Source organism: Callithrix jacchus, chromosome 11 (genome assembly GCF_049354715.1).
Source record: "Callithrix jacchus isolate 240 chromosome 11, calJac240_pri, whole genome shotgun sequence".
Classification (NCBI taxonomy): Eukaryota; Metazoa; Chordata; class Mammalia; order Primates; family Cebidae; genus Callithrix; species Callithrix jacchus.
This window is the reverse complement of record NC_133512.1, coordinates 20,715,201-21,003,558: the sequence shown is the minus strand read 5'-3', so window position 1 is coordinate 21,003,558 and position 288,358 is coordinate 20,715,201. Positions and strand designations below refer to the sequence as shown.

At 36.8% G+C, this 288,358-nt stretch overlaps 1 pseudogene; it reads left to right on the top strand.

Annotated features, from left to right (window-relative positions):
* The first annotated feature begins 922 nt into the window (after positions 1-922).
* Positions 923-1,073, top strand: LOC118144039 (U1 spliceosomal RNA; annotated as a pseudogene).
* Positions 1,074-288,358: the final 287,285 nt, after the last annotated feature.

The following is a 288,358-nucleotide window of genomic DNA, read 5'->3' as shown; positions in this document are numbered from 1 at the left end:
TGTACAGCTAGAGAGTAAGTTGGGGGAGTTTCAGGGAACCAAGAGGAAAAGTCTGTGTTGTTTCAGTCTTAGATTAACACCTTGGGCAACCAGACTTGTGGATGTCAGCAGCTGGTTCTTAAATGCACTCATTCCTTCTGCAAAGATTTTTCATCACCCTGAAGTCATCTTTTCTGCTTCACAAAGAAAGAGTACATCAGCAGGGAGCTTACCACCAGCAACTGGTGACCATGAGCAAGCAGTTAAAGCCTGAGGGCAAAAGCACATTGAGAGGCTCTTATTTCTGGCACATAGTCAAGAAGCAAAGGGAGGACCTGTGGTGGGTCACAGAACTTCACCTGTGTCTTATAATTATCTTTTTCCTTGAATTAGTAAACGTTGCTATTGAGTACAATCTCTGAGCCCTATTAGTCTGACTTGACATTGTCACTTTCTGTGTTATCTTCATTCTGTTAGTAAAATAAAACTTTTTCTAATAGTTAAATGTATAATTTAGTGTCACCTTTTGCTTCAAACAGAAAATAAGCTAATTTCAAAATTTAAGTAAGTTCTTTTTACTTTAGCTCTAAGTTGAAATAGCATCAAGTTCATGATTATAGCCAAAATGATATTCAAATCTATAAATAAAAATAGCAGGCATACTTGTTATTATATGTCCACCTTTAGCATAAAAAAATAACAAAATGTTTGTGGCTATTAAGTAATATTTGAAAAGCAAAAGTAGTCAAAAGGTTGTCACAAGGTTGTGTAGTCAAGTTCTTAGTTATCTGTGACTGACCATTGGTGTCATAATGCTGTCTTGATATTGAAAAGTACAATATAAGATCTTTTTGTGAAATTTATGTTAAATTTACTTTAAAAAGTTTAAGAATAAATATCATGGTAGAACAATATTTTTGCTAAATTAGGAAAATGGCAAAGCATACTTACCTGTCAGGGGAGATATAATGATCATGAAGTTGGTTTCCCAAGGGCCAGGCTTACCCATTGCTCCCTGGAGGTGCTGACCCTTGCAATTTCCCCAAATGTGGGAAACTAAACTGCATAATTTGCGGTAGTGGGGCACTGCATTCAGAAAAAAAAGATGAAGTAGGCATTGGTTATTGCACACATATAGTTTATAAGTCCACCATGCTCTGTTTTCTTAAGTCAGATAAAATAGAAGCCATAGTTGTTGTGAGAAGACCTTGCAACAGTTCACAGAGCAATACAGTTTAGGGCCAAGAAAATGAGATTCAGATGGGGAAGAGAAATGTAGGAGTCACCCTAGCTAAAACTCTCATTCCCTAAAGTGCCAGTAGCTCTTGTGTATGGGCTTATAAATCCATAGGTATAATTATCAGTGTTCCCAGAAGGGATCAGTCAGTTCCAAGAGTCACTGCCCTCAGGGAAGCCGAGGGATACAGCTGCCTTCATGGTTCTCTCTGTCCCTGTTCAATCTACTGCTCAATGGTGATATTGAGTAGGAGTCACGTGGCCTAGCCATGTACCTGACATACCACTCTATGGATTTACCAGGAAGTAGAGTTAGAAAGTTAACCTCAGGTCAAATCATCATATAGAAGAGGGGTTGGGAGGGTTTTTATGCCTAGAAACAAATAGAAGCATAGAACTGTAAAATACTTACCAGAAGCAGAATTCGAAAGTTAACTTCAGGTCAAATCATCACATAGAAGAAGGGCTGGAAGGGTTTTATGCATAGAAACAAATAGAAGCATAGAATCATAAAATAGAGGTAATGGATGACATATGAAGCTTTTTGCACATTGATTAATCATGTTTGCTATTATGTTGTATTTAATTACTTAGATTTAAAAAGTTTTAGCTCATCCATAAAATAAGCCTGTAGTTTTTCCTTCCAATATTCTCTTTGGCTGGTCATATTTAAGAGAATTTTTGAAATTTTAGAAATCTATTTACGTTTAGAAAAATTTAACCACATATTGTCCTGTTTGGTTTTGTGTAAATCCTGGTCCTGTTTCCATCCTTTGATTGTTTTGCAGCAAACTCTACACCTCTACATATGTAATTCTATTTTTCTGTAGGTATTACATTATGTGTATCTAAATGATAGATTCTTTTTGCTGAACATTACTGTTATATAATTATCATTCCTATAAGTATAACCAAATGCCTAGTCAGTGCACAAGTTTCCTAAGTGGGGGTGGATGTTTTTTCCTACAACTCATCTCAAACTTATGTTATTTCCCTTTCACTGGGCCTACACTTGGGTTCTGAAAGCTGAAAAAAATAGTACAACTGAATATCTATTTTTAAAATGTTTCTTTTTTCATTTTCTATTTTGGTTTTGGTTCAAACAATTTTCAAACATTAACCTTGAATTTTATATAACACCATAGTATCCAGGATGAAAAAATCTGCAACAGGTTTTATCATTTTGTCCTGAACACCCTGATGTTGGTGAGTTTGATGGGTCTTTGTAGCTCTGCTCTTAGAAAACACTGAGGAGGCACCAGGACAGCGTGAGGACTCTGCTGCCTGAACTCAGAAAGGGAGCAGAGGGCAAGTCCATGTCTTTCTTGCAGCTGGGTGGATGTGGGGAAGAGCAGGGCAAGTGAGATGGCTCTCTGTGTGGAGCTACACGGGTGGGCTGGGGACTTGGATAAAGGGGTGGAGATTTGTATGAAGGCAAAATTTTGAGTAGTATAAAAAAAAATGTTGCTCTTGTCCAGAAAACCATAATAAGCACTAATCAGTGGGGAGAAAAGAAGGTTCTTCCAAATGGCCCTGGGTGTCCAGGGCTAACACGGTAGGGGCTTGGAAGGAAGTTTTGTTCACTGCTTCACTTAAACAGAATGTGATGCTAGGGGGACTCGCAGAGGCCCTTTGAATTTGGTATTTCTGGGTGTTCTGTTAAGATTTACAAACTGATAGAGCTATCACCTGACCAGATTATATTTTTCTGCACAATGGCAAAAGGGCTTTTTGTTGAAGAATTTTAAAAAAGAGAGTTGTAATGTCTAATCATTTAAAGTAACATTATGAGATACAAACTGTTTCAGTAGCATTATGGAGCAGAAGGATTAATAGGTGGTCCTAAAAATGTGATATGAAAACCTCAGAAATGTACCATAAGATATAATTATGAGCATGCTTGATAGACATTTGAGTTTTGTCTATAAATTTCAGCATGTAACTGTGGCTCATGGGAAGAACCCAACTACCATGCTCAACAACTCCTCAGCCACTCTGGCCAGCCGTCAGGGGGTACTTTTTCTTTTTCCTTGACATAATGTGGTTTCTGCCACCAATGACTTTAATATCTGAGAATATAGAAACCACAGATATAAATTTTATGTTCACTAACTGAAAGATTAAAAGGGATGAGAAACAATTCTTTTAGAAATAATAAAATAGCATTATCATAATTACTCAAAACAGCATTCCAGTCCCTGGCTCAGATACAGCTAAGAGGGTTCCATTCAGGAATGTTGTTCTCATTGGGATGGCTTCATGTACTGGGTGAAAGGGGCCCATGCTTCTGCACTAGTCCTCCTTCCCAAGCCTGGACAAATATGACATCTGTGACAGAAAACGGTTCACCTCCATGGCTAATGTGGCACACATGATGGACCAGAGGAGAATTAGAACTGCACTGTCTCTCACCTGTGGTCTCTCCTACCTCTTTGTAATCTTGACATTAACCTTACTTGCTAAAGCTCAGCAGGTGACTGGAGCTGCGGGACAAAACACTGAAGTCAGAGAGCTGAGATTCTTGTAGAAGTTGTTATTCTGAGGCATCATGATTCATCATAATTCATTTCAGAATCAGATGAACATTTGTTAGAGTTCAGCTCAAGTTCAACACCAACGATTTATTTAGTGTATGTGGGTAAAAGAGCTCTTCTCTGCTATTGCTCGTCAATACCCCTTTCAAGATGAGCTCACCTTCAACAGAATCAAAACAGATAGCTCAAAATCAGTGACTTAAAAATTATTATGGATAGTAGATTCAGATGTAGAGTCAGGGTAATTATATAAAATTCAGAGGAGTCTGCCTAGGGAATAGCGGCCATTATTGTATATCAGCCAATTCATGCTTGAAGCCTTCTTTTTGGGTGGAAGACTCCCAAAGACAGGATAACCTGAAATGCCATTCTTTTTTTTTCTTCTAGCTTTAGCAAGTAAGGTTAATGTCAAGATTACAAAGAGGGAGGATAGACCACAGGTGAGAGACAGTGCAGTTCTAATTCTCCCCCTGTCCATCATGTGTGCCACATTTGCCATGGAGGTGAACCGTTTTCTGTCACAGATGTCATATTTGTTCAGGTAAGTTACAGTAACGATTTCAATGAATGTTTTATATATGATAATATATAACTAGATAATATGTACTTATGTAATTATATATAATAGGTATTTATCCTTACATACAACAATGTAATTCTGTATATACAGAATACATATATATATATTCAATGTGTGTATCTATATACTCGAACTTTTATATATATATATGAGCTCTCAAAGAATTGCTATATACCTATACACACACACTCTCTCTCTCTCTCTCTCTCTCTTTGAGAACGCCAAGAACTGCTATATATATACTCCAACTGCTATATAGCAGTTCTTTGAGTTCTCGAAGGACTCTAAAATAGTTTATGTTAAAAGTTAATGCATTGTATCTGGCATTGAGAACTAATGGTTTCCAGGGATGCTAGAGCAACCTTCACTAACCCATTTTTTACCCATTAGCAGATAAAAGAGCTCTTTTTCACTATGTTGCTTTAAATAATTATGTGCTCCACAGTACATCATCTATAGATTTTTAAGTAAGTTCTTTTTACTTTAACTCTAAGTTGAAATAGCATTAAGTTCACAATTATAGCCAAAATACTATTCACAGTTGACTCAGGGTAATAAAACGTTCATGCTTAGTATTTTCTGATGATCAGAAGACAGTCTTATGCTAGTCTGAGGAACCAACCATCTCTTTTTTATCTACAAGGAAAAGAATCTATAAATAAAAATAGCAGGCATACTTGTTATTAATATGTCCACCTTTAACATAAACAAAATAATAAAATGTTTGTGTGTATCAGGCAGTATTTGAAAAGCAAATGTAGTCAAATGTCACAGGGTTGTGTACTCAAGTTCTTAGGTATCTGTGATTGATCATTGGTGTCATAAAGCTATGTCTTGATATTGAAATTTCAAACACAAAATTATTCTGCAAAAGTGGTATAAAATAATTCTTGCACCACTGAAGCATTAAGACATTGATAAAGACAGAGAATGAGGGTGGGAACAAGTGGACAAGTTAAATACAAAATCAAAATACAGAGATTATGAAAAACAAGAAAATCATTCTCTTGCTTTCATCACGTAAAATGAGGAACAGCATAGAGCATTTTGCAAAATATGTGGAAATAAAGCCAACAAAAATCCATTGCTAAAAGCTACATTGAGAAAGTGCTTTCAAATGCTCATGCCTCTGATTAGTAGGAGGGACCTCTAGCAGGGAGCCACTGGTGCAAGCTGAGAGAGGTCAGGGCAGGAGTGCAGACCCAGCCGGCAGCAGGGCAGGGGCTCTTTTCTGATATCACTGTGTGGTTCATGATCTCATCCTTATTGAAGCAAAACTGGAAACTTTTATTAGACATTGTCTGAGCAGCCTCTCTAGCCTATTATGTGTATGCATATGTGCTTGCTATTTTACTAAAATGTGTATGCGACATATGCATGATAATTCTCAGCAAAACTCTTGCCATCTTTGAAATCAAAAGCACAAGATACCATCTCACACCAGTCAGAATGGCTATTACTAAAACGCCAAAAAATAACAGACACTGATGAGGCTGCAGAGAAAAGGGCACTTATACACTGTTGGTGGGAATGTACATCAGTTCAACCACTGTGGAAAGCAGTTTGGAGATTTCTCAAAGAACTTAAAATAGAACTACCATTCAACCCAGCAATCCTGTTACTGGGTATATACCCAAAGAGAAATAAATCATTCTACCAAAAATATACCTGTGTGCATATTTTCATCATAGCACTATTCACAGTAGTGACTACATGAAATAAACCTAGATGTCCATTAACAGTGGACTGAATATATAAAATGTAGTACATATACACCATGAAATATTATGTAGTCATAAAAAAGAACAAGAGCATGTCTTACACAATACGGATGCAGGTCCTAAGTGAATTTAAGCAGGAACAGAAAACCAAATATTGTATGTTCTCAATTGTAAGTGGGAGCTAAACATTGAGTACTCATGGGCATCAAGATGGAAATAATTAGACACTGGCAAACACTTGAGTTAAGGAGGGGATGGTTGAAAAACTGCCTGTCAGTTACTATGCTCACTACCTGGATGACAGGATCATCTGTACACCAAACCTTAGTGAGAAGCAATGTACCCCTGTAACAAATCTGCACATGTACTCCCAAAACTTAAAAGTTGAAAAAATTTGCCATTTTTATAAAGTGAGAACTAAATAATCTTTAGTTTTATATATAATTATATGAGTTTACTAGGGCTGCCCATAACAAAGTTATGCCCAAACAACAGATTGTGTGGCTTTAACAAAAGAAATTGGTTTTCTCACAATTCTGGAGGTTAGAATTCTGAGATGATAATGATTATTATTCGAGCAGAGGCCTCTGTCATGTGATTGAAGATGTGAATAATCTTTCTGTAGCTTCATATGATTTTCCTTCTATGTATGTCTATGTCCTAATCTTTCATTAAAAGTCATATTGGATTAGGGCCCCATTTTAACCTCATTTAATCAACCCATTTTAACTTACCCATGTCTTTAAACATCTTATTTCCAAATACAGTTTCATTGAGAGATACTAGGATTTAGGACTTCAACATACGAACTTTAGCAAGACAATTCAGATCATAACAATAATCTGTACATAACAGATATAAGAATTGTATATAACAGATATACCCATATAATCTAATTTCTATACATTTATATTTATAAATCTTATTGTCTTTAAGAGGCATGTATATTCATTTTAAAAATAATTTAAGACTCTTCAGTGTGTTTTATAAGGTTTATGAGAAAATAGTGACACAAAAATATATTTCTAAAACAATGTCAATGATCTTGAAAACTAACAGATTATATGACAGAAAGCTTTTGTCTAAAAAATGACAAAATTAGTTATATCTTTTGAAACATAGAAAGTAGATTGCACAGATTCTATAGGTCTATACAGTCAATTTGATATAATTATGCTCAATATCTAGTTTTGGTAATTAAAATATTTTCTCTCTCACACACACACACATTCACATACACACACACACACACACACACACACACAAGCATTTTCCATCACTAGGAACAAACATATATTCTCTAATGCAAAGTACATTTAACTTATACTTTATAATCTTATAATCAATTCTAGACCGACACACATTTGGTAGACATATTGAGTTTCACCAAAGGATTGAATAGTATTTCTCTTAAACTAATGAACAAAATGGAAGCATGTATACTACATACATTGTTAGACTGGTTCATTCTTAGTAAACTCTAACATAGTAGACTTTAACATGAAGGAGAGTTGCACGAGTTGTATTTTGTAATTCTGCTCTTCACCCACAGTTATTACCATCAATGATTCAGCCAAGGGCATTCTATCTTTAGGATTATGAAACAAATGGAATATAAGTATTCGAAGTAATTTTGAAAGGCAAGATGATTAGATGAATTGTAGAATGACAATAGCTTAAAATGTTTATTCATTCTAGAAATACTAATTCAAAAGCATGGGATCAAAAATACTTCTAGGCAATAGAGGTGAAGGTAATTTGAGTATACAACATCAATATTTTTCAAGAGGTTAATGAGCTTATAGTAATTTACGTTATGTTACCAGATGAAAATACGTAGATAAGAGATCTCTGTTTCCTTTTAAATCTTGGTCAATAGAAAAACAATGGATGTAATACATTTTGTTACAATTGTAAAATACTATAAGGAATACATAAAAACTTTTAAATGCAGTTTAAAGAGTGACAAAGGTTCTTGAAACAAGAAGAAATGCTTAGGATTACTTATCCTTGTGATGTACACATACAAGTGCTACAGCTATTTAATCAGATTTATTTTCTGTCAAAATAAGCTTAGAGTGACATAGTGGATAAAAATGAAATTGATATTTGTGTTAGCTCAATAAAAAGATTTTCTGAACTGAGTGTCTGATAATGAAACATGCCTGTGTCTGCAAGTGTTGAAAGAGATTTTTACAATATTGTACAAGGAATTTGAAAATTGATTGCATTTAAGTTCCCTTCTGAATGTAGAATGCTCCATTAAATTATGATATAGGTCAGAGAAGAGTTATGATTAATATTTATAGTTGCTTTCTTTAGAAGGTTAATGCATAAACTATACTCAAGTTAAAGCTCTGAACCTGCAGGGTGACAATCAACACAGGTCATTTCCATACCATATATTTAAAGGTTCTCAAATTATAAACATGCTATAATTGTTATATAAGAAGTACATTTTTCAGAAATTTTAAACTCTAAAAAATGTTTTTTAATAATGCTGGATTCACTGAAGAAATGCAAAGATAGTACAGAGAGTTCCCAGGAACCTTCCCTCAGCTTCCCCTAATGTTAACATTTTACACAATTGTATTGCAAAATTATTAAACTAGTGCAAAATTAAAAAATTATCATTAGCATAATACTATTACCTAAACTGCCTCTTTAGATTTTATGAGCTTCCTGATGAATATCCGTTTTTTTTTCCAGGTTCTGACTTAAGAGACCTCACTGAATTCAGTCATCATGTTTCCCTAGTTTCCAGTCTGTGAAAGTTTCTCAATCTGTCTTCGTAATTTTGAGAATTTTGAAGAGTATGGGGGTCAAACATTTTGTAGAATGTCCCTCAATTTGAGTCTCTGAAGTTTTATCCTGGCTAGATTGTAGCTATAGGTTGTCTTTAAGAGTATTGTAGGGAGGAAGTGTCCCTATCACATAAAATGTGAGAATATGTGACACCAATACAGCATGACTTATCACAAAGCACTCACCTTGGTCACTTGACAAAGCATTGTCTGGCATAAAGTTACTGTTCTAACTTTCCAGGCTCTGTCCTTGGGAAGAGAATCACTAAGTCAAACTCACATTCCAGGAAAGAGGAATTAAGTTACACCTCATGGTGTTTGGAAGGGAGTTATTTTCGTACGTTATTTGGAACTTTCCCTGTAAAGAACTGTGTCTTTGCCAATATATTTATTTAATCATTTATTTACAGTGATATGAACTTCTGGATATTTATTTCATTCTTTGGGATTTCTTTTTTTTTTTTTTTGGTTTTAAATTCTTCGTTTATTCTTTATTTCCTTGGAGAAATCACAAGGTCAATGCAGGGTAGAGAAACCATCCTCTACACTGTTTGAGCATCAGTAGGCATCTCTACCTTGATGAGAGAAGTACAGTGTCAGCAGGTATATACTCTTTGCCTTTTATTATAACTATATCTCCAACATTTACCTGAAAGAAAACTGGGAATTGGTTAATTATCTGCATTGAAAGATAGTTACAAATATACAACCCAATGTAAGAAGCACAGAATATAGTAAAAATGATGAGATTTCTACAACAGTATTATTATTATTAAAATTCAAATTCTAGATTTACACATTGAAGGATTTTTTTTTTAAGGTTGTCTTCTGTGTCCTTTAGATATGCCTCTGTCTCCTTTTTTTGAGACGGAGTTTCGCTCTTGTTGCCCAGGCTGGAGTGCAATGGTGCGATCTCGGCTCACCGCAAACTCCGCCTCCTGGGTTCAGGCAATTCTCCTGCCTCAGCCTCCTGAGTAGCTGGGATTACAGGCACGCGCCACCATGCCCAGCTAATTTTTTGTATTTTTAGTAGAGACCGGGCTTCACCATGGTGATCGACCTGCCTTGGCCTCCCAAAGTTGTGCTGGGATTACAGGCATGAGCCACCGTGCCGCCCAGCTCTGTCTTTTTTATTTCTTTCTTTGGTGGCAACAAAGCACATCTTACTTTCTGACATTACAAGATACTACAAGTTCATCTTTTATTTATCATTCCAACTCTAGATTCAGCTCTTCTTCCAAAATTCTTGTTTTTCATTGGAGGGTGGCATTTAGAAACCAAAATCTGGGCATTAGATGTGTTCATTGCTTCTGGGGACTCTCCGCTTCTAGGCACTCTTAGCAAACTGAGCTAAGACATACAGGTTTGTACAGTAACCCATGTATACATTCACATTTGTATTTATTTATGTATTATGTAAATATACACTAAAATAAATGAGCTTATACTGATACTTCCAAAGCGAATTCAGCACCATAAGATTTATTTTGTTTGTCCATGATATTTATTAGTAGCTTCTTTTTCTGAAAGTGAGAATCCTCCCCCCTGTTATTTATGATTTCTTTATTTCTTCAACTCTAGTATATGCATAAAATAGTTTCAGAATTGACAACATATATCCCTGTAAGAAGAAAGTTTGCCAAATAGGGTACAATGTTTTTGTACAGTTTCTTTTATTCTTAGCCTCACAGTGTTCACTCAAGATACTGTTTTCCAAATGAATTTAGGTCACTTCCCATCTCTACACTGTCTTCAGTGACATATTTAATGCATTTATGCTAATTTCTTGCAGAGTATATTTTACTCTTAGATCCACTGGCATCCTTTTGTTTTTAAAATCATACACCATAAAATTTAATCTTTGTAATGTACATTTATACGGGTTTTGACAAATACAGTTTTGATTTCACATCATAATATATCACACAGAACAGTGTTTTTACTATAAAAAATTTCTTTAGAGTTAATCCCTTTATTCTCACTAACCACTGAACTATATTTTGCCTCTATAATTTTCATGTTTTTTCTTATTGTCATACAAATGGAATCATGCCATATGTAGCCTTTTGGGTTTAGACTCTTTCACCTAACAAAATGCATTTAAAATTCATTCAAATTGTTGTGTAAATTGATAGTTTTTTCTTTTTCTTTTTGAATACCAAGTATCCCATTGCATGGGTATATGACAGGCTGTTAATTCATTCTGTCTTGAACTTCTCAGCATCTGGAACTGTAATAAATAAATTTATGTTCTTTATAAGCCAGCCAGTGTCTGAAATTGTTGTTAAAACAACCCAAGTGGACTAAGACTAGTGTAGACATATGATGTGAGTTTTATAGTATATGAGTTACACCTTAGTAAAGCTGTTAAACATAAAAAGAAAACCAGGCCAGGTGCGGTGGCTCATGCCTATAATCCCAGCACTTTGGGAGGTTGAGGCAGGCAGATCACGAGGTCAAGAGATTAAGACCATCCTGGCCAACAACTCCGTCTCCACTAAAAATGCAAAAAAATTAGCTGGGTGTGGTGGCGTGTGCATATAGTCCCAGCTACTTGGGAGGGGGAGGCAGGATAATTTGCTTGAACCTGGGAGGCAGTGGTTGCAGTGAGCTGAGGTCACGCCACTTCACTCCAGCCTGGCGCCTAGTGACGGAGTAAGACTCTTGTCTCGACAACAACAACAACAAAAACAAAAACAAAAAAACAGCAAAAACAACAAAAAAGAAAGCTAAAAGTTATATCCTTAAAAATTAATTAAACCAATAATTTTATCAAGACAGAACAAGAAAAAGAAAAGAAGAAAACACAAATTACCAATATCAGGGTTGAAAAAATATATATGTAACGATGTAATCTACAGACATTAAAAAGATAACAAAAATATCTTATTTTTTTAATAATTATGAACCAAGTTGCTACAAACATTTATGTAGGTTTATATATGTATATGTATATGTATACATATACATATAGATATACAATAGTACCTACTATTCATGTTCAATGAATAGATTATTTTTTCTTGTGACATTTTCAGAACTTATATCATTTTCATTCTGTGTAAATTTTACTATAAATCTTAATCTATAATGCTGATAAGAGCAAGTATAAAATTAGTGTTTTTTTCTGTCCAAATCACATTTTATATCAACAATATTTACATGTAAATTTTGCTAAAATAAATGTCTGCATGATTTTGTTGTTATATTTGTGTGGTTGCAGCTATACATATTTTGTGAGAATAAATAGAGATAAGAAAGGGCTAGGAAAATTTCTTGATTGAGATAACAAAGAGGTTATTTTATGGTTGGTGGAAGAAAATTCAATTGAATTAAAATTTGAAAATAGTCCTGAAATGCTCCATGAGAATAATGGACTAGGATGGAAAAGAAGTGCTGGTAACTCATGATGTATTTTTTGATAGATAAGATCAAGAAACATTGTTGAGGAATCTGAAACCAGATTTGATATTTCACGTATAGAGTAAAGAAACTATTTTAGATTACCTGTAAGTTCCTGCACGAATATATTTGGATTCTAGGATCACACTTCTTTCTTATAAATCAATTTCTCTCACAATTATTTATACCATTATGGAGGAAGTAATTTTGAATACAATTTGTTTCATATCTAAACAGACTTACATTCTATTTATATTAGAAATCAAACTATGATGATACAGTAATAATGTATTAGAAAATGCTAAGTATTTATCTATTGTAAAACCAAGTTTAAATTATCTTTAGCATTATAACAATGACAATAGGGTTGTTAAGATTCTCATTCTACAGTTCCCAAAACAATTTAAAATCCTTGAACATCAGGAACACAATAAATTTTATTTCTCCTACTCTGTCCTTGAAGATCTTAATTGTTACTCATCCATAATAAATGTAAGAAAATGGGGGCCGGGTGCGGTGGCTCTCACCTGTAATCCCAGCACTTTGGGAGGCCGAGGCGGGTGAATCATGAGGTCAAGAGATCGAGACAGTCCTGGTCAACATGGTGAAACCCCGTCTCTAGTAAAAATACAAAAAATAATAATTGCTGGGCATGGTGGCATGTGCCTGTAATCTCAACCACTCAGGAGGCTGAGGCAGGAGAATTGCCTGATCCCAGGAGGCAGAGGTTGCGGTGAACCGAGATCGCACCATTGCACTCCAGCCTGGGTAACAAGAGTGAAACTCCGTCTCCAAAAAAAAAAAAAAAAAAAAAGAAAGAAAGAAAGAAAAAGAAAATGGAAGAGCAAAACAAAATAAAACAACACCAAAAACTAAAAGAACTGGTGGACAGGGAAACTCTGAGGGGAGGTTGCTTGAATTTCATTAGCCTCTTTAAAACAGCTGAAGAGCTAACAGGCCAACAGAGCAGCCCAGTCAGGGTGCTACCACGTCAGCAGGCACAGCATCAGTTGGACAAAAGGAATCCCCACATTAAAATTATAACAAAGGCAAGGAATTTCTTTTTTCTAGAAACAAATTATTTTTTAGTTAATACTTAGACAACTCACATATTGTGGTTTAAATGTTATAGATTCTGCTCCTGGTCTGGGGGCTAGTAATCCCTCGGCTTAGTACCTCCAAATAATACTTCACTCTGGTGACTGACAACAGGTTACCCAGTCTGGGTCATAACCACAAAGCCATCCTAGGAACCACCAGGAAACAGTTATATTTTGGCTTCTTTTGCTTATTTTCTGGTTAGTGAAATATCTTTATTTTCTGGTTTGCGAAATATCTTGTATAACTTGCTACATAAGTGTGCGTGTGTGTGTGTGTGTGCACGCGCGTGCGCATCCGTATCTACAGTTAGCCATTTATCCTAAATTTAGGTGCATTAGAGATACTATCTAGGAGAAATGGTGATTATTTTTATTTAATTCAGCCTCAGAGCCCCAGCACACTGAGTGAACACGGTAGTCACAAACCTTACTTATCTAGAGTCAATCTACCTTGAGGATCACTTCTGAGTATCCCAACTAGAACACATTTCTAACTGGAAGATCCAAGGAGCATAGCAGCTACATTAAAAGAAAGAGGCCAGGCATGGTGGTTCATGCTTGTAATCCCAGAACTATGGGTATCAAGGGTGGGCGGATCACCTGAGGCCAGGTGTTCAAGACCAGCTTGGCTAACATGCAGAAACCCCGTCTCTACTAAAAATACAAATAAATTAGCTAGGCATGGTGGCAGACACCTGTAATCCCAGCTACTCAGGAGGCTGAAGCAGGAAAATCGCTTGAACCCAGGGGGCAGAGGTTGTAGTGAACCAAAATCCCACCACTGCACTCTAGCCTGGACAACAAGAGCAAAACTTTGTCTCAAAAAAAAAGACCCTTTCTGATGTGTTTTTAATAATTATAGAAAATGCCTGCTCCCACTATTTTACTTGTCACCCACTTGTTCACTCTGTAATTCTAAGATCTATTGCTCCCATGGTGGAGAGTGGTGCTCCAGTGCATTCATTAGGATATTGCTCACCATTTAACCAACACGGACCAAAACATAGTGGCTTAATATGATGAAAGTTTATTTCTTTCCTGTGAAAAGCATAAAACTGTCATTTCCAAGTAGTATAAAGCTCTCCGTTCAAGGATACCTGTAACATCTGGTGGCTCCACCACGTTCCACATGAGGCTTGTAAGGTTGTGCAGTGGTCCAGCATCAGGATGCAGAAGGAGAAAGAGCTGAGAGCAGAGAAGATGAGCCAGTTGATGGAGTGGCTTTAAAGATGGCATCTGTCATCTCACTTGAATTCCATTGGCCAGAACTCACCGCAGGTCTGAAAACTGTAGTCCCTATGTGTATTCAAATATGAAATAAAATGGGATGGGCATTTTTCCACAATAGTTAAGATAATTTTCATGGCAAATACTTTTGTAAATTTTTATAAAGTTGACTGGCACCTGTGTTGTTAGCCATAACAGTGGTCATCAGTTTTCCCTAGTTTGATAATCAACAAACCTAGACTCTGCAGAAAGATCTCTTTGCTGTTAGGAAATCACAAATGACTAAACTCACACTGAACTGCACCAGCAGGAGAGGGCTAACCCTGACCATGTCACAGTAGGCACTCCATATACCCCAGGTTTGATTATCTGCCTGAAGTTAGCATACGGGTTTCCCTAGGAAAGCCTTTTAACCATGAATAAATGAGATCCTACAGAGTTCAGCAAACACAGTAAAAATGCTACCCCGACTCCATAATCACTGCACTGAAAAAAATAATAATAAAATGCTTATCTGTTTCTCCTTTCTCTGCACTTAAATCCCTGGTAAGATAAAGGTTAAAAACAATCACCCCTGAAATGACCCCATTACCCAAGAGAAGATAAAAACAACATATGAAGTAAGATCCAGAGCTAGGATTGGACTAATAACTTTGAAGTTTTCAATAAAGAGGGCTCAGTAGGTTGCAGAATTGGAGTTGACATTTTCCAAGAGAATTGCAAATAAACCTAACTGAAGGGAGAGCCGCAAAGATAGTGCACAAGAAAAGAGGTAAAACTTGGAATAATATATACTGGTGCCTACAGAGGTCTCCACAGATTCATCTCCAGAGACATATATCCTGTGTTCCATAAATGAAGCTAAGTTTAGCCAAATTAGCTGCATAATAACCTAGGCTAAACTAGAATTCATTCTAATCAACCTTTTCCAAGTAATTACGCCTTGAATAATGCTGGAAATAGTGGAGAAGGACATAAACAGAACTGTCAGTACCATTAAGTGTCCTGAGTATCCTGAGCAAAGCAGGTTCACTGTTCCCACATCAGAGCCATGTTCCCACATCAGCTTTGGCACTGAGGTGGGAAACGTGTCCTCAGATCACAGTGTTGTCAGAGCTTCCTCAGCTCCCTCTAGCAGAGGTGTGAGTGGGAGGCAGAGCCCTAAGAGAACTGAGATTCATCCAGGGATGGGAAAATCTCACATCCTTCTTTCCAACTAGCCAGAAAAGCCCCTGAGCCCATGTGTTTCTACGTGTGAAAAAATGTTTTGGTACAATACACTTAAAAATTTGCACAGGTTCCTGAACACACTGTACCGATATTCTCGTTTCTCATTCTGTGCTTTGGGGACAAGTGAGAGGAAGCCTCTTCGCTTCCTGCTACCATACCTGGACACACAAGTCTCCCCAGTTTCCACACCAGCCCCCAAATAATCTAGATTTAAAGTCAAAATATTAAGTTGACTCTGTAGCCGCCTGACCTAGGTAAAATTTCCTCAGCTCCCTATCATTCACTGAGCCTCCACCCTTACAGCGCCTCTTTGACAATGGCACACCTCTGCCTCAAGGTTTCAGGCGAGTCATGTGTGGTCTTTATCTGAGCTGGAAGACCTAGTATCTGGGCCGACTCTGGGCTGGTTGTAGAGAAGCACACGGAACACAGGGCTCTTGAGTCTCAGACCCGTATCAGACTTTCTTCCCTTGTCCTGGCCCCAGCCCAGCAGGACTCATGTGCTCTGGACTGCCTGTGCTGTAGGGATCACTTTGAGCTTCATTTCTGCAAGCTGCCTTCCTCACATGAGGATGCAAGGCTTCCTTCCTTTTTCCTCCCTTCCTTTCCCCAGTCTAAGGCTGGAATCCCTACCCTGAATCTCAGCGCCACCCCCAGCTTCTTGAAGGAGAGATGTTATTGTTTGAGATTTCCTCCCTGGATCATGAAAAGCTGTCCTTTGGACCCCCCTTTAAAGGTGTGGGGACTCTAGCAACCTCTTATTCACCCTGTTCAATGTCCTGTGTTCTACCTGCTTGACTGAACAGTTCTGGCTCTCTGAACCTGATCTAGTCCCTGTTTCTGCAGACTATTGCTTGTTGAAAATAACAAGGACATACTAATTATAAGACAAATTCAAGGTATAATTATTAAGCAGTTAGATGGACATAAATTAACTGTGAAATTCAATCAGTTTTTTAAAAAATAACATAATCACAGAAAACTAAGACCGTGTTTCTAGAAGTAAAAAGCTCTCAGAGTAGAAAGGAGTCAAAAAATGGGAGAGAGTTTTCTAATCATTTTTTCCCTATCACCAGGAATAAGTACTCTTATAGGCCCCATCAAGAGCTACCTGGGTTCCCCCAAAACACATTCTGCTGTCCTCATTGAATTTCATAGCCATTTCCCTGGACCAGCAGTCTGAATTCTCTGTCTAGCAGTAATTCTGGCATTCTACTAGTGGAGGCAGGGGTGTTTAAACATTGTCATCATGATACATACTAAATGTACTACTCTAGCAGAAGATTTTCTAGAATTCTTTGTTTTTGTGACCTTTTAGTTGCAGCAAGAGGCAAATTATGGCCGGGTGTGGTGGTGTGCACCTGTAGTCCCAGCTACTCCAGAGGCTGAGGCAGGAGGATCCCTTGAGCCAGGGAGGTCGAGGTTGAAGTAAGCCATGATCACACCACTGCACTCAGCCTGGGTAGCAAGTCTGGAAACCTTGCCTAGAAAACAAAAGCAAAGGAGGCAAATTAGATGAAACGTCTAATGCATTTAACATACTCTAGCTTAGTTTTGTAGGTTCTTACTTTTGTAGGTCCTTTAACTGCCTCTGTGAATTATTCTAAAATGCACATGTATTTTCCAATAGAATAGATGGAATTAGCACCTGCAAAAAATGATGTAGAGATGACACTTTGATCTTTCTTAACAAATAATTGTCCAAGTGGAACTTAGACTTTGGACAAACCGAATAATAAAAGGGACAGTTGTAGGTATTCACCGTTATAGGTATTTTGGAATCGTGGAACTGATGTTGCCTGTCTATATGAAGCCTCCTGCTCACTAGTTGATGTACAGTTATAAAAGCAATATGTGGCCAGATGCAGTGGCTCACACCTGTAATCCCAGCACTTTGGGAGGCCAAGGCAGGCAGATCATGAGGTCAGGAGTTCGAGACCATCCTGGCCAACATGGTAAAACCCCATCTCTACCAAAAATACAAAAATTAGCCAGGTGTGGTGGTGCATGCCTGTAGTCTTAGCTACTTAGGAGGCTGAAGCAGGAAAATTACTTGAACCTAGGAGGCAGAGGCTTCAGTGAGCCAAGATCTCACCTCTACAGTGCAGCCTGGGTGACCAAGTGAGTCTCTGTCTTAAAAAAGGCAATACGCTCAGAAAATGGTCTCTGACAAAGACCGACACTCTTCATCACACTCCCTGCTCCTGGATTTTCATCAGCCTGCTGCCATCATCACTTCCTGTTCTCATAACCTGTATTCAGTGCGGGGAATGCCAACACCACTTTCAGGAAAATGTGTGTCCTTTTTCCCTTCAGTCTTTGCACTGACAAGTTGGTTCACATTAGATAAGGAACTGGAACTTCTCAGTGTTTTATATCTCTATGTGTCGGATGAAAGTATTCATCCTTGCCATTTGCTTTACAAGGTATGACATATATATGAAATTTTAATATTGGCACATTAATATTTTCCCCATGGGACTAAAGTCTCTGCTAGCAATTCTTTGTCACCTTTTCTTACATCTAAAACTGAATTTTAAGTACTTCAGAAATGGCTATAAAATTGTTAGAACTCCTTAAATAATGCAATATATATGTACTACTATACCTTTATAATCCATTTCATGAATAGAATTATTAAATATTCCCAGCACTCTAATAGTCAGATCACAGAAAATATTTAATTTGAGTTTGATGTGCTGTTGCTACTCCCCTGATATGTGTGTGATCTGGATTTTAAATTCATTTTCTTTCTGTTTCTTTTTTTCTTTTCTTTCTTTCTTTCTTTTTTTTTTTTTTTTTTTGAGATTCTCACTCTGTTGCCCAGGCTGGAGTGCAATGGTGTGATCTTGGCTCACTGCAACTTCCACCTCCCATGTTCAAGCGATTCTCCTGCCTCAACCTCCAGAGTAGCCAGGATTACAGGCGCCTGCCACCATGCCCAGCTAATTTTTTGTGTTTTTAGTAGAGAGGGGATTTCATCTGTTGGCCAGTCTGGGCTCGAACTCCTGAACTCAAGTGATTCACCCGCCTTGGTCTCCCAAAGTGCTGGAATTACAGGCGTGAGCCATCATGTCCAACCTTAAATTCATTTTCATTTTGTCAAAGGAATCAGTGTTTGGGGTCAGAGTATGTTAAAGCACATACAAGCACACATCGAGCATGCTTAGAGTCCAGGCATACAGGCTTAGCTTTACCCTTATTCTTGTTCACCACCCCTCTGTGTCATGTGGCTGCATTTCCAGAATTAGGCCAGTGCATTGCTCTTACAGTGAGTTGTTAGACTGTGAACAGTGTTTTATGAACTCTAAACAGCCTCCAAGGCTGGTTCATTTCACTGTATGACTGGTACAATGTTCACTTCCTTTCAGCCAAAATATGACTCTTGTCTTTCCCCTCTCAAGGAATGGAAGCTTCTCTCCACGACTTTTACAGGCTGAGTAAAAGCCTTTGTTCCCCACTTGAAACTCAAAATCAGCCAATTTCTCAACATGGTAATTGAATGAGTCAAGGATTAACTTCTAGAGAAACAAAACTAATATAATGATTATTATGCACATAATAGATTCATGTAATATACTAATATACATACATAGTCTATATTATATATAAAATACAATTATGTATTATACACATTATTTTAAGGAATTAGCTCAAGCATTGACTTGTGCAATTCTGTGGCCTTGCAAGTAAATAAATATATTTATAATTTAATTGTGCTAATTGCTATGGGGAAAAAAAGAAAAGACTCTTAGGAGAAAGAATAATGATGTTAGAGGAAAAAAGGTGAATGAGTTTTGTTTCTTGATAGTCTAAAACACCTCTTTAAAAATACTGCCTGAATTATAAATGAGAACAGCTCAACTGTGCCGAGAATGGAAAAGAAAATACTTCCAGGGATACTTTTGTATCTGAAAATCTTAAGGTGATAAAGAGCTTGGAATGTTCAAGGAATGAAAAGGTGATGTGTTCTGGTAAAAGAGGAGAGAGAATCTGTTGCCTGGTGATTACACAGGATGTGGTGACATGAGGGGTGAGAGGTTAGGAAGGAATGGCATGAGGCATTCAGGATTAGCAGCCTTGTCTGCTGAAATTAGGAAAAGAAGAATAGGTTTGTAGGGCTTTGGCAGGACAAGATTGGAATACCTGGACTCATCTCTCTTTAGCTGCTATTCAAGTGTAATAATCAGGGAGACAACTAGACACAGGGTTTTGGATCTCAGAAGAGAAGTCTACACTAGAGACCCTCTGGGGGCAGCACAGATAGCACGATAACAGGAGGAACTCAATCCCTCAACTGGAGACAGCATGAGCATGAGCTCCCTCCATGGGGCTGTGAGTAGTATGGGGAACTTGCAGCTACTATCAATCACTTCTCATTAAAGAGTTCGAAACGTAATGTCAATATCCTAAAGTCATTTCAGTTATAGATCTATTAATTTCATTTTTAGAATAAGACTATTAGAGGTCACCAAGGTCTGGGGTCAAATATGTAATTTGGGAAAATTAAATCAAGTCATGAAGGCTCTATATTTATATTTGAAAACCAATAATATCTAAAACTTTAGTTATTTATGGAGTGCTGTGTGACAAAAGAGCTGCTGGATCTCCGTTTCACTGAGACCTGTGGTTTTCTTAAAAATACATAAGAATTATTATTTACAAAATAACCTTTTAAGGAACACTTTCCAATATTTGTGGATTTTTAAAAACTTTTAAATGCAAGTTTTAAATAAATACAGAAAAATCATGTCATTACATATCTCAATGTACCAGTAGTATTCTCGATAAATTTTTCAAACTAAACTTACACGTAAGTTTAGCTTGAGATATATAAGAAGCTTCATTGTTTATATGTCCAGTCACCATAGCTCACCAAGAGCACACATTAACCTGCTATCTGAGAAGAGAGATCAGTTTTGCCTGAAAAATTTGTTTTTAGTGTGTATAAAAAGAGATTATTTAAAGTAAATATAAACATTCACAGTTAGACACTAAGAAAATTATTAATAGCTCTAGCAAGTAGGATGAATACTATTCTTCCAACCCTATTGAGTTATAATTTTCATCTACGGGAAACTTGCTAGACTAAGACTTAAAAAATCACAAAAATATTAATAATTGATTAAAAAACAAAAACAAAAATCTTGTTCCTGTGATAAACTTTGTCACATGGACTACAGCAGTGAATATTAACTATAGGTATTACTGATGTGAAATTTTTTGGAAATTATTACATTATTTATTTTTATCTTTCTAATAGTTGTTAAATGAAAAATACTACAGTAGTATTTTTCTCAATAATGGAATATACATTCTGAAATTCTGTCTGGGATATATATAATTCAAATGAAGCTAGCTTCCTGAAACAGCTGAAACCAGAACTACTATTTAATCCAGCTACCCCATTACTGGCATATATCCAGAGGAATATAAATCATTCTACTATAAAGACACATGCATGTGAATGTTCATTGCAGCACTATTCACAATAGCAAAGACCTGAAATCAACTAAATCCTCACCGATGACAGACTGGATAAAGAACATGTGGTACACGGAGTACTATGCAGCCATATAAAAAGGAGATCATGTTTTTTGCAGGAACATGGATGGAGCTGGAAGCTATTATACTTTGCAAGACAACACAGGAACAGAAGACCAAATACCATATATTCTCATTTATAAGTGGGAGCTAAATAATAACAACTTCTGAACACAAAGAAGGAAGCAAGAGACAATGGGGTCTGCTTGTGGAGGGTGGGAGGAGGGAGAGGAGCAGGAACTATAACTATTGGGTACTGAGCTTAATACCTGGATGATGAAATAATCTGTGCAACAAACCCCTGTGACACGTATTTACTTATGTAACAAACCTGTACATGTACCCCCAAACCTAAAATAAAAGTTAAAAACAATAAAACAAACAAAAAATAAAATTTGTTTTTACTTCGACTTTTTTGAGAGAGAGTCTCGCTCTGTCACCCAGGCTGGAGTACAGTGTTGCACTGACAGCTCACTGCAGCCTCAAACTCCTGGGCTCAAGCAATTCTCCCATCTCAGCCTCCCCAGTAGCTGGGACTATAGGCTCCCCATCTGTTGTAGAGACAAGATCTCAATACGTTGCCTAGGCTGGTCTCAAACTCCTAGGCTCAAGCAAACCTCAGACCTTGGCCTCCCAAAGTGGTGGGATTGCCGGGGGTGATCTGCAGCCTGGCCCCATTTTTATTTCTATAAAGATGTTATTAGAATTCCTTGCCTCTGCTTGGCCATATCTATGTTAAAACAAATCAATTCTAGTACAAATATTTGTCTCAGAATTTCTGGAAAAGGTATCACATTCCCTGCTTCTGTAACTGTATGAACTTGGACATGTCATTTCATCTCGCTAAGCCCCTGTTTCTTCCTCTGTAATAGGAGCGACAGCATCTGCCTTCAAAAGGCTTCGATAACACTGAAAAATATATTTCAGTGTTTAGTGCAATATAGAAGCTTAAAAATGATTTTACTACAAATATATATTTTATATTGCTATAAGGAAGTATATATTTTTTACTTACAGCCAGGGTCTAATCGGAGCCAAATGGGCATGATTATATAATGTACATTAGTGGCAATTTTCTAGTTCATAAATTACCAGAAGCACGGTGCCTGTTTTTTCTACCCTTATATTTTATACATGCATATGTATATATACATAAGAGTGTGTTTGTGTATGTGCGTGTACCAAAAACCAACCTCAAGAAAGAAACTAATTTCACGAAGTAGACCAAATGTTGGATTTAGTTATTCAAGTGGCTGTTGGAATTCAATTCATTATTATAATTATTGGTATGCTCACTTTGAGAAGTTTTTAATGTGGTGTAAAGACACAAGGGACACTTAACGATGGATGGAAAGGAAGGATTCTAAAGCACTCTTAGTGAAAGCTATGCCCATCTTCGAGAAGCCATAGGCAGCAGCCTATAGTCTTAATCAGGTCCCCTTGTTTTGCTGGCCATGGAACAGAAGATTCCTTAGAAAACATGGAATTCAGGTTTTTTCCAATTTCCCTTCCTGGTTCTTGGATTTCCTTTACCATATTATTTCCCAGACTTTGAAAGTTACAAGGTTTTTCTTTTTTAAACAAAGAGTCAGCTTCCTGAAGGACCTCATTTTTCATTGATTTGCTTCTGCCTCAGAGAGCCTTGAGGCTAATTCTAGTGATTCTCCATCACTCATATAACCTCTGATAAGTCTTCTAGGATTTCTTCACAGCTTTCAGCTTAATTGTCATCTTTTTGAAAGAGAAAATAAAATCCCCTAGGCTTTGTTTAGAATTAAAGTGAGTTAATATAAAAGGCGCCTTGCTGTGTTCCTGTGCACAGGAAATTCCTGGTTTAGCTTAATTCCCCACCATTCACGTTTCTTCTCCTCTCAAATGAAAACCAAGTATCATTTTAGAAACTTCTTCCACTGCACCTCTTGATTTGTGTTGTCTGTATATGTAATTTTAAAATGTGGTTTGGGTAAGAGTTTAATCGTTGATGTACAAGCAATTTCATAGTCAGGGATTGGAAGCTCAGCTGTGTTTTTTTATGCTTCAGGGGCAGATTCACCATGAAGTCAATAAAGCATGACCTTCCTCAGCCTTTCCCTGTGGGCAACGTCAGGGGCGTTTGAACCAAAGCAACTCCCATCTTGAATAGGGGCTGGGCAACATAAGCCTGAACTACTGGGCTGCATTCCCAGACGGTTAGGCATTCTAAGTCATAGGATGAAATAGGAGGTTGGCACAAGATATAGATTATAAAGATGCTGCTGATAAAACAGGTGGCAGTATAGAATCCAGCAAAAACCCAACAAAACCAAGATGACTATGAGAGTGACTCTGGTCACCCTGTCCTCACTGCTACATTCCCACCAACTGCCATCACAGTTAACAAATACCGTGGCAACTTTCGGAAGTTACCTTATACGATGTAAAAAGGTGAGGCACAAATAATCCACCTCTTGTTTAGCATATAATCAAGAAATAACCATAGACATGGGCAACCGGCAGCCCTCGGGGCTGCTCTGCCTGTGGAGCAGTCATTCTTTTATTCCTTTACTTTCTGAACAAACTTGCTTTCACTTTAATCTCTGGACTCTACCTGAAACCTTTCTTGTGTGAGATCCAAGAACCTTGTCTTGGGGTCTGGATCTGAACCCCTTTCTGGTTACAGGTAGGGGCCCCTTTCCCATCTCTGCACACAATTTCATGTTCATAGTTCATTTTCTTTTTAAGAGGACCACCAAAATAGCAGACGTTGCAGGTCCCGCTAGAACTAGGGTCCCCTGTGACTGGCTTCCTTGCCAAGATGCCCTTCACTGCTCTGATTAGGGTATCCACTTCTTCCCTGCTCCAGCCCTGAGGTCTGACTGGGCCATGAATAAGACCCAGAATGGGGCTGACTTTCTGCCCCACCCCAAAATACACACACATAAAACCACTTCTCAAAATGTGCCTAGAATATTGAAGTCGCTCCCTGTCTGACTGTGGTCCCAGTGAGGAAAGGAATAGGTCTCTGGTGGAGCAGTGAGGACACAATGGAGCCATTGGGTCTGATGAAAAAAGGATAAAAAAGAAAAAAAAACTTCAGTCGAATTAAATTTAAAGGAGTTTAATTGAGCAATGAATAATTCCCAAATAGGGATGCCCCCAGAATCACAGCAGATTCACAAAGACTCCAAGGGTGCCTCGTGATCAGAACACATTGATAGGCAAAAAGATAAAGTGACCTACAGGAATCAGAGGTGAGGTACAGAAACAGTAAGATTGGTTACATCTCTGCATTTGCCTTATTTGAAGACGGTTTGAAAATTCAAAGCAGTCTATTAGTGGTTGAAGTGTGGCAGCTGGGATTGGCCAGCACTCAGCCATTGTTACAGGTGCATATACTACTAAGTTAGGTTTTCAACTTTGATTGTTAAGCTAGGTTGCAGTTCATCCACAAGGACTCAAATATAGATGTATGGAGTCCTTCTAAGGCCATATTTAGTTTTCTTTAACAGGTCCATTCATCCTCTGACTCTTCTCATCTCCCTCCTTTCCATCTGTGCTGTTGTCCAAGTTCCAGTGCTCAGCAGCACCATTCGTCATCATAACGAGGACTGGAATCAAAATCTTATGACTCATAGAAAGCCATCAGCACAAACCCTGTGATACTCAACTCCTATTTCTTCTGAATTTAAGGCGGGTGGATCACGAGGTCAAAAGATCGAGACCATGTTGGTCAACCTGGTGAAACCCCGTCTCTACTAAAAATACAAAAAATTAGCTGGGCATGGTGGCGAGTGCCTGTAATCCCAGCTACTCAGGAGGCTGAGGCAGGAGAATTGCCTGAACCCAGGAGGCGGAGGTTGCGGTGAGTCGAGATCACGCCATTGCACTCCAGCCTGGGTAACAAGAGCAAAACTCCATCTCAAAAAAAATTAAAAATAAATAAATAAATAATATGTATAGCAGCATTGATTTTCCTGTGGTTGAGTGAGGCCAAATTGCCCACATTTCTATTTCTACATTTTCCCATAATAAACCTGCAGAACATGTAAAGTTCATTCAAATATTCTAAGTGACCATATGGATACAGAGAGTCACTCCTTTTCCATGTTTCACTGGTTTAATATTCGCAACTGGAGGGAATGAAATCATAGCACATTAATAGAAAACATAAAAACAGTTTCGTACAGTGTTACTCAGAAGATCTTAGTGAGTAGTCAAATCGACACTGAGAGCTCTCTGCAAAATCGCCTCCATCTGCGGAGCTTGGCTCCTGGCTGAAACCTCCGTGGACTGTCTGCGGCTGCCCTTGGTCAACCGAAGCCTCACCTGCCGGCCTCACCTGCCGGCCTCACCTGAGGCACCTGGGCACCTGGCTTGGTGCAGGCCGGTATCACTCTCTGAAGGAAGCAGTGGTCAAGGACTCCCGCCCAGCCTGGCCATGCTCTTAGCACATTTACATTCCCAGCCCTGCTTGTCGAAGTCTTTTTAGATGAGGTTTTGGGCAAGGGTCTTCTTCGAGTTCCTCTGCTGAGACCTCCTTTCACAGCAAGGAAGGAGAAAACTTGGAGACGCTTTTTCCACTTTGAGCCCTCACCCAGCACTTTCCATTTTTAACCCTCTTCCCTCACTCTTCTCCTGATTCCAGAGCCCAGAAAACTTCAAGAACCTTTTGTTTGCGGCTCCCCGGATGGTGAGAAGACCCCCACACCTGCGCAGAGCTGCCTGACCCTGGACCAGGGCTCCATTCCATGGGGAGTAGGGAGCAGGGGAGTCACTGCTTTCTTAGCTCGGGCTCTGGCTTCCTGGGCTGTCAATGCGCTGTTGCTGTAACTGACCACCCGCCCCTGCCGGCTCAGCCCTCTGCAGTTCAGCGACTCCTAACACCGCCAAGCTGTCCTTTCTCTTCTGATAACTTGGCTATTCCAAAGACATCATTTATCAATATTATGGAGTTGCTTAGGTGTAAATTAGTAGGAAAGTAAGGGTCTAGGTTTCTTTCTAATCTATTTGTTTTATGCAACTCATCATCTTTTTTTTAACTTCAAAGTACCCTAAATTCTTTTTTCCTAGTCAATACAATGTTTTGAACATCTAAATTTCCTGTCAGAGGGAAACTTAAGTGAAGTTATTGAATGGAAATAGGAAAACAAAAAAGAGAGTTTCGGGAGACATAAATAATTAATTAAAAGATGATGATTCTGGCCAGATATAGGTGATGGGGAGGAAGGCAGCAAACCACATTGCCATGTATGTACCTACACAACCATCTTGCATGTTCTTCACATGTACCCCAAAACCTAAAACACAATAAAATATATATTTAAAAAAATGATTCCTCCCACCCAGGTTCATTTAAATAAATACTACTGTTATCAGTAAGGTCTTTTTATTCATGAAATAAATATGCTGAAAATAAAATCGTAACATTTTATATAGTCAGATTTAAACAATACAAATAAAATAATAAAATTTGAAGTGTTTCTGTCATTTGTGGCCAAGGAAAGAAAGAGTTGACAATTTATTGGAAATATAATGCTTCAGTTAACTTTATGCAATCAGCATAGCCTGGAGGTTAAAAGCCAGGACTCAAAAATTGAAGTGCCTCTGTACAAGTCCCAGCTCTGCCCACTCCTAGATACGTGAGTGGGAGTCCTCCATGTCTAGAGCACAAAGTCTTCTGGCTTCCATGCTCAGGTGCTTAGGAGCAATAGGTTAGTTACAACGTACTCAAGCACTGAAATAATTTGTTTAATAAATTAACTGCTTTATTTGGAGTAAAACCTCTTTGTCTTTCTTTACAGAGATGGGATTTAGGACAGGCCACTCCAAAATATGACACCTTGAAACTGAAGAAAACAACAAAAGCAGGAAGGCCAGTCTAGGCTTTCCCGCATCCTTTCTTCCCTGAAGCAGTCCTTAAACCCTACATTCCAGGGGTACTTTCCCTGTGGCTGGAGGAAAAAAATGAGTCTGAAGAAAAAAGGACTTGCTAAGTTCCCCCAATTTATTGTCATTAGATCCTTCCTTTTAATCCAATTTATTGTCATTAGATCCTTCCTTTTTATCCAATCATACTACCCTATTACTTGTTAATCAAACCTAGAATGAAAAATACACAGCGCGCTCGTCCGGGTGCTGTTGGGCCGGCAACCTGAGACATGGGAGGGCTGAACTTGAGACTGAATGGGACGTGGACAGTGAGCCAGCCCAGGAGATCCCAGGGTCACAGTGTTTGGGGTAGCGCAGTGGGACAAACAAAACAGTGATTCCAAACGCTCCCCGTGGAGGGGTTCCCTGAGGCCGCAGCTCCGTGGGGGGGGGGGGGCGTCTGCCATTACTGAGGCAAACAGCCCCTACTGAGGTACATGCCCATTGCTGATGCAGCCTGCCATTGCTGAGGCAACCTGCTACAACAGAGAAATTCCGCTGCAGGGCATAGCCCATGGCAGCAGGGCGGAGACCACAGCAGAAGGGCAGAGCCTGCAGCAACAGGGCAAACCTCACACCAGCAGGGCAGAGCCTCGGCAGGCAAATAGTGACTAGACTGCCTCCTAGCTGGGCAGGACAGTGCGGCAGACACTCACAAGGAAAGCCCCAACCCCCCCAGACACAGCCCCTGAGAAAAAAAGGTTTTTTTTATGAGTTATGAGTTATGTTGCAGCAGAATTAAACATAGCAGCCTAACAGCACTGAAAGAGCAACAGAGCTCACAGCTCAGCACTTGAGCTCCTATAAAGTACAGACTGTCTCCTCAAGCAGCTCCCTGACCCCTCTGTATCCAAAAGACAGACATTTGGCAGGCATCATTCTGGGACAAAGATAGCAGAAAAAGAAAATGGTAGCATCCCTCACTGTTCCGCAGCTGCTATAGGTGCACCCCAGACAAGCAGGGCCTGGAGTGGACCTCAGCAGTCATAGAGTGAAGAGGCTAGACTGGTAGAAGGAAAACCAAGTAACAGAAATACTTCATCATCAACAATCTGGGTGTCCACTCAGAGACCCAATCGAAAAGTCAGCAACTACACAGACGACAGGTGGATAAATCCACAAAGATGGAAAGAAACCAGCGCAGAAAGGAGGAAAACACCCAAAACCAGAACACCTCGCTCCTAGAAAGGACCAAAACTCCTCACCAGCAAGGGAACAAAGCTGGATGGAGAATGACTGTGACGAAATGACGGAATTAGACTTCAGAAGGTGGATAATGAGAAACTTTTGTGAGCTAAAAGAACATGTTTTAAATCAATGCAAAGAAACTAAGAACATTGAAAAAAGATATGAAAAAAGATTCAAGGAAATGATAACAAGAATGGATAACTTAGAGAGGAATATGAATGAATTAAAGGACCTGAAAAACACAATATGAGAACTTCGTGAAGCATGCACAAGTTTCAATAGCCGAATTGACCAAGCAGAAGAAAGAATATCAGAAGTTGAAGATCAACTCAATGAAACAAAACGAGAAACCAAGATCAGAGAAAAAAGCGCAAAAAGGAATGAACAAAGTCTCCAAGAAATGTGGGACTATGTGAAGAGACCTAACCTACGTTTGATAGGCATACCAGAATGTGACGAAGAGAATGAATCCAAGCTGGAAAATACTCTTCTGGAAATCATCCAGGAAAATTTCCCCCACCTAGCAAGACAGGCCAACACTCAATTACAGGAACTACGGAGAACACCACAAAGATATTCCACAAGAACAGAAACTCCAAGGCACATAATCATCAGATTCAACAAGGTTGAAATAAAGGAGAAAATACTAAGGGCAGCCAGAGAGAAAGGTCGGGTCACCCACAAAGGCAAGCCCATCAGACTCACAGCAGATCTCTCGACAGAAACTCTACAAGCCAGAAGAGAGTGGGGGCCAATATTCAACATCCTTAAAGAAAATAACTTTCAACCCAGAATTTCATATCCAGCCAAACTGAGCTTCTGAAGTGAAGGAAAAATAAAATCCTTTGTGAACAAGCAAGTACTCTGAGATTTTGTCACCATCGGGCCTGCTTTACAAGAGCTCCTGAAAAAGGCACTACACATAGAAAGGAACAAACAGTACCAGCCATTCCAACATCACACTGAATGCTAAAGAGCATCAACATAATGAAGAATCTACAACAACTAACGGGCAAAACAGCTAGCTAGCATCAAAATGGCAGTATCAAATTCACACATAATAATATTAACCCTAAATGTAAATGGACTAAATGCACCAATCAAAAGACACACACTGGCAAGTTGGATAAAAAGCCAAAACCCATCAGTGTGCTGTATCCAGGAAACCCATCTCACAGGCAAGGATACAGAAAGGCTCAAAATAAAGGGATGGAGGAAGATGTACCAAGCAAATGGAGAGCAAAAGAAAGCAGGAGTTGCAATTCTCATCTCTGATAAAATAGACTTTAAAGCAACAAAGATCAAAAGAGACAAAGAAGGACATTACATAATGGTAAAAGGATCGATACAACAAGAAGAGCTAACGATTCTAAACATATATGGACCCAACACAGGAGCACCCAGATACATAAGGCAAGTTCTTAATGACTTACAAAGAGACTTAGACTCCCACACAATAATAGTGGGAGACTTTAACACCCCACTGTCAATATTAGATCAAACAGACAGAAAATCAACAAGGATATCCAGGGCTTGAACTCAGACCTGGAGCAAGCAAGCCTGATAGACATTTACAGAACTCTCCACCCCAAATCCACAGAATATACATTCTTCTCAGCACCACATCACACCTACTCTAAAATTGACCACATAATTGGAAGTAAAGCACTGCTCAGCAAATGCAAAACAACTGAAATCATAACAAACAGCCTCTTAGACCATAGTGCAATCAAGTTAGAACTCAGAATTCAGAAACCAACCCAGAACCTCACAGCTTCATGGAAACTGAACAACTGGCTCTTGAATGTTGACTGGATAAAAAATGAAATGAAGGCAGAAATAAAGAAGTTCTTCAAAGCCAATGAGAACGAAGACACAACATGCCAGAATCTCTGGGACACATTTAAAGCAGTCTCTAGAGGAAAGTATATAGCAATAAGTGCCCATATGAGAAGAATGGAGAGATCCAAAATTGACACCCTATCGTCAAAATTAAAAGAGATAGAGGAGCAAGATCAAAAAAACTCAAAACCCAGCAGAAGACAAGAAATAACTAAGATCAGAGCTGAACTGAAGGAGATTGAGACACGAAAAACCCTTCAAAAAATCAATAAATCCAAGAGCTGTTTTTTTGAAAAGATCAACAAAATAGACAGACCACTAGCCAGATTGATTGAAAAGAAAAGAGAGAACAACAAAATAGATGCAAAAAAAATTATAAAGGGGAAATCACCACAGATTCCACAGAAATTCAAACCATCATCAGAGAATATTACAAACAACTCTATGCCCATAAACTAGTAAACCTGGAAGAAATGGATAAATTCCTGGACTCCTGCATCCTCCCAAGCCTAAACTAGGAGGAAGCCGAAACTATGAATAGACGAATAACAAGGGCAGAAGTTGAGGCAGCAATTAAGAGACTACCACTCAAAAAAAGCCCAGGTCACCACGGGTTCACAGCCTAATTCTACCAGACACACAAAGAGGAGCTGGTACCATTCCTTCTGAAAGTATTCCAAATAATCAAAAAAGAAGGAATCCATCCCAAATCATTCTATGAGATCAATACCATCCTGATACCGAAACCCGGCAGAGACTCAACAAGAAAAGAAAACTTCAGGCCAATATCCATGATGAACATAGATGCAAAAATCTTCAATAAAATATTGGCAAGCCGACTGCAACAGCAAATCAAGAAACTTATTCATCATGATCAAGTAGGATTCATCCTGGGGACGCAAGGCTGGTTCAACATACACAAGCCTATAAACGTAATTCACCACATAAACAGAACCAAAAACAAAAACCACATGATTATGTCAATTGAGGCAGAGAAGGCATTTGACAAAATTCAACAGCCCTTTATGCTAAAAACCCTCAATAAACTTGGTATCGATGGAACGTATCTCAAAGTAATAAAAGCTATTTATGACAAAATGACAGCCAATATCATACTGAATGGGCAAAAAATGGAAGCATTCCCTTTGAAATCTGGCACTAGACAAGGATGCCCTCTTTCACCACTCCTATTCAATATAGTACTGGAAGTTCTAGCCGGAGCAATCAGGCAAGGAAAGAAATAAAGGGTATTCAGATAGGAAAGGAGGAAGCCAACTTGTCTATTTGCAGACGACATGATAGTATACCTAGAAGACCCCATCGCCTGAGCCCAAAAACTCCTGAAACTGATAAGCAACTTCAGCAAAGTCTCAGGATATAAAATCAATGTGCGAAAATCACAAGCCTTCCTCTACACCAATAACAGACTTAAAGAAAGCCAAATCAAGAACTAACTGCCATTCCGAACTGCTACAAAAAGAATAAAATAACTAGGAATACAACTCACAAGGAATGTAAGGGACCTCTTCAAGGAGAACTACAAACCACTGCTCAACGAAATCAGAGAGGACACAAACAGATGGAGAAACATTCCATGTTCATGGTTAGGAAGAATTAATATCATAAAAATGGCTATACTACCCAAAGTAATTTACAGAATCAATGCTATACCACACAAGCTAACATCGACTTTCTTCACGGAACTGGAAAAAACCACCATTAACTTCATAAGAAACCAAAAGAGAGCCCGCATAGCCAAGTCAATTCTAAGCAAAAGGAACACAGCGGGGGGCATCACACTACCTGATTTCAAACTATACTACAAGGCTACAGTAATCAAAACAGCATGGTACTGGTACCAAAACAGAGATATAGATAAACGGAACAAAACAGAGGCATCGGAGGCAACACAAGATATCTACAACCATACAACTTTGATAAACCAGATAAAAACAAGCAATGGGGAAAGGATTCCCTGTTCAAAAAATGGTGTTGGGAAAACTGACTAGCCATGTGCAGAAAGCAGAAACTGGACCCCTTCCTGACACCTTACACCAAAATTAACTCCAGATGGATTAAAGACTTAAACATAAGACCTGGAACCATAAAATCCCTAGAGAAAAATCTAGGCAACACCATCCAAGACATAGGAGTAGGCAAGGACTTCATGAACAAAACACCAAAAGCATTGGCAACAAAGGCTAAAATAGACAAATGGGACCTAATGAAACTCCACAGCTTCTGCACGGCAAAAGAAACAGTCACTAGAGTGAATCGGCAACTGGCAGAATGGGAAAAAATTTTTGCAGTTTACCCATCTGACAAAGGGCTGATATCCAGAATTTACAAAGAACTCAAACAGATTTACAGGAAAAAAACAAACAAGCCCATTCAAAAGTGGGCAAAGGATATGAACAGACACTTTACGAAAGAAGACATATATGAGGCCAACAATCATATGAAAAAATGCTCATCGTCACTGGTCATCAGAGAGATGCAAATCAAAACCACATTGAGATACCATCTCACGCCAGTTAGAATGGCGATCATTAAAAAATCTGGAGACAACAGATGCTGGAGAGGTTGTAAAGAAAAAGGAACACTTTTACACTGTTGGTGGGAGTGTAAATTAGTTCAACCATTGTGGAAGACGGTGTGGCAATTCCTCAAGGCCTTAGAAATAGAAATCCCATTTGACCCAGCAATCCCATTACTGGGTATATATCCAAAGGACTATAAATCGTTCTGTTATAAGGACACATGCACCCGAATGTTCATTGCAGCACTGTTTACAATAGCAAAGACCTGGAATCAACCCAAATGCCCATCGATGATAGACTGGATTGGGAAAATGTGGCACATATACACTATGGAATATTATGCAGCCATCAGAAATGATGAGTTTGTGTCATTTGTAGGGACATGGATGAATCTGGAGAACATCATTCTCAGCAAACTGATACAAGAACAGAAAATGAAACACCGCATATTCTCACTCATAGGCGGGTGATGAAAAATGAGAACACATGGACACAGGGAGGGGAGTACTAAACACTGGGGTCTATTGGGGGGAAAGGGGGAGGGCCAGCGGGAGAGGGATGTGGGGAGGGATAGCCTGGGGAGAAATGCCAAATATGGGTGAAGGAGAGAAAGGAAGCAAAACACACTGCCATGTGTGTACTTATGCAACTGTCTTGCATGTTCTGCACATGTACCCCCAAACCTAAAATGCAATAAAAAATAAAAAAAAATAAAAAAAAACACAGGTTTATTCAATTTTTGAATCTTTATTTCTGAAGACTCTGTTTCATCTAAAACTTACATCAAATAAATATGCATGCTTTTGTCTTCTGAATCTGTCTTTTGTTATAGGGTTGTATCAGCCCGGAGTCTAGAGATGGTAAAGGGTAAGGATATCTCATGACAGAGACATGTTTGATTTTGGTTTTCTGGTATTTTATATTCTCCAAAGGAGACATTGGGTGCTCCAAAATCAAGTTCACTCAACTGCATGGATTACTCTTATGACTTCAATTTTTGTTAATGCAAAAATATACAGTTTATGTTTGACGCCCTTTTATTTTTTTGGGATGGAGTTTTGCTGTGTTTCCCAGGTGGGAACACAGTGGTACCATCTCAGCTTCTGCAACCTCTGCCTCCTGGATTCAAGCGATCGCCTGCCTTAGCCTTCTGAGTAGCTGGGATTACAGGTATATGCCACCACACCTGGCTAATTTTTGTATTTTTAGGAGAGATGGCATTTCACTATGTTGACAAAGCTAGTCTCAAACTCCTGATCTTAGGTGATCTACTCACCTGGTCTTCCCAAGGTGCTGGGATTACAGGCGCAAGCCACCACGCCTGTCCTGATGTCCTATTCTTGAGTGTAATTTATATGTTCATGTATATAATACATAATCTTATATTTCTAAACGATTTCACCTTCTTTGTAAGTGAAAGGCGATGGTTTTAATCATGCTTCACTGGGATAACTGGTACAACTAAGATTCTTTAGAGGTGTTTTTATTTGGCCACGTCTGTCTGTTTAAGTATGACACTTGTTCTTTGATGTATTTTCCTTTTGGGTTGACAATGCATACTATGGCAGACACTGTTAGTGTCCTACCTATTTCCCTCAGTACACACCTCCTTTGCCACACCTGCAGTCCTGCTTGATTTTCTTTTTCTTTCTGCAGAAACACCTAAAAAAGGTCTCATATGCATTAGAAGTCACTCTCCACTCTCACTGCTTCCCCAATCTTAATCTACTTTTTGGCTTAATGGATTTTCCTATCCTGGACATTTTATATACATGGAATTATACAATGTATGGCCCTATTTGTCTGTTTTCTTTTTTTACTTAACAATGTTTTCAAGGTTCATCCATGGTGTAAAAGTCACTAGGAATTCATTTTTTTATAGCTCAATATTGTTCCTAAATATTTATGAGGTATACCACATTTTGTTATTCATTTATAAATTGATGGACATTTTGGTTGGGCATTCTGCTGTTTGGCTATTATTAATAATGCTGCAATGAACACACACACATATACACACACACACATATATACACATTTTTGCACATAAACATGTTTTCAATTCTTTTCAGTGTATAACTAAGGGTGGAATTGTTAGACTCTATGGTAAGTATAGGTTTATCTTTTTGATGAACTGCCAAACAGTTTTCTATAATTGCTATAACATTTTGCATTTTTTTTTACCAGTAATGCATGAGGGGATCAGTTTCTTCATATCTATTGTGTATCTTTATCTATTTGTAAATGTTTTTCCCATACCATAGGTTGCCATTTTATGTTCCTGAAAGCATTCTTTGATGCAAAAAAGATTTTAATTTAGATAAAATTCACTTTATGTGTTTATTCATCTGTTGCTTGTGCTTTTATTGTCATATCTAAGAAATCTTTGCCTAGTCCAATGTCACAAAGGTTTATACTTATGTATTCTAAAGCTTTATAGTTTTACCTTGGGCATTTAGGTCTTTGATTGACTTTAAATTAATTTTGAATATGACATGAAGTAGGAGTCCAAATCCATTGTTTTTACATGTAGATGTTTATTTTTCCCAACGTTTGTGGAAAAGATTACTCTTTCTTCACTAAATGTCCTAATAACCTCAAAATCACAGATGTAATGGTTTATCTCTGGGTTCTCCATTCTTTTTTATTGTTTTGCATGCCTATTCCTATATTACTATCAGAGTGTATTTATTACAGTAGCTTTCTAGTAAGTTTTGATATTAGGAAATGTGAGTTCTCCATCTGCATTATTTTTTCATTATTGCTTGGATTATTCTGGGCCCTTTACTGTTCCACATGGATTTAAACATCAGCTTATCTATTTTCTGCAAAATGTCAGTTAAACTTTTGCTAGAAATTGCATTGGATCTGGGGAGTACTATCATGTTAACAATATTATCCTCCAATCCATGAACATAGATGTCTTTCCATTTATTTAGATTTTCTTTTATTTCTTTCAACAATGTTTTATAGTTTTCATAAGATTCATACTTATTCAATTGAATATATTCCTAAGTATTGTGTTCTCTTTGTTGCTATTTAAATTGAGTTTATTTTCTTAACTTCATTTCAGATTGTTCATTGCTATTGCATAGAAATACAACTAATTTTTATTTTGACCTAGTATCTTGCAACTTCAATGGATTCATTTATTAGCTGTAAGAGTCTGTCAATAGTTTGGAGTTACGTACTCTTTCTCTGCTAATTTTAATGGGGTCTAATCTCTCAGTGATCTGAACAATCACAGAATAAAGAGATACATATGGTTTAGTTTATATTTTTGGCTTATTTATTAATATTTTAGTTAACTTTTCCTCAGGGCCTTCCCTACTTCTTTTGCTTCTGAATCTTTTTTCTTCTTCCGAGTTCATTCTTAGGAAAAAAATTGATACAAATCTTTGCTAAATTCATTTATACTTAGTTTTCCATTATTGGAGTGCCAAGTCTGAAGGAATTATTTATATCTTACTGCTTAAGGTCATTGTCAAGGTCTGAATTCAAAAATTCAAAAAATTGCAACCTCAGGCATAAATGGGTTAATAGAATAATAATCCCAATGGGCATAAATGATTGTGCCTATTCTCAACCTGGGATGATCCTTTTCAGTTGGTCACCAATTATAACCATTTTTTGTCATTGAAATGATTCCTCAATTTTTACCAACTTGGTTAGTTCATTAAATGAATAAAATTTGAGATTAAGATTTGTGTGTTTCCTTGAGGGTATAGGTAATGAAGGTCATAATGACTTTTTAAGTTGTATGTGTATATATGCATTCTTAAACTTATTTTATTTGATATGCATAAATGTCTTCACACCTACTAACATTGAACTTACTATGAGCTAAAGAATATTGAATAGAAATATAAGTAACTTTAATTTTTTTTTTATTATTGTTTTGAGATTGAATCTCCCTCTGTCGCCAGGCTGGAATGCAGTGGCACGACCTCAGTTTACCACAGTCTCTTCCTCCTGGGTTCAAGTGATTCTACTGCCTCGGCCTCCCTAGTAGGTGGGATTACAGACATGTGTCACCACCCCCAGCTAATTTCGTATTTTTAGTAGAGACGGAGTTTCTCCATGTTGGTCAAGCTGGTCTCAAACTCCCGACCTCAGGTGATCAGCCTGCCTCGGCCTCCCAAAGTGTTGGGATTACAGGCGTGAGCCACTGTGCTCAGCCATAACTTTAAATATTAGTTATATTTTCCAGTTATTTATTCATAGTCTCCATTTTGATGCCACTTATTTCTATTTTCTTTCTAAACTACATGATCCAAAAGAGCTGAAATTTTAAGGAAATATATGAATAAATGACTTATTTAGCAAGGTTTTGTCAATACTATGCCTTTCACATATTAATTTTGCTTTGATTAATATAGTAATAACAAATTATCAAATACCACTTAATTTTATACATTGTTTCCCCAAACATTGTTTTATTTAATTTTCTCAAAATTTTGTAAAATAAATATTACACTAATTTTAAATGTATAAAATAAAGATCTTAAAAGATGATCATTTTTTAAATTACATAGACTAAATCTGTTTTTTTTCCATATGTGTTTTATTTTGCAACATATGAATAAGACTAGGCTGGCACACGAATCGTGGAATAAGAGTGAAACATCACATAAAGAGACAAACTTTCAAGCTTTTCTCCTGGGGAAAAAAAAGAAACTGTTGTTAATTGACAATATATGATAAGGTGGCAAACTGGTTCTACTTATGCACTGAGTGAACATTCACAAATAACATGTGGTATAAATATAAACGTACATTTGCACAGATAGGGCATACATTACTTATTCAAAAGGTGTAAGAGTAAGGAAAACCAGGAATGGGAATTTGAAGTCATATGGGCTTGCCTTCAAAGCCTTGTTTCTGTTTATTTTATCAGGAATGGCACATATGAATTGCAAATCCTAATTATACCATAGTTCCTTTCTAGAAACCACTGCATTTTGAAGATCACTATTTGCCATAGACTAGCATAAAACACAGATTGAAGTATTGTAAAGTAACAAATAGGAAAAATGTTTTGGAAGGAAAGATAACAAAACATACCTTATCTATTTAGCAAAAATTAAGTGACATTTAAAAATTTTATATTATTAAGTTGTTTGCGAAAATTTCATAATTCTAAATCAGAGAACATATTAACATGTTGGAGAATTATAAAGATAGAAACTAATTATTTGTTTTTAATGAATGTTTAAATATATAATGTGTTTTTTGCTATAATACATATACCAAATTTTGGCATTAGTTTCACTTTATTTTCATTTTTTATATCAGGTTTGTTGCTTGCAGTAAAATACAACCATTTTAATTTATATCTCTGTATGTTTTGATAAAGTACACCTGGATGTAATAACCACAGTCATAGAGATAATAGCCCAGCTCCATCGCCAAAAAAGAACTCCCCAGTGGCCTTTTGTTTTCATCCTTCTGCGTACATTAAATAATCACAGATTTGTTTTAATTGAGTTGTGAGTTTTTGTTTATTCTGAATACAGATCTCTTATTGAAAATGTGTTTTGCATATATTTTCCTTGGTTTTTTCATTTAAAAAAAGTTTTTAATAATCCTTCTTACAGATCAGTGTATCTTAACTTTAGTAACGTACAGTTGGCTGGCACAGTGTCTCATGCCTGTAAACCCACAATTTGGCAGGCCTAGGTGCGTGGATCACCTGAGGTCAGGAGTTCAAGACTAGCCTGGACAACATGGTGAAACCCCGTGTTTACTAAAAATACAAAAAATATTAGCTGTGCTTGGTGGTGGGCACCTGTATTCCTAGCTACTTGGGAGGCTGAGGCAGGAGAATTGCTTGAAGGCAGAGGTTACTTGGAGGCAGAGGTTGCAGTGAGCCGAGACCACACCATTGCACTCCAGCCTGGACAGCAAAAGTGAAACTCCATCTCAAAAATAGAGAAATAACAAATAAAATACAGTTTATCAAATGTTTTATTTAAATAATCATGCTTTTGGGATTAAAACTAAGAAATCTGTTTCTCACCCAAGGCCAAAAATATTTTCTCCTGTTTTCCTCTTGAAATTTTATAATTATAGGTTTTATATTTAGGTATATGATCCATTTCAAGTTAATTTTTGTGTTCAGTTTGAGGTGTTAATCAAGGTTAATCATTTTGGGTAGGAATGCTCAAATGGTCAATCATAATTTTTGAAAAGACTATCTCCTGCCCATTGAATTGCCCTTGTACTTTTGTTGAGAACAAATTAGCCATATATGAATGCATCTATTTTTGGACTCTGTTATTTTCCATTGATTGATATGAATATAGTGTTTTGTAAATACCAACTCTGCAATTGTCGATATCAAGGAGAAATTGACAATTGCTCAAATATATATATAAATATTTATATATATTATATATAATATTAAAAATATATTTATATATATAAACAAATATATATTTTTAATATTATATATAATATATATAGATTATATAATTAAATCTATATAATTGCTCAAATATATATTTATATATGTTGTATATTTACATATTTATATATGTTTATATATATTTTATAGATATATATATTTGAGCAATTGTCAATTTCTCCTTTCAGTTTTATCAGTTTTTGACTCATATATGTCGCAGCTCTGTTGTTAGATACATACACATTTAGGACTACAGTCCCTTGATAAATTGATGTTGTTCGCATTAGGTCCTATCTTTTTATATCTCTCATAAATTTTCTTGTTCTGAAGTCTTTTTTATCTCAGTATGGCTCTTATCTCTCAGTATTTACCAGGCATTTTTTTCTCATCCTTTTAACTTATCCATGTCTTTATGTTTAAAACAGACTTCTCTTTAAAAAATTTATCACTGGATGTTTTCTTCTTAAATGCATTTGGCAATTTCTGTTTTTAAGTTGATATGTTTAGATCATTTTGTTTAATATAATTTTTTATTTACTGGATAAATATTCACCACCATGTTGTTCTGCATACTTTTTAATCTGTTTCTTTTTTTGCCTACTTTTTGATCAAGTAAATTTTATCATTCATTTTTTACAGTCACTTCTAGCTATTACTAATTATTTTATTATTTTAGAGTTTTCATTATTTTCTTGAGATTTACATTGGTCACTCTAAAATAATCAAAAAGGTAAGAATCTCCTTTAATGGAAATTTATTCTGGCACAAAATTTGAGGAAGAGCCACCTGACTGAGGAGCATGGATTCCAAAGAATGCAAGTCAGTGCTCCAAAGCGTGGAAGTCTCGGATTACTTATATAGGCAAAGCTCATCGGAGTTTAATAGAGTTTCGTCTTTCTATGTAAGACATAATGTATAGCTACAATAATCTGAGTAGCTGAGGTGGTCTTTTTGTTTCTGGAAACTATATTTAACATTCTACACTGAAGATATAATTACCATGGCCTCTTGGGTGCCATCAGTTCTGAGAAAGGTACAGAACGATAGAGGAGGCAGTTAATCCATAACAAAGGTCCATGATTGGAAGCTGGCAGTCTGTTCTCTGGTCTCTCATAGGCATTTATGGGAACAAGAACAATTAGAGAGTTTAATCTGAAAGTAGAACTGCAAACATGCTACTGACTCAGTCTCCGGAGTTTAACTTTCCCCTTAGCATAACACATTTAGAGGGTTCTAAAATTTTATTTATTTTACACACTATAAACTCTAATGAATCATAGTCAACCTTCATGTAATATTATGTTGCTTCATAAACAGTATGAGAATCTTATTCTTGTACATTTCCAGTTTCTGTATTTATGCTATTTTGTTGTACCTTTTACTTTTGGTTATGTTAAAAACAAAAAGCTGGCTTGGTGCGGTGGCTCACTCCTGTAATCTCAGCACTTGAGGCCAAGGCAGCTGGATCACCTGGGTCAGGAGTTTGAGACCAGCCTGACCAACATGGTGAAAACCCACCTCCACTGAAAAATATGAAAATTGCTGGGTGTGGTGGCAGGCGCCTGCAATCCCAGCTAATCAGGAGGCTGAGGCAGGAGAATCACTTGAACTCTGAAGGCAGAGGTCGCAGTGAGTCTAGATTATGCCACTGTACTCCAGCCTGGTGACAGAGCAAGACTCTGCCTCAAAAAAAAAAAAAAAAAAAAAAAAAAAGCTTTGCTATATTTACCTAGGTGCTTAAATTTTGAGATATTTACCTTCAACAGTTTTTCAAAAGTCTGTACTTTTTGTATAGATCCTAGCTCCTCTCAGTTACCAATTTCTGCTTAAATAACTTCGTTAAGAGTTCTTTTAGTGTAAGTCTACAGGAAACAAATTATTTCAGCTTTTGGTTCACTTAATAACATATGCATTTTTCATTTATTTAATAGTATTTGACACTTGTTTGTTTTCTTTTTCTTTTAGCTTTGTATTATCGTCTAGAATAGGTGGTTTATTCTTTTCCCTTCCCCTGCCTTACTTACTTAATTAGTCTTTACATATGCCCTGAAGGATATAGTGTTCACTGCCTTCACCCATTGACTTCAACCCTCTACCCTTTCTTTCTTTCTTTCGCATGCCCAGGCTGGAGTGCAATGGCATGATCTCGGCTCACTGCAACTTCCACCTCCCAGGTTCAAGCGATTCTCCTGCCTCAGCCTCCTGAGTAACTGGGATTACAGGTGCCCACCAACACGCCCAGCTAATTTCCATATTTTTAGTAGAGATGGGATTTCACTATGTTGGCCAGGCTGGTCTCGAACTCCTGAGCTCAGGTGATTTGCCCACCTTGGCCTCCCAAAATGCTGGGATTACAAGTGTGAGGCACCGCGCCTGGCCTAAACTTGTACTCTTTAGAGAAGGGTCCAGGTGGAGCCGGATTCTATTCCACAACAGTGGCCACTCTCCCTCTCAGGCTGCACCACTGACGGGGCTTTCTCAGGTCTCCCACCTCACCCTTTAAAGCTGTACTAGCCTTTTACCACTACATCCTAAATAACCCATATTTAGCAGCTAAAACAACACTAAGATGATCTCACCAGTTCTGTAGGCAAGGTATGCAGGCCCTGCTTCCCTGGGCCTGCAAGTCAGGACCTCTCAGGGGGTGCATGCAGGATCCTGGCTGGGGCTGCAGATTTTTGGGGAATTGATCCGCCTCAGAATTCCCTTGTGAGTTGCTGGCAGGGTTCGATCTTTTAAGGCTGCTGTGCTGAAGGCCTCAGTTCCTAGCTGGCAGTTGGGCAGTGACTACCATCAGCCCTTTGTCATGTGGGTCACCCGAACTCACCTCTTGAGAACCAGGACGTAAGAAGAGCTGGGGACAGAGAATGCCGGCAAGCAGGGCAGAAGTAATCTTCCCTTACAACCCAAACTTAAATGGACATTACAATACTTTTGCTGCATTAGAACCATCAGAAGCAATTTCCCAGGTCCAGCACACGCAAAAGGGGCACAGATTACACGAGGCAGTGAATACCAAAAGGGCAGATCACTGAGAGCCGCTTTAGAAGCTGCCTGCCACACTTCAGTTTCTGTCCCTCAATGATTCACATTTCTTCGAAACGCATCATGCATTCTCTTCCTCCTGAGGACTGTAGAAGTCTCATTTTCATGATAGTGGCAGTTCAAAGCCCATAATCTCACTATTTAAATTAACTCCACCTCTTGTTGCTGGTCCATAAAGAAGACTCTACAGAAGCGAGCAAATTTCCCTTGTACCTGTGGCTGCTAGGGTTACTCTATTTTCATCCTAAGCTATACTTGCTCTTTAGAAACCATCCAACTCTTTTAGACAGGTTCTTCTTACCTTCATGGAGCTCTTACCCTTGTCTTCTCTCCATGCTCTGCCCAGGTCAGCCAGGATTCGCAGCCCATCTCTGTTATTATTGTAGGAGGCGCCTCTCTTTCCTTCATTCCAGACTATTTAATTGCCCTGCAACCTCAGCTCTCTGATGGGTTCAGAAAGTCATGACCCTGAATATCATTTGTTCTTAAATGTAATTTTAATAAAGACATATTTTCCAGATGTCTATACCATCAGCAGAAGCTGGAAGTTCTGGCGGTAATTTTATGACCTTGTAACTCAGTACTTTTAAAAAGTTAAATATATGACAGATCCAGCTCCCTGTATTTGTTATTTTGACCTTCATCCCTTAGTGTTCTGATGTAGTTTCTCCAACATCCTCACATAAGATCACACTAAACATGACTCAGATCTGGAGACTACACTTCCCAAGATAGATGACACTTTCAACAGACTTTGTTAATAAGTGTCTTTGAAACATAGTCTCACTATGGAAATAAGTATATTAATGTATCAATGCAAAACTAGTTCATACAGATCTTTTTACTATTCCAAAATTGTATCTAAAACACATTTTTTTAAATGTCAATTTATGCTTTATTTTGTTGAGTGTCTTTTAAAATTTTAGTTTGACCTTGTTTCTTGAAGTATTGCTCAACTGATAAGTTTGTAAAGTATATCCTTCCAAGGATGTAGCTGCCTTAGAATCATAGTGATACAGCAACTCTAAGACTATCTAGCATACCTTAAAACTGAGGGTGAGGAGGCAACAGTCTACAAAATACACAACAACATTTGGTGAAATACCATGTACAAAGAAAAATTGTTGCAATTCTCATCTCTGATAAAATAGACTTTGGGGCAACGAAAAAAAAAAAAGAAAAATTGGTGAGAGTCAAATGAATAATAAATGTATGTCAGTTTATTGAACACACTAAGACAATGTGAGATTTGTGAATTGGCAGTTTTTGTAACCAGTATAGACTCTGACCCCACTGTCTTGAAAAGGAAATACTACCTTTTATGTTATCCCTTGATGAGTATTTAGTAACATGAACAAAATATAAGGAACTCGAAAAAGGCAGATAGTGTGAAAACCTGTTCCATGCTGTAAAAGGTGATGTTTATTTCAGTGACTTGGATGCTTGAGAGTGGGTGGAGGCAACTGTGCTCCCCTGTTTGCATTTATTTATTTGTTTATTTATTTATTCATATTTATTTTTGAGACAGCGTCTCACTCTGTCACTCAGGCTGGCATGCAGTGCATGATCTTGGGTCACTGCAAACTCTACCTCCTGAGTTCAAGTGATTCTCATACCTCGAGTCTCCCTAGTAGCTGGTAGTGCAGGCATGCACCAACACTCAAGGCTAATATTATTTTTATTTTTATTTGTTGTAGAGACGGGGTTTTTGTTTTTGTTTTTCAGTTGTTCTTATTTATTTATTTATTTTACTTTAGGTGCTTACTATATCTGGCATTTCTCCCCATGTTATTCCTCCCCATCCTCCCCTCCCTCCCCACCACCCATTGTGAGACAGGGTTTCACCATGTTGGTCAGGCTGGTCTCAAACTCCTGACCTCAGGTGATCTGCCTCAGCCTCCCAATATGCTAGGATTATAGGTCTCAGCCACCTTGACTGGCTCTCTCCAGCTTTTAGGTCCTGAAACATCCAGGTGTAAAACCTCCTAGTCATCCACATCACATTCTCCCATTCTACCATGGTTCAGCCTTGTGGTTCTGAGAGTTCTTGTTTTGTTTTCTGTTTCTATGTGTGCTTCTGAATAAGGATACACTTATCATTTGGTTCAGTGTCAGGACTGTTGTCAAGGCTTCCTGCTCCCTGTTTGTCACCTGCAGCTGCCAGCACGAATGAGGAAAACTGGCATTTGCACAGAGGTGTATACTACTGTATTAGTCCATTTCACACGGCTGATAAAGACAAACCAGAGACTGTGGAATTTATAAAGTAAAAGAGGTTTAATGGACTCACAGGTCCACGTGGCTGGGGAGGCCTCACAATCAAGGCAGAAGGTGAAAGGCACATCTTACATGGCAGCAGACAAGAGAGAATAATGAAAGTTCTGCAGGGACACTCCCCTTTGAAACCAACTGATTTCCTGAGACTTATTCACTATCATGAGAACAGCATAAGAAGATGATTTAATGATTTAATTAATGATTTAATTACCTTCTACCAGGTAATTAAATCCCATGAGATGTAGGAATTGTAGGAGCTATGATTCAAGATGAGATTTGGGTGTTTGCTACAACAGCTTTCTGTAATTTGACAGAAATCCAGTAGATACTGTTCATTGCTCAGTATCACTGATCTCATCCATAGGTCATAGTGTCTTGGTTTTTTCAAACCAAAATAACACTACAACAATTATTTAGTCCATTTATAAAATGTCAGATAGGATCATTTAGAAAATCCTCTAGAGCCACTTAGAAATCTATTTATCTTCAGTGAATATGTCATAGTCACATATCACCTGGCATGTCACATCCCATTACAGTTCTTGTGCAATGTCTAGGCATCTAAGATCTTTCTCCAAATTGGTGGCTACAGGCAAAGGGTCTTCCTGTGACTAGGCACAGAACTTATTTCATAACTGGAGTTCCACACTGTCCGATGAAAATTTTATTTGGGTGAAACATCTTAGGTCCTTTATTCATTTGTTAGATCAGTAAAAACTTCCAAAAGAAATGCTCTGCTATGTAAGAATTTTAACTTTCATTGAGAAACACACTGAATATCCATGATTGACAGAATTCATTTAAAAACATTCAAACAATATTCAGAAGTCTTCCATTGTATTGTGTAATTCTGAAAATGCCTTTTATGACATGTACAAAGTTTCAATATTGCAACAGTACTCTGAGCATTGTGCTAGATATGTTGAGATAGTTTAAAAATGAAAGAGACTTAGAGTAAAAATTCATATATATTTAAAGGAAAATACAACTATTGAATATCTTGGATTCAGGAATCCAATAAGCTTTTGGAAGTAATGGTCACGCTCCCCTCTCATTTATTTTAAATAAAACCTGCTAGAAACTGTTAGTAGAAGAATACTTTTTTTTTTTCCAAAAAGAATTGAATTATAATCGGGACACGCTTTCAAATGAAGGAAAATTTACTGATATACAAAGTGCAAAAGATTCATAAATGATGATCTTATCTGAATTTAAGAGCTCCTGTCTCAACCAGATGTATATGGAATGTGTAAGGAGTAAACAATATTCATCCATCAGGACTTTGAAGTTCAATGGACTGACTCAACAGGGGGCCAACCCATGTTCACGTATTCTTAATTGCTCTTTAGAGACTCAGAGGGTGACAATCTAAGTCTGCACCCTTTCCTTGGGGATAAACAGAAACAGCAGCAGCAAGAATAAAGGCACTTGGGAAACCATCCTATCTTTCAACCGCAGCTATGGCCTCTATTTTCTTACATTCTAAGTCAATCTTATCACCATCATTGATGACTTTCAAGGGAGCTTCATTTTTTATTTTTTTGAGATAGCAATGGTTTTAATAAGGATTATTTCACTGTTACATAAATGTCAATCTATGTTGAATATGAGTTTCTGTAAAAATGTCATTTTACATTTTTTATCAATGGTTATTAATTTCAATGTCCTCAATAATCTATCTTCTCAACACTATTATTTTATGAAACTCATAATGGACATAGCAGAATGAATAGAACCTAATGTGAGTTCTTCACTTGGGAAGATAATTAAAACAATGTTATTGTGTTCCTAGACTGTGTACTAGTAACCTGCTATATATATATATAGATACATATTCGAAGGTAATACTGTTGTCTCTGTGAGAGAGCACATAGAGCAAGTCTGCTGCCTTTGAAATTGAAGCAAAGGAGAGCACTAAATCCTCATTCTTACCTGTCATGGCAAGTATGAAAAGTACCAGCAGGTAAGCCTGGTGTGTTCAGATTTGACTTGTAGGAAGGCTTGCCCATAAATGGGTTGAAATATGAAAAATGGCTATATAAAAATTCCTAAATGAGGAAGGTAAAAGTATATATTTTTGATCAACAAAGATAAGGGCATATCAAAGCAATGCTTAGTGCCAATAAACTATGCCCACAAATGTAGGTATACATTTTAATTTTAGGTAAATTTGCTCTCTCCAAACAAATTTATCTCTGACTTACTACATAAATATGTACAAACGTGTACTTCATGTATGAAAATGAAATAGCTACACAACAAGCTTTTCCACAAAATGAATATTAGGAAAATCTTTTCTGCCTTTATTTTTATATTTACTGTAGTGTTATGCCAGTGCAAGTAATATGATATATTTTTACTTCAAAGCATAAACATATAAAGAAATGGTTAGAATTTTAGATAAAACTGTATTATAATAAAGCTATCCTACTTGCTTACTGCTAATGATTTCCTAAGATATTGGAGTCCTGACTGGTAGGTAGTTTTCATCACACATACATGAGTTCTGATGGCAGGGCTTGGTTTGAATCCTAGCTACCCTAATTTATTGAGGTTTGTCCAACTTTAAGAAAGCTACTTATTTCAATAAGCCTGAGATGCATTGTTGTGAGCTGAACCATGTTCACCAAATTCATATGTGAAAGTCCTAATCCCCAGTACCTTCTAATATGACTGTATTTGGAGATGGAGTACTTAAGGAAGTGATTAATACGAAGTCTTTGGGCAGACCCTCTTTTGGTACAACTAGTGTCCTTACAAGAAGAGATCAGGACACAGACACACACAGAGGGAAAACCACGTGAAGACACATGAAGAAGGTGGCTATCTGCAAATCAGAGAGACAGGCCTCAGGAGAACCCTGCCAGCACGCTGACCTCTAACTTCCACCCTCCAGGACTGAGAGAAGGCAGAATTCCGTTGTCTATGACGCCTAGTCTGTAGTACTGTGTGGTGGTTGGCCATGCAGACCAGGGCCTGTGCATCCTTGGAAAAAGTGGAAAAAATGGAAATATATCTCTATATATTACATCACATATATATATATGGGTTGTAGTAACGATAACTAAGTTGTTGCTAATCAGTTATACTCTATTTGCACCTCACTCACATTTCTTAGTTTTGGTCTATAACTCTTGCCTCTCTAATTATCACTCATATAATGGTTTCCCTGGGCTTCTGCCCTGTTTCTTACTGAATGTGACAATATGTGGTTCCCAGTGGAACATTCTGGGCACAGTTGGTTTAAACAGACTTGGTCAATTTGTATCATTACTTTCAGCAGACTCTAACCAGAATCTTACTGTTTAGAAACAAGCTTGTATGTAAAGTATTTCTTGTCACATTATGATCAATAAACTTCAGACATAATCGATGCACTACAGAAAGTATAAAATTAAATAAAATCTTTGAATAAAATAATATTAATTAGGCCTAATTTGGATAGTAGAAAACAAGATAAAAATTTAAGTTTAAAATATAATAACTCATAAGATTAGAAGTGAGAGTGTCTTTAGTGTATTAGGGACTAAAAAAGAGAATATTATAAATTCAATAAGTCGTTATATTAAAAAGCCATGCAAAAATTCTGAAGCAATTATTAATTGGCCATATATAAGATGGATAGCTTCTGACATAAAGGAAGAAAAGCATTTTGAGAAATAAAAGGGTATATTTAAAAGTCACTAATAAATAAAAAGGTGTCAAGATAAGAAAAAATAAAGTAAAATAAGAAAATTTGAGAATCACAGTATAAGATGAAATAAATATATCCGAATACATGACCAACGCTACCAGCATATATTTATTTTTCCAATATCAAACTTAGATTGCTAAATTCCACTTTCATACTGAAATTTCTGGTTCACAAAATAATTTTCTATCCTATATCTAAGAATATTAAAATAACTATATGAAGAATGCTACCACCAATATGATCTCTCAAAGGAGGTAGTTTTAGATTTTCTCATAGTTCTGTTATTTTCAGCTTGCATACTGTTTGAGTTGTTATTTCGTATATTTCATTTTTAAAGTATTTGGAATAGTTCCACTCTGCAAGGTTTTGTCACCAATTGATATGCTTTGGTTCATTTTTCACTTGTTTTTAAGAGCTTGACTCAAAAATATGTACTTTTTTTCATATTTCAATGAAGTATGTTAAAAAAGATTAACTTATATTCCTTACTGCTCAATTCTGTTCCCTTCCTCTTTCATAACTTTTAAAAATATTTTGGTTTATACTTCCATGTTTAAATATGAACGTGTATGTATTTGCATATATTCTTTACCTTTTAGATGAACAGTAACATAATCTACACATTTCTATCCAATTTGCTTCTATTCATTGAGTCCAATCCAAACAGTATGTGGACAAGAATCTCTTGGATTCTTAGCATTTCAGAGCTGTTTAATAGGCCCCATTGGGGGCTTATTCAACAAATCTGCTATCCATAAACATTTTAGTTATTTCCTAACTTATATACTATAAGTAGTGCTGCACAAATTAGAAAAGAAGCCTGTGCATTTTTGTAGATTTAATACAAAACTGAGTAGCTTTAATTTCATTTTATTTTCTTCAAAACGTATTAGCTGAATTCCTTATTTATGTAGTAATTGATATAGTCTGAATTTGTTCCCTCAAGTTCATTTGTTGAAACTTAATTGCCCTTGTGATTGTATTAATAAATAAGGCCTTTGGGAGGTGATTAGACTATGAGAGCAAAGCCCTCATGAATGGGATTAGCAGTCTTATAAAAGGACTGGAGAGAAGAAGCATTTGCCTTTTCTGCCCATCCTCCCTTCTGCCATGTTAGGACACAGTGCTCCCTCTGTCCAGAGGGCACAGTAGTGATGCAGTATCTTATGTACATAAGGCAGCCCTCACAGGACGCTGAACCTGCAGGCACCTGGACCATGGACTTCCTAGCTCCAGAACTGTGAGAAATGAATTTCTACCATTTATAAATTACCCACTCTAGAATGTCTTTATAGTGGCACAGATGGCCTAAGACAGTGATTATCTTATGGTTTATAATACACATCCTTAGTCTATGACAATCAATCTTCAAGTAATATAATGTCACCTGCCCCCGTACCATTTCTGGGGTTCATTTTTCTTTTTGTAGATCTAGGTTTATGTCTATTTCATTTTTCCTTTCCCTTAAGGACTTCTTTTAGTTTATTGTAGTGTGGGTTTGCTGTTGATGAAGTCTTTTTATTTTTGTGCAGTGAAAACAGTCCTTATTTTTGCTTCTGTTTTTGAAAAATATTCAAAAATATACTGTACTGTATGGAACTCGAGGCTGCTTTTGGTCCATCTTTCACTTGGTTAAAGAATTCGCTCTTCCTAGTTTACCCATAATTACCTAAACCATGAACTATAATCTTTCTAATTTTTTTTCTGATGAGAAATATGTTTGTTCATACAAAATGTGTCTTTTCTTCTCCAAATAAGATTAATTTTAGTTTTTTCTTTGTCACTAGTTTTAAGAATTTTGAGGACAGTATCACTTGGTATATAGCTTCTTTTGCTTGATGTTCATAGAACTTCTGAAATCTGGGAGTTCATAATTTTCAAATTTTTTTTTGTTTATTAAGAGACGGGATCTTGCTCTGCCACCTAGGCTGTGGTGTGATGGCATGATAATAGCTCACTGCTACCTCAAAGTCCAGAACTCAAGTATTCCTCCAGCTTCAGCCTCCTGAGTAGCTTGTACTACAGGCACAAATGTGGCTAATTAAAAGTGTTTTTTTTTTTTTAAATGATGGGGTCTCACTGTGTTGTTCAGGCTGGTCTCAAACTCTTGACCTCAAGTGATCCTCCTGCCTCAGTCTCCCAAATCACTGGGATTACAGGCGTGAGCCACCACACCTGACCTCAATTTCTTTTTATATAGTAATTATTCTTCAAATAGTTTTTCTAACCCCAAATCTTCTTTAGGGACTCCAATGACACATTTATTAGGCTGCTTGAATTTTTCACACAGTTCACTGATGTGAGGACTTCATATTTGTACACCTTTTTCTTCTGCAGTTTATTTTTCATCTCAGCTATTGTGTTTGTTTATTTCTAAAATTTCCAAATTGGGTCTTTGAAAATATTTTCCATATCTCTACTTAAGATACCCAATCTCTATCTTCTTGAAGGTACGAATTAAATTATACAAAATATTTAAGGTCATTTTCTATCATTCCTATCTTTTGTGTCATTCTGCATCTGCTTCTATTGATTAACTTTTCTTTTTATTCTGAGTCATATTTTGTGCCATTATTGAGTGACTTTATTTTTTCATCAGTTGCCAAATCTTGGGGACTTTAGTTATTGGGAGCTGTTTAGGCAGGACAAGAAATGCTTTTATTTAGGGATAATCTTTCACTAATCCCAAGGCCATACACTTCTGAGCATCTATCTGGTGGTGCTTTACTTAGAAAGCTTTTCATGCACTGAGGGAGTACAAATAACATTTGTGTGAGCTCCCAGATGTGTTCCTTCTACCCCCTTATGAGTGGTTCTTTCCCTGGCCTCAGGAAGCCAGCACATGCATTGATCCGCCCCATGGTTAGATGCATGTGGGGCATCCTCCGGAGCTCTGAAGCTTGGCCACTAAGCAGCTCACCCCTCTCTGGTGTTAACTCTGTGAATTACAGCTCCCTTGGCTTTTCTCGCCACCTGGCTCCATTCTTTCAGTTCTGGGAGACAACCAGCCTCTACTTGAGTGTGTCCTTACTGGTCTGTGACCTGAAACTCTTCCAGAAGGTAGCTGGGAAAATCTTAGCTCAATCTCTTCCCTTTATCTCAAGGATCACTGTCTAGAGTTGCCAAATGTCCAATATTTGGAAAACATTTTTTTATAATATGTATTTTTAATTTAACGGAGAAGTGCTTTTACTGGACATTGACTCTAATTAACCGTTTGTCTCCATTAAAGATATTATTTTCAACGTTCTTTTATTGAGAAGTGAGCTGTTGATATTATTGTCACTTCACTTAAATTTCTTGTCCTTGTCAAGATTTTTCTCATTTTTTATATTTCAACAGCTTGAATATGTATTCCTAACAGCATTTTCTACATCGTTATTTTAGCTTGGTATTAATTGCTGTCTTAAAATGTGGTTATTTATTTATTTTTAGCCATGTCTGGAACATTCTTAAGAATTGATTTTTTGAAATTTATTGAGATGAAGTAGTTCATTGTACTTTGATGGTTTACAGAATATCTACGTGGTCTGTGAATATGTCCCCATTATTATCTTTACTATTATTTTATGGTTTTTGTTTGTTTAGTTGTTTGTCTAATTTCACCCTAAACATTCACATTTCCCTATTCTTTTTTTTTTTTTTGAGATGGAGCTTCACTCTTGTTACCCAGGCTGGAGTGCAATGGCCTGATCTCGGCTCACTACAACCTCCACCTCCTGGGTTCAGGCAATTCTCCTGCCTCAGCCTCCTGAGTAGCTGGGACTACAGGTGCGCACCACCATGCCCAGCTAATTTTTTGTATTTTTAGTAGAGACAGGGTTTCGCCATGTTGACCAGGATGGTCTCGATTGCTTGACCTTGTGATCCGCCTGCCTCGGCCTCGCAGAGTGCTAGGGTTACAGGTGTGAGCCACCACACCTGGTGACTTTCTATATTATACTTGTTTAATCTCATTTTTTTACTCTTACATTTATTATTTTTCTAAATTTAGTTTTTTACTTATTGACATGGGTACATAGGTAATCAAGATTTTAATAAAGTTTGAGAATTGTTTTAGAATTACAGAATATTTGCAAAGAAAGTACAGGGTTTCCCTATAACTTGTGCTCAGTTACATTATGTAAAAAGCACGTTAATATTACACATTTGTTAAATTTTTAAAAAAAGTTGATTAGTAACTAAAATTCATTCTTTATTGGGGTTTCCTTCATTTTTATTCCCCCTTTTTCTATTTCAGGATACCACATTCCATTTTGGGAGGAAGATAACAGGTTAAGTACAATTTTTATCATGTGATACTAAAGATACACAAATTATCAGAGTGACTTCCATGGTTGATATTGAGCTTGATCACCTGGCGGAGGTAACGTTTGCCCCATTTTATGCCAAAATCCACCTACTTTTGCACAGTACACTCCTGGAAGGAAGTCAGAGTACACAGCCTGAACTTAAGGAGTGGAGAGTTGTGCCTCACCTTCTTCAGATGAGGTATCCAAACAAATTACTTAAAACTATTCTGCAAGGGAGATTCTTTGTTCCCCCCCACACACATTTTCAAAATTTATTCAACAATCTATTTCTGTCAGTGTGAATTAATGAATATCTATTTCAAACTTTGGTAATAATCCATTAGCCCTTTATTCCTGCTGTTTCTTAGGTTGCTTCAGCTTTGACCATTAGGACTTTTAGTGGGCTTTTGTGTCCATTTGACATATTCCATTACTGTGTGTGCATATGTGTGTGCACCGAGCACTTCTTTACTTCCTGCCATAATAGGCTGCTCCAGGCTTATCTTGTATATTTCTTGTTAGCCCTGGAATCCACCATTTCTCCAAGGACATTGATTTCTATTTATTGGAGAATGGTTTTAGATGCTGAGAACTAAGTGCCTAAGCTCACTGTTTCTGGGGTTTCATTGCTTCCAAACCCTCTCAGGTAACATAGCAAAAAAATGTTAGAGTGTACATTACACATACCTATAAATATTTTCGTATGTAAATACCTGTATGTATATTTGGCTAAATATAAATTCACACTGATATCTTCAATTGTAATTAATTGATTATCACTAGGATCATTCTAATTTCCATTCTCTTTCTATCTATAAAATCCTGCTCCAACAGTGAGAAACCTCACTCCATTATTTTCCATCTATTAACTTCATTGTGAAATTTCAGGATACATGTATTGAAATACCAAAATTGCTCACCATAGATCTGGAAATAACTTTATCACTGGAAATGCAATGCCTATGTAGTGTCTTTTGCCTTACTTTCAGAGATTCCATTTATTTCCAAATTTAATCCATCAGGATTTTTTTTTTCTATTTTCTTCAAAAACAGCATACTTGTCACGGTGAACCTAGTTGAATATTGTGATTTGTATTTTTATTATCAAAATAATGCATGCATACTATTCTGATTTTTTCTTTGAGATGTATCATTATCAACATCCAATATATTCTTTATAACTGATTTTTAAAATAATGATTTTATTTATTTATATTTTAGAAATGGTTTCTCACTGTTTTGCTCAGGCTGGAGCGTAGTAGCTATTCACAGGAGTGATCATAGGGTGCTATAGCCTTAAACTTCTGGACTTAAGCAATTATCCTGCCTCAGCCTCTTGAGGACCTGGGGCTATAGGGATGTACCACTATGCCAGATACATAATTCTTTTTAAATGTCTGCCAAGAAATCTGATCTTGATGCACATATATATGCATATGTATGTGCACATATGGGTGTGTGCATATATTGCATACATAGATATACTCTCTCTTTGTAATGTTATGTTAAATACATACAGCAGGATAGGTGAGTACATATGCACTTTCTCTCAGTCAGAGAATGGCCATAGTGTCAGTAAAATGCATTTAGATAAAAATTGTAGTGACCTTTGGGAGATCGTACAAACATTTTTCAACACTAGTTTTAATTTTACAACTTTTCTATATTGAGCATATATTAGATTTAAAATATGAAACAAAATTACTAAATAGATAAATGAAAGTAAAAGAAATATAGACTTTTTTCTATGTATTTCTTTGTATTTATTTCCCTTGACATATTTTTTCAATTTCCTCAACTTTACTTGCATTTAGCATTCCAGTATTTACTTGTAGTAAATATTATATTGTCATTTTCTAAAGGAAGTGTAGTTTCCATTGTTGCATAGTGAGCAAGATAACAATACATATGCACAAGCTGAATGCTGCATAAGATTCTGTCTCTAAAGGATTTTTCCAATTGATAATAATATTATTACTATTAAACTTAGATCTAGGTTAGGTCTATATTTTTGCAATTGCAAATTGTGTTGCTATAAACATGCATCTGCAAATGTCTTTTTCACATAGTGACTTATTTTACTCTGGGGAGGTACCCAGTAGTGAAATTTCTGGATCAAATGGTAGTTCTACTTTTAATTCTTTAAGGACTCTGCATACTGTTTTTGATAGTGGTTATACTAGTTTACATTCCCCCCAGCAGTGTACAAGTGTTTCCTTTTTATAACATACCTGCCATCATCTATTATTTTCTGATTTTTAAATTATGGCAATTCAAGTAGGAATAAGGTAGTATCCCATTGTGGTTTTAATTTGCATTTCCCTGATAATTAGCGAAATTTTTTTCATGGGTTCGTTAGCCATTTGTATGTCTTCTTTTGAGAATTGTCTATTGATGTCCTTTGCCCACTTTTTGATGAGATTATTTGTGTTTATCTTGCTGATTTGTTTGAGCTCTTTGTAGATTCTGGATATTAGTCTTTTGTTGGATGTGTAGTTTGTGAATAGTTCCTTCCATTCTGTGGATTGACTGTTTGCTGATTATTTCTTTCGTTGTGCAGAATTTTTTAGTTTAATTAGGTCTGTCTATTTATTTTTGTTTTTGTTGCATTTACTTTTGGGTTCTTGGTCATGAACTCTTTGCATAGGCCAATATCTAGAAGGATTGCTCTGATGTTATCTTCTAGAATTTTAATGGTTTCAGGTCTTAGATTTTAGTATTTGATTCATCTTGAGTTAACATTTATATAAGGTGAGAGATGAAAATCTGGTTTCAGTCTCCTACATGTGACTTGATATACCTTGGAATATTGCTCAGCCATAAAAAGAAATGAAATAATGGCATTCACAGCAACCTGGTTGGAGCTGGAGACCATTATTCCAAATGAAGTAACTCAGGAATAGAAAATCGAACATTGTATGTTCTCACCTATAAGTGGGAGCTAAGCTATGAGAATGCAAAGACATAAAAATGATATAATGGGTTATGGTGACTTCAGGGTTGAGGGATAAAAGACTACAAATTGGGTACAATGTACACTGCTTGGGTGATGGATGCACCAAAATCTCACACCTAAAGAACTTATGCATATAACCAAACACCTACTGTTCCCCCAAAACTACAGAAAGAAGAAGAAGAAGAATAAAAGAAAATGAATACAAGTAAAATAAATTTAGATCTTTTTAATTATGGTCATTTTAATTTTTGGACCTTATTGTTTTTCTATTTTATACCTTTTTTCAATTATATTTCTAAGTTTTTATGTGACACAACCAAACTTTATAGAATAAAAATCAGTCATTTTGTATTATTATTTTTAATTGACATAATAATTGCATGTAATGATAAGGTACAGTATAATATTTCAATACCTGTACACAATAATGATCAAGTCAGGGTAATTGGCGTATCCATCACTTCAAACACTTATTACTTATTTCCTTTGACATACGTGTTTGTAATATATTTGGATAGGAAACTAATTTTCTGAATTCCACATATCCAATATTTTTGTGATCTGTGATAGCTAGGAACTGCCACATTTAAGTTGATGTGTTTGTTACTTTTAGTTTTAAATTAGAAATATTGAAACATAACCCCTATTAAGTAGAACTTTGATCAAACTTTTACTTTCTTATTGAGAGTTTGGGCCAAGCATCTTTTCATTCCCCGGTGTTTGTGTTTTACTGCTGAAATAAAATGCATGTAGTACTTGAGCTAATTTGAAGCTGACTTCTAGAAACTTAGTTTCCATTGGCAATAATTTATTTAATGGATTTCTCAACGAAGCAGACACAATTAATTTATAGTCTTTGATGCAGAAAGAAATCCCAAGCAACATGAGTGGCAGTCTTCTTATAATCGTGCACTTTCAGTGCACAGAAGTAACTCATAGTCAATAGGTAGTCACATCCGATTAGCATCCCAAATTTAGAGAGCGCACTTTCTCAGTCTCAGAGTTCTCAGGAAAGTGTGTGATTTTGGCCTGTATTAACCAACATACTCCATTCTAAATCAAGTTGTCAATCCAACATATATGTAATTTCTAAGAACTGGATACCTTACCCAACGTTCCAGGGCTTTCAAGTGAACTTAGAGAAGAGCTTTTCCCTTCAAGTTCACTCTTACTCTCTCTAAAATTACTCCAGTCACAATTCTCAGCTGATCATCTATACAGATGGATTCTTTTGAAGTCTAGCCTCCCAGATGCTTCTGCTCATTGCCAACGAACTTGTCTTCCTTCCTGCTTCAGCCACTCATTCCAGCAGTTATGCCCTGAGACTTTATCATTACCTACTCAAGTCCCCCTCTCCAAATGTTATTTGTAAAACTTTACTGTCTTCCTAGTTAATTCTGCCTTTTCATATCAGCTTTTCATGTACTGAAACTCTATCGAAAGTTTGGCTCCAAATACATAGTCTTTGACGTACTAATCTTGCCACAATTAACAACCACCCTTTTTATTCTGCACCTTTCATCTAATTTATCCAGTTTAAGTTAGTTGGTCATTCCTTATACACTTTCCCTTACTTGTGATCAAGATTACCCTTAATCCTTAATAGGGCAATAAAAACTCTGATTAAATTCCTATCTTTGACCACCTCATTTCCTGTGCCCTGAAAGCTATTGTAACTCGAGAAAAATGTGTAACCATGCTGAAGGGTGACTGTTTCAGTTCCCAGTCCCTGTGCTGAATGGAGTCATTCATTCTCACTAGCAGTTGTGCTACCTTTCTCTATCCTACCCCTTTTTCAAAACTTCATATCTTATCTATTTTTCTCTAACCTAGCTTCCCCCATTCATACTCAGTTGAAAAATCTTACTTTTTATTTCACTGTGAAATTGCTGTTTCTTGTATCTTCCTAGATGGGTTCCTACATCCAACTTCTCTCTTGTTATTGGTGGTCAATATATAGATATATAGATATATATCTAGAGAGAGAGAGAGAGAAAGAGATGGAATCTCTCTATATATATCTGTATCTATATAGACAGATACAGATATATATAGAGACATTTTCATACAGACAAGCTTGGAAAGATAAATGGAAATTTTGCAAATTTTAAGACAAGGATACAAGGAAAGAAATAGTTAAGCATCAGAAATGTGAGGTACTTTCATGCTTGAGTATAAGTATGTACTTTTAAAGTCTTTCTTAGTCAAACATCCTCAAGAAATCTGTGGTAGTTTTATGCTGTGATTCTAGGATGCTTGTTTCTGTCAACATGTTTGTGTGTTCTTAATTTTGCAGTCTTATAATAACACAATGCCTAGAGTAATCAGATCTGTGACTTTTGCTACTTTAAGTCTCTAAAAGGTTATTGAGGTACATAAACTAAGTCGTCGTCTTCAGTTTGGCAGGACTAGTATGATAGACTGTAGCTTGTTGAGTCTGTTTTAAAAACTAATTTTAAAAAATAACCTTTAGCTCACATTACTACGTTTTATATTTGCTTGATAGGTAGCCCAATGATAGGTTCTTCTCTGCTGTTCCCACCCTAATCTTTGAGACTTAAAAACCCTTGGGTTTCTCTGATGAATGCAAATAAACCAGAATTTGTCTGGCTAGGATGCATCTCAGTAACTTCCCGTGAAATACTAACTGATTAAATTTCAACTGCCTAACCACCTGTTTGGTCCATTACCTCTTAGACTAATTCATGGAAATTAAATGATACATTAACTTATAGGTCAAAGTTAAATGTGCCACCCCAGGCAGGAATTTTTGTTCAAATTTCCATTTTGCTTGAAATGAAGCAAACTGAATCTGACTTCCAAGCTCTGCAGTGACTGACAACACATCGCCAGAGTTTTTCTCCTGGGCATAGAATCCTATGCTGACATTCATTTCCCCAGAACACACTTGCTGCCTTGAGTGCTGCCTGTGACAGCAATCAACAAGTTACAGATTTTTTTTTTCCAAATCAGGGCCAGATAACTGGGCTTGAAACAGTTTAGTTCATGTAGCTGTCACCTCTCCTATTATTGTAATACCACTATCCTTTCTGAATTTACGGTCTACAGAGGTACGAAAATGTGGAATGAGAAGGCAAAAATAGGTTAACCAAGACTATCACTAAAGATAATACTATAATAAATTATCCTTTAATTTAGAAATAATTAAGATATACAGTAGAGATACACCCAATGCAGGATACATAAGGCTTGTAAAGAGACTTGGACTCCCACACAGTAGTAGTGGGAGATTTCAACATCAGTATTAGATAGATCAGTGAGACAGAAAATTAATAAGGATATCCTGGGCTTGAACTCAGATCCAGAACAAGGAAACTGAATAAACATTTATAGAACTCTCCACTTTAAACACACAAGATAGGCACTCTTATCAGTACCACATCACACCTACTCACAGGTTTAAATGAAATATTGGTTGGCCATTATTAAGCATGATTGATGGTATAAGGGTGGTTTTCAATACCCATTTTTAAACTGCATTCTAGCCTGGGCAATTAAGCAACACTCCTGCTCTCTCTCCCTCCTCCTCTTCCTGTTTTTTCCTCTTTTCATTCCTTTTTTATTTTCTTTCTTTCTCTCAAAAAAAAAGAGATACATTAAAAGAGAATACATTTTAAAATAATAAAATTATACAAAGGGACAATTGAGCACTCATAACCATAACCAAAAGCCAACATTATATGATATTTTGGCATCAGCTTCGAAGCTGATAATCCTGTTCTCTTCCACACAGATAAGTAAATTATCCTAAATAGTATTTCTTTGCTTTCAGTCCTTAGACAAATGTGACTGCTTCACACAAATATGGAGCAGGATTATTGATATGGTTTGGCTGAGATTTGTCCGCACCCAAATCTCATCTTAAATGGTAGAGAGAGCCCGCATAGCCAAGTCAATTCTAAGCAAAAAGAGCAAAGCTGGAGGCCTCACACTACCTGACTTCAAACTGTACTACAAGGCTGCAATAATCAAAACAGCATGGTACTGGTACTAAAACAGAGATATAGAACAATGGAACAGAACAGAGGCCTCAAAGGCAACGCCACACATCTACAACCATCTGATCTTTGACAAACTTCACAAAAACAAGCAATGGGGAAAGGATTCCCTGTTTAATAAATAGTGTTGGGAAAACTAGCTAGCCATGTGCAAAGAGCAGAAACTGGACCCCTTCCTGACACCTTACACTAAAATTAACTCCAGATAGATTAAAGACTTAAACATAAGACCTAACACCATAAAAACCCTCAAAGAAAATCTAGGCAAAACCATTCAGGACATAGGCATAGAAAAGGACTTCATGACTAAAACACTAAAATCATTGGTTACAAAAGCCAAAATTAACAAATGGCACCTAATTAAACTTCAGAGCTTCTGCACAGCAAAAGAAACAATCATTAGAATGAATCAGCAACCAACAGAATGAGAAAAGAATTTTGCAATCTACTTATCTGACAAAGGGCTAATATCCAGAATCTGCAAAGAACTAAAACAGATTTACAAGAAAGAAAACAAACAAGCCCATTCAACAGTGGATGAAGGATATGAATAGACACGTTACAAAAGAAGACATACATGAGGCAAACAAACATATGAAAAAATGCTCATTGTCACTGGTCATTAGAGAAATGCAAATCAAAACTACATTGAGATACCATCTCACACCAGTTAGAATGGAGATCATTAAAAAATCTGGAGACAAAAGATGCTGGAGAGGATGTGGAGAAATAGGAACACTTTTACATTGTTGGTGGGTGTGTAAATTAGTTTAACCATTGTGGAAGACAATGTGGCAATTCCTCAAGGACCTAGAAACATAAATTCCATTTGATCCAGCAATCCCATTACTGGATATATATCTAAAGTATTATAAATCATTCTATTATAAGGACACATGCACAAGAAAGTTCATTGCAGCACTGTTTACAAAACAAAGACCTGGAACCAACCCAAATGCTCATTGCTGATAAACTGGACAAAAAAATGTGACACATGTACACCATAGAATACTATGCAGCCATAAAAAACGATGAGTTCAGTCCTTTGTAGGGACATGGATGAACCTGGAAACCATCATTCTCAGCAAACTAACACAAGAACAGAAAATCAAACACCACATATTCTCACTCATAGGCTGGTGTTGAATCATGAGAACACATGGACAGAGGGAGGGGAGCATCACACACTGGGGTCTGTGGGGGGAAGCTAGGGGAGGAACAGCGGGAGGTGGGAAGTTGGAGAAGGATAACATGGGGAGAAATGCCCGATATAGGTGACAGGGATGGAGGCAGTAAACCGCACTGCCATGTGTGTACCTATGCAACAATCTTGCATGTTCTTCACATGTACCCCAAAACCTAAAATGCAAAATATATATATATTTTAAAAACACCCTAAAATGCTCAAAAGAAAAAATGGTAGTTCCCATAATCCCTACATGTTGTAAGAGGGACCCAGTGGGAGGTAATTTAATCAGGGGGCGGTTACCTTCATGGTGTTGTTGTGATAGTGAGTTGTCATGAGATCTGATGATTTTATAAGGGGCTTTTTCTCCATTTGCTCAGCACTTCTCCCTGCTGCCACCATGTGAAGAGGGACATGTTGGCCTCTTCTTCCACCATGATTGTGAGATCCCTGAGGCTTCCCCAGCACTGTGTAACTGTGCATCAGTTAAACCCCTTTTCTTTATAAATTATGTAATCTTGGGTATTTCTTCATAGCAGCAGGAGAATGGACTAATACAGCTTTCACAAGCATCCTTCAGATAAGTTTGACAATTTCATTTTTTAATGACTCATTCTCTCCAATTTCAGACTTTTCCAGGGCTTCTCCTGCAGGTTTGGGGGATTCACGCTTCCTTCTTGACATTCAGGTGTCCACCTTCTTCCACACCGGTTAACTAAACTAGGAGTTATTCCCTAGTATAACTCCAGTCATATCTTTCTTCTTGAAATTTACCCCAAATATTTAATGTTCTGATGTCCCACACTCCAGATATCACCCATTCACGTGAATCTATCAAGGCACTGTAATTTTAAAATATTTTTGGGGAGGAATAAATGGTACATTATATCACATGTTTTTGAATCCCTTAGTCAAATCTCAGGGGAGTTCAGCTGCAGCTATGGGGAAGTTTCCTAGAACTCAGTCCCAGGCTGACAGCACCCCATGCCACTGTCATTCTTTCCTAAGAATCATCTCCAACTTTCTATGAAGCATGCTCAGCTGACATACAAACAGAGTCTGAAAGCTGGAGGAGGGAACACTCACTCCTGAGTACAATTGTTGGTAAATGATTCATTCTCCTTTTCTTCATATGAATAACTCTCAGAGGCATTATTTCTAGCTACTATTAAATTACATGGCTATGTGACCCACAGTCTGACGTCACCTACCTGTATTGCACCATGAAGGCATACCAAGGTCATACCTTTGGCTTCAGGTGTTTGGAGGTACACTGAGAACTAAACCCAGTTCTGGCTCAGAGATGGTTCAGCTTAATATAAGTTGAATGATCTGGTTATGGGCTGATGTTGTACTAATCCCCAGTCAAAGATGAGAGGGTTTAAAGTAAGAAATAATATTCCCAGGGGGTAAAATGGTGAATGGAAGGTAGTGATTGTCTGCTTCATATGGGGCAACAAACATATTGAGATAAATATACACATGGACTTCTTTTCTTAAATATATATTTTATTGTGTTTTAGGTTTTGGGGTACATGTGAAGAATGTGCAAGATTGTTGCATAGGTACATATATGGCAATGTGGTTTGCTGCCTTCCTCCCCATCACCTATATCTGGCGTTACACATAAACTTTTGAGCTGTGGCAAATAGTTGGCCCTTTAGCTAGGGTCCTGGAATGAACTAGATTGAAAGGTCTCAGGTAAAGGGAAGAGGCCTGAGGACAGACCTAAAAAGTCAGGCCATAGTGTGTAGTTATGAGGTCACAAGACAGGGCCCTTAGGAGAACACTGCAGAGCAGGGATTTAACCATGAAGTGATCTTCCCCTCCAAAGGATGTCAGCCAAACTCCATCCTTGGTCTGACAGCACTTGCATATGTGCCCACAAAGAGAATAGCTATGGGGGTGACACAGGTAACACTTGGATCCTATAGCGAAATTTCACTCTCATCAAGGCTGGCCTCGGTCTGTTCCTGACTACCACTGTCTGATGAGGAAACTATTCACTAAGTGGCAGATTGGAGCCTTTCAACTCTAGATTCGCACACAATGAAATTCACAACTAGCCACAAATGTAGTTGTTCAATTTGTGTTTTCTCTGGTTTTACCCCTATCTGAAGGCCTACCATATACCTGATACGGGTATTCTACATAACGTTGCCTGTGTCCACTAGATGGGTTTTATGCTGAAGGAGGTGCAGTGTTCACACATAATCATGACACCCTCTGGCCCTACTACACGGCATTCACAGGAAGCAGCTGACCTACATAGGCATTGGAAAGGCCTATGGAGAGCGCTGCTAAGGTGTACATGGGGTGTACACTGAGTAACCAATGAGAAACCTCTAGAGGGATTTAAAACCAGAAAATTCTATGAGGAGGCATAGCAGCTCCCACCCTGTGGAGTCTACTTTCATTTTCAATAAATGTCTGCTTTTGTTGCTTCATTCTTTCCTTGCTTTGTTAGTGTGTTTTGTTCAATTCTTTGTTCAAGAGCCAAGACCCTGGACACCCTCCATCAGTAACTCTAAAAGGCTAATCAAGATTCATCCAACCTCTGTAGCATAAAATAGAGCAAGCAAACATCCTTTAGAGAGAGGTACTAGCAATGACAAATTTCTAGCTCATGAAAGGTAGGTGTGGAGGAGGTGGGCCAGATTTTCAGCTCTAATAGAGACCTACAAGGACAACCAATGCAGAGAGAATGGCCCCTTCTTTAGGCCACCACGTGCTTCAGCTTTTTAATAACACATGACCTTGGCCAGGAGAATGAGAATGTCGTGGGCAGCCTGAATGTAAGAGGAGGAAGGCAGGCAGTGAGAAGAAAAAAACTGCAAAAACTTCTATGAAGTTCACAAATGACTAAAAAGACTGAGCAACTCTCAGAAATAGCTGGGCAATACTCAGATGAGCTAAATCCTGGCAGACTATGACCTAATTTTTGATTCATACCCAATTACTATTTCACATTTGCATCTAAAATCAAATGCATTTTGTTTTAAATTAACAAGAGGATAACCCAGCTGCAAATAAGGTAGTTAATTGTGTCACGCCTTCACACCACATCTAAAGAGGCTGGGATAATCATTGCTTCATTTTTAGTCTATTTTCAGAATATTTTGATTTTAAGCTACATAACATTCCACTCTTTGCTTATTCCTTTAGTGCCACCAATTCCAGCCCCCAACTGTAGCATTCAGGAAGCCTATAAAATCTGCCTCTCTGTATAATCCACCTAAACAGCCAATTCAAATTAAATTGCACATCATTGGGGGTACAGTAGAGATTCTTTTTCCTTCCTTTCCTCCTTCCTTCCTTCCTCTCCTCCCTCCTTCCTTCCCTCCTTCCTTCCTTCTTTCCTTCCTTCCTTTCTTTTTCTTTTCTTTCCTGTTTTTTCTTTTGTTTTCTTGAGACAAGGTCTCTCTCTGTTGCTCAGGCTGGAGTGCAGTGGCACAATCATGGCTCACTGCAGCCTCAATCTCCTGAGCTCAAATGATCCTCCTGCCTCAGCCTCCTGAATAGCTGGACTACAGGTGCACGCCACCATGTCCAGCTAATATTTGTATTTTTTAAGAGATAGGATTTCCCCATGTTGCCCAGGCTGGTCTCAAACTCCTGGGTTCAAGCAATTTGCCTGCTTCCCTTTCCAAAGTGCTGGGATTACAGGGGTGAGCCAGTGCACCTTGCCGAGATTCTTTTCTGAAGTACATTTGCACAATGTCACACAATTTCAAACACAAAGTAATGAGTTTTAAAATCTAGGTTTTCTCAAAAACTTTGTTTCATTTCTCCAGTCCCATCTCATCTCATAGATTACAGTCTTTATATGCTAGAAATGGAAAGGGTTAAAGTAAAAATAATTGAAAAAACACTAAATATACCACATAGATTCAAGAGTACAGAGTTCAGACAAATAAGTAAAAAACAAATTACATTGCACTTTGTAATCCAATGTGCTGCAATTTGAGTGCTCTGAGAAGCAGATTCAAAGATGAAAATTAGCATTAAGAAGATTACTAGAGGATGTTCTTAGAAGTACCACCTGTAGAAGGGAATTAAGGATAAAACTGTTCCGTGATGCTGCCATAAAAAGTCCTTAACAAACTGCATATGTTGTCATAAAGAGAAGCCCTGAATTGAATCAAAGGAGCCAGAACGTTATTCTCCCACATGGTTTAGTCAGGCCATGGATGTCATTCTGTAAGAAGGCATGATTCTGGGTGAGGCATGACTCCTGAACTGAGGCAATCTCTGTGGGGGTGACAGATGCAGTCTTTCTGCTGCAGGTATCACATATTAAAGGAAAGGAGTCGTTCATTCCTGCTAGAATATGTGGTGGGCTCATCTCAGCGTCTGCCACACCAGGATTAGTTGGTCAAGTGAAAAATGAAGGGGGAAAACTTCCTGTCTGCTTGTGGAAAGGCCCAAGATTAAAATGAGAGTTTAACATATTTGGAAATTTTCAGTACTTTGCATGATCACAACAGTGACAGTAGATGAGATTGGAGTGATATGGAATGTGCTATGTATGTCCCACTAAGAAATTTTATTTTTACCTCATTGAGTGAACAATGAGAAAACACCAAATGATGATGAAACCGGAATTAGAATAATGCAATTTACATTTTATAGGTAGCTTTTGATTTATTTATGTAGTTCTAATGTTTTTGTGCTTTCTCATTATAGACTATGAGAGCAATAAAACATATGTCTTCTTAACCATTTTCCTATATCACACAACCTTGCACATTCTAGTTGTTCAATAGATTTGTAAAAATGAATAAATAAATAGAACTATTTGCATGGTGGGATGGTGAAGATCAAAAATATACAATTTGAATTTTGTCCTTATTGGAGGAGGTTCTTAGAATTGACACCTGTAGAGAGAACTTAAGGATAAAATCATACTTGAAATAAACATAAAACATATTTATGCTCAAAATAAACATTAAAAATTCGCCAGCTGTTTTAAAACAGAAAGGGCATTAAGTAAAATTGGTCATTTAAAAAATGCTCCCAAGGGCTTGATGCTTTATATCCACTGAAGTAGTTTGTGATCTTTATGTCGTTGCTAATTGGAAAATATTTTTTATGTATATTACCTAATATGGTTATTATATTAGAGCAAGTGTTCATTGCACTTTTAATCCAATACCTTACTAGAAACAAGCAAGGTCAAGAAACAGGCAAAAATCACTTCAAACAGCAAATGCCACAACCAAAAAACGAGCCCAAATTCAAAGTTATTTTTAATTATTAAACAGCACTCATCTTTGTTGAATATGACTACTGTAAAACAAACATACCTATTTATATTAAGAACATATTTTAATACTAATTCAGACAATCAAATCTACTCTACCCAAATAACCATTTTCTGAGAATTGTCTGCATTCTAAATTAATGCAGGTATTCACGAAGTTTCCATGCCTGTAATTTTAGTCTCAGAGTGCAGAGAGTGAGAAAATAAAACAAGAAAGAAAATACTTGAAGAAATAATGGGCAGATATTTCTTTGTGAAATATACCAATCTATAAACTCAAGAAACTCAGTGAACCCTAAGTAGGAAAAAGGAGAGTTCATTAGCCACACCACAGTCAAACTTCTGTAAACCAATCATGCAGAAAAATTTAAAAGTCAATGGAGAAGTACACATTATATTAAAGAGAACAATTTTTAGAACATCATTCAAGAAAATTCATCTGATAAGTGAATTCAAGTATCAGTCAAATGACATCTGATAAAACTTGGATCTGAAGAAATGAAGAAAACATAAAATGACAAATAAATTAGTAAACATAACCGTTCCTGTAAAATTGTCTCAAAAGTTTAAAGAAACACAATGGACAGGTTAAGCAACAGTTGAACACTGTAGGATCCATAATATATGTATATATAAAATATATTTCAACAATATGGCAAGAGATAAGAGGAATTACAGATAGTGAATTTCTCATATTTCATATGAGGTGGTAAATATGAACTCCAAGTAGGCTATGATATTTTAAATAAAACCACTTTAATCTTCAGAGTAACACTGAAAATAATTCTTAAAATTTATAATTAAAATGTGAGATTAATTGAATTAAAATACTAAAATAAATATGAGTCCATCGGTTTTCTATCACTGCAATAATGAATAACCACAAACTCAGTGGCTTCAAGAACATAAGAGAATTATCTTACAGTCTGGAGGTCAGAAGTCTAAAATAAGTCTCAAAAAGCTTTGAAAATGAAAGTATTTGGCTGTTTTTCTCTAGAGATTCCAGGAATGTGTTATTTGACCTCCAAATTCTAGAGGCTTCCGCATTCCTTGGCTTATGGTTGCATCACTCTAATATCTGCTTCTGTCACCACACAGTTTTGCTGTCTGACTCTGACTCTTCCTGCATTCATCTCATACAGACAATTGTGATCACAGTAGGTCCATGTGGGTAAACCAGAATAATATCTTCATATCAGTATCTTAACTTAGTCACATTTCCAAAATTATCTTTGCCACCTATAGTCATATTCATAGTTTCCAAGCATTATTAAAGTAGACATATCAAGGTAGGAAACATTATTTATCTTACCAGTGCAAGAAAGTTGAAACTGAAAGAAAAGAAATTGGATATGTTGAAAATAAATAGTAAAGTGGTATACTTAAATTCAATTATACATTGTTGTATTAAGATAATCACACAGTAATATACGATTACATTAAATGTAAATGAACTAAACATTGCAAACACAAGACAGATGGTCAGAAAGGGTTAAAAAAACCCAGGATTTTTACAAAAGCTATGCAGAAGGAATGCACATAAAAACATATAGAATTGATCTCTAAAATGGGGTGGTGCTTATGTTCTTCAATCTCAGGAAGGCTGTCAGAAGTTTTCTAGAAACCACTTTATAGCTGTTCCCATTTCTGGCCAGATCCAGGGTGCAGGTTCTCAGCTGAAGTGCAATGGTTTGAAGGATTTTGTGAAGATGTTGCGGTAGGAGAAACTCAGGATTGCAGCTCTTAGTGAAGATGCAGAGGGTGAGTGCAAGCTGCATTTCCAGATGGATCTTTGTTGCCCACAGAATGGGGAAATTCCCAGGTGTAGCAGAGACATGGGATGCCAGTGCAGCTGTTTTGGCTGGTGTGGCCATTTAGGCTGGCTCCACAGCGCAGCGACACTCCGCACAAAATGCACTGGTCTGGGTGTCCTGTTAAACTGGCAATCTGAGATTTGGGAGGGCAGATTAGCATATCCATCTGATTAAACGGGACTTGGACAGTGAGCCAGACCAGGAGATTCCCGGGAAGTGACGCTTGAGCCGGTGCAGTGGGTCGCTGCACGGGAAATCACACAGATCCCGGTGCCCTATCAGGAGGTGACTGAAACACCTAGGAGAGAGTCAACCGTTCAACTTAAAAAAAAAAAAGGGCTCTGAGACAGGAAGCCAGGTGATCAGGCTCAGCAGGTCCCACCCCCACAGGGACAAACATAACGGCCATTCAAAGTGCTCAGGATTGAGAGTTCAACTGCGGGCACAGCTGAACCCAGGATGGTGAAGCTTGGTTGGGGAGGGGTGTCCGCCATTACCGAGGCATTCCACCCCTACTGATGTACACTCCCATTGCTGACACAGCCTACCATTGCCGAGGCAACCCGCGATAACAGAGAGAATCTGCCAACAGGGCGAAGCCCATGACAGCAGGGCAGAGCCCATGGCAACAGGGCGGAGCCCACGATAGTAGGGTGAAGCCCACAGCAACAGGGCAGAGCCCACAACAGCAGGGCGGAGCCCACGGCAGCAGGGCGAAGCCTCAGAAGACAAATAGACTAGATTGCCTCCTAGCTGGGCAGGACAGTGCAATGGGTATTCATAAAGAAAGCCCTAACTCCCCGAGACAGAGCATCTGAGGAAAAAAAGGGGTTGTATGAGTTCTGCTGCAGCAGACTTAAATGTAGCTGCCTAACAGCCCTGAATGATCAATGGAGCTCACAGCTCAGCACTTGAGCTCCTATAAAGTACAGACTGCCTCCTCAAGCAGCTCCCTGAACCCTGTATATCCAAAGAGTCACCTCAAATAGAACTGATCGAACAGACATTTGGTGGGCATCATTCTGGTACAAAGATAGCAGAAGAAGAAACTGGTAGCATTGCTCACTGTTCCGCAGCTGCTACAGGTGTACCACAGACAAGCAGGACCTGGAGTGGACTTCAGCAGTCATACAACAGAGGGGTTAGACTGTTAGAAGGAAAACTAAGTGACAGAAATACTTCATCATCAACAATCTGGGCAAATCCTCAGAGACCCACACAAAAAGTCAGCAACTACTCAAACGACAGGTGGATAAACCCACAAAGATGGGAAGAAACCAGTGCAAAAAGGTGGAAAACACCCGAAACCAAAACACCTCACCTCCTACAAAGGACCAAAACTCCTCACCAGCAAAAGAACAAAGCTGGACAGAGAATGAGTGTGATGAAATGTTGGAAACAGACTTCAGAAGGTGGGTAATGAGAAACTTCCATGACCTAAAAGAACATGTTCTAAATCAATGCAAAGAAGCTAAGAACCTTGAAAAAAGATTTGAGGAAATGATAACAAAAATGGACAACTTAGAGAGGAATATGAATGAATTGAAGGAGCTAAAAACACAACACGAGAACTTCGCAAAGCATGCACAAGTTTCAACAGCCAAATTGACCAAGCAGAAGAAAGAATATCAGAAGTCGAAGATCAACTCAAGGAAATAAAACGAGAAACCAAGATTAGAGAAAAAAGTGCAAAAAGGAATGAACAAAGTCTCCAAGAAATGTGGGACTATGTGAAGAGACCTAACCTATGTTTGATAGGTGTACCAGAATGTGACCAAAAGAATGAATTCAAGCTGGAAAATACTCTTTAGGATATTATTCAGGAAAACTTCCCCAACCTACCAAGGCAGGCCAATATTAAAGTCCAGGAAATACAGAGAACACCACAAAGATATTCCGCAAGAAGAGCAACCCCAAGGAACATAATCGTCAGATTCACCACGGTTGAAATCAAGGAGAAAATACTAATGGCAGCCAGAGAGAAAGGTCGGGTCACCCACAAAGGGAAGCCCATCAGACTCACAGCAGATCTCTCGGCAGAAACACTACAAGCCAGAAGAGAGTGGAGGCGAATATTGAACATCCTTAAAGAAAAGAACTTTCAACCCAGAATTTCATATCCAGCCAAATTGAGCTTCATAAGAAAGGAAATATAAAATCCTTTGCGAACAAGCAAGTACTCAGAGATTTTGTCACCACCAGGCCTGCTTTACAAGAGCTCCTGAAAGAGGCACTACACATAAAGGAACAACCAGTACCAGCCATTCCAAAAACATACCAAAAGCTAAAGAGCATCAACAAAATGAAGAATCTGCATCAACTAATGGGCTAAACAGCCAGCTAGCATCAAAATGGCAGTATCAAATTCACACATAACAATATTAACCCTAAATATAAATGGGCTAAATGCACCAATCAAAAGACACAGACTGGCAAATTGGATAAAAAACCAAAACCCATCAGTGTGCTGTATCCAGGAAACCCATCTCACAGGCAAGGATACAAAGAGGCTCAAAATAAAGGGATGGAGGAAGATTTACCAAGCAAATGGAGAGCAGAAAAAAGCAGGAGTTGCAATTCTCATTTCTGATAAAATAGACTTTAAAGCAACAAAGATCAAAAGAAACAAAGAAGGTCATTACATAATGGTAAAAGGATCACTACAACAAGAAGAGCTAATGATGCTAAATATATACGGACCCAATACAGGAGCACCCAGGTACATAAGGAAAGTTCATAATGACTTACAAAGAGACTTAGACTCCCACACAATAAAAGTCGGAGACTTTAACACTCCACTGTCAATATTAGACAGATCAACCAAACAGAAAATTAACAAATATATCCAAGGCTTGAACGCAGACCTGGATAGAGCAAACCTGATAGACATTTACAGAACTCTCAACCCCAAATCCACAGAATATGCATTCTTCTCAGCACCACATCATGCGTACTCTAAAACTGACCACATAATTGGAAGTAAAGCAATGCTCAGCAAACGCAAAACAACTGACATAATAATAAACAATCTCTCAGACCATAGTGCAATCAACTCATAGAACTCAGAATTCAGAAACTAACTCGGAACCGCACAACTTCATGAAAACTGAACAACTAGCTCTTGAATGTTGACTGGATAAACAATGAAATGAAGGCAGAAATAAAGAAGTTCTTTGAAACCAGTGAGAATGAAGACACAACATACCAGAATCTCTGCGACACATTTAAAGCAGTCTCCAGAGGAAAATATAGAGCAATAACTGCCCATATGAGAAGAGTGGAGAGATCCAAAATCGACACCCTATCATCAAAATTGAAAGAGCTAGAGGAGCAAATAAAAAAAAAACCTCAAAACCTAGCAGAAGACAAGAAATAACTAAGATCAGAGCAGAAATGAAGGAGATAGAGACACGAAAAACACTTGAAAAAATCAATAAATCCAAGAGCTGGTTTTTTTGAAAAGATCAACAAAATAGACAGACCACTAGCCAGACGGATAAAAAAGAGAAGAGAGAATAACCAAATAGATGCTATAAAAAACGATAAATGGGAAATCACCACAGATTCCACAGAAATTCAAACCATCATCAGAGAATATTATAAACAACTCTATGCACATAGACCAGTAAACCTGGAAGAAATGGATAAATTCCAGGACACCTGGGTCCTCCCAAGCCTTAACCAGGAGGAAGCCAAAACTATGAATAGACCAATAACATGGTCTGTAGTCGAGGCAGCAATTAAGAGCCTACCACACAAAAAAAAGCCCAGGTCCAGATGGGTTCAGAGCCGAATTCTACCAGACACACAAAGAGGAGCTGGTACCATTCCTTCTGAAACTATTCCAAATAATCCAAAAAGAGGGAACCCTTCCCAAATCATTTTATGAGACCAACATTATCCTGATACCAAAACCCGGTAGAGATCCAACAAGAAAAGAAAACTTCAGGCCAATATCCATGATGAACACAGATGCAAAAATCTTCAATAAAATATTGGCAAGCCAATTGCAAGAGCACATCAAAAAACTTATCCATCATAATCACATAGGATTCATCCAGGGGATGCAAGTCTGGTTCAACTTACGCAAGTCTATAAACATAATTCACCACATAAACAGAACCAAAACCAAAAAACACATGATTATCTCAATTGATGCAGAGAAGGCATTTGACAAAATTCAACAGCCCTTTATGCTAAAACCCTCAATAAACTCAGTATTGACAGAACGTATCTCAAAGCAATAAAAAGTACTTATGACAAACCAACGGCCAATATCATACTGAATGGGCAAAAACTGGAAGCATTCCCTTTGAAATCTGGCACTAGACAAGGATGCCCTCTTTCACCACTCCTATTCAATATAGTACTGGAAGTTCTAGCAAGAGCAATCAGGCAAGAAAAAGAAATAAAGGGTATTCAAATAGGGAAGGTGGAAGCCAAGTTGTCTCTATTAGTAGACGACATGATAGCATACCTAGAAGACCCTATCACCTCAGCCCAAAAACTGCTGAAACTGATAAGCAACTTCAGCAAAGTCTCAGGATATAAAATCAATGTGCAAAAATCACAAGCATTCCTATCCACCAATAACAGACTTAAAGAGAACCAAATCAAGAATGAAGTACCATTCACAATTGCTACAAAAAGAATAAAATACCTAGGAATACAACTTACAAGGAATGTAAGGGACCTCTTCAAGGAAAACTACAAACCACTGCTCAACGAAATAAGAGAGGACACAAACAGATAGAGAAACATTTCATGTTCATGGTTAGGAAAAATTAATATCTTGAAAATGGCTATACTGTCCAAAGTAATTTATAGAATCAATGCTATCCCCATCAAGCTACCATTGACTTTCTTCCCAGAACTGGAAAAAACCACCATGAACTTCATATGGAACCAAAAGAGAGCCCATATAGCCAAGTCAATTCTAAGCAAAAAGAACACAGCGGGAGGCATCACACTACTAGACTTCAAACTATACTACAAGGCTACAGTAATCAAAACAGCATGGTACTGGTACCAAAACAGAGATATAGACCAAAGGAACAGAACAGAGGCATTGGAGTCAACACAAGATATCTACAACCATACAATCTTTGATAAACCCGACAAAAACAAGCATTGGGGAAAGGATTTCCTGTTTAATAAATGATGTTGGGAAAACTGGCTAGCCATGTGCAGAAAGCAGAAACTGGACCCCTTCCTGACACCTAACACTAAAATAAACTCCAGATGGATTAAAGATTTAAACATAATACCTGGCACCATAAAAACCCTAGAAGAAAATCTAGGCAAAACCATTCAGGACATAGGAGTAGGCAAGGACTTCATGACCAAAACACCAAAAGCATTGGCAACAAAAGCCAAAATAGATAAATGGGACCTAATGAAACTCCACAGCTTCTGCACGTCAAAAGAAACAGTCACTAGAGTGAATCGGCAACCAACAGAATGGGAAAAAAATTTTGCAGTTACCCATCTGACAAAGGGCTGATATCCAGAATTTACAAAGAACTCAAACAGATTTACAGGAAAAAAACAAGCCCATTCAAAAATGTGCAAAGGATATGAACAGACACTTTACAAAAGAAGACATACATGAGGTCAGCAATCATATGAAAAAATGCTCATCATCACTGGTCATCAGAGAGATGCAAACCAAAACCACATTGAGATCCCACCTCACACCAGTTAGAATAGCGATCATTAAAAAATCTGGAGACAACAGATGCTGGAGAGGATGTGGAGAAATAGGAACAACTTTTACACTGCTGGTGGGAGTGTAAATTAATTCCAACATTGTGGAAGACAGTGTGGCAAGTCCTCAAGGCCTTAGAAATAGAAATTCCATTTGACCCAGCAATCCCATTACTGGGTATATATCCAAAGGACTATTAATTGTTCTACTATAAGGACACATGCACACGAATGTTCATTGCAGCACTGTTTACAATAGCAAAGACCTGGAATCAACCCAAATGCCCATCGTTGATAACTTGTCTTGGAAAATGTGGTACATATACACCATGGAATATTATGCAGCAATCAAAAATGATGAGTTTGTGTCGTTTGTAGGGACCTGGATGAATCTGGAGATCATTCTCAGCAAACTGACACAAGAACAAAAAATGAAATACTGCAGATTCTCACTCATAGGCGGGTGATGAATAATGAGAACACATGGACACAGGGAAGGGAGTACTACACACTGAGGTGTATTGGGGGGAATAGTGGAGGGCCAGCGGTCGGGGGGAGCTGGGGAGGGATAGCCTGGGGAGAAATACCAAATGTGGGTAAAGGGGAGGAAGGCAGCAAAACACACTGCCATGTGTGTACCTATGCAACTATCTTGCATGTTCTGCACATCTACCCCATAACCTAAAATGCAAAAAAAAAAAATATATATATATATATATATATGTAATCAAACCAAGGGTCTATAAACCAAGGAAGAATAAAGATATTGTACATTAATGCATGGAATATTACTCAGCCATAAAAATGAACAGGAATAATATGTATTTTGCAGCAATTTGGATGGAACTGGAGGCCATTGTTCAAAGCAAAGTAACTCAGGAATGGAAAAGCAAAAATTGCATGCTCTCACATAAAATTGGGAGGTAAGCTCTGGGTTCACAAAGGCATACAAAGTGGGATACAGACATTGGAGACTCAGAATGAGGGGAGGCAGGAGGGGAGTGAGGGATGAAAAATTACCTCGTGAGTACTGTGTACACTATTTGGGTAACAGGAGCCACTAGATGCCCGGACATCAACCACCCTACAATTCATTCATGTAACCAAAAAACACTTGGACCCCTAAAACTATTGAAGTGAAAAAATAAACAAAATACATGCACTTAAACTGTAAAGAAAAGCAAAAGGTTAGAAATGAAAGACATATCACTTAGGTTGTAAGAATTAGAAAGCTGGTATGACATTTTAAGATAAGACAAAGACTTTGATAAAAACAGTATTAATGGATTAATTTATGAAGAATGGTTCAATTCATCAGGATGAGTTATGTAACTAATAAAATAGTTTCAAAATGAAGCAAAATGTGATATAATAAATGGGGAAATATATAAATCTTAAACATAGTCAAAACTTTTAATGCTCCTCTCTCAATAGTTGTTAGAGCAATAAACAAAATTCAATAAGGATGTAAAACCTCTGAATAACACAATGAATGAATCAAAAGAACCTGACATTTATAGAACAATGTACCCTTATAACTGTAGAAAACACATATTTATCAATTGCCATGAAACATTCACTGAAATATCAATACTCTGAATCATAAAGCAAATATCAGTAATTTTCAAAGGGTTAAAATATCATGTGTTGTACTCTGTACAAATAAAATTAAAATAGAAATCAACAAGTTTACCTGGAAAATATCTAAATATCTGAAAATTAAGATGTGTATAAAAAATAGCTCATGGATGACAGTATAATTGTCAGTGAAAATCAAAAAATATTAGCTACAATTTAAAGCACTACTGAGAGAGAAATACACACATTTAAGTGCCAGTATTATGAAAAAGTAAAGGTTTAAAATCAATAATTAGGTTTTAAATTAAATTATAATTGCTTTCATCTGAATGAGTGAAGAAAAAGCAAATTAAAGAATTTAAAAGCAAAATAATAAAAATGCATCTCAAAATTATTGTTTGAATAAAGGAAGCCTGGGGCAAAAAAAATTAGGTATTGCTTTTGTTTAATTTTATCATTTTCTGGAAATGCAAGAACAGGTAAAGCTAACCTATGGTAATAGAAATCAAGCAGCAAAACATGTCAGCACCCATGACCTAGACATTCAAACCAAAATCCCTATAGTTTCTCTCCTTTCACTCTTAAAACCAATAGTGAATGACTCACTGAGTCTCATTGCTTCAATATTTTTTACCTCTTTTATTTTAGTTATTTCATCTTCTGCACTGGTATTGTAGCAGTAGAAGCCATGATTCTCTCTCTTTGTGGTGATTATATCAATATAACACCTATGTTTTATTTTTTCACTTGTCAAATATTAAGAAAATGACAACTATATGCCAGGTAGGGCCTGTGGCACTTAAAAGAGAAAAAAAAGAGTTATCAAATACATATGTTCCCTCCCTCACGAGGTTTTATGTCAAGTTGAAAAATAAACATCATTCAAATAGATAAAGAAATACCAAATAAACGAACTGCATTCCTGCTATAAATAAAGGGTATAGAGCAGCAGCCAGTTATGTCACAAGCATACCCACAATGCTGCAGGACGGTGAAGACATGCTGAGAAAATTCATACTATGGAGATCCTGAAATGTGGATGGAATTCATTTAGTTAAAATGAGGTGACATGTTTCAAACAGAGAAAGCAGCATTACCAACTTTCCCTGATGTGAGAGGAAGCATGGCACTTTTAAGGAACTGGGAAATGGCTGGAGGGAAGGAGCACAGGGTGGAGAGAAAGAGCATGGAGGTGGGTAGGCCAGAGCCTGGTAGGAATGAGGCTATGCAGGCCCTTGTAGACTAAGGTAAGGATGGTCTTCTTTAAACCAGTGTAATATCAGAAAAGAGGTGTTATTATATTTTTAGTGATTATTGTGTTTTTTGAGTGTGTATGAGGAGCAGAATGGGATGCCATCGCATTATTCCCGGTAGGAACAATTTGTGCTTTGGAGGGAGTTTATGGAGCAAGAGGACCACCTCATGTATAGATGAGAGGTAATATGCAAACAGCAGGGTGATAGTTTGGAAATGGGGGACACAGAAGATAGGAAGATACTAGTGATATCTGCCTGACTTCTGTGTGGCAGATTTGGAAGAACACACATATGTCCTTCTACAATGAAATAGGAGCAGAAAATAAAATACCAATTCTACATACACGATTCAAGAACATAGAAAGAAAGAGTTTCTAGCTCAATAGATGAGGCAAGCATTACACTCATCCTAAAGTCAGAAGAAGAAAATGCAAGATAAGGAAACTATAGAGTAATATCCCTCTTGAACATATTTTCAAAGTGTCTCTTAAAATTTAGGAAATAGAATACTGCAAAATATAAAATGATAAAACATTAAAACTAATTGGTTTCATTGCAGGAATTCAAGGGAGATTTAGCATTGAAAGTCAATAATTATAATTTGCTTCATTCTTATCATGGGCATCTATGAAAAATCTACAGCAGGGCAGAAAAGAGTTTATAATCTATAACTTCGTGTATGTGAGACTCTGTAACAGAAAGCAGAGACTACAGAATGAGAGAATGAAGAGCTGTGGCTGCTTATGGCAAAAGGCTGAGGGATAGGTTGACTGCAAAGGAGCATGAGGGTACTCTTGGTGGTGATGGACAGCTTCTGGATATTGAATGGAATGTAATTATATCATTATCTGCATTCATCAAAACACATCGACCAAATAGTGTGCCTCACACTCAAAATGATTGCTTAATAAAGCTCATTTTGAAAGTGAGAAAAAAATTGTCAAGGAAAGCTAAAAATAATAAAACATAGTAACTGGAGAGCAAGAGATCAGAGGAAAACAGAGTAGTCTGGAATTTTGAACCATTATTCTCAATAAAAGTAATTATCATATAAAGTTAGTTAATACACAATGCTGTCTGTGCAGTTCATTATTTTTAAGAAAAGAAGGGAAAACTTACCATGAATTATTTAATTGTTTCATTATTTAGTTTTTTTTCACATAGAATGACCTGAGTGAAAGGAAACAATATTAGTACAACAATAACAATCCTAAAATATAATGTGTAGATTAGGTTTTACCTGTTTATTATTTTCCTATCTCTGCGTTCTAAATGCTAAAACTGCATTTTGGTATTAAAAGCAGGGTAATCATAAGGTAAAACTGGGCTTTCTCTTGCAAGACCTCTAGCTCTATCACCACATTCCCTAATTCGGGAAATTCTGAGACATTTCTTGAACTATTTCTTCACTGCTGCATTGCATCAGTGGCTTTGTTTCCTCTCCTGATTCCATTGGTGGTTTGCTACTTCTTAGTATCAACACTAAAAGGGGCAATGAGGCTTCTCGAGTCCTGTGATGGCACTGACTGCAGTGTTGGCGAGAGCTGGTGCCCACTGCTCCTGCTCTCCCCTGAGGCTCACATCAAGAGGCCAAATGATCCCAGAAGGTACCTTCATCTTATCCAAATACTGAAAGTAATCACTCAATAACGAATTAATTCAACTATTTATTCATGTATTTAACACATATTTATTTAGCATTTACCAGCCCTGTTATAGGCTCTAGGCAAAGGGGTCAACTAAGCAGATAAGGCCTTTGAAAACAAATTATTGTGGCAACAAAGGCTGTGAGAATTAGAGTCCAACGTTCTTTTAATTTTCACCTGGTTTGTATTTCAAACACCTCACTGTGATGTAGGCATGAATACATGTGATTATGCCACAAGAGACTCTTGAGTATTTAATACAGTGTTCAGAAATGTCTTGCTCTGCTTCCCTTTGGCTTTTAGATACATGAGTTCATCTGCACCCTACCCCTTGCCATTTGTATTAACTTTTCCTCATAAGCTTTGGTCACTCGTGAAGGCTGAGCATTTCAATCCATATCCCCAACTCTCTCAGACCAAGACGTGTCGGAACTATTCCAGGGAACACAGCTTAGTTTTAAATAAAACAGGGTCCTTATTACAAATGATATAATGAAACCATTTCAATAATTAGATGGAAAAATAATAAATACAAAATCTGATATTTTACAATGAGAAAAATCTGTATGTTCTAGGAAAAGATTCAGAGAACACCACCTGGAAATTCCTTTAAAAAGATCAAACATTTTTTGAATATTCTCATCAAAATCAGAAGCTAATTGCAGAGGTATAAAAGAAGATCAGCTTCCGATGTTCATTTTGCAGCAGTAAATATCATTAAATATAGAAACAGTCAAACAGAAAGAACGTGGTCCAAGAAGCCCATACATACTCCAAACGGTTAGCATATGAAAGCCACAAAGGGACATCTAAATTATGCAATTCCTTTCATATAATACCCATATTCATATGTTGCAGAAGGGGCCAAAATACAATATTTATTATGATAAGGAAGTAGTGAATTCTTGTAATTAGTGACTTTTAAGCTTAATTTAAATGACCACATTTGGGAGATTTTAAGAAAGGGTAACGAATCTTCAGTTATGTAGAGTTTAGCTTATTTTCCAGACCTCCTGTTCCACTAGATTTATACCTTAAAAACTGACTGTCTGAATAAATTGTGTTAACAGATACTTTTAAAAGATATTAATTTATATGTTTAGAATAAATGACACATGTATAATAACATTATGACTACCAGGATGAAAAAAGATAATAAGTTCATCTGGCGTGGTGAACAAAAGGAAAGTTAAAAGTGCCATTAGGAGCTTCTTTTTCACAAGAACTTTATGCTTTCACTCACAACATATACTTTTAGAATGCTATGGGGAACTCATCCATTTATTCCTAACATTTTAGAGTAAAATATATTAGTAGTACTAAAATTAGTGTGACACTAGAAAATAAATGCACTTTGCATTTATTATTAGGTGGAATGTAATGAATAGCCATTAATCAGAGTTTATATCTCATACCTCCTAACACTGATAAAAAAATATTAGGACATATTCTAAATGGATGAACAAATTACATTTTCTTTTATGAAATCTAGCCAGTGGTTTTGGAAAAATAAAATGTTAAAGTTTTACCGTAGAGACTATTGCCATTTCTTGAAAATGTCATCAATGTAAAAATTCAAATAATGGCTGTGGTCAAACTGGCCTCAACTGTTATGCTTTTAATTTCAACTTCCACTCTCTTAATTAGTTAGGTGATTTCCTAAAATAATTTTACCGAAGCAAGAATATGAGTCCTATGCGATTTTGACTAACCTAAATTATGTAACTGGTGTGGCTGATATTGTCTGAAGAAAACAGTTGTTAGGCCAGTGCCTGAAACCCAGGAAAAGTTTTACTGTGCCAGTCCATAAGTTCACTAAATTAGCCTGTTAGCCCTTTCTGACTGGCAGGCCATAGTTCTCTTCCTCTTCTTCACTTCCCCTCTTCAACATTATAACATTTGTATGTGGATAGTGTCTACTAGAGATCCTGCCACTGACACTTTTCACAATCTTATCTTGAAATCTCCTGCTTCAAAATTTGCTTCTTAAAAAATTTAGAGAGCTTCTCATGAATACCTCAGTTTAATTATAAAATGTTTGCTTTTCTTATCCTAGTCCCCCAGTGTATCCCTCTATTGAGTTACCTTAACTAGATTCCAATAAGATTGTAAATACGTTAAAATAGTTTCTATGTATTATTTGATTTTATATCTCCTTGAAGTGTTCAGGAGGTATTCAGTGCTAAGTGTTACTAATATGACTGAATGAATGAATGAGACATCGCTTGCCACGGCTTTGGTCTCTCTCTTCCTTTGCTTTTTTGGAATCTCTTGAAGCTGCCCTCCAATGCTTGTCCTCATTCTCTTCCTCTATTTTAAAATGCTCATATTTCCAAGATTCCTATTTTAACTATCTTCTTTTATTTAGCTGTTTGTACTGTCTTTTTATCTCACTCATTCTCATCCCTTCATTTTCTACCTAAGATGAACCAAATATTACAGGCACAATTTTCTTTCTATCTCCAGGCTATTATCATTCTTACCTTCCCAATAGACACCTCCAAAACCAAAATAACTTGCTCTTTCTGTTAATCACAACCCTGGCCACCGGTTGGCTTTTCTAGAAAGCACACTCTAAGGCAGAGGTTAGGGAGCAAGACATTTTAATGACAGTGCCTTTGGTATGCAGAAGGGATGAAAAGAGCAGGTGTAGCCAGAGAGGGAAACTGACCTGTGATTTCGTCCTGACAACAGCACTGGCCAAAGCCAGTGAGGAATTTGGAGCTTAAAGGAACACCTGGTTTTCCTGAGTTGAGTCAGGATGGTCAGAGCTTCATAACTCCTCTTAGTCATTGTAGGTGAGTCATCCGAGGAAGGCCTTGAGTCTCTGATGAGGGAATCCCTGGAAGGATGACAGCTGCAGTCTATCTTCTGAGCACATTCCCAGCACTTGGATTAATTTGTCCTCAAAGAGAAGACAGGAGAGACTCCAGTGTGCATCACACCGCTCATATTTTGTTTCCAGGCAATAAAACACATGACTATTCCCTACAGCATCCCATTTCCTCATTCAGTCTTCACATGCATCTAACTCATTGTTGAGTCTAAATAGCAAGGATTATATGTGTGTGTTCTTAAATCAGCATTTATTTTAGTACAATTTCAGACTTGCAGAAAAGTTGCAAAGTTAGTACAGAGTTTTGTATAGAGAATGTGCCCTAGAAACGTAGACTATAGGAGTGGATCATCGACAAGAGAAAGGCTGGAGATATCAATGTTCTTCAACACCAGTTTTTTCTATGATCTATGATTACCACTGTACATTAATATCACACATTTGACATTGTAAGGGTTATTGTCTTGTAAAGTTTATTGCCGAGTTTAAAATGAGAAAAATGAGGCCAGCGTAAGAAAATTAAGTGCCAATTTATTTAACTCCTGGATGAGATCCCGTGGTCCTGGGGAAAGGGGCCAGGGAAGTCACGACTGACACCTCTGGGCATGGGGTTTTATAGGGAGTGAAGGCATTTGATTGGCTGTGGAGAAACAGGACATGATTGGGGCGAGCTGCTATTGGTAGGTAGGTGGGGTTTTCCAATGGCGGGCTAGGTGCCAGTGCAGAGTTTAGTGTTGAGTGCAGATTCTGGTGCTGAGTGCAGAAGTGGGCATGAGTTGAGTGCAGATACTTCTATGGTTTTTGAAATGGCAGATGATGGCATTTATTAAATGTTCGATTTCAGTGTACGTATATAGTGTTTTTGAAACAAGTATAGTGTCATGCATCTATCAGTAAAGTACCTTGTGGAATAGTTTTAAAATAATAAAAACTCTTCTGTACTTCACCTCTTCCACCCTCCTGTCCTCCTGAATCTCTAGCAGACTGGCTTTTTTGATTTAACAATACGCATTTAAGATTCATTCATTATGGCTTGATAGCTCATTTATTTTTATTGTTGAATAAAATTCCATTCAATTATTATTTAAAGTTCAATGTATTCATATTTTAAAAGACATTTTAGTTTTCAGTTTTTAGTGACTAAGAATAAAGTTGCCATAAACATTCACTGGCTGTTTTTCATGTAAACACAAATTGTTATATCAATTGAGCAAATAGGAATACTATTGATAGATCAGATAGTTAAGTCTATGTTTAGATTTGTAAGAAACTGTTAAATTGTCTCCCAAAGTGGATGTACCATGTTGCATTGTACAAATGATGAGAGTTCCTATTACTCTGAATATCTGCAGGAAATTACTATTGTTAGTTTTTAAAATTTTATTTTAGCCATTCTACTGTCTAGAGGTAGCTTGCTGTTTAATTTTGCATTATTTTAATGACGAATGAGGTTGAGATTTACTTCATAGGTTTCTTCGACATGTGTGTATTTCTTTTTGTGATGTATCTGCTTAGAATATGTTCCTATTTTTCATTTTTTTGCTTTATTATTATTGACTTTGAAAAGCTCATTAAATCATGTAGATTCAAGTTTTTTTATCAGATATGTGCTTTGAAAATAAATTTACTTAGTCTGCAACTTATCTTTACCTTCTCTTAAAAGTGTATTGTGTTGCAGAAATATTTAATCTCAATAAAGACCAACTTAAAATTTCTTCTCCCATGAATTATGCTTAAAAGCATTACCAGAATTCATTACTGAACCTAAAGTCTCATATATAGTTTTCTGTTTTCTATGGAATTTTTATGAATTTGCATTTTCTTTTGATGTCAATGATCCATTTTTTCTTAATTTTTGTGAAAGGTGTAAGTGCTGTGTGTAGGATCAATTACAATTTTTTTGTTGTAAATACTTAACTTTCTTTAATTGATTGACTTTACACACTTGTTACAGATAAGTTGTTTGTGGTGGCTTTAATCCCAAGCTCCCTGTTTTGTTTTATAGATGTATGTGTTTATTCTTTACACCACTGTGTTGAATACCATAGCTTTATAGCAAGTCTTAACACAGGGTAGAAACTCAGCTTTGTTCTTCTTCAGTATTGTGTGTGTTAATTTAGGACATTAGACATTCCATATAGACTTTATAATTAATTTGTCAATATCTACAATATAACTTGCTGGAATTTTGTTTAAGATTGCATTGATTTTATAAAGTTGACAATAACTGACATCTTAACTGTATTTTACCATCTAATTCATAATCATGCATTATCTCCCTATTTATTTAGATATTCTTTAAGTTTTTCATGAGAATTTTGTAATTTTCTTCAACTTGATCCTGTATATAGTTTTTAAGATTTATATATATCATTTTTTAATTTGGTGACAGTGTAAATGGTACTGAGTTTTATTCAAAATTCCAATTATTTACTGTGAGTATATATGAAAGCAATGACATTTTTATATCAACCTTGTTTTCTACAACCTTGCTATAATTATTGGTTTCAGGAATTTATTTATTGATTCATTATATTTTCTTCACAGACAATTGTCATCTATGAAAACAGACAGCTGCATTTTGTCTTCATATCTATATAACTTTCATTTCATTGTTTTGTCTCAATGCACTAGCTATGACTTCCAGTATAATTTTTAATGGGAGTAAAAGAGGGAACATCCCTTCCTTGTTGTGATCTCAGGGGGAATTGTCCAGTTTTTAAAATTATTTCAGCTGGAGATGAATATATATATATATATATTTTAAGTTAAGGAAATTCTGTTTCTATTCCGATTTTGCTGAAAGGCTTTAGCATAAACTGGAATGCATTTGTCAGCTTTGCATATATTGATATAATCATTTGATGTTTTCCCTTTACTCTGCTAGGGTAGAATTATTGAATGATTTGTGAATTTTGAACCAGCCATCAATACCTGGCATAATTCCAACTTGGAAATGTGGTGTGATTATTTTTATAAATTGTTGGATTTAATTTGGTAATATTTTGTTTGATATTCATGAATATATCAAGGGAAATATCAATTTATAGTTTGATCTTTCTTGAAATTTCTTTGTCTCATGTTTGTATTAGTGTAATACTGGCATTGTGGAATGACTTTGAAAGTATTTTCTCTGTTTCTATTTTCATGCAAAGATTGTAGAAAATGGGTCTCATTTCTTTCAGAAATTGTCCACCTAAATTAACCAATTAATCCATCTGGAGCTGGCATCTTCTGTTTTACAATACTATTAACTATTGATTCAGTTTATTTAATAGATACAGGACTATACATATCATCAGTTTCTCCTTGTGTGAGTGAGTTTTTGTGTAAGGGTACCACTGGCTTTATATAAAGTGAGATGAAAAGTATTCTCTCAGCTTCTTTCTTTTGAAATAGTTTGTGAAAGATTGGTGTTAATTTTTCAATACTGTGTGGTAGATTTTACCAGTGAAGCCCTCTGGGTCTGGACTTTTATTTTGAGTATTTTTCTGACCATTAATGATAACTTTTACTTGTTGATGGTCTATTTCAATTTTCCATTTCTTCTTGAGTCACTTCCGGTAGTTTGCTCCTTTATAGGAATATCTCCATTTGATCTAGGTTATCTAATTTGTTGGCATTCTATCACTCAGATCATTCTTTTATAACCGTTTTTTCATTCTGTATTGTTACAAGTAATGGCTTTTATTTAAATCTTGGCTTTAATAATGTGGCCCTTCTCATTTTTTTCTTCTTGATCACTCTAGGTAATAGTTACCAATTTTGTTAAGTGTTTCAAAGAACTAATGTCTTGATACAATGATTTTTCTCCATATTTCTATTGTCGACTTCATTTATTTCTGCTCTGGATATATTATTTGTCTGCTTTCTATTGGCTTTGAAGTTAATATGTTATTTCTTTAAGGTAGAAAGTAGGGCTTTTGATTAGAGATTATTTTAAATTTTGATGTAGGCATTTACAACTGTAAATGTTCCTCTAAACACTCCTTTTGCTGCATCTTATACATTTTGATATGTTGTATTTTTTATTTTAATCACATCAAAATATTTTCAGTGTTTTCCTATAATTTTTTGCTTAACTCAGAAGTGTATTTGTTAATTCATACATATTTGTTATTTTCTCAACATTTAAAATTTATTAATATTTTTATCTCATTCTATCGTGGTGGGAATACATACCTTATATAATTTCAATCCTCTCCAATTTATGTAAACATATTACATGGCCTAATGTATTGATTTAATCAGAGAATGGTTCATATGTGTTTGTGAAAAATTCATGTTCTGCTATTCTAGAACATGTATTTTCTAAATATTTCTTAGGTCAAGTTGACATATTGTTATTTATTATTTAAATTTTCTCTTTTCCTTTGTTGATATTCTGCCTAGTTTTTCTATACATTACTGAAAATTAGTTATTTCCATGCCCACCAACTATTATTGTTTTATTGTCTACTTTTCCTTTAATTTTTGTTTTATGTATTTTAAGTCTCTCTTGTTAGGTGCATATATATTTATATTTTTATGTCTCTTTGATAGACACTTTTTATCATTATAAAATCCTTCATTTTCTTGCTAGTAATTTTTTTGTTTTAAAGTTTATTTACACTGACATTAGCAGCTCTGATTATTGTTTGTATGGCATGTCTTTTCTCATTCTTTTGATTTCGACATATTGTATCTTTAAATTTAATGTGCATTTTATTTAGACCACATATAGTTGTATCATGTTGTTTAATTCATTCTGACCATCTCTGCCTTTTGGTTAGAATTCTTAATCTACTTGTATATGTACATATATGTAATATTATATATGTGTGTGTAATAAAGCTTATAATTTTAAACATGTTAAGCATATATTTCAGTGGCATTTAGTGTATTCACATGCTGTTAAATTATCACATTTAGTTCTAGAACATTTTCAGCACAAAGAAAGAAACTCCAAACCCACTAAGCAGTCACTCACTTCTCCTTCCCCTTCCCCTTGGACACCACTAATTTGTTTTCTGTCTCTCTAGATGTGTGCATTCTGATTTTTTTTAATAAATCGCATCTTATGTGGCATTTTTCTCGAGGGGGTGAGTACCTGGCTTATTCATGTGGCTTAATGATTTTAAGGCTCATCAATGCTTTATCACTTATCAGTATATCTCTTATTGACTGGATAATATTTCAATATATGAATATGCCACATTTTTCTTATCCATACATGAGGTGATGGATATGAAGTTGTTTTCTCCTTTCAGTTATTGTGATATTGCTGCTATGAATAGCCATGTACAAAGTTTATATTTGAACACATTTTTGTGCTTTTGGGTGTAATTATGTAATTGCAGGATCAGGTGTAATTTTGTTTAAATTTTGAGCAATACTTAAATTGTTTTATTCAGTGGCTGTACTATTTAATATTACCACCAGCAATGTATGCAAGTTCTAATACCTCTACATCCTTAATAACACATATTATTTTCCATTTCTTTTCTAACTCTAGAAATAGTAGGGAATATAAAGCAGTCTCTCACTGTGAGTTTTTTATGCACTTACTGATACTAGTGGACTTATATCTGCCATTTTTCTACTTATTTTTGATACATTTTATGTCTTTTGTTATTCCTCTACTATTTCTTTCTTTTGTGTTTAATAGATCCTCTCTTGTGTGCTATTTTAATTCTCATTTTATTTCTTTCGCTACAAACTTTACACAATTTCTTAATGGTTTTCTTGGGGATTACAACTGATATCCTAAGCTAAACTGGTCAAGTTTTGATTAATAACAATCTTCAAAGGTGTACAAAAATATGGAAATGTATATAAAAATGAATATTTAATTTTAAAAGTATCCATAACATTGCTCCAATATAGTTCTTTTTTCTTCTTCTTTCCTTTATGTATTATAAAGTCACCAATACATCATTATTACTGTATTATACAACTATTTTAAAAGTAGATAAAATTAGGAAAGCATTACAAATAAATACACACATACACTGTCTCTTACATTTAGCTCTGTAGTCACACACCAGTGATCTCTATTTTTCTGAATTTGAGTCACTGTCCTGTGTTCTTTCATTTAAAACTGAAGGACTCTAGTATTTTTCTAAGCACATCTACCAGCAATTATTTATTTCAGTTAATGTTTATCTGAGAGTGGCTTAATTCATTTTAATTTCTGAAAGATGGTTTTGCTGTACATGGAATTCTTTGTTGAGGATTTTTAACCTCAGCAGTTTGAATATATCTTCCCACTAACTTCTGCACTGCGTAGTTATTGATGACAATTCAGCAGTTAGTGTTACTGACTATTTGTTGTTTCTGTGTGTGACTAGCTGTTGTTTCTCTTTCTGTTTAAAGACCATATCTTCATCTTTGGCTTCAACTAATTTGATTATAATGTTTCTAAGTACCAATCTGAGTTTATCCTATTTGGAGAATGTTGAATTTCTAGGACGAGTAGATTCGTGATTTTCATCAATTGGGAATAATTTGGTCATTATTTCTTTACATTTTGTCTCTGAACCCTTCTCTTTATCCCTCAGGGATTCCCTTTTTGTGTAACTTAATATAATTGATGGTTCTCCATGTGTGGCTAGCTCTGCTAATATTCCTTTATTTCTTCCTCTTTTTCAGACAGATAAGCACAGAATTATCTTTAAGTTTGCTGATCATTTAATTTGCCAACTTAAATTTGCCATTTATATCCTGCAGATAATTTTTTAAAATTTCATGCATTATACTTTTCAATTAAAAAATTGCTCTTTGGCAATTTGTGTAATTTGCTAATTATTATTCATACTCTCTATTCAGTGAGATTTTATTTTCATGCTCTCCTTCAGTCTCTAGAAATGGTTTTCTTTAGTTTTCAAAACCTTTATTGTAATAGATGAACAACAGGCTTTGCTTTAGTAAGCAATGCCTGGACTTCCTTAAGAACGGTTTCTATGCATTCTTCCCCCAGTTCATTGGCCAAACTGCTCTGCTTACTTGAATGCCTAATACTTTTTGTTGTTTATATGTTGAAAACTGGATTTTAAAATAATACAATATGGCATTTTTGGAAATCAGATTATTCCCTCTTTCCTGATGTTTGTTATTTACTCCCTCGTTCCAGATGTATGCTATTGTTCCTGCATGTTGCTATTGCTGTTTTTGTGCTGATGTTGGTGTTGTTTAGTAATTTTTCTGAATGCATTCTGTAAATTCTGTATTCTTTGTTATATACTTCCATCAGAGTCTCTGCTTAGCTAGCTTATTGGTTACCTAGTGATGGGAGAGAGATTTTCTTTTTTTTTTTTTAATTGTAAAACTTTAAGTTCTGGGGTGTATATGCAGAATCTTTGTTACATAGGTATACACGTGTCATGGTGGTTTGCTGCATCCATCACCCCGTCATCTATGTTAGGTATTTCTCCTAATGCAAATTTTCTAAATACCTAGAACCTATGTCCCCCAGTCTTTGCCAAATGGCTGAATGTGTGTTTTGGGCATATCTCCAGTGTTTCTGTAGGCATTTAAAACTCTAATGATTCACTTTCTGTTTGTGCTAAGCCTCAAGGTTAGTAAGTTGTGAGAATGTAGAGCCTTCTCTGATCTTCCCTTGTCATGCACTGAACCCTGTATATTTGTGAGGCTTTCTAGTCTCAGGAGTATTTTAGAGCTTTCCAAAATATCTTATGGTCTTTGAATTATTCCCTCTACTATTCCTTTTAATTGTACTCGCAAACTTTCAGTTTACCCCAGTTGTCATTGTCACCTGAGGCAATTGCAGTTGGCTTTTTTTTTCTTTTAAACAAAAACCCAAGATAAAAGTTGTTTACCTTGAACAGGTTAAATAAAACCAATCCCTGTGACTGGAGGTTCTAGGCATCTGACAACTAGGTGAAATGGTGAAATTTATCTGAGAATTCGCTTTTCAGGGACTCCAAATCCATTCAATCCCTACAGAGGTTGTTAGCTGGCTGGTTCTCTTGACTGTTATGATGGGGAGTCTACTGGTTTTCAAGGTTACCACACAATTGAGGAGAGATGGAAAGGAAAACGCCAAGCTTATAATGCTATAAACCTCACTTTCCTTACCAAGATCCTGTCATTTTTCTTGAATATAGTTTTCTGAGATTGTTGCAAGCCTTTAGTTAATTTTGAGATTTCTGAAATTTTTGTTTTGTTAATTTTTGCTAGCATTTTCATTGCTGTTTTGGAAGAATAGATTGTTGAATGTCCTTATCCTGTTAGTCCAGAATGCTTATTCAGTGAGCATTGTTTACGCCATATCTAAATTTGCCTAAAAATGTTTTGTTTTACTCATTCAAATGGTATGCCACCTGAATGAATAGAAGATTGTTGACTATGTTTAATGAATTATTAGAACTCAGCTGGTAATTAACGATGTAATATATAAATAGTTTTACCTATATCATTGCGATTTAAAATACATTGAAAGGAATAAAAATATTAGTAGCTGCCATTTTATGAGTTCTTACTATACACCAGAACTTATGTTAATTCATTAATTATATGCTTTCATCCTTAACATGCTTATTATAGCATTAATGTATAAGGGTCATCTCAGAGGCGATGAAAAATAGAGGCTGACAGCTATCAACTTTTGTGATTCAACATAGATAAGAAGTGTGGATGTTAAAATGAGCTTCTGATCCTGTCTTACTTCACATCCCGTGCTTTAATGAGTACCCTTTCCTGACCCTCCCATGATTAATGACTTGAGCTTTCCAAAGGGAAAGGTTTGTAGCAAAGAAAACTATTGATTTTTGCTCTTTTGATTAAGTTTAGTTAAATCCATACTTAAGTGGTAGCATGGCACAAAATAAAGAGATATGAAGAGGAATAAGGAACCCTCTAGTTCAAATCTCATGTCAACATCTAACCATAGGAATGAGGCTGTGAGCAACAGAATAAGTAAAACAAAATGCCATTTTACTTAGTTCAGAAAAGTAAGTTCCTTCTTGAATATGTATCAGTGGAAGCCAGTGTGATTTTTGTTCAAATGATCTAGAATTGCCACATTTTAAAGAAGTTTGAAAGTGCATATATTTTTTTCATTTTTTTATATTCAAAGAACTGTATTACTGGGTAGCATTTATAAAGGAACCAGCAGGCATCAGCTGGGATTTTGCTGATTAGTTTTGGATAAGCTGCAATAATATTACTTAAGGGTTAGACTCCACGTGAAGCATTATTAAGATTTCTTAACTCTGCTGGAGTCCTACAACTCCCAATAGTATTTCCATGCACCCATTTTTTTTCTCTATCTGCATGTAATAGTATTATAAAATTCAGTTATTACAGCATTCAGATATCTTCACTGACTCCAAATATAAATATACCATTTTATACCTAAAATCAGTAAATGTTTTTCATGTGAAAATAATCTTAGGATTGAAAGAATAGGTTTTAAAGATCTTCATTTGGCCTTTAAAAATGGTCACTTTTATCTATTCTAAACATTTATAGCACATATTGTTTGCATCATAAACATAAATTATATTGCTATGCTTCCTACAAACATATACTGTCAAAGAACGGAGAAAAGCTGGTAAATTATGAACTAGGCAGATAATCTACGGGTGCTTTTCAACCTCATCAGTCTCATTTATGGTATTGACTTACTAATATACTGATATTTTATTATGTTATCTGCATTTGAATTAAAATTTACACTTCTGTAACACATTTTCAATAATAACCTCTCAAGCTCAGAACAAAATATAAGGCAGATGCAATTACACCCATCTCAAAGACCAAGAAACTAAAGAGCGAAAGCCCACCTACTAAGAAATACAAACGAGTATCAATCTGAGCACTGAAATCTAGGGCATACACTTTCTTCTATATCATTTTTATAGAAGAATATAATATGTATGCATAAACACACATATTTTTTAAATTGTATATATAATTAAAAATATATACTGATCTATCAATTTGTACACATGATCATTTATATTTTATGTTGTGATTATTAAATAAGTAATATATTTCAATTACTATTGCTTTTTCCAATAGACAGGATTAGGATATAGGAATAGAGGAGGATACATTGAATGCTAGGACAGATAAAGGTATATTTTCAATGGATTCTACATAGTACTTTAAAAAGCTGTAGCAATTTAAATTTATGTTTTGCAATCAGCTTCTTTAAATCTATATTGGGAAGAAGGGCATTTGACACAATCAGAGATTGAAAGGAACCAAATTAGAATCTCTAAATAGATTTTGATGTTTTAACAGCAAATTGTTGTAACAATAATTGACCTAGATAACATTATGATTTGAAAATCCTTTCACATGAGAGCTCCTCATTAACTCCACAGGCCTGGGTATAGCAACACCTATAAACAAATCATTATGTCTCTCATGTTTCAGTAATAAGGACGTTTTTTGTGTTTTCTTTATCGAAACATATACATAATGAAAATCAATAATTGAACAGCACCCACTGGACTGCTATGTTGTATATCTTATTAAATATAGTATGCGTCCCCCTGAACTGTCTTAAAATTGTGCCATAATGTATAATTATTGTTATTGAGACAGAGTCTCCGTCTGTCACCCAGACTGGAGTGCACTGGTATAATCATAGCTCAATGCAGCCTCCACCTTCTTGGCTTAGAAGATTCCCCCAACTCAGCATCTCAAGTAGCTGGGGACTACAGGCATATGCCACTATGCCCAACTGATTTTTGTTGAGATGGTTTCTGCATTTTGTAGAGAATGTTTCCCAGGCTGGTCTTGAACTCCTGGTCTCAAGTTATCCTTCCATCTCAGCCTTCCATCATATCAATCCCAAGGTGCTGGGATTATAGGTATGAGCCATCGCACCTGGCCATACTTTATTTTTTTGTTGCGATTATAATAAAATTATGTAATATTAGAAAATAAATAATAAAATTAGTACTCCTTTTGAAAAGGACTGGTAATGAGTTTTAAATCAACATATAACACACACTCATACACACACAGACACACACGTGACTTTCAGACTCCAATTCCAGTGCACATTCTTTCTGTAGAGGAAAAGCAAATGTTTAAGGTCATCTCTACTGTGAAATGGTAGAGTGAAGGTCATTAAATATTTGGGGCATCTATCTATCCTTTTTTATGAAACAATTTTCAAAACATTCAAATTTTTGGCTGTGTATGGTTTTATAAACAAATCTCCCTAGAGAAAAGAATTCTAACATAGCACTGGCTTCAAGTTCCTAAGCACATACTCAGGTTCCTAAGGCACTTTCCGATTGTTTTTAATCAACATGTCTGTCATACTGATGTCAACCTCAGCCTCAGGGACACTTGGATGAGTAAGAATAGTAGCATTGAGGATTTTAATAAACTCTGAGCATGAACAAGGAATATACTTGCACTTTCAAATCCAATAGACACAATCTTCTAAATTCCCTTAGAGGAAGTTTCCATTTATCCTCAGACTGATTTCCAAAGTATTGTTTTTTCTCTGCTTATTAAAGAGGTAATAACAGATAAATCATATATGTGATCTAAAACATAATTTATTTAAAGCAGATGAAATAGAAAAGGTGAAAATCAAAGTTAACATTCTAAAACTTCAGCATAAAATATGTTTTTTTGTCAAAATACCAAATCTGGACCTTATTTCTGTTACAGAGGATGGATGAGAAATTTAATATTGATTTATTACTTTTAGAGAATAAAAGTATATTGTGAAGCTTCTTTTTGAAGCAAAGTTATAGAAAAACAAAAATAAGAAATACTAGAAATAAACTAGACCATTCATCAGATTAAATAACAAAAGTAGGATGAGGAAAGATTTCACGAAATTTACAAAAAAATAATAAAACTCTGGGAATATGATTCAAAAATAATGTCAGAAATGTTGTTGCTGTAGCATCATTAAGGACTGCTAGACATTATTTAGAAAAGAGCCTTACATTCTTAAATGTCGTAATTTAAACCTGGACTCTGCCTCATTGCTTTCTAAATTTTCATTTTAAGGGTGAAAATAAAATTATGAATAGAAAAAGAAAACCAGTACTGAAAAACAAAGAACAGTCTTCCTGACTACAAAATAAAGTCTAGCCCAGGCTCTAAGGAGTAGAAAGTTCTAGAGGTCCCTGACCTTGCTGATTTGGATTACAAAGGGCTGATTTAGGAGACATGATTAGTGGGGAGGCCCATGGACTGGGCTCTCTTGTGCTGTACGTCTGCAGCATCGGGAGCCCCCCGCCTCCAACAGTGAGAAGAGGCTTTGAAGTGCCCTCATGGCGGACATTCTAGTCTGGGCAGCAAATAATTCCTGGTTATGAAAAGGTCTCCATGATGCGCCCCCATGCAAGAGAGAACATTTCTGTGTCTGTTCAGTGATTCACATTACCAAAATACATAAATAGTGGCTTTGTCCTAGCTGTGATTATTATGAAGTCATTCAATTACTATGAATACAATCACCCTGCTTATTAGAGTTGGTAAACTCTTATTTACATCTTTGTATGAGAATATGGGATTAACAACAAACAAATAAATTATTATTCAAAAGGTAGAATGATATATACCTCTAAAAGGACATATGCTTTTGCTACGGTTATCTTTCCTATATAAAAGAAAGGTGGCTCAAACAACAGAAATGCATTTTCTCACAGTTCTGGTGGCTGGAAATCCCAGATTTAGATGTCAGTGGGGTTGGTTTCTTCTGAGGCCTCTCCTGGTTTGTAGATGGTCACCTCCCTGCTGTGTCCTTGTATGGTCTTTCCTCTGTGTGTTTGTCTATCTGGCCTCTCTGTGTGTCCACATTTCCTCTTCTCATAAAGGCACCAGTGAGGCTGGATTAGCGCACACCTAAGGGCCTCATTATAACTTAACGACTTAGACCAGATCTGAAATGCAGTCACATCTTAAGTGCTGGAGTTGGGGCTTCAACACATGAATCTTGAGAGGACATGATCCCTCCGTATCAGTGACATTGGAAACATGTCAATTACCAAAAGTCATGAGAGAGATTTTTAAAGTTTCTAAAAACAATCTTGTTGTAATTTTGTTTTTAAAGATACAGATACTTTCTATGGTTTCATAATAATTCAGTAAATCAAAAATAAAGAACTAAAATTAATTTAAATGAAAAATAAAGTATTGAAGTTAATTCAATAAAGCAAGATTACTTTGAGTTTTTAAAAGCTTTTTATTTTTACATTTGTTGTTGGTTCACAGAAAAATTAAGAGACAGGTCCAGAAATATTCCATATTCAGACAATGATGCTTTAACGTAACAGATTCGTGCTACTTTTTTCAAAATTACTCAACAAACCAGAAAAAGAAAAAGTACTCTGAGTGGACCAAGGTTCATAGATTTAAGAAAAAAAGTACATAATTATTTGACAATTTGCCTAGTACTATCTTCTTATAAAGCCTAAATAATGTTTTCTTAATGTAATAAACATATAACACCTTCTGTAATTATGGGTAAACAAAAATTTAATAAATGAAAGACAATAGTTTTTGTATTACCAGGAAGATTAGGTAGCATTTTAAAAAGAAAAAAAATATACTGTTGATCACGGGTGGAATAAAGTGTCAGAAAAAAGTTTAGTAAGAAATATAAAGGGCCTCTGGAGATAAGTTCTTGAGTGGTATAAGAAGCAAAATTAAAACTCACACTAATTAAGTTAAAGTAATTTATTTTTAATTAATTTATTGATGAAAACACTTTAAATTCAAAATAAATATTTTGCAGGGAACTCTAAATAATTAATGTAAATTATTTCTTTAAAAAATTAAGTGACTGAAGCTAGAACATTGTTAGAGAGAGAGAATCTTAGGCCTCTCTCTTTCAGAGATGGTGATAGTCCTCACACTAACAACTATACTTATCCCTTCTGTGTGTGTCTATAAAATTATACTTGGGACTTTTATTTATAGAAAGAATCTCTTAAGATGCAGCTATCGTTGCCATTACCTGTACAATTATCTTGACTGTCTAAAAAGTTCTTTAATTTTAACTGGTTGTTTTGCTTGGTAATACTATTCTGATAATACAAGATCTTGACATCTCTTTATCTTTAAAATTATATGTAATTGTACAATTGCTTTCCATTTCTTCTCTGTTCTCTCTATATGTATGAAGGCATTAAAACCACTCCTTTGTTGGAGTCTTAATCCACACAAAAAAGTTTGAAGTTCTTTGTTGTGTGTAACTTGCAGCCCTTTACCTTTTTGATACTGACAACCAAATTTCTTTTCTCCCTTTCTTTTTGACATTGCTCCTCCTTATCAGGAGGGGCAGCAAATAGATTCCTTTGCAGGGAATAGTTTCTTGATGGAGGAGGACATCTCTTCCTTTGTCTTACTAATGATAATAATACTTGCTCTAATCCTTATGATAACAAGGTAAAACAGGTACCGTAAGTGCCCTCCTTTTAAAGCTATCGTAAACCATATTGAGTGAATGCAGTTGTCTATCCTGGTGAGGAGTAATGAACCAGTGACCCATATGAATGTGCCCAATGAAACATGTCACGTATTACCTTTTTATGTAAAAGATACTTATTGAATATCTAGTGTGTACCTTCATGGAGTTAAAATTCAAGATCAGATGCTTTGAACTAATTTCATGACAAAGACTGATGCCATCTTTATGTGGGTTCAGGGAAGTGGGGTTATTACTGCCTCCCTTTCTTTGTGTGATTTCAGCTCAGTAGCAAGCCCTTCTGGGTGGATTTCTAGCTGTAGCAATGAAAGGAAATTAAAGATGGGCATAGTTCAAATGTTACAGTTAGGGGATTAGGAATGTAAAGGAGAAAAGGGATTTTTAAATAAACGGTAGGGGAAGCATGAAGTGTTCTTTTACTATACTACTAAAGTTTGGAGGCCACAGCAGAGCTTTGTCTAGTTTCTTTTTCCCTCATTCTTTCAGGTTTGTTCCTGTAACAATTGTTTCCCTTCCTAGTGATCTGAGTACTGGTAGATATGAAGTATGAGTTTGGTGGTGAAAGATGGACAGAACATTGCCCTGACTACATTTGTAAGATCTAAAATTTATGTCAGCTTCTGGTGCAGGCAAAAGAGGTGCAACTGAGAGTCCAAGGAAGATCACTTTTTTTGTGAGCAAAAGCCTCTAACTAGTGACGAGCATTTCTGGGGCCTTGACTTCTGTCCTTTATGTATACATGTCTTAAGAAAGATAGGGAAGTAATAATGCAGAATTAGTTGATGATTCAGAGCTATGTAATTAGGGCTGGGCGCAGTAGCTTATACCTGTAAGCCCAGCACTCTGGGATGCCCAGGCGGGTAGATCACTTAGGAGTTGGAGACCAGCCTGGCTACCATGGGGAAACTCCATCTCTGCTAAAAATACAAAACTTAGGAGAGTGTGGTGGCACCCGCCTGTTATCCCAGCTACCAGGTAGGCTGAGGTACCAGAATCACTTGAACCCAGGAGGCAGAGGTTGCAGCAAACCAAGATCTCGTTATTGCCTACCAGCCTGGGTGACAGAGTGAGACTCAGTCTCAAGGTAAGTAAGTAAGTAAATAAATAAATCATTTAAAAAATATATATATATATATATGTAATTAGGATCCTCAGAAACAACCCCACCTAATAGTTTTCTCTATATTTATAAAGGAATCGATACAAATCTGTACCTTTACAAGTCATTTGCTAAAGAAGATTCATATTGGCTGTGGCTTTCCCTTCTTAACATTTAGTATTTTATATTTTCATAAATAATATTAGTTTGATTTTTTTCATTTTTATCATATCTCTATTCAGTTAGTTTCTTCTTTATCAATGTATTTGCATCAATACATCACATCCAGAGATCTATAATTAATTCTAATACTTTGTCAGTTATTTTGGATTTTACAAATAACAATTTTAACATAAGCAAATAGTGATCATGTTGCTTTGTAACATCTGATGTTTATACTTAACCTTTTCTCAAACTACTACATTAGTAGAGTATTAAGATAAGGTCTGTCAGTATGATGATAGAGGCCACTCCTGCCTAGATTTTAATGAGCATTTAACAACATTCTATAAATTAATTTATTACTCATTCAAACTATCGTCAATTTGTCAAATGCCTGTTATATGTCAGATATTGTATCAGCCACTAAGAATACTTATTTTGAATTTTACTTTGACATTGTTATTCTTTATTAAGTTGATAAGGTGTTCTTCTACTTCATGTCTATCATTGACTTTTTATTAGAAATATTGTAGATGGTGAATATTATGTTTGAGTATTGATCATGATGACTCATGTTTAGATTAATTTTTTGCTCTCACCTAATTATAAAATCAATTATAACAGTAAATTTAAATGGTGAGAGAAATATATTTTTGTTATAATTAAATTTATCACACTGTTGGTAGGAGTGTGAATTAGTTCAACCATTGTGGAAGACAGTGTGGTGATTCCTCAAGGATTTAGAAATAGAAATAGCATTTGACCCAGTAATCCCATTACTGAGATTCTATCCAAAGAATTATAAATCATTCTACTATGAAGACACATGCACACACATGTTCATTGCAGCACTGTTCACAAGAGCAAAGACTTGGAAGCAACTCAAATGCCCATTAATGATAGACTTGATAAAGAAAATGTGGCACATATTCACCATGGAATACTAGGCACCAATAAAAAAGAATGAATTCATGTCTTTTTCAAGGACATGGATGAAGCTGGAAACCATCATCCTTAGCAAACTAACAGGCAGGAACAGAAAATGAAACACTGCCTGGTCTCACTCATAAGTGGGAGTTGAACAATGAGAACACATGGACATAGGGAGGAGAACATCACACACTGGGGTCTGTCAGGGGGTGGGGGAACTAGGGGAGGCATAGCATTAGGAGAAATAGCTAATGTAAATGACGAGTTGATAAGTGCAGGAAACCAACATTGTACGTGTATACTTATGTAATAAGCCTGCACATTCTGCACATGTATCCCAGAATTTAAAGTATAATAATAGGCAAGGTGTGGTGGCTCACACCTGTAATCCCAGCACTTTGGGAGGCCGAGGCGGGTGGATCACGAGGTCAAGAGATCGAGACCGTCCTGGTCAACATGGTGAAAACCCGTCTCTACTAAAAATACAAAAAATTAGCTGGGCATGGTGGCGTGTGCCTGTAATCCCAGCTACTCAGGAGGCTGAGGCAGGAGAATTGCCTGAACCCAGGAGATGGAGGTTGCGGTGAGCTGAGATCGCACCATTGCACTACAGCCTGGATAACAAGAGCAAAACTCCATCTCAAAATAAATAAATAAAAATAAAGTATAATAATAAAAAATAATACCATTTATATTAGTACTCCCCAAAATATGTACAAGGTCTATGTGAGAGAAATTATAAAACTCTGATAAGTGCATTCAAAGAAATAAATAGATATTTCATACTGATGATTTGAACACTAAGTATTGTCAAGATGTCAGTTTTTCCTAAATTAACCTTTAAATTCAAGTGATTGGGATTTCAACTGAAATTGAAATGTATTTTGTGGCTATTGACAAATTGAAGTAAAAAGACCCAGAGAGTCAAAACAGTATTGAAGGAGAAGAATGAATTCAGAGTACTGATACTACCTGACTTTAAGACTTACTCTAAAGCTGTGCTGATCAAGACAGTGTGTTATTGGTGAAAAAAGGACAATTAGATCAATGGAACTAAATATGGAGCCCAGAAATAAACCCACACAAAATATAATAATCTGATAATTGACAAAGAAACAAATGCAATATAATGGAGAATGGAGTCTTTTCAACAAACGGTGCTCAAATAATTGGAAACTCGCATGCAAATACATGAATCCAGATATACATCTTATGCTCTCAAGAAAAATTAACTCAAAATGAATTGTAGACCTAAATGTAATAGTAAAACTACAAAACACCTAGAAGAAACATGTATGAGAAGATCTAGATGACCCTAGGTTTGGTGATGAGTCTTGAGATACAACTAAAGATACAGTTTGGTACGAAAATAATTGATAAGCTGGACATTACTTAAGTTAAAAACTTCTGGTCTGTGAAAGACACTGTCAAAAGAAAAAACATGTAAGCCATAGGGAAAACATTTGCAAGGTGTATATCTAGTTTGTAATAAGTAAACAACCAGATTAAATAATCAGCAAATGATTTCAACAGACACTTCACCAAAGACGTTTAAATGGCAAGCATATGAAATGATGTTCAACATCATATGTCATTGTGATGAAGCTGAAAACTAAAACAACAGTGAAATATCATAATGCTTCTATCAGAATTGCCAAAATCCAAAACACAAACAACATCAAGTGTTGACAAGGTACGATAGCTCTTGTGGAGCATCAGGAACTCTCTTGTCTTATTCACTGCTACTAGGAATGGAAAATGGCACCACCACTTTGGAAGAGAGTGACAGGACCTTACAAAACTAAACATACTCTTACCACACAACCCAGAAATTGTGCTTCTTGATATTCACCCAAATGAATTGAAAACTTGTGCCTATGCAGCACTAAACAGATGTCTATAGCAGCTGTATTTATAAATGCCAAAAACTTGGGAGCAACCAAGATTCCTTCAGTAGGTGAATGGACAAATAAACTGTGGTACGTTCAGACAATGGAATATTATTAAACAAATGAGGTATCAAGCCATCAAAAGGCATAGAGGAAATTTAAATGCATATTACCAAGTGAAAGAAGATATTTGCAAAGTTACATAGTCTATTATTTCAACTTTATGACAGTCTGAAAAAGGCAAATCTATGAAGACAGTAAAAAGATCAGTGAGTGCCAGGATATAGGGAAGAATACACAGACAGAGCACAGAGGATTTAGGGGGCATTTTTGAAACTATTCTTCATGATATTATAATGTTGAACACAACATTATACATTTGTTCTAACCCTTACAATAACCAACATCAAGAATGAACCCTAATGTAAATTATGAACTTTGGGTGATAATGGGTTAATGTTGGTTCAATGATTGTTACAAATGTATCACTGTAGCAGAAGAGGGTGGTGGGGTGTGCAGAAATAAATGGGAAAGCTGTACTTTCTGCTTAATTTTGCTGAGAACCTGAAACTGGTCTTAAAAAGTGTATAATAAATTTATTTAAAATTCATTTTTTTATCCTGCTTATATAAAAATTCTTAGAAACATAATATTTGAACAGTTATATTTATATAAATGCAGTTGTAAAGACCTTTATTTTGATAGAAACACTAAATCGTGTATGAGAGCCAAAAATAAAAGACATTATTTCAATTGAAAATATTCATTCATGGAAAAATAATATTAACATCAAAATATTTGTTATATAATTTTAAGCAAAAAGGTAACATATGATATGTCATCATCATTTATGAATCTACAGTTTTGACATATAGATTAACATAATTCTCGTGCGCAGTGGGTTTAGGAATATTATTTTTCTTATATGTCTTTCTATATCTCCTGAATTAAGTTATAATTAAAACACGCAATTTTTCTCATTAGAACACTGTTTTTGTTTGTTTGTTTGTTTGTTTTGAGAGGGAGTTTAACTCTGTCACCCAAGCTGGAATGCAGTGGCGTGATCTCGGCTCACTGCAACCTCCGCCTCCCAGGTTCCAGCGATTGTCCTGCCTCAGCCTCCTGAATAGCTGGGATTAAACGTGTGCACCACTACACATGGCTAATTTTTATATTTTTAGTAGAGACGGGGTTTCACCATACTGGTCAGGCTGGCCTCAAATTCCTAACCTCATGATCTGCCCACCTCGGTTTCCCAAAGTGCTGGGATTACAGGTGTGAACCACTGACCCTGACCTAGAACACTGTTTCTTAGCTTGCATTCTCTGAGCCTTACATCAGTCCAGAATCCCGCCTTCTGCGTTATTGCTAGTGGGTTCATCCACACGCTAAGTCCTTTTGTGTTTGCTGCTTCTCATTCTGCTTTTGCACATGATCAAATGAGATAAGAGCGAATGAACGTCCGTAAACTAAAGGGCTTGTAATAATTTGAGAGAATGACCTTTCAGTTCTGAAATTGCCAGCACTCTCAGTTAAAATTAATTTTAACTTCTGCTTTCCTTCTGCCCTGAGGTTATTCACTATTGATGTCGGGACTCCATGTTTAGCATTATAACGAAGAATTAAATAATTCTGTGCAGATTTTGGGGGCTGTCTGGTCACAGAATCATATTCTGAAATCATATAATTCTGCAGCTTAATGGACATCACTGAATATCTTGATAGATAAACTGCTGAATCTAAAGAAAGATTACTTATTAGGCTAGTACCAACTAAGGATTGTAATCTGACATACATAATTCTCTTAACATCAGTTATTTAACATTTTGATATCACATTATTCCAAGGAAAAAATATGAAGATTTTTACATCTTTCATTACAAGTTCCTTCTGCACAATAACCATTGCTGTTAATTGTTTATAAAATCCTTCTAGAAACATATTACACATGTACAAGAAAATTCAAAGAGATAGTATGTATTTTCTTTTTTTTCTGCAAAAAGTGACAGCATACCATATGTAATATTCTGTAGTTTACTGTTTTCCTAAAGAGTGATAGCTTGGCTATATTTTCTTATCATGTGTAATGAGATTCCTAATTCTGACTTAGGCATAAAACAGCATTTTATTGACATATCTTATAGCTGGACCCCTGCCTAAGGGCATTCAAGCTGTGTCTACATTCTGGTGCTATCAACAATGTTGTAATGAATTACTTTTAAGGTGGATTACTTTTAATATAATTTTGCAAATGTGTGCATGTGTCTGGAAGATAAACTTTAGAAATTTAATTATCGGATTTGATTTTAACTGTGTGTACAGTTAACAAGTAACTGTGCACACAAATTGTACCAAAGTTTATTTTCAACATCAATATGTGCTGTTCACCCCACAACATTTTTCTCTCAATGCCAAACATAGGGGTATTGTTAGGCTTTCTGGTCTCTGTCAACATGATTGGGGAAAAATGGTAGCAACATAACTTTCTTGTTCACATATTTATCCTTTATTTTGTTGGTTATTTTTCAAATTAAGGAGAAGTAGTAATTATGTACTAAAAAAAAAAAGCATGGGAAACATGGGGAAACCCTGTCTAAATAAATAAAATTAAAAAAATAAATAAAATTAGCCAGGCAAGCTGGTATGTGCCTCTGGTCCCAGCTACTTGGGAGGCTGAGGTGGGAGGATCATTTGAGCCCAGGAGTTCGAGGCTGCAGTGAGCCTAGATCATACCACTGAACTCCAGTTTGGGAGACAGGATGAGATTCTGTCTCAACAACAACAACAACAACAAAACAAAACACACAACCCATTAAAAAGTGGGCAAAGGATACAAACAGAAACTTTTCGAAAGAAGATATTCATGCAGCCAAAATGCATATTTAACAAAAAAAGCTCAACATTACTGATCATTAGAGAAATGCAAATTAAAACCACAATGAGGTCCCATCTCACACTAATCAATATGTTTATTATTAAAAGTAAAAAAACAAAAAACCAAAAACAGATGCTGCAAGGTTGCAGAGAAAAAGGAATGCTTATATACTGTTGGTGGGAGTGTAAACTAGCTCACCCATTGTGGAAGACACTGTGGAGATCCCTCAAAGAACTAAAAACAGAACTACCATTCAACCCAGCAATCCCATTACTGGGAATATACCCAGAGGAATGTAAACCATTCTCCTATAAAGACATGTGCATGCATATGTTCGTTGCAGCACTTTTCACAATAGCAAAGATGTGGAATCCACTTAAAAAATGCCCATCATGGTAGACTGGATAACCAAAATATGGTACATATACACTATGGAAAAAGAATGAGGTTATGTTCTTTGTAAGAACATGGATGGAACTTGGGGCCATTATCTTTAGCAAATTAATACAGGAACAGAAAACCAAATACCACATGTTCTCACTTCTAAGTGGGAGCTAAATGATGAGAACACATGGACACATAGAGGGGAACAACACACATTGGGGACAATTGTAGGATGGAGGGTTGGAGGAGGGAGAGAATAAAAAAAAATAACTAATGGGTGCTATGCCTAATACCTGGGTGATGACAATCTGTACAACAACCCCCATGACACAAGTTCATCTATATAGGAAACCTACACGTGTACCCCTGAACAGAAGTCAAATAAAAAAGAAAAAAAGTGAAATAAAATATCTATCTGTCTGTAATAGTATTGCCTGTTTTCTTCTCGGTCAGCCTGCCTTTTCCACTTGCTTTATGAACCTTTTTAAATGCAGATTTATGATGGTAACAGAAATCAATCTTTTACTTATAAATTTTTTATTTAGGTAGTAACTATAAAGCTCTTCCTCAATATATAGTTTTAAAATAACTAGCATTTTTATGACTGATTTTTAATTTTTAAAAAGTTGATTTATTTGCTTTATTTGACTGTTTTTCAATAAATTTGGAGGCTTGTGTCAATGTTTCTTGTCTTCTAAGTACTTCTTAATTATGTAAACTTATATGTAAGAGTGTAAATAATTGTTCACATTGAATCAGACATCACCTTTACTGTACTCTAAGCTCTTATATTTGTGTTTACTTACAGTCTATTTTTATTTTCATTGGTCTGTGTTCATGTACAAGTACTACAATGGTCTTTGTTAGAGTCTTCCTGAGAGTTTTAAACTTATGAGCTCATTAAGTTTATATACTGGCATTTTATAATTTTTTTTGGTGTCCTATGAAGAGTCTTTGGATTACTAAATATTTAAACCATGTTGGTTACATATATGAATGGTATTTATTTTTGTCTATTCATTTTGCAAATTGCTTATTAATTCATTCATTGTATGAAATACTTTTTTAGTTTTTTTCTCTTAAATTTTTTGGTAAACCAACATATTATCTGTACAGTCATCAATTTACCTCCTTATTTCCACTTTGCATATCTTAGTCTTACTGTTTAGTTGTTTGAGTAATAGAGAAAAATGTTTGATTATAGTAATGATAAGAGTGATTTGTTTAGTATCTTTAACCATAGCGTGAAAACATCAATTGTTATCCTGTTAAGCTTAATGGTGGAGTCTGCGCTACATACTGTATTTTATTATGTTAAGATAATGAGGATTTTATTTTATTTGTTTAAGGCAGGGAAAGATTCCTTAAGGGCAAACACACTAGTATTAAGGCAATAAATAAATAAATAATGAGACAAAGAAGTATAAGTCAAAATTAAGCTATTATCAAAAAGATCATTTAGGGATGACAGGGTAAGCTACATAAGAAGGCGACAAAGGGCTTGCACGTAAAATATATAAGAAATACTAACAAGTCAATAAGAATCAGACAATGTAATAGAAATAAATTCCTGAGAGACTTGAGCTGAAATGTCAGAAAAGAGCATGCCCAAATGACTAAAAATGTATAAAAAGGCACCTACCTACTCTGTCAGAAAAACATGTAAACAACAAGAAAATGTATAACAATGGCTAAAATGTAAAAATAAATCATACTAAATATTGACAAAATTGTGTCATCAAATATGATATAGTTGATAATATAAAATATTGAATCAATTGTGGAATAAATGAAAGTCTCATAACATTTTAGAGGAAGTAAAAAACACTTTGGAAACTCTTTGTATGTACCTAAAGAGTTGGATGTATCTTTGAGCATATCCCTAACCCATGACTCAGCAACTCCGTTTCTACTTAAATCACCAAAAACCCTGATGCACCTGTGCATTCTTGTAAAGTTATGCACAATAATTTTCACAGCTGCAATAGTTATAATAGCATAACTGACAACTATTCACATGGCTGTCACCAATAAGAATGTATAAATGAATTACAGTAGAGTTACTGATAGAAATACATCAACAACAATGAATTAATTTGAGCACTTGTAAACAATAAGCATGAATCTCATGACCACTGTTAAGACAAAGTTGCAAGACACAAAATAATACCTATTACTTGAGTCTATATCCATAAACCCAAACATAGGCAAAACTAAATTCAAGTTCGGTTAAGTTTAAGGTAACCACTTAAGGTAACTGGTTTCCTTTGGAGAACCACAAAGGATTACTAATGGAGCAGGGGTCGTGCTGGCTGTTTCACCTCACAGTCTAAGTGGTAATCCCACAAGTGTTCATTATGTTCGCTGAGCTGCACATTTATGTTGTGTATAACTTTCACTGCTATAGCTCAATTTTCAGAAAAAAAAGTCCATGGTGAATAACCTTAGAATATTTTTCTCACTATAGGATGTACTTTCAATATGGAGATTTATATGTCTTTAAATGTTTTTAAAAACATGTTGCATAATTTAATATTTATTTTATTCTTTAAAATATGGGCTTTTTCTTCACAGACTCCAAATATTTATGCTGGCTCTAATTTACTTGACTTTCATTTTATCTATAATCATTTTAAATGTCTTGTCCCTTTTAATATATTTCCCATATCCATTCTTACTGTCTTTATTATTTCACTGTGTTCATTTTCCTATACTTTTTCCTATTTGCCATAATACAGGCAATCACTTTCCCTTTCTTTTCTCTGTTCTACCAGCTTCCACTACACAAATACAGATGTTTTGTACTTTTCCCTGATTATTTTTGTATCCATTTAGTTGTCTCATTCACAGATGTGGTTGTCTTATAATTAAATTTGAGACTCAATGGTTGGACTCAATTTTCATCTGCTTCAGTAATTGTTTTTCAATATGTTGTTCTATTGATAGAAAGATTTGCCTATACTTTTTCTTTCCCTGAGTTTTTTTTTAAGATGGAGTTTCGCTCTTGTTACTCAGGCTGGAGTGCAATGGCGCGATCTCTGCTCACCGCAACCTCCGCCTCCTGGGTTCAAGCAACTTTCCTGCCTCAGTCTCCCGAGTAGCTGGGACTATAGATATGCACCACCATGCCAGGTAATTTTTTTATCTTTAGTAGATACGGGGTTTCACCATGTTGACCAGGATGGTTTCGATCTCTTGACCTCATGATCCACCCGCCTCAGCCTCCCAAAGTGCTGGGAATACAGGCATGAACCACCGCGCCCGGCCTCTCCCTGCTTTTGTTTGACATTGTTACATGGATTTTCTTTCAGCTTTTTTTTTAAAGATGGGAGGTATTTTTAAAGCAGTGGATTTTTCCTGGTCCAGCTTTGAAGGAGGTTTATAGAGGCTGAGGACAACTTGTGAATAGCATTGCAGATTCACAAAGCAGTGTTCACAAAGCAAAGCTTCTCTCATTCCTTCTTTTGCTTCCTGCAAATATAACTTAGCTGTCCTTGGTAAGCTGGTGACAATGAGTGCTGGTGATAGTCTGCTATTAGGCCATAGAATTTTCTTTATTGTTATTATTTTAGGCCATGCACATTAGAGCCTCCTGTTGCAAATGACAGATACAGATGTGCACCCTTTGCTGAACCTCTCTCCGTTAGTAAGTGTGGCTGTTGGCTCATTGTCCCCTCTGTGACCTATCTACTGGCTCATCTCCTCCCTGCATGGCCTGTCTCACTTGCGCCCATCTCTAGCTTTATTTTTTTGTGAAAAGAGTTTCAATTTCTCACATTTGCTAAAACTAGAGCTGCATTTTCCTTTCTCCTTTGTTCTTAAATAGTTTTCAGGATTTGAACAGGTAAATATTGAATTTTAATCACTGTGTTCAAACCATACATCAAATACACCTGTTTTATATGAGATATGGGATGCTTGTGAATTCCATATTATCAGTAAGCAGAGTGCTTATTTTAATTATCTCCTATAAATGGTGTTATAGACTGTATAATACTTGCGTATTAGTTCCTTCACACACGGCTATGAAGAAATACCCTAGACTGGATAATTTATAAAGGAAAGAGGTTTAATTGACTCACAGTTCCGTATGGTTGGTGAGGCCTCAGGCAACTTACAGTCATGATGGAAGGGGAGGCAAACATATTGTTCTTCACATTGTGGCAGGAAGGAGAAGAATGACTGCCCAACAAGTGGGGAAGCCCCTTATAAAACCATCACATCTCGTGAGAACTAACAACATCATATGAACAGGATTGGGAAAACCGTCCCCATGATTCAATTACCTCCCACTGGGTCCCACCCATGATATGTGGGGATTATGGGAACTATAATTCAAGATGAGATTTGGGTGAGGACACAGCAGAACCATATCAATTTGTATGTATGTCTGATTATGATATGGAATTTCTAACATATATCCCATGGCATCTATTCATGTACTTACATGTTTGCAGGAAAACTGTATTTCTCTTAAGAGGAGAACTAAATAGGACATATCTTTAGTTGATATTATTCTGTGACAATTTACATCACAAAATTATTATGGGAATATCCAGTTAATATAACGTGTCTTTAACCAATGCAGTAGAGGATAGGTGTCACCTAATTCCTTAGGGAACAGCCAGAAAACTGCTCTCTATATTAATATATGTACTAATTCTTATGAATAAACAAACAAATGTAGTATAAAATTTTATCTGTAGTCCTTTTTAGTTTCTAGGAATAGAGTTTGAAATACATGTAATTTTTAGAAACCAAGGGTCAAAATATCAAAATATATTGGATTTAGATTGTTAAGATAATTCCTCAGTGAAAAGGAGAGAAGCTTCATCAGTCTCAAGTGTATATTTGCCAACCTCTGCAGAGGCTTTTCTCTGTCTCATTTTGTGCATTGATCCTACTTAATTAAAAGTGGTGTGTGTGTGTGTGTGTGTGTGTGTGCTGAACTGCATATCTGAAGATGGCCCTCACATCTTCCCACTTGTAATTTTGCTCCTGGTGGATATAAGAATCATGTTAGATGCCAGTGAAGGTACTGATGTTTATTTAGAATACTTGCTTGATACTGAGATTTTAAAAACAAAATTTTATTCTCCTTTTGGTTACTACATATTCATTATAACAGATAAATAACTTAGTTTGGGGCCGGGCGTGGTGGCTCAAGCCTGTAATCCCAGCACTTTGGGAGGCCGAGGCGGGTGGATCACGAGGTCAAGAGATCGAGACCATCCTGGTCAACATGGTGAAACCCCGTCTCTACTAAAAATACAAAAAATTAGCTGGGCATGGTGGCACGTGCCTGTAATCCCAGCTACTCGGGAGGCTGAGGCAGGAGAATTGCCTGAACCCGGGAGGCGGAGGTTGCAGTGAGCCGAGATCGCGCCATTGCACTCCAGCCTGGGTAACAAGAGTGAAACTCCGTCTCAAAAAAAAATAAATAAATAAAATAACTTAGTTTGTGTTTTGTGTTGAATGGTGTCCGCTCAAAGTCCGTATGTTGATGTCCCTACCCCTAGTACCTCAGAATGTGACAGTATTTGGAGGTAAGACCTTAAAGAAGTATTTAAGTTAAAGTGAGGTTACTAGGGTGGATCCTACTCTGATACGACTGATGGCCTCATAAGAAGAGATTAAGACAAAACCATCAAGGAAGAAGACCAGTGAAGACACTCGGAGAAGACATCCGTGTGTAAGCCAACCAGAGAAACCCCAGGAGAAACCTACCTTACCGACATCTTGATCTCAGACTTCTAGCCTAGAAAACTACAAATAAACTTCTGTTTTTGAAGCCAGCCAGTCTGCAACACTTTTTAATGATAGCCCTTGCACGTAAATACAGTTTACAAGTTCTATGGAGATACTGTTGCACAATAAGGAAATAAGATAATAAATAGTCAATGTAAGTGAAGAATAAAGAGAATTAGGTGTCTTCAAGGATGGTAGTAACAGAAGTAAAGGTGACTTCTTTTACAGTAAATTGCTGCCATTAATCAGTCATAATCCTAAACTTACTGTGATGCCCATTTCTCACCCGCCACCAGTCTCTGACCTTCCCTAAGCAGTTTCGGCCATCTGGGAGAGACATGTGAAGTCTCAGTTTTGAGCAAGGATCTCACTGTGCTGCTAATTACTAATGTGGGTGTGTGCATTTAAATGTGGTTTTAGGTCACTTGGCCCAGCTAAGGCCTCGGAGGATAGATTACAGGCCTAACTCCTCATATTTCATCTACTCTCATAATATTTATAAACACTTAGATTTTTAAATATAGAAAAAAGAAAATAATTAATTTAGATTTTTAAATAAAAACGGTGGACTTGTCCCAATGTAATTATTAAGACACATTTCTTTCTACTCATTCTTTTATGCTCTCCTATTTTTGTGGTTATGGCAATGTTCATACGGTTCTACTATTTGCTTAGTATAACAAAACATGTATTTTCCATATTCCTCAATTATTTCTTGTTTATTCAGTTTAAAAACAGAGTAATATCTTACCTAAAACAAAGGCTACTATAATAAACACCCTCATCATCACTGGGCATTTAGGAATTTTAGAGAACTTGCTCTTTTAGTAACTGTTGGAGTGAACAGATGGAGGATCCTTTTATTGTTTTCAGTGTGTGCCTGTAAATAATCCATAAGGCTTGCCACCTAGTGAGGCTGAGTGCATTTCTCCTGTCTGTTTAACCATGATGCTACCAGTGTGACCTCACTACAGGAGATGGATCTTGATAAACCCTTCACCATCTGTCCAGTAGAAGGTAATCCCGAATTCCACTGAATTAATATAAAATGCCTTATGTTGTATAACATAGAGCTCTATGCTTTTCAGGAGAATAAGCTTAAAAAAGTAATCCCTGGTCCTTAAAAATAAATAAATATAATAAATATATAGCATATCATATATATTTTGTATTTATCAAGAGAATAAGAATAGAAAGATAATCTTTGCTCTCTAAAATATAACAACATAATTGGTATTTTATTGGTAGACTCTTAGATCTCAAAATAAAAGATCTAATGGATAAAATAAGAACAAAATATCTTATTTTTAAAATGAGAGTAAGAAATATTTTTACGGTTACATGTATGTCAAGTGAATATAAATTCAAGGTTTCTTACTTTCAATTCTAAATAAATTTATCATAACTGCATTTGTATTTTGACTAATTCAAATATACTTTTTACCTGTATTACTAGATATTAGATATCACAACTTCTTACACAGTTAGGCAAAGCCTACCCATATTATAATTAGGTCAAGTGCTTATTATTATTTTATTTATAGCAACAACATTTATGGCTTATTCAGAAATAATCAACTTTTGAAAGTTTTTTTTTTAAACCAGGGCAATGCAAATAAAACACATAATGTAATACTCTTTTACATTAATAAAAAATGGCAAAAATGAACATGTCTATTAAAATTATCTATTAGAATAACGACTAATAGAATCCTTAATGCCCAGCTTTTTGAAATTATTTGCCATTATCTACAAAAGTTGAAATATGCACTTTATAAAACAACAATGCCATTTGGCATTATCTACAAAAGTTGAAATATGCACTGTATTAAGCAACAATGCCATTTTTAGGTGGATATCCAAAACAAATTATTGCACACACACAGCAGATATATGACAATGCATACATCAAAACACTCAAAATAGCAAAAAACTGGAAAGAATCCAAATGCTCATTAACAGTACAATATGTTAGTAAATCATATTTTATAGAATCAATACAACAGAATAACTCATTCTATCTTCAGTGAATGATCTTCCTCTTCATGCAACAACATTGGTAAATAACTTTTCACAATATGATATTAAGTGAAAAATAAAGTTCAGAGAAAAACAAACAAAAAACCCCATGATGTTCTCTTAATAAAAATTAAACACAATTTAAAAAAATGACAAATTATTTGAACACATAGTTATGCATAAGTATTAATATACATATATATTATGTGTATGCACATATATATGTGAATATATGTGTATTTTTATATATCAAATAATTAAAAATAGAAAATTGAAAATATTAATTATTGAGGTGAAAACTGATGAGTAAATCAGTCTCTTGGTAATCAATAAAAAATAGATGTCACATAATCTAAAAATATCGAGCTATCTAAACGAGTGAAGGGGTTCTTAACCTTTTACTCTCCTTCACACTCACTATATTCCTTTTACAGATATTCCATGTTTTAAATTCCTAGGGCAATATTGTAACCCTTTTATAGATCTGATATGGTTCGGCTCTGTGTTCCCACCCAAATGTCACCTTGAATTGTAATAATCCCCACATGTTGTGGGAGGGACCCAGTAGGAAGTGATTGAATCACGGAGGCTGGTTTTTCCCATGCTTTTCTCATGATAGTGAGTAAGTCTCATGAGATCCGATGGCTTTATACAGAGGAGTTTCTCTGCACACACCCTTTCCTGCCTCCATGTAAGACCTGACTTTGCTCCTCCTTCGCCTTCTGCCATGATTGTGAAGCCTCCCCAGCCATGTGGAACCGGGAGTCAATTAAATCCCTTTCTCAGGTCCATGTTAATTAACAGCAGGAGAACAGACTGATACAAGATCCTAAATATTTATTAAACAAGTACTGCAATCTCATTTAAATATGTATCTTATTTCTTATAAATTGCCTTCTTGAAGTTTTCTAGTCAATGACAAGTGGCTTTCCCTTCCTTTGCTGAGTCACCAGGTCTGGCCTCCTCCTTGTAGTTTCACAAGGGATCATCTTCCTGTCTACCCTGAGACAAACTGCGGAGGTTCACGTGACCCGCATCTAAAAGAAGCTCATCATTTTGATGTGTTGGGGATATGGTGTGTGCTAGGCCTCAGTGTCTGGCTGGTAAGCCTTCTCCTCCTCACAATTCTGCAATGCAACTTGTAAATTTCATGTGTGTGTATAATACTATATACATGTATGTATGTGTATATGTGTGTGTACATATAAATATACATATACAAATATAAAAGTATTGTTATGGTTCCCTTCTTCCTCATAAGAAAAAGAAGTGGAATGAGAATATATAGAATTATGTGAGTTTAAATTTTTTTTCAAAATACTAGCTTATAATTTGGGCATAGACACAAAGTGTCATTATCTTTAATAAAGACAAATAAAAAAGCAAAACAAAGAGAAAAATCAATACATAAAGAAGCACAAACAAACTAAAGATAGCAGGTTTTCTTTAATGATTAGCATTAATCTAAATTACACACCTGAGTTCTGTAATGAATAATCATTTCACAAATATTCTTTGAAATCCAATTTTATGGCAGGTAACAATTAGGTTTGAAAATATAAAATAATAACATATTCAGTATTGTATAGCTGGTGAAAATAGAGTCAACCAAAATAATTAGAAAAATTATTATATTCATATATAATTGCAATGATTATGTCTAAGAAGGCATTTGTCAGCAAACAGTCACATTTAAAAATGAAAAGATCCTTAGAAATTATTTAGCTCCAGAAACTTCTTCTTCTTCAAGGTGTATTTTTGTTTTGACATCATTTACTTCATTGTCTTAAATCATGAAGTAAAAAATTATTTTACAAGTTGATACATTCCTATTACTCGTTTTCTTCTATTCTTTGTTGACCAAAATTGAAGTGCACTTTTTCAGAATATATTTTTAATTGAACGTGTGATATAAAATTTTTAAAAAGATGACTTTAATAATAAGCTATAGGTTAAGAAATAAGTAAATAACAAAGTCATATAAGGTCAATTTTACTCAATACAAATGTGATTTAGGAACAATTCCACCACCCCCTTACAGGGTAGTATATACTATTGTTTGAGCTTCCCTTTAGCAAAGTAGAGAAAAATGTAGATAATAGATTATGTTAAAAAATGTCTATATCATTGCTATAGTTTATTTGGAATACTGTGGTATTGCAACTCCATGTACTCTCCAAATGGTGTCACCCGCACTTCTCAAATAAACTATTGCAATTGTATCTTTGTTTCAAGGCCTTGGGTTGGAAGAGCCAAAACAGATAAAGATTACATGTTAAGGCAAGAATACTGTACTTAACCCAAAAAACTGTAGCCTAGGGTCTGTGGGTTGACCGCATCCCAAAGTAGTCTTAGAGAAATGACGTCTGAATGTGAAGAGGTGGTCTATGGAACAGATTCTTGATTGTTCCATAAATATCATACAGCCATGCTTTCCGTAGAAACAAGAAGCAAATTTTGAGATAGACATTCTTTTGTAATCATTGTAACACTAATATTTTTATATCAGTGTGTTTGAGCTCATTATGTTATAGAACACAAACGTTTTGTAATTCTAAAACCCTTTATTTCCCCCAAATTTCTATTACAATATTTTATTTTTAAACTCTCAGTCTCAATTGATAATTCTGTATTTAATTTTCTAATTGTAAACTAGAAACTCTTTTTCTTTCTCTCTGATCTAAATATGTTTTTTCTCAAAAAACAAAATGACACTGGCTACAAATCTGCTCTCATGCTTTGATGACTAATTCTCCCTATTCATCTCCTATTTTAAAGTAATATCTCTTACAATTTGCATAGTCTTTCTGCCTCAGCTCAAATTCCTTTGGAAATGAATAACTTACCAATTCATTTTACTGGATGGAGGTCATTGGTAATGCTCAGTTGATTTTCCTTTAAAATAACAGTAAGTCTGACCAAGCTAAAGTAATTTCTTGCTTACATGGTTTGAAACTCATTCCACGGCCTTTCAGTTCCTACCTCTGTCAATGCTTCCAACTGGCCAGAGTTAAATGTAGATGTTTTCCAAATGTTAGCTATAAGCTGTTAAGCAGCTTCAAATATCATGAAAATAAAATAACATAATTAGAGTGTTATGCACAGATGGTCAAAACAGTGTCCAAGGAAATGCTTTTGGTGAATACAAACCAGTGAAGTAACTAAGATGCTTGCCATGTAAACAGGTGCTTATGAAAATGCTAAGTCATTTAACATCTCTGATCAGATAAGTGGCATAAATAAGAGGAATGAGTATTGTCTAGAATAAATAGCAAGTTACATATGCAGCATATTCTAAATTCTCCAGTGTTTGTATCAGTTCATATAAAACTAAAATGTGGGTCTTATGGTAGATAAATTTATAATTTTATGCATAATATGGCGAAATGCCAATGACACTAGCTTATTTGTTATGTCCCTCAAAGAACCTCTTTGACAGTTTTAGGACATCCAAGCTATAAATCCTGTCCTATGGACATAAAGAACCTCGACATCTTTAAGATAATCGGCACTATGTTGAATCATTTATAAAGGGCACATAGACATATTACATCAATGACATTTTTTTAGACAAAATTATGTATATGTACTTCTACATACAAGAGAGTTTTATTTTTTAAATTAATATATTTTAAGACAAAGGTATTGAGCAAAAATAAGATCATATATATATAGTATAAAAGAGCATTTGTTGATACTGTTTTTTCTAAATTTATGAGGTCAATCTCCATGTTGACAATAATTTATGGCACATTTAACTTCAGTTCCCACTCTATCATAATTTGTCAGTTTGTGCTTTTTTATTAAAATAAATGGGAACCAGTAGGAAAGAGAATCCTGCTGTATTACAACACCCAATGCAAAGTTTGTGATTGAGGTTAATGTATATCCTAAAGAAAATCCACAGGCATATTTATAATATCAGCACAAAATGAGTAGAAAAATAATTTTTACAAATTGCTTAGAAAATAAAACATGGCAAGTAAATGGGTTAGGGGCTTGTGTCACTTGATGTGGGTTCATATATCCATCCACAGGTTTTCTCCCACTGATGACTGTGGTCCTGGAAGCTACACATTCCAATACAATATTTTCTCCTTGAGGCAAACTAGCATACTAGGCATGAAAAGAGTGTAAGCTCTGGTATCATTTAGAAATAATGCATGTAGTTCCTCTAATTATCTTTAATTTGCTAAAACACTAATAGTCCCATTATGATACAATATTAATCATATGTCCACAGTCATTTAAAATTCCAGGTGGGACACAAAGAATATTTCTCAGACACTTAACAAGTAAGACAGGAATTACTTTTCAGTCTGAGAAGTTACTAAACCTCTGCTACTATCCATTTCCTTTTCTCTCCAAAAAGGTTCATAATCCCTTTCTTTCTGAGTTGCTGTGAGCTTAGAAATGATGTTTCCCACTTGAATTTTTATTTGCTGTCCCTAAATTTCTCCTACAGTATTCCTCATTACCTTCTACTACTCAGGTCAGAAAAGCAGAGTCACATTTGTTTGCCTTTTCCTTCTACAACTATAATTCTACTTAAATCGGCCAGATGTGACTTGTATTTTTTATATACCTTTAGGATATAGCTGCCTCTTTTCCTCAGTGCTGTTAGCCCTGTAGGGAGCAGAGCCATCGTCCTTTCTCACCAAGGCTGAAGCACCCCAGTATACCTCAGGTGAACCATCATTCAAAATACTTCAGTTATTCCCCACTTTCTGGGTTAAATTCTTAATTCCTTAAATGTTTACAGAGTTGCTTCGTGGCCTTTTGCCTCCTAGCCTATCCAGGCTACATCTAACTGTCAGAGGTGTTTGAACCAGAGCAACTCCATTTTAAATAGGAGCTGGGTAAAATAAGGCTGAAATCTACTAGGCTGCATTCCTAGACAGTGAGGGCATTCAAAGTCACTGGATGAGTTAGGAGGACAGCACAAAATACAGGTCATAAAGACCTTGCTGATAAAGCAGTCTGCAGTAAAGAAGCTGGCTAAATCCCTCCAAAACCAAGATGCCGACTAGAGTGACATCGGGTCATCCTCACTGCCACACTCCCACCAGCACCATGACAGTTTGCAAATGCCATAGCAATGTCAGGAAATTACCCTACATAGTTTCAAATGAAAAAGCATGAATAATCCACCCCTTATTTAGCACAACATTAATAAATAACCATAGAAGTAGTCATCCGGCAGCCCTAAGGGCCGCTCTGAGTATGGGGTAGACATTCTTTTATTCTTTCACTTTCCTAATAAACTTGCTTTCACTTTATGGACTCGCCCTGAATTCTTTCTTGTGCAAGATCCAAGAATCCTCTCTTGGGGTCTGGATCAGGAACCTTTCCTGTAACATAACTACTCTAACTTTCAAACTATACTTTTAACAGACATTGGTGATTCATTTTTCCTTCATGTTTCAGGCTTTATTTTATATGGAAAATTTACATACGGTGTTTACTGGAATATTCTCTTTTTATATGTTCTCTCTTATTATCCATTTCTTTTTAACCTTAGCTTATATATAACTTCTCAAGAAAGACTTTTCTATCCTCTTAGAGAGTTCCGCTCTCCCTAATATATGTTTTCACAGTTTTTTTTTTCTATATTCTACTTACTTCATTTCTTTGTAAAATAATTTGTTAAAATTCTTGTGATTCTTTTCTTAGGTCTTAGCCTCGTGAGAACAAAAGCTGTGTCTGCCATGCTCACCATAGGCACAGAAGAGGTTGTTTTATAGCAAGGATGTTTTTCTAACCTTTGTTCTGGGTGTCTGAGAGGAGGCTTCTAAACCCCCTGGGATTTCCAGGTTATTGGCCTGGCTTTGCTATTCCTGCTGATTTCTTGGACCACACCTGACTTTATGCTAAAAGCAGGACTCAGCAGGGAGGCTGGTCACAAGATGAATGACTAATGATGTGAGTGTAAGTTGAAAAACTGAGCCACAGGATATCGGCCTAACTTCAAAACAGAGGGAAGCTGGAGATTGAGTCCAATCATATCACATGGCCAAGGAGTCCATCAGTCATGCCTAGGTAATGGAACCCCAATAAAGATCCATAATGGGGGGAGGTCCCTGTTTGATAGGCACCTTCATATGCTGGAAGGGTGACAGGGTAGAGGAATCAAAGCTCTGCATATGGGACCTTTATAAACTTTGCCCTGTGAATTTCCTCATTTTTCTGATTCTGATACGTGTTCTTTAAAATAAAACTGTAACTATAATTCCAGCACTTTCCAAAGTTTTATCAACCATTCTAGCAAATTATCAAATATGATGGGATTGTGGAAATGCCTAGATTCATAGCCATCCAGTTGATCAGAAGTGTGGGTGGCCCAGAAACCCCAGCATTTATGGCTGGTGTCTGGGTGGTGGCAGTGATCTCAGGGACTGTGCATTAACCGGTGGAGTCTGCATTAACTACAGCTGCTTAGCACGGGAAGTGCATTGCAGCAAGGGCACTTTCAAGTCTTTGCTGAAGAAATGAATAAATATATGACTATATTAAAAATAGGGTCTCTAAACTTTCAGAAGGAATGGGAGTCTTCAAGCGAACTATATATATTTATATTATCTTGTATGTAGGCAGATGTCTAACATGACCACTGAGGTTCTAGGCATGGGTGCATGCGTCCTTCCCTTGGAATGCCTGCAAGACTTAGAATATGAAGATAGTCACTCTCTTGATTACATTATGTGGGGCCAGGTGTGGTGGCTCACACCTGTAATCCCAGCACTTTGGGAGGCCGAGGCGGTCGGATCACGAGGTCAAGAGATCAAGACCATCCTCGCCATGATGAAACCCCATCTCTACTAAAAATACAAAAATTAGCTGGGTGTGGTGGCACGCGCCTGTAGTCCCAGCTACTCGGGAGGCTGAGGCAGAAGAATCGCTTGAACCCAGGAGGCAGAGGCTACAGTGAGCTGAGATTGTGCCACTGCACTTCAGCCTGGTGACAGAGCAAGACTCCGTCTCCGTTTTCAAGAAATAAGCTCCCATATTCCAAGAATGACAAGTATCTAGAACCTAAGTCAGCCTCTGGGATCTCTTTGAGAGAGATCCCCAGCCAGCAACCAGCAAGAAAACAGTGATCTTATCACCACGACTGCAAGGAGCTGGGTTTCTTAGATAACCTGAATAAGCCTGGAAGCAGACTCCAAGTTCCAGATGAGAACAAGATAGACAGACAACTTGGTACCTTGGTTTCAAGTTTTGAAACAGCCAAAAATACCAATACACTGTGCCTGGATTTCTGACCCACAGAAACTCAGATAATACATGGGCGTTCTGCCTCACTGACTTTGCACTAACTTGTTATAAAACAGTAGAAAATGGACACACTTCTCCTACATTTGCCCCAAGTTCTGTTTTTTTTTATAATCAAAACTTAGGAAGTATTTTTTATGTTGCTGATTAAAGAAAATTTCATATGTTTTGTTATTCAGCCAAGCATTTGAAAATTTATATCTTCCTAGAAAATCAAGATGGAAATTTAATTTTCTCTGAGACATCTTAACTTAGGTAGCTCAGAACCGAACATTCACATATTGAGTGTCTTACACATGAAAAGATACACACAGAAAAATAAACCATCCTATACACGAGACTTTATTTCAAAGTTCTAATGTTCCCAGTTAGAAATGTTTTCTTACAAAACCACCACAAGTTACCAACAATACAAATTTAATTTATTTAAAGATCATGCTCCCAGGGCACTAACCTAGAACACAAATCATGACAATAGCATAAAGCAAATACAAACACGAGAACAACATTTTCTAAGAATAAAGAGGCGTTTGAACAGTAAGAACTAACCAGAAGGTTTTAATAATGATTGAGCTTATGTGCATTTGTGTTCAGTATTGGATACATGCTTAAACAGCATTGATTGTCTTCTTCAACCTTTTTATCTATCTAGCAGTCTTATAATAAATAGATCGTTATCGCTCTTCTTAAATCTGGAGTGCAATGAATGCAGTGTAAGTCAAGGAGTTACCTGGACAAATAGCAAATAATTACTTAGATGGTTTTGGTTGCACTGTCAATCGTTCATACACAGTTTCCTATTTTCTGCCTACGAAATGTGGATGATATTGAGTGCTGTTTAGTACTTGTGTTTTGCGTGTTTCTGTTTTCTTTTGCAGGGGGATTCTGTTTAAGAATCAAAGCTTGCTTATTGTGAACACCATTATACACCGTTTACATATTTTAAGCTTTATATTCCAGTTGGGACTCCTATAACTGGATAAGCATGTCATCTCTGCCATCTGTGATTTGATGAAAATGTTGAAAGGATTAAGGCAAAGGATGTTAATGTAAGTCATTTCGTAGAGAATCCAATTCATCGGGCATTTGCTTCTCACTCATCTCTCTTTGACTATGATTGCTCAACCCATTTTTATTTCTATCACTACAAGTATAAGCACAGATAAGTCCTAAGGGATCTTGAAAATGATATTGTTAAAATTCAAATAAACTAGAAATCTAGGGCGTTCTTGAAATTGTGGACTTATGCAAATTTCTTGGAATTAGACATGTAAAATAAGAGCCAGAAAGTTCTAGTTTAGCTTCCTTTTGCAAGATTTAGATACATCTCATGGGTCAGCCAATTCCACTGGCTTGTATATATGGCTATTTCATATCCACTTTATGCTAAGGCATTTTTAAAGGGTCTAGCAATGTGTCAAATTCCAAACATTCTTAACTCTGTATTTTTTTCTCTTCCTCTCAGCCCCTAGACATCAAGATTAAAAAAAAAAAAAAAAAAAACAGAAAAAAAGCTTTACCAAGTCAACATCTAATTTCCAAAATGTATGTACATTCTGCCTAGTTTCATTTTGTTCCATTATGATTTAAAATTGTTAAAGTGTATTTCCTGTATTTTCTAACCACTCTCAATATAAGTTTAAAATCTGATGTTATAGTTAAATTTGCACTTATTTCCTTTCTCCTGAGAAAATTTGGTAAGCTCCTATGATGCATAGCCCTGAGCTTCACACATTTGAAACTGGAGAATGAGGCTGCTAGGACAACGGTGTTATTTATTATGGTGCATTATCCAATTGCACTGCACCTGTCTGGATCATAGGTTTGCAATAATGCAATGAAAATGATTTGAATGGGTCATAGGTCTAATATGTTAAGCACATAAACAAAGACTGCCCAGGGAGAGTGTTAATCCATGCTCATTAATTTTTAAATTCACATTCTGCAAGTTCATCCAAAAATTTATGAAGCACATCAGAGTTTGGCTTCAACAGCAATAGAGACATACTGAAGCATATGGCTGGGGGGCAAAAAAAGTCCTTGGCAGTACTCCTGCGGAGAGCCAGGTGAAGTGAAACCCATTAGAACTTCCACCGTGGCCATGAGAGTTACAGCCCACAGAAGAGGGACGCTGCCCAATGTCTCTGAAACCGTGAAAGGCAAAGAAGACTCAATTCCTTCCACAGAGAATATCACTACCCTAGTCTAGTGGGTTCTGTTTATTAGAGGATGTCTTTATGCATGATCATTTGAAGCAGGCAAAATCCATCCCCCTTATATTTTCCTTTTTCATGTAGATGCATGTGTATATACATGTATACATAATAAATATATACGTGAACCACTGTCCTAGCATATTGAATCAGTTGTAAAATATATACTAAATATATTTCTAACTATAAAAGTATATCCTAATTTTTATTTTGTAATCTAGTAATGGTAAACATTCATTTGGTGCTAACTTATTTTAGTAATCTTATTTATTTTTTATAGCAAGAGATAAATGAATATAATTATTATTTTTTAAATCTTGGTTAAACTCTCAGTGCTATATACTAGTCTGGCTATTTTAAGTTGCTATACTATACCACAATAGCTATATTACTCGGAATAATTCACAAAGGTCTGAGGTTACAAATGGAAGATTAAATCATGACATACATTGTTATATTTAAAAGTAAATGTTCATCTTGACTGCTGTTCATTTTTCTTGGAAAACATGAAAAGAGTTACTTTAAAAAATAAATGCATACAAAAATTCATTATTTCATACTTTATATGTATTTCATATGTTCATAGATTAGAAAAGTAGAGAAGGTTTAGTTTATTCAAATGTTCAAATACAAATCTTTCCACAGATGACAAAATTATATAACCTTTGTCCATTGACATCCAACATCCTGCCTCAGTGGTAGGATTTTCCAGCTTAGAACTCTGCACCCCACATGGGAAGTCCTCTCTGCTGCAGTTACTACAGGCTGGGTTTGGCTCCCCAGGCATCCCTACTGCATCTTTCTGTCTGCCTCTGCAGAACCCATTCGGTATCCTTAAGTTTTCTTTTATTTTGTCACCTTGAAATAGATGTAATTATATGTGTTCTTGACTGAATTGTTTTCATCCTATATGTGAAGGGAAAAAGAATGAGTTCTTTAAGTTTTCCTGAGATTATCGAACACCCTAGGAGGACTGTTAACACTCTCAGTGATAAAAACTTACTGCATGTAGATTTTTCAGGTTATGACTGAGCTGACAGTAAACTAAGAAAACGTTGTTGAAATCAGAAGTCCATTCAGAGCATGCATTTCTAGAGAGAAGTTTGTGGCAAAGCCTTTATTTGTCTTAGAGGTCTCTTCTGAGGCCAGAGTTGTAGAGTTTGGCATTTAACTAGTCTGGAGAGTGAGGGAAGACAGATTCTAAGTTCTGAGGAAGAAAGTCTCATCAGAAATTCCCTCACAAAATCAGAAACTGTGAAAGACACCCAAGGTGATAGCCTCCATAGCCAAAATCAACAAAAAGCCATCGCACATCACTGCCCTGCTCAAAACCCCCCAGTTCCAGTGCCTTCTCCTTTCATTCAGATGAATATGCAAACTACTCCAGTGGAAGCCCACCCATGTGATCCACCATATAGCCTGAGCCTCAACTCATCCCCCACATACTCCCCTCACCCACCGAACTCAACCACATTGGCCATCTTGCTTCCACAGAAAATTACAAGTTTATTTCCACTTCAGAGCTTACACACTTCTATCTTTTCTTCCTGGAATGACCTTCCTTTGAATTATCTCCTGAGTCTTTCCACCAGCTATTCCCAGTATCTGTTCAAATGTCTTTCCAAGAGAGAAGATTCCTAAACACCCAATTTAATAACAAACCCAAACCCTTTTGAGCACTTAAGTCTGATTTATTTGTCTTCACAGTATGTGTTAGCTTTTCATATTCCATCCATTATGTTACATTTATTGTGATGTAGTCCTATATTTATTTCTCTTTCTAACTCTGTAGCATATTGTAGGAATTCTGTCTTGTGTCTCCAGTTACAATGAAGTGTCTGACATACAAGTGGTAGTCAATAAATGTCTGCTGAATGACTAAGTGGATTAGACCCATCTGGGTTTTATTTTGCTATAAAGCATATGGGAAATGTCTAGTTTGTTTATTTGCTTTCACAGAGCACCAAAATGTTGCCACAGACCATCATTAAATAATCATGTCTTAAAATTATTTCAAACTTTACTTATCAAGACAAAATTCCATACACACACACACATACACACACACATACACATAACACTTTTGTAAAATCGAAATATACTCACAGTACCTCTGATCTTTATAAATAAGACAGCAGACACAACCCGATTTGTCCTTTCTCCAAACTCCCTCATTTTGATATTGAGTAAATTTTTGTTGTTGTTGGGTTTTGTTTTGTTTGTTTTGAGGCAGGGTCTTGCTTTGTCACCCAGGCTGAAGTGCAGTGGCAAAATTATAGCTCACTGCAACCTCGACTACTGGGCACAAGCAATCCTCCTGCCTCAGCCTATCAATTAGCTGGGACTAGAGGCATGCACCATCATGCCCAGCTAATTTTTATATTTTTGTAGAGACAAGGTCTTGCTATGTTGCCCAGGCTAGTCTTGAACTATTGGACTTCAGCTATCTCCCTTCCTTGGCCTCCCAAATTACAAAGTTCTGGCATTACAGATGTGACCCAGTGCACCTGACCAATATAGAGTAAATTTTAATTAACAGTCATTTTAAATCTTTTTTTAAAAATTTATTTATTATACTTTAACTTCTGGGATACATGTGCAGAACATGAGGGTTACATAAGTATACATGTGCCATGGTGGTTTGCTGCACTCATTAACCTGTCATCTAGGTTTTAAGCCCCACATGCATTAGGCATTTGTCCTAATGCTCTCCTTCCCCTTCCCCCCACCTTCTGACAGGCCCCCCATGTGTGATGTTTTCCTCCCTGTGTCCATGTGTTCTCATTGTTCAACTTCCACTTTTGAGTGAGAACATTTGGTGTCTGGTTTTCTGTTCCTGTGTCAGTTTGCTGAGAATGATGGTTTGCACCTTCATCCATGTCACTGCAAAGGACATAAGCCCAATCTTTTTTATGGCTGCATAGTATTCCATGGTATATATCTGCCATGTTTTCTTTATCCAGTCTATCATTGATGGGCATTTGGATTGGTTTCAAGTCTTTGCTATTGTGAATAGTGTTGCAATAAACATATGTGTGCATGTGTCTTTATAACAGAATGATTTATAATTCTCTTGGTATATACCCAGTAATGGGATTGCTGGGTCAAATGGCATTTCTAGTTCTAGATCCTTGAGGAATTGACACACTGTCTTCCACAATGGTTGAACTAATTTACACTTCCAACAGTGTAAAAGTGTTCCTATTTCTCCACATCGTCTCCAGCATCTGTTGATTTTTGACTTTTTAATGGTTGCCTTTCTAACTGGCATAAGATGGTATCTTATTGTTAATTTGATTTGCATTTCTCTAATGACCAGTGATGATGAGCTTTTCTTCATATGTTGGTTGGACACATAAATGTCTTCTTTTGAGAAGTGTCTGTTTACATCCTTTGCCCCCTGCCCACTTTTTGATGGGGTTGTTTGTTTTCTTCTTGTAAAACATTTTAAGTTCCTTGTGGATTCTGGATAGTAGCCCTTTGTCAGATGCATAGATTGCAAATGTTTTCTCCCATTCTGTAGGTTGCTTGTTAATGCTGATGATAAACCCTAGAAGAAAACCTAGGCAATTCTATTCAGGACACCGGCATGAGCAATGACTTCATGACTTAAACACCAAAAGCAATTGCAACAAAAGTCAAAATTGACAAATGAGATCTGATTAAATGAAAGAGCTTCTGCACAGTAATTCACATTTATTTTAATATAATTTAGTCATTTTATATTTTGTTTTTTATTTTTCACTCAATAATTATGGTTATGAAAGTATTTTATCAATACATCCAGCAAATGCTGTTTTTGCATCCATTTCTCCATTTGAGTTCACTTCTTGCCAAATTATTTTCTTTAGCAAATTTTCATCAGTGAACAGGAATTATGACATTATGTTGTTTTATTTAAAATCAAAATTTGGCTAAATATGAAGTTCTAGATTGATTATAATTTTATCCAATGTATTTAAATATCTGTGAATACACACACACACACACACACACACACGTATACATACTACGTGTGTATGAATGTATGCAATTTCCCTGCAATGTTTCTTCTTGTTATTGGGGAATCGCTCACTGGCCTAGGTGCTGTGCATACTCAGATTCTTGTGCATTGTTCCTAACCTCATAATATGTTCTCTTCATCCTTATTGCTTCATAGTTTCACTTTGTTATAACCAGGTGCAATTTTTTTTTTTACTGTTTTTTCTTTATTGTGTTTGGTTCTTTGGTACCTTCAATTTCCTACCCATTATACTCTCTGTTTCTCCCTCCATTCCCTACTGCTACCACTGTCATAAAATATAGTGGTTGCAGTAGGAAATGGAGGGAGAAACAGAACATATGGACATAGGTATGGATACTATTGAGTGGAAAATGGTACTGGGGTACTATTGAGTGGAAAATACTCAGTACTGAGATACCATTTTCCACTCAACAGTATCCATGCCTATTTCCAGATTATCACTGAACTGATTGCTTCAAAACATTCAGCCATTTTCCTATTGCTGCTATAAAAATTACCACACATTCAGTTGCTTACAACACACATTTATCATTTAAAATTCTGGGGGGCAAGAAGTCAAAAAAGAGTTTAATGGACTAAAGTAAAGGTGTCCATAGCATTGTTTTCTTCCAGAGATTCTAGGAGAGGATCCATTCCCTTCTTCTAGAGGAATCTGGAGTTCACTCTAGACCCTGGCTTCTTGAAACACCACAGAATGATACCCCCCTTAGTTTTATTTCTATAAGTCTGTAAAGGAAAGATTCAAAATTTCTAAAGTCACATATTAAAACTAAAACTTTTAATAGTTTATTTTCTATTTAAAATCATATTAAGACATAATCAGATATATTCACATTACTTTCATACTTTTGGCTGGAGAGGTAAGTTTTCGAAGTCCAAGCAGAACTGCAGGAAACCCAACCCCAAAAGAAGAAAAGCCAAGAAAATTGACATTGTTTAGAGTCAAATTCTGTGTACATGATCAGATTACTACTTCTCTTCTTAGGATGTACTAGTACCTTGTGATCCAGGTGAGCCGCATTTACCCCATATTCATGCCCTGGAATAGTACATGCCTGCTTTGACACTGGTCTTGGCCATGTGACTTACTGGGCTTCCTGTGGCAAATTAGATATTATCAAGAGTGGTATTGCAGCAGATTGGGAGGTGCCTGTGAATTGAAGCTTGTCTTCTTGGAATGTTCCATCTTGGGGCCAGTTACCATGCTTTAAAGAAACGTGGGCTAGAATACCAAATAACGGAAACTATGTAGAGATAGATCTTGGATTCAAAAATGTCTTCTTGGACGTCTGACCCTGCCATGAACTCCCAGCTAAATGCAGATGCAGGTATGAGATTGTAAATACCAAGCGAGCAGAAGTGTTCAGCTGATCACAGTCAACACCACTGGCTTACAGGAAGTGATCAATCATTGATATGTTATGCCCCTAAAATCTGAAGCAGAATTTTTAGGCAAATAGGTAACTGAAACCTCATGGATGGTCTTATATTCAGTAACAGCTTTTTCTTTCTCACTCAGAGCACAGTGAGTCAGATATGAATGAGATCTTAGAACAGGCCAAGGAAATTCTCTTTATGTCAATTAATCTAAGTTAAACAAACTGGAGAAAGCTTCATATTTTAATTTCCTCCCTTTGTCTCATGGGATTATCTCATGGGATTAGCATTTGCTTAAGTAATTATCTCATGGGATTATCATTTGCTTAAGTTTGTGTGTGTCATGGGTGCCAGTGTCTGTTTACTGGGTCGGTATCTTCCCATTTCACATGTCAAACAGACATGTTTGTTGGTCTTTTCAGAGTTTTTTGTAATTGGAAATTTCCACCCCTTGATTTTTCTCCTCCACTGGGAACAGATACATGCGATACTCCACATTATAAAAACTCTCTGTTTTTCCATTATGAAAGGTAAAATAAGAACAGAGAATATATCCTTCATGCTCCACACACATATAATGCAGGAAAACAGTAACACTGGTTATAAAGCGCTAAGTTTCCAGGAATGAGTGTTCCTTTGCCTAAGCTCAGAGATCGTCATTCACAGGTATGAAATTTGTCACTAATTTGTATTTGTATCATTGGTAGGTTCACGTAATATCCAACCCTATAAATTATCTTTCCTGGATTAACATATCCTCAAGTGCAAGATAAGAGATTTCCTGTTGGGTAGTTCCAGATTAACATGACCTAGGAACTAAGATAGCAGAGAGCTCCTCTTGGCTCACAGGCTGATACTCCAAGTCCTATGTAGCACCATTTTATTAAGCCAATAAAATACTACTATTGTAAGATTTTTATAACCTTACAGGTCATAGCCTTTTCAGGGTCACTGATAGTAAGTATATTTGCTTTAATTAAATTGACCAAAAACACTTGACCCAGTGTTAGACTTGTTCATTATTTACCCACATCAGTCTTGTGAGCCTTTATGGCACTCATTGTCTCTCAGAGCAAAGCCAGATGATTTTATAGGACCTGTAGTGTACAGGAATCTAAGGGTCTTTGGTTAAGCAGTGAAAATGAACCTTTTCTATCTCATGTACTGGCACACAGGGAAACTTAATTACAGAGTACAATTTAATGCACGGAAACATCAGCTCTGGACTTACAGCACCTGGAATGATTGTCAGGTCTGCTACTTCCCCATTGGTAATTTGGGGAAAGTTATCTAAGCCCTATGTGACTCAGTTTCTGCAATTCTAAAGTGACAATAACAGAACAGCTTTATATTAATAATGCTATCAGGAGTTGTAAATCTGTTATACATTTAAAGCACTCAAAAACTATCTGCTGTTAGGCATTCACTGTATGTTATTTATAATTATCCCTTTAATATCATTTTTACAGATACATTTTAATGATGAGGAAGAATAAAAGTGAACTATTCTATGGACTGTCCCCCTCTGAAGATTCCCCTGTCAAGGTAACTTGTATTGGTCTGGACAATTGAATAAAGCATTAGATGCTTGTTAACTTGTGTGATTTTTCACCATAACTATGGATTCTAAATTTCAAGTCACACAAATTCACTGATTGGGCCATCAGGAAATATCAGATTTAAAGCTACTGCTATCTAAATATTTGTGTCTCTCCAAAATTCACATGTTGAAACCTTAATTCCCAAGGTGAAGGCAGTAGAAAGGAGGGCCTGTAGGAGGTGATTAGGACACCAGGGCTCAATCCTCATGAATGGGATTAGTGCACTTATAGAGAGGCTTAAGGGTGCCTGTTTGTCACTCCCTCCATGAGAGATGCTGCCTTCTAGGCAGAGAACGAGCCCTCACCAGCCACCAGTTGTGTTGTGAACTTCCTAGGCTCTGGAACACTGGGAGATAATGTCTGTTATTTATGAGCCACTCAGTTTGTGGTATTTTATTATTGCAGCCCTGAAGGGGCTAACAAAAGCATGGGTAGTCATCATCAGAATGAATAGGATTGAGGGCTATACTGGAAAAGCGTTAAGTAAAGCTTTCTTAATTCACATATTAAATTGTCTTATTTCTGTCATGATTTAGTTCGCAGTAAGTGTTTCTCTGGGCGGATCTGGCTTCTAAAGCATTAGGGTCCTTTATAAATTCTGGTGAAGTTGAAGCATCATATTCGGAAAAAGGTTAGCATCCCTTTCATAAGTTTCCCAGGGTTGCCATAACAAAGTGCCACAAACTGGGTGGCTTAAATGGTAGACATTAAATGTCCACGGTTCTAGAAACTAGAAAGAAAAAGTCAAGGTGTCAGCTACTTTTTCATTCCTGAGTTACTTCACTTAGAATAATGGCCTCCAGCTTCATCTAAGTTGTGCCAAAGACATTATTTTGTCCCTATTATGGCTAAGCAGTGTTTCATGGAGTTGAGTGTACCACATTTTTTCATCCACTCGTTGGTCAATGGACACTAAGTTTGGTTCCATATATTTGCGATTACAAATTGTGCTGAAATAAACATGCATATGCATGAGTCCTTTCCAAATAGCGACTCCTTTTCCTTTGGGTAGAGACCCAGTACTATGAATGCGGCATCAAATAGTAGATCTACTTTTAATTATTATTATTATTATTATTATTATTATATTTAGACACTGAGTGTTTACCCTGTCACCCAGATTGGAGTGCAGTGGCACAATCTCGGCTCACTGCAATCTCTGCTTCCTGGGTCCAAGCAATTCTCCTGCCTCAACCTCCTGAGTAGCTGGGACTACAGGCGCATGCCACCACACTCAGCTAATTTTTGTATTTTTAGTAGAAACGGGGTTTCATCATGTTGGCCAGGATGGTCTTCATCTCCAGAAGTCGTGATCCTTCCGCCTTGGCCTCCCAAAGCACTGGGATTACAAGCTTGAGCCACTGTGTCCAGCAGGTCTACTTTTAATTCTTCAAGGAATCTCCATTCTGTTTTCCATAGCTGTTGTACTAATTTACATTTCAGCCAGCAGTGTAAAAGTATTTTCTTTTTCCCATATCCATGCCAACATGCATTGCTTTTTGACTTTTTAATTATGAACATTCTTGCAGGGGAAAGGTGGTGTCTCTTAGTGGTTTTAATTGGCATTTCTCTGATGATTAGTGATATTGATCATTTCTTCATATGCTTGTAGGCTGTTTGTATATCTGTTTTTGAGAATTGTCTATTCATGTCCTTTGTCCACTTTTTGATAAGATTATTTGTTTGCTTCTTGCTGATTTGTTGGAGTTCCTTATAGATTCTGGATACTTGTTCTTTGTCAGATGCATAATTTGTGAATATATTCTCCCACTCTCTTGGTTGTCTATTTACTCTCCTCATTTTCTTTCCCTCCCTCCCTCTTTCTTTCCTCCTTTCTTTCTTTTCTTTCTTTCCTTCTTTCTCTCTCTCTTCCTTCCTTTTTTCTCCTTCTACCTTCCCTTCCCTTCTCTTCTCTTCCTTTTCCTTCCCTTTCCTTCCCTTCCCCTCCCCTCTCCTCCCCTCCCCTCCCCTCCCCTCCCCTCCCCTCCCCTCCCCTCCCCTACCCTACCCTACCCTCCCTTCCCTTCCCTTCCCTTCCCTTCCCTTCCCTTCCCTTCCCTTCCCTTCTCTTCCCTGCCTGCCTTTTTATTTCTTCCTTTTCCTTCTCTCTCTCTCTTTTACTGTGCAGAAGATTTCTTAGATTAATTAGGTCTCATTTTTTAAGTTTTGTTTTTGTTGCATTTGCTCATGGAGTCTTAGTCACAAATTATTTGCCTAAGCCAATGTAGAGAAGAGTTTTTCTAATTTATCTTCTAGAATATTTATAGTTCAGGTCTTAGAAGTCTTTTATCCATCTTGAGTGGATTTTTGTGTAAGTTGAGAGATGGGGATCCAGTTTTTTTCTTCTACATGTGTCTTATAAGTTTTCCTGGCACCATTTATTGAATAGGGTATCCTTTCCCCAGTTTGTTTTTGTATGCTTTGTCAAAGATCTGTTGGTCATAAGAGTATTTGTATTTATTTCTGGATTCTCCATTCTGTTCCACTGGTCTAAGTGCCTATTTTTACACCAGTACTATGATGTTTTGGTAGCTGTAGTCTCATAGCATAATTTGAAGTCTGGTAATGTAATATCTCAGATTTGTTCTTTTTGTTAGTAGTGCTTGGGCTAGGTGGGCTCTTTTTTGGTTTCACATAAATTTTAGGATTTTTTGTTAGTTCCATGAGAAATGATGATAATATTTTGATGAGAATTGCATTGAATCTGAGGATTGCTTTGGGAAGTATGTTCATTTTTATAACATTGATGCTTTCCATCTATGAGCATGGAATTTCTTTCCATTTGTTTGCATCGCTTATGAATTATTTCAGCAGTGTTTTGCAGTTTTCCTTTTAAGATCTTTCACTTCTTTGGTTAAGTATATTTCTAGTTTGTTTGTTTGTTTGCAGCTGTTGTAAAATGGATTAAGTTCTTGATTTGATTCTCACCTTGATCATTATTGCCTTATTGTAGTTCTACTTATATATGTGCATTGATTTGTAACCCAGAACTTTGCTGAATTTGTTGATCAGATCTCATAGACTTTTTGATGCTTCTGTAGGGTTTTCTAGGTATACAATCATATCATCAGCAAATAGCAACAGTTTTATTTCCCTTTTCCAATTTGAATACCTCTTCTTATTTCTTTCTCTTGCCTGATTCCTCCAGTTAGGGCTTCTAGTGACATGTTGAATAGAAGAGATGAAAGTGAACATCCTTGTCCTGTTCCATTTCTCAGGGGAAATATTTTCAAATTTTTCCTATTCAGTGTGATGTTGGCTGTATGTTTGTCATAGATCGCTTTTATTACTTTGAGAAAAGTCCCTTCTGTGTCTATTTTGTTGATGATTGATATGATAAAGTGATGCTGATTTTTATCAAATGCTTTTTTGTGTCTATTGGGATGATAATATGATTTTATTTTTAATTCAGTTAATGTATCACATTTGTTGACCTGCATACATTAAAACATCCCTGTATCCCTGGAATGATATCCACTTGATTGTGATATATTCTCTTTTGGGTGTGCTGTGGGATTCAGTTAGCTAGCATTTTGTTGAGGTTTTTTGTATCTATGTTCATCAGAGATATTGGTCACCAGGGTTTTTCCTTGTTTGTTTGTTTATTTCTTATGTATTTTCCTGGTTTGGGTATTAGGGTGATACTGGCTTCATAGAATAATAGAGGGATTCCCACTTTCTCTATCTTTCTGAATACTTTCAGTTTAATTGGTACTAATTCTTATTTGAATGTCTAGTAGAATTCAGCTGTGAATCCATCTGGTCCTAGACTTTTTTGTTTGACATTTTTAAACTTACTAATTCAGTCGTGCTGCTTGTTATTAGTCTGTTCGGGGTTTCTTTTTAGTTCCAATTTAATTTAGAAGTGTGTATGTTTCCAGGAATTTATCAATTTCCTCTAGATTTTCTAGTCTGTGCATGTAAAGGTGTTCATCATAGGCTATAATGATCTTTTGTATTTCTGTGATATTGTTTGTAATATCTCTAGTTTCATTTCTAATTGAGTTTATTTGGATCTTCCCTCTTCCTATGATGTGATACTTAAAGACAGAATAAATAAATTTGACCAAAGGCCTAGAAAGGAAACAAAAGTAAAGCCTGATCATGCTGTCTTAGCAGTTATAATCCTGGAGGCTGAAAGACCTCTAAATTGTTGTCTCGGTTTTCAATATAGCATCCGATGTCAGCATTTACTCTCATGATAAAAGATTATTCTATCTTTCCTAACCACCTACTAGTTAAACTGTATCTTACATACTCAACTCTCTTGTTAAATTTTAATATGACTAGTTCTTATTTTCATAGTTAGAACAGTCAAACATGTCTCCTCATCCTTTAATAAAGATAATAAAAGATATAACACAGGTAGTATTTGCCCAATGCAGTGCAGAGTACATTCTCCAGTATGTTACACATTCATCTGTTCCACTGTCTAGGCACTATATCAAATGTCTTCAACTTGTTTGGAGGAACTATCAGGGGAGATGCAGCTACTCAAATATCCTTGACTGAAGAACAATCTTCCCCTATCAGCGAAGGTTGTCCTCTTCCACCAAGTGCTTGGCTTTGGGAAGAGTGAGGAGGGAAAGGGGACACCCACCTAGCCAGTCAAATCAATCAAATCAACCCTGGTGACCAATGTGGTGACAGCTGTTGTGGCCAGATTGCCCACACATCTTATGCCAAGTATCTGTGAGAACTGGAACACCCAACTTCTTTCTGCCCATTCCCCTGTAAGCTTTGCCCAGTGGCCAAAGCCTTGGCCTCACATATAGCTTGACTAAGAATCCTCTGACCTGTCAGTCTAATGAGTTTTTAAATATATATGAAAACATTTTCAATTTCCCGTGTTTATTATCTTTTGCTGTTTATGTTTCTATTACTTTTGACTCACATCTGCTTGTATGTTTTTTAAAATTCCATGTCTTGGCTTTATCTTTTCAAAGACTCTTTTCCCAGTCATCTCATGAAAAAATTTCTGAGATTGCAGGGCCATTCCTGAGTCTGCTTCATGGTATGCAAATGAATCAGAGTCCTTATTTATTTGCATAAATAAGGGCTATTATTTCATGCTGTTAGGGCACATAATGTTAGTTTAACCACAGGTTCTTTTTGCAGCATCTGGGGAGGGTACCAGTGAAAGGGTGTGTAACATTTGGTGCAGGCCATCCTACCACTAACATGTTCCTAGGCTGGAAGGAGAGCTTCTTCATAAAGTCCCTGGGATGAACCCCAAATGCAGGGTGACCTCTTTCTGGAAGCTATGGATTGATAGAGTCTTGTCAACCTCCAACTGTTGGCCAGCAAAATATCAGATGCCCTGTTCAGCAGGAGAGCCTTCCCTACCTTGGATTAGTTCTTTGACAATATGGACAGTGTCATGTGGTTAGGTTGACTGCTGGGTTTTAGCAAATATCTGTGTGGCTGACTCTGCAGCTCTGCCTGGACATGGTATGCAGGAGAAAGGAGGTAAGTTACAGCCACCTACTTGTCCTTCTTTTTCAAGATTATTTTGGCCATTATGGGTTCCTGCCAAATTCATATGAATGTTTATATCCTATTTGTCAATTTCTGTAAAACATAAGCTGGAATTCTAATATGAATTGAGTTGTAGCTGTAGATCAATTTCGAGAGTATTACCATATTAACAATATTAAGCTTTCTGAAGCATGTGCTATTTTTACATTTACTTAGATCCTCTCTAATTATGCTCAACAAAGCTTTTATCAGTTTTAAAGTACATTTTACACCTTTTGTTACATTTCTTTCTAAGTGTTTTATTATCTATAGAAGCTATTGTAAATGAGATTTGTTTCTTAATTTCATTTTCATGTTATTCATTGCTGGTGTATAGAAACATAACGGATTTTTAATATTGATCTTGTATCTTGCAACCTTCCTGTTCATGTTTGTTAGTTCTAGTAGATTGCTTTAGTTTGCTCCTTAGGATATTTTACATGCAATATCATGTCATCTATGCATAGAAATAGTTGCACTTCTTCCTTTCCAATTGGAACATTTATTTTCTTTTACTTGCTTAATGCCTTGACTAGAACACCTAGTGCAAGGCTGAGTAGAAGTGGCAAGAGCAAACATTCTTGTCTTGTTCCTCATTATAAGGAAAAAGCATCCAGTCTTTCACCATTAAGTATGATGTTAACTGGGTATTTCATGGTACCCTAAATAAAGTTGAAGAAATTTTCTTCTATTCCTAGTGTGTTGCACATGTTCTCTTGAAATAATGTTGCAATATGTCAAATGCCCTTTCTGGGGCAATAGAGATAATAATGTTTGGTGTTTATTCTATTGCTATGCCGTTATATATTAATTAATTTTTGGCTGTTAAACAAAATTTCCCTCTTGGGATGAATCTCACTGGGCCAAGATATATAATTATTTCATGCTTATCAATTAGGTTTGCAAGTAATTTGTGGAGCATTTTTGCATTCAAATTAATAAGTGATATTGGTCAGTAGTATTATTTTTGTGAAAAATTTGTCTGATTTAGTGTATGAGTAATCTTGGAATAATATAATACAATGAATTGGCAATTTTTCTCTTATCTCCATTTGTTGGTAATGTTTTGTGAAGCATCGGTATTGATCTTCTTTAAATGATTGGTAGAGTTTGTCAATCAATCTAAGTCTGGACTTTTTCTGTGGCTAATTTAATCTCATCGCATGTAATGAGTCTATTCACATTGTGCATTTCTTCTTCAGTCAGTAGTTTTTCTTTTCTGGAAATTTGCCCATTTCACCTAAATGACATATTTGTCAACATGCAATTGTTCATATTATTGCTATAACCCTTTCTGGTTTTGTAAGGTCCAGAGCAATGTACTTCTTTCAGTTCTTTGAGTCCAGTAATCTGAATCTTCTCTACGTTTATTTTCCTGGTTGTCCTATGTAATGGTTTGCCAAGTTTGTTAGCAATCTCAATAACTTCCTTTAACATTTCATGTAAGGTGGGTCTAAAGGCCCCAAATTCTTTAGTTTCTGTTTATTTGGGAATCTCTATATTTTACCTTTATTTTAATTACAAATATCCTATTGATATGCTAAAATATATTAACTGAAAAGTTTGCTGGATATAGGATTCTTGGTTGACATTATTTTATTTGAGCACTTTGATTATATTATACTACTGCATTCTAGTTCTACTATTTCTGATTACCAATTGGTTGTTAACTTGCTTTTTCTGGAAATTTGTCTGTTTCACCTAAGTGATTTAATTTGTTGGCATGCAATTGTTCATGTATTGTTATGGGATTCATAATATTGTTAATTGGGATTTTTTTTAAATGATAAGTTATTTTTCTCTTTCTGATATCAATATTTTCTTTTTTTCTCTTTCAGCATTTTAAAAACATATCTGTTTAAGTATTGATTTATATTTATTCTACTTGGAATTTCTTTGATTTCCTGGATGTGTGGGTTAATAATTTTTAGTAAATTTGGGACATTTTTAGCATTTATTTCTTTAAAAAAAATTTCTCTCTCTTTTTTTCTAATACTCCCATTATGTGTATACTGATATGCTTAATGGTGTCTCATATTTCTTTGAGGCTTTGTTTATTTATCTTTAGTATTTTTCCTTCTGTGATCCAGACTGCATTCGCTATTACTCTTCAAATTTCTATGGCTCTCTGGCAGGACCTTCCTTGTTTCTTTGACCATATCTAAGTTTTAAGCTTCACCAATTGTTGGTGGATTACTCTCTTGATTTTAACAATGTCCAGTGGCATATATTGCTCTACAGGTTAATATAATAAAAATTGATATTCTTTAAATGAACAGTTCTGAGGTATGTTTGACATTTGTTTGGACTTCCAGAGAACTTTCTTTAACTCTCCTTGGTTCACTTTAGAAAACTATACAGCATATATTTTAACCTCTATCTTCATTGAATCTAACAATTTCTTCTTTTGGGATTCCATCATAATCTTCACTAATTTTGAGAATGCTCTCAGACTTGGCTGGGCACAGTTGCTTGTGCTTGTAATTCCAGCACTTTGGGAGGCTGAGGAGGGTGGATCACCTGAGATCAGGAGTTCAAGACAAGCCTGGCCAACATGGCAAAATCCCGTCTCTACAAAAAATACAAAAATTAGTCAGGCATGATGGCACACACCTGTAATCCCAGCTACTTGGGAGGCTGAGGCAGGAGAATCACTTGATCCTGGGAGATGGAGGTTGCAGGGAGCCAAGATGCACCTCAGTCTGGGCAACAGAGTAATAATTTATCTCAAAAAAAAAAAAAAAAAAAAAGAAGCCAGGCACGGTGGTTCATGCCTGTAATCTAAGCACTTTGGGACATCAAGGCGGGTGGATCACGAGGTCAACAGATCGAGACCATCCTGGTCAATGTGGTGAAACCCCGTCTCTACTAAAAATACAAAAAAAAAAAAAAAAAAAAAAATTAGCTGGGCATGGTGGTGCGTGCCTGTAATCCCAGCTACTCAGGAGGCTGGGGCAGGAGAATTGCCTGAGCCCAGGAGGCGGAGGTTGTGGTGAGCCAAGATCGCGCCATTGCACTCAAGCCTGGGTAACAAGAGTGAAACTCCGGCTCAAAAGAAAAAAAAAGAAAGAAAGAAAAGAAAAAAGAATGCTCTTAGACTCGAACTTCTCCATATTCAGTTGCAAATAAAGTTCCTTTCTTGGGAAAGGATTAAGAACTATCTGTTTTATGGTTTACTTCTCTTCCCAGGCAAATTCTCTGAACCAGAGTCCTGGAAATGAGGGCAGGGACCGTGGCAAGCTTCTTTTAGTGTCATGACCACATTAGGACCTGAGAGTTTGTGGTGGTGTGGAGAGCAGTGGCCTGAAGTCTTCTCAGCTTGCCTCTCCAAACATTAACACCTTTGCCTTACCAGTGAGTGTTAGGACAAATGGGGCCTAAGTATTCTCAGTGGTACTCACCTAAGCTAGAACCTCCATCCCACAAGTATGGGCTTGTCAGAATAGTGCTCTCACCTCTTGGGTGTACTTGTTCAAACAGGTAGCTGGGGGAAGAGAGAGAGTGCTAATGCTCTGCTCCCCTAAACAAGTCAACCCTGGAGGAGGGAACTGAGTCTTGGCCACACCAGTCTGGAGTGACATTTTCATTTCACTGAGCTTGGAGGGCAGAGAGAGGGTACATACATTCATGCATCAAATTTCACAGATCTTGCTCTTACGAAACTTTAAAAGATTTTTGGAATAGATGTTTCTTTATTTGTTCTATCACGTGCAGACCATTTCCAGAATCTTAATATTAAAAAAATAATAATTTTCACAAGTTCCACTGGGGATCAGGTAAACAAAGATCCTCAAGCCATCATTCTGAAAATCAAAATAATGAGTTTTGTTTTTCCCTATATACACGTCACATGGATAACATTTCCCTGTTTCTGTGCATGTATTATTATTTTTTGTTGAGAATTAATAATTTTACATATTATGAAGAGATATTAGCAATTTGGCTGTTTGTAAGTATCAAGAAGATTTTTATTATTCTTTTTTTATTTTCCTTTTTGTCATGTTCAATAGTTTTGGGTGAGCGGTGTTTGGTTATATGAATAAGTTCCTTAGCGGTGATTTCAGAGAGTTTTGATGCACCCATCACTCAAGCAGTGTACACTATACCCACTGTGTTCTCTTTAATCTTTCTCCTCCTCCCAGTCTTCCCCGTGTTCCCAGAGTCCATTATGTCATTCTTATGCCTTTGCATCCTCATAACTTAGCTCCCACTTATCAGTGAGAACATGTGATGTTGGTTTTCCATTTCTGAGTTAGCAATTGTATACATTGTTCAGTAACATGTCTAGGCTCTGCCTGAAATTTGTCTATCTTACACTTGCAGCCATCAGTGTATCTCTTCAGTTACATATATTTTTTTTCCTTCTTTTTATTTTTAGCCTGGCTTCCTAGAGGTGTCCATTTTCTCAGCTCAGCTTAGTGCTCAGCCAATGATTGGCAGAGTTTTCCTCAAACTCCTCAGGTCCAGCTTCAATCCTGACCTGTGATGCTTCTGCTGATCTTTGGTGCTGCTGGATTTGTGTTAGGGTGGGTGGGTTGGTGAGTGTGTGTGAGAAGTGCAGGCCATTCAAGTGTGCCCTGGATTTTCTTTTTGGGGGGCCTTTCTCCTCTACGTTTGAAGCTTCGGTGTTGCCTGGGGTATGTGGATACTTCGACTCTGGTCTCTGGGGCAACCTCAGATTAATAAAATCATGGCTGTTTTCATTTGGAAGACATCCACATTGATTTCCAGGCTACTAAGTGATTGCTTTTGTCAATGTTTTCCAGCTTTATAGCTCTTATTGGGTACAAGATTTGCCAACTTTTTTCACTATAGGCAGAAATCCTGATCTTGGTTCCTTTTTGACTTGACTTTTGTATTTCTTTTAAAAATTCCATAAAAGACTATGTATTCCTTTTAAAGTTTTATTAATCTGTGCATATAAGTGTGCATACATATCTAATATTAAAGTAATTACTTTGAATGTTATATAAAATTTATATTTAATAGGCTTTAAAATCGTTTTCTCACTATTGGTTATATTTTGCAGTCTTGAGACTTGTTATTAGTATTTAAAAATTATAATGATAATAATAACAAACATCATAACAATGGAAATAATCAAGTGTACCTAAGGTAAATTAAAAAATATGTAATGAGAAGTGATATTACACATAGACACATTTGCATAAGAGATGATATGGTATCAATTTCACAAATAAACTTTATTTATTTTTATTATTTTTTTTTTTGAGACAGAGTTTCACTCTTGTTACCCAGGCTGGAGTGCAATGGCGCGATCTCGGCTCACCGCAACTTCTGCCTCCTGGGTTCAGGCAATTCTCCTGCCTCAGCCTCCTGAGTAGCTGGGATTACAGGCACGCGCCACCATGCCCAGCTAATTTTTTTGTATCTTTAGTAGAGACGGGGTTTCACCATGTTGACCAGGATGGTCTCGATCTCTGGACCTCGTGATCCACCCGCCTCGGCCTCCCAAAGTGCTGGGATTACAGGCTTGAGCCACCGCGCCCGGCCCTATAAACTTTATTTTTAAAAAGAGTAAAATTATTTTATGTTGTCTTAGTTTTCTGTTGTTGCAGCAATGAATTACCAGAAGCTTAAGTGGTCTAAAGTGATGCAAATTTATTTTCTTATATTTCTGTATGTCAGAAAACTGGATAGGTGCAGCTGGTTTCTCTTCTCACGATCTCCCAAGGCTGGAGTCTGGGTGCTAGCAGGGCTTCATTTTTTTTGAGACTGTGGATACAATCTGCTTCCCTGTGAAAGGGGCTATTGGCAGAACTTGGGTTCTTGACTTTGTAGGATGGGGGTTTTTGGCCGCCTACATTCTCAGGCCAACAGGGTGCTTCAAGTCATTGTGCTTCAAATTTTTGACTTGTTCTGCCATGTCTATTCCATCTCTAGCGAGAGACAGTTCTCCTCTTTTAAGGGTTGATGTAATTGGGTCCATGTGGCTACTTTTGTCTGCTCTGCCTTATTTAAAATAGCCTGAATCCTGCCTGCGAAGTTTTTTTTCTGTGTAATGTAGCACACGCTCAGATTTCAGGAATTAGGGCATTAACTCCACTGAGGAGGGCTGAGATCATTTGTGTTCAATGACACATAGCTGGTCACTTCCAGACCAAGAACTCAAGCCCAGGGCTTTCTGTTTCCAAGCTGATTGTGGTGCATCATTTTTGTCAATATTAGCTGCATTTGTGTTAGTATTTTTGTATATTTATCTTTAAATAACTGTTTTTGCAAAACCTTAAATATTCCATTTTTATCTTTTTTGTTACATACACAAAGCCCTTGCATTAGTGAAAATTTTAAAATTATAGAAAAGTTTTATTGAAGTATGAAAGTGATAGGTAATCCTACAATGAGGTTACACCTCCACTCTGGAGATTTGTGTGTGTGTGTGTGTGTGTGTGTGTGTGTGTGTATTTCCATTGCTTCTATATGTGTAAGTACAAATATACTTGCATTGAATTTTAGGTTAATATAACCTTAGTTAATATTATTACATTTTTTTTTGAGACAGTGTCTTGCTCTGTTGCACCAGGCAGGAGTATAGTGGAGGATCTTGGCTCACTGCAGCCTGCACCTCCTGGGTTCAAGTGATTCTCATGCCTCATCCTCCCTAGTAGATGAGATTACAGGTGTGCATCAACATGCCTGGTTAATTTTTGTACTTTTAGTAGAGACAGAGTTTCGCCATGTTGGCCAGGCTGGTCTCAAACTCCTGGCCTCCATTGATCCTCCTGCCTCAGCATCCCAAAGTGCTTGGATTACAGGCCTCAGACACTGCACCCAGCCAATATTATTATATTAATTTCTGTTATTCTTAAATGTACTTTTAAAACATCAATTGTTTTGTAAACTTCACCAGAAACCCACACCATTTTTGTCAACCATTTTCTTAGTTTGACTATTTGTGTTATTTCAAAATGTTTTCTATTTTATAAAAATTACAATAAATACTCTTTTTTTCCTTTTTTTATAATAAATACTCTTGTAAAGAAAAAAACACTTTCTTTTCCTATGAAGAACAATTGTCTGGATTTTTTAACAATGAAAACAAGGATGATTAACTTAAAATTCTGCCAAAGTTGGCAAAGCGTGGTAAACTGGATTGGTTCAGCATGTCAGGCTATTTTCTTTGGGTAGAGTAGGAGTTGTGAAAGCATTTAAACTGTTTTGAAGTGTTTCCCAGGTACTCCCAATTTACCACCCATGCAAGTCAAAACTAGGTTCATCCTTACCAGCTGGAATATATGGTACTTATTTCTAGTAGTTTTGAAGAAAGAATATTTTTAAGAAATTCTAGAAAATAAATCTATTACATTATTTTCCTTTTTAGTGTGAAATCCTTGTGCAAGTTTAACACCTGCACTACATTCCTGAACTTCTTCATCTCTAAAACTCCTGTGCTTGGGCAGAGTTTAGAAAGGCAGAGATCCATCCACATGGCAGGCCAGAAGGTCGGAAGTCCTCATATGAATTTATGTTGCAGCCATGATTCAGATTCCACAGGGCAGGACAGACAGGCCGGAAACTCACACAGGGTTTCTATGTTGCAGTCTTGAGGCTGAAACTCTTGTTCTTTGGGAAACCTCAGGCTTTTCTTTTAAGGCCTCCACTGACTGGATAAAGGCCCACTCATATTGTGGAGAGTAATCACTTTATGTAAGGTCGCCTGATTTAAGTGTTAATCATATCTAAAAAATACTTCCAAAGCAACAGTTAGGCTGGTATTGACCAAAAACTGAGCACCATAGTCTAGCCAAGGTGGCATAAAGTCAAGCATCACAGTGATTTTTCTTTTTTTCTGGACGTCTTTAGGACTCCAGATGTCTTACCTTCAATAATTGTCAATTTCATTGATACCTAGTTATGGGTCTCTTGTGTAATTAGACTATTTCAGGAATGTGCTCTGGCATGACAGCTAGATGAGAGGGCATGGGTCATATGTGTCTGTGCTCCTGACAGTAAGGGTCAGTGACTACACACTATATACACAATGTATACCATGGCACTTAATCAAAAACCATCAGATGGTTCTTGTTGCTTAATAACTCTTGATGTTCTTCATTAGTTCTGTTCACCAAACTGTGGCCTACAAGTCAAATCTCAGCCACAAAAATCTCTTTTTGTGGATAAACTTGCATTAGAACAAATCACAGCAATTCATTTCTTGCTATCTAAATGCAACATCATGCTATAACTTCGGTGTTGGTTCCTGGCAAAAGAGACCATACAATCTGCAAAGCCAAAAGTATTTACTACCTGCCTTTTCAAGAGAAGTTTCCCTACTCCATTGGACTGCTATCATTCCATTTGTTTCATTTTCCCCTTCTTAATTATATACTTTGCAAATGCAGTATTCTCACCATACTATTTAATATAGTTTCCAGGCTTTCTGGGTACCTTGTAAATTATAGGTAATCAAAAACAATTTATTGCATTGAATTAAACTATGTTAAACTGTATTGAATTAAATTTTGTATCTGTTAGTAATTTTCTTAGCCCTTTCTAAAAAAAAAAAAAAAACTTTTATATAGATAATGGGAAAGCATTGGCCTTATGTAAGGCACAAATTAAGAAACTTTTTTCTGTAAATAGAAAGTACATATTTTGGGCTTTGCATGCCGTAACACCTTAGTGTCTCTGTCACATATTCTACTTTTAATTTTTTTAACTTTAAAATGTTTCCAAAAATTCTCAAGTCATGAAGAGTACAAAAACAGATTAGAGGATTCTGTTCAGGATTTTGCCTATTGGAAGCAAAATTTTATGTCCTTCCTTCCCATGGGCACCCAGCGTTGAGAACCACTACTGCAGAGGGGTTGCCCCAAGACCAAAGAACAAAATGTAGTAGTTGAAAAGCGCTGTGTCTGTAGAAGTGGTCTTTGCATTCTTATAGGTTCTTTCAACTATTCTTATATAGGCTGCTAGGGCTTAAACCTGCCTCTCTTTCTTTAAAATACTATACACAACAATGTTTCTAATGCATAGTGTTTGACATACATACACACACATATTTATAAGCCTATGAAGTGGATTTGCACCTTTAAGGATTATTTTCTGTCTGGGCATTTCCACTGAGAGTGTAAGTAACAAACCTTTATTCTGCCTTTTGAAAATAGAGCAAGATTTGATTGTGAGAAGTATACTTCTACGGATACTTGGTTCATGCAAAGGGGAATAGTGTTCCTCAAATACCACAGCAGGATGATCTCTACATAAAAGCAATACATTTTCCTCGCATTGTAAAGTTTGCTCTTTATAATTTACAGCCATAGCTCTTTGATTTTCTCACTGTTTTTGTGAAAAGGATAATTGATGCATTTTAATGGAGACTTTCTGAGGATTACTCAGGAAGAAATAACAAAGTCGCTTTAGCATTTTCTCTCTTGAGTTAATTGAGGTAATTCCATTACTTGTAAATATTTGTTTGGTATTCAGACAGGTTGTTCTTTTTTCACTAGTCATTAAGCATTAATTATCAGTTTACATTACCAGTACATAAATGAACTTTTAGAAATAATTTATTAAAACCAAAAATTTAAACAGTGAAGATATGAAAGTGACAGAAATAACTCTCACATGCATGAATGATACTGAGAAGTCCTGTTGCTTAGATGTCTTGGTGTTGCAAAGATTCTGCATGTTTTTATTCTTTCCTCAACATTCTCAGTGTGCCTTAATTATAGCATATTTTTGGCTAAGGTACAATTTCATTCTTTAGAAAACATTGAATTTTGAATTGTGCAAGGTAATCATCATTTCAGGAATTTTGCATTTTCCCATGGTCAGCAATTTTGAGAAAAATACACTGAAGAGATGTTGAACTATAAATACCTTAAATATTAATTCCTTCTTCTCTTATTCTATAAAAATAGCTTAAAAATCCTTCTACACTTCTCATCCTCAAAGACCTCTAAATATACATTTGTATATTTTTTAAAAGCAGAGATTTACATCCATTACTTTTTAGACCCCTCTCCCACTCATCCAATTACTCCTGCGATCTGGCTTTCACATTGCCAATTTCTAAAAATGCTTCTGATCTCTATGGCCAATGACCTTTTCTCAGTTCACATATTACTTTAAATCTCAGCAGGACTTGAAAAAGTCAATCATATTTTGGAAGACCATCTTATGTTTGAATTTTTAGACAACAAATAAGAAATATTTCTTCATCTCCACAGCATACTTTATCCAAAGTATGCATGACCGTAAATTATTACAATTTCAAAGGTTTTGCATCAACAAGAGTTTTTATACTTTTTTCTGTTTATTTCTAAAAAGAGAGTATGAGTTTGAAAGGATCCACACACAATTTGCTGGTGTTGGTTTTCTTAATTTTCAAGAGTAAAAAGATGTATATTACTAGTGAGAATTCTGGATAAAGGGACTTTCTGGGTAACATACAGATACAGAGACAAGAAAGGTGCTCTTGTGGCCCTTTAAAGTTTACATATTCCATACATCTGGGTGCTTTTTTAAAATCTTTTTTCCAATTAGTTGAATATTTCATGAAGTTATAGCTGAATTCTGTGCTATTTGATTACAAACACCCTGATCAAGGTTCAGCCCTTGTCTACTCCACGTCTCAGTGGCCCACTCACCTTATCTTCTGTTCAACGTTACCTATGCTTTTTTTCATGATACAGTAATTCACTTTTCATCCTTTGCATAATTTTTTTATTAACACTTAGGCTGTTTCAGAAATGAAGTTAGGCAGTATTGCTCCTTCAAATGAGATTTGTCGTTTTCCTGCGTTTGCTTTTCATTTATTCTCTGAACTCCCTGACTTGGTCATTCTATTCAATCCTTCATCTAATTATGCCCTGCAAGAAAATGGCTCCTACATCAATCTGCCCAACACTGAAGTCTCTCTAGGAAAACAGCTTTCTGTTTTTAGGTATTCTAGATGCTGTAGGCATTTTATTTATGAAACTTGCATTAATCTATAGCCTCTTACACAGCAAACACCCACTTCACTTACACAGTGGTACACTGTTGCTAATGGTGACAGTTTGCAGGCTTCCTAGCTAGATTTCTTATGAGTTCTGCTGATTCATTAGGAATAGACATTTCTATATATGGCCTTTGCTATAATTTATGAGAGTAACATTTTAAGTTTCAGAGAATGGCTGATGAGCTAAAATAACTTCAAGGACCCACCACAACTTAGTAGAAAAACAAAACAAAACAAAACAAAAGTAGGTGTTTTACTTATTTAATTTAATGTTATTTGGGATCATTTCTGTTAGAATTATACTTTTGTTCTCATGTATACATAAGTGAGAGGTTTCATTACAAAGAATGAAATAAAAAATAATGGAGTGCAATCTCTGTATAATCTTGATATGTTAACCCATGTTTTATGAACTTGAACTTATAAATTGCATTTGTTCGATCTTGTGTAGGCATGAGGGTACATTTAATATCTCATCTACAAGTAATTAATTCTCTTAGAAGTTTCTTATGTAAAGATAGACATATGACTGAGGCATGAATTTAATATATGGCTGGAACATAGCATTGTAAATTCCATACCAGACTCTGGCTTTCATCATTTATTCTCAGTTATTATATATCCAATCATGTACTGACACTTTCATTTAGCAGATATTCACATGAAGCCTTCCATGTAACAGGTACTGATGTTAGGACTGGGGATTCATAAAACAGGAGAAATAACTTTTGTAATATGCTTTCTGAATGGTATCTTATCTCATAAAGCCAAGGGCATCTCTGGCAATGAGCATATCAATTGACAAGTTTCTGAGATGAGAGATAGCTTGGTTTAGGAGAGAAAAAAAAGGAAACCATTGTGCCTGGAGCTTCCTTACCAAGTGGTGAGGGCTGTGTCAAAACGGGAAGCGCAGGAGCAGAAAGGGTCCTATGAAAAGTAGAAAACACTGAAGGGTTTTCAAAGGGAATTTCATAATAGGTAGGAAATGGAATTTAATAGGGATTACTGTAGCTCATGATGGAAAACAGATTATGTGAAGTAAGAATGGAAGCAGAGTGACCAGTTAATATAACAGTTAAGAAATATGCATAATTCTCAGGTTAATTCAGCTGTGGTTTCCACTGCACGGTGGATCTTTCATTGAGATAAAGCTCTAAAGACTGTTTTCTCCTATATTAGGGGCATAGAATATGGTAAAGAATAAAAATAGTCTGACTAATCCCCTTCACACTCTAATGATGAAATGAAGCAAAAAGATAAACAGGAAAAGCATTTTTAAAAAGAGAAAGTCAATTAGCAATCTTATTTCTGTTCCTCCTATTAATGTTTTGTCTTTAGTAATGTGATATAATTTTGTTCTCTTTCTTGAGATATTAAATTCTGGCATCTCAAATGTGATTGGGATACTTTTGCAGAAAACTGCCTGGGTTCCCCCAGGAGATCCACTGTCTGTTTCAAAGAAGTGTTTTTCAAACTTTTACAGGTATGAGGATCTTACATGAGAGAGGGCACTACGCATCTGTCTTGCTGGACCTCACATCTAGAGTTTCTGATCCACAAGGCATGCAAAGGGGCCCACAAATCTGCATTTCTAAAAAGTTCCCAGATGAGGCTGATACTCCTGCTCAGGAGACACATGTGAGAGCCACAGTTTGAAAGTCATGTGAATCCATCTGAAACTTTACTCTGGGAAGGATTGCCTAATGAGAATCTTTATGTCTTTTTATTGATATACAAACAAAATCAAAGACAATGGTATTTCAGACCTGGAAATTATATTTGGCCATCATTGTAGCTTTATCTGCTTCTCAGTTTCTTCTAATAATATAATATAATACTATATACATAATAACATATTATAATACATTACAATAATACTATATTATAATACAATACACAAATAATATAATAAACTAAATCAATGTAGTTTAATAATATGTTATTAGTAGTTCATTTTTAATATAGGGTATTGAAAATATATATGTTTGGACACTTCCTGAAGTCCAGACAGAAAAAAATAAAGGAAAGAGGAAAATAAAGGAAGAGGAGAAGAAGAAGCAAAGGAGGAGAAGGGAGAAGCAGAGGAGGAAGGTGAAAGAGAAAGAAAGACAAAGAGAGGAAGTGGAGGAAGAGGAGGTGTGCATTTGGTTTTACTTATTGGTTGGAGGCAGACGAATATTGCAAAGTATTCTGTTCTACAAGGTATGCTTTCTTTCTCACTGAGAACTTTTCTCCATTACATTTTCCACTGATAATTTAATACATTTTTAAAATATATGAAATTCAATATGTTGATATTGATAATTTAATATATTTTTGGCCAAAATTGACCAACTATTATGGAAACAAGAGTTGTAATTTAGTATTTCTTTTTTTAAATGTCTTGCTACTAAATTACAGTAAGATCATTAGCTTCAGTTTTTCAAAGATAAAACTGGAAAAATTACCTACCACATTGAGTTACTGTAACGGCAAAACTAGATAAGATATGCAAAGTGTTTAATATCGTATGCAACCCTCAGAACTTTTTATCTAACTTATAAGGTATTTTTTGTATAACGAAGACAAAGATAAACTCTAATGGGTTTACTACTGTCCCCCAAAATTCATGTTCATGTGAAATCTCAGATTAAAGCCATATTTGAAAATAGGATCTTGAGAATGTAATTAATGAATAATCCTGAAGATGATATTATTCATTCCCTTTACTCTTCTTATATAGGGCAGCCACTTATGAGGAGAGGGCACAGTGTTATGTAGAGAAGGGGGTGAAGTGAAGATGAAGACTGAGATTAGAATAATTGCCTATAAGCCAAAGAAATATGGAATTTCTTGTGGATACCAGAAGCTGGAAGAGGCAAGGAGGACTTTTTTCCTAAAGACTTCAGTGGAAGCATCGCTCTGCTGGCACCTTGATTTCAGATTTCTAATATTTGGAACTAGAAAAGAATAAATCTCTGTTGTTTTGAGACATTAAATTTGTGGTAATTTATTAGGGCTGCCCTAAGAAACGGATGCACATACTAGTCACCTCTGTTTCTGTCAGTTTTACATTTTTAGTTGATGTCATATTCCATTTCTGCCTTCACTTTCTGACCCAAAGTGGATGGTGTTAGATTCCTGTGGCTATTGTAATAAATCACCACATCCTTGATGGATTAAAACAATGTTCATTTTTCTTACAGATTTTGAGACCAAGAGTCTGAAATCAAATTTACTGGGCTAAAATCAAGGCATTTCCAGGACTGTATTTCTTCTGGAGGCTGTAGGGGAAAGTATTTTCTTTTTTCTTTCTCAACTTCTCTAGGTCACCTGCTTTTCTTGGCTCATGGCCCCTTCCTTCCTTCCTTCAATCTGTTGCTTCAGTCATCACATCTCCTACTTTTGTATCAAACTTTCCTCTGTGTCTGTGTTACAAGAATATTGTGATTCAGGTTCAAGAAGCTAATCAGGATAATTTCTCCATCTCAAAATCCTTACCTTGGTCACAATACGAGGTCCACAGGTACTAGGCCTTAGGACATGGTTGTCTTTGGGGGCCATTATTCACCTTACCACAGAGGCTAACATTTTAAACTTTAAATTTGGGTCTTCTTTTAGATTCTTATCTATGTTCATTCTATTCTCTTAATTATATAAAATGCCAATATCCTAACCTGTTAACTTGCAAAAACGGATAGAGAAACTGAATCAATGAAACAAGATAACAAACAGTATTTAAATACATATGCAAGGCACTACGCTCACTAAGCTCCACTTACTTTAACCACAGGTTAAACATAGTCCACAAGACATGAACCCAGATGACTCCCCAGGACCTTAAGACAATGAGACGAAGATAAATATTCATACCAAAATCATTCCATGGTGATGGTCTAGGTGCTCCCTGTGAACTAATCCAAAAATTGTTTTGGAAAATGATGATTGCTAGCATAAAGATCTTCAATGAAATTAATCTGAAAAAAAATGTAAAAGGTGAAAAAAAATCTGTTTGGAATTAAGAAGCAAAAATGTAATCAACTATGGCAGACTATTTGAGGAAATGTAGATAAAGAGAAGAAGGAAGATAAGCCTAGAGTTTTGAAATCTTGAGGTGAGGGGGCCTTTTCAGGGCTATGACCACCAATTTTATCACTTATTGATATTAACCCATTAGAGTATATTTTTTCAGAGAAGAACACATGAGATTTTCACAGCCCAGTGCTACTCAGTATGAAAACTACATAATAAACTTTCTAAGTTTGAGTTTTATATCTGCAGTTAGTTTTCAACAGTGTGGGCTCCCTTTCTTGACCTTGTATATCAGAGATAAAATGCTGACCAGTCTGACACAGTCCAGAGCTTGCCCTTCCTATAGAAACTACATGGGCGGCAAACATGTCTGTGTGAACCCAAAGTGATGGCTTCAGAGTTAGGTTTTGTTTGTTTTCAGTCTTTCATATATGTATGGATACATTAAAATTCGTATGCATTATTTCTATAAATAATTATAAACCATTACTTATTTTATGTAGAATAAAACGCAGAAACCTTGCAGGAGATCTGTGTGAGGGCTGCCATGGGCTTCTCAAAAATGGCCTTGGCCCTGTAGTACTCACGAGGCACAGTCTTTTATTTTGCTTTCTTGTTTGCTTTTCTTTGGGTTGCTCCCTTTTCTATGTTTCAAAGTTCTTTCTGCATGTGCAAAAGTATTTCATATTAGTTTATGTATCTGGAGAAAGTAATAAACACACTATTTTTAACTCAAAGTTACTGTAAAGTTACTAAGATGAACATCCTGTAAGCACTAGCTATTCTCGTGGTTTCAATGATTTTTTTAGCCTCTGCTGTTGCTCCTTGAATTGGAAAGTGATTATGATGTTGTCAATATTCTAGCAATAGGATTTCACAAGACTATATCCATGAATGATAACTGAGTGATAAAGAGCCATGCAAATGACCACTTAGAAGAGTGATTTCCTGGCCTAAATGAAGGGAATGGAGTGTTCCAGGCAGGTAGGCCATCTTCTTAATGTTCAGGGGATCTGGTGGACTCCCATCAGGGATCAGAGCATTTCTCAATCACTACTCTGTTAAATGGGAGCACATTTATATAAAACGGAGGTGTAAAGCTTATGCCAACCTGCGCATTCTTTCCCTGTGTAGAAGCTAAGAGCCCACATAAATCATGAAGGAAACAGAAGAAAACAGCACTTCATTTCTTCTATTATCAGTAGGTAGGATTGTTCTTCTTAGACAACTTGGTAGGAAACAAGGTTAGAGGGGATGTCTTCTGATAGTCACCTAGGAAACAGGATTTCTGTAGTGTCACTCCACAGTTGTAGATTTGCATACACTGTATCGTGCTTGTCATATAAAAATAAGAAGACAAATATTAAAGAATTATACTTAAATTATACCTTTCATTGGTATGTATATGTGATTTTCTTTTTCTCTCTGTTGCCATGTTTTCCAGTTTCAAATAAATAAGAAAATTGATGGGATAAATTATTTTTTAATGAGCTAAAATAGCAGATAAATGGAAAATCCTAGAGAGCTTTAACATCGATAGTGCTTGTCAAATAAAGGTGATATTGAACTTATGCCTATTAATCTTGACCTTAAAGGTTTCCAAACATCTGACTTGCCACTTGACACATTTGTATTTTTCAAGTATTTGTGAGTAGATCTATGTGACCAGTAAGCTCAAACCTCACTTCCTGGGCTAAACTTCAATGCTTGACCCACAAAGATACCCTCCATCTCTGCTCGCTGTCACTCCATCTTATTAAGTGGCACCACTTACCAGAATATGCTGAGCCATGTTTGGTGCTTCATCTTTCTCTTATTCATTTTCCCTATTCTTTCCTCTTGGATCAATTCTATGTATAAAGTATCCCTCATTTATCATTTTATGTCCATCTCTGTTGCCATCTTGTTAGTATAGACACAAGCATCTTTTTTTTTGGAGATGGGGTTTCACCCAGACTGGAGTGCAATGGCATGATCTCGGCTCAGGGCAACCTCTGCCTCCCGGGCTCAAGCAATTCTCCTGCCTCAGCCTCCTGAGTAGCTGGGACTACAGGCGCACACCACCATGCCTAGCTAATTTTTGTATTTTTAGTAGAGACGTGGTTTCACCTTATTGACCAGGAGGGTCTCGATCTCTTGACCTCGTGATCCACCCTCCTTGGCCTCCCAAAGTGCTGGGATTACCGGCATGAGCCACTGCGCCCGGCCCGCATCTTTCTTTTAAACTGCTGATCTTCCAGTTCACACTAGTGTTCTCCCCTCTATGCAGAGGCAAGAATTATCTTTAAAATTACCTATGCAACTATCTTACATGTTTTGCACATGTACCCCAAAACCTAAAATGCAATAAAAAATTAAAAATTAAAAAAAAATAAAATAAAATTAGATGGGTCATGTCACATTTATTTAAGTTATTTCATTAACTTTTTTTTCTGTGCACTTGAATTAAATTTTGGCCTTTTAGGAATACGTGGCAAACCTTGGGTACGATTGTCCTCCTGCATTTTCAATCTCAGCTTAGATCATTATCCTCTTTGTTCATAACACTCCAACCATGAGAAACATTAAGGAAAAATAATACAAGATACCTTAAAAAGAAGAGATTCTATCATGAAGAAGTCAAGCTGGAGCTGATTATATAGAGTTGCATTTTTTTTTCCAGGCAGCTAACAGTTCTTGGGAATAGTTCCTATCCAAAATAGCCAAAGAGTGGACATCTATTTATACATGTTTATGCCAGTAAATGGGCTGTCCCAACTTATCCAAACTCAGTTGATTGTTGAGATAACATTGATTAGGGTTATAACTGGCTAGAGACAGAAATGTCTTGGAAGCTGAGGTCCCCATGGACGGACTTTACTAGCTACAGGTTGCTGGCAGTTGGAGTTGGACCAGCTAGGAATGTCAGCTATAACTTGCCTCTGCCTCCCATCCTTAGTCAGAGGTATGGAAACAGTGGCCTATCCTTATGTCACAGAAATGGAAACTCATTAGCATTTACGAGTGTAAGAGAAGCATGGAACTTGGAGGGAAAATTGAAAAAAACTCATATAATACCTCCATTGTATATCATAGAATGAAGTAAACTATTTTGAAATTATTTTATCTTTCACTTTATGCTTAAAATTAATTTCTGTCATAAATATCTTTGATTGTTTATTGCTGTTTGCTGCTAACTCGAAACACAATGTAAACATAGTTGAAGAAACTCCAGGAGAAAACAAGTAACCTTCAGAAGCTATGGGAAAAAACTGTAGGATATTGGTTATGATTGAGTTAGAGTAAGTTAGAAGAAAAATATTTCAGATAATATATAAGAAGAAAGCCATCTGGGAAAAATAACAAATAAGTCTGGAGAATTAATATCACAGATGAAACTGCTTCTATGGTGCCACTTAATCTATGCATTTGTCAACAAAGCACCATTCTTTTTTCTTGCTAGACGATGTGGAGACAAGAGTCAATTTTATTATCCTTATTTTATTAATAACAATTAGAATGTTAGTTCATTATCAAAATAACACTTCTTAGAAGCCTACACTGAACATGTGGATTATTTTTATTTGTAAAACAGTTATGTAATGAAAGCACATTTTTGAAAACAGAAACAAAATATATTTGTAAGGTGAACTGCAATTTTCCAACTTTCTCATAGAGCAAAGGCACATAACTTCACTTGCTAAGTGTAAATATGTCCATTACTTTTCAGTTGCAATACAGTAACACAGATATAAATGGAAACATAAATAAGTAGGTTTGAGTTACAATCTCTTGAATGTACATATTCGCAACTGGATTAATCCATGTCCCCCAGTTTAACCAAGAAGCCATCAAGGGAGATGACATGAATTTAGCGCTCATGTTAATTTCTCTGGAGTCTTAAATTCCTCTTTTTTTTAATAATGAACTTACCTTTAAGTTGATGTTCCTAATCTTACATTAAGTTTAATCTTTAACAGTAAATTAGCAAAGTCTTAGTTTTTCCTTATCCTCATTTTGTTTTGTTTGCCTGAGATGCGTGCATAGGTTTTAAGTGCAGTAGCAAGTGTTGTGTCCCTTTACAGGGTTTTAAATTGTATTATGTGATGACAACCATCTGCTCAGAGTCTCATTTATCTTTTCCATGGAAGCAACTTGAAATTAAAATCGACACTAATGCTGTTCTGCAGGCATTTCCACAGAAAGCAAAGTGGAGTACATCTTTGCTGATGGAAAATAGAGCATCTTAATACTTAATACTTCTGTACTTAATTAGAATGTTATATAGTATACTCTGTAAAAGTAAAGTGATGCTGCGAAGCACAGATCTAATCAGGGAAATGGTATGGGTGGTTCAGCAAACCTCCTCTCCATTGCACAATAGAAAACAGAAAACGTTCATTTCTAGAGTTCTCAGAACATTATAGAAGCCACTTAGGACTGCAATAGTGGAAACACAAATTGACTAATCTAATTAATTACTGTTATTAGTAAGGGAATTCAAATAAATGACTTCTTTCAACATCACTAAAAGCTATGTGATAACAACAACACTGTATTTGAATACAGAATGACTGGTTTTCACCTCCTACCCTGTGGCCTCTTAGCCTATATAACTGAGAAAATGTGTTTAACCTCCTTGTATCCATCTGTGCTCTCTCAAATGGGGGTGTTTAGAAAATCAGATAATGCAGTGTGTTAAAGTTTATTTAGCAAAAAAATCAAATTAGACAACATTTTAAGAGCAATTCCGGCGTCCCTTTTGGTCCTGCAGTACTCCCTTGGTAATGGACTTTGAGTCACCTTTAAGGAATCTCAAAGCTGGGCAGAAGTTGACACCCCAGAAATTGAAATGTGATATGGAAAAGGGCTTTGAAAATATATGAATCATTATACAATTACTGTATGTTGTTAAAATTAAGTGTTGCTACTCGTTAATGTGTGTTTGTAAAGTTTAGTTTTGGAAGAAGAGCAAGAGGTTCTGGTGTGGGTTAGCAGATGGATGCTGTGCTTGGCCACATAGTTGTTCTCTGAACAATCAAGCTTTCCTGTCCCACTGCTGCCAGACAGAAGAACTCCACGGTTAGAGCTGCCTTCCTTTCTGGGAACTTGCCTAATAATTTGACTTACTCCTAGGCCAGTTCTTCTCCAGTGACTAGTGAATACAGGGTATGACATCTAGTCCTTGCACGCCAGTCCTGGACATACTTAAAGTCTGATTCCTGCCACAGAATGTTCCGTATAATCAGCCATTTCCTCCTTTGCAGCATAATTCCACTTTTATGTATCCCTCTGCTCAATGCTGCTTTTCTCATCCCACACTGGGTTGTTTCCTGGAAATATTTCCCAATGAACCTACTGTATGCCACACTTTGTCTCAGAGTCTATTTCCTGGTGATGATTCTAAAACATTTTGTTCCGAGAGCAGCCATAGGAATAAAACCCCAAAATAGGATTTTAGATTTGTGTAACCCACTGGCTAACTGGTCCTCCCTGCTGGTGGTACATAAAGTACTGATAGCCCTTGAGATGCTGTCAAGAAATACAGGAAAGTAGTTCTTGTAGATATTATGGAATCGTGTATCTGTTGTTGTGTGTTATTGCCATGGGAGAAATGAATAAGACTGAGGGATAATTAGTCATCAATTTAAGGCCTCCTTGGAATCTTAAAAAGGTTTTTTTTTTTTTTCCCTCAGCAAGAGTAAAAAATAAGCAGAGTGTCAAATGCAGGACTTAAAGGGTAGGTAAGCTCTCACCCCAGAAAATTCCCTACATGCATTTGAAGGCTGCGAGTTGAAAGGAATATAACCCAACAAGTGTGGGTGCGATATCTGGATTCGCATACTTGAAGACCTGGAAATTCTCAGTATGGTGTGAAATTGTGGGTCCTGCAGAAGTAGCTCACTCCTCTCAGTTAGATGCTGGTGCTTCTGCTTCCTTGCAGACAATGATGTGACTTCTGCCTTACAAGACATCAAATATCTCATGCAGCATGTACTGCCAACTCAGCTCCTGCCCACTAGATCTATAACTAATTCAGCCAGGGAAGTGCTGTGTTGCTAAGGGAATAGAAAGAATTAACACTGTAGGAGACACAGGATCCAGCTAACATGTACCATCAATAGTCACACAGTTATGAAACTTGATCTTGATGACGGTGTAACCAAAGCAGACAATATGCATTTAGATAAGGGAGAATTTATCAAAAGAGCAGGAGGACAAATATGACTCTTTAACATATTTACCAAGAATCCTAAGTGTTCCTACAGGCTAGGGTGGCTCTTGGAATCTTGTAAAAATAAGAACCCCACTTAAATAAAGTGGAAATGTTAAGAACTTCCAGGAAAAATAATAAAGAGCAAAGGAATCAAAAGACAGAAAGTTGGTCCTGCTAGATTATCTTTTTTATGTAAGTTTGAAAATCCCACAGGGGACTATGCTCCATGGGAGATTCTAGAGAACATACTTTTTGTAAGAAATGCAGTGCTGAGAACAGTACCATTCTTTTTGAGAAGTTTCATGGTTACTGATTTCTTTAGGCTGGTATAATGGAGTGATATAGTATCACGGGACTGGGTTCTCTGTAACACTAGGCACACCACAACCTTAAAATAATAGGGGCCAGGGTGCAGAGCTTAACAGTAGGTAGCAAGGTGAAAAACAATTCTCATAGTCAATGACAAGGTCTGAGTGAAAGCCAGGGGTTGCTGACCTAAAGGAAATTACAGAGATATTTAATAAAACATGGTGCACTTAAGGATAAGCTCAATGGGCAGTCAAGAGAAGTAATGCTTAAATCATGCAATAAAAATTAAATCAAGGAAGGGCATTTTCAGCCTCAACATGTAGACTTTGGAAGTTTTCTCTCTTATCTTCACAACATCAACAACAACAAAAACCAGAAAAAAAGTCAAAAATCAACAACTTCTCTTAGTTCCATTAGATAATTGAAGTCACTGGGCAAGTTTCCACTTGAAAAGCTCAAGATACAGTTAAATGCAAAGAATCACAGCTATACTCTCAGCTTGCCAGGATCAGAAGTTGTTGGAGCTAGTGAGTAACTGCTAAGGATACTTAAGTGACAATTTGGATAAATGCTGGAGGCTGAGTGTGGGCTAGTTTCATCATTCCTGTCTCTTGAGAGTTAAGTATCCTCTAGAGAAAACCATTCTGTACCAGCAACTTTTCTGCTATGCATACAAATAATACTAAATTTAATTCTTCTAATCTTTTGTCTCATACAAGAAGAGAAGAAAATAAACCTAAGAAATGTTTTTAAAAGTCATAGCTCAGGGACTGAATCCCACTTTAAAAATGTGATTTAATCTCTAGGTGACAGAGTGAGACTCCATATAAAAATAATAGTAATAATAATGATCTTATAAAACAATTCCTCTTGTAGCACATTATCATCACATTGAATTGGCTCTAGCATAATAACAGTATTGTCTTTGGGTTTCCTTATGAACTACTTCTTAAATAGAGTCAGTGCCTACTACTTCTACTACTGTGTCTACTGCATCTTAAATAGAGTCACTTAGCTATAACTAAGAGAGCTGCAAGACACAGACTCTATTTAAAAAATAGTTCATAGAAAAATCCAAAGACAACACTGGAGAAAAAAAATAAATAAAACAAGAAAACTAGGATAAACTAAAGCCTCTAGTATCTAAAATTTCAGCAAATGTTAAAAAGTGAAACTCCCAGCCAGATTAACATAAAACTTTCACTATAATTCTACATATTTCAAGACCAAATTACTTGATACATAATGTGTACTTTCAAAAAAAAAATTACCAAGCATGAAACAGGCAGGGAAAAAAGCAGTCTGAAGTAACAAAGCAACTATCATAAATGGATTCAAACACACTCAGATTGGGAAATTAAAATTACTATGATAATATATTAAATGCTCTAAAATAAAAAATAGACAACATGCAAGAACAGATAGGCAATTTACCTACTGATCGATTCTCTTGGCTCAGAGAAAATCAAGAAGGATAAACACCAAAAACCACTTCTATCTAGTTGTATATATAAATGTAGAAAACCAAATTATACTTTGGCTATTTGGGGTCTTTTGTAATTCCATATAAATTTTAGAATTTTAAAAAATTTTTGTGAAAAAATATAATCGTAGTTTTGATAGAGAATGTATGGAATTTACACAAATTTTTGAGTAGCGTGGACATTAATTCTTCTATAAAACAAGGAACATGTTTCTATTTATTTGCATCTTCTTTAATTTTTTCATCAGCATTTTATAATTGTCAGTGTATGGATCATTCATAAATAATAAATAAAATTATATATTAAATAAATTATTTATCTATTTATTAAATAAATTTAACATCCTCGATTAAATTCATTCCTAAATATTTATTCCTTTTGAAGCTATTGTAAATGGGGTTGCTTTCCTGATTTCTTTTGTAACAGACTATTGTTAATGCAAAGAAATGCAACTTATTTTTGTATGTTTGCTTAGTATCCTGTAATTAACTGTACTGAGTTCACTAATTATAACAGGTGTTTTTTTATTTATGTATGTGTGTGTGTGCATGTGTGTGTAGCCTATAGAATCACATCTGCCAACCAGAGTAATATTTTACTTCCTACTTTCTGATTTGAATGTCTTTATTTTTCTCATCTAATTTCTCTTGCCAGTACTTCCAGTACTACATTTTAACAGAAGTGTCGAGTGGATATCTTTTCTTTGTACCAGATATTAGAAGGAAAACTTTGTTTTTCTTCATTGATTATGAGGTTAGCTGTGTGCTTTTTAATAAATTATGTTGTGAAAATTTATTTCTATACCAAATATATCAATAGATTTTACTACAAAGATGTTGAACTTTGATCAAATGCCTTTTCTCCATCTAATATTTATATAATTTTTGTCTTTTATTCTGTTAATATGGTATGCCACATCAATTAATTTGTAAATGCTAAACAAATCTTATATCCCAGGGATAAATTTTACTTGGTCATGGTGTGTTATATTTTTGATGAACAGTGTTTTCTAGTATTTTATTGAAGGTTTTTGCACTTATTCTATCAGAGATGTTGGCCTAAAGCTTTCTCTTCTTGTGGTATCTTTATCTTGCTTTGGTATCAGGGCAATGCTGGACTCATAAAATGAGTCTGAAAGTATTCATTCTAATTTTATTATTTGGAAGAGATTAAGAAGGGTTGGCGTCAATTCCTCTTTGAATATTTAGTAGAATTCTCCAAATGAAGCAATCTGGTCAGGGCTTTTCCTCACTGAAAGGTTTTTTAAATTACTACTCCAGTCACTTTATTTGTTACTGCTCTGTTCAAGCTTTCTATTATATCTTTTTTTTTTTTTTTTTTTTTTTTTTTTTTTTTTTTTTTTTTTTTTTTAAGATGGAGTTTTGCTCTTGTTACCCAGGCTGGAGTGCAATGGCACGATCTCGGCTCACCGCAACCTCCGCCTCCTGGGTTCAGGCAATTCTCCTGCCTCAGCCTCCTGAGTAGCTGGGATTACAGACACGCGCCACCGTGCCCAGCTAATTTTTTGTATTTTTAGTAGAGACGGGGTTTCACCATGTTGAACAGGATGGTCTCGATCTCTTGACCTCGTGATTCACCTGCCTCGGCCTCCCAAAGTGCTGGGATTACAGGCGTGAGCCACCACGCCCGGCCTCTATTATATCTTTATTCAATTTTGGTAGGTTGTATTTTTCTAAAACTTTATTCATTTTCTGTAGTTTATCTAATTTATCATCATATAATTGTTTATATTAGTCCCATATATTCCATTTTATTCTCGAGGCAACCATTATAAAGTATTCTATTTTATTTCCGAGTTGAGTTTTCTTTCTTTTCTTTGTAATATAGCTAATTACTTATCAGCTTTTCTTATTTTAAAAAACTTCAGTTTTATTCATTTTTAATAGCTTTTATATTCTTTTCTTACTGTCTCTGCTCTAATTTTTCGTATGGCCTTCCTTTTGCTTACTTTGGGGTTAGTTCATTCTTTTTGTTCTAGTTTCTTGAGGTATAAAGTTATGTTGTTTGAGACCTTCCTTCTTTTTGATGTAGGTATTTATTGCTAAAATCTTCACTCTTAGAACAGCTTTTTCTGCATCTCATAAATTTTTGCAAGTTGTGAAGAAAATTCTGCAAAAAGCCAAAACAAAAAACTTTACCCCAGAGTAACAAGGAAAAGAATGACATTGGTCTGCAAGCCAGACTTCAGAAACCCATGCTAAATGACTGAGTAGGGTCGGACATTTAAAGTTGAGCAACAACAACAACTAACTCACTGTTCTGCTTCCACGGGAATTGTCTTTCAAAGGCATTAAATATATAAGCACTTTCACAGATGAACAAAAATGGGCTAATTTGTTGCCAAATAATGTTAATAGAATTTCTTTAGAGAGAAAGATAATGACATAGATTATAAACTTGGATATACATAAAGAAAAAGCAATCCAAGGAGAAATAAATAAAAATAAATAAAAGATTTAATTAATCTAATAGCTGGGAAAAATAATAGCAGCAATATATTGAGTGATTATATCATGTGGATAAGTTAAATGAGTGACCGCAGTGTCATAAATGATTGCAGGAAAGACAGAAATATTCTGTTATGTGGCACCTGCATTACGTAATGTAGAACAGTTCACCCAGTTGCCTTAGATCAACTCATATATTCCCCTTTTCTCCCATGTAGTTCTCAAGAATAACTGTAGAATGTGCTGGGAAAGAAACATCCTGAGTTGAGGAGCTGGTCAGAATAGCCCAGGCTCTCCTTCTGTCTCTTTTAGAACAAGGAGGTCCTTCAACACTTGAATGCAGTGTATCCTGTGTCCTCTGAGGTATAAAACTCATGCAAATCTGCTTCATGAGGTCACTCAGCATCAGCGCAAGTGTGACATGAATAGAAAAGATTGCATCTGCCCTACACAGCTTTAGTGAGCCTTAGGGGACAGACTGACATGAAACCACAGCCTTCTACAATTTCTTTTTTTTTTTAAATTAAATTTTTTATTGGATTTTAGGTTTTGGGGTACATGAGCAGAGCATGCAAGACAGTTGCGTAGGTACGCACATGGCAGTATGCTTTGCTTTGCTTCTCCCCTTCACCCACATTTGGCATTTCTCCCCAGGCTATCCCTCCCCACCTCCCCCTTCCACTGGCCCTCCCCTTTTCCCCCCAATAGACCCCAGTGTTTAGTACTCCCCTTTCTGTGTCCATGTGTTCTCATTTTTCATCACCCACCTATGAGTGAGAATATGCGGTGTTTCATTTTCTGTTCTTGTGTCAGTTTGCTGAGGATGATGTTCTACAGATTCATCCATGACCATACAAACCACACAAACTCATCATTTCTGATTGCTGCATAATATTCCATGGTGTATATGTGCCACATTTTTCCAATCCAGTCTATTATCAATGGGCATTTGGGTTGATTCCAGGTCTTTGCTATTGTAAAGTGCTGCAATGAACATTCGTGTACATGTGTCCTTATAGTAGAACGATTTATAGTCATTAGGATATATACCCAGTAATGGGATTGCTGGGTCAAATGGAATTTCTATTTCTAAGGCCTTGAGGAATCGCCACACTGTCTTCCACAATGGTTGGACTAGTTTACACTCCCACCAACAGTGTAAAAGTGTTCCTTTTTCTCCACATCCTCTCCAGCATCTGTTGTCTCCAGATTTTTTAATGATCGCAATTCTAACTGGCATGAGATGGTATCTCAGTGTGGTTTTGATTTGCATCTCTCTGATGACCAGTGACGATGAGCATTTTTTCATAAGATTGTTGGCCTCATATATGTCTTCTTTCGTAAAGTGTCTGTTCATATCCTTTGCCCACTTTTGAATGGGCTTGCTTGTTTTTTTTTTTTTTTTTTTTTTTTTGTAAATCTGTTTGAGTTCTTTGTAAATTCTGGATATCAGCCCTGTGTCAGATGGGTAGACTGCAAAAATTTTTTCCCATTCTGTTGGTTGCCGATCCACTCTAGTGACTGTTTCTTTTGCCGTGCAGAAGCTATGGAGTTTTATTAGGTCCCATTTGTCTATTTTGGCTTTTGTTGCCAATGCTTTTGGTGTTTTGTTCATGAAGTCCTTGCCTACTCCTATGCCCTGGATGGTTTTGCCCAGATTTCCTTCTAGGGTTTTTATGGTGCCAGGTATTATGTTTAAGTCTTTAATCCATCTGGAGTTAATTTTAGTGTTAGGTGTCAGGAAGGGGTCCAGTTTCTGCTTTCTGCACATGGCTAGCTAGTTTTCCCAACACCATTTGTTAAACAGGGAATCCTTTCCCCCTTGCTTGTTTTTGTCAGGTTTATCAAAGATTGTATAGTTGTAGATATGTTGTGTTGCCTCTGGTGCCTCTGTTTTGTTCCATTGGTCTATATCTCTGTTTTGGTACCAGTACCATGCTGTTTTGATTACTGTAGCCTTGTAGTATAGTTTGAAATCCGGTAGTGTGATGCCCCCCGCTGTGTTCTTTTTGCTTAGAATTGACTTGGCTATGCGGGCTCTCTTTTGGTTCCATATGAAGTTCATGGTGGTTTTTTCCAGTTCTGTGAAGAAAGTCAATGGTAGCTTGATGGGGATAGCGTTGATTCTGTAAATTACTTTGGGCAGTATAGCCATTTTCACGATATTAATTCTTCCTAACCATGAACATGGAATGTTTCTCCATCTGTTTGTGTCCTCTCTGATTTCGTTGAGCAGTGGTTTGTAGTTCTCCTTGAAGAGGTCTCTTATGTTCCTTGTGAGTTGTATTCCAAGGTATTTTATTCTTTTTGTAGCAATTGTGAATGGCAGCTCGTTCTTGATTTGGCTTTCTTTAAGTCTGTTATTGGTGTAGACAAATGCTTGTGATTTTTGCACATTGATTTTATATCCTGAGATTTTGCTGAAGTTGCTTATCAGTTTCAGGAGTTTTTAGGCTGAGGCAATGGGGTCTTCTAGGTGTACTATCATGTCATCTGCAAATAGAGACAGTTTGGCTTCCACCTTTTCTATTCGAATACCCTTTATTTCTATTTCTTGCCTGATTGCTCTGGCTAGAATTTCCAGAACTATATTGAATAGGAGTGGTGAGAGAGGGCATCCTTGTCTAGTGCCAGATTTCAAAGGGAATGCTTCCAGTTTTTGCCCATTCAGTATGATATTGACTGCTGGTTTGTCATAAATAGCTTTTATTACTTTGAGATACGTTCCATCTATACCGAGTTTATTGAGGGTTTTTAGCATAAAGGGCTGTTGAATTTTGTCAAATGCCTTCTCTGCGTCAATTGAGATAATCATGTGGTTTTTGTTTTTGGTTCTGTTTATGTGGTGAATTACGTTTATAGACTTGCATATGTTGAACCAGCCTTGCATCCCCGGGATGAATCCTACTTGATCATGATGAATAAGTTTTTTGATTTGCTGTTGCAATCGACTTGCCAATATTTTATTTAAGATTTTTGCATCTATGTTCATCATGGATATTGGCCAGAAGTTTTCTTTTCTTGTTGGGTCTCTGCTGGGTTTTGGTATCAGAATGATGTTGGTCTCGTAAAATGATTTTGGAAGGATTCCCTCCTTTTGGATTGTTTGAAATAGTTTTAGAAGAAATGGTACCAGCTCCACTTTGTGTGTCTGGTAGAATTGGCATGGGAACCAGTCTGGACCTGGGCTTTTTTTGAGTGGTAGAATCTTAATTGCTGCCTCGACTTCTGACCTTGTTATTGGTCTATTCATAGTTTCAGCTTCCTCCTGGTTTAGGCTTGGGAGGACACAGGAGTCCAGGAATTTATCCATTTCTTCCAGGTTTACTAGTTTATGTGCATAGAGTTGTTTGTAATAATCTCTGATGATGGTTTGAATTTCTGTGGAATCTGTGTTGATTTCCCCTTTATCATTTTTTATTGCGTCTATTTGGTTGTTCTCTCTTTTATTTTTAATCAATCTGGCTAGTGGCCTGTCTATTTTGTAGATCTTTTCAAAAAACCAGCTCTTGGATTTATTGATTTTTTGAAGGGTTTTTCGTGTCTCAATCTCCTTCAGTTCAGCTCTGATCTTAGTTATTTCTTGTCTTCTGCTGGGTTTTGAGGTTTTTTGATCTTGCTCCTCTAGCTCTTTCAATTTTGACGATAGGGTGTCAATTTTGGATCTCTCCATTCTCCTCATATGGGCACTTATTGCTATATACTTTCCTCTAGAGACTGCTTTAAATGTGTCCCAGAGGTTCTGGCATGTTGTGTTTTCATTCTCATTGGTTTCGAAGAACTTCTTTATTTCTGTCTTCATTTCATTGTTCACCCAGTCAATATTCAAGAGCCAGTTGTTCAGTTTGCATGAAGCTGTGCGGTTCTAGGTTGATTTCTGTATTCTGAGTTCTAACTTGATTGCACTATGGTCTGAGAGGCTGTTTGTTATGATTTCAGTTGTTTTGCATTTGTTGAGCAGTGCTTTACTTCCAATTATGTTGTCAATTTTAGAGTAGGTGTGATGTGGTGCTGAGAAGAATGTATATTCTGTGGATTTGGGGTGGAGAGTTCTGTAAATGTCTATCAGGTTTGCTTGCTCCAGGTCTGAGTTCAAGCCCTGGATGTCCTTGTTGATTTTCTGTCTGGTTGATCTGTCTAATATTGACAGTCTCCCACTGTTATTGTGTGGGAGTCTAAGTCTCTTTGTAAGTCATTAAGAACTTGCCTTATGTATCTGGGTGCTCCTGTATTGGGTCCATATATGTTCTGGATCGTTAGCTCTTCTTGTTGTATCAATCCTTTTACCATTATGTAATGGCCTTCTTTGTGTCTTTTGATCTTTGTTACTTTAAGGTCTATTTTATCAGAGATGAGAATTGCAACTCCTGCTTTTTTTTTGCTCTCCATTTGCTTGGGAAATCTTCCTCCATCCCTTCATTTTGAGCCTTTGTGTATCCTTGCATGTGAGATGGGTTTCCTGGATACAGCACACTGATGGGTTTTGGATTTTTATCCAATTTGCCAGTCTGTGTCTTTTGATTGGTGCATTTAGTTCATTTACATTTAGGGTTAGTATTGTTATGTGTGAATTTGATACTGCCATTTTGATGCTAAGTGGCTGTTTTGCCTGTTAGTTGTTGTAGATTCTTCATTATGTTGATGCTCTTTAGCATTTAGTGTGATTTTGGAATGGCTGGTACTGGTTGTTCCTTTCTATGTGTAGTGCCTCTTTTAGGAGCTCTTGTAAAGCAGGCCTGGTGGTGACAAAATCTCTGAGTACTTGCTTGTTCGCAAAGGATTTTATTGTTCCTTCACTTATGAAGCTTAGTTTGGCTGGATATGTAATTCTGGGTTGAAAGTTCTTTTTTTTAAGAATGTTGAATATTGGCCCCCACTCTCTTCTGGCTTGTAGTGTTTCTGTCGAGAGATCTGCTGTGAGTCTGATGGGCTTCCATTTGTGGGTGACCCGACCTTTCTCTCTGGCTGCCCTTAGTATTTTCTCCTTTATTTCAACCTTGTTCAATCTGACGATTATGTGCCTTGGGGTTGCTCTTCTTGCGGAATATCTTTGTGGTGTTCTCTGTATTTCCTGCATTTGAGTGTTGGCCTGTCTTGCTAGGTGGGGGAAATTTTCCTGGATGATGTTCTGAAGAGTATTTTCCAGCTTAAATTCATTCTTTTCTTCCCCTTCTGGTACACCTATCAAACGTAGGTTAGGTCTTTTCACATAGTCCCACATTTCTTGGAGACTTCGTTCGTTCCTTTTTGCGCTTTTTTCTCTAATCTTGGTTTCTCGTTTTATTTCATTGAGTTGGTCTTCGACTTCAGATATTGTTTCTTCTGCTTGGTCAATTCGGCTATTGAAACTTGTGTGTGCTTTGCGGAGTTCTCGTATTGCGTTTTTCAGCTCTTTTGAATTCATTCATATTCCTAAGTTATCCATTCTTGTTATCATTTCCTCATATCTTTTTTCAAGTTCCTTAGTTTCTTTGCATTGATTTCATACATGTTCTTTTAGCTCACAAAAGTTTCTCATTATCCACCTTCTGACATCTAATTCCGTCTTTTCGTCATAGTCATTCTCCGTCCAGCTTTGTTCCCTTGCTGGTGAGGAGTTTTGGTCCTTTCTAGGAGGCGAGGTGTTCTGGTTTCGGGTGTTTTCCTCCTTTTTTCGCTGGTTTCTTCCCATCTTTGTGGATTTATCCACTTGTCGTCTGCGTAGTTGCTGGCTTTTCGATTGGGTCTCTGAGTGGACACCCAGATTGTTGATGATGAAGTATTTCTGTTACTTGGTTTTCCTTCTACCAGTCTAGCCCCTTTGCTTTATGACTGCTGAGGTCCACTCCACGTCCTGCTGGTCTGGGGTGCACCTCTAGCAGCTGTGGCACAGTGAGGGATGCTACCAGTTTCTTTTTCTGCTATCTTTGTCCCAGGATGATGCCTGCCAAATGTCAGTCTTTTGGATATAGAAGGGTCAGGGAGCTGCTTAAGGAGACAGTCTGTACTTTATAGGAGCTCAATTGCTGAGCTGTGAGCTCTGTTGTTCATTCAGGGCTGTTAGGCTGCTATGTTTGATTCTGCTGCAACAGAGCTAATTTAAAAAACCCTTTTTTCTCAAATGCTGTGTGTTGGGGGTTCAGGCTTTATTTTTGGATGTTTGTTGAGGTGTCCTGCCCAGCTTGGAGGCAGACTAGCCACTGTTTGCCTGCCGAGGCTCCGCCCTGCTGTTGTGAGGCTCGCCCTGTTGGGGCAGGCTCTGCTGTTCTGCTGTGGTCTCCGCCACGCCCTGAGGTGGAGTATCTCTGTTGTAGCGGGTTGCCTCGGCAACGGCAGGCTGCGTCAGCAGTGGGCGTGTATCCCAGTTGGGGCAGGTTGCCTCGGTAATGGTGGACGCCCCTCCCCCACAGAGCGTCTCAGACCGACTGCACGGGGATTGTTTAAAATTGCGGTTTTGTTCGTCCCACTGGGCTAGCCCAAACGCTCTTTTCCTACAATTCCCTGGGCTGGCCCACTGTCCAAGTCTCATTCAGTCTCAAGTCCAGCCCTCTCAAGTCTCAAGTTGCCAGTTCAACAGGGAACCCAGACAAGCGTGCCCTGTGGGGAGCGATGGGTAGGTCCCGCCACTGCCACCCCGGCTGCCGGCTTCACCAGACAGAGGTACTGCCAGGCATCCCATGTCTCCTTTATACTTGGGAATTTCCCCGTTCTGTGGGCGACAAAGATCAGTCTGGAAATGCAGCTCCGACTCACCTCTCTGCGGAATCAAGGAGAGCTCCAATCCTGGGTTGTTCTCACAGTGCCATCTTGAGTCCTCGAGTCTCCTTCTACCATTTCTTGTTACATATTTGTAAGTAGCAAACCCACTTCATGCAAGTTGTGTGTGTGAGTGCTCTGTTTCACTAAACTTAGGTGAGTAGTAGACATTCCAAGATGCAGAGGAACGAAGTGGTTACTCCTGCATGGTTGACCAGTTTTGTACACATGAAGAAGTATAATGTTATTTGAAAGTAAATTAGATTCATTCTAAGTGCACATTGCAACATATAAAGAAACACTTTAAAATGAAATAATTTGATATTAAAGAAAAAATGAAAAATAGAAACATATAAAATGCTCCTTTAAAGCCAGGTGATAAATATATACAAACAATGGAACGTTATTTGACCTTAAAAAGGGAAGAGGATTCTGACACATGCTACACCATGAATGAACTTTGTAGAGTTTATGTTAAGTGAAATAATACAGTGGAATCAGACAAATATATGATTCCACTTCTTTGAGGTACTTAGATTTCTCACATTCATAGAGACAGAAGTAGAATGGTGGTTGCCAAGGACTGAGAAGAGTAAGGTATGGAAAGATATTGTATGATAGGTTGAGAGTTTCAGTATTTTAAAATGAAAGGAGTCCTGGAGATGGATGGAGGTGATGGTTGCACAAGAGTGGGAATGTACTTAATACCACAGAGCTGTACGCTTAAATATGGCTAAGATGGTAAATTCTGTTACGTGTGTTTTTAAACAACCCAAAAGAAAAGCATATAAGACTGAAATAAAGGAAGTAAAAAATATTTAAATCTCAATATATTATGGAGATATGGCTGAAAATACATAATATAAACATGTTGTATTACATATATGTATATATATATGGCTGAAAAAAGAGAACAAAAATTTAAAAATTGCAGCAAATAGACCACATTTATAAACATCAGAGAAACAGATCCATTTTTAATCACTTTATGAGTGAATGTTCCAAATAAACAAAATAAGATACAAACTATCAGAGCTGACAAAAAAATCATGAACTAACTTCACATTGTCTACAAGAAACCCACTTTTAAGATGAACACCCAGGTATATTAAAAGTAAGGAATGGAGAAAAATATGCCTTGTTAATCTTAATACAATAAAGATGGAGTTACTAAAGTTATATTATTTAGGGGAGATTAAGCTGTTAATAATAGTCTTCCTATATTCTCTTGATGAACATCATATCAGTCATGATGACCCTCATGTGTTGTGAGTTCATTCTTTCTATTTCTGATTGACGTTCTGTTTTATGGATGGATAGCAAATTCTGCAACAATGCAATATATGTTTTCATACAGTTTACCATTACATTCCAAACTGTTTGATGAAACCCACATAGTTTATAAAATAGATGGTGCCAAATTCCCAAAACTCAAAAATTTCAATCTTAGACATATTAAAACAATGATACTCTAATAAAAATTTTAATTGTTATGCATGTTAACTATAACTTTATACACATTAAGAAGTACATAAATGCTACAACAAATATGCTCACTATTGTGATAAACCCTGTTATTTACTCATGGAAGTGATCATTAGAAGGTTTGCAGCTTATAAGTTTTTGCAAAGCATTTGAACAAAGGTACTCTGAAGTCAGATGGAGAATTGTAATACCAAATGAGGAAGGGTACTACAGCTCATCAGACACGTGGTGAACTGAGGCAGCAGTTCTTATTTTTTATGCTGTTTTGAATTTTTCTTCTTCTATTTATTTTGGTTTAATTTGTTCTTTTTCTAAATTAATTTCTTAAGATGGCATCCGAGTTAGGTGAATTAATATACCTTCCTTTCTAATTACCAATTAGTGCTATAAAGTTCTCCAAATGTTGCTTTGGGCATATTCCAAGGATTATGGTAATGTGTGTTTTCGTTTTAGTTCAGTTAGAAAAACTTTTTTTTTAAATTTTTTATTGAATTTTAGGTTTTGGGGTACATGTGCAGAACACGCAAGACAGTTGCTTCCTTTCTCCCCTTCACCCACATTTGACATTTCTCCCCAGGCTATCCCTCCCCAGCTCCCACTCCCGCTGGCCCTCCCCTTTTCCCCTGAATAGACCCCAGTGTTTAGTACTCCCCTCCCTGTGTCCATGTGTTCTCATTTTTCATCACCCGCCTATGAGTGAGAAGATGCGGTATTTCATTTTCTGTTCTTGTTTCAGATGTTCTCCAGATTCATCCATGTCCCTACAAACGACACGAACTCATCAGTTCTGATTGCTGCATAATATTCCATGGTGTATATGAGCCACATTTTCCCAATCCAGTCTATCATCATTGGACATTTGGGTTGATTCCAGGTCTTTGCTATTGTAAACAATGCTGCAATGAACATTTGTGTGCATGTGTCCTTATAGTAGAACAATTTATTGTCCTTTGAATATATACCCAGTAATGAGATTGCTGGGTCAAATGGAATTTCTAGTTCTAAGTCCTTGAGAAATCGCCACACTGTCTTCCACAATGGTTGAACTAATTTACACTCCCACCAACAGTGTAAAAGTGTTCCTTTTGCTCCATATCCTCTCCAGCATCTGTTGTCTCCAGATTTGTTAATGGTCACCATTCTAACTGGCGTGAGATGGTATCTCAATGTAGTTTTGATTTGCATCTCTCTGATGACCAGTGATGATGAGCATTTTTTCATATGACTGTTGGCCTCATATAAGTGTCTGTTAATATCCTTTGCCCACTTTTTAATGAGCTTGTTTGTTTTTTTTCCTGTAAATCTGTTTGAGTTCTTTGTAAATTCTGGATATCAGCCCTTTGTCAGATGGGTCAACTGCAAAAATTTTTTCCCATTGTGTTGGATGCCGATTCACTCTATTGACTGTTTCTTTTGCCGTGCAGAAGCTGTGGAGTTCCATTAGGTCCCATTTGTCTATTGTGGCTTTTGTTGCCAATGCTTTTGGTGTTTTGTTCATGAAGTCCTTGCCTACTCCTATGTCCTGGATGGTTTTGCCTAGATTTCCTTCTAGGGTTTTTATGGTGCCAGGTCTTATGTTTAAGTCTTGAATCCATCTGGAGTTAATTTTAGTGTAAGGCGTCAGGAAGGGGTCCAGTTTCTGCTTTCAGCACACAAAGGGCGGTTGAATTTTTTGAATGTCTTCTCTGCATCAATTGAGATAATCATATGGTTTTTGTTTTTGGTTCTGTTTATGTGGTGAATTATGTTTATAGACTTGTGTATGTCGAATCAGCCTTGCATCCCTGGGATGAATCTTACTTGATCATGATGAATAAGTTTTTTGATTTGCTGTTGCAATCGGCTTGCCAATATTTTATTAAAGATTTTTGCGTCTATGTTCATCATGGATATTGGCCTGACGTTTTCTTTTCTTGTTGGGTCTCTGCCGGGTTTTGGTGTCAGGATGAAATTGGTCTCATAAAATGATTTGGGAAGGATTCCCTCTTTTTGGATTATTTGGAATAGTTTCAGAAGGAATGGTACCAGCTTCTCTTTGTATGTCTGGTAGAATTTAGCTGTGAACCCATCCGGACCTGGGCTTTTTTTGTGTGGTAGGCTCTTAATTGCTGCCTCGACTTCTGACCTTGTTATTGGTCTATTCATAGTTTCAGCTTCCTCCTGGTTTAGGTTTGGGAGGACATAGGAGTCCAGGAATTTATCCACTTCTTCCAGGTTTACTAGTTTATGTGCATAGAGTTGTTCATAATATTCTCTGATGATGGTTTGAATTTCTGTGGAATCTGTGTTGATTTTCCCTTTATCATTTTTATTGCATCTAAATGGTTGTTCTCCCTTTTATTTTTAATCAATCTGGCTAGTGGTCTGTCTATTTTGTAGATCTTTTCAAAAAACCAGCTCTTGGATTTATTGATTTTTTAAAGGGTTTTTCGTGTCTCAATCTCCTTCAGTTCAGCTCTGATCTTAGTTATTTCTTGTCTTCTGCTGGGTTTTGAGTTTTTTTGATCTTGCTCCTCTAGCTCCTTCAATTTTGACGATACAGTGTCAATTTTGGATCTCTCCATTCTCCTCATATGGGCACATATTGCTATATATTTTTCTCTAGAAACTGCTTTCAATGTTCCAGAGATTCTGACATGTTGTGCCTTTGTTCCTGTTGGTTTTGAAGAACTGCTTTATTTCTGCCTTCATTTCATTATTTACCCAGTCAACATTCAAGAGCCAGTTGTTCAGTTTCCATGATGCTGTGCGTTTCTGAGTTAGTTTCTGAATTCTGAGTTCTAACTTGATTGCACTATGGTCTGAGAGACTGTTATGATTTCAGTTGTTTTGCGTTTCCTGAGGAGTGCTTTACTTCCAATTATGTGGTCAATTTTAGAGTAGATGTGATGTGATGCTGAGAAGAATGTATATTCTGTGAATTTGGGTTGGAGAGTTCTGTAAATGTCTATCAGGTTTGCTTGCTCCAGGTCTGAGTTCAAGCCCTGGATATCCTTGTTGATTTTCTGTCTGGTTGATCTGTCTAATATTGTCAGTGGAGTGTTAAAGTCTCCCACTATCATTTTGTGGGAGTCTAAGTCTCTTTGTAAGTCATTAAGAACCTGCTTTATGTATCTGGGTGCTCCTGTATTGGGTCCATATATGTTTAGAAGCATTAGCTATTCTTGTTGTATCGATCCTTTTACCATTATGTAATGGCCTTCTTTGTCTCTTTTGATCTTTGTTGCTTTAAAGTCTATTTTATCAGAGATGAGAATTGCAACTCCTGCTTTTTTTTTGCTCTCCATTTGCTTGGGAAATCTTCCTCCATCCCATTATTTTGAGCCTTTGTGTATCCTTGCATGTGAGATGGGTTTCCTGGATACAGCACACTGATGGTTTTGGATTTTTATCCAATTTGCCAGTGTGTGTCTTTTGATTGGTGCATTTAGTCCATTTACATTTAGGGTTAATATTGTTATGTGTGAATTTGATACTGCCATTTTGATGCTAGCTGGCTGTTTTACCCGTTAGTTGTTGTAGATTCTTCATTATGTTGATGCTCTTTAGCATTTAGTGTGATTTTGGAATGGCTGGTACTTGTTGTTCCTTTCTATGTGTAGTGCCTCTTTTAGGAGCTCTTGTAAAGCAGGCCTGGTGGTGACAAAATCTCTGAGTACTTGCTTGTTCACAAAGGATTTTATTTTTCCTTCACTTCTGAAGCTCAGTTTGGCTGGATATGAAATTCTCGGTTGAAAGTTCTTTTTTTTTAGGATGTTGAATATTGGCCCCCACTCTCTTCTGGCTTGTAGTGTTTCTGCCGAGAGATCTGCTGTGAGTCTGATGGGCTTCCCTTTGTGGGTGACTCGACCTTTCTGTCTGGCTGCCCTTAGTATTTTGTCCTTTATTTCAACCTTGTTGAATCTGACGATTATGTGCCTTGGGGTTGCTCTTCTTGCAAAATATCTTCGTGGTGTTCTCTGTATTTCCTGCATTTGAGTGTTGGCCTGTCTTGCTAAGTTGGGGAAATTTTCCTGGATAATATTCTGAAGAGTATTTTCCAGCTTGGATTCATTCTCTTTGTCACATTCTGGTACACCTATCAAACGTAGGTTAGGTCTCTTCACATAGTCCCACATTTCTTGGAGATTTTGTTCATTTTTTTTTTTTTTTTGCGCTTTTTTCTCTTATCTTGGTTTCTCGTTTTATTTCATTGAGTTGATCTTCACCTTCTGATATTCTTTCTTTTCTTCGTCAATTCGGCTGTTGAAACTTGTGCATGCTTTGCGAAGTTCTCGTATTGTGTTTTTCAGCTCCTTTAATTCATTCATATTCCTCTCTAAGTTATCCATTCTTGTTATCATTTCCTCGAATCTTTTTTCATATCTATTTTCAAGGTTCTTAGTTTCTTTGCATTCATTTAAAACATGTTCTTTTAGCTCACAAAAGTTTCTCATTATCCACCTTCTGAAGTCTAATTCCGTCATTTCATCACAGTCATTCTCCATCCAGCTTTGTTCCCTTGCTAGTGAGGAGTTTTGTTCCTTTCTAGGAGGTGAGGTGTTCTGGTTTCAGGTGTTTCCTCCTTTTTGTGCTGGTTTCTTCCCATCTTTGTGGATTTTTCCACCTGTCGTCTGTGTACTTGCTGACTTTTTGATTTGATCTCTGAGTTGACACCCAGATTGTTGATGATGAAGTATTTCTGTTACTTGGTTTTTCTTCTACCAGTCTAGCCCCTCCACTGTACGACTGCTGAGGTCCACTCTAGGCCCTGCTTGTCTGAGGTGCACCTATAGCAGCTGTGGAACAGTGAGGGATGCTAGCAGTTTCTTTTTCTGCTATCTTTGTCCCAGAATGATGCCTGCCAAATGTCAGTCTTTTGCATATAGAGGGGTTAGGGAGCTGCTTGAGGAGACAGTCTGTACTTTATAGGAACTCAAGTGCTGAGCTGTGAGCTCTGTTGTTCATTCAGCGCTGTTAGGCTGCTACATTTAATTCTGCTGCAACAGAACTCATAAAAAAAACATTTTTTTCTCAGATACACTGTCTCGGGGGGGTTGTGGCTTTCTTTGTGAGTGTCTGTTGTGCTGTTCTGCCCAGCTAGGAGGCAGTCTAGTCACTATTTGCCTGCCGAGGCTCTGCCCTCCTGGTGGGAGGTTCACCCTGTTGCTGCAGGCTCTTCCCTTCTGCTGCAGTCTCCACCCTGCTGCCATGGGCTACGCCCTACGGCAGATTCTCTCTGTTGTAGCAGGTTGCCTCGGCAATGGCAGTCTGTGTCAGCAATGCGTGTGTACCTCAGTAGGGGTTGATTGCCTCAGTAATGGCGAACGCCCCTCCCCTACTGAGCTGCACCATCTTGGGTTCAGCTGGGCCCTCAGGAACCTCACCACCGGCACCGGGAGCATTTGTAATCGCCCTTTTGTTTGTCCCACTGTGCTACCCCAAATGCTGTTTCCCTGGAATCTCCTTGGCTGTCTCACTGTCCAAGTCCCATTCAGCCTCAAGTTCAGCCCTCTCAAGTCTCAGATTGCCGGTTCAACAGGGCACCCGGACCAGTGCACTTTGTGCAGAGCACTGTGTAGTGCCGCTGCACTACAGCGCCGGCTGCCAGCTGCACTGGCTGCCGGCTGCACCAGCCAAAACCTCTGCCTGGTATCCCACGTCTCTTTTATACCTGGGAATTTCCCCATTCTGTGGGCAACAAAGATCCGTCTGGAAATACGGGTCTGATGCACCCTCTCCGTGCATTCACCTAGAGCGTCAATCCTGGGTTGTTCTCACTGCACCATCTTCTAGAACAGCTTTTTTATTTACCTTTGGTTTCTTCTTTTATCCAGAGTTATTTAGGAGTATCCTATTCAGTTTCAAATATTAGGAGTTTGCCAAATTTTTAAATTCAATTGTGATCAGATAATGTATTTTCCATTACCTAAATGTATTTAAATGTAATGATATGTATTATTCATATACAATACTTGCATATAGTTATGGGGTACATGTGAAATTTTGATATGCATGTATATAATGTGTAATTATCAAATCAGGATATTTATCCACTGTCTCAAATATTTATCATATCTATGTATTGGGAACATTTCATATCTTCTTTTCTAGCTATTTTGAAATATATAATAAATTATTGTTAACTATAGGTATGCTACTGTGCTATTGAACACTGGAATTTATTCCTATTAGCTAATCTTATTTTTGTGCACATTAACCATCTGCTCTTCACTCCCTCCTTTTTACTACCCTTTCCAGCCTCTCGTAACTACCAATCTACTCTCTACCTCCGTGAAATCCACCTTTTTTAGTTTCCGTAGATCAGTGAGAACATGTGCTTCCTGTTTATCTGTGCAAGGTTTGTTTCACTTTATGTGACTTCTAGTTTTATCCATGTTGCTGCAGTTGATTTTATTCCATTTTATGATAGAATTATATTTCATTGTAACTATAAACATATATTTATGTCATAAATATATAAATATATATTATATGTAGCACACAAAATGTATTATATATACATAAAATATATATATAATATTTTCTTTATCCATTCATTTGTTGATGAACACTAAGGTTGATTCCATACCTTGGCTCTTACAAATATTGCTCCAATAAATGTGAGAGTACAGATATTTCTTCATTATAGTGATTTATTTTCTCTTGGGTATATACTCAACAGTGGGATTGCTGAACCATATGGTAGTTCTATTTTCCATTTATTGAGGAACTTTCATACCATTTTTCATAGTAGCTGTGCTAATTTACAGTCCCACTGAGAGGGCGCAAGTGGTACACCTTTCCATGTCCTCTCTGGCATTTGTTCTTTTCTGTCTTTTTGCTGATAGCCATTTTCACTGGTTTGGGGGAAATGATCATTGTGGTTTTGATTTTCGTTTTCATGATGATCAGTGATGTTGAGCATTTTTATATGCCTGTTGGACATTCATATGTCTTCCTCTGATAAAGTTCTATTCAGACCATTTGCCAATTTTTAAAATCAGATATTTATTTTTGGAATTGAGTTGTTCGAGTCCCTTATATATTCTGGTTATTAATCTAGTGTCAGATGAATAGATTTCAAATATTTTCTCCCATTCTGTAGGTTACCTCTTCACGTTGTTGATTTTTTCCTTTGCTTTCTAAGGATACTTATTTTATGGCACATAATTTGTTCTGTCTTTGTAAATATTTTATGTTCATAGTATTTAAAAAAGTATTTTGTGCTGGTTTGAATCCAGTGTTTTAATTATGTCACTTGGACCAGATTAATTATATTTTATTTCCTTGTTCATTTAAAAAAATCTATTATACATATCCCATTAACTACTGAGAGAGTGGTATTAAAATTTTCAGTTACAATTGTAGAATTCTCTAATTCGATTTTTAATTCTGTCAGTTTTTACTATCTATATTTTCAAATTGTTACTGGGCACACAAACTGTCTTCTTGTTGAAAAGGCCCCCTGTCATAATGAAACGTCTTTTCTTATTTCGGATGATTGCCATTGTTCTAAATATATTTTGTTTGATATTAATATAGGAACTGCTGATTTCTTTTTAATTGTTTTAGTAAAATACTCATAAGATAGAATTCATGATTTTAAACATTTGTAAATGTGCAATTCTGTGGCATGAATCACATTCACATAGTGTGACCATCACTTCCCTCTATTTCCAGAAATCTTCATCTCCCCCAGCTGAGACTCTTTACCCATTAAAATAACTTTCCACTTCACTCTGACATCAACACTGGGCAACCATCATTATTTCTGTCTTCATAAATTTAACTACTCTATTATTGTGTATTGAGATATTTGGGATCATATAAGTGAAATCATACAACATTTTCCCTTGTCTTATTGGTTTATTTCATTTAGCATATCTTCAGGGTTTATCCATGTCGTTACATGTCTTACAGTTTTTTCCTTTTCAAGGCTAATATTCCATGGTATATATATATAACAAATTTAGTTGATTTATCCATCAGTGGACGTTGCGTTGCTTCCACTTTTTGACTTAAAAATAATGATGCTGAAGGTAGTTAAATATGCTATCCCCAAATCCCACTTTGGCAAAAGGATTATTTTGAGCTGAAGGTGATTGAAGAAGCCGATACAAAATAAGCTCTCCAACCTTTCTCTATTTGCCTAAAAGCAAGACATAAATTTACAAGGCTATCCCACCTTCTGTCTTTACTGGGAAGGACAAAGTTTCAGGGAAGATTACTATAGACTGATATTAGCCTGGAGTTCACACCAGAGGAATCTACATAACAAACTTTACTATCTTTTAAGTACTCCTGAATTCCCAAATATTTACCTTTCTACAATCTACTGCTTCTAGAAACTCAAAGTCTTTTTTCTTTGTCTTGTCACTTATGGAAAATGTATTCTTCTTTGTTGAAAATGCCATCTGCACTGGAATTCCAAGCCACTTATTTGAGAATTAGTCATTTCTTGGGTGTCTCTCATGTATATATGAGATGCACATGTTAATGAATTTGTTTTTCACTTGTACATCTGTTTTTAACAGAGGAAGCCCAACTAAAAATTCAGAAGGTAGAGGAAAAATTATTCTTCCTCCCCTACACTATTACAAACATGGGTGTGCAAATATCTATTCAAGTTCCTGCTTATACTTCATTGGGTATATAGTCAGAAGTAAAATTGCTGCATCTTATGGTAATGCTTTGTTTAATTTTTTTAGGAATTGCCCTAATGTTTCCCACAGTGGCTCCATCGATTTATGTTTCCACTAGGAATGCATAAAAACTTCAATATTTTTCTATCCCCAAAAACACTTGCTATTTTTTTCTTATTTTTTGGATGATAGCCATCCAAATAAGTATGACCTGCTTTCTTTTTATGAATGTTAACATGGTATACATTCTTTTAACCTTTTATTTTAACCCATTTGTATCTTTACATTTAACATGCATCTCTTGTAAGTAGGATAATTTGGGAATTGCTTTTTATCCAATATGAATATTTTGAAATACTGGTAGTTCTGTGATTTATATTTTATGTAATTAATTGAATGGGCAGGTTTATCTATTATCTTTTTATTAGTTTTATATTTTATCTATATGTTATTTATCTCAAATGTTCTCTTTTCTGTTTTCTTTTGGATTAATTTAAAATTTTTTATACTTTTAGTTATCTATTTTGCTAATTATCTTTAGCTCTTTTAAGAAAGTTTTTCAGTGCACATTCAAGCAATCTATCTATTTCTTACATAGTATAAGAACTGTACAATACTGTACTTCTATTTCTCCCATGTCAAGCTTCATATTATTTTCATATGATTTACTTATATGTTACAAATGCCACAACATATTTATAATTTTAATCAGTCAATTATTTATCAAAATATTTAAATTGTGGAAAGAATCTTACTTATTTCCCAATTTGGATACTTCTCTTAATCTTTATTTTTTTTAATAGTTCTCTGCTTCTGTAAGGTATATGGAATCTTTTTTCTTTTCTTTTGCCTGAGGATTTTCATGTAGTGCTATTGTACTGACCATACATTCTTTTAAAATATTATGCCTAGAAAAGTCTTTATTTTAATTTCATTTTGAAAGACAGTGTCTTCATGTATAGAGTTCTACACTCATCACTGTTTTATATAGGATATTGATGATTTTTCTCACTGTATTGTTCCCAGTGAGAAATATCTTCTCATGCATATCTATGTTTCTCTGTATTTGATGTGCTCCCCTCCCATCAAAGCCTGGCTACTTTTAAGATTTTTTTCTCATAACTTTTGTTGCATTTTTATTACAATGCACTTTTGTGTTGTATTTGTATTTCTTTGGCTTGAGTTTTGTGGAACATTCTGGGTCTCGGTTTATGGTTTTCATCAAATTTGGAAAATTTTCCTTCATAATTTAAAGAAAGGATTTGTCTGCCCCCAACCCAAGAGATTAAAATCATCTGATAGTGGTCCCTTACAGGTTGCCTCACAGCTTACCAAAGAGCTTTTCATTTTGTTTATGGTCTCTTTGTTTTTTGTTTTTTGTTTTTTTTTTTTTTTGGATAGTTTGTCCATGTGCCTCAGACTCACTTTTAGGGGCTCCTGCCATGTAAATTTGCTGTTAATCTCACCCAGGGTAATTTTTTCCCTCAGATGGTGTAGCTTTCTTCTCGGGAAGTTTGATCGCCTCTTCTATCTTCCAAGTTTCTCTTTCGCTTTCTGAAGTGCGTTATTTATAATAACTGTTTTAACGTCCCCCCTTCCCGCTCTCACACTTGTGACAGATTTGATAGAGTAACTTCTCTTTTATGTGTCATATGTTCCTACTCTTTTGCAAGGCTGGTAATGTGTGATTTGATGACAGCATTGTAAATTTCACCATTTTAGTGTTGCACAATTTTGTTTCTTTATAAATGTTCTTGAGATTTTTTCTAGAACACAGTTAAATCAGAAACATTTCTATCCTTTTGGTTCTACTTTTAAGATTGCTGGGTGGGTTCAGTTTGGCATTGAGTCCAGGGTTAATGTTTCCCCATTACAGAGACAAGAACCTTCTGAATGCTCTATTTAGTGCTCTGTGTTGGAATCCCAATGAGGTCCCCAGGTGACAATATTTTAATGTAGCAAGAGAAGAGTGTTCAGTGATCGTACCACAGAGCTGTGTGTGCACGCCTGGGAAGATTAAGAGGCTGCTCTCAAGTGGCCTCACATAACAACATTCTTTATGTTTTTAAAAATTTGAAATTCAAACTTGTAAGAACAAGGGCCTTCTCTTGTCAGCAGTTTGAGTGTGGGTCACAAAAGAATTGTCTGGGCCACTGTTATTGATGTATTAATTTACCATGAAAATTTTACTCGACAAAAGAGCTAGGATATTCACATTATAAAGACCAGGCTGTTCTCTCGCTGTAACCAAGGTTTAGGGTAGGTTACCTGACAATTTACTAATGTTCAGTAAGAAATAGCTGTCGAGCTTCTATGACCAGTGAATTATATCCTTCCATGGGAAGGCAAGTGTGTTCTAGGTGAATATATATCCACATATATGTCTTGTAATCATCTCATTATATATGATTTGAATGTGTATAACATATAATTTTAAGACCTCAGATGAATGGATTCCTTTTCCTTTCTTTTCATTCTATAGAGAGATGAATACTTTCAAGTTTATAGCCAAAACTCGTTCTGCCCTGGACATAGCCAATACCAAAATGTTTTTTCTAATCTTTGCCTTTTATGTTTTTGAATCCTAAAGATAACCAATCTCCCACCTTTCTGATGCATGTATTCTTTCCTTAGATAGGTTTGTAGATTTATTTTAATGTATTCAATTATAAATCATTTAATCCTTCAAATCTTTAACTATTTTTTGTCTGCTAATCTACTTTGTCTAAAATTTTTAGTTTAACGCAGGAGGGCAACTATTTTTCTTCTCTTTAAAGTTCTTGAAAAACACATTCTATCTTGGAATTAGTGACAAGAAGGACCTATTTTGTATTATGCAATTCCTTCATCATTGCTTAATTTGAGATTGATTATCATTCAAAATACTATTGAAAAAATTTAAGTGGTTGAATAACTCGAACAAACCACACCTGTCATTTGAAAATATAATTCTAGCAGCCTTTTGAAAGAGCAGCGTTGGCATTCAAATTCTTATCTTGAATTGTATGAACACACTTCTATCAGAGTAGATGTAATCCCCAAAGGCATAAGCAAGTCCCTGTAGGATCCTAGCTGAAAACATTTCTTGTTAATATGTGAGTTGCTGCACCTTTGGATGACCCAGAATAGTCTCAGGGAAAAAGCTGGGGAAGAGCTCATCAACCACTTGTTCAGTAAGTCATTATTTCAACACTTTTAACTGCTATGGCTTTTACATTTCCTAACTATCAGCCTAGTGGAGGGAGATCTGGGAGAGAGCAATGTCTAAGTGTGGCTTAACAAAAACAGTAACAATGAAGCAAGATTAAGTCTTGAGAAAATATTTATTTCATTCTATATCTTCTTTGAAGTACATTTATACAACGTAATGGGATCTTCTCATATAAGATTAATGCTTTTTATGATATTATCGAATTATTTAAGCTACAGTACATTCATCATTATACAGAGCTTAAAGTCTTATATCAAAACGTTCCAATTTGGTCACTTTGTTGGAAGTCTCAGTAAGGAATATGAAAAACGAAGAAGCTGACCTTGTATAGTTTGTCTACTGCATGAATGTAAAGAGCATTTCTTTGCTGGGTTTTAGGGAAAATGAGGGCCAGCACCTTGTACAGTTGACCATGTCAGTCACAACTCTTCCTAGTTGTAATTAAAATTGTGTTAAATGATAAAGGTTGTCTCATGCAGATTCATCATAATAAAAGGCTGTTTTAGGAGTTCATGACATTCAAAATCTATTAAAATTTCATCCAAAGACTGTCAAAGTAGTTTACATCATATTTGGTAATCTTGATGGCAAATTCCCAGTGTACTACAAGATTTGTTAAATTGCTTGGATCTGTGGGGTTGAATTTTAAAAAATTCTATTACTCTAAACAAGTCTGTAGGGTATGCACCAAATAGGTCTGTGATGTGTATAGGACCAAGCTATGGAGTCCCTTTCACCGTCTCTGAAGATCTGCCCTTTAAGGGAAATGACAACCACACAAACACAAGAAGAATCTCCCCCAGAACCATCTGAGGCTGTGCTTCATTAGCTATTTCATCTCAGACTCAAAAGATAAAAGCGGACAATTACTTCTAAGATCACCAAAATTACTAGAGTAGTGATACCTAGGCTTTCTAAAAACACCTCAGAAATCACTGTCCACACTCATAGTACATTGCTTGCATAAACTGTGTTATATATGGCATAATATAACATTATAATTCTTTATATTGTCAGTGAAAATCCCCTAAAGACTGGTGGCAACCAATTTTTAACAATTTTCATCACAGCTAAATGCTTCTTCTCAAGTCTGGACACCTTCATACTATCTCCTTTCCTTTTTCCACATCAAAACTCCACCCTTAATGCCTCTCCATCGCTCCTCTACATCAATGCAAAGGCTGAGTGCTAAAGGACCAGCTCTGGGCTACCTCTGTACAGGGTTTCTTTTCCTAACTTCCCCACACTCCCTCCCACCCCTGGCCTGCAGAAATCATGGTCAATATAGATTGTATTAGTATTACAGAGATGTTGTGTTAAGACACATTGTGCTTTTTCTTAATTTTCTTTTGGTTGATCTGGGAGTGTTACATAAAAATCAAATATTTATAAATGTTTGTGTACATCTACTCAGAACTTCCTGTTAAGTTCTTATAAATAACTGAAATCTATGAAGTCAGAGTTTTGAGAATTTGGAAGTGACCATGATCTCTGTAGGCCAGGAGTGACGGGAGTGTGTGGGTCCCTTAGCATTCAGCCTTTGATGGAGAGGAGTGATGGAGAGGCATTAAGAGCAGAGTTTTGATGTGAAAAAAGGAAAGGAGATAGTATGAATGTGTCAAGATCTGAGAAGAAGCATTTAGTTGTGATGAAAATTGTTAAAAATTGGTTACCACCAGTCTGTAGGGGGTTTTCACTGCCAATATAAAGAATTATAACTTTATATTATGGGGCTTGCAGCACACATGGCATTTTTGAGCAGTGAAGTGTCATGCTGAAAATATGGTTTATTTGTATTTTTAATGCATTGAACTTTAAAACAATCATTGTGCCATTTCCTCAAGTTACTGGTTTGTTAGTTCCTCTGGTTGCCATTAAGGCGAAGATTTTGAGAATTATCTTTCCATGAAGCTTGAAATACACACACACACACACACACACACACACACCATCTTTATACCTATGTCATCAAAATGTGTATCTTCCCATCCAATTTTTCTGTGCTACTAATATATGTTTCTAATTGTTTATTCAACATTTTGACAAAGGTGCTTCAAAAACTGTAAAAAGTAATAAGTCTAAAGAGAAAGCCACATTTTCCACTCAAATCTGGCTCTCACAGAGTGGTTAGTACCTTAGTGAAGGCCCCATCATCCATCCATTGTGGAAAGCTCATTTCTGGGGGTCCCCCTTGCCACCTGTCCCTTCCTGATCTGCCCTCATTATATTTAAACAAGTTCTTTAAATTTTCTTTACTGCAATTTCTTAATCCTGTCTACTTCCTTTCATACCCTAGTCTAAATTGCCCCTGACTCTACCCTAGATATTGCCATTCCCTCTCAACAGTTTTCTCCATGTCCATTTATGGCCTTTCAGTTTGCTCAAAGCAAGAGTAAATTTTAAGCAAAATACCTATAAGCATTCTCCTTAGAACTTTCTGGTGGTTTATCAGTTGATAAAATGTAGAATTCAAAACAATTCACAGCAGGCTTTAAGTTCTACAATCTAGCTATCAATATTTGCCCAGCTTAACTTGACAGCCTGTGTGTCTTTTTTGGTTCTTCATTTGGTTCTTCATGTGCTACCTTCATTATTTGTTTCTTCTAATTGTTATGGACATCATGTCCTCCTCCTTTTTGCTTATAGCACCATTATCATTTAATAAATGTTTCATAGCTTAGTTTATGTAATTTCCTTCATGAAGCCACCCTTGGAACATTCCCAAATCTCACAAAACTGATGAGAATTCCATTGATGCTGTTAAAAGTCTTATTTCGATGTAGTTATTCATTTACTACAATAACCTCAGTATCTTGTGGATTTTTTTCAATATCTTCCTCTTTTGTTTAAAGTTATTTTGTTTTCTTCACCAGAGAGATTGATAAGCACAATGACAGCTATATAGTAGATGCTTAGTAGCTATGGTTGGAAGAAAAAATAAATTGTGAGACCAGTGAAAAGCAGAAAGAAAGATGAAATATGTCTGATGAAATATTGGTTCTTTGGGGAATGAGGGAAGTCATATCCATTTTGATTTCTGGCTTAACATATTCAAGTGTATAATTTACTGCATATAAGGCAAATTATAGTCATGCATGAAGGACTGCTCGGCCCTTATTAATAATGCTCAACGACATTACAACAGCTTGCAAAGTCTTAGAAAATCCATAGAGTATTCAAACCCCGAATTTTATATGTTTACAATCCATAGAGACTTACATCAAGTGATTACATATTTCCAAGTATAAATCATGTTTTGATCCAAAGAACTATTGAGCCAGTGCCAATAGCCCAAGTCCTAACCTAGGTAAAGAAATCCCTCAATTCAGAAATAAGTAACACACACATTCATTTTTAATACTCATAGAAAGTGATTACAGGTGTGCTACTTAACTAAATATGTAAGGAATTCAAAATGGATTCTTCAATACTCAATTACTGTTTCAAAAAATCTTGGTTTCATAACTTACAATTAGAGTAATCACGTATACGGTAAATGTTGTATATACTACTTTGAATTTGTGTTTCATGTAAGTACCAAAACGGCAGAGATTATTGTAGGTTTTGTTCATTGCTGTTTCACCAGTAACTTGAAGAAAGTCAGCTACATAATAATCACTGTTTATTGAATTAAACTATGTAAATTAATGCTTGTATATGTATAGACTTTTACCTATATACAGTATATTTATTAAGTACCTGCCATTTGCAAAGAAATACGTTCAGTGGTGATGATGAGAAAGAGAACCCCACATTTTCTACACTCAAGGGTGCTGAGATGAGTGGAGAGATTATAACACATTAATATTGCAGAGACAGATACACAGGATTGTGTGAGAGGAGTTGATGAGGGTTTGTTGAGTTAAAAAACAACTGAGCTGTATGTCGTGGACAGAAATGGAAGTCAAGGAAGGAGAAAATATATCGCAAGGAGAGCAGCACCAGACAGGAAATAATGACTCAAGCGAGTTGGTCATTTGAGGATGTACAAGACATCCATTCTGGCCATCCACATCTCAAGAACATGAAGAGTCCTGGTCAGATGAGCGATTTCAAACAGCGATCCCTGAGGTGGTTCAGAGATTGATCTTGTGGGGTAAGATGTGGCAATAGAGATAGCAGTGTGGGTACCACTGAAATATGCCAGGAGAGAAAGGATGCAGACATACTTGGGGCAAAAGTGAACGAACTCGATTTGAGCAAAGTTCAGGAGCATAATCACTTGGTTTGGAGACAGTTTGTATACAGGTATCAAGAAGAAGTGGGGGAAGTTATGAAAGATTTCTCTCATCAGCTGCATGGACAGTAGTGCTGATAACCCCAAATAACAGTATAAATAGGGACAGACTGTAAGGGGGACAGGTGTGTGTCCCATCCTAGAAATCTTATGTTGGAGACTGTATATTGGGAGAGAAATCTAGGCTTCAGTGTAGGTTGCACAATTGGGAACAGTAAACTCAGAGGCTGAACCTTGGGAATACACAGACTAAGGCCACACATAAGACTTGTAAGATGGAAAGGCCAGTGTAAGATAAACATACTAAACTTCACATTAACGGAACCAGGAAGAATGTTAAGAAAGCATAAATCTTCACATAAAGTAAATCATCATAAAAATAAAATAGACGTTATTTTTAATGTTTTCTAGATTAAGAAAATGAGAGCTCATAGAACGTACATGTTTGTATAAAGTCATACTAATAAATGGGAAATGGGCTTTTAGAGTAATGTATTTTAAACTTAATATGTTGGTATTCTCTTATATTAGTTCTAATTTTCTGGAATGAGAATTCACCCAGATTTGGTCTTACTGGAATACAAATTTTAAATGACTAAGCAATTAAAAATGAAGTAGACCTTGAGAAAGTAGTGATTTTCATAGAATTTTTTAAAACTTTGAAGATTTTTAATAGAGTGAAATTGACTAATAAATTGACAGCAAAACTGATTATTTTATTGTGACTCTTTTTAAATTTTAACTCATTTTGAGCCTAAAGAGAGAGTAATGTCAAATTATATAATTGTATGATGTAATAATATCATCTCATTACTCCTTAAGTACTTGTCTGCCCAAAATTTTGTTAATTACTCATGCTGACCTTTAACTTAGTATTTAATCGATGGACTACAATTTAGTAGCCTTAAGTTTGTGCAGCTTCATGCAGTCAGTCAGTAAATATATCTTAAACACCTGCTATTTGTGAGAAACCACCAAGTGTTAAGGTACAAAAAAATAATACATAAGGGGTTGATAGTGTAGTAAAAGACATAAATGGAAAAGCAAATAAAAAGCAGTAACAACTAAAGTATATTTTTGTAGGGAAAAATGATAAAAGTAAATAAAATGGCAAAGCCTAAGAGAAAATTACGAAGACTACCATTGTTAAAAAAAAGAAGTCTTTATAGTGATGATAATTTTTGGATTGTAGAGTTAACCTAAAATGTTAGCAGGTATCCACGTCACGTGCGTGATGGTGGTAGAGGAGGGTATTGGGCAGTCCAGCATTCCAGGCAGATAAGTGGAGGAAGGAAGTCAAAGCAGAAACAGGAGCATCCAACACAGTTCAGGTGGTCTGCCCATCAGTTTTGGCATCTGAGTGAGTCACCAAAGAATTTAGAAGACAGAAAGAAGATTCACTTTCTTCATTTTCAGGCACATGCACTGTTAGTTTTGAACAAACTTTGTTTGTTATTAAATCCTGTTATATTCCGAATGAATAAGACATAAACCTGCACTGCTTAGTACCTCATGCTTGTCTTGAGAAGAATATAAAACATGCTAATTAAATAACTCTTGGGAATATTAGAGAAAAGCAGAGCAAAATTCTTATGGGTATAAATTAAGTTATTTAATAAAGTCATGATTATTTCATTCTTACTAAAATCTTTCCCATTTAGAATACATGAAAACTGATATATTAAGGACATCGTTAAAATTGTATTTAGTTTCATAAAAAGCAAGAAAACCTTTTTTTTTTTGGTATTATCCTTATTTACTCAGACATTTGCTTTCTGAGGAAAGTATTATTAGCCTAGTAATTATATTTACAAACAAGAATCTTTTGTAGTACTGACCTTATTTTGCTATTAAATGTTAAATGTTTTTGGTTTCAATAAGGCAATTGCAGTGCAAATATAAAGCTTCCAGAGTATAATCTCTAATGAAAATATCAGCCAAGAGCACCAATATTTCGGTGTTGAACAAGCAGTCTTCCAGGATTAAATGTAAGTGTGTAGTAACATCCTGATGTCTTGATCTGTAAGTCAGCAAATTTTCCATATCTGATTTTTGTACATGCCATTACCAAGTTTAATTAGACATTTTTAAACCACGTCTAACAAGAATGCAGAAAAAGAAAACTAGTTTGAACTCTGCTTCTGGCGCCAGTAGCATTATATAATGGGGTAAACACTGGTAATTGTGTTTAGTTCAATAACACTTTTAATTATGATTGAGCTCTCCTTCAGAGTCTATGGATTTTACTGATGCAAAATAAACAGCAGAAAGCCAAGCGAAGGCAGCCTCATGGATTTCCATGGTCTAATTAAAGTACAGATACTTTGCTTCCCCATGGTGGCCTTAAGCAAAATAAGCTATGTGCTTCTAATTTCATAGTCAGAACTCTTTTTTCTTTAAATATGAGACTAATACAAAGATATCTTCAGTCTCTGTATATCCTGTGCACTTATCCTTGTATCTGAAATGTAATAGACACTTAATTTTTGTCTTCTAAATGAAGAAAAATATATTCAAATAAGCATATAAGGCAGAGAAAATAGAATTTGTTGACTTGGGGTGATTTAACTACTTAAGAGACATAGAAAATGAACAGTTAATTATTCAAATTTTTAGAACTAATATCCTCCACCTCTTTCCACTTGTAACTCAATAGATTTCCCCACAGTCTCTCCCATGTTCATTCTAAAATGAGAAATGGAGACCAGAATTAATGCCCCTGGGTCTGCGGATCTCCTGCCTTTCAGCAACATTTATTTCCTTTGGAAAGTTTTGTCCATATTTGCTAAATGCATAGTGACAAAGTAAATCAATGATACAATTAACTGGAATCAATCTTGAGCATTTTTGTTCATCCCCCAGGACTCCTTCTCCCTGTGAAAAGGGCTGTTTCAAAGGGAAAGACATCTGTCATGTGGGCTTATGTTTTTGCTTCAGTATTGCCGAATGAAACATGACCAAAGAAATGATGTCAAATCAATTGAAAGCTAATATTTGCTCTTTTGTTTCCTTATCATGCTTCAGGTTTGGATCTAAGCGTCTCTGGCCAAGAGAAACAGGCTAATTCGTAGAACGGTAGCTAATGGAGTCAGTAAATGGTCCAAGGATCTATACAAACTAGATGAAAAAGAATCAAGTGTCTGAACCTTCTGAAGAACTGAAAGTTGCAGAGCATTTAATTTTTTTTGCTGATGGGATCTTCTTTCTTGAATTCCTCCAGTTTTTACATGAATGAACATTCAGGTTGTCGGGGTATCCTCTCAGAACATAACATTCCCTGAATCTGTAAAACCCGTTATTCAATAGGAAATTACCAATAAAAACCACAGCAGCATGACAGAAAACACCCAGATAATGCTGGTGGAAATAACACTGGGATCAATAGCTTTATTTTTTGTAAACTCGGAAATTGCATAATCCCGTCAGCTGCCAGATGTCTTCTTTCAGTATAGACGCTGAGAACCGCCTGCTCTTAGGCTCAGGGAGAACCTCCTATTTGCTCTTTTCCTTGATATCTATTTTCTCAGAAATCAACCTGGAGGCTATGTGTACACTAGCAGATGTCATTCTTAAATAAATCAGAGCACATTCGATTTTGTATTTAAAACATTTAAATATCAAAATTCAGAGTTTCATCAATATCAGAGGAGGATTAGGCAATATTTACTATAGATTAGATTTATAGATGTAATTATATTATCCCAGCAGCTGTTTAAAGTTAAGAGGCTTTCTACTTGCATCATGGATTAACATTCTAAGGATTTGTAACTGAATAACAACAATAAAAATTGCAAATGAAAATATTGCTTTTTATATTCTAATTTGAGAAATTTAAGAAATGTATCATTTTGATGGTGTTTGCTTTTGCATAAAATGGGCTTTATTTAAAAATAAATGTCATTTTTATTCTACTGTTTAGGTGAATTATATGTACTCTTCTTTTTCTTGCTAAAAGCCAGCAAGGTTTTACAGTGTTCCAATGCAATAAATATTGTACTCAACATGTGGCTCACAATACAATCTGTTAAGCAGTCTGTGAGATGGAAAAACTGTGAAATGAAGAGAATACACACCAGACATTTTAAAATGGCTTAAATGAATCTTTTCTATCTCAATGCAGGGATAGTAAAGCACAGATGATTTTGCTTTGTGCAGAGTAAATCAGCAACAAAGAAAAAGTAGCTCATTTAACCTGAGTCCAATTTTGTCATGTGTACATAAATCACTACTGACGTCTATGTTTCTGTATTAGTAGAATGGCAGTCAGTAAATAAAAGGATGTGATGCTTCCCATACAAGATTAGTCTGAAAGAAGAATTCGTGTAAGGAAGGGGTCCAGTTTCAGCTTTCTTAATGCAGCCAACAAATATATGAAAAAGTACTCGTCAGCACTGGTCATTAGAGAAATGGAAATCAAAATCACATTGAGATACCATCTCATACCAGTTAGAATGGCAATCATCTAAAAATCTGGAGACAACAGATGCTAGGGAGGATGTGGAGAAATAGGGATGCTTTTACATTGTTGGTGGGAGTGTAAATTAGTTCAACCATTGTGAAGACAGTGTGGGATTTCCTCAAGGATCTAGAATCAGAAATACCATTTAACCAGCAATCCCATTACTGGGATATATTACCCAAAGGATTATAAATCATTCTATTATAAAGACACATGCACACATTTGTTCACTGCAGCACTGTTTACAACAGCAATGATATCGGACCAACCCAAATGCCCATCAGTGATAGACTGGATAAAGAAAATGTGGCACATATACAACATAGAATACTATGCAGCCATAAAAAAGGATGAGTTCAGGTCCTTTTCAGGGACATGGATGTATCTGGAAATCATCATTCTCATTAAACTGACACAAGAACAGAAAACCAAGCATGTCATGTTCTCACTCATAAGTGGGTATTGAACAGTGAGAACACAAGGACACAGGGAGGGGGACATCACACACTGGGGCCTGTTTGGGGGTGATGGGGTTATGGGAGGGATAGCAAGGGGTGGGGAGATTGGGGAGGAATAACACTGGGAAAAATACCTATTGTAGATGACGGGGGGCATGGAGGCAGCCAACCACCATGGCATGTGTATACCTATGTAACAAACCTGCATGATCTGCACAAGTACCCCAGAACTTAAAGTATAATAAAAAAGAAGAATTCATATGTCAACTATATTTTAGAGTCAAAATTTAATGAATTCGTATAAAATTATGTTCAGGAATGGATGAGAAAAATGAAAATTGTATGAATCTAAAACTGCTGGTTACACGTGGTTTTCAGGGGTTCCGTGAAGGTGTACCTTACTCAACATTACAGGTGATATCAAAAGTAAAATGTTTGCAGGTAGGAGCTGCACCAGGAGCAAGGAGGGTGGAGAAATTCTGTGCTAATTCCTGAAAAGGGGATTTACATATTTCCAAAGCAATCCTTGAATCTTGGCCCACTGTGTCCCAAATCTCGATGCTATAAAACTTAAAGAATCCATGAAGAACAATGTGTTCATGCTGAATCAGAGAAGTATCTGGTAAATATATTGCCTTGTCCTCTGGACAGTGAAAAGTGAAATGTGGAAAATGTTTAGCTGGAAAGGTTATAAGAAGTGTGTGTGTGCACACGTGTGCATGTGTGTGTGTGCCTGTATGCCTGTGTTTGTGTATGTGTGACAGAAAGGGAGAGAACGAAGGGAAGGATGCTCCAATGAATAACCAAAAGCATAGAATTCAAAACAGTAAAACAGGAGGAAAAACCTTGAGAGACCTAAAGTGTTGGTGCAAATGGTGTTGGAAGAACTAGAACGTACCATCACAGCTCACACAGGTTAAGGAGGAAAAGAGCAGGGGAATCATCAAGTAAAAATGAGTCTTTAAAAGAAAGAACAGAATGCATGTCAAACATACACAAAGACAATAAGAATATTTTGTTCATTTTTGTCTGCAAAAGAGAGACGAGTGGAATCGTGCTCTGAACAGAAAAGTGTTTTCCTCCAAGATGGTATTTAAACCCAGGATTGAAGAAACCCTTGAGTTAACCTCAATGTTTCTAAATATATCTCATAAGCAAGTCAGGTCCTCAGTTAAGCTGAGACTGTTCATGAATCTGACACCTGGCTTTGATGCAGTATATATCTGAAGCCAGTGCAATTATGTAGCAGTGAGAACAATAATTTTCAATATATATTTTTTTCTTTACTGAAACTTCAGTAAATAAAGGCAGATAGTAATTTAAAAATACATGCTGGTACCCCCAAGAGAGAACTAATTTCAATCCTTTTAATTTATCTTAAATGTTTCAGAAATTGTTTATGATTCTACCATATAATACCATCGACCATATTTCTTAAGTATAATAATTCACCATCCAGTATGTTGAGCACCCCAGGAAGGTGTATCATGAATATAGTGTGGTTTGAAGACACGGTTCAATACCCTGGGTACCTAGGGAAATTCTGATGGAATTGGAGACAAAAGATGCTTGCTATAATTAATAAATAGTAAGTTGTTACACTGTCATTGAAGCAATATTGATTAGAAAGCCAGTGTCCTAATTTGACTCTCCCTAGCTATTTAGCTAATCTAAAAATGAATTAATCTTTCTATGTCATGGTTACTTTACCTATAATAAGAGACTTGTTTAAAGCCTTCTGACATCCAGGGCACATATTTTCTCTATTGTAGTGGCTACAGGCTCAGCTGTGCACCAAAACACCTCCTGCCACTCTCTATCCAGAGACCTCAATCAGCAGGGCTTCCACAGAGCAAGCAAGACTGTTCTCGAGACCAGTGGGACTTAAACCAGGTGTTCACCTTAACAAGGTCTATTTTATCCCTGTTTTGCAGACGAGCTCACTAGACTGCAAGTGGCAGGACATGCAACGAGAGTTCACATAAGCAGCTTGATTCCAGAGCACTCAATCTCAAACACTAGCTCTAGTGAGATCATCAAGCTGCTTAGAGAAACAAAATCTCCATGCAGTAAGCATCCATTCCCCCAGTGAGATCAGGTCTCTCAAAGTCGAAGGCTCCACTTTTAGTGGTGTGTGTGAGTGCTTCAAGTCACTTCAAGGTCCACGAATGTGACCGACAGAGTGGACTTGTGTGGCTCTGCCACAAGCCTCATCAGCCTCGCTGAGTGAGAGCACATGCACGCTCAGTGTCTCATGGACAACCTGCTCCTCGTCTTCCCAATACTTCCTCCTCACCTCCCATTCAACTTGGCATGCTCTCTAGACAGATTTCAAAATGTCTGGTCTTACAGTTAGGAGCTCACGGAGTTAGAATTCCAGGTGAAATTCACAGATGTCTGGTTATGGGAAAAAGTGTGGATTGTGAAGGCAGGAAAAAAGCTAAAAGTTTGGCTTCCTATCTGCAGATGGGTCTCACAGGTATTCTGTGATCTTGGGCTGGCGTGAGAGGGGAGCAGTGAAGGGCAAGTTTTGTCCTTTGCCAGAGCATTGACTATTGAAAATCAAGACAGATTGACTTTTTTCAAAACAAAGATTTTTAGAACCCTAGAATATTATTCCAGAGGTTTTGCAATTTGGGAAGGAAAGGTTGGAAAACATTAAAATAATTTTATAAACACCAAGTTTTCTTAACACAAATATCAAATATTTTGATATCAAATCTGATATCAAATATTTTCATTACAGACATTTTATTGTGCTTCTGAGATACTGCATTTGTTTACCGATTGAAGGTTTATGTCAACCTGTGTTGAGCTACTGTATAGGCATCATTTCCCAACAGCATGAGCTCATTTTATGTCTGTCATAATTTGGTAATTCTTGTAATTACAGAAATTTGCAGTTTGGTAATTCTTGGGGGTCGTGACCCACACCCACATAAGACAATGTACTTAATACATGAATGTTGTGTGTGTTCTGACTGCCTCACTCACCAACTGCTTTCCCATCTCTTCCTCTCCTTGGGCCTCCCTATTCCCTGAGACACAACAATATTGAAATTATGCCAATTCATGACCTCTCAGTATTCAAGTGAAAGGAAAGGTCCAACATCTCTTACTTTAAATCAAAAGCTAGAAATGATTAAGTTTAATGAGAAGGCATGTTGGAAGTTCAGGTAGGCCAAACACTTAGCATCTTGTACCAAATAGTCAAGTTGTGAAGGCAAAGGAAAAGTTCTTGAAGGAAATTAAAAGTGCTGCACTAGGGAAGGTATGAATGATAAGGAAGCAAAACAGCCTTATTGATGATAAGGAGAAAATTTTAGTGGTCTGGATAGAAGATCAAACCAGCCAAAAAATTCCCTTAAGCCAAAACCTAATCCAGAGCAAGGTCCAAACTCTCATCAATTCTCTGAAGGTTGAGAGAGGGTGGAAAGCTACAGAAGAAACGGTCAAAGTTAGCAGAAGTTGGTTGACGAGGTTTAAGGAAGGAAGCCATCTTTTTAACATGAAGGAAGCCATCTTTATAGCATCCATGTGCAAAGCGAAGTGACAAATGGTGATGTAGAAGCTGTATCTTAACCAGAAGGTCTAGCTAAGAACGCTGATGAAGGCAGGTACACTAGACAATGGGGTATGAAGGTAAATGTAATAATAGCCTTTAATGGAAGACACTGACATCTAGAACTTTCATAGAGAGGAAAAGTCAATGCCTGGCTTCAGAGTTTCACAGGACAAAATTATAGTGTGATGTGCTGATTATTTCAAGACAGCTGCTGAGACTTATTGCTCAGAATAAAAGTTTCTTCCCAAATATTATTTCTTATTGGCAATGCACCTAGTCACCCAAGAGCTCTGATGGAGATGTAGAAGATTATTGTTATTTTCATGCTTGCTAACACAATGTCCATTCTACAGCCCTTTGATTAAGAAGTCATTTCAACTTTCAAATATTATTATTTAAGACACACATTTCATAAGGCTATAGTTGTCATAGATAGTGATTCCTTTGATGGATCTGGGGAAAGTAAATTGAAAATTTTCTGGAAAGGATTCACCATTCTTGATGCCAATAAGTACACTTGTGATTCATTAGAGGAGGTCAATATTGCGACATTAACAGGAGATTGGATGATGTTGATTCCAACCTTCATGGATGACTTGATGGGTTCAAGACTTCAGTGGTGGAAGTATCAACAGAACCAGAATTAGAAGTGGATCCTGAAGATGTGACTGAATTGCTGCAATATAATGATAGAACTTGAGCCGATAAGGAGTCGTTTCTTATAAGATGAGCAAAGAAAATGAATTTTTGAGATAGAATCTACACCAGGTGAAGAGACTGTGAACATTGTTCAGATGACAACAAATGATTTAGAATGTTTTAGAAACTAAACTGATAAAGCAGCAGCAGGGATAAATTGACTCCACGTTTGAAAGAAGTTCTGTGGGCCAAATGCTATCAAACAACATCTCATGCTATAGAGAAATATTTTGTCAAATAAACAGTAAATTGATGCAGCAAACTGTACTGTTGTCTAATTTATAAAAATGGCCATGGACACTCTAATCTTCAGCAACCCTTACCCTAATCTGTCAGCAGTCATAAACACTGAGCTAAGACCCTCCATCTGCAAAACATTACAGCTTGCTAGAAGCTCAGATGATCCTTAGTAATTTTTAACAATAAAGCGTTGTTTTAAAATTAAGATGTGCCCATTAGGGATTTTTTAGAATTCATCAAATATAGTGTAAACATATCTTTTATGCATTGGAAACTCAAAATGCAAGAAGCATTGCCTTCTTTGCCTTATTCCCATTCTCCTATTTCCTTTCCTTTACAGCTCATTTCTATAGCTGGTATCTGTGGAATGAACCTGCCTAGTGTCACTTGCTTTATTGTGGTATTTGTTTTATGGCCATGGTCTGAAACCAAGCTCATAGTATCTTTGAGTTATGTCTGTACATAATATTTATGATGCTAATGAGACTTATATTTTCATCACTATTCTTGTAAAAGTTAAAATTGCATGCTAAATATTATCTAATACTTTTTAAATTAAATACCAGTTAATGAAATGGTCATGAAGAAATAAACATGGTCATGAAATGACAATCAGCAATTTATGTAAACTAAAACTTACATTTCTGTAGGGTTTTAGGGGAGAGTAGAGTCATTTCAGCTTAAAACACTGAAAGTCTGTGGCTATTACTTTAATTTCTCAAAATTTTTTTCTAGGATAATTGAGCTCATTTTAGAGTGTTATATTATCAATTAAAAGTAATGGCAAAAACCACTATCACTTTTGCACCAATCTGATAGCAACCAAGGTAACAAATTACAAAAAAAAAAAAAAAGTCCATGGGTTGTGGGGTTAGAAATCGTGTCTTTAACCTGGTTCTAATTTACAATGTAGCTGGTGGCAAGGCAATTATCCACCTTGCATAGGCTCCATCTCCATCTGAGAGCCTCTGATCTAGCAAGCTTACTTAGGCTAAGTCCTGCTCTGGTTTACAGGTCTTCCATGGGACCATGGTGCAATAAGAAGCATTGTCTTCTTTGCCTTATTCCGATTCTCCTATTTCCTTTCCTTTACAGCTCATTGCTATAGCCAGTATCTGTGGAATGAACCTGCCCAGCTATTCAGTCCCCATGTCAGTTAATGCTGCGATTCATTCTCCGATGATAGTGCTATCAAAAATCAACAAATACTGAGTGTTGCGTTTGGGTAACACAAAATGAACTGAGACGTTTCCTCTGATTAAATGATGATTCCAAACTCAGGGGATTTTATTTCTTTTTCTCCTAGTGCTTTTTCTGTCTTCCCTTCATTATGTTTCTTATTAAATATTAAGGGACATGCCAGCCTACTATGATTTGTCTGCTCATTATGTTAATGCCACAGAGAATTTCAAAACCTTTGCCTGTATAGTGCAATGAATAAGCATTTAAACTAAACTACTTCATAACTAAAACATAATGGCCGGGCAAGACAAACTGAAAGAGTGAGCAAAGAAATAATCACACTTGAACAAAAAGCAAAGATACTCGCTGGGAAGATAACATTGGCAAGTACTACAAAAATCCTCTTAAGATGTTTATTGTACTTATATCTCATTTATATAGATAAGAACTCCAATAGACAAATGTGTAAATTATATGTATGAAGTTAACTCAAGTGATTACCAAATACTTTTCATCAAAACATGTTCAAATACACTCCTGATTCTTAAACTGCATATATAATAATTATTTGCTATTTTAATTCTTTAAAATTATTTTTGGAAAGGAGATATTGCATTGTTACCCAGGCTGGAGTGCAGTGGTATGATCATAACTGACTACAGCCTCCAACATCTGGACTCAGATGATCCTCCCACTGCACACTCCTGAGTAGCGACGGGCACATGCCCCTGCCGCTGGTTAATTACATTTTTGTTATTATTTCATATAATGATGAAGTCTTGCCATGTTACCCAGTCTAGTCTTGAATTCCTGTCTTCAAGTGATCTTCCCTCCTTGACCTCCCAAACTGCTTGGATTGCATGCATGAGCCTCAGTAGCAGCCCCATCTGCTATTTTCCTTTTGTAAGTACACAGAAAATGATTTTGAGCTTATGCATTGCATCTGTACATTGACATTAGGTGCACTGCTGGGCTGGACTTTCAAGAGTCTGTTTAGTGATGTGGTGGTCAAATAGCTAGATATTCCCTTGAGAAAACACTTCTACTCAGGAGACATGTTTGTTTTCACTGCAAAGAGTGTATAAGAAGCTCCCTTTATGAAGTTATTTTTATTTATTTTATTTTTTTGGAGCAGTGCAAGTGAATGAAGAGAGGATTGAAAGAGATAAGACAATATGCAAAATTTATTTCAATAATTTGTTTGTGAGCTATTGAAAGAACAAGCCTTAATTATTGAAATAACAATGATTAAGAACAGGAAAGGATGAAGGTTTGAGGGAGAAACTGTCAGTGTTTGATGAATCATGTGAAGTTTTCCTCGGGGCAGATGCAGATATGTAAACAACGACATCACGTTGCAGGGGGTATTGGAGGTATGTTGACTGCGCTGAGCTTGCTTCTAGTTTATGGCTATATTACAAACGGTGATGCTGTTACAATATTACAGGTTTTCTGGTGAAAACATATATGCTTTTCTAGGGTGTGTGCTTAGGAGGAGGATTTCTGGGCCAGAGAGTATATGCACATACTCAGCTTCAGTAGACACTGCAAAGCAGTTTTTCAAAGTCATTGTATCAGTTTGAACTGTCGCTGAGACTGGCGTTTACGTTTCCAGACTTCATGAGTAGACAGCCACATCAACTGCTAATTTAAGTTTAGGTTTCCATGAGTAACGCTGTTGAGAACATCTGCTTTGTTTATCTGCCACGTAGATATCTTCTTTTTCTTCTCCTATTGGATGGTCTGCTTTTCTCTTATTCAAGTGAAAAGGGCAGCTACACATTCTGAATGTGAGTCATTTCACAAATATATGTGTTGCAAATGTCTTCTTCAATCTTGCTTCTTTGTTTTTTTGTTTGTTTGTTTGTTTGTTTGTTTGTTTGTTTGTTTGAGATGCAATCTCACTCTGTCACCAGGCTGGAGTGCAGTGGCTCAGTCTTGGCTCAATGCAACCTCCGCCTCCCATGTTCAAGCAATTCTCCTGGCTCAGCCTCCCAAGTAGCTGGGAGGACTACAGGTGCCCCCAACCATGTCTGGCTAACTTTTGTATTTTTAATAGAGATGGCGGTTCACCCTGTTGGCCAGGATGGTCTCGATCTCTTGACTTAACTTCATGATCCACCCATCTCGACCTCCCAAAGTGCTGGGATTACAGGCATGAGACCACATCTGGCCTAACCCTGTGTCTTGAAACTGTCAAGCTTAATCCTATGATCCATCTCAAGTGAAAGTTATGTGTAGTGTGAGGTAAGGATTAATACTTTTTATTTTCCTCTGGATAGCTAGCTGACCATTCCAGCACATCTTCTGAACATTTATTGTCACTGTGATGAAGTCAAACTCCCCATGTTTTTGTTGCCATTAGGGAAACACATATGCATAAGCTTATTTCTAAAATTTCTATTTAATTCAGATTTTCTATTCTGTACCAATATATCATTGTTTTAATTACTTTCCATTTCAATAACTATGATAAAAATGTATAAGTCCTCTAAATTTGTTCCTCAGGATTTACTTAACCATTCTTAGCTATTTTTTTCCTTTCATAGCAATTCTAGTATTAGTGTTTCCATTTCCACAAAATTGGGTATCTCGCCTTTAACTTGCCTATGCTTATTGTTTGAAAAAATAAACTTTAATTTTATATTTGTTGCAATCTATAAATCTTAGTCTTAAAATGCCCTCTCTTTCATGACATTAGAAAGGCTATGTAAGTATTAGAGAAAATACTTAATAACTTTGGGTTTCTTATTTGCTTTATTTATAAATCCAAGCTTGTATATTATCTCTAATTCATTTTGGCTTTCATGGGTAATAGAGTAATTATGATTTCATAAGTTTTTATTCCATTTTCCAAAAAAATTATTAAATAAGGTTTCTACATTACATTCATTACATATTCTGTAACACTGTGAGGTTAGGAATTTTTTGGAGCAGGAATGAGGGATGATTTTTTTTAAGGTATTATATGGTGGAACCAGCAAAATAAGTGTCATGGTCACTCCTAAGTCTAATCTTCTGTCACCATTAGTTTAATGTGTTGCAAAATTAAGAAAGTAAGGAGTGTTTGGCTTACTCAAGGCAATAGAGATTGAAAATGCTGACATAAGAAAAAAGTCACACAACTGTATCAGAAAGTTTTTCCATATATATATTTATATATAGCATTAAAATACAGTTTCAGGTAAAATTAACTCTCTCTTCATTGCAACTGCTAACTTGTTGTCCTAGAATGGCTTTAAAATATGAAAAGTAGAATGATGTTAGTTTTCAAAAAATTTAAAATGAATAATTTCATGTAACACATTTAGATAAAATGAATAATTTCATGTAACACACATTTAGATAACACGTTTTAGATAAACATTTTAAAAAATTGAGTGTCAGAGTTCTTGTGCCTGATTTTGAGTGATATTTTTTTCCTAATAACTATTCACAGTACTGGTATCTATTAAATAGTTACAACTGAAATTTTCTCCTTTATTTTCAAATTCCATAGCCCCAACTCTCATGGAGAAGACCCAGAGAGGGCTGTTTGGTATTTTAATAGCAAGAAGATTGTAATTCAGATTCAGAAATCCTTTTTCAAAAGGAGAATTCTACTAGATAGAGAAATAAAATTAGAACCGTAAGAGAATTTATTTTATCAACAAGTGAGGAGATGGAAAAAATGAGTTTTCAGAAACAAGAACAGTATTTGTTTTGAGACTGTTATATAAGCTTTGTGGAATTTTCTCTTTTTTTGTATTTATTAAAGTTAAATTTGGTTCTTGCAAGAATATAACAGAGAAAAGTCTTTGAGACCTTTTGCTCTAAGGAATAACTTTTGGGCTGAGCCTTGTCTTCTGCTGTCACACAAATAGCCTGAGACTTGCTCCCTGAGGAAAATGTTCATTTCAGAACAACCTTTGATTAACTTGTTCAGGTCAGAAATATCGAAAGAATAAAGAGCCACAGAGAAAATCCAGTGTTTCTGTGGGACAAATACAGGGGCAAAGACCAAATTGACAAGACCTTAGATTCTCAGATTCATCAGGCTTAGAAAAGTTGAAAATCATGGACCTCTTGCAATCATGTTGCTGAAAGTGGAAGGCACATTCTCACAGGAACTGTTGAGACTTTAGGCACTGCATTTTGTCACTCAGGTCCATGTGGAGCATGTGAGTTCTCCATAATCCATGACTTGGTAATCATGCCTCTTATCAATTTGTAAAGCTCTGACATGTTTTATTAATACATGTTTTACTCTTCACCCAAGATATTAATAACAAATGAGAAACTCAGACATGGTAGTGATCTCTGCTGCCCCTGGCTTGATGAACTAATGTAATATCAGCTATAAACAATCTTGTAGATAATGTTTAAAGCTCTTCTTTTAAGGTTTATTTTTGGGACAAATACGAATTTTTTTCAAATCTGAAGATGCCATCCTGAGTGCTCCACTGAAATATATGTGCTTCTGTTTTCCTTATTTCCTAAATGTGCTCATTATATTGCTGAAACAAATGTGAAGAGATAAAAATAAAATAACAATAAATTTTTAAATAAATGTGCTCACTATGATATAAAAATTTAAAAAAAGACTATCACATCAACTCATTGACTTGCTATTGTTGGCATGCTAGCCCATCTTATAGACAGCCTCACTCAGAAAACAAGGGTCAAACAAGTTTGACACAAAGAGCAGGCTCACATTTCAGAAAAGTTGCATTAGAGGATAAATTAAAAGCCATTGAGGAATATGCCCAGTTTTTACTCTCAACCCTAATAGAATCATGTATCATGGTAATATGCATTCATTTGAAATTATTTTGATAGTCATCTAATGAATCATTATATGACAAGTTAACTAGTTACTATAAGAAAAATGTGTAGCTCAATAAACGCTAATAATCACACCCAGATAATTGTATATAAACCAGAAAACCCAGTAATACAAAAATCTGGTTGGATACACTAACATGTTGTTTCTTTCACTAGGGAGATTATAAAATACAATTAATTATGAAAATACAACTACCTTCATCAGTGCACTATGTAATTCAACTTAGCTTACTTATTGGACATATTTTATGTCTCTAGATGTGAGAGCATTACATAATACATTCCCTTTAAAGGTTATATGTGTTGTTTACACACACTATGACAAGAGCATTTATGTCAGCTGATTTTTCAATTTGAAATTTTAACATAAAAATGTACAGACTTAGTTATCATTAGTTTTTCAGGAGATAAAAAGCTATTGTTTAGTTTATCCTAACCAAATCAAACTCCTAATTAATAAATTTTGCTACTCTGTAGCTTAATTTTAATGTATGAAGTAAAAATTCATTTTTCCAAAATCAGCAAACATTCTCCTCAGTGACAAGTAAGAGTAAAATCACATTGTTAAATCACATCTGGCATACCCTATTTTTTTTTTTATAAGACAGGGTTTCACCATGTTGGTCAGGCTAGTCTTGAACTCCCCACCTCAGGTGATCCACCAGCCTTGGCCTCCAAAGTGCTTAGATTACAGGCATGAGCCACCATGCCCGGCCACATCTGGCATATCCATTCCACTATTTGCTTGCTAATTTTTCTTTTCCGACAGCCAAGGTCACTAACTCACTTATTTCTGCATAAAGCCCCCAAACTGCCTCTACATCATGTCCTGACTTTATTGGTAGATGAGTGGTTTGACATTTTAGGAGCATGTATTAAATGCCAAAGCATCTCAAATTTTAATCAGTTTTACCTTTAACCTGTAACCACATTGCTTAATCAAAATTCTAATTGATTCTTTATTGTTTTCATCTAGGAGGTCATGAGCTTGAGAATCTTTATAAGATGCAAAGTACTTACTAGTCCATTGATTGACTTTGCTGTTATCTTGAAAGAACCAATTTCTATTTAAAAATATTAGGCTTGTGGCTGGACAATGTCTACCTAATGGTAGATCTTTCTAAAACTACCTGCCTAATTATTTCTTTGTAATTTCTTTTTGCTTGTTTTTTTGTTTGGTTGTTTCCTTCTTCTTACTGTAGGGTGTGAAAATAGTAAAATGCAATATATTCTACATAATGCCTGCCTTCTAACACCTTCTCTAGCTTGAAGAGAAGTAAGTCAACTCTCTGTACAGTAAGTCAACTCTAATTTTATATTTGAGAATCTTTGTGTATTTGTCTTGTTTATATAATCAAACTTTCACACTTAGAGCTGTCAATTATACACTGTCTATTTCAAACACAAACTTGTGTGTCCTCACCCAGACACATCCAGAAATGGATTTCAGAGATACGTTAGCTGCTCTTTACCTACGTGCTCCACCTACACGCAAACAAACATGGAGCTACTCTTACACAGCCAACAAGTAAGCTGCAAACTAAAGGAGATTGTTAACAAAGTCCACATCTGAAATCTGAATAATTTTTATATAGGCAATAAATGTATAGACTAAAACATCTACAAACATCACTAGGTACCAAGCTATCTTACAATTAATTGTGGCAATGCCATTAGCATTATTCTGTGCTTGTGAGTGACACCATATAGAAGAGAAGACAGGAAAGTAAAACTATAATATATCTCCAGTTCGGTCAAACTGTGACACTAAGGGGTGGCACTGCTATTTTACAGTTGGTGCTGTCAGTTTGGAAGATGCTTAGTCTGGACTGGAAATTTATATTGCAAATACCACTTGTTGGGTGTTTTTGTGTGGATGGTAATGAAATCATTACAAAATACTTGCACAAGGGACTGACTTAATTAACTTTATTTCCATGAAAACCTCGCAACATCATCATGCCAGAATAATAATAAATGATTTTTTTTCCAGCCATAGAAAAAGGATAGTCGGCAAAACAACAACAACAACAACAACAACAAACCACTCAGTGAGGCTTGGAGAGACTCAGTCACCAAGACAAAGCAAGCAGAAAAATCTAGAAAAAATTAGAATGTCAAATATGTTTACTTTTTTCACCCTTTATTTTCTTCAAAGCTGGTCACAAAACGCAGAAGGAAATATACATAATACATGCAAAAGTGCCAGACCAGAGTAGCAGATCAAAAGAGGACAGATTCCTTCCTCCACACAGCCACTGATTTTTGGATTTCCTAATCTTCTTTCAAACATTGTACTGGTTGTATCAGTAATCAGAAGAGAACCATTAAAAGAAATGTGAAGGTTACCTCATAAATACACAAATATTTCTGTGACTTTATCCAGCATTTCCATTGAGTCTTTCAATCTGCAGATAAAACACACGGCATTGGTTTAATGCATAATGCAGACCCTTGACATCCATTCCAGCACCCAAAACATGTCACAACATTTATGTAGAGAGTAACTTAGCCAATGACTGCCCCACCATCCTTTCTAATGCTTTCAGGGCTTCATAACAGCATGAATATAAATGGCCCAGTCTCTAGAAAAATTACTGCTTCCAGATTTAGAACATCCCATGTGCGCCAACATTAAATATTTGTGTTAATCTCAACACAAGCAGATGGGAGAAGAATACTTTGATTATCAAGAAACTTCTAAGGTTTCATGCTCAGGGAAATATTTTGAAAATATAAAAATAAGTTTGTTCCTCACCGGAAAAGCTTAGGCAAAATAAATTTCCTAATATAAATTGCAGAAGAAATATACAAAAATCACTGACTTAAACAGAATTTTTCTTATTCTATACATCAATATTAATAATGCTTAATTACAGCTATCTAAAGGAATGTGTTTTTATTTATTCATAGATATGAATAAACCCAGAAAATAGTTGTGCATTTTAATAAATAATATCCCATTAGATATGTGGATGTGAATACATATTGTCCACATGAATATGTTTTTAGAGTCAGATTGATCTTCAGTCATGCTGATTTTTCAACCATCTTATGAATAGTCACTATTATTTATGCCTTCTAATCTATGCCAATAATGCACTTAATGGGGATTATTTCTTCCATACTAAAATCTGAGGGCCATCAAACTCGTCTCACTGAGGTTTTGACAGGATGAAGTGATGTAAAGAAGGGAACAAACTCAATACATACAAATGATCTCAGTTAGTATTACTATTTCATGCATAGTAAATTTAAACGCTGATTGCAAGTAAACCACTAAAGGCAAACCATTAGAAAACTGAAGAGTCAAGCGTAAAATACAGAATTTTCTAATATCAAATTCCGTGACTTCAATGACTTAGGATAGCAGTTTTTTTCTCCTACCTACACTATTTGAACTCATAGATGATGTGGTTTATAGGACATTGGCAACCACTTACTGTGCAATGGGAAATAGGAGAATGTGGTGAGAGAAAAAGGCAGCAGATTTTTACATTTGAAGCTCCAAACTATGAGGTCATTAGTAAAATGAAGCAATTTAAGAACTAGCAGTGATAGGCAAATGAAAGAAGCTAATCATCCCCTTTCAAATTATTTAAACTAAACAAAGACTGTATCTACTAGGGAATGAAGTAGGAGAATATGAGAAAAAAAAAAGCTAAATGTACTTGCAGAATAAAATCCCTGGGCATTTGCTAGCATTTGTGTGGCATACTGGAGCAAGGCACCGGAGAAATGGCGCTGCTTTCAGGGATGTGTGAGAGATCTTACTCCCTGGATTTCCCAGATGGACATGCAGGAGAGGACATTCCTTGTGTCTATAGCCTTACAGACAGAGTGTGAGGCCTGGAGGCAGTCAGCTCACTTGCTTGTGGCCAAGAGTTGATGCAGGAAGGTATTGGGAGCTTCCTTCCTGTGGCTTGTAACTCCGATTGGCAAAGACACAGAACACAGCTGTGTACATGATCTGTTGACCTGGGCAAGGAAACTTGGAATCAAGAGGGATATTATAGATTATTTCAATTACCTCTCAAAAGATGCTGGTGATACGTGTAAGGACCACATAGGACAAGTTATACATGGAGGAATGAGGTAGCAGAGGAGTAAGAGTCAGGCACAGGGAAAGATGAGATCGATCCTACAAATGAAGAGGTGGCATGCAGCCACGTGCTGGGAGAGCGGGGAGGTGCAGGAAAATGTCCTCCGATGATCAAAATAGCAGAGCAATCCAAGTTTGAATCAATTTACCTAGAAAAGACTAAGTCCAGTTTAGGACGAATACAAAACGGAAGCTCATGGCAATCATTCTAGTTATAGCGATACATATACAGTGCTGCGCAAATGTGTTCTAATTATGAACCATGTACCTACTTTTTTAACTTGTTTCATTTTCTTTTTCTCCTTCTTTTCTTTTGTAACTGTGATTAAAGTTGGCTCATAATAGGATTTATCAATAATAATGAATAAAATCACAATATTTAAGGCTTCACTTTAAAATTTTTTCTCTATCCTCAGGCAGAAAAAATAATTATACAATTTGTTTTTTAATATTTTTGATATGGTAATTCACAGCTGCCAGCTTGGACTATCTCACCTCTTCAACGCTTTGAAACATGGAACATCTTTGAATATTTCAAAATTTTGTCTCTTGCAATACAGAAGAGGAAAATCTGATTCCAGAAGTCAAGAAAAAGAATTCAACTCTCAACCAAAATTTAATGTCACAGAAACTAAAAGAAATATATACAGCTTCTTGAAAAAGTATTATTAGGCTTATGAAACTCTACCTCATGATCAGCCAAATATTATGTCTCTTTTGTAAATGTAGTTGATAAAAGCCAACCTCTTTGTTGTTGAAAATGATGGCACTAATTATAAAGTCTTATATTATTTAAAATTTCAAGTAATACTTTGGCCTTTTAATTTTTAAGGTCAAATAATTGGGAAATTTTTCTTCTTCTAATTTCATGTTTACATTTGCGAGTTTTTGTATGAAATATCACACTGACATGAAGAAATGTCTGGATTTTGAGATAGAGATTTAAGAAAGCAAGAAGGAACTGAAAGCTCTGTGAAGTTGAGACCTGAAACTGATTTTCAGCTTACTATGAATTCCAGGTCTCTGGTAGTGAATGTATCCACAATCAATACTCAATAAGTAGATTTCAGATAACCAACTAGATAAAGAATCCACATAGTTGAGCTTTGAAAGGAAGCACTTTGTGTTCACAGCACTTTAAGAAAGGCTATGTTAAATAAAGTTAAGCAAAAGCTTTCAATGAAGAACTTCTTAGATTAACAATCAGGTTTTATATACCTTCCAGCATCAGCATTTCACATATTTTTTAGCAATAAATTAAAAAATTTTTTTTCAGTTTTTGAATAACAGCATTTTTTGGAATATAATGTAGGGTAACCTTTGCTTGGAGGAAATTGTAAAAATGCACTCTGAGAAAGTGGCATGTCACAAAACACATTTTCATTTTTCACAATTTTTCTCTCATCTGTGAAAAAAAGAGTGAATATGCTATTCTTGCAATATATACCATTGTTAATAAATAAAAGTTAAATGGAACAAAAGACAGCTACAAAATGAAATTTCTATTCCCAGCTGGAGTTCTCACAATCCACTTCTAGCCTCTTTGGATAATTCTGAACATTTACAAATGAGAAAATGCTCTACTGGAATGTATTAAAACATGGCATATTTTTGAAACACACACTGAATATGCAGCATTTTTAAATGAATCTGTAGTGGAAATAGCAAGGGACTAGCACACAATTTTCATAATCAGGAAGACATTTACATTTTCATAGAATTGCTATGGTTGGATAGGTCAATATGCATATCTTAACCCAATTTAAATCCATTTCAAGTGAATAAGGATAAACAAGTCGTAAAAGGTAAATGAGCAATAAACGTTTGCATACTATCTGAGAAAGTTATAGTGATAACTGATATGTATTTATAAATGCAAAATTTTATAAAAATATTTTCTAATACATGATTAAATAATTTTAACCTGGGGTACAGATTTGGAATATCAAAATAAACTCAACTCAAAAGTTTCGTGTGAGTCCAGAAGATGTTATTTTTTTCAATTAATAATTCCGAAGATATAGTAAGTATCCAGTGTCTATTTTTGATTCAAAATAATTTTGATGATAAATTTAAATCTAGAGATGATTCAAACTAAGTGTTCAACCATAGCACCAACAGTCTTATCATTGAATAAACTACCCTTATTTTAAAGAGGCACAGCATACAGAAAACAATGGCACTTTTGTGAGATTGAAAGAATCAAGGAAACTAGGACACTGTTTATCTGTAAAAAAAAAAAAAAAAAAAAAAAATTCAGTGTTTTCCATTGCAGAATTGTTTGTAATAGTTGGTATTTCAAAACAGTCCATGAAGCCATCCAATAAAGGACTGTTGAATGAAGTAAGTGTATCTTTATAGTGGAGTACTCTACAGTCCTCAAAAATATAAGCAAGATTTCTATGCAGGTCATATTATTAAGTGAATTAGACACATTGTGAAATAGGATGCAAGTAAAGAGTAAATAATAATTTACCTTTTTTAGGGGATGTTGGGTAAAGACAGAGTCTCACACTGTAGCCCAGGCTGGAGTGCAGTGGTGAGTCACTGCAACCTCTACCTCCCAGGTTCAAGCAATTATCGTCCCTCTGCTTCCAGAATAGCTGGGATTACAAGCCTGTGCCATCACATCTGGCTAATTTTTGTATTTTAGTAGAGATGCAGTTTCACCAGCTTGACCAGGCTGGTCTTGAACTCCTGACCTCAAGTAATCCACCCACTTCAGCCTCTCAAATGTTGGGATTACAGGCCTGAGTACTAATTTTACCATGCCTGGCCAATACTAATTTTACCATTATATAAGAAACAGTGAGAAATATAAATGTTCTTGTATCTCTTTGCTTATTTTTACTAAAAATTATGGAAGTTTTGTAAAAACTGAAGGCTATGATTACAGACTTGGGGGAGGAGAAGATGAATTAGAGGTAACAGACTTAGAAGCCAGACTTCCCTTAGTATTATGCTTACTAGGATTTTGCCTTTTGAACCTTGTAATTTTATGACACATTCAAAAATATAAAACAGCAAATCCTGAAATAAACAGAAACATGTGGGCCTAATGATTTGTCAAATCAGCAATGTATTTACCCAAGAAAGAAATTATTTCAAATAAATTAATCAATATAATGTCTATTCTTAGCAGATTCATTTCAAGCATAAATAGAATGTCAAATGATTTTTAAACTTCATCCAGGAGTTTTATTGATAAGAGTTATATTAGTTTTCTGAAATATGTATATTGAAGGATATAGCACATAAGTCAATGAACTACTGTAGGTAGAAACCAAGGTCTGGAGGAGGATCCAAGATGGCCAAATAGCAACAGCTCCAGAGTGCAGTTCCCAGCAAGAACAAGGCAGAAGGTGAGTGCTCGCTGCATTTCCAAACAGATTTTCACTGCCCACAGACAAGGAGATTCCTGGGCTTAAAAGCCCCAGGAGTTTCCAGCCCAGCAGTTTAAGCCAGTGCAGGGTTGTAACACAGAAACTCACACAAATCTGGGTGGCCATTTCCAATGGTGCCTGGACTGCCTGGGAGACAGAGCTGTTCATTCAATTGAAAGGGAGGGGTCTGAGACAGGGAGCCAGGTGATCTGGCTGGGCAGGTGCCACCCCCACAAACCAAGCAATCTGAAACACTCTGGATTGAGAGTCTTGAAGCCAGAGTAGCTGGACCCAGGACTATCCAGCCCAGTGAGGGGAAGGGCGACCACCACCACTGAGGCAGTCTGCCACTACTGAGGCAGTTCACACGGCAGCTGGGTAGAGCCTGCGGCAGCTCAGCAACACCTCTGCAGGCAGACTGTGACTAGACTACTCTGTGTGGGGCAGGGCGTCTGTGAAAAAAGGAAGCAGCATGACAGGAACTTACAAATAAAGCTGAACTTCCTAGGACAGAGCACCTGGGAAAAGCAGTTATGAGTTCCTCTGCAGCAGACTTAAAAGTACCTGCCCAGCAGCTCTGCATGGAACAACAGAGCTCCCAGCACAGCACTTGAGCTCCTGTAAGGGACAAACTGTCTGCTCAAGCAGCTCCCTGACCCCTGTATACCCCAAGAGACACTTCAGATCTCTGACCAACATCTGGCAAGTACCCTTCTGGGATGAAGATAACAGAAGAAGAAACAGTCAGCAACCCTTACTGTTCTGCAGCCCCTGTGGGTGATCCCCAGGCAAGCTGGGTCTGGAGTGGACCTCAGCAGTCCTACAGCAGAGGGGCCTGTCTGTCAGAAGAAAAACTAAAAAACAGAAAGAAATAACTTTATCATCAACAAAAAGGCCATCCACTCAGAGACCGCATCCGAAAGTCACCAACTACAAAAACCACAGGTAGATAAAGCCACTAAGATGGGAAGAAACCAGTGCAAAAAGATGAAAACACCAAAAACCAGAATGCCTCTCCTCCTCCAAAGAATCAAAACTCCTCACCAGCTAGGGTTCAAAGATGGATGGAGAATGAATCTGATGAATTGACAGAAACAGGCTTCAGAAGGTGGGTAATAACAAACTTCTCAGAGCTAAAAGAACATGTGCTAACCCAATGCAAAGAAACTAAGAACCTAGGAAAAAGGTTAGATGAGATGCTAACTAGAATAAACAGCTTAGAGAAGAATATAAACGACTTGATGGAGCTGAAAAACACAGCATGAGAACTTCGCAAAGCATACACAAGTTTCAATAGCCAAATCGACCAAGCAGAAGGATATCAGAGATTGAAGATTGACTCAATGAAATAAAATGAGAAGGCAAGAATAGAGAAAAAAGAGTGAAAAGAAATGAACAAAGCCTCCAACAAACATGGGATTATGTGAAGAGACCTAATCTATGTTTGATAGGTATATCTGAATGTGACAGAGAGAATTAATTAAAGCTGAAATGCACTCCTCAGTATATGATCCAGGAGAACTTCCCCAAGCTAGCATGCCAGGCCACCATTCAAGTCTAGGAAATACAGAGAACACCACAAAGATATCCCTCAAGAAGAGCAACCCCAAGGCACATAATCTTCAGATTCACCAGGGCTGAAATGAAGGAGAAAATGCTGAAAGGGCAGCCAGAGAGAAAGCTCGGGTCACCCAAAAGGGAAGCCCATCAGACTCACAGCAGATCTCTCAGCAGAAACCCTATGAGCCAGAGGAGAGTGGGGACCAATATTCAACATCCTTAAAGAAAAGAACTTTCTATTCAGAATTTCATACCCAGACAAACTAAGCTTCATAAGTGAAGGAAAAAGAAAATCCTGTATGGACAAGCAATTGCTGAGAGATTTCATCACCACCAGGCCTGCCTTATGAGATTTCCTGAAAGAAGCACTAAACAAGGAAAGGAAATACCAGTACCAGCCACTTCAAGAATGTACCAAATGGTAAAGACTATCGACACAATGACGAAAATGTGTCAACTATTGGGCAAAACAACCATCTAGCATCAAAATGGCAGGATCAAATTCACACATAACAATATTAACCTTAAATGTAAATGGGCTAAATGCCCCAGTCAAAAGACACAGACGGGCAAACTGGATAAAAAGTCAAGACCCGTTAGTGTGCTGTATCCAGGATACCCATCTCACATGCAAGGACAGACATAGGCTCAAAATAAAGGGATGTAGGAAGATTTATCAAGGAAATGGAGACCAAAAAAAGCAGAAGTTGCAATCCTAGTCTCTGATAAAATGGACTTTAAATCAACAAAGATCAAAAGAGACAAAGAAGGAGACTACACAATGGTAAAAGGATCAATGCATCAAGAAGAGCTAACAGGTAAGTATATACACACACCCAATACAGGATCATCCAGGTACATAAAACAAGTTCTTAATGACCTACAAAGAGACTTGGAGTCCCACACAATACAGTGGGAGACTAACATTCCATTTTCAGTATTAGACAGATCAATGAGACAGAAAATTAACAAGGATATCCAGGACTTGAACTCAGATTTTGGAAGAAGATGTAATACACAAGCAGAACTAATTGACATCTACAGAACTCTCCATCCAAAATTCACAGAATATACATTTTTCTCAGCACCACATTGCACCTACTCTAAAATTGACCACATAATTGGAAGTAAAACACTCCTCAGCAAATGCAAAAGAATGGAAATCATAACAAACAGTCCCTCAGACCACAGTGCAATCAAGTGAGAACTCAGAATTAAGAAACTAACTCAGAATGGCACAGTTTCACAGAAACTGAACAACTGGCTCCTGAATGTCGACTGGATAAACAAATAAATGAAGGCAGAAATAAAGATGTTCTTTGAAACCAATGAGAATGAAGACACAACATACCAGAATATCTGGGACACATTTAAAGCAGTGTTTAGAGGGAAATTTATAGCATAAATGCCCACATGAGGAGCAAGGAAAGTTCTAAAATAGACACCCTATCATCAAAATTGAAAGAGCTGGAGAAGCAAGATCACACAATCTTAAAAGCTAGTAGAAGACAAGAAATAACTAAGATCAAAGCAGAACTGAAGGAGATAGAGACATAAAAAACCATTCAAAAAATCAATAAATTCAGGAGCTGGTTTTTTGAAAAGATCAACAAAATAGACAGACTACTAGCCAGATTAATAAAAAAGAAAAGGGAGAATAATCACACATGTAATAAAAATGATTAAATGGATATCACGACAGATTCCATAGAAATACAAACTACAATCAGAGATTACTACAAACAGCTCCATGCACATAAACCAGTAAACCTGGAAGATATGGACAAATTCCTCGATACTTGCATCCTCTGAAGCCTAAACCAGGAAGAAGTAGAAATTTTGAATAGACCAATAACAAGATCTGAAGTTGAGGCAGCAATTAATAGCCCACCAAGCAAAAAAATTCCAGGTCCAGACATGTTCATAGCTGAATTCTACCAGACACACAAAGAGGAACTAGTACAATTTCTTCTGAAACTATTTCAAACAATACAAAAAGAGGGAATCCTTCCCAAATCATTTTATAAGATCAATACCATCCTGATACCAAAACGTGGCAGAGACTCAACAACAACAAAAAAAATTCAGGCCAATATCCATAATGAACATAGATGCAAAAATCTTCAGTAAAATACTCCAAACCGACTGCAACAGCACATCAGAAACTTATCCATCACAATCAAGTAGGCTTCATTTCAGGGATGCAAAGTGGTTCAACATATGCAAGTGTGTAAACATAGTCCACCACATAAACAGAGTCAGAGACAAAAGCCACATGATTATTTCAATAGATGCAGAGAAGTCCTTTGACAAAATTCAACAACACTTTATGCTAAAATCTCTCAATAAACTAGATATTGAAGGAACATATCTCAAAACAATAAAAGCTATTTACAACAAACCTACAATCAATATCATACTGAATGGGCAAAAACTGGAAGCATTCCCTTTGAAATCCAGCACTAGACAAGGATACCCTCTCTCACCACTCCTATTCAATATAGTATTGAAAGTTCTAGCCATAGCAATTATGCAAAAAAAAGAGAGTATTCAATTAGAAAAAGAAGAAGTCAAATTGTCTCTATTTGCAGATGATATGATTATATATTTAGAAGACCCTATCATCTCAGCCAAAAATCTCCTTAAACTGATAAGCAACTTGAGCAAAGTCTCAGGATACAAAAATCAATGTGCGGAAATCACAAGCATTTCTATACACCAATAACAGACTAACAGAGAGCCCAATCATGAGCAAACTCCCATTCGCAATTGCTACAAAGAGAATAAAATACTGAGGAATAAAACTAACAAAGTATGTAAGATCTGAAGTTGAGGCAGATCTTACTTCAGATCTCTCAGCAGATCTGAAGATCTTCAAGGAGAACTACAAACCACTGCTTAACTTTGGGAGGCCGAGATGGGCAGATCACGAGGTCAAGAGATCGAGACCATCCTGTTCAGCATGGTGAAACCCCTTCTCTACTAAAAATACAAAAAATTAGCTGGGAATGGTAGTGCATGCCTGTAATCCCAGCCACTCAGGGGGCTGAGGCAGAAGAATTGCCTGAACCCAGGAGGCAGAGGTTGCGGTGAGCCAAGATCGTGCCATTGCACTCCAGCCTGGGTAACAGGAGCAAAACTCCGTCTCAAAAAAAAAAAAAAAAAAAGAAAAGAAAACACAAACAGATGAAAAACATTCGATGCTCATCATTAGGAAGAATCAATATTATGAAAATGGCCATACTGCCCAAAGTAATTTATAGATTCAATGCTATCCCCATCCACCTACCAATGACCTTCTTTACAGGACTGGAAAAAAAAAACACCTTAAACTACATATGGAACAAAAAGAGAGCCCTCATAGCCATGACAATCTTAAGCAGAAAGAACAAAGATGTAGGCATCACACTACCTGACTTCAAACTATACTGCAAGGCTACGGTAATCAAAACAGCATGGTACTGGTACCAAAACAGAGATATAGACCAATGGAAGAGAACAGAGGCCCTGGAGACAATGCCACACATCTACAACCATCTGATCTTTGACAAACCTGACAAAAACAAGCAATGGGAAAAGGATTCCCTGTTTAATAAATGGTGTTGAGAAAACTGGCTAGCAGTGTGCAGAAAGCACAAACTGGACCCCTTCCTAAGACCTCACACTAAAATTAACTCCAGATAAATTAAAGACTTAAACATGAGATGTAATATCATTAAAACCCTAGAAGAAAACCTAGGCAACACCATTCAGGACATAGGCACAGGCAAAGACTTCATGACTAAAACATCAAAAGCATTGGCAACAAAAGCCTAAATAGACAAATGGGACCTAATTAAACACCAGAGCTTAATTAAACTCCACAGCAAAAGAAATAATCATTGAAGTGAACCAGCAACCAACAGATGGGAAAAGTTTTTTTGCAATCTACCCATCTGAGAAAGGGCTAATATCCAGGATCTACAAAGAACTTAAACAGATTTACAAGAATAAAACAAACAAACCCATCCAAAAGTGGGTGAAGGATATGAACAGACACTTTTCAAAAGAAGACATGTATGAGGCCAACAAACATATGAATAAATGCTCATCATCACTAATTATTAGAGAAATGCAAATAAAAACCACACTGAGATACCATCTCACGCCAGTTAGAATGGCGATCATTAAAAAATCTGGAGACAACAGATGCTGGAGAGCATGTGGAGAAATAGGAACACTTTTACACTGTTGGTGGGAATATAAACTAGTTCAACCATTGCGGAAGATAGTGTGGGTTTCCTTAAGGACCTAGAAACAGAAATTCCATTTGACCCAGCAATCCCATTGCTGGATATATACCCAAAGGATTATAAATCATTCAATTATAAAGACACATGCACATGTATGTTCATAACAGCACTCTTTCCAATAACAAAGGCCTGGAAAAAACCCAAATGCCCATCAATAATAGACTGGACAGGGAAAATGTGGCAGATATACACCATTGAATACTATGCAGCCATAAAAAATGATGAGTTTGTGTCCTTTGTAGGAACATGGATGAATCTGGAAACCATCATTCTCAGCAAACTGACACAAGAACAGAGAATCAAACACCGCATCTTCTCACTCATAGGCAGGTGTTGAACAATGAGAACATATGGACACAGGGAGGGGAGCATTACACACTGGGGTCTGATGAGGGGACCAAGGGAGGGACTTGTAGGGGTGGGGAGGTGGGGGAGGGATAATATGGGGAGAAATGACAGATGTAGGTGACGGGGGAATGGAGGCAGCAAACCACATTGCCATGTGTATACCTATGCAACAATCCTGGATGATCTGCACAAGTACCCCAGAACCTAAAGTACAATTAAAAAAAAAGAAACCTAGATCTCATCATAAGGAAAAAAAATCTGCAAAATATAAAATCAAAAGGTTAGCCAAAACACTGTAATAGTAAATTTAAGCTACAAATACAAATATGAACTCATGATTTTTAGTATGTTTTCTTGCACTACTCACTAAAACGAACTAAAAGATAAGACATCATAGCACCTTTCAACATGCCTAAATTCTCTATTTCTTATCTTCATTTCTAAACAGCCCACTCCACTAAATGAAGCAGCCCTCCTTGGTAAATAGAATAGTGCTTCGTTATTCATTGCCGCCTGAACTCAAATTATACAATGGTAGAAGGAAACTTAAACTTAGCATTGCAAGTTAACTAAGCCATTTTCAGATATTTTCCATTTCATAAGACTTCCCTTTTTTCCTTTCTTTATTAAGATGAAATGTAACTATGTAAAATATTATGTGAGAACCGAATAAAGAAGATGTTTCCACAAAAAGTGTTACACTTTATTCTTTAAAAATACTTTATACTATACTTAAAAATAAATATCAGTTAGATTACATATAAAAGAAGAAAAAAACTATGAAAATATTAGTTAAAAATATGAACATTTAAAAATAAATCTATGGATGCATACAGCTTTCTGAAGCCAGGGACAAAGCTGAGGAGAAACAGCAGAATTATTGATGAAATTAAATTGTTTTAGAACGTGTCAACAAATTTAAAATATTAGGAGAAAAGGTATGCAGTAGGAGGAAACATGGAAATAATACACAAACTATTCAAGAAGGCCTTAGATATTAGTTAAAAAAAAAATTAACCCAGGAAACAGTGGGCAAGGAACCCAGCTGTGCAATTCACAGAAAGAAAATGCAAGCGATAACATAAAATGAATGACTTACCTCTCCACTGACCAAGGCGATGTTTGTTAAAATGATGAGAAATTGGGGTGTTTTCACTTAATCAGTGACATGGTTTGGCTGTGTGTCCCCACCTAAATCTCATCTCGGATTGTAATCCTCACATGTGGAGGGGAGCCTAGTGGAAAGAGAGGATCGTGGGGGCGGATTTCCCCCTTAATATTCTCCTGATAGTGAGTGAGTTCTCACAAGATCTGGTTGTTTGATAGTGTCTGGAGAGTTTTCCTCCTCTGTGTCTCTTACATGCTGCCATGTGAGCTATGCCTTGCTCACCCTTTGATTTCCACCATGATTGCAAGTTTCCTGAGGCCTCCCCAGCCATATGGAACTATGAATCAATTAAACCTCTTTGCTTTATAAATTACCCAGTCTCAGATGTTTCTCTATTGCAATGTGAAAATTGCCTAATACGGTTGATTTTTTTAAAAAAGACTAATTACAAATGGCATTGAAGAGGATGTGTCATTCATAAATTACAGATAAAAATTTGTTGAAAGGAGAGTAGTTTCTCAGGATAGTTTGACAATATTTAACAAAAGTAGAAATGGATATATATTTTGAAGCAGTAAAAACCCCTACTAGAAATGTATTATGCTCATGCATGTGGGCAATGGAGATAATATATGCTAATATATAATAACTTTGAGACAAATAATTTGGCACAATCTTGCAAATTTTAAATTATATATACCCCAGGAAGCATCAGGGACAATTACAAGCGTATATCCTAAAACAGTGGTTCTCAAAGTGCGGCCTTTGCACCTCTGAGAATCCTCAAGACTTTTGAGGTCCATGAATTCAAAGTTGTTTTCATATTTGCACTAAGATGTTTTACTTTAGTTCTTTGATTCTGTTGACATTTGCACTTATGTTGCAAATGCTATGTGATCCACACTGCTGGAATTTTGTGAAAAATGTCTTCATGAAGACACATGAAGACACACAGCATCATCAAACCGAACTAACAGTTTTTATTATTCGCTAGGTTGCAAGTGGAACTAGCCACTTTTTAATGAAATATTGCTTTCACTTGTAAGTAAGACTGACAGGAAAACTATGCTTTAGCAGATACTTTAATAAAAATTAACCACCATCCGGTAATACCAAGGAAAGCATTTGATGGCATTTGTTACCTATGATAAAATGTGAGTATTCAAGTGATCATTAGTATTTTTTTAAAATGTGTGTGAATCCGGTGGCTCAAGCCTGTAATCCCAGCACTTCAGGAGGCCAAGGCGGGTGGATCACGAGGTCAAGAGATTGAGACCATCCTGGTCAACATGGTGAAACCCCGTCTCTACTAAAAATACAAAAAAAAAAAAATTAGCTGGGCGTGGTGGTGCGTGCCTGTAATCCCAGCTACTCAGGAGGCTGAGGCAAGAGAATTGCCTGAACACAGGAGGCGGAGGTTGCGGTGAGCCAAGATCGCACCATTGCACTCCAGCCTGGGTGACAAGAGCGAAACTCTGCCGCAAAAAAAAAGAAAAAAATATGTGTGTGAATCTATCATCATGAGCTTGATGGCTTGCCCATCTTGAAGACTTTTCTTATTAGAGGAGTAGTGAAACTTCTTTCATAGTATGTGAGATCAAATTTGATTTTTGTGAAAATGTAAAATACAATTTGATTTGTAAAAAATTTGCATTGAAGGTATTATCACTGGGAAGAGCCACATAACTTGGTGAACCAATATTTTCCAAGTGACCAACGTATGAAGTTACAAGGTCATGAATGAGTAAAACATCCATTCAAAGTTCAAGATAGAGCAGCAGATTTTAATGTTACAAAGATTGTAACAGAAAATGTTCAGGAAATGTTTGCTAATCCCACATTGCAAGTAAATTTTTAAAAATTACCACTTGCTAAGTTTAATGTAGTATCAAAAAAGAATTCATAGTAATCAAAAAAGGATTTTAGGCCTGGCGCGGTGGCTCAAGCCTGTAATCCCAGCACTTTGGGAGGCTGAGGTGGGTGGATCACGAGGTCAACAGATCGAGACCATCCTGGTCAACATGGTGAAACCCCGTCTCTACTAAAAATACAAAAAATTAGCTGGGCATGGTGGCGCGTGCCTGTTATCCCAGCTACTCCGGAGGCTGAGGCAGGAGAATTGCCCGAATCCAGCAGGCAGAGGTTGCGGTGAGCCGAGATCACGCCACTGCACTCCAGCCTGGGTAACAAGAGCGAAACTCCGTCTCAAAAAAAAAAAAAAAAAAGGATTTTAAAATTGTCTTACACTTTTCAGCTACATATCTGTGACCCAACAAATTTAATGAATAAGTGGCTATTAGAACCCAGTTGCCTTCAATTAAGATAAAACATTAAAGAATTTATAAAAATGTAAGCCATTTTTAATTTACTCAGTAATTTTGCTGTAGTTCTTTTGAGAATATAGTCATAGTTTTCAATAAAAGTGATATTAAGAGATTGCTTGATTTAAGCCACTTGTATATTAAGCAAAGTAAGATAATACATAAATACTATCCAACAAAAAAATATGTTGACATTAATAATTTTAGGTTTATCTTAAGCCCATTATATTGTTTTCAATTTATAAAATGACATTGATTGTGATATATGTCAATGTTTTTAAATGGACAAATAATAATATATTTATATTGTGTACATGTTTTAAAATACATATACATTATGGAATATTTACATATAGCTAATTAACATACTCTATAACTCACATACTTACCTTTTTTTGTAGTGAGAACATTTACACCCTATTTGCTCGCCAATTTTCTGGAATACAACATCATCATCATATTATATAATAAACCTCTTTAGCTTATCCCTCTTTATTAACTAAATAGAGTACCTTTAACCAAAATATCTCTCCCTCTTCTAATCCTTGGCAACAACATTTTACTCTACTTTTGTGTTTTCAACTTTTTAAGATTCCATATACAAGTGTGATCCTGTGGTATTTCTCTATCGAAAGTACCACTGGCTAATTTCACTGAACACAATTTCCTCCAGGTTTTTCCACATTGCTGCAAATGACAGGATTTTTTTTCTCTTTTAAGCTGAATAGTACTATATTTTGTGTACCTACCACATTTTTCTTTCTCCATTCATACAGTTGATGGTTGCTGAGGTTGAATACATATCTTGCCTATTGTGAATAGCACAACAATGAATGTGGAGTGAACATATCTCTTAAAAAACATATTTATATCAACATAAGTAGCCATTATTTTAAGTGGACTAAAAATTTTAATAATTTTCATTTCTAATATGCAAAAATTGACAAAGAGACTTTAAACAAACTGATGCTCTTTGAGTTACTCAATATGTTTTTCTTTTTGAGTTGGAGTTTTGCTCTGTCTCCCAGTCTGTAGTGTAGTGGTGCGATCTTGGCTCACTGCAACCTCTGCCTCCTGGGTTCAGGTGATTCTCCTACTTTAGCCCCCCAAGTGCAACCATGCCTGGCTAATTTTTGTATTTTTAGTAGAGGCAGAGTTTCACTGCTTTAGCCAAGATGGTCTCAATCTCCTGATCTCATGATCTGCCCTCCTCAGCCTCCCAAAGTGCTGGCATTACCGGTGTGAGCCACCACACCCAGCCAATAATTTTTAAGTTACAACAAGCTTTGAGACCATAATGTGTAAGAACAACCGTGTTAGAAAAGCACTTGCAATTATGCAACAGGATAGATATTAATAGCAATAGTGAGTATAAATGTTAATAATAATATTCTTTGTAATAAAAAATAACATAAAATTTAATGTTCATTAACAATGGGATATAATAAATTGTAGCTTATTCATAAAACAGTTTATTACAGAACAATGAAAAAATGCCAGAGGTTGAGTGAAAAAAGCAAAAATCAAATATATTAACCATAATCTATGGTTGGTAAAATTATAAAGAGAAGAAATAATGTGATCATGAAAAAGGCAGAGAGAGTGACCATTTTAGGGTGTGGGAAGCATTTGGGATTGAGGTGGACTTATGAAAATCTTCTGTACTATTAAAATTCTGATCCTAATCTCTGTGATTGCATGAGTAAACACTTTATTAACCAACTCTGCTCTGTATTATTATACAACTTTATTTGTTTAGCTACTATTGGAGAAATATTTTCTTATTGGTTAATTGGTTTCATTGCTGAATATAATTAAGTCATTGCATAAGGAAAAGAAGGTCGATTTAGAAGTGAACCAAAACTAGATTTTCAGTCTAGCTTCACAATTTACTGGGAGAGAAAAGTTACCCAAGTTATTTCACTTCTCACAGCTTCATTATTTATTCTTCCTTGGAATGACAAAATTGGTTTCACAGGGTTACTTTGAGCTTTAGTGAGATCTAAAATGCAGCAATTGGTTGGCAATGCATTAGAGTGCACTTCTTCCATTTCTGTATCTGTCATTTCTAAAAAGACATCTCTGACATCATTGTGTTTTCTGGAAGCCAGAAGTACTTTGTTCAGGAGATATGAGGTGAAGGCTTATGTGAGCTTACTGCTTTCCTCATTACAACAGCTGCTCTCTGCTATTTGGACTGAGTGAGGTGGACAGACGGTTGTTACCAACATGCGAAGAGTTTCTTAAGAGAAGTTATCAGATAACTACAAATTGAAGTATCAAGTTGGGAAGCCAACAAAACATTTGTATGTAAGATATAGTAGTGAGGAGACAGTCTCTGGTAAGCACTTTTGGAAGTTCCAGGTGAATAAAAGAGTCTCATTTATCTTCCTGAAAATCATTAAATACTTGGTATAAGCTTTTTGGAATTAGCAGCTGTGAGGATTCTCAATGTCTGCAAATTAACATACTTATTTTAGAAGTAGGAAAATTGCTTACATGCTGAAAAATCAATAATTAAAATCTCTATATATAGATGCCTAATGTTAGTTCTTCTCTGACATTTCAATGCCAGGAATTCTTTGCTATCTTAAAATTCATAGATACATGTATCAATATTAACCATATTAGAAATTACACTGAGAAATTTAAAATATATGCATTACATGATTTATTTTAAACTAATAAACTCATTAAAGGTTAGTATAAATATTTTATGACAAGTATAGTTATTAAGTAAAAAATATATATATATGTACACATATATATATAGAGAGACGAGTTGCATTGCTTTACACTTGGCAAATATGACTCTAATGCAAATAGCTTTATTGCCAAATTTGTTTCTGCCCTCTGTTGTAATACTATGTATATCCTCTGGTAAACTAATAGTCTCCAATTATGAGAGAATGAAACTGTTCATTTATGAGAGAATGAGAAAAACAAAGAAATAAATTAGCATTTTGAAAATATTTCTGCACAGAAGACTTCCTGAAACATCTTGAAGACCCAGGTACACTTTGAAAAGTGACAGTCCAGAATATTGAGGAAGCAAGTAAGTGTGTAAGCAGGCTGTGGGCTGGCTCTGCTTGAACCATCGGCCTGCTAGCAGTCTTGCCAGACTGTGAACTCCCTAAAAGTAGAAGCCATGGTGGATAGGGAAAGAAGTATGGAGAAGAAGAATCAAAGAACATTACAGGTTGAAATGGGATTCTAGTCTGCTCAGGTTACTTTCTAGTGTGACATGCTACGAGGCCACTACACAGCATTTCCTGCATCTGACTTATTTCCTTTCAGCATTTGGAATATGCTAGGTTCCAAAGCTTTAGATTAATCTCAGCCTTCCCTCAGGTCAATAAGCTCTCTAGATCACTAAGTAGCTTTGTTTTCAGAATGAACTGCACCGCTTCCTTAATTTATTTTCTCTTTGATACATTCACCTGGCTATAAAAATTGAAGGGTATATACATACATACACACACACACACACACACAGAGAGAGAGAGAGAGAGAGAGAGAAGAAGAATATCAGCAATACACAGAGTAGAGCAATAATCAAAATAAAGCATTTGCAACTAACTTCTCTGCCAAATGTCATAACCAGAACTAAATATCATAAGGGGTACAAGAATACCTCTTCCCTCACAGTTCCTTGTCGTGGCATTACACATAGATTTAAAGATGTCACAGAAATAAACTACATATTGTTAGTCTTTGACTCTAGGAATATTACATGGGTTTTATGCTCTATCTGGGGACATAGTGGGAAAGAGCAGGATCATTGCTGGCAGAAAAGCAACTGCTGCTGGTGTTATTTTCAGGGAGGGGCAGGAGAAAAGAAGGCAGTGTGTTAGTTCATATTACCTGCGGAGGTTGACTGTGCAACAAAAATTACTAACCATTTTACTCTCCCTCAAAATTATTTTTCTTTTCCTTTTTTTCTGTTTCAACGTAAAAAAAGACATGATAATGTGTGGGTGGACCTGCCAATTTTAGTTTATGTTATCTTTAAATGTTTTCATATAAGGAAATCTAGGTAGCTTATTTTTTTTCATCCTAGAGGAAAAAACATAGCTTAAAATGATCTTCAAGAATATTACTTCCTTCTTACTAATCTTACACTGATTTCATGACAAATAAGAGGAGTGTAGAGTATACCCATAGCTTATATTCTCCCACTTTGAGCTTTAGAGACCAGATAAACTTTGATAGTCCCTATTTCTAAACAGAACAATCTCCTGCATTATAGTATCATTTACATAACAGCTAAAGAGGAAATTAATTCTCCACTTTTGAAATTAAGTTAATGACTAAAGTTGTTGGGTCTGAAGCTGGACCTCTCTAACCTAAATTTATTTTTTCAAAATGAAATTGTAATAATAATAGTATCTGTCACATTCTGCTGCTAAAATAGTTAAATGCTAAGCACCTGACATGTAGTGAATGTTCTTCAAATAAAAGTTGCAAGAATAGCAATAGCTTTGCAGTGATCCCAAATAGCGTTAGTTATACTTACAGTAACAAGAGCAGCAAGCTCTTTAGGGAATCACAGCACTTTGACACATGTTAATTTTGTGGCCTACATGAGCAATGCTGCCTCATGAGAAGGGGACACTACAGATGTGTTGGTCTCAATTCCAGGCTCAGCAATATGCTAAGACACAGACCCCAGATTTCAGAATGAGATATCTGCACTAAGTGCTAATATAATGCCTATTAAAGAATTTCTTAATTCTTAAAAAATAACTAGTCTGTAAGTGATTACCTAATCTAAATTCCAGTGTTGCCTCACAGAGATTAGTTGAGCTATGGCATTTCACATTTAACTTCTATTCTAACACTAGCCATTGAAGAGTTTAACTATTAAAAGTGCTAGACATATTCTCTATGAACAGGAACAATCCACCCACCTACCTCAAAAGGTTTCTTCAAACCAGGGGCTCTTGACAGGCAGCATCTGCATCCCCTGGGGTGCTGATAAGAAATGCACTGTTTTAGTCCCACCCAGGACATAGAGAATTGGAAAATCTAGGCTTGGGGCACAGGAATCCATGTATCATCAAGGCCTCTCATTGATTTTGATTTACTCTCAAACATGGGAACCACCAGTCTGCACATCAGACCCCCCCACAGGGAAATGTGGCAAAACATGGCCAGTGCATGGTCACGCAGAAAGCTTGGGAGATGGTTGGGGCTACGCCACTTTATCTCGAAGGCTCTGCACCCAAGACATACAGCGAAGTGCGTCCTCTGCAAAGCCCAGTCACAGCAGGCCATCAGAATTGGTGACATGTTTAAAAGATCAGGCCTCTGGTGGGAGAATTGAGGCAACCGGACACAATTGTGCAGACAGTGTGAATTTGGCTGGAGAAGAGTTATACATGGGGGAAGCTAGGTTGGCCAAAGGGCAAGCTGGGCGTGGAATGAAGTCTTATAATTGGGGTAACTCTAAACTCAATCCTACTAAAATAATAATTATGATAAAAACAATTAAAAAGTAAAATAGGAGTTGGACACAGCTAGAGATATCACAAATTCAGACTTGTGTTGACTCAGAAAGAACACGTAGGCAATAGTTCTCAAATAGGACTATTTTGTTACTCTACCCCAGGACACGTCTAGAGATATTTCAGATGTCACAACTGGGGGAAGAGATGCTACTGGAATTTAGTGGGGTGCTCCTAAACATCCATATACTTCATCAGACTGTGCAACAGAGTACCGGAGTACAGGACTGTACAGCAGAGAATTATCTGGAAGAAAGTATCTACAGTCCTAAGGTTGAGAAGCCTGAATCTAGAGGCACATGGTAATAGATATGTAAGATATGAACATTTAACCTTGCCATTTGTCCATTGGTCCATTTACATTATTCCAAGAGTCTTCCATTTTAATTCACAACTTACTGAGAATTTGATAGATGAATTTCCATAAAGTTAATCAACGTAATTAATCAGGGCATGCAATTGTAATCATGAATATAGTAAAAGAAAACACACTGTTTGCTGTGTAAATTGGCCTGAACTCAGGGGTTTTTCTATCTTTTCTTTCATTTATTCTGAGGAGTAAAGATATAACTTCAGTAACACTCCTCATGGTCCAATTTATTAGTTTCAGAAAAAGAATAGAATGACATTGAGAATATAGTCTGCACATTTTTTACTTTTTTTTTCTTTTTTCTTTTTTATTGCATTTTAGGTTTTGGGGTGCATGTGTAGAATGTGCAAAATAGTTGCATAGGTACACACATGGCAATGTGTTTTGCTGCATTCCTGCCCTTCACCTACATTTGGCATTTCTCCCCAGGCTATCCCTCCCCAGCTCCCCCCACTGCTGTGCCTCCCCATTCCCCCCAATAGACCCCGATGTGTAGTACTCCCTTCCCTGTGTCCATGTGTTCTCATTTTTCCTCACCCGCCTACGAGTGAGAATACGTGGTATTTCATTTCCTGTTCTTGTGTCAGTTTGCTGAGAATGATGTTCTCCAGATTCATCCATGTCCTTAAAAAGGACATGAACTCATCATTTTTGATTGCTGCATAGTATTCCATGGTGTATATGTGCCACATTTTCCCAGTCCAGTCTATCATCAGTGGGCATTTGGGTTGGTTCCAGGTCTTTGCTATTGTAAACAGTGCGCCAATGAACATTCGTGTGCATGTGTCCTTATAGTAGAATGATTTATAATCCTTTGGATATACACCCAGTAATGGGATTGCTGGGTCAAATGGAATTTCTATTTCTAAGGCCTTGAGGAATTGCCACACTGTCTTCCACAATGGTTGAACTAATTTACACTCCCACCAACAGGGTAAAAGTGTTTCTATTTCTCCACATCCTCTCCAGCATCTGTTGTATCCAGATTTTTTAATGATCGCCATTCTAACTGGCGTGAGATGGTATCTCAGTGTGGTTTTTATTTGCATTTCTCTAATGACCAGTGATGATGAGCATTTTTTCATATGTTTGTTGGTCTCATGTATGTCTTCTTTTGTAAAGTGTCTGTTCATGTCCTTTGCCCATTTTTGAATGAGCTTGTTCATTTTTTCCCTGTAAATCAGTTTGAGTTCTTTGTAAATTCTGGATATCAACCCTTTGTCAGATGCGTAAACTGCAAAAATTTTTTCCCATTCTGCAAGTTGCCGATTCACTATAGTGACTGTTTCTTTTGCCATGAAGAAGCTGTGGAGATTGATTAGGTCCCATTTGTTTATTTTGGCTTTTGTTGCCAATGCTTTTGGTGTTTTGTTCATGAAGTCCTTGCATACTCCTATGTCCTGAATTGTTTTGCCTTGATTTTCTTCTAGGGTTTTTATGGTGCCAGGTCTTATGTTTAAGTCTTTAATCCATCTGAAGTTAATTTTAGTGTAACGTACCAGGAAGGGGTCCAGTTTCTGCTTTCTGCACATGGCTAGCCAGTTTTCCCAACACCATTTGTTAAACAGGGAATCTTTACCCATTGCTTGTTTTTGTCAGGTTTATCAAATATTGTATGGTTGTAGATATGTTGTGTTGACTCCGATACCTCTGTTCTGTTCCATTGGTCTATATCTCTGTTTTGGTACCAGTACCATGCTGTTTTGATTACTGTAGCCTTGTAGTATAGTTTGAAGTCCGGTAGTGTGATGCCCCCCACTGTGTTCTTTTTGCTTAGAAATGACTTAGCTCTGCGGGCTCTCTTTTGGTTTCATATGAAGTTCATGGTGGATTTTTCCAGTTCTGTGAAGAAAGTCAGTGGTAGCTTGATGGGAATAGCGTTGATTCTGTAATTTACTTTCGGCAGTATGGCCATTTTCACGATATTGATTCTTCCTAACCATGAACATGGAATGTTTCCCCATCTGTTTGTGTCCTCTCTTATTTTGTTGAACAGTGGTTTGTAGTTTTCCTTGAAGAGGTCACTTACATTCTTTGTAAGTTGTATTCCTAGGTATTTTATTGTTTTTGTAGCAATTGTGAATGGCAGTTTGTTCTTGATTTTGCTCTCCTTAAGTCTGTTATTGGTGAATAGGAATGCTTGTGATTTTTGCACATTGATTTTATATCCTGAGACTTTGCTGAAGTTGCTTATCAGTTTCAGCAGTTTTTGGGCTGAGACGATGGGGTCTTCTAGGTATACTATCATGTCATCTGCAAATAGAGACAATTTGGCTTCCTCCTTTCCTATTTGAATACCCTTTATTTCTTTTTCTTACCTGATTGCTCTGGCTAGAACTTCCAGTACTATACTGAATAGGAGTGGTGAGAGAGGGCATCCTTGTCTAGTGCCAGATTTCAAAGGGAATGCTTCCAGTTTTTGCCCATTCAGTATGATATTGGCTGTTGGTTTGTCATAAATAGCTCTTATTACTTTGAGATATGTTTCATCAATACCGAGTTTATTGAGGGTTTTTAGCATAAAAGGCTGTTGAATTTTGTCAAATGCCTTCTCTGCATCAATTGAGATAATCATGTGGTTTTTGGTTTTGGTTCTGTTTATGTGGTGAATTATGTTTATAGACTTGCATATGTTGAACCAGACTTGCATCCCCAGGATGAATCCTACTTGATCATGATGGATAAGTTTTTTGATGTGCTCTTGCAATCGGTTTGCCAGTGCATTAGAGAAGATTTTTGCAACTATGTTCATCATGGATATTGGCCTGAAGTTTTCTTTTTTTGTTGAGTCTCTGCCTGGTTTTGGTATCAGGATGATGTTGGTCTCATAAAATGATTTGGGAAGGATTCCCTCTTTTTGGATTATTTGGAATAGTTTCAGAAGGAATGGTACCAGCTCCTTTTTGTGTGTCTGTTAGAATTCAGCTGTGAACCCATCTGGACCTGGGCTTTTTTTGTGTGGTAGGCTCTTATTTGCTGCCTCGACTTCAGACCTTGTTATTCATCTATTCATAGTTTCAGCTTCCTCCTGGTTTAGACTTGGGAGGACACAGATGTCCAGGAATTTATCCATTGTTTCCAGGTTTACTAGTTTATGTGCATAGAGTTGTTTGTAGTATCCTCTGATGATGGTTTGAATTTCTGTGGAATCTGTAGTGATTTCCCCTTTATCGTTTTTTATTGCATCTATTTGGTTGTTCTCTCTTTCCTTTTTTATCAGTCTGGCTAATGGTCTGTCTATTTTGTTAATCTTTTCAAAAAACCAGCTCTTGGATTTATTGATTTTTTGAAAGGTCCGTTCTGCTCTGATCTTAGTTATTTCTTGTCTTCTGCTAGGTTTTGAGTTTTTTTTTATCTTGCTCCTCTAGCTCTTTCAACTTATATGATAGGGTGTCAATTTTGGATCTCTCCACTCTTCTCATGTGGGCACTTATTGCTATATATTTTCCTCTAGAGACTGCTTTAAATGTGTCCCAGAGATTTTTGTCTGTTGTATCTTCATTCTCGTTGGTTTCAAAGAACTTCTTTATTTCTGCCTTTATTTCATTGTTTATCCAATCAACATTCAAGAGCCAGTTGTTCAGTTTCCATGATGCTGTGTGGTTCTGAGTTAGTTTCTAAATTCTGAGTTCTAACTTGTTTGCACTATGGTCTGAGAGACTGTTTGTTATGATTTCAGTTGTTTTGCATTTGCTGAGGAGTGCTTTACTTCTAATTATGTGGTCAATTTTAGAGTAGGCATGATGTGGTGCTGAGACGAATGTATATTCTGTGGTTTTTGGATGGAGAGTTCTGTATATGTCTACCAGGTTTGCTTGTTCCAGTTCTGAGTTCAAGCCCTGGATATCCTTGTTAATTTTCTGTCTGGTTGATCTGTCTAATATTGACAGTGGAGTGTTAAAGTCTCCCACTATTATTGTGTGGAAGTCTAAGTGTCTTTGTAAGTCATTAAGAACTTGCCTTATGTATCTGGGTGCTCCTGTATTGGGTCCATATATGTTTAGGATCGTTAGCTCTTCTTGTTGTATCGATCCTTTTACCATTATGTAATGACCTTCTTTGTCTCTTTTGATCTTTGTTGCTTTAAAGTCTATTTTATCAGAGACGAGAATTGCAACTCCTTCTTTCTTTTGCTCTCCATTTGCTTGGTAAGTCTTCCTCCATCCCTTTATTTTGAACCTTTGTGTATCCTTGCATGTGAGATGGGTTTCCTGGATACAGCACACTGATGGGTTTTGGATTTTTATCCAATTTGCCAGTCTTTGTCTTTTGATTGGTGCATTTAGCCCATTTACATTTAGGGTTAATATTGTTATGTGTGAATTTGATACTGCCATTTTGATGCTAGCTGGCTGTTTTGCACGTTAGTTGATGCAGATTCTTTTTGTTGATGCTCTTTAGCATTTGGTATGCTTTTAGAATGGCTGGTACTGGTTGTTCCTTTCTATGTATAGTGCCTCTTTCAGGAGCTCTTGTAAAGCAGGCCTGGTGGTTACAAAATCTCTGAGTACTTGCTTGTTTGCAAAGGATTTTATTTTTTGTTCACTTATGAAGCTCAATTTGGCTGGATATAAGATTCTGGGTTAAAAGTTCTTTTCTTTAAGGATGTTGAATGTTGGCCCCCACTCTCTTCTGGCTTGTAGAGTTTCTGCCGAGAGATCTGCTGTGAGTCTGATGGACTTCCCTTTGTGGGTGACCCGACCTTTCTCTCTGGCTGCCCTTAGTATTTTCTCCTTCAATTCAACTCTGGTGAATCTGATGATTATGTGCCTTGGGGTTGCCCTTCTTGCAGAATATCTTTGTGGTGTTCTCTGTATTTCCTGGACTTAAATATTGGCCTGCCTTGCTAGATTGGGGAAATTTTCCTGGATAATAACCTGAAGAGTATTTTCCCGCTTGGATTAATTATCTTCATCACATTCTGGTACACCTATCAAACGTAGGTTAGGTCTCTTCACATAGTCCCACATTTCTTAGAGACTTTGTTCATTCCTTTTTGCACTTTTTTCTCTAATCTTGGTTTCTCATTTAATTTCATTGAGTTGATCTTCGACTTCTGATATTCTTTCTTCTGCTTGGTCAATTTGGCTGTTAAAACTTGTGCATGCCTCGCGAAGTTCTCATGTTGTGTTTTCAGCTCCTTCAATTCCTTTCTAGTCCTCTCTAAGTTGTCCATTCTTGTTATCATTTCCTCGAATATTTTTCAAATCTTTTTTCAAGGTTCTTAGTTTCTTTGCATTGAATTAGAACAAGTTGTTTTAGCTCACGGAAGTTTCTCATTATCCACCTTCTGAAGTCTGATTTCGTCATTTCTTCACACTCATTGTCCGTCCAGCTTTGTTCCCTTGCTGTTGAGGAGTTTTGGTCCTTTTTAGGAGGCGAGGTGTTTTGGTTTTGGGTGTTTTCCTCCTTTTCGCACTGGTTTCTTCCCATCTTTGTGGATTTATCCACCTGTCGTCTTAGCAGTTGCTGGCTTTTTTATTGTGTCTCTGAGTGTATTCCCAGATTGTTGATGCTGAAGTATTTCTGTTACTTAGTTTTCCTTTTAACAGTCTAGTCCCTCTGCTGTACAACTGCTGAGGTCCACTCCAGTCCCTGCTGCTGTGGGCTCCACCCTGCTGCTGTGGGCTTCACTCTGCTGCTGTGAGCTCTGTCCTTCTGTCCTGGGTTCTGCCCTGTTGCCCATGGGCTCTGCCCTGTTGGCAGAGTCTCTCTGTTATGGCAGGTTGCCTTGGCAATGGCAGGCTGTGTCAGCAATGGGTGTCTACATCAGTAGTGGCAGAATGCCTCCGTAGTGGCAGACACCCCTCCCCCACGGAGCTGCACCATCCTGTATTGAGCTGTACCCACAGTGAAACTCTCAACCCCAAGCGTTTCGAATCACGTTTCGAATCACTGTTTTGTTTGTCCCTGTGGGGGTGGGACCTGCTGAGCCTGATCACCTGGCTCCCTGCCTCAGAGCCCTTTTTTCCTCTTTTTTTTTTTAAGTTGAACAGATGACTCCCAGGTGTTTTAGTCGCCTGCTGGTAGGGCACCGGGATCTATGTGATTTCCCGTGCAGAGGCCCACTGCACGGGCTCAAATGTCGCTTCCTGGGAATCTCCTTGTCTGGCTCACTGTCCAAGTCCTGTTTAATCAGATCTATATGCTAATCTGCCCTCCCAAATCTCAGATTGCCAGTTTAACAAGACACCCATATCAGCACGTTTTGTGCGGGGTGCCGCTGCACTGCGGCACCAGCTGAAACGGCCCACGCAAGCCGAGAGGGCTGCGCTGGCTTTCCGTGACTCTCCTACACCTGGGAATTTCCCCAGAACTTGGAGCCAAAGAACTTGGAGTTTGATGTTTGAGGGCAGGAAGCATCCAGCCCAGGAGAAAGACGTAGGCTGGGTGGCTAAGCCAATCTAGTCTCTTCATGTTTTTCTTCCTGGTTTATATTCTGGTCATGCTGGCAGCTGATTGATGGTGCCCACCAAGATTAAGTGTGAGTCTGCCTTTCCCAGCTCACTGACTCAAATGTGGGCAACAAAGATCCATCTGGAAATGCGGCTAGGGCTCACCCTCTGCCCCTTCACTGAGAGCTGCAATCCCGAGTTGTTCCTACTGTGCCATCTTGGAAAACCTCCGGATTAGCTTTTAATTTTGTATGTGTCTCACCATCCAGGTGATAGTTACTGGCTCTCACCTCTCCAGTCACAGTAATCCTGACAGCATACTGTCACTTTTTTACTTTTATTGCTTGCTCATTTCAGTTCAGCAATGATAAAAAAAGAGAAAAAAACACATTCACTAAAAGCTGTTTGGAATTGCCTAGCTTCCACTTTATCACGCAAATTGACTTTTAGCCAATGTTTTGCTCCTGTTGGCTTCAATTACATAAGAATTAATTTTGCCTGGCAAAGTTAGTTGGTGCATACTTAAGGTATAATAATCTAAGATTTTGGTAGTAATTCATTTATACTGTGTCTATTAAATAGACTTAAAGTTATCTTGAATTTAATTGGTAGGCCAATTTTTTATACTACTGGCCAGTGAATCACCACATCTTTTTTAAATAAGTTAAGACATGTCATATCTATGTTACAACCACAGATGATGTTTTGTATGTGAACTATAAATGAGGAAGAACTTTTACAAAAGACCTTAAAATAGGTCTTTCCTCAAATATCAAACTGAAGGTAACAAAGCCTTATGAGGTGAGACTTTCTCTACAATCAAAAGATAAATATGAGATATTGGTGTTGTATTTGTTGCATGAACCATATATTTTCCAGTTATGAAAGGTGTCACTTAAACTACATGTCTGATATCACTCCTCCTTTGGAAGTGAAATACGATAACCCTTTGACTCTATGAATCTTGCATATATGTATGAGTCAAATATGGGTAGTATTTGAATATTATAGTGTATTATGTTTTTATACAACATACACATTATTTATACCATAATTAATTGAATCATAGGATACCAATTTAAATGTAAAAATAGACTGACAATTTCCTAAAGTATTTCTAAAGTCTGAATTTGCAGACATAACTTCAAGTTTATGTATACATACAATTGCATACATACACATATAGCCTTTGGTTCTCTTATTTATTGATGTCACAGCTACATTCTACAATTTTGGGGTTGGTGAAATAAACATCTATGTGTTATTTATACAATCCCTAATACACACAGAATGTATATATTTATGTGCAGTATAGAAGACTATTATTTCCTTGACATATTTTGGCTAGTACAAACTAAAATATTCTACACAACCAGAGACAGACTCATGGGTAGCATGCTTTTTTTTTTCCTTTTTAAATCATTACTTATAAGTTTGAATAAAGCCTTCTTCTTGACTACACAAAAGGTAATCATTTGCCCATGTGGTTTGATGAAAAGCTTCCTCAGCAGCAGCAGTCTTCCTTAGCCTCAAGTTTCAGCAGAGCAAGTGTGTAGCATGCTGGTACTTTATATTGGGTGTGAGCCTGAGCAAATAGCACTAAAAAATTATACCAGAAGTTATTTGCAAATATGAATCTATTGAATAATATTAAAATATGTCAGGATTTTCTACTCACCTTTGCTATTTAATTACATTTTAATCTCTCTGTGGTTAAATAAAATACTGTGAAGCAATGCAATTCTTTGAAGTCTATTGATATTTGCTTTATATGGCCCATATTTGGTTAAAATTAATAATGTACCTGTTCACTCAAAAGAATATGTGTTCTGCCATTGTGCAGGAAAAGATCTGGTTAGCTAGATAGGTGTAGATAGATAGATGGTAAATAATTCATAGATTCAGATTTTGTGCTATATTCATAAATAACACACATGTCCATGTTAATATACCACTCATTCTTTGACCTCTATTTTAATGCACTCTTCTCTCTCTTTAAAAACTGTTACTTCTAGATTATTGTTTTAATAACCTAATAAATATTTTTGTAAAGAAAACATTAAACAGATTAAGAATTTATAATATAAATAAATAATTCATGCAGTCTGTATTAGTCAGGATTCTCTAGAGGAACAGAACCGCCATATATATATATATATATATATATATATATATATGTAAATGGGAGTTTATTAAGGAGTATTGACTCACATGATTACAAGGTTCCACAACAGTCTGTCTACAAGCTGAGGAGCAAGAAGCCCAGTCAGTCTCAAAGCCAAAGAACTTGGAGTTTGATGTTTGAGGGCAGGAAGCATCTAGCCCAGGAAAAAGATGTAGGCTGGGTGGCTAAGCCAATCTAGTCTCTTCAAGTTTTTTTTCCCTGGTTTATATTCTGGCCATGCTGGCAGCTGATTGATGGTGCCCACCAAGATTAAGGGTGAGTCTGCCTTTCCCAGCTCACTGACTCAAATGTTAATTTCCTTTGGCAACACCCTCACAGACACACCCAGGATCAATACTTTGCATCCTTCAATCCAATCAAGTTGACAGTATTAACCCATGAATAATTTCACTGTAAAAATCTTCCTGAGTTCTCTTCTTGTAAGTAATATGGTTTGGATCTGTGTCCCCACACAAATTTTATGTTGAATTTTAATTCCCAGTATTGGAGGTGGGGCCTGATGGGTGGTGATTGGATCTTGTGGGCAGTTTCAGATGGTTGGGCACCATCGCCCTTCTGCTGCTCCTGTGATAAAGTTCTCACAACATCTAGTGGTTTAAAAGTGTGTGGCACCTTCCTTCTCTCTCTTGGTCCTGCTCCTCCCCGCCATTTGCCTTCTGCCATGAGTAAAAGCTCTCTGAGGTCTCCTCAGAAGCAGACACTGCCATACCTCCTGTACAGCCTGCATATCTGTGAGCCAATTAATCACCTTTCTTATAAATTCTTGCATTTCTTAATAGCAATGCAAGAATGGATGAGACAGGCATTTTTTTTGAAACATTCTTACCACAGATATAGTTCTATGAATATATTTCCATAACAACCTAGACTCATGTGTTCATTTGTAATGGATGCATGATATTATATTAATTAAATTTAACACTCCTTTCCTTTACTCAAATGTGCATGAAGCCAAAGATGGTACTATTATATTATATTAGCTTATATGTCAGTTTCTTGATTAACCCCAAGAAAATGTTATATTCTTTAAAATTCATTTTTATATGAAATGCTCTTTCCCTATTCTTGTGCACATTATACCTCCACATCTAAGTAAGAAAATATTTTCCTATGACACTTTCCTTAAAATAATATAACTCCTTCTTCCTTCTCCTGAGTCTGAGGTGAGCCAAGCTCATTTCAGAGTTAATACCACAGGGAAGACATCTGAGGAAGTGCAGCAGTAAGAAAAGCATCATTGGAGGATTTATTCATTTTTGATACTCTCTAGTTGGACAGTAATTCTGCCCTGCCGTGCCTCGCAACTCCTCCTGGGCTAAGAGAAGAGCCATGTGTCACTAGAAGAAATTGAATACGACTGACTGGTGGGAGCACAGTGACTCCTTCTTATAAACCATGAAGCAAATTTGTGTTTTTTATTTTCTTATAGTTAAGAGAGAACCTTATGTGAATTGGTATATGAATTATCATAAGAACACAGCAGGGTATGAAATTTCTTGAAGAAAAATTCTCTTTTGTCATGAAAGACATTATACATTTTTTAAAAGAAAGTGAAGGTTGATATAATTTAAACTCTGATTATTAGATATTGAGTGTTGCTATCTACTGAAACACTAATATTTTATTTAGTCTATTTGTTAAAAATTGTGCATTTTATTGTCAGTGAGAAAACATGCACCAAGAATTTATAAACTAAAAATACTAAATTGCCAATTACTAAAGAATTCCTTGTTGGAGTGGTAGGAGCAATTTAGGAAAAATGAATGTTTCATATATGTACATGTTCAAATATATATACATACCTATACATGCACGCATGTATATGTGTGTAGATATATGTGTGTGTATATGTATGTGTGTAGATAGATCTTAAAGAATTAGTATTAGGACTAGAAAAAGGTTGATATATTTTCAATCATTAAAGATTTCATAAACTCCAACCCCAAGTAGAGCATATTGTGGTCTAATTGAAGTTATTCTCAAAATTATGACTGCTCATTTCCATATGAAATTAAAGATTTTACATATCAGTTGAACTGCTTTTGTGAGAACTTTAATGTAAAGCAAAAATGATATTTATTCTCTAAGAAATCTTGATTGGCATCTTAGGTTATAAATAGAGTATTAAACACATATTTCAATGTATTTGTGAATTTATTGCCTATCTCAACTCCATGTGGAGGCTGAGGAATAGTATGGTAATTATTTAAGTGAGGAGTCATTTGTTTTAAAATTTTACATTAAAATATCTTAAAAGTATCTTAAATTGTTCAATCCTAGTGTTACGTGCATATGGATTTAAATATGTGCTAAAAGCTGAAATCTTTAAATTCCCAATGGAAAATTTTAATCTTAGGTTTCTAAGTCCAAACACAATAAATAAAAGTTACCAGGCACAAAAGTTATATGCCAGTCAAACTTAAAAGTAATATTTATATAAAGCAATCCAGAGTGTGGGGGCTCTGAACTGGTTTTCAGATAAGGTGGAATCATAGAAAGTCGCAGCTTGAGGTACAAGAAGATTTTGTACAAACTCTACATTATTTAGCACACACTGAAGTTTGCTCTTTTAAGTCAAGTCTTTCTCAGTTCTCATAATGACAAGGTATCATCTTTTTATAATGTATTTTCTTTTTTTTTTAATTTTGTATTGGATTTTAGGTTTTGGGATACATGAGCAGAGCATGCAAGACAGTTGCGTAGGAACACACATGGCAGTGTGCTTTCCTTTCCTTCTCCCCTTCACCCACATTTGGCATTTCTCCCCAGGCTATCCCTCCCCACCTCCCCCTCCCACTGGCCCTCCCCTTTTCACCCCAGTAGACCCCAGTGTTTAGTACTCCCCTTTCTGTGTCCGTGTGTTCTCATTTTTCATCACCCGCCTATGAGTGAGAATATGCGGTGTTTCATTTTTCTGTTCTTGTGTCAGTTTGCTGAGGATGACGTTCTCCAGATTCATCCATGTCCCTACAAACGACACAAACTCATCATTTCTGATTGCTGCATAATATTCCATGGTGTATATGTGCCACATTTTTCCAATCCAGTCTATTATCAATGGGCATTTGGGTTGATTCCAGGTCTTTGCTATTGTAAACAGTGCTGCAATGAACATTCGTGTACATGTGTCCTTATAGTACAACGATTTATAGTCTTTTTGATATATACCCAGTAATGGGATTGCTGGGTCAAATGGAATTTCTATTTCTAAGGCCTTGAGCAATCGCCACACTGTCTTCCACAATGGTTGAACTAATTTACACTCCCACCAACAGTGTAAAAGTGTTCCTTTTTCTCCACATCCTCTCCAGCATCTGTTGTCTCCAGATTTTTTCATGATCGCCATTCTAACTAGCGTGAGATAGTATCTCAATGTGGTTTTGATTTGCATCTCTCTGATGACCAGTGACGATGAGCATTTTTTCATATGATTGTTGGCCTCATATATGTCTTCTTTCGTAAGTGTCTGTTTATATCCTTTGCCCACTTTTGAATGGGCTTGTTTGTTTTTTTCCTGTAAATTCGTTTGAGTTCTTTGTAAATTCCGGATATCAGCCCTTTGTCAGATGGGTAAACTGCAAAAATTTTTTCCCATTCTGTTGGTTGCCGATCCACTCTAGTGACTGTTTCTTTTGCCGTGCAGAAGCTGTGGAGTTTGATTAGGTCCCATTTGTCTATTTTGGCTTTTGTTGCCAATGCTTTTGGTGTTTTGTTCATGAAGTCCTTGCCTACTCCTATATCCTGGATAGTTTTGCCTAGATTTCCTTCTAGGGTTTTTATGGTGCCAGGTCTTATGTTTAAGTCTTTAATTCATCTGGAGTTAATTTTAGTTTAAGGTGTCAGGAAGGGGTCCAGTTTCTGCTTTCTGCACATGGCTAGCCAGTTTTCCCAACACCATTTGTTAAACAGGGAATCCTTTCCCCCTTGCTTGTTTTTGTCAGGTTTATCAAAGATTGTATAGTTGTAGATATGTTGTGTTGCCTCCGGTGCCTCTGTTTTATTCCATTGGTCTATATCTCTGTTTTGGTACAAGTACCATGCTGTTTTGATTACTGTAGCCTTGTAGTATAGTTTGCAATCCGGTAGTGTGATGCCCCCCGCTGTGTTCTTTTTGCTTAGAAATGACTTGGCTATGCGGGCTCTCTTTTGGTTCCATATGAAGTTCATGGTGGTTTGTTCCAGTTCTGTGAATAAAGTCAATGGTAGCTTGATGGGGATAGCGTTGATTCTGTAAATTACTTTGGGCAGTATAGCCATTTTCACAATATTAATTCTTCCTAACCATGAACATGGAATGTTTCTCCATCTGTTTGTGTCCTCTCTTATTTTGTTGAGCAGTGGTTTGTAGTTCTCCTTGAAGAGGTCCCTTACGTTCCTTGTGAGTTGTATTCCAAGGTATTTTATTCCTTTTGTAGCAATTGTGAATGGCAGTTCGTTCTTGATTTGGCTTTCTTTAAGCCTGTTATTGGTGTAGACGAATGCTTGTGATTTTTGCATATTGATTTTATATCCTGAGAGTTGCTGAAGTTGCTTATCAGTTTCAGGAGTTTTTGGGCTGAGGTGATGGGGTCTTCTAGGTATACTATCCTGTCGTCTGCAAATAGAGACAATTTGGCTTCCACCTTTCCTATTTGAATACCCTTTATTTCTTTTTCTTGCCTGATTGCTCTGGCTAGAACTTCCAGAACTATACTGAATAGGAGTCGTGAAAGAGGGCATCCTTGTCTAGTGCCAGATTTCAAAGGGAATGCTTCCAGTTTTTGCCCATTCAGTATGATATTGGCTGTTGGTTTGTCATAAATAGCTTTTACTACTTTGAGATACGTTCCACCGATACCGAGTTTATTGAGGGTTTTTAGCATAAAGGGCTGTTGAATTTTGTCAAATGCCTTCTCTGCGTCAATTGAGATAATCATGTGGTTGTTGTTTTTGGTTCTGTTTATGTGGTGAATTACGTTTATAGACTTGCGTATGTTGAACCAGCCTTGCATCCCCAGGATGAATCTTACTTGATCATGGTGAATAAGTTTTTTGATTTGCTGTTGCATTCGGCTTGCCAATATTTTATTAAAGATTTTTGCATCTATGTTCATCATGGATATTGGCCTGAAGTTTTCTTTTCTTGTTGGGTCTCTGCCGGGTTTTGGTATCAGAATGATGTTGGTCTCGTAAAATGATTTGGGAAGGATTCCCTCTTTTTGGATTGTTTGAAATAGTTTTAAAAGGAATGGGACCAGCTCCTCTTTGTGTGTCTGGTAGAATTCGCCTGTGAACCCATCTGGATCTGGGCTTTTTTTGTGTGGTAGGCTCTTAATTGCTGCCTCGACTTCAGACCTTGTTATTGGTCTATTCATAGTTTCAGCTTCCTCCTGGTTTAGGCTTGGGAGGACACAGGAATCCAGCAATTTATTCATTTCTACCAGGTTTACTAGTTTATGTGCATAGAGTTGTTTGTAATATTCCCTGATGATGGTTTGAATTTCTGTGGAGTCTGTGGTGATTTCCCCTTTATCATTTTTTATTGCATCTATTTTGTCGTTCTCTCTTTTCTTTTTAATCAATTTGGCTAGTGGTCTGTCTATTTTGTTGATCTTTTCAAAAAGCCAGCTCTTGGATTTATTGATTTTTTGAAGGGTTTTTGTGTTTTTCATGTCTCCTTCAGTTCAGCTCTGATCTTAGTTATTTCTTGTCTTCTGCTGGGTTTTGAGTTTTTTTGATCTTACTCCTCTAGCTCTTTTAATTTTGAAGATAGGGTGTCAATTTTGGATCTCTCCATTCTCCTCATATGGGCACTTAATGCTATATACTTTCCTCTAGAGACTGCTTTAAATGTGTCCCAGAGGTTCTGGCATGTTGTGTCTTCGTTCTCATTGGTTTCGAAGAACTTCTTTATTTCTGACTTCATTTCATTGTTTACCCAGTCAACATTCAAGAGCCAGTTGTTCAGTTTCCATGAAGCTGTGCGGTTCTGGGTTGGTTTCTGTATTCTGAGTTCTAACTTGATTGCACTATGGTCTGAGAGGCTGTTTGTTATGATTTCAGTTGTTTTGCATTTGCTGAGCAGTGCTTTACTTCCAATTATGTGGTCAATTTTTGAGTAGGTGTGATGTGGTGCTGAGAAGAATGTATGTTCTGTGGATTTGGGGTGGAGAGTTCTGTAAATGTCTATCAGGTTTGCTTGCTCCAGGTCTGAGTTCAAGCCCTGGATATCCTTGTTGATTTTCTGTCTGGTTGATCTGTCTAATATTGACAGTGGAGTGTTAAAGTCTCGCACTATTATTGTGTGGGAGTCTAAGTCTCTTTGTAAGTAATTAAGAACTTGCCTTATGTATCTGGGTGCTCCTGCATTGGGTCCATATATGTTTAGGATCATTAGCTCTTCTTGTTGTATCGATCCTTTTACCATTATGTAATGGTCTTCTTTGTCTCTTTTGATCTTTGTTGCTTTAAAGTCTATTTTATCAGAGTTGAGAATTGCAACTCCTGCTTTTTTTGCTCTCCATTTGCTTGGTAAATCTTCCCCCATCCCTTTATTTTGAGCCTTTGTGTATCCTTGCATGTGAGATGGGTTTTCTGGATACAGCACACTGATGGGTTTTGAATTTTTATCCAATTTGCCAGTCTGTGTCTTTTGATTCGTGCATTTAGTCCATTTACATTTAGGGTTAATATTGTTATGTGTGAATTTGATACTGCCATTTTGATGCTAAGTGGCTGTTTTGCCTGTTAGTTTTTGTAGATTCTTCATTATGTTGATGCCCTTTAGCATTCAGTGTGATTTTGGAATGGCTGGTACTGGTTGTTCCTTTCTATGTGTAGTGCCTCTTTTAGGAGCTCTTGTAAAGCAGGCCTGGTGGTGACAAAATCTCTGAGTACTTGCTTGTTTGCAAAGGATTTTATTTTTCCTTCACTTTTCAAGCTCAGTTTGGCTGGATATGAAATTCTGGGTTGAAAGTTCTTTTCTTTAAGAATGTTGAACATTGGCCTCCTATCTCTTCTGGCTTGTAGTGTTTCTGCCGAGAGATTTGCTGTGAGTCTTATGGGCTTCCCTTTGTGGGTAACTCGACCTTTCTCTCTGGCTGCCCTTAGTATTTTCTCCTAAATTTCAACATTGTTGAATCTGACTATTATGTGCCTTGGGGTTGCTCTTCTTGCAGAATATCTTTGTGGTGTTCTCTGTATTTCCTGCATTTGAGTTTTGGCCTGTCTTGCTAGGTGGGGGTGTTTTCCTGGATGATGTCCTGAAGAGTATTTTCCAGCTTGGATTCATTCTCTTCGTCCCCTTCTGGTACACCTATCAAACGTAGGTTAGGTCTTTTCACATAGTCCCACATTTCTTGGAGACTTTGTTCATTCCTTTTTGCACTTTTTTCTCTGATCTTGGTTTCTCATTTAATTTCATTGAGTTGGTCTTGGACTTCAGATATTCTTTCTTCTGCTTGGTCTATTCGGCTATTGAAACTTGTGCATGCTTCGCGAAGTTCTCGTATTGTGTTTTTCAGCTCCTTTAATTCATTCATATTCCTCTCTAAGTTATCCATTCTTGTCATCATTTCCTCATATCTTTTTTTAAGTTCCTTAGTTTCTTTGCATTGATTTAATACATGTTCTTTTAGCTCACAAAGGTTTCTCATTATCCACCTTCTGAAGTCTAAATCCGTCATTTCATCACAGTCATTCTCCGTCCAGCTTTGTTCACTTGCTGGTGAGGAGTTTTGGTCCTTTCTAGGAGGCGAGGTGTTCTGGTTTAGGGTGTTTTCCTCCTTTTTTCGCTGGTTTCTTCCCATCTTTGTGGGTTTATCCGCTTGTTTCTGCGTAATTGCTGACTTTTCGATTGGGTCTCTGAGTGGACACCCAGATTGTTGATGATGAAGTATTTCTGTTACTTGGTTTTCCTTCTACCAGCCTAGCCTCTTCACTGTAAGACTGCTGAGGTCCACTCCAGGCCCTGCTTGTCTGGGTTGCACCTCTAGCAGCTGTGGCACAGTGAGGGATGCTACCAGTTTCTTTTTCTGCTATCTTTGTCCCAGGATGATGCCTGCCAAATGTCAGTCTTTTGGATATAGAGGGGTCAGGGAGCTGCTTGAGGAGACAGTCAGTACTTTTTAGGAGCTCAATTGCTGAGCTGTGAGCTCTGTTGTTCATTCAGCGCTGTTAGGCTGCTATGTTTGATTCTGCTGCAACAGAGGTCATTAAAAAAAACCCTTTTTTTCTCAAATGCTTTGTGTTGGGGGTTCGAGCTTTATTTTTCAATGTCCGTTGAGGTGTCCTGCCCAGCTAGGAGGCAGACTAGCCACTGTTTGCCTGCCGAGGCTCCGCCCTGCTGTTGTGTGATTCGCCCTGTTCCTGCAGGCTCTGCTGTGGTCTCCACCATGCCCTGCGGCGGAGTCTCTTCTTTGTAGCATGTTGCCTCAGCAACGGCAGGCTGCGTCAGCAGTGGGCGTGTATCTCAGTATGGACGGGTTGCCTCGGCAACGGCTGGCTGCATCAGCAGTGGGCGTGTATCTCAGTTGGGGTGGGTTGCCTTGGTAGTGGTGGACGCCTCTCCCCCACAGAGCATCTCGGACCGTCTGCTCGGGATAGTTTGAAATCGCGGTTTTGTTCGTCCACCTGTGTACCCCGAATGCTCTGTCCCTGTGATCCCCTGGGCTGGCCTACTGTCCAAGTCTCGTTCAGTCTCAAGTCCAGCCCTCTCAAGTCTCAGTTTGCTGGTTCAACAGGGCACCCAGACAAGCGCGCCCTGTGGGGATTGCTAGGTAGGGCCGGCCGCCACCATCCCGGCTGCCGGCTTCACCAGGCAGACGTACTGCCTGGCATCCTGTGTCTTTTTTATACTTGGGAGTTTCCCCGTTCTGTGGGCAACAAAGATCAGTCTGGAAATGCCGCTCCGACTCACCTCTTTGCGGGTTCAACGAGAGCTCCAATCCTGGGTTGTTCTCACAGTGCCATCTTGAGTCCTCTCTCTTTTATAATGTATTTTCTATTAAGTACAGTTTTTAATATTCCAGAGAAAAATATATTACTGATGCAGAATGTTGACTTGTATTGGAAAAATGGACAAGGACTTTATGAAAAGTTGATTCACGTCTAGGGCTTGCGCCATGCTCAAGCTTTTTGAATATTTGTATTTGTGGCTATGCCAATGGCAAGACAAACATTATAAAAATGAAAGGTCGTACAAGGAAAGGAAGAAAACTTGTGTGCATGGGATGAGAACTTAGAATAGAATAGAAAACCCTAGATTATAGAGTGTGCAGGAAAGGGCAAACTGAGCAGGTGTAGATGCTCAAACCCTAAACATTTCCAAGAAAGGCCTGTTTTCTGAACTGGCTTTTGGTTGGCTTCAAGGGACCAAGCTGTTAAAAAATCCTGTCTGATAAGAGTGTTTTGGCATGCCTGAAACCTTGAGCCACACTTTTCATATTTGTCCAGATAAATTATGGTAAAAATGTGATTTAGGATGAACATCTGTTTTGTTCTGAGGGAGTTTGAAGCTTGAGTAACTGAAGTCAATCACACAGGTGCTATAACCCTACAAAGCTAACTTCCATTGAAAACCCTAAACGTGAAGGCTTACCTGAGCCCCCCTGATTGGCAGAACTTTGCATGTATTATCTCACATCATTGCTGGAAAAATGAAGCACAACCTATGCTTTTCTCTTTGGAAGAAGTAATTGAAAGCTTAGACCCGATTTCCTGCAGACTCCACCCCATGCCCACCATGTGCCATTTCCCTTTGCTTATTTTTCCCTCCATTATTTTCCCATAATAAACTATAACCATGAGTTTAACAATTTCAAAGTCTCATTAGTCTCCCTGATGAATTCCTGATCTTCAGGGTATTCTTGAGGACCCCCCATGAAGGGTGTATATAGTTTCTCTGCTCAGTTCTATTGGGCCCATATCCATGAATCTTATAATTGTTTCTCCCATAAAAAGTGTTTTATAACATCTTGGTGGAGGGAGAACTGTGGATAAGAGGCAGGGTTTAATTGCAGCTTCCACTGGGACAGACAGAGCAGCGTGTGGAGACACACATGGTGAATGTTTGCTCCAAGAAACATACCAGGAAAGCTGAGAATCCACAGTCCCTCTGAAGAAAGTGAATTGCTCCTGCAGGACCCAGAAGACAGCTCAACTACTGTGAGTACCCAATCTATGAAATGCAGTTCATCTAGCTCCAAACATACACTCTCAATGGGGAATCTGAAGATCTAGATCACAGGACAAGATTCTGATCTTACCTGAAGCTGTGTCAATTTAGAAAGCTAAGCGAAATATAGAGGTAGAGGAAGCAGCAGGAAAAGCCCTGTCAGCTCTCTGGACCCTAGGGAAGCCATTTCTGACTTGTCTCACAGGGGTCCTTGGGGAAGGCTTCCAGAGGAACTAGAAAAAGACCAAAGGGAGAAGAAAACATTCAGCTAAACTTTGTAGCAATTCCAACAAAATATGAAGTCTCCTGGCCAGAACTCTAGGAGGGCATGAATCCGGTGTGTAGTCTTGACAGGCATGGAGGTGGAAAAGCTCTACTTGCTTTCTCAGCTAGGAGTCTGGTGGCCTGGGTGAGTTCTCAGCCTCACTAACCTACCTTCTGGAAAAAAACTCAGTGCTGTTGAGCGGGGGCATGCAACCAAGTGAAACCACCTTTTGGTTGCATAGGAGCTGGGTGAGACCTGTAGCTGCTGAATTTCTCTGACTTCCTGGACAAGCTGCATGACACAGCAGAGGCAGCCGTAATTCTCCTGGCAACATGACTCCATTAACTTGGGCACTACAACCTCATCCCCCATAGCAACTGCCGCAAGCCCCACCCAATGAGAGTCTGGGCTCAGACACACCTAAACCAGCCCCACCTGATGGCTCTTCCTTACCCACCATGAGAGCTAATGACAAAGGTCATACTCTCTTGGGAATTCTAGGGCCTTGCTCTCCACCTGATCCTATACTACCGCAGTTCATGCTCTCTTGAAAGCACAACCTTCTGACAAGAGGTCGACCAGCACAAAACTAGTGCATCAAACAACTACAGGACCCTCACAGAGTCCGTTTTACTCCCCTGCCACCTCCACTGGAGAAGGTGCTGGTATACATGGCTGAGAGATTTGAAGCTGGTTTACATTATAGGACCCTGTAAAGACCCCAGTACCACCCAGAGCCTGGTAGACCTGATGTGTGGCTAGATTCAGAAGAGAAATTACAACCACTGCAATTTGACTCACAGGAAGCCACATCCCTAGGAAAATGAGGAATACTACATCAAGGGAACACTCCATGGGACAAAAAATTTGAACAGAAGCCTTGAGCCCCAGATCTTCCCTCTGACATAGCCTACCCAAAGGAGAAAGAACCAGAAAAAACAATTTTGGTAAAATGATGAAACAAGGTTCTTTAACACCCCTCTGCAAAAAAAAATCACACTAGCTCCCCAGAAATAGATCCAAACCAAGAAGAAATCCCTCAACTGTCTGAAAAAGAATTCAGAAAATTGACTATTAAGCTAATCAAGGAGGCACCGGAGAAAGGTGAAGTCCAACTTAAGGAAATTAAAACAATGTATACAACATGTGAGGAGATAAATCGTCAATGAAATAGATAGCATAAATAAAAAAACAAACATAACTTCAAGAAATAACAGACACACTTAGAGAAATGCAAAATGTACTGAAAATTCTCAGCAATAAAATAGAACAAACAGAAGGAAGAATTCAAAGCTCTAAAACAAGGTTTTAGAATTAACACAATCCAACAAAAACAAAGAAAAAAGAATTTTAAAAATGAACAAAGCCTAGAAGTTTGGGAATGTGTTAAATGACCAAACCTAAGAATAATTTGTGTTTCTGAGGAAGAAGAGAAATCTAAAAGTTTGGAAAACCTATTCACAGGAATAATCAAGAAAAAGTTCCCTGGCCTAGCTAGAGACCTAGATATCCAAATACAAGAAGTTCAAAGAATACCTGGGAAATGCATTGCAAAAAAAAAAAAATCATTGCCTAGGCACATTTTCATCAGGTTACCTAACATCAAGACAAAGGAAAGAATCTTAAAAGTTGTGAGACAAAAGCACCGGATAACTATAAAGGAAAATCTATCAGATTAACAGCAGATTTGTCAGCAGAACCTCTATAAGCAAGAAGGATTGGGGGTCTACAGCCTCCTTAAACAAAACAATTATCAACCAAGAATTTTGTATCCAGTGATTTATAAGCTTTATAAATGAAGAAAAGATACAGACTTTTTCAGACAAATAAATTTCTGAAAGAATTCACCACTCCCAAGCCAACACTACAAGAACTGCTAAAAAGGACTCTAAATCTGGAAATAAATCCTGGAAACACAGCAGATCAAACCTCCTTAAAGCATAAATCTTACAGGACCTCTAAAACAAAAATATAATAAATAAATAGCCAAGGTATACATGCAACAAATAACATGATGAATGGAATAGTACCTCACATGTCAATATTAATGTTGAACATAAATGGTCTAAGTGCTCCTCTTAAAAGATACAGAATTGCAGAATGGATAAGAATTCACCAATCAACTATCTGTTCCCTTCAAAAGACTCACCTAACACATGAGTACTCACACAAACTTAAGGTAAAAGAGTGGAAAAAGACATTTTATGAAAATGGATATCAAGAGCAAGCAGGAGTAGCTGTTCTTATATCATACAAAACAAATTTTAAAGCATCAACAGTTAAAAAAAGACAAAGAGGAACATTATATAATGATTAAAGTCCTTGTCTAAGAGGAAAATACCACAGTCCCAAATATATATGCACTTAAAACTGGAGCTCCCAAATTTATAAAACAATTACTATTAGACATAAGAAATGAGATAGACAGCAACACAATGATAGTGGGGACTTTAATACTCCACTGACAGTCCTAGATAAGTCATCAAGACAAAAAGGCAACAAACAATGGTTTTAAACTATTCCCTAGAACAAATGGATTTAACAACATTTATAGAACATGCTATCGAAGAACTGCAGAATATACATTTTTTTCTTCAGCACATGGAAGTTTCTCCAAGATAGACCACATGACAGGCCACAAAACACGTCTCAATACATTTACAAAAACTGAAATTGCATCAGGTACTTTCTCAGACCACAGTGGAATAAAATTGAAAACTCCAAAAGGAACCTTCAAACCCATGCAAATACATGGAAATTAAATAACCTGCCCCTGAATGATCATTGGGTCAACAATGAAATCAAGATGGAAATTTAAAAATTATTTGAAGTTAACAACAGTAGTGATACAACCTATCAAAACCTCTAGGATATAGCAAAGGTGGTGCTAAGAGGAAAGTTCATAGCTTTAAAAACCTAAATCAAAAGTTTTAAAAAGCACCAATAGACAATCTCAGTTCACACCTCAAGGAACTGGAGGAACAAGAACAAACCAAAGCCAAGCCCAGAAGAAGAAAACAAATACTCTAGATCAAATCAAACCTAAATGAATTTGAAACAAAAAAATTTACAAAAGATAAATGAAGCAAAAACTGGTTCTTTGAAAAGATAAATAACATTTTCAGACCATTAGCAAGATTAACCAAGAAAAGCAGAGAGAAAATCCAAAGAAACTCAGTAATAAATGAAACAGGAGATATTGCAACCAACCCCACAGAAATGCAAAAGATCATTCAAGGTTACTATGAACACCTTTCTGCACATAAACTAGAAACACTACAGGAGATGGATCAATTCCTGGAAAGATAAAACCTTTCTGTCTTAAATTGGGAAGTATTAGAAACTCCAAAAAAGACTGGTAACAAGCAGTGAGATTGAAATGGTAATAAGAACATTGCCAACAAAAAAAGTCCAGGACCGTATGGGTTCACACCTGAATTCTATCAGACATTCAAAGGAGAACTGGTACCAATACTAGACACTATTCCACAAGACAGAGAAAGAGAAAATTCTCCCTAAATCATTCTTTGAAGCCAGTTATCGCCCCAATACCAGGAAAAGACATAACAACCACAAAAAAGAAAACTACAGGCCAACATCCCTGATCAACATAGATATAAAATCTTCAACAAAATACTGGCTAACCAAATCCAACAGCATTTCAAAAAGACAATCCATCTTGAGCAGGTGGGTTTCATATCAGGGATGCAGGATGACTTAACATGTGCAAGTCAATAAATGTGATACACCACATAAACAGAATTAAAAACAAAATCACACAATTTTCTCAGTATATGCAGAAAAAGAATTTGACAAAATCCAGCTTCCCTTTATAATGAAAATCCTCATAAAAATTGGCATAGAATGGGGCCGGGCGCGGTGGCTCAAGCCTGTAATCCCAGCACTTTGGAAGGCCGAGACTGGTAGATCACGAGGTTGAGAGATCGAGACCATCTTGGTCAACATAGTGAAACCCTGTCTCTGCTAAAAAAAAATACAAAAAATTAGCTGGGCATGGTGGTGCATGCCTGTAATCCCAGCTACTCAGGCGGCTGAGGCAGGAGAATTGCCTGAACCCAGGAGGCGGAGGTTGCGGTGAGCTGAGATCACGTCATTGCACTCCAGCCTGGGTAACAAGAGCGAAACTCCATCTCAAAAAAAAAAAAAAAAAAAAAAATTGGCATAGAATGGACATACCTCAGTGTAATAAAAGCCATCTATGACAAATCCACAGCCAGCATAATACTGAACAGGGAAAAGTTGAAAGCATTTCTTAAGACCTGGAACAAGACAAGGATGCCCACTCTCACCACTTGTACTCAACATAGTGCTCAAAAGCAATCAGACAATAGAAATAAAGGACATCCAGATCTATAAAGAGGAAGTCAAACTGTTGCTGTTTGCTGATGACATGATTGTATACCTAGAACACCCTAAAGACTCATCCAAAATGCTCCTAGAACTGATAAATAAATTCAACAAAGTCTCAGGATACAAAATTAATGTACACAAGTCAGTAGCTCTGCTAATACTACAAATGGCTGAGAATCAAATCAAGAACTCAATCCCTTTTACAATAGCTGCAAAAAAGAAAAGTAAAATATGTAGAATATACCTAACCATTGAGGTGAAAGACCTCCACAGGTAAAACTACAAAACACTGCTGAAAGAAATCATAGATGACACAAACAAATGGAAACACATCCCAAGCCCATGGACGGGTAGAATCAATACTGTGAAAATTACCATACTGCCCGATGCAGTCTACAAATTCAATGCAATTACCATCAAAATACCACTATTGTTCTTCACAGAAGTAGGAAAAAAATCCTAAAATTCCTGTGGAACCATAAAAGAACCCACATGACCAAAGCAAGACTAACCAAAAAGAATAAATCTGGAGGCACCAGATTACTGATTTCAAACTATACTGTAAGGCCATAGTCACCAAACAGCATGGTACTGGAATGAAAATAAGCAAATAGACCAAAGGAACAGAATAGAGTACCCAGAAATGAACCCAAATAGTTAGAGCCCATTGGCAAACAAGAGCATAAAGTGGGGAAAGGACACCCTATTTAACAAATTGTGCTGGGATAATTGGCTAACCATATGTAGGAGAAAGAAATGGGATCTTCATCTCTCATCTTATAAAAAAATTAACTCAAGATAAATTAAAGACTCAAATCTAAGACCTGAAACTATAAAATTATAAAAATCTAGAATATACATAGGAAGAACCCTTCTAGACATTGACTTAGGCAAAGCTTTCATGACCACTAACCCAAAAGCAAGTGCAACACAAACAAAGATAAATAGGTGAGATTTAATTAAACTAAAGAGCTTCTGCATAGCGAAAGAAACAGTCAGGAGAATAAACAGCCCACAGAGTGGGAGAAAATCTTTACAATCTAAACATCTGAAAAAGGACTAATATCCAGAATCTACAAGGAAATCAAACAAATTAGCAAGAAAAGAACAATCCCACCAAAAACTGGGCTAAGGACATGAGAAGACAACTCTCAAAAGAATATATACAAATGGCCAACAAATATATGAAAAAAGTTCTCAACATCACTAATGATCAGGAAAATGCAAATCAACACCACAATACAATACCACCTCATTCTGGCAAGAATGGCCATAATCAAAAAATCAAAAGATAATAGATGTTGGTGTGGATGCAGTGAAAAGGGAACACTTCTACACTGCTGGTGGGAATATAACTAGTACAACCACTCTGGAAAACAGTGTGGAGATTCCTTTAAGAACTAAAAGGAGAACTACTATTTTTTCCAGCGTTTCCACTACTGGCTATCCACCCAGAGGAAAGAAAGAAGTCATTATAAGAAAAAGATACTTGCACATGCATATTTGTAGTGGTACAATTCTATATACTATACTATATATACATATATATATATATGTAGTATTCCATAGCATATACATATATGGAATACATGCATATATGAAATATGTATATGGAATATATATATATGGAATACAAGTGCAACACAACCAACATATGTATTCCATATATATGTATGTATTCCATATAGATATGGTACATATATATCTATATGTATCATACTACATACATATATAGAGTATGGAATATTCTCTCTATATATACATATATGGAAGACTCTCTCTATAAATACATATATATATATATAGATACAGAAGTAGGGAAAAAATCTTCCATACTCTATATATGTATCCATATATATATATATATATATATATGTATTCCATATATGTATATCCATACATATGTATTCCATATAGATATGGTACACACACACACACACACACATACACACATACACACAGACTATGGAATGCTACTCAGCCAGAAATAGAAATATATTAATGGCATTCGCAGCAAACTGGATGGAATTGGGGAGCATTATTCTAAGTGAAGTAACTTAGGAATGGAAAACCAAACATCATATGTTCTCAGTCATAAGTGGGAGCTAAAATATGATGACTCAGGTACAAGTAAGTAACTATTAAAGATTAAAATCAACACAAGCTCACTAATTATCTGGAAATATAATTAAAACAAGGAGATACTCTTTCATGACATTCAGTTAGGGAAAACCAAAGGGTCTTGAAATGTGAAATCTTGGAGAAAAAGCAGGGCAACAGAAACTCACACAAGTTACTGCTTGATGCATACATACAAATTCAAGAAAACTTTCGCAATATCTAGTATATCAGACAAACCCTACAGCCTACACCAATCACATCCTTAGTATCTTTAGGTGCAAATATGAGAAAATGCATGACTGGGAGATCAAAGTGTGCATGCTGAAAGGTGATCAAAGTGTCTCTGTAACAGTTCAAATTTGAAACCACTAATAGGCCGGGCGCGGTGGTTCACGCCTATAATCCCAGCACTTTGGGAGGCCGAGGCAGGTGGATCACGAGGTCAAGAGATTGATACCGTCCTGGTCAACATGGTGAAACCACGTCTCTACTAAAAATACAAAAAATTAGCTGGGCATGGTGGTGCGTGCCTGTAATCCCAGCTACTCAGGAGGCTGAGGCAGGAGAATTGCCTGAACCCAGGAGGCGGAGGTTGTGGTGAGCCGAGATCGCGCCATTGCACTCCAGCCTGGTTAATAAGACCGAAACTCTGTCAAAAAAAAAGAAAGAAAGAAAGAAAGAAAGAAAGAAAGAAAGAAAGAAAGAAAGAAAGAAAGAAAGAAAGAAAGAAAGAAAGAAAGAAAGAAGGAACTGGAGAAACCACAATATGTCCATACTCACACAAGCAAATAAATCAGATCTGGTTTATTGTGGACAAGGAAAAAAATGTCAATTGATGCAGTTTTCAATATAAATAGACTAAAGAAAGAATCCACGCAACCATCCTAATGGATAGAGTTCAAACATTCTTAAAAATTTACCATCTGGTTAGAACAAAAATGTCAAGAAACTATAAAGAGAATGTCATCAAACCGAAAAAGGGCTCCCACCAAAAAACAGCTCACGTCATATATTGTGGTCAAAGTCTCAGTTATTTTCCCCTCAGAATGTACACCATCAAGGATGTGCACTATCACCATTTCAACTACATTCAAGTTCCTAGCTTGTATAGGAAAGCAAAAAAGGGAAATAGAGGCATATAGGTAAGAAAAGAAGAAATACAACTGTCTCTCCTCAGAGATGACCCAATAACTTACATAGAAAATTTGTAAAAATCTTGTCAGAATCATATTAGAGGCTTCCACTTATGAAATAGTCTGGAGAAGTTCAAACTACCTAGATGAAAAACAGATTTGTCATGCCTAGGAGTTGGAAGTGGGGAGGAGGTTTGACAACCAAGGTGTATAAGCAAGGATTTCAAGGTGGTGGGTCTTGTCTCTTTGGCAATTACACAATGATATTTATTTGTTAAAGCTCATAGAGCTTGGCACCAAAGAGGAGATTTCCCTGTATGAAAATTATATCTGAATTTTATTTTATTATTTTTTTTCTCATTTGCTTCTATTTTTTTATTGCATTTTAGGCTTTGGGGTATATGTGCAGAACATGCAAGATAGTTGCATAGCAGTGTGATTTGCTGCCTTCCTCCCCTTCACCCACATCTGGCATTTCTCCCCATGCTATCCCTCCCCAGCTCCCCCCGCAATGCCCCTCCCCTATTTCCCCCAACAGACCCCAGTGTGTAGTGCTCCCCTCCCTATGTCCATGTGTTCTCATTGTTCATCACCCACCTATGAGTGAGAATATGCGGTATTTCATTTTCTTTTCTTGGGTCAGTTTGCTGAGAATGATGTTCTCCATATTCATCCATGTCCCTACAAAGGACACGAACTTTAAAACATTTTAGTTTACCTAACAGCACAGTTCTCACTGATGATATTTCTCATCATAGAATGAATTATTGTATTTGTATCTATTTTATTCCTATGATCAGTTTCCTAAATAACATGCTAATCAAGGTATTTTTCTTACAGCAATTTTTAATACATTTTAACAAGTGATGGTAGTACTCTGTCATTACTTTTTTTCAGAATGTTCTTGGATACTCTCAAGCATTTAAATCTTTACGTGATTTTTAAAAAATTACCAAGATAATATCTGCTATCGCTTACTGGAAATTAATTAAGTTGTTAAATTGTCATATCTTTAGAGAAATATGCAGTGCTACCATGCTGTCTTTGTATCCATTAAAAAATCTGTATTTATAATGATATATATGCATCCAAGAAAAATATCTCTGCATCTATGAGTATTTTAAATACACACTTTGCTCAAAAAAATAGTTTTCTTCATTAAACTCACCAATTTAGATCATTTGAGTAGATAAAACTTAGATATTAATATTATAAATTTTCCTTTTGTTCTTTATATATAAAACTTTAACCTCTGAATGACATGCTGAAACCAGAATCCTAAATGATGGTAACAGAGTGGTGTTAAGGCCCTAAGCTTTGGTCACACTCTAAGTGGCAACTTGATCAAAAGAAGGAAATTGTTAAACAAAATTATGGGAGGCCATTGTTTTAGGCTAAGCTCGATCACGAGGCTCCAACAGACAAAACCAAGCCAAATGGAGTGACATGTAAACGTGACATACTCAAACTGAAACAGTAAGGAAATGGATAGACCCCAAAACAGATAAGATTTTTTTTTCTCTTCTCAAAACTGGAGAATCTGAACAACGAAATCCCCTCTACTCCAACCCCTTAATAAAATAACCTAAAGACCCTGCTTCTACCTCCCAAAACCCAACTTTTTGCTATTTCTCGGTAGGATTTGAGACTAAGTACATTATGATGATGACAGAGAGACAAGCGTTCCTCTCATTTTGGTCTCTCAAATTGGAGTGGATGACCAAAAAGTGAAATTAAGTTTAGCCCAAAGCTGTCCCTTATACATTTAAAATTCAGCCTGAAGGTTTCTCTGTATGTAATTAACTGTAACCTAACTGAAGGTGTAAACAAACTAAAGCTTTCTCTTGTGTCAATCATTGAGTTTCAGCCAGTCAAGAGTGGCCAACTTTTCCAACCATATTCTAATAAAGCAAACACCAAGCTGTTGCCAAACCAGCTGTGTCTGTACCTCAGCTTCATTTTCTGTTATACATTTTCCTTTTTCGGTCCTTAGATTTTCCATCATGCAGCTGCACTGGTATCTCTCTCAACCTACTTTGTCTTGAAAGGCTGCCTGATTCTCACGCTGTTCTTTGCTCAGTTAAACTATGTTAAATTTAATTTGTCTAAGGTTGTTCTTTTAACACTCTCAAACTTTTCCACACTGAACCTCCAGCCATTTGTGAAAAACAATTGACTTTTTCTGCCCCAATACTGGTGCTCATGGAAGTTTCTGTCTGTGAGTTCAGCTGCTCTGGGAAGTTGCTATTCTCTGTTTCTACCTGTCTGTGTCTGCAGTTTAGGGGGCAGTGATGGGCCCCGCTACTTCCATTCTTTCGTGGATATAAGAAGGGTTGTTGATTTTCAGTTTGTTCAAGTTTTCTCTTGTTATGTACATAAGAGTAATGATTTCCAAGCTTGTTACATGCTGGACTGGGAACTAAAAGTCTTAACTTGTTTTACCAACAGTTTTATTAATGCATATTTATGTACAATAAGTGGTAAATATTTATGTGTAAATGACACACAAAAAAAAACTTTATCCATTCCGTTCTTAATTCCTGCAAGATGGTCTTTCTTTATAAATTTCTAATTTTAGTCTTTTCTCTTTTAGGTATATCCTATCAAGGCTGCTTATTTTATGGGACTCCTATATTCTTAAGTATTGGATTTGATAAACATTGCTACATTATAATCTAAAATGGAGTATTATTTCATGGAAAATTGAGAAAAGACTGTTTTTCCCCCTTAAAGTTACTTTTTTGATGGATCTCTAGTTTCTTTCTTATTTTATTATTATTGTTTTTAAAATTTTACAGCAATCACTAGGATATATCTTATCCTTGATACTTCAGGGATGAGCATACACACTGATCACAGATCATCTTTTTAGGAAACCATCATTGTTTTCTTCTTCAATTTTGTGTTTGTCTCTTTTGTTGCCCTGTCTGTTAGAAAGCAAATGCACTCATCAAGGTGTTCACCTTTTGTCTCTCTCATGTTTATTCTACTCCTCGACCACCTGCTTCTCTTTTCCACCCCTTCCGCCTGAGTCGAACAAGGTCGTCTTTCATGTTCCTGATTTTATTTGCATCTGTTTTCTATTTTGCTTTGTCCAATGTCCCTTTCATGTCTGTACTGGTGTTATTTTTCTCTTCTGCTTTGTTTCTCTGCTTTGCTGAACCTGTTTTCCTCTCCTCTTGTCTGAGTTTGTGAAACTTTTGTTTCTCTGAGCCTTTGATTCTGAGATGCAGCATTTCTCACCCTGGCAGAGGAAGTGCCCAGCACCTTTTCTTTCATGAGTTTCCATTCCATGTTATTGGTTTGTTTTAAATGATATTTGTTACCTGCCGATTTCTTATCTTATCCATTCACAAGCCTGAAGTCATGATTTTAAGACCTCTGTATCTGAGCCAAAAAATTATTAACCAAAAGATGTGTGGATGAGTGGAGAAGGGGATTGGGCAGAGAAGCCACATGAGGACAGGGTACCATGGGGGCAGAATTAGACATCAGAGCAAAGCTTCACTCTCTCTGGGAGAATGAAGGCACTTAACAGTGAGAATTTTATAGTTTTTTTTTCCTCAGATGACTCTAGTTATCAGCTGAAAAGATGATTGTCCCCAATATCTCCAGGACCCTGAAAACAGGAGTCTGCTTCTGCCCACTGATCTCTCACTGTCCCTGCAGGCTCCACAAGCCTAGGCTAAGGGAAGGCTGTCAGTTGGGCCTTCAAATCCAGGCAGACACATGCGTGCTGCAAGAGAAGACTGATTCCCTAGCCACCATTCTGGGTCACATTTTACCAATTTTGTAGCTGCTCTTTGGAGCCTGGACCTATGATTTTGGCCCCTGAAGATGGACTTTCGTCTCTAAATTATCCTTTATTGTTCTCAAGAGAAGACTGGAAAAGAGAAAAGCTTTCTTTTTCCTCCTTTAACTGGAAATTATACTGTTTTATAATCAATAAATATGGGACATGAGTGCAATGGAAATTCTTGAAAACATTAATCATAGATGACAAATCGCTGTTACATTTTTTGACTGTTAGAGAAACGCATTCTCTGGGCTGGCATGTAAACATAGGAAGGACAGACTTTTTTGTTGTTCTTTTGAAGTTTAGTGAATGTTGTAGTTAATCTGACTCCCTTCTCCATTAACCTAATATTTAGTTGTCATTCTAAGAAGATTATATGTATGTTTATAGGTGTATCTACTTTAATTTATATATCCCTAGGTTTTCTAGACCATTATGCTAACTACTTTATAAATATTATCACCTATCTCTCTATAGCAACCAAAGCTAGGTATTTTTATCTCCCATTCACTGATAACAGAAAAGCTAAGTAATTGATAATTATCTTGCAGCAAAATATGGGCAAACTGGGCTGAACTTCCATTTTCTCTATTTGATAATTTTATCTTCTTTTGTGTTTATGTGTGTTCTATACTGAAAAGTTGATGAGGCTATATTGGGGCTGTTGATCAGATGGTACCATAATCCAAAAGTTCATTTTTATTTTATATTAAGAAATTTAACTTCATTATTTCTAGGAATAAACAGGGAAGATGGCAACACAGATACCTAATAATCTAAAAGATCATTTTTATTTTATATGAAGAAATTCAATTTTATTATTTCTAAAAATAGACAGGGAAGATGGCAACACAGATACCTAATAATCTAAAGGTTCATTTTTATTTTAGATTAGGAAATTCAATTTCATTATTTCTAAAAATAAACAGGGAAGATGGCAACACAGATACCTAACACAGAGAAAACTACAAAGGAAGATTAAAGAGAGACAGAAAGTGAGAGAGAAAGCTAAGAGCAACGGAAGGGTAAAAGGTCTAAAATTTTGGCAACCTTAAATAATATTTAGAACAGTGTGTCTGTTCGCTCCAATTCGCTTTCACTAAACGTCAGTTGAGATGTTTGACCCCAGAGGTAATTATCTAATCTAACTGCTCCTGGCAGGAGGAACTCTAAGCAAATGAGTGCAGACCATATTCCCCTAAGTGAGTTATATCTAAATTCTTCCATTCGGAGTGGCTCTATCTCCTCCCTGTCTTTTAAAATCTCTGTGTAACTTCCAGGACTCTGCTTTTCTTTAGCAACTAAGAGGCAAGAGTTGCTCATGGTAATAGATGGTGAGAATAACAAAGAGCAAATTGTGACAACATCAGTGTGTGGTGAAACCTGATACTATATGAATTCTCCAAAAAAGGTAAAAATAAAAACAAAAACCTCTTTTTCAAACGCTCACCCTTGGCAGATTAGAATAAAACTTGAAAAAGTAACAGAGTTCGTAACAGTGAACACTTATACAGTATTTATTCAGTTATTTAAATGATTCTACTTGGTGGTACTCCTTCCTTTCTCCCCTTAGCCCCATGAGACAAGTCTTGTGAATATCCCCATTGTACAAAGAAGGAAATTGAGGCCTATCAGTGGTGGCTTGCATAGCTGAGATTAGAGCTCAGGGCTCTGACTCCAGACACCACAATGTTCCATTTTCCCTACCTAACTAGTCAGTGATATACATTCAGCATAACATTTATTTATTTATTTATTTATTTATTTATTTATTTATTTTTGAGACTGGGTTTCGCTCTTGTTACCCAGGCTGGAGTGCAATGGCGCGATCTCGGCTCACCGCAACCTCCGCCTCCTGGGGTCAGGCAATTCTCCTGCCTCAGCCTCATATTTAAACATACAAGCATGAATACTTTGGGAAGGACTTTGAAAAACCACATTCTTAATTCATTTAATAAATATGTTTTGAGCACACACTAGGTGTTGCATACTATTTGAAGTATGGATAACTGCAGTTAAACAAATACAAAAATGCTGTTTGCACCAAGTTTACATTTTAGCACCGAATCAGGTGACAAGCTCAAGAATTGAGTTAGGGCTGCTCAAAGGTGATATGTTTTATGAGGAAAGATGAAACAGATATATCAGAAAGAGTTAAAATAAAGGTTGTTGGAAACATTAAGAAGGTAGCAATTTGGCAAAAATCTGTGTGTCTCATGGACTTCAGAGGAAGACTGTTCCTGAAGGAGAAACCAGCAAGTGAGACAGGTTCAGGGCTGGCACGTTTGCAGAAGAGCCCAGAGCCTAATGCCTGGAGATGAGCTGGGGAGGCAGAGACTAGCCAGAGATGGAGTCAGAAGAATACTGGGGTGGCTGCTTGTCAAAGGCCTTGCAGTCTCTTCTAGACGAGTTGCCCTTTCCACTGAGTGATGCAGCAGGCCATGAGATTATTCTCAGCAAAGGTTCACATGCATTTTGGGAGGCTCATTTGGCTGCTGTGCTAAGCGTATACAGTGAAGAGGAAAGGGTAGAACTGAGGGCCCTAATGAGAGACCACTGCAGTAATCAAGCAATCCGGGTCCCGGCTTGAGTGAGGTTGATGGCAGTGGAAGTCATGCAAAGTGATCACCCTCAGGTTGGATTCTGAGGGTGAAACACAAATGATGAGATGGCTGTGCCAATGAGAAAAACAAATATGTAAAAGGAGGCAGAAGTCTCTTTCGTCAATTGGAGGTATTTAGTTAAACTGAGTGGAAGACTGGTGCTGTTTAGGTTTGTGTTTATGTTGTGGTGTCTGGTGTGCAGTGGCAACGCAAGGAAGGCACACGGTTCTGTTTGATCTGTGGTACAAGGGAGTAGTTGAGCCTGTAAATAAACTTTTCAGAGTAGAGTGGATATTTCAAGCAGCTCACCAAAAGCATGTCTGGGAAGAGAGCTCTCAGAACTGGGATCTGGGACAGTTCAGGTCGCAGCATAAGGAAGAACAAAAGAGACTAAAGCCAGCAGGCCAGGAGAATGCGGTATTGCGGAAGTCTGTGAATGATGGGTTTCTAGAAGAAAACGAAAGACAATCAACTAGCCCAACTGCTGTTACTTGAGCGAGTCACAAAAGATTGAGAATTGCCAAGAGCTGTCAAGAGTCAAGTGGTGTCTGTGAATGGTTCCTTCCAACCACTGATTCTATCGGAGTTGAGAGGAAATTGAATGTGTGAGTTTGGAGACAGAGATAATTCTACCAAAGTGTTTTGATTTAATAAAAAGTCATCAGGGCGTGGTGGCTCATGCCTGTAATCCCAGCACTTTGGGAGGCCGAGGTGGGTGGATCACGAGGTCAAGAAATCGAGACCATCCTGGTCAACATGGTGAAACCCTGTCTCTACTAAAAATACAAAAAATTAGCTGGGCATGGTGGCCCATGCCTGAAATCCCAGCTACTCAGGAGGCTGAGGCAGGAGAATTGCCTGAACCAGGAGGCGGAGGTTGCGGTGAGCCAAGATCGTGCCATTGCACTCCAGCCTGGGTAACAAGAGCAAAACTCCGTCTTAAAAAAATAAAAATAAAAATAAAGTCATCAAAACAGGGTTCATGCATGCTGGAAGTAGAGTCAAGTGAGATTTTCTTTTCTTTCTTCATGATGGCAGTAATCGCAAAATATTTGTGCAGCGATGACAATTATAAGTAGAGAGGTCAAAACTAATGTTTTACCAGTTTTCGCCAGAAAGATGGATTGGGAATTACTGAAGCAACACCTGTTGCTAGGCAGGGAGATCTGGGCCCTAGTGCATGAATGAGAGTCTGTACTAGGCTTAGCGAGGAGCTAAGCTTGGATGGCGGGTTACCTGCAGGGGAGAGGTGGTCGTGGTAGGCTTTTAGTGGGGAGCTAAGTGTGGATGGCGGGGGTACCTGCAGGGAGAAGAGGCAGTGGTAAAAATATGCAGAAGTTCTATTATAAATGAGTGGCTAAGGAGAGTAAAGGACGCCTTGGAGCTAAATGACAGAGGAGAGAGAATAAAGTTTGAATAGACTAGGAACATAAATGGATTAGGAGAAACAAAATCAAATACTGCATATTCTCACTTACAAGTGGGAACCGAACAATCGGTACACTCAGCCACACAGAGGAAAACAGATACTGGGGACTCAAAAAAAGGGGGAGGATGAGAAGGGGTGAGGAATGAAAACTACTGGTTGGGTACAATGTTTACTATTTGGGTGATGGGTATAACAGAAGGCAAAGCTCACCATTATACAATATATCGATGTAACAAGCCTGCACACGCACCCCTAAATCTAAACAATAACTAAATAAACACCTGGATTAGGAAAACAATAATGAAAATTGTACAACTTTAATGTCAATGTTGCCTTTTACCTTACTATATTATTTAGAGACATTTTATATGAAATATTGTTAATCTTCTGTTACAAGTTATCAAATTTGCTTTATTATAATAACTTTTCTCTCTAACAAGAATTTTAGGATTTCTGTGATTTCAGGCTATCATTAAAATAATAATTTAGCTTCTCACATCAACCTTTATATTTCATTAATATTTCATAAAAAGTGTTAATAATTTTTAAAGTAATTCAGATATTCATCCATCAAAGCAGAGTAAAATCTGAGTTCATTCTCTTCCATCTACTTTGCCTCTTTATGATGTTTTTTCCTGAGAGGAACTATTCATGGTAATCTTTATGCCACGCGTCTCATTCTGAATCTCCCGTGAGCACATTAGGTATAATAAAATGAGAGGAAAGGACTATTTCATCTCTTGGGGGAAATTTTAAAATTAATAATAATTGTTCATGCCTCCAACACAGATTATTGGCAGTACACTGAACACTGGATATGAGAAAGGGAGATTTCCAAAGATGATGTTATTTAAACAACACCAGATAATCAGCCATGACTTCCTTGGTGGGAGCTTTTTGGCAGGGAAGCGTATGTCTCACATCTCTCTGCAAAGCATGAAATGAAATAGCTGCAGTGAGCCACAGAAGTTCTGTAAGATGTTCTTAGGTAATTCGGAATTTGTTGGAAGGCATAGCAGTTGGAAATTGCATCAAGATTCTTTGCAGTGGTGAAAACACAGTGATGAAATAATGTTAACTCTTACTGTAACTATTTTTCATAAAATGATTTCATGCTAAAATGATGCAAAAGATGAGCAAATATTGTCAAATAAAATTTCTGTGTAATATGCTCTTTGACTTAAATAAATATCAACAGAAATAGGTACATAATAATTTCTACCTGGTAATATGAAGAAAAGCTGACAAAATTCTGAATTGCTGGTTATAAAACAACTAGATGAAGTCAGTATTATCACCTACACAGGACTTTTACATAACTGACATTACATTGTATATATATGGCTTTGAAAATGGTTCTTCTCACTTGACAATATATAGAATATATTGGGGATAAGGATTGTGCAATCTATTCTCTACCCATTGTGTGCTTAGAGCCTCGTGGTAGTTTTAATTCTTCCAGAAGGATATAGCACACATTATTTAACCAATTTCTGTATTCTTGAATTTTTGATTACTTCTAGTTTTTATAATTTTGAATGCTACATTATTGAACACTCAAATAGAAAACTGTTAAAACATTCAAAGAAGTGAAGTGAAATATTTTGTTCAAATATTCTTTTAAAAGAAAATAATAAATTCATAGCCACTGACATTTTTTTTTTTTTTTTGAGACAGAGTTTCGATGTGTCACCCAGGCTGAAATGCAGTGGTGTGATCTTGGCTCACTGCAACCTCTACCTCCCGGATTCCAGCCATTCTCCTGAGTCACCCTCCCTAGTAGTTGTGGTTACAGGCACAAGCCACCACCCCTGGCTAAGTTTTTGTATTTTACTAGAGACATGGTGCCAGACTGGTCTCGAGCTCCTGACCTCAAGTGATCTGCCCGCCTCGGCCTCCCAAAGTGCTGACATCACAGGCGTGAGCCACCGAGCCTGGCCCAGCCATTGACAATTTTTATTTTAAATCTGCCTATTTAGACTCCTACTGAAATGGGGACAGTTCCCTGATGCCCGTCACTGGGCATGTGATGGGTCTGTGACTTTCTTCTTTAGTCTTCACTGCTCATACCTCTAGTGGGAGCATGCAGACTGTCAGGTCCTGGAGCTCCGACGCCATGGCGGCAGTGTGCAGGGTTGGGTGTGGACAGCTCCAGAAGCCCCAGTGGGTGTGTGTGACAGTGGGTACTCAGTTTAGCCACCTGCAGCTGGCTTGTGTTAATCAGCTCTATTAGACTCTCTGCCTTATCGCAAGGCACATGTGGGCTTGGAGAATGGGTGCAAGGTTTTTAATTGAGTGGTGGATGGGAAAGCATGATGGGGAATGGAGTAGAGAGTCTTCCCACGGAGTGGGGCCACCCAGCAGCCAGTCTCTCCTCCAACCAAATTCCCCTCAGTGGCTGCGTGGGTCCACAGTGGATGTCCTGCCTGCCTCTGTTAATGGCGTCATTCCTCTGTTAATGGCGTCATTCCTCTGTTAATGGCGTCATTCCGCCCTGCGTAGTGTCATTCTGCCATCGGTGGTGACATTCTGCCCTCCCTGGCGTCATTCATTCATTCCACAGTCTGTGGCCTACAGGCTTCTGTAGGTATGTTCTTCTACCAGTGTGTTCCTCTAGACATCCAGCCACTTGGGTCTATGCCCCTTAGGGTCTTGGGGTTTTTATAGGCACAAGATGGAGGGCATGGTGGGCCAGCATGGTTCTTGGAAAAGGGAACATTTGGGCACAAAAACAGGCATGGCTGTCCTCGTCTAGGTCCTTGGGCACAGGCCTGAGGGTGAAGCCATAGCCAGGGACCCACCCTTTTCTACCCAGCACTTCCCTGTCCGGCTTCCGTATCACTGCTATCAGCTTAGACTGTATGAGAAGGGTTATTTCACTAGAAAATTATCATTCTTACTAATTAGGACAGAAAAGAAACATTGTCTTTTTAATATAAATACCTTTGATTGCTAGTGTTTGAGAATGATGTCATCTGGTTCATATGTGTTAGGATTTAAAATTATCAGGCCTTTGACGTTTCCGTTAGGGAAAAGGACATAATGGGGAAATCTAATATTTCCACAGGCTAGTCCTCAAATCACTACGAAACTATTTTTCTCTCAGGGTTGCCCTATATTTCTTTGTGATGTTTGCCGATTTATATTATATAGAGAATTCCTATGTTGATAGACTTAATTTCTCCCTGAATTCTATCAAGATTACGAAGACATTTTCTATAATGTAATTCTTTTTTCTGAAGCAAACCTGTGTATGGAAAGCTTTTCTTTATCTTTCTTTTTATTATTTCAAATTTATTATATTTTGTTGGCTTCATGATGTATTTTTCCCTGTTTGCTCATCTTAATAGAGTTTTAGCTAGTGCTGGAATTTACTATTAAATGTCATTTAATGAGCCAATTCTAAAATTTCCCTTGGTTGCTGAGATGATTCAGTCTTTCTGCTTTTTAATTTGAGATTATGTTTGATGTGCACAGCTTGTAGCCAAGATTTTGTGGACTTTGTACCTTTTACTTAGTTGATATATTTGTGCATAGTAGGTTGTCTGCTCCCCCAGCCTGATCAAGTCCTCCCTCCCCAATGCAGCTGCTTCTGAGGATTCTTACTGTCTGCCCTATGCAGCTCAGCAGACTCACTTCTTTTCAATCCCCTGTCTCCATCTGGAAGCATCACCATCTCCCCAAAAGTGCCAGGAGATCTCTCATCTCCAAAGATCTGCACACAGATTTGTACCTGATTGAGATGCTCTTCCTGCCACTCCTGATTAAAGAAGAAAGTTAGTCAACTCATTGTCAATTCTCCCATGCTGTGTTGTTTGGTTTTGTTTTCTTATACCAAAGTCCCAACCCAAGACTTGATTGATTCTGACCCTCCTATACATTCTCATACAACCATGTTTATTTAATACTTTTTCCTACTTACGTTTGAATTCAGTGTTCTGCAAATGAGTCTTTTATGTATTTTCTGCTAGCTTTTGGATTATTTTAAATAGTAATTGTGTTATTATTCTTTCTCTCTTATACTGATATACTAATGTGCCTGACATGTAGTAGCTAGTGTTCAGTAAGTTCTTTGGGAATTACTTAATGGACATATGTCTTATTCTGAGAGAAGGAATTTATTTTTGAGCAGTCCAGTTAGCATATTGTGTTTCAAACAACAATATTTACTCTAATAAATTAAAGCAGAAAGTATGCACAGTAGGGCTGCTCATGGAAGCCCTGGTTTATTCAGGCACTCAGGTTTAGAAGCTCTACAGGCACATACAACATAACAAGTACTAGGTGGTGGAGAACTTCACTGCTTCAGCCTTGGGCACTGGTGCATCCATAGTAGAGCAAAGTTGTCACTGCCTGCTCAATGCTCCATACAGTGTTATGCATTGCAATGATATTTTGTGACAATAGCAAATGTATAACTCATGGTTGGGAAATTGTTAGTAAGGATAACTTGTTCATCTTCATTGTCCAATGAGTGTGTTCCTGAGTGGCAGCTGCAAAAACTTATTGGATTCATTCCATTGTTGACACAGTTGAAAAGGCTCTACTATGGATGCACATCGGCTCTACTATGGATGCACCAGTACGGAGACACACTGTGTCCTTGGTGAATGTGCAGTGTAACCCCAAAGACATTCTTTGCCACTGGCTCAAAATGCTTGATATCTCCCCATCATTCTTATTAGAATGAAGTTTGCTTGTACCTTCTTCTTCATGTCTATTCTGAATAGAATTATTGACCAGGTACATTAAATTGGAAAACAGTTGCACCCAATCTCCACAGATATCTTCTTTTCTTTTTTTTTAAGAGATGATCTGTGGCACAGTTCAGATTTGTGTCTCTGACCAAATCTCATGTCTGAATTAGAGGAGGGGCCTGGTGGTAGGTAACTGGATCATGGGGTAAGATTTCCCCTTGCCCGTCTTGTGATAGTGAGTTCTCATGAAATCTGATGATTTAAAAGTGTGTGGCACTTCCCCCTTAGTTATCTCTCGCTCTCTCTCCTGCTCTGCCATGGTAAGACATGCTTGCTTCCTGTATTAGTCATGATTCTCTAGAGGGGCAGAACTAATAGGATAAATGTATATATAGAGGGAAGTTTATTAAGGAGTATTGACTCACATGATCACAAGGTGAGGTCCCACAACAGGCTGTAAGCAAACGGAGGAACAAGAAAGCCAGTCCGAATTCCAAAGTTGTAGAACTTGGAGTCTGATGGTTGAAGGCAGGAAGCATCCAGCATGGGATAAAGATGTAGGCTGAGAGGCTAAGCCAGTCTAGTCTCTTCATGATTTTCTGCCTGCTTTATATTCTGGCCATGCTGGCAGCTGATTAGATTGTACCCATCCAGGATCTGCCTTTCCCCTTCCACTGACTTAAATGTTAATCTCCTTTGGCAATACCCACACAGACACACACAGGAACAATACTTTGCATCCTTCAATCTAATCAAACTAATACTGAATATGAACCATCACATTTCTCCTTCACCTTCTGCCATGATTGTCAGTTTCCTGAGGCCTCCCAGCCATGCTTCCTGTACAGTCTGCAGAACCGTGAGTCAATTAAACTTCTTGTCTTCATAAATTACCCAGTCTCAAATAGTTCCTCCTATCACTGTGACAATGGACTAATACAATTTGCTTCCAAGTAAACACATGCCTTTCCTCACTCTCTAGAGCAGCCACATCTCCTTTTCATAGATCATCTTTTTCAACCAGTGGTTATCTTGTAGAGGTTATAGTTGGAGGGATGAAAGTGAGTGGCTGATTTGGCTAAAGAGAAAGCATGTTTTTTTTGTGGTATCATTGGCCTCAAAACCCGGTAGTGGGCAAAAGCCTAGTGTCTGTGAGTTGGGCTTCTAGTTAAGTGTAGTCTGCACAGCGAGTTTCTTAGTTTCTGCTTTTATCACTTACTATCTGACCCTAGTGAGTTCTTTAACTTCCCATTCCTCATTGCTAAATTGAGTACAATACAAGTTTCCTACCTCTGTGTTGAAAAAGGATTAAATAAGATCATGCATTTAACATAATGCCTGGCACATAGTAAGAATTCCATAACTCTGAGCTAATTATAGTTTTATTATAGGAAGCATCTGGATACAAATTTTCTACTATTTCTCACTATGTTTCCCCATTATATTTCCTGAGGACTGCATGTAAGCCTTTATTCATGAATACATTTCAATAATTTGATGATCACTTATTATTACTAGATGCAGTGGTCTGTAAATCCTGATATATCATCATGAACATTTCAGTGGGAATATAAGAAAATAATAAATGATAAATTTTCACCTGCAGTTTGATTTAACTCTTTTTACAGCTCAACAGCTACCCATTGATCATATGAAATCTACTCATGCCCTGGAATACTGATTTAATGTATGCATTTCTAGGAGTAATTGCTATGAGGGAATTGGTGTTTCAATAAGAGTAATTCCTCATATACTGTGCATATGACCATTTTGGTCAATGTTTACTGATGCTTTCACTGGAGCTGGACTATGCATGGATTCATTCCATTGTGGGCACAGTTGAAAGGGCTGGTGTAACTGTTACTCATTCCAATACGATTTTGCAGCTGCCACTCAGGAACACACTCATTGGACAATGAGGATGAACAAGTTATCCTTACTAACAATTTCCCAACCATGAGTTATACATTTGCTATTGTCACAAAATATCATTGCAATGCATAACACTGTATGGAGCATTGAGCTGGCAGTGACATCTTTGCTCTACTGTGGATCATTAATCAAGGAGCAACTGGGGAGTTGACTTCTATGCTCACCTCTCTGTGCTTTTCCTTCCTCTTGCTTTCCTGCAGACCCCTCATGCCCCAAGAATCTCTCTAAGAGTATTTACAAGGCAAGGTCAGATGGCGCCCTGTAATCAGGGTCAGGCCTGCCTCATCACACTGTCATACCAGACAGCAGGCCACCATGCTGAACAGCACACTTTCTCATTCAGACTTATGTGTTCTCAGCAAACTGTGGCTTGGAAACTCTGCTACTGAGTGATCTCTTTTAGAGTCTTCATCACAATTCAACATTCAGTGCTCCAGTTTGAACAGTTTTCTCACCACAGCCTGTGACTATACCATCTCCTGATATCCTGCACTAACACCTCTATATACTCAACAGATGATTTGCACAATAAAATGTCACTTGTTATATTCTATATCTTTCATATAATTAAAATTATTTCAAAATAGACAAAAATAACCCTCCCCTCTAATGATCAACAAAAAATAAACCACTGGATTGTTTTTACATTTCATTTTCTCTACATGATGATGTTTTGACATGTTACCTACATTGCTGTTAGGGAAGCAACTGTCCTTCCTGAGGTTAGCCAATTCTTCCATATAAAGGGCTCAGGCAGGAGTGCATCTCCGGTGTGCAGACTAATGGACCCAGAGCCCTACCTCTTCTATCTGGCCTAGGTACCCCAGGAGGCAATATTCCTCTGTTTAATTATGTCAGGGCCAGGTACCAGGTAACTAGAGAACATGCTTTCAGCTTAGAGGCCACTAAAATTATGCAGACTAGCCAGTCCTAAACTGCTCACCTGCTCTGCCTTGACTTCTCTGCAGAAATTCCAATAATGGCCTGGCCTAGCCTCTCCCTGTGTTCCTGCCCCTTGGCCTCCTGACCATGTGGCCCTGTGTAGCATGGGTGCCTCCTATATCTAGGGTGTGGGAGAATAACAGTTTTCCTGAGCTTCTGCTGTGTGTTCCTCTGTGGCTGCGCCTGGCTGGCCTTCATATAAAAGAACATAGAACAGTCACCAAATTCAATCTGGGCATACCATGGACAATTTCCCTTCTACATATCTGAGATTTATTTCCTTGTCTCGATATCCAGTCATTTCTCCTAGAATTATCTCCTCACCAATTTTGGCTCAGAGCAGTCCACCCAGAGCTCTCTCCTTTCAAGGGCATGTTCAATGCTGGAATGAGTCATGGAAAGGCAGTGGAAGCTCAGCCTCTGGGCAGGACTTGGCCTTGCAACCTCTGCAGACACCCTATTTGTGTCAAATCACATATGAATGATCTCCTGTTAGGGCTAAGGCATTTCCTCCTCAGCGTGTCCTCCCTGCAGCTCAGCTTTCAGGGAAAATTATAGCCTGTTGTGAAAACATGAATTATTAGAGAAAGAATGAATTTCACTGTTTTTTTGCACTCTAAAACCTCAAGTGGGGGTAAAAACAAGAATTTGACCTTCTGCTTAACTCTAGTTTTAATCAGAAAATCTAAGCATAGCATTAATTATTTACTATAGTGTCATATAACTTTTGCCCCTAGCCTCTTCTCAGCACTTCATTGGTCCATATAAGTGTGAATGGAGTTGGCACCTCCTTGAAAATTATTTTTCTTTTTTCTAAGTTGTTTTTAGCCTGAAGAAAATTCACACATAAAACAGTCAAGTTGAGAGAGAGTATTTTACTTTAGGTGCAAAACTGTTACTATGTTCTGCCAAGGATCTTAAAATCACAGAAAACATTCTTTTTTCATTAAGGAGAGATTCCTAAAAATGTAATGTCTTAAAAATTTTGTTTGCCTGCAAAAATAATGTTGAGCGAAAACTATATTTAATCTCAAATAAACATAGTTCCTCAGAAATCATTTTTATTATTTTATACTTTTTATGGTATTTATTTGCTGCAGTCCATGTATTGTTATAACTCATTAATACCAAGTACTAAATGAAACATATGCTTCATATTGTATTACATAAATATCTATAATTAGTAATTCCTCAGGTTTTATTTTATTGTACCATCATGGTGAGTTATCTACTCTTACAAAGAAAAGGATGAAAGCTGTGCCTACTTAACCCTGGTTATTCCAATCTTTTATCTCTAAGTAGAAATTAGAAAATACAAATATTTGTATATATTTTTCACTTTGCCTTGCTCATGGAAACTCATGATTACATTTTCCTTCCTTTCCCAACTCTGTTGATCTGAAGCCTTTCTCTAAAATCTTACCTTTTTTCTGACACTCCAAGCCAAAAATCAGAACAGGTAATACATAGGTAAGACTTGGCTTTGGAAATCAACAGAAATAATGTCAGATATTTTGCCGCATCACTGCCATGAGAGCAGTTCAAGTTTGAGCTACTATAGAGATGATCAAATTCGGCAGTTCAAAAAAAGATAGGAGCATTGTCATTTCTGTAGTTCCTTGTACACGATTCATTAGCAACCTAAACATATTCATATCTGAGGTGGATGAGCCCCATGCTACCTGCAGAGTGGCACTTGAGTAGAATTGGAGCTGATGAAGAAAACTTTGGGCACATTCAGTGAGTTGGCACCCATAAAGTTTCCATGGACTGCTACGCAGACTCATTGTTGCTATTTACTGTGATAAGAACTCAACATGAGATCTACTCTCTTAAGAATTCTTGAAGCACACACTACAATAGTGTTAGCTCTACATGCAATGTTGTACAGCAGATCTCCAGAAGTGATTTATTCCTCATAAAGGAAACTTTACACCTACTGTATAGCAACTCTCCAACTTTCCATTGTCCCCTCCTCTCAGCCCTTGGCAGCCACCATTCTACTCTCCTTCTCTGAGTCTATTTTAGACTCTTCATATAAGTGAGATCATGAAATGTTTGTCCTTTAGTGTCTGATTTATTTCACTTATCATAGTATTTTCCAGGTTGTTTCCTGTTTTTGCAAATGACAGGAGCTCCTTCTTTTTAGAAACCAAATAGTATACACAGTTCTTTTACTATATCCTTTGAAGCATGTATACAAATCAATAGTTCATATTGTAAATACAATTCAGAATTAGAACACATGACATACATGTTTCGCCAACATCGTGCTTCTGCGTATACTGAGACATTAGATGAACTTGTGAGGATATTCTAAAGTTATTTACCACAGAGGCATTTGTCATTGCTCAGAAGTTTATATTTCATGCAATAAATCAACAAATGAATTAGGTAATTACTATTTTACTGCATAGTTTACCATACTTGTTCCTAAACTGCTGTTCCTGAGACACATGAAAGAGTTTATTGGGATACATGGCTTACTGGTTATGATCAGGACTTACAATCCAAATTCTAAACTAAAACTTGTTTTGAGTATTTGTAGTAGGCCAAGAAGAGACCCAAACTAGTAAGACTGCATTACAGACATTAGTATAATAACTTATAAAATGTTATGTCCATTATACATACCTGAAGCAATGGAGGCTTCTTTCAAATGTATTCATTCCTTCTCAGGTGCATTTGCTTAAATATTTCAAAAATTTCCTACATAAAAGCCAGTTTTGGCCAGGCCGCATGGCTCAAGCCTGTAATCCCAGCACTTTGGGAGGCTGAGGCAGGCAGATCACGAGGTCAAGAGATCGAGACCATCCTGGCCAACATGGTGAAACTCTGTCTCTACTAAAAATACAAAAATTAGCTGGGCATGGTGGTGTGCGCTTGTAGTCCCAGCTACTTGGGAGGCTGAGGCAGGAGAATTGCTTGAACCTGGGAGGCGGAGGTTGCAGTGAGCCGAGATTACATCACTGCACTCCAGCCTGGCACCTGGCAACAGAGTGAGACTCTGCCTCAAAAAAAAAAAAAAAAAAAGCCGGTTTTAGAAGGTATATTCTTCAAAATCCATTAGACTGTGCTACAGGAAAGAATAAAACAGTTTGTAATTCCTATTCCCAGCAATATTTAATCATAAAATTTTGGATCTAAGCTTGGATACACAGTCTCTGATTTAATTACATTATATATTATCCTAGAACTTGGTCATTTATGGACGAAAATTGTTTTTCCTGCAAAAATGGAAACTGCACAGCCACCTCAGTGTTTATTCTGTTGCAAATTTACTCTCTTCTAAGATATGTAATATCAGCATGTATACTTAATAGTGAAGGATATTCACCTGCGTGAAGCCATGGACCAACAATAACAAACTCAACTTTATTGTTTATCTCTCTTTAAATATTTCAGTTATGATATGTGTACAATCACATTTGGAAGTTTGAAGTCCAAATGTCTCATTGCTTTTTCAGGATAGTAATGATTAAGTTGCTGAGCTCCTAATGATCAGGTTCTATAGCTAATTTATAACAATAACCACAAACTTCATTTTTCAACAGTACTGTGAAGTATATAGCCAAAAAGGCTTTCTGCTAAAAAATATTTAAATGTTATGCAAATGACGTGACACTTAGCTGAGCTTGCAAAAATGTTAAGACATATATCAAAGTAAGTAAAAGTCTATTTCCTTCTTTCTTCATTTTTGTAATTTGATCTTGAGGTCCTTTTCTAGAGAGTGGCAACAAACCTCAGTCTTGCCCTGGTGGGGCTCAAGGAATTTGTTTATGGATGTATACAGTGTGCCTTTCGTTGTACTTCTTTTCTGCAGCAGATGGCCTAATGCTGAAGTGTGACCATGTGTGCCTCTCACAGGAAATTCATTTATATTGGCACATTCCCTTGTGGCTCTTGTCTGACCTGTGTTCAGTTTATTCCTACCAAGATAGCCACTCTGTGGGAGAGCATGACCAGAAAATAAATTAGGTTTTGGTGTATTGGTCCGGTGAGACACAGGGGAAGCCATCTGACAAAACACATGAAATAACAGAAGCAGAGGAATATTTATAGATCCCACAGAGCAGGGGCCAGCACACCTGGAAGTCCAGTGGAAAGCAGGAGCTGTCTGGGGCACACACACTGATCTATTCAGTGCGGAGAAAGAGAGAGGTGGGAGGACTTGTGAGCTGAAGCTTTTATTGGCTCCCAGGGTGTTACCTTAGCAGGTTTCCCTTGCAAACTTCTGATTGGTGGGTTTCAAGCAAGCAAGCATGAACTCTGCGGAGTCACACTGTGACTGAGAGATGGTCACTGTACCATATCCGTGCAGTCCAGGTGGGACATGGGAGTCAGCAAAACAAGTCAAGTAGGTTGTAGTGAGCTGTCCCATAAGAAGGTGGTCACCAGGAGCTGGTTGTATAAGGCGGTCACCAGGAGCTGGTTGTATTACCTGGATTGACATTCTTGAGGAATGAGGGAGGGCAGAACTGGAAACTGTCAAGGGAGACTTTGGAGACAATCATCTCAATTTCTTCCTGCTTTTAGCTGTTTAAAGATGTTGGTTCTCTTTTTTTCTCCCTGAAAGCTGCTTAAGTGTTGGATTAGAAATCAGTCATGGCAGTTTGAAGTAATTTTACTATAGATTCTATGAGAATAATGAAGTTGTTTCTATTTAAGCATATCAACTACAAGTGGCATATATGGTATATCCAAAGAATAATCTACATTTTCTCCTAATTTGATGCAACAGACACACAGGAGCACTCACTAATTCATAGAGAGAATGTGTTATGAAAGATTGCTTTAGTAAACTGAATATCTGGAGTTGCTTGACGCCATTTACCCTAGAGATACATTTTTAAATGATGCTTGATTTCTATATAAAGCACAAAATTTTAAAAATGATCTATTTTTTGACTGAGATGTAATACAAAAGAAAATGTGAAACTTTAAGATCATTCCATCATACTCTGAAGAATTTGCTTACTTCATTTTATTTGGGAATTGCAATGTATTTATGTGGACTAGCTTCCCAGGGCCAACCACGTAGCTCACGTGCACCAGTACAGCATGGATCTTCAGAGAGGAACACTCATCTGCAAGTGTTTGGAATCACTGACTTCATCCATCTTATCCCGGTAATAGTGTATGACTGTAAATTCTCTTCTTGGGTCACGTTTTCTGGCTCAATTTTTCTCTACATGATAGTTATATTTATTGAGATTTCTTCTATATGAATTACTGCCGTGTTTAAGAGGCAATGAATCCAGATGACACATGTCCAATAAGACGCAGCTATGATTTTGCCCCTAATCTGTCTCTCAGTCAGAGGAAAGAATTGTCTTGAGAGGATAGAAGTAGTAGCACACAGCCAGGGAGGGCAGAGTCCTGAAAGGCAGAAGCAGGAAGAGTCCATTCCACCATTGCTGGGTTTCCCAGGCAGAAATAAGCTGAGGATGCATGGAGCAGGGAGAAGCCTTAAATGGAGGAAGATCCTGGAGTCACGTGATTGCTCAATAAGTCTTGGTCTTTCTCCATCTGAGAGTGGCTAGGAGGCTATTGAAGTGCCTGATTGTTACAGAAATATGTTGTGACCTGACAGAAAATCCATTCACAAGCAGAGAGAACACTATCAACAGAACATCTTTAAAGAGAACTGGTAGGGAAGAGTGAAAGCATTCTCTGCAGGGGTTGTAATCCAGCTCATTTAATCAATGTAGCTTTACTCCGATTTCTTACCTTTAGAGTTTAAGAAGCTAAAAAAGCAAAACCCTCTAGTGATGCTTCCATTGTGCTTTCTTTCTGGACTCTTGGATTCAATCAGGGCATCTGTTAATTGATTTTATTTAAGGCACTATTCTTGACTTGCTTCTTTTGCTAACATCCCTCTGTTTTCAATCTTCAGCAAACATTTTTTACGTCTTATAAGGAATTCATCATCTTTCGCCTAAACCATTGTAAAAGTCACATTTGTGGATATATTTTTGATATGAGCTATCCATACAACTTACCTTCCCTGGTAAGGTCAGAATTCTCTTCTCAAGAGTTAATCATAGTTGAGCAATTCCTGAAAGGTAATCACTCCAAATTAAAAAAGTAAATCAAAATAATATAAAGCCAAATAAGAGATCACTGATATTATTTTCCAACTGTATACAGGATCTTCTTGTTGAGCATTAAGGCCCTTCTAAGCTTGCCATAACTTATCCTTCTTAGATATTTACATGGGTAATATTCTTTATGTTCTAGCCAGGCAATAGCTCTAAACTTTCCTCAAAATATTGTGTGATTTTCTCTGCTGGGAGAAAATTCAAGGAACTAAAGTACAGACATTCAGTTAGTTGGACAACTGTAGCTCAGTCATTGTCTAGCTGAGCTTCCTGCTCTTGGCAGCTGCTTAATATGTCTTCACTCTTTACAGATGAATAGAAACGGCAAATTTTAAGTGTTTATATATGGGTTAAATGAGATAATATAATCAGAGATTTAAACATAATATTTCTTCAACAAAAAACAAATGTAGTAATTACCTTATGAAACTCATAGACACAACTCCCTCTTTCTGGAAAAAATGGCTAAATCTCAGCTCTAACATCTTAGGCGCCAGCGTCAATATTATCTCCCCTTTAAATTAAATTTCATTCTTTTATTCAAATGAGAATTTTAACACATGGCAAATTTTTATTTTACCACAATTAGAAAAGGACATTTTATAATTCCTACTTGAGAGTGAATTTTTCATTGGCATGAATAATCTATTTAGATTCATATTTTCATAGTGCCTGGCACAATGTGAAGTCTTAATAAGTTGAATTTTCAGAAACTAAAATTAATTTGACAGATGCTCTAGGAGAATTCTAAAAGGTGCACAGCACTCTTCAAAATACAGCTTGAGAGATGTTTGCACTTTTAGAATCCCTATGGCGTCCTCATGTTCCCAGGGACCTCCTCCTGCAGTAGCTTTGGTTTGACCACTGGGCTACCCCACTCATGGCTCAGCCTCCTCCTCCCAGCATCTCCTCCAGGCTCCCCTTGGAAGAAACCTCCGATAATTAGCAGCATAGAAAGTATACCCAATAACTGCAGGGATATAGTTCAGATGAGAAGGAAAGTGGTAATGATTCCTTGAAACATAAAAGAAGAAAATCATTCATCCTTCACCTGACCTTGCCCTCACTCTCCCTTCTCACTCACACTTCCTCTCCTCCTCATTCACTTCCTTTCACCTCCTTCTCATTCTTCCCACTGACTCACTTTCTTCAAATGTTCTATGCAGCTCTGACTTCAATCACATTCCTCTGCTTTTATTATGAAATACAGTTCTATGTACTTCTACTGATATTGAATTACTGTATTTATATTATTACGTCATTTGAGTTGATGAAGTACTCTGTAGTATGCATCTGTTATTTCATCCAGAAAGACAATGGGGTAGTGCAAATATATGGCACAGGGGATTTGGGGTCGTTTTGTGCTATTTTGTCTTGTTTGGTCTGGACTTCAAGCACTGAAGATTGAGTTAGTCATACTGTTCTATTCATGGACAAATGAAGGGCTGGACTGATCCTCACTTTCTCTTAATGTGAAGGTTCCTCTATGATCACATTTCCGCTAAAGTATTAGCCATAGCCACCTATGAGTTTAATCAATTATGAATAATAGTAATGTGATATTTTATATGTATAACATGTATTTGGTCTCTTTACTGACAGATGTAAGCATCTTTTTGTCAGTTAGCTGGTATAGCTCCTTCTGCTATTCACTGCACCTGTATACCCTCAGCCTATTTTCCTATGGAAGCAACTGTCTGTCTCTTCATGGCATGCAGGATTTCAGATTAGTTTCTTCTTCATTTTAGACATAGAAAATCATTTTCTCAGTCTGCTCATTTGCCTATTAAATTTTGGTGATGGTGCCCTTTTCTAGAGATAATTTATTGCTTTTATGTAGTCATATCAATGCAATTTTATCTCAAGGTCTATGCTTTATATGTTTCACTTAAAATATATTGATTATGGAAATTCAAGAAAATATTCTACATTTTTATATTAAGAACATAAATCTGTATTTTACATATTATATTTTGGTTTATTTAAGTTTTAACTTTTTATTTGTATCTTTACTTTATTATTTGCATTGAAGTTGAAGTGCAATTTCTCCAACATCATGTTAACTCATTTCTCACCATTTACTTATGGTACTAACTTTATTGTATATTTAATTTCCATATATACATTGAGGTTTCCCTGAGCTCTCTATTTAACTCCACTAGTCTATTATCTTATGGATACTGTAATGTATTCAAATATAAAATAAACAGTTTAGAGGATGGATAAGAATCAATTATACTTTTCATCTTTCAAAACAATATAAAGACATCTGTAAATTGGACAATAGATCAGACATTTACTCCACAGTGGACAGGGATTTCAGGAATCCATGATAGGCAAAAATATTTCTTAAACTATCCTGAAGCCAGTACATAATGACAACAAAGTTTTTTATCAGGTGACTGATAAAAGGAAGAGAGACAGTGACTTATTAGAAATATGTTTATGAGGCACATTAATGTCTTTAAATAACATGTTATATGGAAAATATATAGTTATAGACTCTGGTACTTATGCAATTTGCTAGCACGATTACCAGTTTGTCTGATAAAAATCACACTATTTTGAAGTATTTTATTATCTGCTTAAAAATCAGATATTCTTGGGAAGCCGAGGCAGATGTATCACCTGCGGTCAGAAGTTCAATAGCAGCCTGGCCAATACAATTAAATCCCATCTCTACTAAAAATACAAAAGTTAGCACCTGTAATCCCAGCTACTCAGGAGACTGAGGCATGAGAATTGCTTTAACTCAACAGGCCAAGGTTGTAGTGAACTGAGATCGTGCCGTTGCACTGCAGCTGGGTGACAAGAGCGAAACTCAACCTCAAAAAAAAATCAGATATTCAAAATACAATGAGTATTGTCTCTAATTTAGTAATAGCATATTTATTTTTATATTCTTTGGCTGAATTTTATGTCTTTTAAGTTTTTTATAAAATAAATATTATTTTTACAAACAGAAGAGTTATATTTTTGAATGGTAACTTGATTCAGGATTCTTGTTTGTTTGTTTTTAAATGTGAAACACCATTATGTCAGAGGCAACCCTACTGAGGCACTTGTACATGTGACCTACACAAGCTTTAAAAGGTCAGCAAACATTGTGATTGCTTGCAGATTGCTTTGACATTTTTGAACGAGTTCACAAATAAAAATATGCATCTGACCTTGTGTCCTTTCACTGAGTGTTTTTTCTTTTCTCTTTCTCACTTTCCCAATAACACTTTTTCTAGTACTCTTTTTGGCTCTTATTTCTCCCTCTAAGTGCCGTTTTTCCCTGAATTTAGGATCCACAAAAGCAGTTTACTGTGTGTCTCTTATCATAGTTCTGTCTCTTTTCTTGATCGGTCTTTTTCTGGTATGTTTCCTTAGACTCAAGGGGAAAGGGGCTGACAGTCTGTTGAAGGAAGCAATAGAGATATTGTTGCAGCTCATCCAAAATGGAAAAAAGAGAGGGGTACAATTTCGACATAAAAATAATTGGTCCTACTCTTGAAAAGTTACTCTAGGTTGAACTACAAATAGCAGTTCACTATTATGAAGTGGACAGAGCTGTGGAGGCAGTGAGGAAAGGAGAGAGACAGGGAGAATATAATGAAGCAGAGATGAGGCCAATGCCTCAGGAACAACCCTTGAGTATAAACTTCCTGCAATGTCTTTCTATAATCTTCTAATTTGAAGAATGAGTTGACCAAATATGCAGTCTTTGGCTCATAAGTTTATTCCCAGCATCATTCTGAAAATGCTGCTAATTTTTCATCATGCTTTGATTTTTTTTTTTTTGCTATAAAAAAGAAATCTTTTTAATGATTGCCATTCTAACTGGCATGAGATGGTGTCTCAATGTAGTTTTGATTTGCATTTTTCTAATGACCAGTGATGATGAGCATTTTTTCATATGTTTGTCGGCCTCCTGTATGTCTTGTTTTGTAAAGTGTCTGTTCATATCCTTTGCCCACTTTTGAATGGGCTTGTTTGTTTTTTTCTTGTAAATCTGTTTTAGTTATTTGTAAACTCTGGATATCAGCCCTTTGTCAGATGTGTAAACTGCAAAAATTTTTTCCCATTCTGGAGGCAACAGATGCTGGAGAGGATGTGGAGAAATAGGAACACTTTTACACCACTGGTGGGAGTGTAAATTAGTTCAACCATTGTGGAAGACAGTGTGGTGATTCCTCAAGGACCCAGAAATAGAAATTCCATTTGACCCAGCAATCCTATTACTAGGTATATATCCAAAGGATTATAAATCGTTCTACTATAAGGACACATGCACACGAATGTTCATTGCAGCACTGTTTACAATAGCAAAGACCTGGAATCAACCCAAATGCCCACTGATGATAGACTGGACAGGGAAAATGTGGCACATGTACACCATGGAATATTATGCAGCCATCAAAAACGATGAGTTTGTGTCGTTTGTAGGGACATGGATGAACCTGGAGAACATTATTCTCAGCAAACTGACACAAGAACAGAAAATGAAATGCCGCATGTTCTCACTCATAGGCAGGTGTTGAACAATGAGAACACATGGACACAGGGAGGAGAGCACTACACACTGGGGTCTGTTGGGGGAAATAGGGGAGGGACAGCAGGGGGTGGGGAGTTGGGGAGAGATAGCATGGGGAGAAATGCCAGATGTAGGTGAAGGGGGGGAAGGCAGCAAATCACACTGCCACGTGTGTACCTATGCAACCATCTTGCATGTTCTTCACATGTACCCCAAAACCTAAAATACAAAAAAAAGAAATAGATAATTAATAAATTAATTAGTAAAATAAAAACTAATAATACAAGGAAAAAAAAAGAAAAGAAATCTTATACCATCCTGATTTAACTTCATTAGCTTAGACAAGCTTTACATGGACATTTTCTAATTTTCTAGCCTTTAAGATTCTGATTCGAGCTGTTGTTTTACATTTGCAAATGTTCATTTATTAATGTTTAATTTTTCGTTGGAGTATTTTGTTGTCACTTTCTTCTGCTTTACCGTTCATATTTTGGGAAGTATTCTCATCAGCTGAAGAATGTATTCTTCATTTTCCACCTCATTTTCAGGTAGCTTACACAAATATCTGTCATTTTATTGGTGTTCTGTCATTCTTTTTTTTAAACTCTTGTATATATATTTTTTATTGTGTTTTACATTTTGGGGTACATGTGAAGAACATGCAAGATTGTTGTGTAGGTACATACATGGCAATGTGGTTTGCTGCCTTCCTCCGCATCACCCATATCTGACATTTCTCCCCATATTATCCCTCCCCAACTCCCCGCTCCATGCTTTCACTCCTGTAGATCCCCCACAGAGACCCCAGTGTGTGACGCTCCCCTCCCTGTGTCCATGTGTTCTCATTGTTCAGCACCCACCTATGAGTGAGAGCATGTGGTGTTTGGTGTTTTATTTTCTGTTCTTGGGTCAGGTTGCTGAGAATGATGGTTTCCAGGTTCATCCATGTCCCTACAAAGGACACTAACTCATCATTTTTTATAGCTGCATAGTATTCCATGGTTTATATGTGCCACATTTTCCCTGTCCAGTCTATCATCGATGGGCATTTGGGTTGGTTCCAAGTCTTTACTATTGTAAACAGTGCCACAATGAACATTCATGTGCATGCATATAATAGAACAATTTATAATCCTTTGAATATATACCCAGTAATGGAATTGCTGGGTAAAATGGAATTTCTATTTCTAGGTCCCTGAGGAATCACCACACTGTCTTCCACAATGGTTGAACTAATTTACACTCCCAATAACAGCGTAAAAGTGTTCCTATTTCTCCACATCCTCTCCAGCATCTGTTGTCTCCAGATTTTTTAATGATTGCCATTCTAACTCGCATGGCGTGTTATCTCAATGTAATTTTGATTTGCATTTCTTTAATGACCAGTGATGATGAGCATTTTTTCATGTTTATTAGTCTCATATATGTCTTCTTTTGTAAAGTATCTGTTCATGTCCTTAATCCACTTTTGAATGTGCTTGTTTGCTTTTTTCTTGTGAATCTGTTTTAGTACATTCTTAGATGTTAACTTGACCAGAAATCCCAGACATTTCTATGGTAGTAGTGAGGCCCTTGGGTGAGTATTAGATTTTATATTTTAAAAGTGTCCATTCTTTTGGTCCAAGAAGAGCAATGGGAAGTCTGTGGTATGTGCAGTGATACCAAGATAGTTTTGTTTCTATGTGATTTATGTGATTTTATTTTTTAGACTGAGTGATGCTCTGTCACCCAGTGCCCGGGCTGAAGTTCAGAGGCACGATCTGATCACTCCAACCTTCGCCTCCTAGGTTCAAGCAATTCTCCCACCTCAGCCTCCTAAGTAGCTGGGATTACAAGCATGTGCCTCCATCCCTGGCAAATTTTTGTATTTTTAGTAGAGACAGGGTTTCACCATGTTGGCCAGGCTGGTCTTGAACTCCTAACGTCAAGTGATCTGCCTGCATCTGCCTCCCATAGTGCTGGGATTACAGGCATGAGCCACCAGCTTGGCTTTTTTCTATGGGATTCTTAAGTTTCATCACTTCCTTTCTTCTCTGTCTTCATCCCAACACCCCAAGGGCCACCATGCTATTCAAGCCAGTGCTTCTTACCTAGAATCAGTGTTCTCTCAGGACTGCCCATTGACCCTGTGTACTTCTGAGCCCCTTCCATTTTGCTTGTTAGTAATGAGTGCTCTGACCTTCCCTGTCTCCGCTCTTCTCTCAGGATATCCCATTCAGGGTGGGACCTGTTCTTTGTTGCATGATTTTATCTATTTCCATTACCAAGAAGAAACAGCTGCATTTTTCTTCCTATATATTCTTTGCCTGAATTTCCACTCTTGTGCACCACATGGAGCTTGGCCTTGCTTGCCTGAGTATTTTCACACTAAGTGTAATTGAAATTTGGAATATTCTTGTCTCCTATATATGTTCTCCTTATGGATTTAGAAAGGTTTAATGTTTGAGCTATATAATTTTGGGGAATGTCTATAGAGACAGGTGCTTTTTTCAGTTTTCAGTCTTGTGGGAATCTCAAGTTCTTTCTAAGTTCTTCTATGCTGAATATCAGAAGATGAAAGAATTTTCTTGTCAAATGAGCATTCTGCAGTATAAGTGATATGCATAGTATACGAATGGGTTTTCCTATCACGCAGGTATTCAAGGAGGGTACTTGCAACACCTGACATTGTTCAAGGTTAGTGTTTCCACAGGAAACATTTGGGGAAACTGATTTCCAAATGCAAATTCACATACTTCTATATCACATCCTTGTAAGTCATAAAATGCAAGCAAACAAAAATATACCTTTGAAAGTGCATAACTTGTAACCTAAGAAAGCCATCATTTGCTTCTAGCCACTGGTAGAAGTGTTCAACACTACCTGGTGCACTGGTTCTTGAACTTCACTGTGTATAGGAATCCAAACAATTGAGGAAATTATGAAAAATGTTTATTTCTCCACCAGAGCTGCAGAAATTCTGAGACAACAGGTATCTGGGTTGAGCCCCAGGGTCTTAACTGTATAATTGAAAATCGTGATGAGATCACTGGTTATTCTAGTTGAGAAATACTGTCCCGGGTCTTTTGTATCATGTTGCTCCTCACATCTGCTTAGCATTCCCTCACTGTACTAGGTTGTTAAAATTACAGAATAGACTTTATTACTTTAAACAGAGTTATCTATTCTGTTGGATTTACTTTCCATGAAGGGATGTCTATTTTGTTCCTGAAGATATTCCTAGCGCACAGGACAATTTCTACATTGTAGGCAGCCGATATGTATTTATTGAAAATGTAAATAATTCAAAATGACAAAAGCAGCCATACTGTAGGTCATCATATTTAGGTTTTTAAATTAAGATTGAGTGATTGATATTTTAATGTAATATATAGAGTACATCGATCTATTTTAATGTATATTTCTTAAGCTATCAATTCAAGGCAATTACACTGTCAAACTGCCTGTAAGTAGCAACAAAAGAGGCATTAAATGTAGAAACAATTATTTTAAGAAGGTTTTCTTTTGTAAATAATTTAAACTTCTTCATTTGAACTAAGAGGAAAATGGTTCCAAGAAATATTAAAGTGCCTCTCTCCCATCACACACAGCACCTCACTTTTTGGCCCACCCAGAATCAGGGAGGGTTCTGTCCTTGGCAACTTGATGCTACTCTAAAGGGAGCTGCCTGTTGAATAAAATAAGTTTAGGTTAATATTCCAGGGTTTGTCCCTGGATTAAACTACAATATTGAAATTAATAGTCACAATCTCTAGCCTCTTGCCCAACCTTTTATTTTCCTGCTTGATTTTTTTCATTTTAAAATTGACATATAATAATTGTACATATGTATGAGGTCCCTAGTGATGTTTTGATTCATGTAATGTAAAGTGATCAGATCAGGATAATTAGCATATCCATCATCTCAGACATTTAATATTCTTTCTTTTGGGAACATTAAATATCCTCCTTTTGCCTATGCAAAACTTTATGTTATTGTTAACTACAGTCACTCTGCAATGCTATGGAATACTAGAACTTATCTCACCTGACTTACTGTTATTTCCTTTCCTGTTGTAGGTGCTGCCCCTGAAGTCCTATATTCAATGACTCTTAAATGTCCTTTTCACTTAATTTATTGGCAACAATCTTTGTTTCCAGTAGACAAGTACTGATTAGCTCTTGTGTTCAAGAGTCAAAAAATGATTCTAATTATTCTTTCATTGTGAATTGCTACAAGTTAATGCAAACATTTATATTTGCCATATCCATTTCTGATCGTTCACCATGTTTAGAAACTTTGCTGAATATGTTGCAGACATTACCGCATCTCTTCCTCAATGTAGTTCTGCAGCAAATATGGAACCACCTACAGTACATAGATGAGGTCATTGAAATTTAGGCTGCACTTGCATTAAGAGTGTGCAAACTGGCATTTGTATTTTCATTAGCTACTGAACTTGTAAACTGTCCCTCTAAAAGTTATGTTACACAAAGGAGAGCACATTTGGCTCAGAAACAAGTACTAAGTTTCAGGTAAGAGTCAGAACTATCTTCCTTTTCTTTATTACCTGAGAAGTTTATGGCTGGGCCTGTCCCAATTTAAGTCTTGAATCTTATCCCTAGTGCCCCCTGGGTGATGGACTGTGTATCCAGGCCTCAGGGATCTTTTTTGTATTCATAATTTTTTTTTTTAACTAATCCTGCCTCAGGTTTATTTGTACAAATAGTACAGGAGGACCCCAGCCCCATGCAGATGGCAGCCCCAGGGGAGTTACACCAGTCCTTCTGTCCTCACATTGGCAGACAAAGATATCTATTCTGAAGCCTTTGTAGGGGGCTGGGCACCTTTGAGAGCCTGAGCTGGAACTGAAACTGGAGCTGAAGCCTGGGCCTTGGTTTGATCCTTGGCCTTGGCCTTGACCTTGACCTTTGGCCGGCAGAGCCTGAGCCCCTTGGCAATGTGTGCCCGAGCACGCTTCCCAAGCTTGGGGTGGGCAATGTAGGCAAGTCGATCGAGCTTGCGGCTGACACCCTTTGGGATCTTGGGCTTAACCTCCTTGGGCTTTACGAGGGCCTTGATGGCCTCGGCACGTGCACTCATGGCCTTGGCATTGTTGGCCTGCATCTTCTTTAGGCCCTTCTTGTTGTGCTTCTTGGCAAAGCGCATGTTCCTCGGGAACTTAGGGTCCACCCCCTTAAGAGACTCGTATCTTTGTGATCGGGGTTTCTTGATACCATTTCTGTGCCATTTTCAGGACTGGTTGTGTGTGGTGTGGTTCTTGGACTTGGCCATGTCTGCACCCAAGCCGCGGTTCCCGAAGCTCCTAGGACCGGAAGAGCTGTATTCATAATTTAATCTCCTGGAGCTTCATCTGCCTGGGAATAGGTATGCCAAGATGGCAGTTCTTATCAATTTTCCTTACCTAGGATTTAATTAGAGTTCATTGTTCCTCATCCTCTTCTGACATTAGTTATCAGATCCCTTTCTCAATTCCAGGTTCTGCCAAGACAGAAACAAGTACACAAAATGAAGCATAAATTCACAAGCTGCCTCACATTCTGGTTCCAGTGCATTGCATATACAAAAATAAAAATAAAATAAAAATGCTTAGCCCATAATACATTTTAATTGTTAAGTCAAGGTCAACTTTTATTAACTGGTATCTACTCCCCAGTTCTTTAGCATTTCAAAAATCATGGGAACCTAAGTTCTCCTATTGCTAAAAAATTAATTAGTATATTCTCTTCCTTCCCATTCAGAAATATGGCTTGATTGAAATATGAAATTGATTAATTGGTCTTTCTTTCCCTGTTTCTCTGCTGCATCTGTTACCCTTCCTCTCAACTCCAATCAGTGAACACAAATAATATACATGCATTCCCCACAGTGGCCATACCATTAATATGTGTGTATAAATAGCTCATGCTTCATTGTAACTCAGTGTCACAAAAACTTTGCTTAGGTGCCTCTAAGTCTTCAAGGCATAGGTTTAGACCAAGTGAGTGTTTAGAAATGAAATAAGAGCAGGATAGCTCTGTTGCTACTATTGGTGATATATGTGATGTGTAAATCACAGTCACTGCTTGGTATGGTTTGGCTGTGTCCCCACCCAAATTTCATCTTTAATTGTAATTTCCATAATCCTCGTATTTTGTGTGAGGGACCAGGTAGAGATAAGGGAACAATGGGGGAGATGTCCCCACCCTGTTCTTGTGATAGTAAATTAGTGCCCATGGGATCTGATACTTCTATAAGGGGTTTTACCCTTTGCTCAGAAATCATTCTTTCCCTTGCTGCCATCATGTGAAGAAAGATATATTTACTTCCCCTTCTAATATGATTGTAAGTTTCTTGAGGCCTCCTCAGCCATGATGAACTGTGAGTCAATTAAATCTCTTTTTAAAATAAATTGCCCCAGTCTTGTACGTGTCCTTATTATCAGTATGAAAATGGACTAATACACTACATTGGTACCAGAAGTGGGGTGCAGTTGTAAAGATACCCAAAAATATGGAAGCTACTTTGGACCTGAGTAACAGGAAGAAGTTGAAAAACTTTGGAGGGCTCAGAAGAAGATAGGAAGATGTGGGAAAATTTTGGACTTCCTAGAGACTTGTTGAATGGCTTTTACCAAAATACAGACAGTGATATGGACAATGAAGTTTAGGCTGAGATGATCTCAGATGGAGATGAGAAACTTATTGGGAACGGAACTAAAGGTGACTCTTAGTATGTTTTAGCAAAGAGACTGGTGGCATTTTGACTCTGCCCTAGAGATATGTGGAACTTTGAACTTGAGAGAGATGATTTAGGGTATCCTGAGGAAGAAATCTCTAAAAGACAAAGTGTTCAAGACTTGACTTTGGTGTTGTTAAAATAATTCAGTTTTATGTATTCACAAAGATTTGGTTTGGAATTGGAACTCATGTTTAAAAGGGAAACAGAGTACGAAAGTTTGGAAAATGTGCAGCCTGATGATGTAATAGAAAAAAAATACAAAACAACAACAACAACAACAACAGGAAACCCAGGCCAAGTTTTCAAGCAGGAATGTGAAAGGGGTGATTAACAAATTATGAGCTGACCAATTTGACTAACCCATAAAAGTGAGTGTTGCTTAACGCAGCTAGATGCACCTGAGGTGTGGTCGCAAACCAGTTTAAGGTCGGGAGTAACAAGGACAATATAGAGCATGTGCTTATCAAATAACAGCAAATTGGCAGTTATGCCTTTGGTGGCCAGAACAGAAAGAGATTGTCCACAGTGGGATTTTCATGAAGCTCTTCTACAAATCCTATCTGTTGGGTTTGCTCAAAGCCTGACCTCAAACAAGGTCACAGATGTGGAAATGAGGGCACCTGTGTAAGGGGGCACTACTGGAGTGTTCATGTCCCAACCTAACACTGTACACAACACATTGTGTACTCTCTACAAGAACAGTGACATCTTTGAAGAACACTTATTCATTTTTTGAATATATTGATTTTCCCTCAGAATCATAGTTAGGAAAATGTATGCAGTCCAAATCTTGAGATTTAAAGACTGGAGGAGCAAGTGCAAATTGTACTAACACAATATATTTTGCCATAAAATTTACCACAAAAAGAGCATTCTACACTCTTCATATCATGTGGATCATATTAGGCAAAATGTTTTTATCAAAACTCCTGTTATTATATTATTATTATCATTAGCACAAAAAACCAACAGGATTTGAATTGACAATAACACCAAATGTAGGTATTCAAATAATATTATCTACATAAATACAGCAAGCAGGGCTGTTTAAAGATTAAAGATCCATGACAAAATAAAGTGAAGAAACAGAATTAAGCAATCCTGATGTACATAAACATAGTGTCTAATCAAGTTTCTAAGAGAGTTCATTCCAAAAAGCCTGCAAATGCAAAGGAGCATTGCAACGATTTCAGTGATGCGGGATCTCTCAATGACACCAGCTGTATTAGGGTTTTCCTGCAAAACAGGAAGATATTTACATACAAAATGAGATTTGGCTCACCTGATTATGGAGGCCCAGAAGTCCCACAGTAGGACTTTTTGCAAGCTGGGGAGAAGCAAAAAAAAAAAAAAAAGCAGAAGTGTAATTCAGTTTCAGTCTGAAGACCTGAGAGCACAGGTAAGGTTTACTAGTGTAAATCCTAGAGTCCAAAAGCCGGAGAACAAGGAACACCAACGTCAGAGGGCAAGAGAAGATGGATGTCTCAGCTCAAAAAAGAGAAGGCAAACTGGACCCTCCTTTACATGTTTGTTCTATTCTGGAACTTAGTAGATTAGTTAGTGTTTACCATCATTGGTGAGGGCAATCTTTTTCACATGGTCTTCAAATACAAATGCTAATATCTTCCAGAAACACCCTCACAGACACATCCAAAGGTAATGTTTTACCTGCTCTCTGGGTATCCCTTAGCCCACTCAAGTCGACACATACAATTAGTCATCAAAGCCGTCTGTGAAGCCAGGAATAGAAATCAAAACAGAAAGACCAGTGTGAGACCATCAGCTAAAATAAGAAGGGCTAAAAGTCACATGCCAAATTGTCCCAGCCCCCAAACTATGACCAACGCCTCCCTTTTCTGGAGTTGGCCATCTACATTATTGGAGAATGTGGCCATAAATAATAATTTACTTGTAACATTTTTAAATGAAGCTAATGTAAGAAAATGGCAATAAGGATGTGACGCACTATTAACTCTGACAGCATTGTAAGTTATTTTACACCCCACACTAGTATCTTCTTCCTCTGTTAATATAATTTTACCTACTGGGAACTGACATCGTTCAGGAATTCTTAATTCACATTCCAAATCTTTTAGTAGCTACTTTCAAGTAGCTGGATTTCTCATGGTTTAATACTAAAATAATGACTTAATGAATTAGTAATTTATTTAAAACATTGCCTTAATTTATGTAGATCAGATTATTTGGTCATCATTTCAAGAGAATATTAATGAACTTGGTTAACCATGAGCTCATCCATTAAAAAGGAACATGAGGGCCATTTTTGGATAATTTCAGTCATGCACAGTACACTACAGTCTCATGTCCTTAACCAGGGCTGTAGAAAAATCAAGAAAAACTGTTATTGTATAATTTACTTCTTCTCTACTCCTTTTTTTCTTCAGAGACTTTGTTTTCCATGTTCAATGTAATGTAGTTTATTAACTCTTGCTCCAATTTAGAGGGAATGCCCATTCTTCCACCAAAATTTTGAGACATTTTCTCAGGGATTCATATGTAAGCATCCATTCACCTGCAGCAGCCAAGGCAAACAGAAGAGAGGATGGCATTTCTTGTCCTCGTTCACTTCACCTCCACCAGTCTCTAGGGGTCTGAGAATCCTACCAGGGAGCAGGTCAGGGAACCAAGATTGCCTGTTTATTCCATTCCATGAAGTGGCATCTTGTCCTGCAGCAAACGGATTTCTCCTCTAGTTATAAAATATCCTTCCACAAGGGGCAGTTTATTAAGGTCTGCTGTGGGGTGTATCCAGAACCTAAAGATAAGCAGTGTTAATGAAGTCAGCTACATTCTAGCTGCTAAGAGTCTCTTATCTATAACTTCATACTCAGCACAAGTGATGAATAGAAAGCACTTTCACCGATGTGCTGTCAGCGAGCAGCTGAATTCACCAATACCACATCCACTCCCCCTCCATATTTTTTGCAATATGACTTCACAAATATTCCTATGATTTACTTTAATTTTTGTTGGAGGTTTTTTTATTATTATTATTTGAGGACAAAACATCCTATGTGACACAGAGTGGTGTTAATTCCATGCTTGCATAGGCTTTTATTGTCCTAACCTTGGGAAAGACATAATCCATTTCTTAGTCCACAGAAAGATCCATCTCTGTGGCAGCCAGAATTTCAAAATGACCCCAAGTTTACCACCCACTCGAGGAGGCATCTGTGTAATACCTTCCCCTTGAGCGTGAGCAGGGTGACTGAACAGGATGTTCTAGGCACTCCTTTCATTAGATTATGTTACATAAGACTTTGTTGTAGTAGAGATCAATAGATTACCCAGTTGACTTTTAAGAAGTGAATCTTGTTGGAGGTCCATGTGGCTAGGATCTGAGAATAGCTTTTAGATTATGAGAGTGATCCCCAGATAAAAATCAGGAAGAAAACAGAAATCTCGGTCTTCCCCACTGCAAGGAAATCAATTCTGCCCAGACCCCAGATAAGCTTGGAAGAGGACCCTGAGTTTTAGATAAGGTTGCAGTGCTCACTAGCATCTTAATTTTAGCCTGGTGAGAAACTGAGCAGAGGACCTAGTTAATCTGTGCCTGAACTCCTGACCCTCAGAAACTATGGGAAGTTCATGTGTATTGTTTTAAACCACCCTATCTGTGGTGATTTGCTCTCCAGCAATAGAAAAGAAACACAGTCTTCCTGCAACTTCTACTATACAACCTACTGTAAACTCTGGAGTATCTATAAAAGTAAAATATGCACTGTGAATCAGTATTTTTGCAAAAATCAATGTAACTTATGTCTAAAGTTTGCATAAATCTCAAATACTTCAACAATGAGATTTGAGTTGTAATCAGTGATAATTTGTCATAAAATACTGCAATCAAGGTAACATGTATTTTCAAACTTGAATTTTTATATTTATTTTATTTCCTTAGCAGTTACCTATCCAGTTTCAACTATCTTAAATCTGTTATGTGGTTTCTACTTCTTTACAATTTAACTCATAATGTTCTAATTCAGTAGAGAAAAACAAAATCAGCACTACCTATTCTTTTGAAATTCCTGAGTAAATTTAGATGACAGGTGTAGAAATTGCATGACCAATTCAGAGGATATGAGATTGAAAAGCTGTATACTAGCTGGCACATTTGATATTTCCATCTCATTCAATTCAGAGAGCGTAGCCCTCAGAATCACCTTTTATTAGCAAAACATTCGAGGACTGATATAAATTTGAATAAGTGGCAAAGCAATTTGTCATAGACCAAAATGCCTTTCCTTCTTTGCTACTAGAAGCATTTAAAGCCTTTTTGCATGTTTATGTTCATTAATTTCACTCCATTGGCATACTGTAGCATGATAAAGCACTGGGAAACAAAATACTGTATTGATAAGTACTTTAAAATGCTTACAAGTGTCAAATTGAATTATTTGTCTAAATAAGTTTATCTGATTACAAAAGGAAATAAATATTCATTGTGGTTAATGTGGAAATTACAGATAAACAAAATAAAACAACAGGAGTACTTCCAGAACTCAGTTTTAAACATTCTTAGTAATATGGAATATCTGCAAAACATTTGAAAATAAGTAATTGTTATGTTAAAAGTTAAGGAATTTGGACTAAAACCAGACAGTTCATAAATCAAATTAAGAAACCATCTTATTTATAATAATATCAAAATAAAGAATATACTTAAGCAAAGAGGTGAAAGATTTGCACAATGAAAACTACAAAACTTGAATAAAAGAAATCAATGGAAAGATAGCTTGTGTTTATGGATTAGATTTAATATTGTTAACATGCTCATACTAGGCAAAGTGATCTGCAGATTCAATGCAATTCCTATCAAAATTCAAATGGCCTTCTGCTACTGTCTAAATGCTTCCACTCCTTAGAAATGCATATGCTGAAGTTCTACTTGCAAAGTCAATGATATTAGGAGGCAAAGCTTTTGATACCTCCTAATTAGTCATGAGAACAGAGCCCTCTTGATTTGGATTAGTGCTGTTATAAAGAAGGCCCAAGAGAGATACTTACTCCTTTCTGCCATGTAAGGTTAGAGAAAGAAGGTCTATGAGGAAATGTGCTGTCAGCAGGCACCAAATCTGCCAGCACCTTGATATTGAATTTCCATCCTCCAGAACTGTGAGGAATAATTCCTGCTTTTTATAAAACCCCCAGCCTATGTTTCTTTGTTTTAGTAGCCAGAATAAATGAAAACGCAATCTTTACAATTAAAAGAACCTTAATATTATATGATACCGCAAAAAATCCCAAATAGGGAAAACAATCTTGAGAAAGAGGAACAAAGAGACGTAAACACTTTCTGATTGTAAATTACAGTGTAATGCTACAGTAACCAAAAGAGTGTGGTCATGGCATAAAAACAGACATTCAGACAAATGAACAGAATAGAAAGCCCAAATACAAATCCATGCACATACACTATGGCCACCTTCAAGAAGGGTTCAAGAACACACAAATGGGAAAAAATAGTCTTTCCAACAAATGGTACTTGGAAAGCTGGTGTTGTGTTTTCTTCTAATTTACTCATGAGGTCTCTCACTGGAGACCTGCTATGAACTCTAGCCCAGAGAGGGCTCCAGAGATTTTGTTCTGGATGTTGATAGTGTGCCTATCCTGGGCACTTCTTTGTCCTGGTGAACACATAGGTGCCTATGTATTCAACCCATGACCCAGTAACTCTGAGAAAAAAGCTGTTTATACTGTCAGACAGCATCGTGGCTCTGTCTGCCCTGTGTCCAGCTCATACTACCGAGATAATCACTCTCTAGGAAAGCCCTGGCCAGGAAAAGAGTTTGGTTTTTTGGTTTGTGTGTGTGGGTAAGGTGAGACACAAAGGAGACCTCCAGGACAAAACACAAAAATCACAGAAGCAGTTTTAATATTTAGAGATTCCAGAGAGAAGAATGCAGCACACCTTCTGGGGTCAGCTGTCTAAAGCATGAAAGAGACCTGCTTCTAGAATGAGAAACTTCAACTTATATTCAAAATTGATGCTAAGGCAACCCCAAATTATAGTAATTCACTACAACTGGATAAAATGTGCAAAAAGCAAACCAAAACAACAACACATAAACCAAAACAATAACCATCATACAACATGTATAAAACTCAAAAAAGATGAAAACTTTAAACATAAGACCTGAAACTGCAAAACTTCTGAAAGAAAACATACAGAGAAAGCTTCATAACATTGGACTTTGCAATTATTTCTTAGATACAACAGTAAAAGCACAAGCAACAAAAGAAAAATTAGACAAGCAGAAAAGCTTCCCCATAGCAAAGGAAGCAATCAACAAAGTAAAGTATTTCCTACAGAATGAAGGAAATACCCGCAAACCATAAATACCATAAAGATGATCCTTAGATATGGTTTAAATAGCTATATATGTATATGGAACTCCTACAACTCAATAGCAAAAATTGCAGATCACCCAATTGAAAAATGGGCAAGAGACTTGATAGACATTTCCCTAGATAAGACATTTAAATGGCCAACAGTTATTTTTAAAAATGTTCAATATCACACTGATCATCAGGGAAATGCAAATCAAAACCATACTATTAGGATGACAATTACCCAAGGGACAAAAGTGTTGGCGAGCATGTGGAGATTGGAATCTATATACGCTGTTGGCAGAAAGGTAAAAAGGTGCAGCTACTATGAAAATAGTATAGAAATTTCTTAAAGAATTAAAAACCCAATTACCATGTGACTCAGCAATCTCACTTCTGGATGTAGATTTTTAAAGTTGAAATCAGCATCTCAAAAGATATGTGCATAGTCACGTTCATTGTAGCAATATTCACAATAGCCAAGATACAGAAACAACCTAAGTGTTGACAGACGAAGGGCGGAAAAAGAACAACAACTGTGGTATATGAATGTAAGGGAGTATTATTTAATCAAAAGAAAAGACAATCTGCCCTATGTGACAATGTGGGTGAACTGGAGAACATAATGTTAAGTGAAATTAGCCAGTCATTGAAGAATAAATACTGCATGATTTCACTTCTATGAGTTATCTTAAAAAAAAAATTGTTCACATTTACATGTATTTGATTAATGATAAAATTGAACTTTTAAAATATGGTATGACCATTATTATTGTCTCTTAGCATATTTAATGGCAAATAAGTTAAAATGTTTTACTTCTTTCTGGGAGGTATTGATTATCAAATGTGTTCAAATATTTACTTTTTTTAAATTTTTGTAGTTGTTTTAAGTGTTTGCATTTGTGTGGGTGTATGATTTTGACATTTAGAAGTTTTAACTATAAAGTGGTCAAAAGCAATTGACATACTACTTTCTGATATTGGTCTATGGTTTTATAGTTAGAAAAACTTTCTCCACAACTAGGTATATTAAAAAAATCTTACCCTTTCTAGAAAAGGAGTCAGCACATAAGAACACTTAAAAAAGATCTTCACTTTTCTTTTAACCAGTAAATTCCATGAATAAACATCTGACAGAGATTTTGATGAGGGTTTAACTTGACTCAGTGTTCCTAAGAAAGGGGAAATAAATTACTATTCCACTTTTAATTCTTTTCTTCACAACAATGAAGTTCCATTTTTTTAACCTTTAGAACTTTGGCTAATTTGTATTTGAATTCATACATTTTTAAAATAATAAACTAAATGTTTTTTTCTTGAAAATATGTATTTTTATTTTTTGTTTGTTTAGGGGAAGGTTGGATTGTAAATACCCTTTACATTCAGATTCACTAAGTATTTTGGGAGGTCTAATATACTTTTTAAATTTATGTTTAATGTATGCTTTTTTAATATTTCACTTGGATTCTCAATAAATATTTAGTCAAGGGATATCAAAACAATGCCAAATGACTATGTTCCAAATCAAAGAACCATTAAGAAGACATATATCCCCACATTTCCCCATTTTCTATAGACAGAGTGGGAGTCCAGAAGGTCACTTAGAATCATGTTTGTGAAAAACTTTAAAAAGCATGATCAGTGGATTCTCTGATCCATCGTTGCATTTAAAATGATTTTTTTATGGTTAATAGTATCAAAACAAAACTCTAGGTACACTGTATTGCATAACAGAAATCTATAAAGTAGAATAAAGAGGAAAATTTATCATAACCCTACCTTGATAATTTGTAACAATGACCAGTCTTTTGAGAAGGCAGGTGAGACAAATTCTCACACAATAAAACAGTCCTATAGTACTGATAATTATTTTTATTCTAGTTGTCATCTTTATTCTTATTAGCAAAAATGTTTCTTTATCTGAAATTGCATATTAAAAAGAAACATTTTTATAGTGTTTTGAAGGCTATTTTCTTTCTTAAATGCTATAAACAGGATACTATATTTGGACTTCCTTAGTTAATACCTTTCCAAATTTATTTACTAGACATCACATATAAAATTCTTAAAATAGTTTCTAATTTATAAAATGCATTCTAGAAATATATTTAGAGAAGCCTATTACTTTTTAGAATTTGTGAAGCTTACTAATTTTACAAAATGTCTGTTTGT